This window comes from Haemaphysalis longicornis, unplaced genomic scaffold, assembly GCF_048455015.1.
Source record: "Haemaphysalis longicornis isolate Haplotype H1 unplaced genomic scaffold, Haemaphysalis longicornis Haplotype H1 scaffold_9, whole genome shotgun sequence".
NCBI lineage: Eukaryota > Metazoa > Arthropoda > Arachnida > Ixodida > Ixodidae > Haemaphysalis > Haemaphysalis longicornis.
In genome coordinates this window covers 67,595,625-67,883,982 of record NW_027526460.1, presented here as the reverse complement: position 1 = coordinate 67,883,982, position 288,358 = coordinate 67,595,625, and the positions used below count along the sequence as shown (strand labels likewise).

Below are 288,358 nucleotides of genomic sequence, written 5' to 3'. Positions count from 1 at the left end.
AAATACTTCTGCGAAATTCTTACATTTACATTTCATTTCACCGGAATCGGATCTGCAAACAACACAACTCGACCTCAGCGTTTATTACTTGATCATGTAATTGTTCTAAAGAAACAGGGATCGGTAAAATTGAAATAAGCTTCTCCTGAAAATACCTCATCTTCACAGGGTACCTTTGTTTACCTTCATAGCGGCAGTTGATTGAAAACCTAAGAAATAAAAGACTGCTTTTGTGGCTCCTTGGTATGTACTGCCAAAAAAATGTGTTTTATCCCTGTTTCATCTATATCAGGAAAACACAAAAGGGAGATGTGCTTCACAGGATCAGTTCCATGTCTATTATGCATCGATATGAACTTGCACATCGCTATTTATATTTTTGTGGTATGGCACCGTCACACTTATCGACATTAGACACTGAATTGTACGCACCCGAGCACTGCTTATTCCCGAAGATGAACCGTTTTCCAGCGAATGTTTTGGTGATCCCACGGTCCGCGGCATCGAAAGCTCATGATTTGCAGGGCTGTCTTGTGGGTGTCTACGGCAGACGGTTGCGTAGCGACAAGCTCAGCTAGCGCCAACGGTCGGCGCTCATTAGCATCGTGATTCACTACTTCGCTTCACCTCTCTTAGACGGCAGCACCATCGAAATGGAGGAGGTTATAGGGAATATACATGGCGCATTCATACGGCTTCTCGCGCTTCAGCTCGTACCAGAGTCGGTAAAGCGCCTGGCACCTCCCGTTGCGGCGACGGAGCACCCGGTTCGAATCCTGGCGCAGCCGCGTTTTTCTAGCGATGTCGTCTCCGTGACGGGTATGACGCCAGTCCGATCTTTGTGGATACCGGCAGAAAAGACTTTCTTGTTAAAAAACAAAGTGCCCTCTCTCATAGCAGTGTTTTTAAAAAAGACGTTTATTTCAATTGCGAAATGTTCCCTTTTATTTCAAATCGAGTTAATTCATGAAAATATTTTACAGTCGCTGAACACCAGAGAAGCTGTTTGGATGCTGAGGAAAAGTTATAGAGGGAGTCCGCTTGGGGACAGCGGAACTTTCGTCAGACGCAAAATGAGAAATATAACGGAAAGCGACTACAAGTTCACGCGCCTCTCTTTGCGCAACGGGAAAATGTAAGTATAACTTCCCGCACTCTTTGTTATACGCGAAACTGAGGGAACGGAAAGATAAAAGAACTGCGGAAAATATTAGACAAAATTAAGCAAACGGCGCTTTTAAGCGGCTCAAGACACTGTTGACATTACACTTCACTAATTGTTTAGTTATCTCCACCTGGTCCTTTCTCTACCACATTGTCCTTTATATACCACAGTGAATCACCCAGGTTTTTAAGACGATATATCAAAACGTACCTTTTGCTTATGGGCACGCAACTACTGTGCAAGCAAAGGGAAAATAAAATGAATGGCCAGTTTCAAACTGCAAGAAATTTGACCTTTCCTGCACTCAAGGCCTCGCATAAACCAATTTACTGGGGAGAGCTTCATGGTTTTTAACCTTTTATGAGAATGGCTGTGTTAAATATTCTTTTCAGTATGACCTGCAGGCCCTGCTTATATATGAACTTCCTATTGTACTTTTAGTACGCCAAAACCATTCCTTCTGCGAACCGCGCAGCTTTGAGTGCGTTCAATCACACAGCTTTTTAACCATATAAAAACAATATCTCTCTAAAGAATAAACCAGATCCTACAAATTTTGACAGGAAAAGCTTGAAATAGAAAATTAAACAAAGAAAATCTTCGGCGACGATGACTTGCTTAATAATTGTTCTATTTTGCATTTTTATGCGGCGTATGCATTCTGCTATTGTGCATAAAATTTAACCTTGCCATTTTTCACAGGTGTAAAAAAACCCAATATTTATTCAGAAGAAAACGTTTTTAATTAGAATAAAACACAGCGCACCATCTCAATGGATAGAAACACTGGTATCGTGAGAAGGCTTTGCGTCCGTATTTACACTTTTATAACGCAATTATAGTTTTACAAACTGCGTCAGTGATTGCGCAGTTTAGTGTTGTATAAAAACCGCTAAGTAGGAGCGGATGGAGTAAACTTTACTTAGGAGAGCCTTAGAGGCTTTTGTCTGGCCATTCGCCTGGTGGGGGGTTTTTGCTAGCCCGGGATACTCTGGCCTGCTCTAGCCAGACGAGCACTGTCCACCGGGCTATGCTGGTTGAGGGGTCCCAGCTGTTCAGCTGCACCACCCACTGCTCGTATGTAGTTTGAGGATTAGGAGTCAGGGGTGGGGTTTGTTGATACTCCCCCACACCATACGATATATGGTGCCATCGAAGGGGCAGTATAAGTAAGAGGCCGGGTTGAGAGTCGGGTACATTGCATGGGCTAGGGTAATGGATGAGTGAGATTGTGTATGCAGTCGTCGGAATATTGCAGCTTCGGTTCTGCATAGGTGTGGGTGGGCGTATTTTTGCCGGGGCATAGGAATGACGATGTCTTAAGTTTGTAGGTTATCTCTTTTGGGATACGGCCCGCTGTGGTTGCGCGCGGGCAAGGGAGTGTGCAGACTCCTTTCCTTTCAAGGGTATCATGTCCCGGTGACCAGACAATCTGTAGTCCTGGAAGTTAATTTATTTTACAAAAGCCAACGGTAATAGGCATATTCGTCCGGTCACAAAACTGCGGCGTCAAGAGTGGGTGTTGGTCAGTATAACTGTACATTCATAGCAAGTAGTGGCGGCTAGGGGGATTATAACTTCTTCAGCTGTTTCTATAGGTTTTGTAAGGGTCATGACTGCGGTTTATTCTTCTGTTTGGGGCGTTTATCATACCCTGCGTGGATTGCTCGTGCCTTTGGTGATCGTTGTGCCTTGTTTTTGATCGGATGCATGTTACGTGAAACTGGCGGCGCTCTGATGTATTCATGGTATTGTCGAATGGTCACGGAAGTGTGTCTTCTCGTTTTGCTGTTGTGGCGTCAAATACCCTAGAAGGAGGAGGTTGGCTCTTCTCGTAGTGCTATGTTGCAGGCGTGGGAAGTGAAAAATTCAACACGCTCCTTGGATTCTTCCCCCGTGTTGAGGACGCAAAGTTTCAGTAACGTTTTTCCGTTTTCGGGGGCAATGCTAGTGCGGTTTTATATCTCACCGTATCGCCGTGTTAACTTTGGCTTGTTGGGACGGTTGTACGGCTAGGTACACAACATGGTATGCATCCGGCGGATAAGGGTAGCTTGGAACATGCACAGAGTATCTGAATATTGGAGGCCAGATTTTCGGCGAGAAAATCTGAATAAAGTGCACTATTTGTGACAGTACGTTGGTGCGGTAGGATAGTTTAGGCACCCCACCTGTCTTTCGGAATTGTGAGCCCCTGGATTTGGAGGTGGGGAACGTTAGGGACGGGTTTGTATATTGCTGATTTCATGATCTGGTATGAAGTTGGCGAGATGTTTAGGCGTTATTTTGCGCAGTGTAAGGCTAATTTTTTGTGGGCGCGTTTCAACCCTCGGGCTTACAGGTATTATAGTAAACAAAAATAAATTTATGCTCCAACCAATCGTACATACACATTTCAAAGCTTGCTCGGGGTGACTGGGGCCACACTGCAGCTGCGTCTTATAGTCTTCCACTGTTGCTGCACTCGCCCAAAGCCCTTCGCTGCGGCACGTAATCCGTGTGTGTACACCGAAGGGAGAGTACCAAGCGAGCGATTAAGGCTCCCAGGGGTTCGTTGGATATGCCACGACTCAAGGAAAAGCCATTTTCTAGTTCGTTTCCCTTTCGAGGATCACCGTTCCGGAGAAGTCAATTTTGTGGTCGGCCACTTCACAGTGTTCGGCGACTGCGCCGCGTTCTCTATTCCGGTTTCGTACGTCGCTTGTATGTTGCCTAATCCTCTCCGGGGTTTTTTCGCTATCACCTATGTATGAGTCGTTGCACTCAGCCCACGGAATGCGGTAAACGACCCCGCACGCTTTCTCTGTTATCGGCCGGTCTGTGGGGCGGGTGATTAGGCGGTCTATAGTTGTCGAAGGCTTGTGGGCTATGTCCACTACTTCTCCTCCGAAAATGCGGACCAAGGGCTGTCTCGTTCCTGGGATGTAAGACACCGGCACGTGTTTGCGAGTTCCGATGGTCGATGTCCCCGGAGAGTTTATCACCCTGTTCTTCTCTTTGCGGTGGTTCCGAAGTGAATGAACTTTTTCGGGTAGCCCTTTTTATGGAGGTCCGCAATTACATGGCCTACTTCTTCTTTACGTTCGGATTCGGACAAGCAAATGGCATCTGCTCTATTAGATAAAGAGGACACAACGGAGGCTTTGTGTTTAGCGGGGTGGGCCGAATTAAAATGATGGTAGCGGCCACTGTGCGTCGGCTTCCTGTGAACGAAGAACACCAGTCTCTTGCCTCCTCTTTTCACTTGGGCGTCCAGAAAGCGAATGGACCCGTCTCGTTCACATTGAACCGTGAACTGGATGGCGACGTGAACGGATATTAGGTATTTTTTCAGGCTATAAACTGCGGATGTCTTCAATATGCAGAAACAATCGTCTACGTACCGAAGAAAACGTTTAGCTTGCGGGAAGAAGGACCTGAAAGCTTTCTCTTCCACGTGCTCCATCGTCAAGTTAGCCATTGTTACAGAGATGGCAGCCCCCATTGCGGTTCAACTTTCCTGTTTGAAAATTTCCCATTGTGCAAAAAGTATGTGCTGGCCAAGCAGAACTACAGTAGGCGGCATAGCTCGTCAGCACTGAGTTGTGTCCTTTCTATTACGGTTGCGTCATTTTCGAGGGCAGTTCGTGCCGCGAATACAGCCAAAGGTACAGGAACACTAGTGAACACTAACACGACGTCGAACGAGTCCAGGCTCTCGTCTTTGTCAATGCTCACCTGTGACGCAAGTTGCAGGAAGTGGCTAGACTTGCGTACATGAATCGACGTCTTCTTGGCGAGGGGTGCAACGATGCGATGCAGGAAATTTGAAAGGGCTCGGCACGGGGATGATGTGAAGTCCACGATAAGGCGAAGGGGGACGCGAGGTTTGCGGATCTTCGGCAATAAGTAGAAACTCTGTGCGGAGCCGTTCCGGCAGATCAAACTGAGGTAGAGTATTTTTGTTCCCGGTGGTTCTTAAAAACCTCCGCGAATAACTTGTTCAGCTGCGCCTGCGTTTGGTTTGTATGATCCCTCTTTAACTTTGTATGCGCGTTTCCGTCCAAGGGAGCCAAAAGCTTCCGGTCGTAGTCCTGGCGGTCTAACATCACAGTCAAGTTGCCCTTCTCGGCAGGAAGGATGACAATGCTTTCTTCTTTTCGAAGTTCCTGGAGTGCACGGTTTTCGTCTGCGGCCAAATTTGAGCCCTTTTTCATCGGTAATTTCAATAGGAGGGCAACCGATTTAAGTCTTATTTAGTCTCGGGCTTGCCGCTGTACTTCTTCAAAGGCTTCCTCTACCGCAGCAACGATCTTTGGAAGGGGGGGGGGCAGGAGGTAGAGGGGCTCGTAGCCACATTTTAGCTGTGTAATTTGGCCAGAACAGAAGTTCAATCTTGAGTGAGACTCCGTTGTGACAGGTTGGTCACAAAACCTTGATCTTTAATAATTTGGGGAAAGCGCCTTATCGGCAAACAAAAAAGTCTTATCTTGCGTGATCCGGTGTTTGACCGCAGTCGATGGCGCCACGCTGTCAGAAAATTCGTCGATGGAGGCCATCAGTCCGGGGGTGCGGTGCTCCAGTTGGCGCTTGGCAAAGAACAGGTCCAGTTCTTTCGTCTTGAGGGCGGCGATGCATTCGTGGAGGCGGGTATTGACGAGTCGATGTTCGGCTTTAGTGATGATATTATAGCTACTATAGCTCTACTTGGACGCGCTTTGGAAGGCGTCTAGTTGGTCACCTGTAGGATAATCGACGTATAGGGCGTGTCGAAAATAAGGGATTATTTTGAATAGGGGACGTAGGTCTTTCAGTCCAATAGTGGTGATATCACTGGAGTGGAGATATGACTGAGCCTTGTGGAGTTCCTTTAGGTATACTTTGGAAAGTGTCTGAACGGAGGTGCCCCAATCCCCCTGTTGCAGGGTAATTTGTTAGGAAAGAGGCAATGCAGTCATATAAACATTGGCCTAAATTAGCGAAGGCGAGACCTTGAAGAATTACTTGAGGAGGGACCTTTTTAAATAGTGCAATGAGGTACAGTGCCAGGATTGAGAATTTGTTAGTTCTCGATCATACCTTCATTCATTTTAACTAGTACAGCTGGGTGTAAGATATATGAGCGGAATCCGTATATCCTACCCGGGAAGTAACCGTGGCCTTCGATGTGGGGTGAAATTTGGTTGTGGAGCTTGTGTTCTAGGAGTTTTTCAACACAGAAGGTTATGGAGATGGGTCGTACGTTTTTTTGTGTTTAGATGTTTTCCCGGTTTAGCTATGATGTGTATATCCGCGTGTTTTCACTTCGGGGGTAGGGGTCCAGGAGTCCATTGATTGTTGATGTACTTTAATGTCTTAAAGGGTTATTGGGTCGAGGTTGCGAAGTAGTTTGATCGGAATTATTTCTTTTCCTGGAGTGGTATTTCTTGTGAAATTGTGCACTCCGGCTATTATTTCAGCTATTCAAAAACGATGAATTAACTATAGGTTGGGGACACCGGTGTTTGGGGGGATAGCGTACGTTTGCTTTGAGGATGTTGCTTCGAGAGGTTTCTTTAGTTCTTTTATGAAGTCTTGCTCAGTACTTGTGGTCAGGTGTCAGGCTTCGTAGTTGGTGCAGAGTATTCGATTTACATTCTTTTGTTCCCGTGAGGGGACATTGGAGGTTCTAGGTTCGACGGGTTTCTATGGTTCCTTTGAGTTTTTTGCAAAACTCAGATCACATTGGGGTACCTAATTGAGGAGCGTAAGCTTCTGCTTCGATCATGCGTTTGGCGATGCGCATCCGCTGCTTATAATTTGATGTGTTTTGTGGCTTATGCGAGGTGCTAATTGGTTCATTCTTATATATTTCAATAGGATCTGTCGAGGAGTTTCACAAATTTTTCTCTGGTCAGTTTTTGTGCCCGTGCCAATTCACTGCTCATTGCTTCGGCGGTGTGCGATTTGAAGTTGAATGATGTAGTGACCGCCACCTAAGCTTTCTTCCAAGCAAAAACACATAGCACCGTTGATGTTACAGGTGAACGTGAGGTCATGGGTAGTGTCTTTTAAACCGCTCTTGCCGATGCGGGTGCCGGTGCCGCAGATATTGCAGAGATGGAGATTATTTTGTTGCACGTCTTCTAAGGTATCAGGCGAGTGAGCTGTATATATTTAGAATGTAAAGGCTGTAGGGGAATTCCGGCTGGCAGCAATTCGATAAGTACTTTGTCTATTTTAGTGGGAACAGGATGTGGTGGTGCCGCTTGGGGAGCTTGGACAAGGACGGCCGTTGTGAATGAGGGTTCTTTCGTGTATTATTTATGTCCTTGTAAGACAATGGGGTCAGTGTCGATTTCTTGAAGGGCAATGATGTCGTCGGAATTTTGCTGTGTAACTGGTAGGAGTGACGTTGCTTTCTTGTGCACTGTTGAAAGTAGCTTGGATGGAAGCGTTAAGTTGTGCATAGGTAGAATAGAACGTTTCATCATCAGATGGGAGGTTAGGGGTTGCGTTTTTGGGGTCTTGGGCATTGGTGTGTGGCTTGGAATTTTTTTTGGCTATCTATTTCGTTTTTTAATGACGACGAGGCGTTCTTCTAGGGCACAAAAACAGGTACCGATCCGGTTGCCCATGTCATGTATAAGGCTTTCTGTGCGTTCTACGTTCGAAGATGGAAGGGAGGGGCATAGGATGTTGGCAGCCATTCAGGGTACGGGTGCTTGCGGTGCAGAGAGGAGACGCGGTGACGACAAGAGTTAAATTGTAGTTAGTAGGAACTACGCCAGAGGCAGTGTGTCTGTGGTAGCAGTGCGGGTGCTGCGCGCTGTGATCCTAACGGACAGAGCGGTGACAATCAAGTGGTTCCCAACCCACAAGTGAAGGGACGTGTCAGCCCGAGGCACCGCAAACCACAACGAGACGGCCAGCGAGGCGGCGCGAGGTTTCATATACCGCCCCGCCGAACCGGCCGACTCGACGAAGGACTGTTGGGGCGAAGCCAAAGACAGGATGATGGAGTATAGAGATGTGTTTAACTGGTATAGACTAGGGCGCAGGACCATGCCCCCGCCTCACACGGGCCTGACCCGAAGCGAGGCAGTGACGTTCTGGCAACTACAGACTGGGTCGCTACCCACGCAGGTGCTCATAAACACGTGTGCTCTAGCGTATATGTGAGTGACTTGTGCCGTGTGTGTGCATCGGAAAGTACTACTGCGGCCGTCATTTTGTGGGACTGTGAACAAAATCCGAGAGAGGCACAGACAGTGACGACGATTCCGCCGTGGCTTGCGGGCGCTGCGGGAAGTGCCCAACGGGAACAACAGACACAGGCCATCCAGTGGATTTTGGCTGCCCTCCAAAAGCAGCGCCCGAGTCATTTTCCGTTCTATTGCTAGCTGACTTGTCATAAATTCAAGTTTAACCCTTTTAGTTAGCCTCCAAGTTTCGGCCCTGTTGGTGAGTACCGGTAACATGCAGCTGTCATACCGTTTTTTATTCAGGGACAATGGTATGCTGCCATTTATTATCTGCTTTCAAGGTGGCACAAATTCTGTTAGCGATTACTTTGGTAATTACCTTGTAGACAACTGGCAGTACGACCTGATCGGCCTGTAATTTTTTAAGTCATTCGTGTGACCTTTCTTATGTATTCGGATGCTCTTTGAGTTCTTCGAATATTCCGGTGCAGATCTTGAAATGGGGCTAGTTGGTTTCTTACTCGGAACATTGCTGGCGCTAGGCGGGACAAGGACGACGAATTACACACAACTGGAGCGCACACTACCAACTGATTTATTATACAACAAACACAACTTATAAAGGGGAAATTCAGATGACGTGAAAGGTGGAGTTAATCAATCTCGCTGAATTGAATACAATATTTGTCATGCGCATGCGCTTGCCTACGAACTGTCAAGTAGTGCCACCTCAGTTGTCGACAGTGCAATCGATGGCGAACTGATACAGTCTTTTTTTTTCCGGTGCAGTCGCGGTCATTAAGCATTGCGTAAACAGGTTTGCCAGTTTTTCAGGTAAAATTTGCCCTCTGTGATGATTGACAACCCCGGGCCGCCTGAGAGGGCCAGCAGATGACGGAGGCGAGCCGGCGGTGGCAGAGAAGACGACGACAAGCGGGACCAGGCGGAGCGGAGAGGACGAGACGGGTGTGTGCCGGCGGAGGCTAGCGACCAGACAGCTTCAGAGCAACGGGCGCATGGATTCCTCTCGGGAGGCAGTTCAAGGTCAAGCCAGGAGGGTGCTTGCGCCATTCTCCGAGAATTGTCCCGGTAGCTGTTCCGGGAGTTCCTCTGCTGCAATGCGGAGTGCCTGTTCCCGCTAGCGCGATCCGGAGGCGTGTTCCGGGCCAAGGTTCGGGGCGAGACCTAGAGTGGCTAGACACGAGCGCGGGCATCGGCGTTCCGACCTGCGGCCACTGCGTCTAAACAGGCGCCACCGAGAAAGTGTGCCGCCACGTTTTCGGACCATCGGCACCGTACACGGAAGAGCTCTTAACACGTTCCACTGACGTCATCCCACCCAGCGTCGAGTACACTGGAATGTGATCGTATCGCCTCGTTTTTCCTTCCGCTCGAACTTTTCATTCGAACTTGTGTTTTAGTCTTTCCTCCGCGTTGCGCGTGTGCTGAATTTTGTTGCCGTCCAGGTCCCTGGTTCTTTTCCCGAGCGATTGCATGTCCGCAGAAGATTATATGTTTTTTAGTTGTTCGCAAGCCATGGCGCCATTGTCGTCGATCCTCCGCTGCAGGCTACACGCCCGCCTGCCTAACACGCGGCATGACACCCTCCTTCCTTCAAGAGGTCTCCTGTTATCTGATCCTAACCATGACACCCTCATCCCTTCAAGAGGTCTCCTGTTATCTGATCCTAACCAGGTGCTTTGCCCCCTTGCATTTCATTCAAAGCCTTTTTTTACTTCTTTTATCTTTACTAGTGGGATGTCTAGCTCCTCTGAAGTACTTCCTCGCTCGGTATTATCGTGGATGTCGCTGGTACTGAACACATCCCAATAAAACTCCTCGGCTACTATAACTATTTTATCCCTATATTTGATGACATTACCTTGCTTGTCTTTAAATAAATACATCTGATTCTTACCCAAGCCTAAACGCCTCTTCAATGCTTTAAGGCTGCCTTCGTTCTTTACAGCATATTGGATTCTCTCCAATATATACTTCCCTATGTCAGCTTTCTTAAGTTTTTTTATTAACTTCTGAAGCTCCGCTAGTTCTATTCGGTCAGCTTGGGTTTCTCAATTAGATGTTTCATACACTGGGAAAGTTTACCAGTATTCTGGCTAGCCATCGTGCCCCCGTCTTCTACTGCACACTACGGGGTAATGCGTGTGAGATTGCCGCTAGCTTCCTGTGCCGTAAACTCTGCTTCCTCGGTAAGAGCTGAATATGGGCTCTGGAGCACGGTCACGAATTCTTGAACTCGCCGTCTTACGGTGAGCTCATTTATCAGCTTGTTTCGTACTAGCTTGCTGCGGTCCCTCCTCAAATCCAGCCTAATTCGAGATCTTACGACGCGCTGGTCACTACACCTCACCCTCCCCAGCCCTTTGACATCCTGCATGACGCCAGTGTTATCGCACAATATCAAGTCTATTGCATTTTTATGCTCTTATTCGGGTCATTCGGGCTCCTCCACGTCCAACCTTAGGTGCAGCTGTGCAGCTTTGCCGTAGGGACAAAGCATCCACCTCGCCTGCGGACGGACCGTGGCTCGAATTGCTGTGCGGCAGAATCTGCAGCTGATAATAAAAGAAATCCGTGTGTTGTTGGAATCGCAGAAGGAGCCTGATTACGGTGACCATTACCGGTAACGCATGCCCGCACAAGAGCACGACTGGCCACACTGGTGTAGCATTTGCCACAATCTCCCAAGTGTACACCAAATAAACTGCGTTGATAAACCGAGCTTATTCTTAGGTTGCCGCGTTCTCGGAATAGTTGTAATGGTCCGACTAATTGAGTGATATCGTGTTTTTCTCTTCACTTGTAACTTGCTAATGCTCTAATTGCCGGACAATGTTCTACAAGCGTTTAGAGTATCTAAAAAATTGGGCCCATCTCCCCACGAGGGGGGACTCGAGTAAATGCGTCGCGTAGGGGGTGGGTGTATTGCGTTAACGTTAGTGTTTGGGGGGTGGTGGTGGGGTGGTAGTGAATGTGTTAACTATTATTGCTTATTACAATTAATTATTATTATTTTATTCATATAATAATTATTACTTTCGTGATTTTGCGACTCGAGTCCCCCCTCGTGGAGAGATGGGCCCAATTTTTTTTTTTGTGATGCAAGAAGTGAAGCAAGGAGTAGGTTGTTGTAAGTCGTTATTTATTTATTTGTTGCTGTTGTCGTTGTATTGGACGCTGAGAACGACGGCTTCGTGGTCGCTAAAGTGTAGTGTTAAGGGGTCTTTAAGCAGTGGTCGTGCGTTGCAGCAACTGGTGAAGACGAGATCGATGCAACTGCTGCCGTGTATCAGCAGCTTCTTGACGTAGTTTGAATGAGTCAAGGATATAAGGCGCGTTCGTACCCTCTGATTCTGTGTCGCTTTTGTGGCGCAGTGGGAAGAGAACCATGTACCTCGCGTTCCGCCCACAGGGTTGTGGGGTCGAAACCAGGCGCCGATAACTATTATTTTTTTTATATAGTGTAGGGGGAGGGGTGCGGACCTGTTGTTGAGAGCGAGGAGGGTAGCGTGATGCGGGAGAGCAGGAGTGGGGGAGAGGGCGCACCTGCGCGCTGAGCTGTTGCGGACGGACGGCGGACGCTACATGTGAGTTAAAGAAATGCTCTGCATTTAAAAGTTGAAACCAGTTTTGCAGGTTCTGTTTAAGGTGTTTGGATCTGTCAGATAACCTTTCATAAGTTAACTGGCTATTTGTTCTAATTATGTATAAAAATAGGCTTTATTGAATCAAGTTCTTTTCGAAAGTCCATAAGAGTTCTGATAATGAAAAGTCTTAGCTTTCAGTTTGTCAGTAAGCTTTCCTTAATACTGAGCAGTGCTGTCTGAATTGACATGCCGGGCTGAAATCTATATGGTGGCCTACATTTTATTTCTCTTTTCTGTAAAAAGCTACTGATTCTTTTCTAGATTACACGATCTGCAATTTTATAAAATAGCGGTAACACAGACACTGAGGTGTAATTATGAAAGTCATCCTTGGATTCCCTTTTAAAGATTACTTTTACACGCACTATGGCCGTGTTTTTAGAACATACACTAGTTATCAGCAAAATATTACAAATATGTGCAAGTCAGCCTGCTATAAGGGGGACGACCGCCTTGATTGGAGGAACGCAAACGTCGTCATTGCTTGGCGATCTAGGGCTTTTTATGGTATTGGTTATTTTCTGAATTTCCTTCATTATCTGAATTCGTTTTTGTCTGAATTATCTGAATTTCCGTAGGTGTCAAAACAAGAAATGACGGTAAGAACCAGTACTGAAGCCATTAGCTTCAGTTGTATGCTTTATGGCTCTCATATAACTGAAGCAACCTGCATGCAAAAATATTTCTTAAATTCAATTGCAAACTACACGCCGGAGAACGCTATACCATTAGTATTGATGTCGGAGAGCAACGACGTTTTTTGTTTACCGGAGTTTTAAATGCAGAGCATTTCAGTAACTCACGATGTCACCCGCGTTGGCGTCCGTAGTCCGCACCGTCGTTGTCCCTACTATATAAAAAGAAAATACTATCCGACGCCAGGTTTCAATCCCTCGACTATCTTGCTCCGTGCCCTCGACCGTGCGGGCGGAACGCTATGTACATTGTGCTGTAACCACTGCGCCACAAAGCCGACACAGAATCGGACGCTATATACACGCCTTATATCGTTGACTCATTCAAATTACTGCTGACGAGCGCTCTCTCGTCAGCAGTTGCCACAAGTGCACCAACATTAACGTAACGCAAACTACTTAACGTCGTGCGCCCCCGGAAATGATCTGCATTTGATCGTGCCCCTCGCGAGGGGCATGTTTTACTGCGGCTTCCTACTGGCCAGTACACTCGTCGCCATCTGTCGGATGTTGTGCGAACCCTTTGCGGCTGATGGCGCGAGATTTGAAATTTATGTACACTTTTTTGTTATTGCTGGAGCCAAGTTTTTTTATGCTCCAGATTTGTGGAAATTCTTCCTAGTGAGTAAGGCCCCAAAGAAAGAAAGGGTAATAAAGATAATTCAGCGTTTACAAGTTTTTAGGTAGCAGAGTCCTAAATAAAAGACAGAACATTGTATATTACCCAGGGCTGCAACTGCGATTCCCGTGTTCCAGTGTATCACAAATGTGTTTTTTTATTTATTTAGTCTTTACTCTGGTGACCGTTTTCTTGACCGCACAAGAACAGCGACAACGGCCTTTTGGTTTGCAGAATGCGGCACCGAAGTTTTATAAATATCTGCCAAAGTACCTGAGGCTTATGTATTGCCGAAGAAGATCTGTTTTGATAATATACATATTTCGCTCTTTTCAGCCCTGCGCTTAGCTTATTTTAGAAATCTGAAATTCTACATGATAATTCTTATTTTTTTCCTGAAAGAAACGACACAACAACCAATTTTTTTATTATGCGACTTTGAAGTGCTGCGTCGTTCATTGTTTCATTGCTATACTTCATTGTGTAGCTTTTAAACGGGCCAATGCTTTCTCGCAGCTGCGAAGAAATTTTTCTAAAAACACATTGTAATCTGTGGACACGCCTGACTCAGCATATACCTCAGTCCAGTAACCACACTGGGCAATATCCACATCTGGAATCTATAACTCGCCGCTTTTACCTCGGGCTTTCTCGTTTTTCTTTGCCAAAATCAACGTAAACAGAGATAAGTGGTCGCTTATTTTGGACAAAGAGACTCGTGACAAGATTATATTCATAGGCAGGTGTGCGCACGATGTGCCAATTAGCGTTTCTGACCGTAGGGCTACTCGAGTAGGGCTGTTTTTGGCGTTGCCACAACCGTAAGCGAGCATAAATGTAAGTAGATTCTTTGTGGAAGCGCTGGTACAAAGAAGGCAAATATTTGTCTCGAAAAATTGCTTTGTCCATCAGACAAGAGATACAAGATACAGAGATACAAGTTCCATAAGAGATACAATAATCGCAAAGAATTGTTTCATGTTACCATGTGGATGCGAGTAAATAAAAAGAGTAGCAATATTGTTATGTGCCATCGGGACACAGGTGAGAGGAATCGTGGCAGATGATGGATGAACTATTTACATTAAGTACAAGCGGCGATGACGGAGCGCGCATAGGCTGCACACCGGCCAATCCTAAGTCGTCGTCGTCGCCATAACCAGGAATTGTCCGACACGTGCCATTGCAAAATTAAGATATGCTATACCAATTGATTTATAATTCATATCTGCTGTCGTAAATTAGTGTGAAATACCATAGGTGAAGGATTTTCTTAAGTGCAAGAAAACACCCCCACCACGCTTACTATTTATGTATACGGAAAAAAATGTGGTATCCTGTAAAGTGCCCGACTCCAAAATCGGGCTCACTGAAGTTCTTGTAAATTCAATGACATCAAAGAAGCATTTCAACTGCTCAAGATCGCCCTGAGGGACATCACTCCTATTTTTTGGGATTTGTGCGTTTATTTGGTGCGCACAAATTTTTGGTTGAGGAGGATATTTGTTGCCACTCAGAACACTGTAAAAAATCGGCTGTGAAATAGAACACCATGATTACTCCAGCACGCACATGAGATCAAGGGAATAAGAAATGCGTGCCCACGACATCATATCAACTTCCTCCGCCGAAGAGATTCGAATTTTGCGTGCACCGGGCTCTTTCGTCAAGGCAGTCTTTCGATCGGAAGAGCAGAAAGGACCAAAATGTTACCCATGCATATGTCTAGAATAATAAATAAAACAATAGAGGACCTATTAAAAAGTCTCTACATTTCTTGCAGCTATACAGTGAGAGATGAGATCAAAAGAAGCATGCATGGGTTATGCAGCTGTTACCACATTCGAAAAAAGGCTGTTATATGAGCAGATGTTCCCGGCATCATTACAACAAGGTGTTTTGTGCACAAAAGAAATTACTTGGCCTTGCGACAGTTTTATACGCCATTTGAAGTACTTTACTGATGGTGCGATATTTTGACTAACTTCGGAGCTTTATGCGCACCGTAAAAGAATTTTGGAAACGTTCGCGTTGATGCTTTACCTCATTGGCATACAAAGTCATTTGCATGAATCGAAATATTGAAAGCTCAATACATTACGCTTACTATAAACGTTGCTAGGCTAGGTATGTCCAACTTCAAAAAAAAAAATAAAACCTATCAAATCTTCAATCATACGCAGAAAGGTAACAAAGACAGAGTACAACTGTGCTTCATTTATTACATTCAGTGCTTTCAGCATAGTCATTTCTTACTCTATAGGATACAGTTTTTATGCGGTTAGAAATAACAAAAGATTGAATTTCCTTCTTTAGCAGCATGTGTGTTTTGTAATGTGAAGAATTGCGCTTTGTAGAGATGTACGTGTAATGCGTAATCACCCTGTCGATTTTTGCGATACTCACACAATGAGCATGTTGGATTGATGTAAGACACAAACACCACACGAAGAAACGGGAGAAAAGCCCCCATACTATTCATTTTTTGCGGTCAGATTGGTGAAGTGATGAAGCAAAGCAATTGGGCCACCACTCATTGGTCCACTTTCCTTTTCCACCAGACCTGTACACGCCTTATCTGTAGAGTTTGAAAAATGGCTTTTTAAACATTACGTTAATTTAAAAATAGGCTCACGTGAGTAGAAGTCTCACCTAAGCCTGATCTTTGATCGCTGATGCAAAGTTAATCATTGTGTGTAAAGACATCGCCTGCACCAAGACGATTTTTCTCGGCAGGCGGCCGAGAAGTTCTGTGTGCGGTGACAGATGCTTAAGAGCTTGTTGGGGTAATTTACTTTTATTGCGACCGCCATAAACTGCCCATTGAATAGAGTGATCTGCGCTTGCGTCTGCGTGCACCAGAAAAACGACCCTTAGGCCAGGTGATTTGAAGTGTTGAATAGAGCACGACGTTCTATGGAACGAGATTGAACTAGGCAGTAGCCAAATTTGGCCGTCTATGCTATTACACCTCAGATGAAGTGTCCTAGCGGAGGAACGAAGCGAAAGCATGTAAAAAGAGGTTGGGAATTCCACCATTTCAACCAATATTTAGTATACCTTGCGGCAGTAACGAGCAAAAACGCAAAACGTTGGAGACAAATCGTAGCCATTCAAGAGCACAAGACGTATTGCGCAACCGATGATTTAAACCGGTGAGAGGACAGAGTCCGTTGAGAAAGCAAGGTTGAAGAAAAGTGTCTCATGCATGGATTTTTATTTCGTTTTCATTTCATTGTAGGGTTCCTTGGCTAGCACAAGCGTCCTGTTGTCAACTTTTATTCTCGTATAGGAAAGTAGCTGATCAGTCATAAGCGCTTTTGTGTTCTTCATTGTATCGCTTAGTTGAGTAAAGATCGTAATTCAGACAGTATAGCTGCTTTTCCAACGACTGATTTGTGGATATCCCCAAATCATGGACAATGTCTTTTTGCCCCTTTAGGTAAATGAAATAGACAAAATTCATCATCACATATATCACACATGGAGAGGAAGGTGACAAAGAACGCCAAATAATGTGAGGCTGGGCACTATTCCAAGGTGAAAAACAAAATGAGGAGCAAAGCTTATGTTTTGTAACAAATTTTGAGATGTGCGGAGCTGGGAGCAAGAAGGATAAAGTTAGTAAATATCTCCAAAACTAGTTCCCATAAAATTCGATATGGCACATCTGTGCCAGTAATAACAATGACATTTGAAAGCCAACATATGTGAACAAGAACTTTCTCTTAGAAGCACCCCGCTATTATATTTTCATTCTTTGTCTGAAAAATCACTTTTACATGTTTCAACATAGCCAAAGAAAAAATTTCTGGGCGAAACTAGTCAAGGCTGGAGCAGCGGGACCCCTAAAGAGTGTGATTCTGAGGAAAGGTAAGAAGTAGTCCTCGTTCTGCGGAAGGTAAATATCAATATGCAATATACACTCACGCACCGACGCACGGAGCAAATGCCTTGTCAATGTAAGTTTATTACAGCTTATTACAGAAATACAAAAGCTTGGAAGAAGCATTCAATAGTGCATCAAACCATGCATTGGGGGTGATTGTTTATATTTTGTTTTTACCGACCGACCACGCCCGGCTGTGTTATCAGCTTCTCCAGCGAGGCGCGTTTTCCATTCTTTAATATTATGCCGCACGGTTATCTCATTTTGATTGGGAGAGCAGTTCGCCCTAACGTCACTAGCCTAGAATAATCTTTGATGTCCAATGTTCTGGATGTAAATCGACAGTTCGAGAAACACTCGCGCCGAAACATAAAAGCCTACAGAGCAGACGCCGCGGTATTCGATTGAGCGACAAGAGTTTGTCGGATTTCGGACGACAAGAGCACGTCAATTTGTTGACTGCTGTTTCGCTGCTCTGTACACTTGGTTAGGGGAGAACAAGTTCACTCCAATAAACTTGTTTTTTCTTCAAGACAGCCGCGTCGTCTTAGGCTACGTGACATCTGGTGTACATGCGAGGTCCGCACCCTTTATATGCTCCCAACTACCTCTTGAAGCCGCCAAGCCAGTCCAACTCTACCTAGCCGCCAACTGCATGTTCTGGCGCCCGAGTTTGCTCTTCTGCCAGAAGGACCCACGAAAAAGACCACTGCAACCACCACCATGGTGAAAGAAGCAACTTACCTAAGAGGTAATCACCGATGGTGATCCCGGCACATCACGACGACGCACGCGACCCGTAGTTGTCATGTGGTTCGCCTCAAACTTTACTGGGCAAGATGACGGACCTATTTTGATGTTGCTCTTTAGGAGTGTCGTTTCATTTTAGCATCCGGTGATACCCTATTAGAGGCCGAGCAATTCCGGGAAATATGCATTAGGCTTGTTTGTTCATGTTTTGTTGTTACTGCCCGGCCGGGCCCGTCTGTGTTATCTGTGTCCCAAGAAAAGCGCGTATTTCATTCTTTATTATTATGCAGCATGGGTTATCTCATTCTGAAAGGGAGAGCGTTTCGTCCTAACGTCACTAGCGTAGAAAATCTACAATGTTCTTGACGTGACATGACGGTTCGAGAAACACTCGCGCGGAAACATGACAGCCTGCAGAGCAGACACTGCGGTATTCCATTCGCCAACACCAGTCTGCGCACATCACTTTGTTGACTGCTGTTTCGCAGCCGGTGTATTCTTTCAGTTGGTAGGGGACCACAAGTTCGCCCCATCAAACTTGTTTTCCCTTCAAGACAGCCGCGTCGTCATGGCTACGTGACAATATAGTCGTGTGCACAGACCATCGCGGCGAACGGATTTTCGGGGCGTTTGCCCCCTTAGCACTTACCGCTCAACGCTGTTATTTCTTAACATTTGAACTAGATCGAGTATCTTCTTGATGAACTCAGAAGCGCCTAAACTTCTATCAACCGGGAGGAGCCCAGTTTCCTTGAGGCACGGTTACTCGTCGCGGCACATGACAAAGAAGCGAACCCGTGCTCAGCTCGAGAAAGAAAACATAACTTGGTGCTGCGAGGCTGTAGAAACAAAACAGAAACAAGACACGGTATAGGCAATGTACACGGAAATTGAGAATCTTGTCATCAAAAAGTCATTCTTTACCATTTATAAAAAACCACAGTTCTTCAATTTCCCGTGACACCCGTCTTTTAAAAATGCTTCAACCAACAAATTTTTGCAAGAAAGCGAACACTGACGATCATTCAAAAGAGGCAAGTGAAGCAATCAATACAAACTATCATCCTCTGTACGGGGGTTGCCAACTTTCCGCAAGGCACCGAAAATTAAAGAAAGAATTAGATTTCCTACTACCAACGTAAACAAACGTGTTGCTCACTAAATAGCAGGACTTTCCGTCTGCTTGCTGTATTGTCTGGTAGGAACTGCACTTAATGTTGACTTTAATCAAGATAATGCATTCTGTAATTCTTAACAACTTATATTGTGGTCTTGTAAACACTCAGCATAATTTAAGTTGCACATGTCCAAAGACCATTGTGTTATCCCAGATATAGAGAGAGCTATGCACTTCAAGGTACTTTACACTGGAGATCAAAATTCAGGACCCGCCAGGTCACCATGTGGAAGGAGGACAGTAAGACCAGAACTGAGAAATATTAGCATAGCAAAAAATTCGCGCCAATCCATCCAGTGAAGTTGGTTGGAAAGGGAAACTGTAAACGACCACCCCAGAGATTACTCAGGCGACATAAATTGAATTCACATACGTGGTTCTACAAAAAATGAAATTAGAAATATATGAAATGTACTTAACAACACCCTTTATTACTTCAGACATATTTTTTGCAACGGTTAAATCCCTGCATTATTTATGAACGGTGTATGGTTAAGTTGTATTGTGAAGCACACGAATGGAAACGCTTTTTTATATCAATTTAAAGAAAGCGCAAAGCCGGTGTTAGACGACCTTACTTCTCCTCCGTCATGGCTGCCGGCGACGCATTCGACGAGATCGGCGGCAGAGACGGAGTAGAACTGAGGTGCCATCCGTGGGTGTGAACTTCCTTTTATCTTTGTAACGTCTCGCCCATGCCGAAGGCGCGCACACGGCCGCTGCACTTGCTGTTGGCGGAGCACACATCGGCGCGAAAGGTCGTATGACGCTATAACGTGGCATTCAGCGAGAACACAGGTGGTAAATCAACAGATGTGCTCAATGACTGCAATATATGTCTCCACCGTCTCCGCATAGGATCGTAGCTTATTCGCTAAGAGAACGAGCTTTCGTTCCGTGTTCCTCTATTCGTTCGTCTTGTATTCCTTGCGGTTCCAGCAACTTCTTTTATTTGTTCGCAGGAGCTTTCTGTCGACACGAACGATCGCGTTAGAACCCGAGTGGGTACAGATAAAAATCTTCGCTTTATATCTGGTGAAGCTTGTACTCAGTCGCGCAAGGCTTCAACCACAGTGAAGCCGCAGGTTTTTTTTTCTACGCAGGCACTGAAGGATGCGCCACCACGCTGTTGTACAAGCCTGAAATTCTTCATTACATATTCCGCCATCGTTTTGCCCTGTGCTAGTAGTAGGCATCCTCCTATGCATCTATACTTCCGTGTCACCCGCCGCGGTGGCTCAGTGGCTAAGGCGTTGCGCTGCTGAGCACGATGTCGCGGGTTCGATTCCCGTCCGCGGCGGGCGCTTTTCTGATGGAGGCGAAAAGCAAAAACGCCCGTGTGTGCGAGATTTCGGCGCACGTTAAAGATCCCCAGGTGGTCGAAATTAATCCGGAGCCCTCCACTACGGCGCGCCTCATCGCCTGCGTTGCGTCGGCGCGTTAAACCCTATAATCAAAATAAAAAAAAAATTTATACTGCCGTGTCCCTCATGCCAAGCATTATTTCCGCGGTAGCGCTTGACGACAGCGGGGGCGCAGGGGCGGTGCCTACGTGCACGACGCATGCGCGGTGTTCCTGAAGTTGAGTCGAGGTTCCGTGGAGCAGGTTTTGGGCCAGCTCTGGCGTTGTTGCTTGCTAGTCAACGATTTGCGCTTTTTGGGCTTTTCACTAGTTTTTTTTTATTATTTTGCTATACCTACTTCGGGAGGCCGGGAAGCTCAGTGGTAGCCGCTAGGCAGGCGCTCAAGAGCGCTCGGCATTTTCTTGGTATTTTTAACGCGTTACGCAGCACAAATTGTGGCCAGGTACAACGGCTCCTCTGTTAATACAACTTCTTGTAAGGTTGATAATATTTATAAAATGTTTTCGAAATAAACAGCCGTTCCCTTGGGTTACTTTTAAGAATAACTTTTATACAGTATTCTTCTCAAGTGGTGAAGCCTTTGTTAAAATAAGGCCTTAGTAATAATTTTTGTAGCTAGGACCATTGTGCGTCAAGTAAATGTGGTATACGAACTTTTATACAATTGTATCACTTTCAGGCTTTTCTTCAGTAGCCTTCCAACTGCGATACTGGAATTGCACTGAAACGTGTTCTGTTTTCACAACGTTTTTATACGGTAAGTTCAGGGAGTTTAAAATAAATTCATTATTAAACCCATTGTTATCCCCAGGTCCGAAAGCGACCCAGACATGTACAATTAAAAAGTGTAGAAAAGCGTCAACTCAAACGGCTGCAGTGATATTTTTCACCATGCATCGCAGCAGTGTATGAACTCTACTGCAACAAGCAGCAACTTTCTTTTGAACACTGCTTCTAGGTAAATCAATACATTTTATTGCTCGTTTTGTGAGTTTTTAAACCGGTTAAGTACGCCTGCCCAAGAAATGGCAATTTGCATGTTTGACTTCGGTTAGTTGGAAAAGTGTTTGTATGTCACAGGCCCACTCACATCCCATAATATACAGGGAAGGTTCCCGATACACACCTGCACGTTTATGCTATGAACAAACAGTAACGGTTTTCACAACATTAAAATACATATGTTAAGTGTTTTATGGGGATAGCCTTTTAACTGAGCGAAGCTATCTAATCCACACTATATTGTCACTACTTTAATACTGTCCTTTTAAACAAGTTTTTAATATGTGCGAAATAAGGATTCTAACCATTTCTAGCCTCTTTCTAGAGGCTAAAGGCATTTCTAGAGGCATGTTTAGCCTATAGCCTCATTTGTAGCCATATTTCTAGCCTCATTTCTTTTAAAAGAGTGTTTGCGGTGCGACGCAGAAGTTATTTTCTCTAGGAAAATAATTTTTACTGTTGATGTCAAATTTATTACTACAAACACCCTTTCACTTGTGTTGCTTTTTTACATATTGTTTGAGTGTAATTCACCTGAAGGTGGCATTAAACGATATAAAAGTAAGCTTCAAACCTGTCGACAAACTTCTACTCTCTCTTTTTTAATATAAAAAGCAACAAAGCAAGAGTTTCGTATTTTAGAGAGTGGAAAAAACATTGTAATAAATTTACCGGGCGACCACATGTATACCACAATGCATATCAGTTTGCAAGGCACATTTTTCCCAGACACCTGAGATAGCACCAATATACCAGCAACATTTGAATGTTATTAATTACTACGATACTATCCAAAGTATGCATTATATATATATATATATATATATATATATATGTATATATATATATATATATATATATATATATATATATATATATATATATATATATATATATATATATATATATATATATATATATATATAAATATACATATATATATATATATATATATATATATATTTATATATATATATATATATATATATATATATGTATATATATATATATATATATATATATATATATATATATATATATATATATATATGTATATTTATATATATATATATATATATATATATATATATATATATATATATATCGCACCAGACCGGTATTCTGGAGGTCGTGGGTTCGGATCCCACCTGGCGGGCATTTTTTCTGCGCGTTCTTTCTTTCTTTCCAAATTCTTTATCTGTTTCAATGACCTACCACATCCTTCCCTCTGCTTTCCGAGGTTTTCTTGACGGCCAACCCTTATTGCTGTCTGATTTTCAACGAGCCTCTCATTTTCTATTCTGATTCGCCACATGCATAGCGAGGGCCTCTGTTCTGGCAGTCTTGGTGCCATAGGAAGCTTAAGAGGGTTAAACGCTGGTCGACCACTCTCGACATGCCGTAGACACTCGAGTCACGGCCCGGGGATTAAAAAGAAGGTCCCCTTCACCCCGAGAAGTCCGAGTGGCGCTGGCTACCACCCCCAAGCACAGGACAAAATTACATTGACATAAATACCCCAGAAAGCGGAGGATAAAAGCGCCCCGCCGGTAGCGTTGTGGTTATCGCACCAGACCGGTATTCTGGAGGTCGTGAGTTCGGATCCCACCTGGCGGGCATTTTTTCTGCGCGTTCTTTCTTTCCACATTCTTTAACTGTTTCAATGGCCTACCACATCCTCCCCTTTGCTTTCCGAGGTTTTCTCGACTGCCAACACTTATTTCTATATATATATATATATATATATATATATATATATATATTAGCCAAGAAATTAGATCCTACAAAGGGGTAAAAAATTGTAATCAACCGGCCCCCATGCAACCAATAATACGTGAGACAGGAAAAAAGCAATTAAATTATTGACATCGCCAGCTGTGCCGAGCAGGAGCAAGGCATCCTGCACCTCCCAGCTAAATTTTCATCTCAGTGGAAGTCCAGCCCGCAAATACGTGTGAGTGCATTTTACAGCGAAGCTGTTAGCCTCTCGTTGGTCGGAAAATTTCCTGTCGTAAACCAAAAACCCAGGCAGGACACAGTTGTTCTCGTACAAGACGCTGAGCGCATGCGTGAGGCTAATAAGGCGGGCAGCATAGAGCTCGGTATTCGTGTACAGAAAAAAAACCACAAAACAAGTATCAAAACCGCATTATGGATGGTAAGGCGCCGGTAATCAACGGGACAACCCCCCACCCCCCTAGTGTTATGGTAAAGATTAGGTTTGCTGCTTCTCTCCAAAGGGGAGGGGGTTGACGTCATTCGGGAAATATTGCAATGCGTCGTGCTACGCAGGACCCTCCAGTTCTCGCCAAAGACGCCGAGCTCACTATAGTCAGGACCCAGCATTTGCCGCCATAGGATCGGAGTGTAAGCGACACGCCCGCCGAGACAATGAGGAACATTTCATACCCTCCTCCATCAATCAGCATGTGTAGTGTTTACAACAGCTGCGCTGGACATCCCCTTTCGGAAGGCGGGATGGCGTACATTTTTTTTTGAAGCGTGATGACGGAAACCACACGAAGGCTACACGCCTAATCTTAAACCTAGCACATTTTGAAAGTAATTGAATTTCTTTCCTACGCGGGTTTTCGGCAAAAATCCTGATTGCCAAGAAGAATTATTAGCATGCGTATTGGGGGAAATCGGATGCTCGCTCCGCAGAAGGTGTCATTTCTTATTGTGCGATTTGTCGCCCTACGGGAGCAGAACGAGTTGAATACTGAAACCAATATCACCTCAGAAACATTATAAACAACAACACAGAGTTCTCAAGCATAACGGTGGCCATAGAGTAGATGCGTTTCTTTTCACAGCCGTTTTTGCGGGCGGTCAGGAAAGTATTCAGGCAAAATACTTAGGTGCCGCATTCTGAAAACCAAAAGGCCGTTGTCGCTGTCCTTGTGCGGTCAAGAAAACGGTCACCAGAGTAAAGACTAAATAAATAAAAAAACAAATTTGTCATACACTGGAACACGGGAATCGCAGTTGCAGCCCTGGGTAATATACAATCTTCTGTCTTTTATTTAGGACTCTGCTACCTAAAAACTTGTAAACGCTGAATTAATTTCATTATCCTTTCTTTCTTTGGGGCCTTACTCACTAGGAAGAATTTCCAGAAATCTGGAGCATAAAAAAACTTGGCTCCAGCGATAACAAAAAAGTGTACATAAATTTCAAATCGCGCGCCCTCAGCCGCAAAGGGTTCGCACAACATCCGACTGATGGCGACGAGTATACTGGCCAGTAGGAAGCCGCAGTGAAACATGCCCCTCGCGAGGGGCACGATCAAATGCAGATCATTTCCGGGGGCGCACGACGTTAAGTAGTTTGCGTTACGTTAATGTTGTTGCACCTGTGGCAACTGCTGACGAGAGAGCGCTCGTCAGCAGTATTTTGAATGAGTCAACGATATAAAGCGTGTATATAGCGTCCGATTCTGTTTCGGCTTTGTGGCCCAGTGGTTACAGCACAATGTACATAGCGTTCCGCCCTCGGGGTCGAGGGATCGAAACCTGGCGTCGGATAGTATTTTTTTATATAGTAGGGACAACGACGGTTCGGACTACGGACGCCAACGCGGGTGACATCGTGAGTTACTGAAATGCTCTGCATTTAAAACGATTTACCGCTTCACAAAATTACCAAAGCTATTAATTTGAAACTTAAACTTGTTGAATAATTTTTACTGATTTGCACCGCAACGTGACGGCATGTGGGAGAAGCAGGTGCCGACCACGCAAGCAAAACATTGATTCCAGGCAAGCTCTGGCGTGTGCCGGTTTGCATGGTGATGTAAATGGGGTCGTGAAATGAAGAACAAAACGCAATTAGGGAAACGCGTTCACGACGTAGCAATAAAAAACGCGGATAAAACACTTTGCGCCAGAGACAAACACGCACAATTGTAGAAAGCTATGCAAATGCGATGATGCAGGATATAAGTTGTTTAAAACATCGCCACATTTTGGCCTTCAACGTGCGGAAAGAGATTGAAGCAGGCCTCTCAAGCTTGGACGTTCCCTGGTTACCCTATAGGCGGCGTAAAAATCGACGCCCCACGTAACCAACCTATAGTTTTTTTTTGACCATCAAGCCCACCAGACGGCGCAAGCAAAAGGTTACTTTTGGTATAGAATACAAAACATTAATTCCGTGACTCAAAGAGCCCACACTGTTCACTTACAATGTGTTATTTAAAAATACTATTAACAAGTTCCGCATCAAACATCCGTTGAGCAAAAATGTACGCAACTTTTTACGAACAGCCCACTGGTTCCCCACCTCGTTTCTGAATTCGCAACCACAAAGCCGCCAATTCAAATTGAAACCGCTGCAACGGCCCACCGTTTCTATGTGCGCGGAGCACTGGTTTCGTGACTGTTATTGCTGTTATGTGCTTTTGCGTACATCAGTTGTTGAGAGGACTGGCAAAACACGGGAATTGAGTGCTTGTGGAGTGACCAATGTGGGAAATTCCGCATCGGAAGACAGCTGTCGAGGCCAGAATATTTTATTCTTCCATCAGAAGGTGAGTGTTATGCACTCCGCCAGAAAGATGGTGCAAAGGAAACCGTTGTCGCCGTCAATACCTCATTTGTGCCCTTCGTTCGAAATCTTAGCGCAAGTGAACGAGTTGTTATGGCAAAACAAAATGTTGTCACGAAAGCGACGTACAATTGCAGCGATCGAAATGAAATGATGTCCTGGCCTCTGTAAACTTGCGGATGTCAATAAACGATTTGTTCTCACTTGCTGCTCACTGTGGTCTGTGCCAGTCGAGGCCACCTGGTCACCTGGCGTAGCATCACTTCACTAGCGCGGCGCAAGTAAACTCGCGGCCAACGTGCCAGCCAGGAACCATCAGGAGCAGCCACGGCCGAACTCGACGCTCCTTTCGCGCGCGGGAGGATAGTCGAGTCCGGCCGTGGAGCAGCGAGCCGGCGGCCGCCCTGCGAGGGCAGCCATGTTATTAAGGAGCTCAAGCGGCCTGGGCAAAAAGCATCCGCCATGTTTACAACGCCGTGTTTACAGCGCCATCAAGCGGGCGTACTCGATAGTTCACGACGCCGCCACTACGCTTTTTCTGGCACTACAGGCAAAGCTAGACCTTTGCTTCTCTAAAATCCTCCTTGTTCTGTGATTGAAGCTGCCGGAATATTTTTATTTATTTAACTTTTTAGGGCGACCATGAGCGGCGACCATGAGTGGCGACCATTTTCTTTACCACACAACCAACGCGATGGTTCGTTACAGAATGGGGCAGATAAGGCTTTCGTAATATAATGGTTTTTAAGAAATTTACTAAACTTTTAAGGAATTTACACAACAGATTTGGTAATAATGAACGCGGTGCCACGGCTTTTATTTCATAGGTTTCGAATTTTTATTCTCTAAACTGAAACTCTTGTTCGGACAGAGTAACAAAATAAAATAAACACAAGGCTGCTCCCCTAATTTCGTAAAAAGTATGTAATGTAAATATTATTTTAAAATAAAGACAAATACGTGTAAACCTGCATAGCCTTGCACGCCGACATCTGTGCTTTGTTTTTGCCCTCTGATGCCTGAAAAATAAAAGCAAAAGTCTGTGTTCAAGCCATTTCGTTCATAGTCGGGTTTCATGAAGTTCTACAATATCCAATATAATCTTAAGTAGGTGGCATTAATAAAGTGTTTAAATTTTTGTTTAAATAAAGCGCGTTTATATTACCCACGAAAAGCACCTCAGTCTTTTTAGCTATCTAGGATGATCCAATTCCAAGTTAATGTCAATGGAAAAATATTGACGACAGTTTTCTTTCTTCAGGCGAGCTGCAATGCGAGATGTACGCATGGCGAAGTAAAATCTGGGAAAAACATTATAATTGTATAGACGCCTACACAAAGTACTGCAGAGAAAGATCTCTTCCAGTGGTTAAAAAATGGTGCATTGGAGGAAGCAACGCGTGAGGCGGCAAAATATGAATCAGGAAATGACCCTGAATGCGAGTTGTACGCATGCAATAAAATCATAGCAGAGTTGACTCTTTGACCTTTTGGTACACACTAAACATTTTTACTCCAAAAAGCGTGCGTTCAGCTTGTCGCCGCAAGAGCACCCTTTGTGATGCACCCCAGACGACGAGTGCCTTACAGCACCCTTTTCGGCCTAAAATATCATAGGGTGCTTACTTAGCACCCCAATCTGTAGGAGCTTTTCGTGCAAAAGCACCCACCTAAAGGGGTACAAAAAGGGTGCGCAATCCTCGGTTCACAAATGGCGCTGCAGGTGTGCAGCTACATATGGCACACTGTGACACACAATTACGGTATGAAATATTCGTGCTTCAAAGCTCCGTTCTAGGAGACATTCCATTGAAGCTCAACGTCAGCTGATAATCTTGTTGTGTTATCCACTTAACGGGTAGGAAAAATGAAGATAACTCGGGTTCAATAAAAGTTGCAACTGTGCAAAACGCAGGACCAAACATTTGCGTTCCAACGTTCTTTGTGCAGGAAAGCTTTTGCTCCAAATTAAAGGTAATGAAAACCACGCAATTAATTTTTAATACAGTTCTCACGCCAGAGCCGTTAGAGCAGAGCGAAAAAATATCGCCAAATACGAATATTCTAAAATAAATTTAAGACTGGTTGCTAGGTGCAACCGTGCTGACGTGATGAGTTACAAATAGAAAACTGCAAAGTTTATTGGTGGAAGGGCCAACATACACACAAACCCATGCAATATTCTTTATCTGTTTGGCTGGAGAGAGGGATATCGGTCCTGCGGTGCCCCGGCAGGAGCAAACAGAGGGACATGAAGAGAACTTCACGCGGTGTAACTGATACACACCCTTGTAATATTTCGAATGCTGTAATCGAAGTCATGAATTCAAAATCAGCATTACACTTTCAGCTCTCCAGACGTCGTATTCCATGGTGCGTTCCATTGATTAACATCACCGCTTCCCATACACACAAACAAGTGTGAATTTTATACTGTTGCTAAGGCCAAGTACCATACTTAGATCCCATCATTGTGCAACGCCAGTGTTGCTCAGTCAATAGCTCTGCAGTAACCAACTTGTTTCGAAAAGTGTACTGACATGAATCGGCTAACACGCGGAAACATTGCGGAACCTCTTATATGGTATTTGTAAACGAGACATCCTATTTAGGGGACTCGAAAACAATAAAATACTTTTTTTTCTGCGCGAAAACGCAAACCACGAGGAAGGGGTGGGAGCCAGTCGGAATACACGTGAGCTAACCCGCGCATGCGTTTCCTCCTTGGCCGTGACGCCAATTTCTTTCGACCTTCCATTCCACACCTGAGTTCAACCGAAGATAGCAATCTTAGTTTTGCTGCGCGGTGTGGCAGAAGTAGTGCAGAATAGCGCAACCTATTTTAAGCATACAAGAGGCTACCAATACAATTCACCTGGCGGTGGCGGAAAACGAGCGCGCCCTAGACCCAAACGTGCTGGCGCGCGGTGCCCGACCCAGTGTTGGACGTATCTGCCGAACGTGGCACATGGTGTCGCTGGATCCGTGTCGCCCTCTGGCAGAATCTGGTGCCTATATAAAAAACATTTGGCCCAACAACTTCTTCGTAGACGATTACCACGATGTTCGTGTTTCCCATTCGTCGTAGTTGTATAATGGTGGGGTTCCTCGTGTTACTCTGCTGGGTGAGATCATTTGTTCACTTTCTTCCCTTGGGATAATTTGGATGGCTCTTTATATGCAATCCTCTGGAGAATTTCAAGAAGCGAAAATCTCGTGTTCGGTCATTTTGTTCGTCAGAGTGGTGATTTGTTGCTGCCTTTCGACCGTTCGGTGCTCGGCGAGAATATACCTATTATATTGTTGTAATTATTGGGGCCCAGCATGTCTTCGTCGGCTTCTGTCAGGCCGATGTTTGCAACAACGATTATGCAGTCTGTCAGGAAAACTGGGCTTGTTCTGGCTACCTGTAGCCCGTGTCTTGTTCCTTATGTTATCTTTACATCTTCCTTCGGCAAATCAAATCACCCGAGCTTTCTTGGTGGCTTGCCTTGATTCCGCATCTTACGTAGGCCGACACCGTCCCATGCGCAATCCTTTTTTCTGCTTCTCTTTGCCGTCAGGCTGTGCGTTTTGAGCACTTACATTCTACTGCCTGTGGCCGCCGAGCCACCCCGCTTCTGCGCAGAACTCGCCCGGTGAAATATCGTTACTTTTTACGACGACTGGGCCGTCACTCCAGTTGCTGTCCCTGCAACACCATTCAGACGGTTCCGCTTCGCTCCCAGTTCACCGCCAGCTTTCGCGGCGGCCGACTTTCACGTTAGCCCTAACCGGGCCTGCGCCGCTTCGAAGTTGAAGAAGCCGTAAAAACCACGTGCCCGATTTTCCAGAGAAAGGTGTCCACGCATCCGGAAGACTTCGTGGAACCAATGGTGTAGCTTGTTGATCCGGGTGGTGAGGTATTCAGCCACGAGAAAGAGTTATTGCGCAGCCTATTCAGACACCAATCGATGGCATCGGCCCCCTAGCGGCGCATAAGTGCTACACACTAAAAATTTTTACGCCCAAAAGGGTGCTTCAGCTTGTCGCCGCAGGAGCACCCTAAAAACTGAAAATTTTGCACCCTTTAGGGTGCTTGGATTCTGTCGCCGCAGGAGCACCCTTTGTGAAGCACCCCAGAAGACAGGTGCCTTATAACACCCTTTTCGACCTAAAAGTATCCTAGGGTGCTACATAGCACCCCAATCTGTAGGAGCATCTTCTGCAAAAGCACCCACCTAAAGGGGTACAAAAAGGGTGCGTCATCCTCGGTTCACAAATGGTGCAGCAGGTGTGAGACCACATATTGCACAATATGACACACGATTATGGTATGAAACATTCGTGCTTTCCAAGCTTGGTTCTGTGAGACATTCAATTGAAGCTCAACGTCAGCTGATAATTTCCTTGAACTTGTGTCATCGATTGTTAAAACATATATTTAAAGGAGCCATGAGGAGAAAACAATAGTTTGTTTTATTCGAAAGATTAGGTGTTTCATAGTACCCCAAGCGCTTTCCCGGAAGCAAACGATGCTTTATTCACTGAGAAATAAGGCAATTTAAGCCAAAATTTTAAATCTCCCGCTAAAATTGAACATTCCGTGACGTGTACAATGGCGTCATAGAGCCGGTCCATGAAACAGATACTTAGTATGTCGACTCCATATAGCACCCACACGCGGGAGTCGATCGAGACGGCGGCCATTTTAAAAATACTAGTAAAACCTAGTGCACCCGCAGCCTTAGTCATGGAATCGCCTGATCCGGAGAAAAAAACTCTCGCCGAGGAGCTCGGGCTTGCATTTAACAACCTCACACCACAAAAACGCTCAATGCTTCTAAGTGCACGAGCGGCAAGAGTTGTGGGATACGCGGTGGACGGGAAAGCGACCATTCCGCGATAGCCACAACAGACGAACGCCCAGCCGTCGGCACCGCTGCCTCGTCAGCCCCGTCGCGACGGACGAATATAGACTGGTACGTATGTGCCGTATTTTGATTACGGTTAATAATAGTTCAATTTCAGTAGCAGTATCACTTATGCCAGTTGGCCGGTGTCGTGTATGGAAAGCCGTTCGCGCGAGCTCTCTGCTTCGACCAGAAAGATACGAGCGTCAATGCGCGGTGTTTACAGCATTTTTTTCCCCAAGGTCAGAGCGATTTGACGAAGTCGGCGACGAGCGCCAGCATGTCCCAGGAGTGAGCTAACGTAAGGGTCCCTGCCGTAACTGAACAAACTGAAGTTTTCAGTGGTTGTAAACTGGAAACGAGCTCGTAACGACAGCAGCAAGCCAACACCTTTCGAAACTTACGCGACGACTGGCACTATCTCGTCGCTTCTTGCTGTTCCTTAGTCCCCTCGTTTCTATTTTTACCTTTGCTGGTTGGCGATATGACGGCCAACCTCCTGTGGAGGGATTACGATACGAAGCAAAGTCGCGGCTGTGCGTGCTGGAACGGTTCGTTGGCCCCGAGAAGCTTCGAACCCGAAAATTCGTCTGCGCGACGGCGAGATGTCGAGCTCGGCCGGCGCGCTAGTTTCGTCCGCATTGGTGCACACGCTTGTGAGTTCGTTCGGACCTTCAACCGTTTACTCCACCGTTCTTTGTCATAAAAAGAATGTGCAGTATGTTTCACGGGCATTTAGCTCGCTATGCAAGCTGTAAGCCCTGCCTAACATGCGTTTGCTTTTGCCGGCCTCCGCCAATCGCAGAGCATTCCCAAGTGACATCACAGGTTCTGTTGCGGAAAATGAGCTGGTGGGTCGCATGGTCATTTCCTTTTTTCCTAATTATATAGCTTATTTGAGCGAAGTTTGCGTTATAAGTGGTGTCGTTATGGTTCTAACGAGGCAATCTTTCGAATGAACCAAACTTGTGTTTTCTCATCATCGCTCCTTTAAAGAGTCAGGAGCCACATCTCAGTACAGAGTTATAACTTTAGAGGTAGTTCATTATCCAAAACTTCGTAAAAAACCAATTATATGTTCACTTTGCCGAACTGCAGTACACATCCTTCGAGCTTCACTGCACAGCATAACCATGCTATGCAGTGAAAGCAATTAGGTGTGCAACACTTCAACCACACAAAACTTCCTTGAACGTTAAAACCCTTGGCTTCTCAGTATTGCATAAAACTTCCAATCACGGTAGCTACTTGCAATGTTTAGTGCCTTATTCTTGAGCTGAGCAGGAAGGTTCAATATGAAGGAAGACCAAATGCAAAATGTACTGTTTCCTCCGTACTGCGGCTCATAATATAGTTCCCTCCTTACTGCGGCTTATAATCTACTTATAAAAGTTGGGTACCCAAGCCATTTATTTTCGTTTGCATTATTCTTTTTGCTTTACGAAAAATTATTCACATGGTACAGCACGTGCAAGGTGTGGTGGTATATGGAGTTTTAAAACCATACATTTAGACTAAATGACCCCACATAGCAATAACAAGAACTTCAAACATCACAGAACAATGCATACAAGTTCCCTGGTGAAGCCCATGGTTGAAATGTAATGTCACGGTTCATAAAACATTATTTTATCATGAGGCTAGCTTGTACATGGTGCCTTGCATTATGTCCCTGCCGGCAGATGTGGGGTCATTTGTGACTGTTGCAAATGAAAAGCCAACAGCCGGGGCCCATTAGTTTTGGCTAGTATTATGAGGTGCCTCACGGCAAGCATTCTACGTCGATAGACTTTTGTAGAGTTGACTAGAACTGAAATCAGCAAAAGATTCCCTACAAAACTTTCAGTCTATCCGCAGCTTTAGGGTTTGCTAATTTCCATATTTGGGTTTCTTCTGCCTTTCTTAACAACATTTTTCTTTTGATAAGAAGGTGCATAACCAAAAGCAAAAAGCTTTTCTGTAAACCTGTGGTAGCATTACAATTGTTACAAAATATTTTACTCTAAATATAGCAGCTTAAACTGAGAATATTTGCATTTAAAAACATTAAAATAAGTTTAAATTGATCATAAATTTTTAGCTGTTTTACGCAAAACTGTACATGGGATATGAAGTGCACCACAGGAAGGGCTCTGGATTAGCTTTAGCAAATTTGGGACAATTAAGGTGCCCTGAAATCTCTACACATGCGCTTTTTCACTTTCTGTATCTATCAGGAAAATGGCTGCCAATTTAGACAGTGATTCCTAATAGTAGTTAACGTGCATTTTAATATAATCTCAAACATTATAGCCACAAAATTAATTTTTACAAGTTGTAGACACTGCGCGTTACACCAGACATTGGGCTACACTGTCAAGAGCTTTGACATCTACAGTTACCTCTACAAAGCAAGCTTATGCTGGTAGAATGTTTCATACCATAATTACTGTGTGTTGAGAGCTCACGTGTGAAGTATGAATACTGCTGCTTCAGCAAGAACCGAGGATGAGCACCCTTCCTGGTTCTGAAAAAAAAAATAACAGAGGAAATTCCTCAAGCACGATTCTGAAACAGGGTTGAAAGAAACAAGAATGAACAAGAAATTCTTTCAAAGCATGTAAAGCAATGCAAACAAATATTTATTTCAACTTCATTTCTACAAAAGACCACCTCATGAAGACTGGTGATGGGGTATTGGATCAAAAATAGAGCAGAGAGCACTTATATAAATGCTACAGAGAGCCTTCGCAGCCAAAAATAGTTTGAGCACCTGAACTAATCACTGTTCAACAAACTCATAAAAAATGTTTGAGTGCATAAAACACCAGTGGTAAACACAGGAAACAGTTAAAACAGAATGACGGCACAAGTTTGTCCTGTCGTTCTCTTAAAAAAGTATAAAGTAGGTGACAAAATTAAAACGACAGCAAATTGGTTGGCTTTTAATTTTAAATGATAATATAAAAAATAATGGCATGAATGAAAGTGAGCAGCACGCAAAGTACCATGTTGCTAGCCCGACATTCCACTTTGAAGCAAAATGTCCGCTTTCAACATTACATAGGCTAAACATGCAATGAGGCATTCCTTTAGGCACACAAAATATACCATAATTGTTAAAAAAGCTACGAATTAGTTGAAAAAACCTGACCACAACAAATTGGAATTGGTGACTAGATACAGTTTCAGAAATACACAGCGACATCATATAAAAATATATGGTTCCCATACAAAGATTGATCATAACAAAAATTCAGGACTACATTTATCAGACTGGCATCAATGTGCAAAGCAGCTTAATGAAGGAAGACGGTCTTCACTAAAAACATGTTAATATTGAGAGCTCATGTGCTTCCCTGCAAGTTGGGTGTGTAAACCCACTGACACCTTAACCCGCCTGAATCATCACTTTATAGACATTGAGGAATTTTACGAATTGGTTTATTGTAGCGAGCTGTCTAGTTCATTTCCCTATTTTTCTTGGCATTTCGTGTCTAATTCTAAATTTGGTGACTAGGAAGCTTTTACTATGGTCATGCACTGGTGACAACGAATATTTGATTTTACTTTAAAAAAATTTCAGTTTTGTTTTATTGCTCACCAGCCAACGATCTGAAATATCAGAGGTGCTTAAAACGTATGTTGGCATTTCCTTCCTGCACTCTAGTACAACTAATCATGACTTTTACCATAATTTGTTCACAAATCGTAATGTTTGGAAAGTATTCAGCCGAATGAAAATGTCATTTCAGAAGCATGCACAATCAACAAGGCCTCAATGACTCTCACGACGCGGTTCACTTGTTTCTGTCACAAATAACCCGAGTGCAGACACATTCCACCGAAGACGAAGGTAACATGCCCTCTTGGGTGATGAATATTTAAAAAGCCTTACGAGTAAATTAGCTGCTGAGCACATGAAATTGTGGCATTAAAACAAATAATCCCCCTGCGGCATCTTTCACTTGGAGGAGCGCTTGACCACAAACTTTGAGAAGCTGGAAAATGTTCTATGAGCCGCTCCAGCCAGCAGAAACGATGCAGGACACAAGTTGGTAGGCGGACCGTTGGCATCCTGCGATTGTGAAGATATTTCTGTTTAGTAGATGCTCTTCCTTGTACAACTGTTTATTTCACCGTTAACAAGCAGCTGAACTCCTTAACGTTTGCATAATAAAAGGCTGCAATGTGGAACAGTTAGCAGGGTTACCTCAATTTTGCTTTTCTACGAATTAACACAATGTAAGTAATCTGCACACAACTACAATCAAAGTACACATTTCACCTACTTCACTGCTAACATCAGCGTTTGACTGCTCAAGCACAAATACAGGTTAGACATGTGAGCAATCTGCTAAACTTATCCCCACAAACTGAACAATCAGGCATCAGAAATCGGCAAGGAAGGAGGTGTCACCTTTAAATGACCCTTTTTTCGTTCAAAACATAAACAACAGCTGGAAGCTTGAAACATGAGAGGGGGTCTTTCACGCTGACAATGTCAGAACATAGCTTGCTAGTGGGCACGTGAATGATGTGCACAATGTGTTTCTTGAAAATGCGTGCAAAAGCTTGATTGATGTGTAGGACGAGAATTGCAGCCCGTTTTGACACAGGCCTTGTAGACGCTTCTGCCTGTTAATGTCAATGCGGATTCCTGCGAGTCGCCCTCTTTGCTTCTTTCTGAATATAATGCTTTAGGCAGCCACAAGGACTGCATCAAAACGTGCAGCAATTACCTACGTCCCACACATCGGTGAAACTCTCACACACATTTTCAAGAAACGCAGTGCATACATCGTGCATGTGCCCACTAGCAAGCTATGTTCTGACATTGTCAGCGTGAAAGACCCCCTCTCACGCTCCAAGCTTCCGGGTATTGTTTATTAAATTCCATGCGCTGAATGCAAATCAGTGTACATTGGCGAAACGGGCAATCTGCACAGAAGATTAATGCAGCACTGGAACGAAGTGAACAAGGGCCATGCGAAAACAAGTCCACTGGCAGAGCACCGTGAGAGGACGGGACACGTGGTCGACTGGAACAGGACAAAATTACTGACAACTGAGTGCAATCTATCTTCTCGATTACTGTTCGAGTCCCTCATCGTTCAGACGACGCCCAACATTATCAACATAATGGATGGCAATCTGCACCATATCTATGCAAACTCATTGCGCCGCGTAATGCCCAATATATAGCTTCGTTTTCCACGACACATGCTCACCATGAACAAGCAACAAACCGTTAAATGGCTTTCGTGACTTGGTCAGTGACCTAAGTTTCTTCACTGCAATAATGCTTTTACCTGCCTACACGGCATTCCGTCAAACACTGGACTACACCACATGAGCCATTGCCGTTCTTAACCTGCACCAGAGTATATAACCTTTATGGGTTATATACTTTATGGGTTACATATAACCTTTATGGGTCTATGAGATAGACCCATAAACGCACTTCAATATGGCCTTGATATTTAGCTCTTGGAAACATTACGTGTAATTTTACCTTTAAGTTGCACCTGCAACAGCAGCTGGTAATATACCAAAAGCATGAAAAAAAACGGTGGTTTAACACGCCAAAGCTACACTTGGGATATGGGGAGCACTGTAGGGGAAGGCTTCGCATTAATTTTGACCTCCTGGGTATTTTTGTGCGCATCGAAATCTCAAAACACGGGCGTCTTTACGTGTTCCCTCCATCTGAAAAGAGGCCACACCAAGCGGTATCTAACCCACATTCGCCTCCACAGCACACCACCCTAGCCACTGCAGTGGGTTAAACATATGAAATAAAGCGAGTTTTAGAGTGCAAATGAGAATATTAATCACACGTCTTATTTTCCCAATCGATGTACCTTTTGAAATCCACCATGCAATCCCCCCTCCCCTACCGGCCTGCCAAAACACCTTTGTCTCAAGAGGTAATCAGGCTGCTGTTAATGAAGTAAGTATTTACAATTCGAGACTTGCCACCGTTAAAGTCATGCACTTTGTTTTAGAGATAAGCGACATTAGCCATTTGCAGCACCAGGAGTTAATAGTGTTAAGATCAGATTGAAAGCATTGACGGTAGTAGTTGAAAGAAATTGTGTGATAAATTACAACATCACCTGCAAATAGACCTACATGGGAGGATATGCAACATGGAAGATAGACCAAGCAACCTGCCTGGGGGGACAACAAAGTGGCACGAGCAAAAGAAGTATATAGTTATTAGAAGTAAACTGCATTTGAGAAGAATGAAAATCTTTCGCTCAAGTGAGGACATTAGGGTGAAGTTTGAGAAGTAGTCTGTGGTGTGCAATGCGATTGAATGCTTTAGAAAAATCGAGAAAAACTACCGCAGTTTGTAAGCCTGCGTCAATGGATCAATGTAGATCGTGAACAAATCCTGAAAGCTGTGTTTCTCAAGTAACCCTTGTGAAAACCGTGGTGATACTCGAATGTGATATTGTGATTTTATAAATAATTAGCGACCTTAGAGTGGATGAAATGTTTCCCGACCTTGCATATGGTGCTTGTTAGGGAAATTTAATGGTGAAGTACCATCTCCTGATTTAAAGGTTGGTGCTACCTCGACTATCTTCCAACCATTGAGAATAGTGCCTGTCATGAGAGACTGCGAAAAAAGCGCTGTCAGAATTCTACAGGCTGCGGGATGTACTTTTCGGTATATTACGATTAATACCAGTATGATCTGAAGTAGACCAGTTTGTATTGCAAGTTTAAAACCATATCGAAAGATCCTAAATGTTTGCTTGGCTTGATTACATACGAATACTTGCTTCAAATTCAGTTCAATTTCTCTTCTTGCCCTTTAGTCGTCGGCCCCAGATTCTCTTCAATATCTCTGCTAAGCAATGACACGCTCCATATGCACAGCACTGCTACATAAAAATGTTTCAAATAATCAGAGGCCACAGCACTGCTAACAGGTATACATCATGGCAGGTTCCACAACATGCAATAACGAACCTGAAAGTACATAATCGGTGGGTGCACCGATATGGCAGCAGTGCCTGGACCGATGTGTCGAGCAAATGCGCTGACTTCTTAACGGGTAGTCCCAGCGGCCAGATGATGGATGAATGACCAGTTCTGGCGGCAAAGCGTACGGAGCACCAATGAAAGGCCAGGCAGTACTTGGGTACAGCAGGTGCAGTGTCGGTTGGCCAAGGGAGGCCCTGGCAAAGCCTTTGAAACTGGAGTGGAAGGCAGCTGACCCAGGACAGCCAGCAGCAGCACCTGCAGGTGCATAATCTGTGAGTGTGCTGACACTTGTTGAAATACAAGAAGAGCGCACACAAAGCACGAATGCTTACATCAAGTAGATTTTTAATCGTTTAAAGACAGTAACCTCCAAGGCCCTAATAAGATCATTCCCGGAACACCCCAAGTGAAATTTAGGTCACAGTAAGAATGTATTTATTAGACCCGCAGGTACTGTGAGTGGGGTATGCATGATATATGCAAAGCTAGCTACTGAGCTAATTTGCATGGAACGCATGCTAGCAGCTCATCTGTATCCCTTGCTTTCAATCGGAACTGGTGTGTGATAGTTGAGGCTCCTCCACTTCAATGTCTGACTTGTATCTGCACGTTCAATTCTCCAATATAAATCGAGTTAAGTGAGTGCCTACAGCTTTCTTGTTAGTCTTGTATGGCCTGCGGTTTTGCGAAAATGAGAACTTGCGAATTGGCTCAATTTTCTGCACTAATTTAAACAATACATATGCCTCTGATATCAAGCCCCAGACTTCCCGAGAGCTACTCTGACGGAATCGGCAGGCGCCTCGTAGGCGTTGTGAAATCTCCCCCACTACCCCGAGGCTATGCTTACTCCCTGCGAGGCCACATGCGCGCATTTCACCTTCAATTTGCACGTATGTGAATTCTATACCTCTATAAACTCTCAGACGGGCGTCGTCATATTCGTGCCGGACTCATGAAGCTCGGCAACGTAAATTGCCGTACTCGCTCGCTGGCGCGCGGCCCGAACTCTCTCACCGTTTCCTGCCCTAGCATACTATTTTCTCCCCCTTGCACTTTGTAAATTCTCATCTGTTTAACTACACCTCGTCCGCCCTCATCCCTTGCCTGCTTTTCTTCCAGCACAACTCCGTCAGCACCCGGTCGACGCGTACGCTGTTGGGGCGCGTTGGCGAGCGAGTACGGCAATTTCACGACGCTGTTGTCGAGCTTCACGAGAACAGCACACATATCGCGGCCCGAAGACCGCGAGGCGTACGGTCGCCGGTCTCGCGAGCGCAATAGCTGCGAAGCGCACTGCACGGAATTCGTGTAAAGAGGGGGGGGAGATTTCACAACACCTGCGAGACGCCAGCCATGGAATCAAGTGTACGCTTTTTCACACGCACTTCCAGGGAACCTCCTGTTCATGTTATTTCTTGGTATACCGCGGGTATTCACGAGGGAGGACTAATCACAGCGTTGTGCCACTCACGCGAAATTGCGACTGCGATCTGCAACCGCAAAGGCACTGTTTGAGAGACACATAAACAAACGCCCCGGTGTTAAAGAGCCTTGCGTGATGTGAAATTATTAGCAGCCGTGTACCACAGCGCGAGCATCGTAGCCAAGGTCTAGCTTCAGCGTAAATTGATGCTGACTTCTGCGGAAATGGTGGACTGGGCGCCAAACAAGTATACCACGTAGGGTCTCAGAGCAAACGAGATGGGGGTCTAGCGAATTACTGACCCATAAACACTAGAACTCGTTCCAACAAAATACAGAATAATAAAAAATGCGTACTTACCCGAGCAAAAACGATGTCTCCAACGTACAATTCTCCTTCACTGCCGTCTTCATCTCGCGGACACACCAACACGCTTTGTTCTGATGCAATGTCATCCACTTTTGACGCGCAGTATTTTATCCGGCGATGATCGTTCTTCCGGGGTCCCCATGTTCAACACACGCGTAGGTTGGAAGGGTAGACATCACCCATAAAGCTTCTATAACTATGATTTAAGCTTGAAATAGATAAAACAGATTAAATCACGTCACCAACCACTCGACACAAAACGCCATGAAAAAACACACAAAAAGTGAGAGATAGTTGCCAGACTTCAAATGCAGCACCTCTATGTTTGACGAAAATTGTGTTAGTACTGTAATGTTGGTAATTATCTTTCTGCTTTCAAAGTTTGAAATCTGTGTATAACTTAAATTTAAGGTTTTTAAGCACAAAAAGTGAATACACATAAAGTAATTGACATATATACTGATATTGTAAAGAGATTTTGACGTTTGTTTTGGTTTTGTTTTCACGGCGGGCTTCTCAAGAGAGAACGTGTGAGAAAACGAGCTACTTTGGGTTTAGGAAGAGGGCGGTAAATGTCGGCGTGATAGAAAGCAAGGAACAGGCGCTTACCCTGGTCGTAAAAAATGAGCTAATAAAACCCTCACCTAAAAAAAAACACGTTCGTCGAGGAACCATTGACCTACAAAACAGTAAACGGACGCGTAAACAATCAGCTATCTCGACGGGCGGTGTACGGGGGTGCCTAAAACAACTCTATAATTACGTGAGTTGTCAACGAATATTGTCGCTTTTGTCTAGTTTATGCTGTATTTTTGAAATTCTGGCTTTCCTAACGCTTGTTTCTCACGCACCGGTTTTGCAGACGAGGCCGCATTGCTAGCGCTGCAAGCGATTGAGCCAAAGCTCCATTATTTGACTCAAGAAAAGCTATCGCAGTCAACCCGACCTTTTCTGCGCAAGCCACAGTAGCCACGAAATAAATGGAATGTGCCGTTAGAATTATGGCGTTGATAACGCTTGTTTGACCGGCACCGTCTTGCAGACAAGCAACGTCGCTCTAATACTACAAGCGATGTCACTCCTGGCATGTCAGGCGCATCAAACCCATCGTGTAAAACGACTGCTAACAGTGCGAAAACCTCTGAGTTTGTAACAAGTGCGGATTATTAGAAAGCGACCGAAGCATGCGGTGGCGGCGACGTAATAGGTACAGCAAGCAGGTAGGCAGAACAGCAGGGCCGGGCAGCGACGAGCGAAAATGATTTTACACGACCGTCCCCGTCGGCCTGCGCAAAAAAGGAAGATAGAACCCCTGCATAGACGCCCTCGAAGAAAGCTGTACAGCCGATTCAGTTTGTAATGGACGAGGAGCAACCGAGACTGCAGCCACAAACGATTGTGCTTGCCGTGGTATGAGCCAAAGCATATCTTCACATCGTTATGTTATCGTGCGTCTGACTGTTACTTATTGAAAGGAAAATTCAGAACACAAACGTTGACGTCTAGCGTCTATGCCAGACATAGACGCTGCTGTTTAGGCCCTAAAAACCACCTTCAGGGCGTCTGTCAGTTCTGTCTGATGTCGCGCTCGCGCCGCTGATTACGAACAAGGCGTCTGTTGGCGTTCACTGATCGTGTTGGCGAGCCGGTAAACGCCATCACGGTTAAACTCCCTGTTGGAAGACTCTGTTGGAACGATAGAGTGCCGACAGAGCTTCTTATTGGCCCCACAAACGCCATCAAGGTTAAACTCCCTGTTGGAAGACTGGGCTATTGGAACGATATATGCGGACAGAACTTCGTATTACCCCACAGGCATGCTGTGAGCCCAACAAGAAAGTCTTGTTGGACTTTTTGCCCGGGGCATAATAATACGGGAACAAATTCTTAGGTAAATTAGATTTCGTTGAGGACACGGATGCCTTGCGTAAAAGTTTTATTTATAGGACTACAAGAGGCATTTTGTAGCCTTCCCTTCCCGTGCACCCAGACATCGAAACGAACCTTGTGATACACTCGAAGAAGTAGATTAGTGCAGAGTGGAGTTTAAGCATTCAGCACGTTTTGTTCAATTTACGAACAGCAATTTTAGAGCATTTCCCCTGGTCTATGTGGAGAGTTCATATTTAAACCTCTCAACGGCAGGTGAAATAGTGCAATGTGCGGTTTACACATTCAGCCTGTTTTTGTGCAATTTTGCATGCTTGCATTCACACACCGTTCTTTTAGGCACCCTAACGACAGGGTGCCGTTGTAACACCCCAATCGAGAAGAAATACTTTTTAGCACCCCTTTAACGGTCATAGCACCCTTTGAAACTGTTGATTACACCCCTGAATTTTGGCACCCTCGAGGTGGGGTTCCCGACCAATATTTGGGCGCTTGAAATGTGCAAAAAGGGTGCAAAATGTTCAGTACAGCCCTCTAGCACCTTAAAGGGTGTAAAAATGTTAAGATTTACACCCCTAATTTGTGGCACCCTCATGATTGGGTGCCGGAGCAATGTTTTGGTCCCCAAAAAGGTGCAAAAAGGGTGCAAAATGTTGAGTGCACCCTATTAGCACCTTAAAGGGTGTTAAAAAGTTTAGTGTGTACAAAGGAACATTATGGCCCCATTCATGTTTCCGATCTTAACCAGTTTCAGCTGGTAGAACAAGACTACGACACATAACATTATGAAGACCAATGAGCGTCTCATCACCGGCACCCGTTTCCGAAGTGGACCGCTCCGACGGCGGGTGGACTCTCAATCCTACGTCGCAGTCGACGCTGGCGCCATCTAGTGCTACAACTGCATTCTCAATCACGGGACTGACCTCTCCCTGCGGTATCGTTTTGAGAAGGAGACAGTGTAGGAACACACGCGGCAAGTCTACGCGTGAACACGTTGTGCGTTTGTGTGCAAGCGTCGAAGCAGCACGACCGGTGGTGCATACCGCACGCCTGGAAGACATTGGGCGATTACCCCGCGCAGAACTATGCGCGGTTGCCAAGGCATTTTTTTAAAACTGGCGTGTGCACCGAACACCACCCCCGCGGTGCAGGAGCCATGGACGGCACCCTGGCACGCTTGGGCCTTCTGCAAGGATCCCCGGTTCTTAGGAGGTCATCGGTGGCATCGGTCTACCGCTACACAGGCTGCGCCGTGGGAGGCGCTGTGGACGGCGCCCGCTTTCATCTATCGTTTCTGACGTTTCTGACGAGAACACCCGCGGCTGCAGCTGAGGTCATCCTGCGCCGGCCATGAACGCGCCGTGGCCGATACCGGACTGCTACTGTCATGCATCAACTGTTCTGAGCGGCGAAGAAACCCTTGTGTTGTTAAAACAACGGCTGCAGCGTACGCTTTTTGCCGGTAGCAGGAAGGCCGAACCACTACAGCGTTTATTGTATCGCGGGGCTATCGATAGCCACCATAAATTACAAAGTTTTGTCTCCACCACACGAGCCAATATTGCGCACCCTGCAATTAGGCTTTAACACATAAACAACCCCAGGCCTTATACGACTCGTATCCACCTGTTTTTCTCCCTCCTGCTTAGCATGTACCGGGACTTTGCTCCTTTCTCCGAGGACCCGTCTTAGACCTTCACCCGCTTTGCCCAAGAAGTTATGACAATGAGGTTAAGCTCAGCTGCCCACCTATCACCTACTCCACCTAACGATATTGATAAAGCGCCATTATTATTGATATCTGAAGGACAACTTTCTCGAAGGAAACCTGACGCAGAAAGACTTCTTAGATATAACCAGCGCGAACTCACACAAAGACGAAGTGCAACACAAGGACAGCCGCTGGTCTAACAAATACATTTTATTATCAGGAAGGAGGAATATAATTACTCAACACAAAACATAAAGTAATAAAAATGTAGTTGTTAGACCAGCGGCTATCCTTGTGTGGCACTTTCTTCGTCTTTGAGTTCGCGCTGGTTTTATCCGTGAATGTCTTTCCAACTACCACAGCTTGCAACCCCCCTGCAGAAAGAGTGTGTGGGTGAACTACATGCGTTAATCTGCAACCACATCCGCCGTGACGTTTGCAAATACATCCTCATATTCACTTTCGAAAACCGCGCTGCCACGCAGAAGTAAATGTACGTTTACATAAGGACAAGGCACAGAGAGAGAGAGAGAGAAATCGAAATTATTGGGTCAAAAATCCTACGGAGGCTGCAGGCGGACCACGCAGGATCGCCCACAGCCCGACTATGCTAGGCCTGTCGTCAAGGCGCGGTGTCCCCCCGACCTCCACTCGGGCCGGCCGCACCGCGGGCGGTCCCGAGGGCTCGCATCCCTCGGTCCGGCGCGGCATCAGCCCGCCCTCAGGATTGCCGGGCGAGAGCCGCCTCGACCCGCTGGACTACCTGCAACTGCACTTCATAGTCCACACCACGTCCGTCGGTAAGCCCCCCGGGTGTGACCCGGGTGGACACAGGTCCTTAGTGCAGTCCCAGAGAATGTGGGTAAGAGTCGCTGTTGCACTTCCACACACACTGCACTGCTCACTGTCAAACACCTCCGGTCACACGTAGCGCGTCAGTGCCGGCGTGAGCACAGAGTTGGTTTGCAGCTTCCTAAACCGCACTGCCTGCTCTCGCGTGAGTCTTGGATGAGGCGGTGGCATGGTCTGGCGACAAGCACGGTACCAGTCCAACATCTCGGCGTATCCCAGCAGCGGGTCCGCCTCCTCTTCGTCCTCGCTCACCTAACTGGGGCTCGACATTTCACTACACCGAACACTCGCACTCGCTGCACGCACCACACCGTCACTCACACGACCCCCGGTCTGGCTGTCGTGCGGTTCCTCGGAGGCGTTCAGCGGGCCCGTCCTTCCGGCCGCCTCCGCGCGGTGGGTGAGAGCACGCGCGGCGGCGTCCGCCGCATCGTTGCGGTTGGGGTGCGGGCCGCTGGTCGCGGGGGTGTGCGCCGGGAACCACCGAATGTAGGTGGCCGGCACAGTGCCCGCTGCATTGGAGTCACTGCACTGCACATCACAGATTTTCACAGCACTTCTGCACACACGGTTGCGGGCGTAGCTCCTGATGGCAGAGCGGGAGTCGCTCAACACCGTGGAACACCTCTGGTCCGTAAGGGCGAGCGCTATTGCCGCTTCCTCAGCTTGCTGCGCCGATCGCACTCGCACACTGCACGCGCTGTAGATTTCCCAGGTGGTGGCTTTTACCGCCACCGCCACCAACTTGTCTCTTGATCCGGCGTACCGTGCCGCGTCCATGAAGAGCGCGCCGGTGTCGCTAGCGTACGTGTCCGTAAGGGTTCTCGCTCTTGCAGCACGTATTTCCAGGTTGTAGTCGGGGTTGACGTTGCGACGTAGAGGCGTTACCCTCAGTCTCTGCAGGGTCCTCGACGGGAGCGCATGCTCCGTCTCTCGTAGCATAACCGCCTCGCTAGGTGCACTTCGCCCATTTGAGTCCCAGCCGGGCGAGGATGTTCCTTCCCGTTCTTGTGGTCGAGAGTCGCTCCAGTTGCGCGGTCCTTTGCGCCTCGGCAATCTCTTCCATGGAGTTGCGAACGCCCAGCTCGAAGAGCCTTGCCGTGCTGGTACAGTCCAATAGACCCAGGGCCGCTTTGTAAGTCTTCCGTATTGCCGCATTGATTCGTTCTCGCTCTTGAACCTTCCACACGTGGAAGGCCCCCACGTACGCGACGTGGCTAATGGCAAACGACTGCACTAGCCGAAGCAAGCTGGCTTCTCTCATGCCCCGGTGTCTCGTCGCCACTCTCTTAATGAGGCGGCTGGCTGCCCCAATCTTGGTGGTCAGCCGGTTCACTGTAGCAGTATTGCCGCCGCTGGCTTCCTGGAGCATTCCGAGGACCCTGAGTACCTGCACTCTCGGTATGACTGTGCCGTCCCTCGTGCGGTGGGTAAATCTCTCGGCGCCGACGAGCGCTTGCTTTCGGTTCCTGCCAGGCGGAGGAATGACTAGTAGTTCCGACTTCTGTGGCGAGCACACGAGGCCAGTGCCGTCGAGGTGGTCCTCTATGGTATTGATGGCCGCCTGCAGCGTGTCCTCGATGTCCCCGTCGCTCCCCCCGGGGACCCACAGCGTGATTTCGTCCGCATAGATGCTGTGGCGGACCTGCGGGACCTCCGAGAGCAGCTTGTAGGCCACCCCGATCATAACGACATTTCATAGCAGGGGCGAGATGACCGAGCTCTGCGGCGTGCCAACGCTGCCCAGCTCTCGCTCTTCCAGTTGTAGGTCCCTGGCCTGGATCTTCGCAGTTCTCCCAGTCAGGAATTCTCGAATGTAGTCGTACGAGCGCTGGCCCAAGCCCAGGCTAGACACCTGCGCCAGGATAGCAGAATGCTTCACCTTATCGAAGGCGCTCTGTAGGTCGAGGCCCAGCACCGCCCTGTTGTCTTGCGAGTGGACGGGTCTGTCGATTAATCTCGTGTCGCAGCATTAGCATGGCGTCTTGTGTGCTGAGCCTCTCCCTGAACCCCAGCATGGTTTCGGGGTAGAGGCTTTCGGATTCCAGGTAGCGTTGCCATCTAGGATCTGCCCCACGCAGGACGTAAGGGAGATCGGGCGCAGGTTGTCGATGCTTGGTGGCTTGCCCGGCTTGGGGATCAGCACGGTACGCGCGGTCTTCCATTGCTGGGGCAGCTTTCCGGCTAGCCAACATCGGTTGTAGTACCGGGTGAGGTCGGCAATCGCCCCGTCGTTAGGTTGCGCAGGGCTTTGTTTGGTATGAGGTCTGGGCCCGCCGCAGATTTGCAGTTCAACTCCTGCAGTACTGCCCGCCCCTCCCATTCCTCGATGCAACTGTCGAAGCCTGGGTTGGGTGTGCCGCAATAGTCAGCATGTTTCTCTGTCGCCGTGCGTGGGAGGTACTTTTCGTTAATCTTTCTCACGGTCTCTCGTTCGCCGATCGACTTCACGGTAGTGGCCATGATCTGCGAGAGCCTGTGTTGTTGAAACCCTCGGGTGGAAGTGCTGTCGAGGAGGTGACGCAGGAACGATTACATGAGATGGGTGTAATGTTGTAAGGCACAAGTTTGATGCTGTGTCCCTGACTCTTTTTGTTATTTGGTTGTTCTGAGTACTACAATCCCTGTGTATTTACTCTCGCCACTTCATCTCTCCCGGTCTCTTTCTTTAGGCGCTTGTTTGGATTCTTTCTGTCCGTCCGTTGGTGTGTGCGTGCTTTTCAATTCCACGCCGCCCAGCAAACACATGGCCTCACGGCTTATACTACGTATTCTCAGCTCACCCTATTCGTTTTGCTTCAACGCAGGAAAAAGCCACAGCTTCTTCCGCAATGTGGGGGGCGCATTTTGACGTTGGTTACGCGGCCGGTGATAGGAGCGCAGAAAAGATGGGGTTTCGTTAGTCCTTCGGTGCACGCTTCCGGTTGCATCCGTCCGCGGGTCAAATGGTGATAACCCATACCGCGTTGAGGCGGAGACCTAACGGAGTGAGCTGAGAGCAGTTCAAGGTCGGCGATGAGATAAAAAAAATGGTCATTAGAACAGCCAGGGGAACCAAGTAGGCTCCAAATATTGCAAATATCTTTGTCGCATCATATTTTTTTGCATGGAGACACAGTAAAACAAATTACTATTTCTTTGCCGGTTTCTAAATGATATAACACCTTATGGAGCCACAGCAAAGCGCGTTTTCTTGCTTCACCTGGGAATGCACTTGGCTCCAGAAATCAATCAAGTTCACTCACAAAGTATATCAGGATGCCATCCATCAAACTTCCGGATACAACGGTCGAGGTACAATTGCAACTCTCTCGTCACCAATGTCTACAAAATACCATGGAACGACAACAGTACTACTATTTTAAAAACAACCACCATCGACATTGTATGATGATGATGGTTGGTGTTTTATGGCGCAAGGCCAACGAGGGCAAAGAGCGCCAAAGAAGAAGTTATTGAGTTTTCATCACACCGTAAGTACTAAAACATGTAACTAAAAGTAAAGGTGATGCAAAACAAAAGACAATGGAGATGGCTGGTGTATAGGGCCAGGGTGATTACACATGATATGACAAGAGCTGCAGGAAGTTTACCTCAGCTAAAAACTTAAAAACACGTTGACTAGAAAACATTGGTTCGTCGGCTAAAAAATATGATGGGTGCAAAGGAATGTGTCGTCTGTATAATTCAGGGAAATGTTTGTGTCATGTTGTGTCAAGTGCTCTGCATGTGATTAGTATGTGGACTACGGATAGGCCCTTTCCACACCTGCTACACGTGGGTCCCGAAGTTCCAGTGAGCAGGTGGGGGTGCGTCGCATGTGTGTGGCCTATCCGCAGCCTAGCCAGGGCAACTTCAGTGTATCTGTTGTGTGAGTCAGTTATGTAGCGTCCCAGTTGTGGTTTTATTACGTGTAGTTTGTTGTCTGTCTGTTGACTCCAATGTAGTTGCCATGTGTTACGAAGCTGTCGTCTGATGTGTGTCTTTAGGTCGGTGTAAGGTACTGTTGTTATGTCAACTGTGGTCATGAGAGCAGCAGCACTAGCCATTTGATCAGCGGTCTCATTGCCAGGGATCCCACAGTGACCTGGTACCCAGCATATGGTTATTTCTAAATCTGAAGCATATGCAGTCATTATGACCTTTAAAAGAACATTGATTACATAGTTTTTTGACGACCTTCCTGATGACAATGCCTGCACAACGCTTAGAGAATCTGTGTAGACGATGGACTTTGGAATCTTATGTTCGAGGATGTGATTTGACACAAGTAAAATGCCATATGCTTCTGCCGTGTAAATACTGCTGTGAAAATTCATTGTTTTGATAACTCTAAAATTTGGTCCGTGCGCTGCACAAGAGACAGTAGAATTAGTTTTGGACGCGTCGCTATAGAATTCTGCGCACCTGTACTTGTCCTGCAGGAACAGGAAGTGCTGCAGAATTGCATTTATGGGTACCCTATTTTTTTCTACACGAATGAATGACAGGTCGCATGTTACAGGACGAAGATGCCATGGTGCGATAAAATTATGAATGGGTGTCTTGTGCGTGTCTGAAAGGGGGACATGGAGTGCAGAAGCCTCTTCCCTAACTCTGAGAGAGAACGGTAAGGGAATAGATGGCCTGTTTAAAAAGAGTTGTAAATTTGATGTATCGTTCATGATGGGATTAAAAGGATGGTTGGTCAGTGACACGATCTTGGATGCATACAACAGGTCAACATACTCCCGCTGATGCCCTAGGCGCCATTTGTCGCACTCGACATAAAGACTTTCAACGGGGCTAGTGCGGAATGCGCCACATGAGAGGCGAAGGCCAAGATGCAGCACTGGGTCGAGCATTCTCAGTGCGGTCTTTGTCGCCGACCCATACACGACACTGCCGTAGTCGAGCCGAGACCCCACCAACGCTGTGTACAGGCGCAGCAGGAGTTGTTTGTCGGCCCCATAAGATTGATGTGAGAGGACCTTAAGAATATTCATTGTTTTTAAGCATTTGCATTTGAGCTGTCTGATATGTGGGATGAATGTAAGTTTTTCGTCGAATATAATACCTAAAAACTTGTGTTCCTTGTTCACAGGAATCGGCACATTCGCAAGAGTGATGTCTGGGTCCGGGTGGACGCCACGCCTCCTGGAGAATAGAACACAAGAGCTCTTCGCGGGATTAAGATTAAAGCCATTCTTTTCAGCCCAGCCGGCAAGTTTCTTGACGCCGAGCTGGACTTGACGTTCGCAGATGGACAGGTTACACGATTTAAAGGATATCTGCACGTCATCTACATACATGGAATAAGAGATTGTAGGTGGCAGTGCCTTTCCAAGAGAGTTCATTTTTACTATGAAGAGAGTGCAGCTCAACACTCCACCTTGCGGCACGCCATTTTCTTGCACGTGAACATTTGACAGTGCACGACCAACTCTGACGCGAAAGGTTCTCTCCGACATGTAACTACAAAGGATGTTCAACATGTTGCCCGCAACACCGATTGACTTTAGGTCACTGAGGATACCGTACCGCCAAGCGGTGTCATAGGCTTTCTCTATGTCGAAAAACACCGTCAGACAAAATTGTTTATGCACAAAGGCATCCTTTATATATGTTTCAAGAGCTACGAGTTGATCGTTCGTTGATCGCCCCGCCCTGAAGCCTGCCTGGCAGCTCTCGAGAAGACCGTTGTACTCAAGGAAGTACACGAGCCTGCGATTTATCATCTTCTCGAGAAGCTTGCACAGGCAGCTGGTCAGGGCAATGGGTCGATAGCTAGCAGGAGAGGAAGGGTCCTTCCCTTCTTTCAAGAATGCTACAACTATGGCCTCCCTCCAAGACTTTGGAATGTGCCCCGAAAGGAATATCTTGTTGTAGAGGTGAAGGAGTGTTACAAGAGTGTCTGCGTGTAAGTGCTGTATTATTGTATATGTAATGTTGTCTGGGCCTGGAGCTGAGGGTTTACACGTGCTTAGAGCAGCCCTCAGCTCATGTAGTGAAAACAGGGAGTTGTAAGAAGTCTGTGATTTGTTGTTGTCGCGTAGGGACTTCTTTTCACAACAGGCTTTATGTTTCAGGAAAGTGTTTGTGTAGTGTGCTGAACTGGACACGTGTTGGAAGTGTTGTGCGAGTGTGTCAGCCTGGTCTTCGAGTGTGTCCCCTGTAGTGCTGACCAGAGGCAGGCTGTGTGTTTGTTGTCCCTTGAGTTTGCGTATTCGTGTCCATACTTTCCTTGTGTCTGTGTAGGAGTTTATGGATGTTATGAATGTACGCCAACTCTCTCGTTTTGCCTCACGGCGCACACGTTTTCTTAAAGCCTTGGCCCGTTTGAACAAGAGGAGGTTTCCCGACGTGGGGTACCGACGAAGGATACCCCACGCCTTGTTCTGGGCCTCTCGCGCCCGCCTACAGTCCTCATTCCACCACGGCCTCCGCTGGTTGCGCGGGGCACCAGAGGCGTGGGGAATGGACTTTTCGGCGGCGTCGAGGATGTGCGCCGTGAGGAGTTGGGTAGATTCTTCAACGTGTAGGTGTCCTATGGATGTGTGGTGTAGTTTGGATGTCTCTGTAAATGTATTCCAGTTAGCTCGTGTTTCATTGAACCTATTATGGGAAGATGGACTGCATGGGCCTTTACCTATGTATGTAAAAGAGGTGGGGAAGTGGTCACTGCCATATGGGTCAGTTCCCACACCCCACTCGAGAAGAGGAAAGAGAACTGCGGAGCCAATAGCCAAGTCAAGACATGAGTATTTGTTGTGTCCTATGTTATGATATGTAGGCTGTTTATTGTTGAAAAGGCATGCTCCAGAGGATGTAAGAAACCTCTCTATCAGGCGACCCCGGGCATCCGTACGAGAAGAGCCCCAAAGGGAATTGTGAGCATTAAGGTCGCCTGTTAGAATGTACGGTTCGGGCAGCTGGTCAACCAGCGCCTCGACGTCAGAGCTCGAAAGTGAAACATCAGGAGGAATGTATATGGAGCATACCGTTATCAACCTATTATATATTATCAAGCGTATTGCTACAGCCTCAAGGATAGTGTTTAAAGTGACAGGGTGGCAGGCTAAGGATTTCCGGGCGGTTATGGCCACACCGCCAGAAGAGTGTGTGCAGCCATCCCTGTCCTTTCTGAAGACCATGTACCTATTTAAGAAATTTGTGTGCTTGGAATTCAAATGCGTCTCCTGAAGACACATCACACTTGGCTGATTAGCATGCAGTATTTCGTATACATCGTCAAGATTTTTAAGAAGGCCTCTACAGTTCCATTGAATTATGTTTTCTCTTCCCATTATTTAGTGTGAGAGCTACTGGAGTGTGTGTGTTTGTTTATGTGTCGTCTTTCGGGGCTGTGACTCTCGCCTTTTTTGGCTTGTCGGGAGGCTTTGGCGTCGGGACGCGTTCCTTGCGCTGCGTTACAGGCAGAAACGGCCCGACATCCATCTCGTCGTCGGATGTCCGAGGGGTGCCCGACGGACCGGGCCCCCTGGACTTGGCCCCCCCTCGGGAGCCCTTCGTTTGAGCCGCCACCACCGAGGGCGTCCGGGGCGCCAGAGGTGGCACAGGCGGTGCGGTGGCGGTGGGAACCGGTGCGGGGCCCGTGGTGTCCATCACCTCTGTACCCTCCAACGCACTGGAGGGCGGGGAGACAGAGGCGGGAGCGGCACCGGTCCCGATGGAAGAGGTTGCCACCACAACCGCTGCTGCCTCAGCAAGCGGCGTGGTGGCGGGTTGGGCTGCCAGAGGCAACCCAGGGGGGGGCGGGCGAGGGACCAGGTCAGACTCACTGAACTGGGTCCCTGTGGAAACGAGACGCCGCTCCGCCCCCCGGCGAGCCGCGTCGGCGTACCTCCCCAGGGGGAAAGAGGCGAACCTCTTTCGCGCCTCTGGGAAGGTGATGTTTTCAGTGACTTTGATGTTGATGATTTTCTTTTCTAGTTGAAATTGTTCGCACTTGCGGGAGTATGCCGCATGCGGCCCCCCGCAGTTTACACAAGTGAGAGTTTCGGCTGAGCAGTTCTCGCTCGGATGATCGTGCGCCGCGCACTTTGCACACGTCGTTCGGCCACGGCAAGAGTTCGTACCATGCCCGAACGCGTGTTTCCAAACGCTTCGCTGCACAGAGCACGCACGTGGCATGTGTGATATCACTGCGCGCGCTACTCTTTTAAGCTCCTGCCAAAACGAATCCGCTGTTCTGGCTCTGTAGCCTTGACGTAGAGCACTGAGTGCTGGCGCTGACGGCTTGGGTTCGAGCCCCAGCAGGTCTAACTCGTGGGTTGTTTTTTTTTAATTGCGTATATTTTTCTAAGTTTAATTTTTTTCAACCTCAAATCTACGCTTCGTTTTTGTTAATAATGATGATTTGGTATGTTTTAGGTCGCTTTAGGCTTGGGCGCAGCCAATAACCACGTTGAATTGCCGTTTTTCATCGCGAGAACAGACATGTCACGTGGGTGCTCTGTGCAGCGAAGCGTTTGGAAATACGCTGCCCGAACCGCTGGCACTTAAAACAGCGCCGCGGGTTCGGGATGTACGGACGGATGGAGCAACGGATAAAACCTGCATTTATGTATTGTGGAAGAATTGCGCGGTCGAAAGTCAAGATAATGTGTTTGGTGGGAATCTCCTTGTCGTCTCTGCGGATGGTGATGCGTCTCACAGCAGTGACGCCCTGATCCTTCAAGCCGGCAAGGAGATCCGCATCCGTTTCGTTCAAGAGATCCGTCTCGGATATCACACCTTGCGAGCTGTTGAGGCTCCGATGGGGTGTGACCCTGATGTCTAGATCAGCCAGTCTAGTCTGAGCTACAAGCTTCGTGGACTGCTGCTTGTCATTTACCTCGATTAGTAGTTCACCAGACCTTTGTTTTTTGCACTTATATGATTTTCCTATTATGGCTTCAAGATATTTTGCGATCAAGAAGACTGACTGAGATGCAAGAGGGTGGGTTGGATTGAGGGACTCCATGACAAGAAATCGAGAGTAATGATCTGGTTCATGAAATGTCAAAGATGGCAATGGAGGAAACGATACTTCGGTGCGGCCCCTTTTAGGGGGCCGATCACGTTTGGGGGGGGGGGGGGGTTTGAAAATGCCATATAGCATAGTATAAAAGCAGGGAGACGGGGGTACTTTCTTCTTTGACCTTACCCTGGTAGCCAAAGAGGTCCCGGAGCTCCCTGCCTGGTGAACAGACAGGGAGCCCATCCGCCGGAGCTTGACCTGGGCTCCGACGGCCACCGTTCGTGGTTTCTAACCCTCCACCTATAAACACATCGCCACGGTTGGATCCAGCTTATGTTTGGGGGCTCGGGGTCCGCGGTATCGCCAGTACCGTCACCAAGATTGCTCAAGGTGCCCCGTGCGGGGCATCGACATTGTAAGTTTGGCATATTATGCTCTCAGACGCACAGGTACCGCCGCATCTGTTCTGGTTTTCATATATTTTAGGGGACCTCACAAACGCTTGACGGTAATCTTCTGAATTAAAATTATCCAGAGAACGTAAATTATTAGCAAATACTCGTTCCCGCCATGCAGACCACTAGTCAGCAATATCGATACCCAACGCTCAAAAAGCGGTCACAAATAGACAAATCTACTATTAACATTAGGTGCGAAAGTGCTACGAGAAAACAAAATACTTGGCGTGCGTTTCAATGTGAGCAGACAAAGTGACCGCTCATCAGCTATCTACCCCAATCTCCCTCATCTCCCCGGCGGAAGGTGGTCTGTTACTACCGTTGGAAATACGTACTGACGAAAGACGGAAGAGTGCCGCTGCAAACGTAACAAAACACCGGCTTTCCTGAACGCTGAACAAATGTCTGCTGGGCGGGAACACACGTCTGATTTATTGGTTTCCGTTGAAGTGGCGCCAAAATACAAGTGGCGGCCGCCACTAGCGACAAAACAAAACAAAAAACTTTAGCGCCCTTCTACTATGTAAGCAAGGATAACGAGCGAAGCTTGGCGCAGTCCAAAGTGTGCTCAAAACAAAATCTATTTGTTAGTATTGGGAGATTGAGCATACCTTATAACCAATAACTGAATGAAACATGGAAGTATTTGAGGTTTCCTGTAACCGACAAACATGGTGCTATCGCTGCCCTTCCTCATCGTAGGCATCTTAGAATAACACTTTAACCGAAACTAATCAGCTATGCAGAGCAGCAGCCTACTGTAATTGGCCTCTCAGACAAGCACGCTTAAACCTCCCACCCGCAACACGCACAGGTGATTGGTTAACGCATGAAGCCTAGCTGCGCATGCACGCGCCCACTCTTTTTCACCCCCAACCTATGCACGCAAGGCGCGGAGTGTAGAGGGCTGGGTTGGGTGGCATGTGCATGCAAGTGCACGACCTTACACGTATGAAGGCACCAGTGAAAATATCGCTCCCAAAGCCCTTCAAGCTGAGCACGAATGATGGACTCACATCAGCGCTGCAACCGGGCAACTTTCTCTTTATCTTGGAGGGATTCGCAGGTACTATACGAAGTAGAACTTGAGGTGACAGCAGCGGTGCTTGCACGTTCTGCGACAGCTGCTATCCGGTGTTATCGCGTCTATTCGTATTTCAGTGCACGCCGAGCTCACGACACTCGTTCGGCCCAGGGTAAGTTAAAAGTGCAACTGCTAGCATCGTCATCACTCGAACGCAACTTCTGAAAGGCATCGGTGGTAGCGAGAGGTAAAAATATGTGAGAGAGGCGCAGCGGAGCAACACCACGTAGTCTATAAAGCCGAAGTTCTCTTTTGCGCGACGCGGACTACGGCATCGGGCTGGGGCAGGGGGGGGGGGGAGGGGGGGCTGATCGAAAAAGTCGGCTTCTTGGCAAAGCGCAGGGTCGTCTTCCCTGCAACGCCAAAATACTTTTCTGCTGGCGTCGCCTGCAAGCTTTTCCGGGGGCCCTGCCGCCCTTTCCACTGTCCCCCGTCCTGGCACAGGTAGGTACGTGCAGGAGCAGAAAGACGGCCATTGTCGCGAGACACGCTAATTACCTTCCGATGGGGCCCACAAAAGCCCAACAAGAAGGGGACGAAAAAAAAAGGCGCGCCCACTCAGCATAACTTCCCGGCTTATCCTTTGTAGTGGCTGGGCGGCAGGGTTCACTAACCACAACTTACCAGAATTTTCATACCCACCCCTCACAACAAGTTTTCTTCAGGGTAAAGAGGTTCAAGTAGTGCCACACAGCATGCGCATGTTTGTGTCAGTTCGCGCAGTGACAACAAATATCGATGTATATTTTGCGGTAGAATGACAACAGATTGTTCGGTAAATTGTGTACAAAGTTAACGTAAAATTATGTTTATAAGTTACAGCCTTCATTTGCTAGCAAGTTCGACGGAGGTTCAATGATACCTACCCCGCAGTATTTTCGACAGCACCTGTAAACTGAAACTGCTGTTTCCTCAGTCAGCTTTTTTCTCTCACTGCACCCACGTGCATGGTACTGCGCGCATGGTCCTGACCACGCTTCTTTTCGGGCCTGTCATTTGTCATGCTGCCGGGATGGTGCGCACTAAATTTGTGATGCCGAGCAAGTGATTAGTTCCGTGGTGTCGCGGAAATTACACACCAGAATGTAAAGTGCCGGTGTTTCGGTTTCCTCAGAGGACGAGTTGCGACGAAAATGGATACGTGCGATACGCCGAGAAGACTTTCAACCTACACTGAACTGCAGGGTGAGCTCCTGCTGAACCATGTGCTGTGGTGCAGTACAAACATTCTGCTTAAGAACTTCTGTTAACGACTGAATAACAAGATCGCGGGCGCTAGCGCAAAAACAAAAGAAAGAAAGCTTCAAACGCTGAGCAAGTGAGTCACTGTGTTCACATCAGCACTGGTGTTCTTTTAGTGCAGTAAATACGTTTAAAGTGATCATAAATGCATTTGTAGTGTTCGATCTGCATGCTTTTAAAAGATAGAAGGCATTACTAGGATGTTTCGCAGTAAAAAAACCTTGCTTGCCGAGAAGTCACAAAGACAGTCCTAATAACACATGTTTCACTAATCTAGACATATTAATTCCCCAATAAATACTTTACGCGCGCTAGCAAAAAGTAAATGGCTCAGAATTGACATGAACTGGTTCATAAAAAAAATTCGAGTAATTTTGTGGTGATTCTTGTATCTGAATGTGAAGCTTCATGCCCTCAAATTTAGGATAAGCGCAATAGTTCAACATGGTCGCATCGTTTCCTGCGGAATATGATAAATCGACCTGACCCCTTCGAGTTTCAGCGTAGTGTGTGAAGGACTGCTTCTAATGGATTTAAAAAAAATTAAAAGTCGTTATTGAGGTGAACATTTTTCTTAACAACTCACTTTTTTTCGAGGCATCGACTGCAGCCACCTCCATGCACAATAGAACATTTTTCATTATCCTTATAATGGCTTCCACGAATTATCAGCCAGATAGTCATATAATAGTCCTATATTTCGATCTTGCTTTGCATTACGCTCTCACAGCGCTTTTTGGCACATGGCAGTGAACTTGAATACGCTGTGCATGTTACCACAAAATATTCGTGATGATGCTGTTCGTACGTGACAAAAAGAACATATTTAAAATAAGAGCAGGTAAAATTCAATTGTAGCTTCACGTTGAGTTTTTTAGCATTTCCGGCATTGTACTGCCCAAAAACTATCCAAAACGAGTTCGTGTGCTTCGTGTGTAATGTTTTGTGCTTATGACTTCACTTCAAAACTATCTAACCTCTCGTTTGCGATTGTAGCTGAAAAACGTTAGTGTTAGTTGCAAGAGCAGCACATTTAAATCCCATGTATACACTACAATGTAATCAAAGAGGAGTCTCCTATTGTCTGACGGATTTATACTTAGTGCGGTTAATGGTTAGACAAAAAAGTATTCGCGAGCAACAGTGCAAAACGATTTTTGTGGCCACCGATATGTTTACTCAAACAGCACCGCTTCGCGTTACATGGTCGGCAAACTATGGGGTCATGTACAAGCACGAGAACAGAAACAGAATACTACGACCCCACATTTTTGCAGTGACACGGCACTCAACCTGTTCAGTGCCTCCGCTTCCGAGCACTGCGGGCGGCGCGCGCCCGCCCCGTCCGTGTGACGTCACGGCGTCTACCTGGTGGCGTGTGCTACAAAGGACAAGCTATCGGGCTTAGAAGAGTATGCAGTGATGACAGTGACTACGTAGAGCACCTAGACGAACTCGAGTCCACCCTTTTGAACAGGAACCACCCCAAAAGCTCGCTCGACCAGGCATTCCAACGTGCGTCTAATCTCAAAAGGGATGACGTGCTCAACAAAGTACCCACAAAACGAAAGCGCCAGGCCGCCTGCCCTAATGACCAAATTTTCAAACGCCCTCCTAAAAGTAAACAATATAGTGCGGAAGTACTACCCCATTTTAGCCAGTAACAACCAACTTAAAAAAAACTTTCCCTGAAGCACCAAGGGTTCCCTACCGGATAAATAGGAATCTAAAAGACATTTTAGTGCATGATAAAATATGGCCTTCAAAGCAACCAGTCATAGCCAGCTGCTCCCGCCCCAGATGCAAGACTTGCAGGCACCTGCAGACAGACTGCATTGTAAAAAGCACAGCTAGTAATTATGTCCACAAGATTAATTCAAGTTTCACGTGCACTTTATCCGACATTGTGTATATGTTGGAATGCTCAATGTGCCACAAACAGTATATAGGCGAAACGAGCCAACCTATGAGCCTACGTCTTAACGGTCACCGGGCAGATACTCGTAGCAAATCGTCCATAGCTCTAGCGCAGTATTTCAACCAACCAGACCACAATTTCGATGACCTTAAGTTGTATATACTTCAGTCAAACTTTAAGTCTCCGAGGTACAGGAAATAGCGAGAATAATTCAGAAATTCAACTCCATGGAAACTGCTGGAATTAATGCGTCTAGGGGCAACTTGGAATCCCTGCCATATTCACCGGGAATACAGAATTAGGCACTCTCTTGATCCCACCCTCTATGATCCCACCTCTATGATTCCACTATGATCCCACCCTCTGTTCTTTACCTGGTCACCTAATTTCTTTTATTTTCATTCCTTAGCTTCCACCTTAATACTCGCCCGCGTCCCTGCAACCTTTTCTTTTGGAATTCCATTTTATTCATTTTATTTATCTTGTTTTTTACTCCCCTTTGTCTTGTGCCCCGTACGTCACTCTAACTTTATCTTTTCGTTTGTGAGTTTCAGGACAGGTCTGTTCCAGGAATGTTGCCGTGGGTGACACGTGCAATTTTACTTGCCGGGTCATTGCTTTTTCTTTTGTTTGTGGGTTTGTTTGGTTTCCCTCCCGGGTTTTTTTCCCTTGACCTAGTTATTTCCCCCTCTCTACCTTCTCATTATACCTGAGGCTTGTAGATAGTTTGTGATAAGAACCCCACTCTCTCCGCCTGGTCTGCTTCCGGCGGTTCTGAGAACCTTTCGGTATGCGCCCGGCGGGTCAACAAACACCTTCTCCTCCTTTCTCTCCAAAAAGTCCCGGAATATCAACCCTCGGCGGACTTCCCTGTGACCCACTTCGCGGCTAAACTATACAACCTTCTTTCCCCCTCAATATCTCCCTCGACATACTCCCAAACCAATCCGGTTTCTCAATTTCACTTCCTTCTTTCCTTCTCTCCTCTCACCTGGGGACCTACCCCTATATAAATCGTGCTAGCCAGGCGAGAGATCAAACTAGTGCGCACCTGTGTGGAGAAATCCCTACAATCCACGCATATAGATGAGTCAGGAGGGAGTGGAATGCATTTATTATCAGACGGGGCGTGAATGCCCTCTTGGGGAAGAAGGGGGACACGGAGGAAGAGAGGGAATAATCGAAAAAAGAACATTGTTTAAGGTTCCATCACTTGAAATGGTGAATGTCATTTTAAAGTCCATGAACAATATAGTTCGCAAATTTCGAAAAGAGATAGATACGGCGATTTGCATAGGTATCCACAATTTTTTATAGTATCGACCTATATATCGTCGATATAGGTATCAACGAGATCCGATGATTTTTATAGGTATTACACCAACTAATAGAGACCACTGGTTAGTGCGTATTCCACAACTTTCTCAAGCACTGAGGAGACCTCTCGAACGCGTTTCAGATGCGCTTCTTCATCTCCGGGTGGAGAACCGAGGTACTATAGCGGCTTGCGACCATTCTTGAAATGTGCAAAGTACCATATCAAATGATACAGGTTAGGGGTGCATGTCGCGCCGCAATACGGGCAGCGTGTGATATGCGAGCTGGCTGGCGCCGTGGGTCCATTTATGTAGTACACGAGGTGTTAGAGCCGTGTTAGCATAAATATTATTAGCTATCATCTCCCCCGAGCAGGTCAGGGTCTTGAGGGGGCCGAGTGCACCCAGCGGGTTGGTATCTTGGAGCCTCTTGCGACTCTCTGCATTGAATTTGCACAGTTAAATGTGCGTTCTGGTCGTGATAGGGGTTGCAATGGGGCACTGCAAACCACTGGAGGTGTGTCAAGTCTCTCCCTGGCGGCGGTGTGAGCCGCGTGCTTGCCATTCTACCTGGGAGCGCCCTGCAGTTGGTATCCCTCGCCGTCGCCCTATACCTCGGCGGCAGGTGAGAGCACGCGAGTTATACGTTCGCACTATCCAGAACGACAGGATAGAGAACGAAGTCGACATCTTCATGAACACCGCCGTGCGCGGCAATGAGGCTGCGATCGCATGAACATCTTCGGACGTCCCCTTGCTAAATGGTTACCGGAAGATCTCCAATACATATGGCCTAGCTGAAGAAGCTGAACTTATGGGTGTCCAGGGGCTTTCCATTCCATCCGTGACCATTGTGACTGACTCTCATACCGGAAATTTGGCATCTCTACGGATTCTCACGTCGCCCTTAAAGAACGGAACCGAACATTTTCAACTAATTATACGGCCACGATTATACTGCATTTCATCCGAGACCTTCTACTGGAAGGCATCGCCATCCGCATCAGTCATTGAAAATTTGCAGGTTTTTTTGCGGTGCCGTGTTTTGGCGCATCGAAGACTGCCAGCTTAAGTAGTACGCCAGAAGCAGAAGCCCACGCAACCGAGCCTCAAAACATTTAGTGTTCTTGAGAAAAGGACTGAGCTCACTGGTTTAAACTGGACTGCAATTTTTTTTCAAAACCCGTTTGCGACCAGCTCTCCGCTTAATTGAAGTTTTTCCTCGTATTCCTCCTTCTCCCCAAACTCCTCCTAAGCTACCCCACAAAGTTCTACTGCTTGTAAGTTCCAGTCATGAACCCTCTAGCAAGTGGCTTTTTAACTACGCTACAGGGAAACTTTCATTTGATGGTTGACTACTTTTAAATGCAGAACATTTCTTTAACTCACGATGTCACCCGTGCTTGGCGTCCGTAGTTGTCCGCATCACTCGCCTCGACATGCCCGGCTCAGACGTTTCGCTATCGGCGCGATCAACATTCGATAGCGCGCCCAGGCACGTTTCAAGGACACTCTCCCCTCTCTCGGACTCAACGTGCGCTGAGGCTGCCAATTTTACTGCTGACGAGCGCTCTCTCGTCAGCAGTTGCCACAAGGGCAACAACATTAACGTAACGCAAACTACTTAACGTCGTGCGCCCCCGGAAATGCTCTGCATTTGATCGTGCCCCTCGCTAGGGGGATGTTTCAGTGCGTCGCCATGCGAACAGTTTGCCACGCTTTAGTTTCAGTTCCGTATCTCCCCACCACGGCCGTGGAGAGAAGGCGGCCGGCCGCGACTCTCGCCACCGCGGCGCTGCGGTTGCGAGTTGCGCTAGGAAAGCGAGCGTCGTCTGCTAGCGGGGAGCGGAACGCGTTCCGCTCGGCATCTCTGGTCTTCGCCACTTCTGGTTGCGCACTGCAAAAGAAATAATTTAAACAGGCGATGAGGCTGACTCCACAGTCCGCGCTGGCTACGTCATTTGAAAACCCTTCTTTAGGTCCCGTGATGAGTGGCGCTTTTTTAACAAGTGCGCTCGGTATAAACAACGCGCGACACTATAAACAATCTGTCCGAATGATGCCGGCAGTGGCCTAAATTGATTGTTGCTAACGCGACCGAGACCCGAGCCGAGACACGTCTGAACGCTATGCCGTGCATCCAGAAACTGACGCTCCGTTTTTATTCCACGCTCGTGGCGTTCGTGCCTCCATGTGCACCGGTGCCACGTGGCCCGTCCTCATTGGTTGTCACTCCGCCCCGGCGCCATCGCCGCTGGAGCACCACCACATAGCCGCCTCCCCTTGAGACGGAGTCTGGAGGAGGAGCTCTTGTAGAGAGCGGTAAAGCAAAACGCAGTCTTTGCGTTGCGAGGTTCATCGTTGGTGGTGCGAATGGAAGGGAGAGTGGTGGTGTTCAGGGTGGAAAAGTGGATGGTGGAGTGAAACGCAGGCAGGGTAGCTTCGCTGAAAGCGGGCTTGAGGCGATCAATGAAAACGACGGTGTCGCGGCCGTTGACGCTAACTGTAAACGTCTTGTGAGAGCGTGAAATGACGAGATGAGGGGAGGTGTATGGCAGTTGAAGTGGCCGGCGGGTACTGTCGACACGGATTAAAACGTATTAGCTATCAGAAAGGTTTGAATGCACAAAAGTGTGCTTGGAGGAACACGACCGTGGTTGTTGCGGACGGATATAGCGGAAAAACCGGGTGAAATCGTTTACGTAGAACAGTACAGGGGAGGAAAGGTTGTCTTGCGGCTGGGGAGGAACCAGGAAGTCGGCGTGTAAGCGCAAAGACGTGCCATTCACCATTTGAGAGGCGGCAGAACCAAGATCTTCTTTTATGACAGTGCGTAATCTTAGCAGCACAAGAGGAACGTCAGCTATCCACTGTTCAGGTGATTCGTGAGCCATCAGTGAAGTCTGTAGCTGACGATGAAACTTCTCGACCATGCCGTTGGCTTGAGGATGGTAAGCCGTTGTTTTTGGGTGAGTTACACCAGTAGGCATGTCAAACGGTGAAAGAGCTTAGACTCAAATTGGCGGCCATGGTATGTTATAATATCCGACGGCACGCCAAAACGGGTGATCCACGTGGACATAAGTGTGGAAGCAACAGTCCCAGCCGTGTTATCGTCGATTGGAACCGCCTCCGGCCAGCTAGTAAAAAAGGCGATTACTGTCAAGATGTAACCGTAGCCCTTAGATGGTGGTAGCGGGCCAACGAGGTAGACGTGAATTGCGGATAACCTAGAATGCGGCAAGGCAAAATGGGCTAGAGTTGATTGGGTATACCGAGAGACCTTGCATTTCTCGGCAACCAAACGCCGTGAGGCACGAGCTCCAGCATGAGAGAGACAGTGAATACAGTTGAAAGCAATGCGCCTGAGAGAAACAGTAAGGTACGGTCGTCACCGGCCTGAACCCGTATCAATGTCGCAAACGATGCTGATTCTGCAATCAGGACAGATAATGTCCTGGAGTTGCAGAGAGGCACTGTTTGAAGAACGCGGAGTTCAGCGCTCCTCGCCAACTAGTTGGGCTTGAGGCAACTTCTGAATACCGAAACTGGAGCGTTGTATGGCCGAAATACGGCTAAGGCCGTCGGCTGGGATGTTGTTAATTCCCTTGACATGCTGAATGTCCGTCGTGAATTCTACAATATATTCAAAGTCTCGCGTGTCTCGGGGAGAATATGTAGTCTTCAATGACTTGAAGGCGTTCGTAAGAGGCTTGTAATCGGTGAAGATCACGAAGCTGTGGCCCTCAAGGAAAAAACGGTAATGTTTAACAGCGAGGTGTACCGCCAGTAGCTCCCGCCCGAAAGTGCTGTAGCATTGTTTAGTTGGAGAAAGCTTCTTCGAAAATCGACTGAGCGGGTGCCAGGTGTCACGGATGTGTTGCTGAAGTACACCTCCAACCGCACCGTGGGAAGCGTCTACCATCAGGCTCGTGGGAGCGTTGTGGCGCGGGTGCACAAAGAGAGTAGCAGAAGACAGGCGCTCCTTGATGGTAGTCAATGCGCGATCGGCAGTTTCAGGCCATTCAAGCCTGCACTCGGGAGATTCGGAAGCTTGAAGGGAAATGTCGAGAGGGTGCACAATGGCCGCACAGTTTGGTATAAACCATCGGTAATAATTTACGGATCCTAGGAAACGGCGCAGTTGGCGTAAGGGCTCAGGCCAAGGGAAGTCGATGATGGCCTTCACTTTGTCTGGTAGAGGGCGAATTCCAGTGCGGTCAACGAGGTGACCGAGAGAAACTCCAATGGCCAATGCAGACTTTTCACATATGTCGGGGGGAGTGACATACCCCTGTAACCGAACGTCAAGGGGGCTAGATGTTGTACAGTCCGTATGGGGCCGGGGGGGGGGGGGTCGCGCCTTCCTGTAACCTTGCTGCGAGGGGCCTATAGACTGATCTTCTCTAGCTGAGGCGCTTGCGAACCTCGTCACCCAAATGCCACTGGGACGTACTTTCATGAGCTACTTGGTGTCCTGCGCGGGGAAAACGGGGAAAGGTGAGGTTAGTACACCGACCGGGGAAACTCTCCTGGCTTAGTAACGCCTAGTAGGCCCGGACCGATCTCCTCTGCCATATGGAAGGCAATGCCCGGAAACTCTTGTTCCTATGAGCGAAAGAGCAGGCAAAGAGGAGGACATAAGAATAGTCCCGATGTGCCGCAGGGACCTTGCGAACGGGCCGTTGAGGCACCGTTCGCATACAAACTTCCGGTGTCCGGAGACCGTGAAAAGCAGGTGTTGCAAGTACCCATGTATAGTGGAAAGCTTCACTGGTGATCAGTGAGTACCTGGTGCAGGGCCGTCGGTCAAGGACGTTAGTACGCATCGGCCGCTGAGCTGGGGGTTGGGAGGGGGCCCGTCCGTCGCCACCAATTAGGGTACTTTCTGTCTCCGACAGTTGGGGCCCAGTTATCGGACCCTATGGGTGAGCGGTAACCCGTGGCAGGGACCGCATATTTGGCAATTGGCACTGTCTGATGCCCTCGCTGAGCAACCAGTCTTGGAAGATTGTCAGACAAAAGGATTGGAGCAAAATTGCTTCCCTCATTCCCACCTTTTTTCCCATAACCCATCCCGATGTCCAAGTTCCCGTTCCCAGCAACCCACCCTATCCGGCTTTTTCCTAGGGGGGACAAGAGGGGTCCCCCGGGCTCGTCGCCCTGGCGGTGGGTCGCAAGAAAGTCTTTCCCGTTAATTTATCTCCACCTCCGTGTGGACATAATTCTCTTTGCCGGTTGGCCTGTTTTTGTACTGTTGCAATTGGGTATAACCGGTTGTACTTCGTGTGGTACCGGGGAGCTATTGAAAGCTCCATTTACTCGATGTTAAGGATGAGGCCATGCTCTGCTAGGCGTTCAAAAACTATCCGCAGATGGTGCAGATGCTGGGATAACGACGAACTGGCGCCAAGAACGTCATCTATGTAGGCGAAAACAAAAGGCAAGCCACGGAGGACGACATCAATGAAGCGTTGAAGAGTCTGAGCTGCGTTGCGCAACCCGAATGGCATTCGGGTGAATTCAAATAGGCCGAACGGTGTAATGGTGGCAGTTTTCTTGGCGTCATACAAGGCTACATGGATTGGGTGTTAGGCTTTTTGGAGGTCAAGCTTTTAAAATATGGTACATCCACTGAGGTTATTGGTGAAGTCCTGTATATTAGGTAGGGGGTACCTGTCGGGTACAGTGGCCGCGTTCAAGGAGCGGTAGCCACCGCGGGGTCTCCAGTTACCTGATTTCTTCGAGACTATATGCAATGACGAGTACCAGTTGCTCAAGGACGGGTGAGCAAGGCCAATTTCAACCATGTGATGAAATTTCTTCTTCGCGATTTTATGCTTCTCCGGAGCCAGGTGACGCACCACGGCATGCGTGGGTGGACCGGTTGTAATTATCTGATTAACGACGTCATGCTTTACTGGCCTTGTCCAGTCAGGAGGTGCAGTCAAACAACAAAACCTGTTCAGCAACTCCCTGTACGAAGAAGGTAGGTCGCAAAAAATCGTAAACGCGAACGGGTAGACGGTAGACGATTGTCCGGTGATAGCAAGGCCGGTTGCGGCGTCCAGGAGTCTTTTTCGGGCCATGTCAAGAAGGTGGCCGATGTTCGAAAGGAAATCGGCTCCTGGAATGGCGTGACTAACGTGGGCTACGAGGAAAATCCAGCGAAAAGCACGGCGTAGGCCAATATTAACCATCAAGAATTTTTTCCTGTACACAGTGATGCTGGACTTGTTAATAGCCTGGAGATGGGACAGTGGTTGCTGAGTGCTGTCATAGGAATTAGCTGGGAGCACACTCACTTCAGCACCAGTGTCAACTAGAAAACGCTGACCACTCGTTGCATCCGTGATGTAGAAGAGGCGGCTGTCTCTGGCTGGGGAATCGGTCGCCGCCGCTAACGATCCCTCGTAAAGTTGCCCGACCAGCCACATGGACAGGCGCAACGTTGCGCCGCTGCACCGAAACGGCGATGGTACCAGCACAAGGAGTCAGTTTGGTGAGGCTGCTGGTGCGTTCTATATTCTTGACGGCAAACGTGCGGAGACGAGGGACGGGGAGAACGACGAAACCGACGAGTGTAGCACCCTTGCGACGCGCGGTCGCCAGCAGACGCGACAAGCTCCTCCAGGTTTCGCATGCGCTCTTGTAGAGCGGTGACGTCGTCAGATACTGGCGAGGGCAAATGTGGTGTGTGCCACCACGGTGGTATGTTCGAAAGATCGAGCGGATGCCACCGTGGATGGAGACGAATGTATAGTGGCGATTTCCATTACTTTGTCGGCGTGCGCGGCCAATTGTGACAAGAGGAGGTCAGAAGGTGTCGCGAGGATCATCTGCACTGACGAGGGAAGCCGTTTTAAGAAAAGTTCTTTCAGCAAGCGGGAGTCCGCGGCAGAAGGTGTGTGGCCGAGTAGGATTTGTAGTTCGCGAAGGAGCTGTGAACCCACTCTTCTGCAGAAAGCAGCCGCTGGAAACGTTGCCGTTCCGAAGGCCTCATGCGGTTCAAGATGCCAGCCTTCAGGTTCAGCTGGCAGCGGTTCAAGATGGCAGCCTTTAACCATAACTTCGCAGGGGGCGGCTCCCGAACGCAGCAGCAGAGTCGGCAACGGCAGTGCTAGAGCGGCGGATGGCGTTGATTTAGATGTGAGAGAAATCGGAGAGGAGCGTCATCGAAGGGTGAGAAGCGGAACCAAGCCATCCTGAAGTGCTTGCTTGGGCCTACACTACGCCTCGACACAAGCGCAGACACAAAAAAATTCGGCATGTGATCTTAGTGATTCCCAATTTATACTTAGTTAAACTACACAGTTTACAAAGTTTGAGATTTGCGAGCAATCTCTGGGAACTTCTATAATCGCTATTTGTCAGAAACAGTTGCTGCTTTCACCTTTTGAAATACCTCTTGAAACACAACGGAATCGGTACTCACCAATTTAGAAAACTGAGTCCCATTCGCGCCAAGCCCTGCGAAAAAGGTAGTCTTTCTCTAGCGGCCAAATTTCTGCATATCATTCCTTTAACTGGCTTTACCACCTTGGAAACCGATCCTTAACACATCTTCGCATTACGATCACTTAATTCCGTCGTGTCTGGGTTACCCATGACATGCTGTGAAAAGGGTTATCAAGACGTGCAAAGGAAGCGCGCAATGAACGCGAAGCTGCTCCAAAAATGGGCGAAAACAACCCCCGCTGAAGCAGACGAGAAAGCCGACGGAATGCGTTCCGCCATTGCGACCTCCTGCTGAGCAGGCGCTGGCGCGCGGGGAAATCTGGGTCCGCCGGGGAACGCCGAGCCGTCTACATTGTGCTCCGTGAGTGAAACCATCCGCCGATCCCCCGCCGCCGCCGTCTCCACCGCGTTGGGACTTTGTTGTACCGCACGCCACAAAAGAACCATTGGCTGGTGGAGCTAGAAAGCTTTGCTTTAAAACTCCTCTTTCCATATTTTGGTACTTACGGTGTCATGAGACAAGGGACCGACGTCACATACGAAATATCGCCGGCCATACCATTGCCAACTTCCAACCCCTCACCAACGGACGTTGTTCACATAGCCCGCCTGAAACTGTACCACGTTTCATGCTCGGCGCCGCTATAATTAGCACAGCGACGGCGCTTCCCGCCGGGGGGGTTTTGATACCGTGTCTTCGCAGATGAGGTAAATCAGAGAAGAGTAAATTTATGGCCTATCTACAACATTGGGACATGTGTGAGATCACAGCCGTAAGAAGATGATGCTAGCACGCTCGGACTCGGGGAACGAGCTAGAAGTAGAAGATGATCTTGAGACTTTGCTGCGCAGTTTTCTCAGTATTGTAAACAAACTATGTGGATTCCTCTTGTACCTCTTGGCTTCACATCTTCCTTCACGTCACCGTAACAATACTAACATGATTTTTATATACCATAGAGAAAACGTTCAACAAACGGATTTGTTCAAAGCAGAAAGGTCCCCAAAAGTTATGTTTTTATTGCCAAGTGACAAGGAGGTTTTCTACCAAAGAAGTAAACAAGTCGATCGCCGCGTTAGGAAGTAACAGATGGACCAAATGCGTCACGCGTATTATACTTGGAATATTTGCTCCGCAATAAAAATATTTCCTATTGTGGCACTCGCAATAAAAGAATATTTTCGCCTTGACTTACATATTCGGATCGACGCATGTCCTGCGGAAATAACAATAAATATTGTCACGAAGCCAAAGACGACGGAGTTGTTGTGAAGGGAAAAACAAGTTTACTGGCGGCGATGCAGCAGCAGTCAAGTGACGTGCGGAGGCGAGTGTCACCGAAACGAATGCCATAACGTCTGCTCTGCGGGCATTTATGTTACGGTGGGGGTGTTTCTCGAACCGTCGATTTATGTCGAGAACGCTGTAGAGAGGACAATATTCTAGGCTAGTGGCGTTAGGACGAAACATTCTCCCTATAAAATTATATAATCTGTGCGACACACGAAAGAAACAATGGAACATGCGCTTCACTCAGGACACACACAGCATACCCAGGCACAGCCGTTCGGCAGAAGGAAAAACTAACAAATCCAATTCATGGTTTGTGGCAATATTTGGATACACCATTGAGAAAATTAAAAGCAGTGACACTAAAACGTTGCCGATTGCAATAGGTTGCGCCAGGATGAGTACATAATACTTACTAAATAATCACGAATTCAATGACGTAGCGTTCTCGAATATGCACAAACAAGACGGTACACCCCTGTAATACAAATTTCAAAATTATTTCACACAGTTCTTCAACCTTTGAAGCATCGGGCAACAAGAATGGATGTACAAAACAATCACAATAAAGATGTGCAGCATTGGTTAGAATTCTCTCGCGGCGACCGCAATGGTCATCACTCGTGCAAAAATGTCTGTTGTGGTTCGCGGTCAGCACCGAAATGTATATTTTATTCAGTTTTTCCCTGTGGCATCTTTCAGAGAAATTCATCAGAAACTATCACACAAGTGAGGAGCAATTATAGCACGCGAGTTCTATGAATACCTTCGTTATTTTACTCCGTCGAAAATTCAAGGACGGGAACAGAAATACGTAGTTCCGCCTTGCCTATTTATACTTGATGGAACAACACACAGCGCGCAAAACCGGTTTAAAATCAACTTGGCTGTAGCTTTGCGTACATGTTTGTATGTGATACGCAAGAATTCACCCTCTATATAGTTTATCACATTGAGTATGTAAAAATAAGGTGGGTAAATTTAGATGTGCAATCCTTACTCATGTCCCAAAAGCTCTTGTTTAATACTTGTCAGAAAAAAAGTGTGTCAGTGCTTTTTTTGCAGTGAAGAAAACTTGGCGAGAAAACATAGCAATATAGCTTGATCGATCTAGTAGAGGAGGAGATGCCAGTGCTTCCGACAATAGTGCAGTGCATTCGGCCACAGACTAATATAAAGCAGTAAATGCGGGTTTCACTATTCCCAGTGCACGAAACGATAGTCATCGGCTGCGAGTTAACAGTATTGGTATGTTTACTGTGGACAGTGTTTAGTGGTGCCTAAATTGAGTTACTGCAACACCTGCGCTTGACAGCCGCTTTAATATCTGGGTTGCTACTGTGACGCTTACACGCTGCACACCCGCACGCCCTAGAACCATGTTTCAGTTGTGTTACTGAGATTTAGAAAAAGTGCGAGTTGGGAGATTTAGAAGAACTGCGAAAGACAACTGCGTCCCGCTGTCTTTCTTGTCCTAGTTTTGTTTTTGCGCTGTTTCCCATTGTGTTACTGAGTCCATCTGAAAGGGTAATAGGTTTTTATACCCAAAATATACCCGAGTTCGCATGCCTCAAGTTTCCAACGACAGCGTGAAGCGAATGATAGTGGTCATTGAATTTTATTTGTTACACCCGGCGCCTGTTAGCAAGACCTCTCCGTGGTGCTAAACGGGGTAGCCGTGTCCGCAATTTAAAACTACCATTAAAAGAAGCATCCAACATCTTGCTTGGACGTGCTAATCCCTATATACTAACAAGTAGCAGGGCAACGCCCGCTAACAAGTACGTTTCTACATAAAACATTTTACACCACAGGCGTGAACAGCTACATCCCCACATACTTTGCTGTGCCTGCTTAACAAAGCTCCCAGAGGCCTTTATGTGCACAACAGGCAAATCAGTAAGGCATGTGCTAAGACTCACATTGAAGGAAACAAGATAACAATCCACACAATATAACCAACCACGCCGTCAATAAGGAGGTGTAGCAAACTAGGAAGGTGTGTGCTGACACACAGTGTAGCAGCAGGAACGCTAATTTACCACCTTTTTAACACAGTGTTCTGAGCCCGGTGTGATCGGCTGTCTCTGAGTATAAGGCGGCCCCTAATGAAGTTAACCGCCGCGAACGTAAAAGCGTCTTCGAGAGGGTTTTATTAATCGAACGAACACATCAAGAGAAATTTTAAGGAGAGTTGTGCACATATATTTCGGAGGTAATTTTGCGTTGAGTTCGAGAATGACTTGATGGTGATTGGTAACGATCACACGTGTTGCAACATGTGGTCGTTACCAATCAACATCACGAAGAGAAACTTAAATTGAATAAGCGAACAACTTAGAGACGCGTAGCTGTTCAGAAAAGGCTGGCGTTGCAACGGCGAAAGTGTGCAGTATGTGCAAGGATTCTTTACAGTGATGTGCTATGCTTGAGCTCTGCATCAAAACCGAATACGTTAACCCCGAGGTGCACACAGCTGTTCGCTTCATGGAAATTTTCATGGCAAAATAACGTTGAACGTTTTCCTGAATAGTTTCCAAGCACGCATTAGGTAGACGCAAAAAAACTGGAGGGAATCTGTGGTTCAGCGTTCTCTAACCGCCGAATAAACACAGAGATCATTATGTCGCACCTGGTGCTTCTGACTTCTTGGGGCTGACTTAGGTAGAAACCATGATTTGCGTCATTCGTTCTAAAGTTTGTTGCTGAATGAATGAATACAATATTTAACGACCACAACCGCTGCTTTTTAGGGCACACGCCGGTGGAGGGTACTCCTAGCCCGGGATCATCTGTTTGCGTCTGGCGGCTCGGGCCCTTTTGATCAGGTGGGGCTGGAACGAACAGTTCTTGCTGGTGAACCGCACTGTCCACTTTGGCATGGAGGACTTATAGAATTGTTGCCAATCCGATGTTTTTTTGACACTCCCACATATGATGGTATAAGGTGCCTGGTACTGGACAGTATTTCCTGATTGATTGCACAGACGCAACGCGGGCGATGAGACGCGCCGTAGTGGAGGACTGCGGAATAATTTTTACCACCTGGGGATGTGTACCGTGTGACGTAATCTCGTACACACGGGCGTGTTTGCTTTTCGCCTCCATCCGAAAGGCGGCCGCGGCGGACGGAAATCGAACCTGCGTCCTTAGACTCAGCAGCGCAACGCCTTAGCCACTGAGCCACCGTGGCGGGTCAGGTGCACGTTGCGTGATATTTCAATCAAATAAATTGCATGAATAAGCATTAGGTGCGGAGATGGATTACCTTGGAATCGTCTGTCGGTGGTAGTTTTATCTCCCGTGATTTGGTGGTGTGAATTTTGCGGCCATGTGCCTCGGCTAAACTGGGCCCTCTCGCAGGCACGTAGGCTCGAGATTGACCAAAACAGACCGATGTCTTGTACTACCTTGTAGGGGATCATTAGGTCACTCATTCGCAACCTAGGGCGCTCTGTCGCAGCAGACTCCACGCTGCTGTCACTATCAGGCCTTCATCGACACGCCTTGATCATTTCCAGCTCATGTTGTCGCTCGAGTTGACGTTTTCTTTCCTCGTGTTGGAATTCCTGCTCACGTTCCTGTTTCTGACTCTCGAGCTCCTGTTCTCATTATCTTTCCTCGCATTGCTTACGCTGGCGCTCAGCCTCTGCCTCTTGCAGCCTGACGTTTAGCCGTCTCCCTACCATTGATCAGCTCAATGCACTCGGACAGCTCGTCATTGTCATCCCCAACAGCGAGTATAGCCTGTATCGCCTCTGGCTTTCTCAGGGCGCCCGAAACATCCAAGCACAACTCTTTTGCGAGCTTCGACCTGCGGTTTTTTTTCAGCACCTTCAAATTCATGGCCGGTCTAAAGTACTGCTTTTGCACTGCTCCAAAAATGTTTTGGCGAATAACACACAGAGCAAAAACACATCATCACACGACATCACAAATAGGCATAAAAAGTCACAGTGGCCGAGGAGTTCTACAGGTATCTGTACAGTAGCTGGGACATCCAGGATAATGCCGAACGAGACAGTACTTCAGAGGAGATAGACATCCCACCTGTAACGACCGAAGAAGTAAGGAAGGCTTTGAAAGAAATGAAAGGGGGCAAAGCCCCTGGTGAGGATAAGATAACAGCAGACCTCGAAGGATGGCGGAGAAATGGTACTTGAAAAATTACAGGCCGATCAGCTTACCGTCAGTCACCTACAAGGTATTTACCAAGGTAATCGCTAACAGAATTTCTGCAACCTTAGATTTCAGTCAACCTAAACAACAAGAAGGGTTTCGTAAAGGTTATTCAACAATGGACCACATTCGCACGATCAATCAGGTGATAAAGAAGTGCGCTGAGTGTACTGAACCCCTATATATAGCTCTCATAGATTATGAGAAAGCATTTGACTCGGTCGAAACCCTAGCAGTCATTCAGGCATTACGAAACCAGGGGGTAGATGGGCATTATGTAAGAATACTAGAGGATATCTACAATGGGTCCAGAGCTATCATAATTTTCCATAAGGAGAGCAGTAAAATACCTATAAGGAAGGGTGTCAAACAAGGAGACACATTCTCTCCAATGTTATTCACAGCATGTTTACAAGAAGTATTCAGAACGTTGGATTGGGAACAGGTGGGAGTAAGGGTTAATGGAGAATACCTCAGTAACCTCAGATTTGCTGATGACATTGCCTTGCTTAGTAACTCGGGGGACAAATTGCAAGCATGCTTTCCGCACTGGATGAACAGAGTAGAACCGTGGGCCTGAAAATTATTATGCAGAAAACTAAAGTAATGATCAATAACCTCGAAACAGCACAGCGGTTTGAGATAGGTGGCAAGGCAGTGGAAGTGGTAAGCGAATATATCTACTTAGGCCAAGTTGTAACCCCAGATCCCAACCATGAGGCAGAGATAATTAGAAGGATCAGAATGGGGTGGGGCGCATATGGCAGGGATTCTCAGATAATGAATAGCAGCCTACCATTGTCGCTGAAGAATAAAGTATATGACAGCTGCATCTTACCGGTACTCACCTACGGGGTAGAAACTTGAAGGCTCACTAAGAGGGTTCAAGTTAAATTGAGAACGACTCAGCGGGCAATGGAGCGTAAAATGATAGGTGTAACATTAAGGGACAAGAATAGAGCCGAGTGGGTCAGGGAACAAACGCGTGTTTAGGACATATTAGTAGAGATGAAGAAGAAGAAATGGACGTGGGTGGGGCATGTAATGCCAAGGCAAGATAACCGCTGGTCATTAAGGGTAACAGAGTGGATCCCTAGAGAAGGGAAGCGTTGCAGGGGACGGCAGAAAGTCAGATGGGCAGATGAGATTCAGAAGTTTGCGGGGATAAATTGGTCACTGTTGGCACAGGACCGAGGTAATTGGGCAATAATGGGAGAGGCCTTTGCCCTGCAGTGGGCGTAGATAGGCTGATGATGATGATGATGACCAGCTATCCTCAGAAGCCTGGTAAAACTCAGTGAAGAAAAGTCCCACACTCTCCATTCACCGCCGTGAATTCAAGTCCAAAACCACCTTGACATCCGTGGTGATATCGCACCGCTGCCACCAGTTGTTGCGACGTTGTCATCCCACCGCTGACAACCTGTTGCTGCATACTGGCAGGTGTACCCGAGCCGAGCTTTGTCGCCTCCGACATGCGTGTGGTAGCCTGGTGAAGCGAGCGGCCAGCCAATGTTGCTGCCTTGAGGAAGACGAGAAGCCAAAGGATAATTTAACATGTTTACTGCATGGCGAGAGATGAGCCAAAGCCAGGCAAGAACAATGCCCCGGCGGGCGAGGTTAGAGGTTACAGCACAGGACTCTAGCAGAGTGACAGCATTGATTCACTACTCAAACAGGAATGAACTACAGCTCTTAGGGGGTCTTATTTACACCCAAAGCTGTAACGGTCAAACAAGCGTTCCCCCCAAAAGTTGCACGCGACACAAATGGTACAGACACACACAACACTCATTCCAGAGTTCATGAGCGGCCGGTAGTAGCTAAGCACGCTGAGTCCCAGAGAGGGGAGAGAGCAGGTGTCCGCAACGGCTTCCGCGTCCTTCGGACAAGTCTCTGCGTGTTTTTTTAGTGCTCATCGAAGTTTTAATCACGCCGGCAGCGAGGCGCCAGAGATCTGACATTTGCACACGTAGCGTCGTGTTTGAATCCGTCGGCTGCAAGCGTGAGTCACCGACAGGGAGGCCTGCTCGAAAGCCCCACATAGTGAAGGCTTCGCCACACAGCCGAGGAGTGTGGCACAAAGCACTGCGGCGGGCTGATTCGTAAGAATGGCACCGAGCACGGCAGACCCTTGCGCAAAGTTCACAAGAAAGGTGGAAATTACGACAACTCTAGGGAAATGCCGAGAGCGGGGGACGACGTGCACGTCACCATGAGGATACTTGCTACCTCGAAGAAAAATTATCGACTCGTATTTAGGGCTTAGAACGTAATCTGCAGGAGCCACCAAGCACTGATCTTGAATATCCGAAGTTTCTATATGGTCTGTAGGGGTGATTTTAGTGTGCTGTTACTGACATAAAATGTCAGCGGATCCTGATTCGAGATATTCCCAACCTAGAATGAGTTCCTGAGAGCAACACGGAAAGACCACGCACTGGACGTGGTGCCGAATTCTCTCAATCAATATGCCTACTGACCAGTATCCGGATAGCTCGAACACATCTTCGTGGACACTGCACAAACCAGCTCCAATATACAGGGTTCTCACTTTGAGTAGCCGCTACAGACTTTTGCACTAATCACTGATATACTGGCTGGCTTCAGTATCTACGAGGCGATCAACAACGAATTCTTCAACTTTTATGTACGATGCATTTGACCGTTGCTCTGGAGGAGTTCGTGATATTACACGAATGCGGTTTTCCATCCGAAAACTGCAGGCGCTTGTTTTCTGATTGTTGCCCCAAAGCGTAGAATGCAGAGCGATGAGGTCATATAGAGAGGCGATATGCCGAGGGGCAATCGCGCAGTGGAGAGCGGCCGCGCTGAGGCATGTCAAGAGGGACTGGAAGTCGCTAGGAGCGGTGAGGGGGCGGAACAGCGGCGTGGTACCGAGTGCCATCAAAGAGCTGTCGTCGCGTTCGGCTGGTGCATACCCTCGTCGCTCATGCTGCTGACGTCGCGTACAGAAACGGGAAGTGTGTCCACGAACCGCACAGTAATCACAGACCGCGCGATCGGTCAAGAAAGCCTGGATGCGGGGTCTTATGGTGGCGCAATAAAAGCCCCGGGGGGGGGGGGTGGTTTCTCGGGAGATTGTTGTCAAATGCTTGTGAGCCAGCAAATCTTCTTCGGGGAAGCTCCGCTTTGAGGCGATCGCCCAGTACGTCAGAGATGTTGCGGTAGGAAAAGGAGACAAGGTTGGCAACAGGCTGGCCATGGATGCCAACTCCTCCTTGACAAGGTCACGCAACTTCGATTCATCTTTCCGAAAGGGATCACGTGGAAGGGTAGCTGGGTCATATAGCTGCAGCTATTCCTGAATAATTTTGCGGATAAGAGCCTATCATTCTAAGTCCCCATGCAGCTGAGTCGCCGGAACGTCCTGTGGCAAGTGAATCGACTGCAGCTCGCCTAGGCGTTCACAAGTTCCCGCACATCGCTGATACTTTTAGGATGTTGAACAATGAATGCAAAAGAAGACAAGCCTTTGACAAGGTGGCATACCTTGTCGGCCTGTAGCACACGTTTATAAGCGCGGCTAAACAGGGCAAGAACGTCCTTGGTGTACGAGGCATGCGTCTTTTCAGGGTGTTGGAAATGATCGAGCAGCTTCATTTTGGCCATGTACGAACAATTAATTTTAGAGCCGAAAGCCTTACGCAACCGCTCGACAAGGCCGGCCGTCAGGAATGCCATCTTCTTTGTTGAAAAACTATATGCTTTTTCAACCACACGGTTTTTAACAACGTGTCCTTTTTGGATAACAGAAGTGGCAAAGACATACTAACGAAAGGGTCAAAAGCATATGCTTTTGCCCCTTCCGTTACAGAAAAAGACACGTTCTTGAACTTGGCCGTACCGTCCCAGTGGTTGAATGCGCTGACCCGAACGTCGGTGCCCAGCCAGCTATCGACGTCCTCGCTTGGCGCCTAGAGAAAATGGTGGGTCACGCTGGCAGCTGGTCACAGCAAACGCTGGAGGCCCAGCAGCATCAGAGGGGTTAGTACCGGTTTTACGCTGCATGGCTTGTGAAAGTAAAAGGCGACAGGAACGGAGCTCTAGGGGTGAGACCGGAAGACGTACGAGACGGGATCGAGGTCGACCTCCACCACTTGAGAGGGACTTGGGAGACAGGTGCAGAAGGACGTTTGTTCGGAAGTGCCGCAGCCGTCGCACAAAGCGAACGGCTGCCAACCATCTTAACATGACGATGATACTCACAAGACGATGAGATCAATATTGATGAGGATGACGATGAGTGGAAGATGAAGCTAAGAATAGTGCCCAGAATGTACGAACCGGTCTCTGTAAATAGTACACGATGCTCAGAACGTGCTCACAGTATATATATTAAGGCCATAGGTATGTAACAATTTATTCTCGCAGCCCGCCTTGGAGATTATGGCTGACTACATTCTTGCGCTGTACCCAATTTGATATTGACATGATATAAGGTGTTTCTAAGTCTAACCTCAATTTATTTCGGGGTCAACATGTTCAGAGAGTTTCAAAAAACGGAAAATGCACTTTTTCAAATATGTGGCTGAACTGAAGAATTTTGTCGTTGTTGCCCCAATCGGCAGACAGATTTATTTGGCACAAATTGGTTGTTCTGGTGCCGGCATACACATTTGGTACGTTCTCAGTTATTGTATCCATGAAGGGATCTGTGACCTTTCATATAAAACGTATATGTTACACCAATCTGAGGGAAGGTGCCAGCACTACAGTATGCTTAGGAGCGTCAGGTTAATATGGTTTGTCTCTGCGCTGTACGCGCGCCACGACCAAATGGATGCAAGATATTGTTGACGGTAATGCAATTACTTGTTAAGGCCTACATTTGTGGAGAATTTGAGAAAATTCTGAGATATGATTTTTTATGTTAGCTCAATAAATCTGTTTTTCAGTTTTGTCTTCAAACATGCGCACCCATTGCATCTTAACCGTCCAATATACAATTTTATTGCTATGATGACGTTCAGATTTAAAAAGCCTGCATGACGACTGTCGCCGATCGTGGCGCCGGATCTCTGAATACACAAAAGCAGCACATTTTTCTCTTCGTCCCCCCGGTGTTTCCGCAGGTGGGATTCGCCTCTGATATAGCCAATGCCCACTACCTGAGCTCAAAATTCAAACAGTTCTGTAGCGTTACATTTCCCCCTCAGCATACCAAACCCGCACGGTGAGTCACTCACCATGGCGAGGGTCATAATTGTTTAACCGGGCGACATGCACAAGTTGTGTCTTTCTTGACGGCGACCATGCGTTCTGAGGCGCGAAATGACGTAGCTCACTTCGCTTATGCGTTCGAAAATATCGAATGGACCGGGTAATGCGACAAAAACTGACTACAGAACCCGCGTTTTCTACACGGAGTTTATAACCACACAAATAACCTTTACACCATCATACACTGTGGCACCGAACGTCGTATCACTATTTAAACCGGTACTGAAGCAGTCAACCTGTGATTTCAGTCAACCTAAAGAACAAGCAGGGTTCCGTAAAGGTTATTCAGCAATGGACCATATTCACACCATCAATTAGATGATAGAGAAGTGCGCTGAGTGTACTGAACCCCTATATATAGCCTTCATAGATTATGAGAAAGCATTTGACTCGGTCGAAACCCTAGCAGTCATTCAGGCATTACGGAACCAGGGGGTAGATGGGCATTATGTAACAATAGTAGAGGATATCTACAATGGGTCGACAGCTATCATAATCCTCCATAAGGAGAGCAGTAAAATACCTATAAGGAAGGGTGTCAAACAAGGAGACACATTCTCTCCAATGTTATTCACAGCATGTTTACAAAAAGTATTCAGAACGTTGGATTGGGAACAGGTGGGAGTAAGGGTTAATAGAGAATACCTCAGTAACCTCAGATTTGCTGCTGACATTGCCTTGCTTAGTAACTCGGGAGACAAATTGCAAAGCATGCTTTCCGAAATGAACGAACAGAGTAGAACCGTGGGCCTGAAAATTAATATGCAGAAAACTAAAGTAATGAATAATAACCTCGAAACAGCACCGCGGTTTCAGATAGGTGGCGAGGCAGTGGAAGTGGTAAGCGAATATATCCACTTAGGCCAAGTTGTGACCCCAGATCCCAACCATGAGGCAGAGATAATTAGAAGGATCAGAATGGGGTGGGGTGCATATGGCAAACATTCTCAGATAATGAATAGCAACCTACCATTGTCGCTAAAGAAGAAAGTGTATGACAGCTGCATCTTACCGGTACTCACCTACGGAGCAGAAACTTGAAGGCTCACTAAGAGGGTTCAACTTAAATTGAGTATGGCTCAGCGGGCAATGGAGCGTAAAATGATAGGTGTAACATTAAGGGACAAGAAGAGAACGGAGTGGGTCAGGGAACAAGCACGTGTTAAGGACATATTATTAGAGATTAAGAAGAAGAAATGGACGTGGGCAGGGCATGTAATGCGAAGGCAAGATAACCGCTGGTCATTAAGGGTAACAGAGTGGATCCCTAGAGAAGGCAAGCGTTGCAGGGGGCGGCAGAAAGTTAGATGGGCAGATGAGATGAAGAAGTTTGCGGGGATAAATTGGTCACAGTTGGCACAGGACCGAGGTAATTGGAGAATAATGGGAGAGGCCTTTACCCTGCAGTGGGCGTAGATAGGCTGGTGATGATGATGATGATGATGATGATAATGATGATGATGATGGTGGTGGTGATGACGATGTGAAGCAAGGGTGCGCAGGCGAGCTAATTTGCGGGACTCTTCGGGCAGGCACAAAGTCTCATCGTCGTGCAACGAGAAGGGCAGGACGGTTGCCAGAGGAGTGCGAAGAGCGCATGCGTAGAGGAGGTAGAAGGGACTATAGCTGTTTGGGTCTTGGTTGGCCGTGTTGTGCGCGTAATGTTTGAAACGTAACACTTCATCTCCGTTTTTATGTTGTGATGCCACGTACATTTTACATTTAAATCAAGTTGAGAAGTGTGCGATTCGTGTGTTCAACAAGTCCGTTGGTCTGCGGATGATATGCGGCAGCATTCCGAAGCTGCGAGGCGCAAACGTGAAGTAGCTCGGCTACAACATCCGCAATAAATTGACAGCTACAATCGCTAATACACGCGAACAACGCCATGCCTCAGAATCATAAAATTCATCAGGAACATAGAACCCGATGCTGCTGAGGCTGTTGGTACAGCCGCAGTTTTTTTGCGTAACGCGTCAGGTTATCGAAGCAGACGATAACCCAGCGTTTTCTAGCTGGCGTACGTGGAAGTGCGCCATTAAAATCGATCCCGACTTTCTGAAATGGAGCGGTGGACGATTTCACAGAATGAAGCAGGCCGGATGGTGTGGTTGCTGGACGATTGTCGCGCTGACACTCACCACAACTGGCAACATATTCTTCACTGATGCGCCATATGATGGAGGGTTCTTGTGCGCGTTGTAATATGGGAGCGGTGCGATCGGGTGGATCATGAAGCCCAATGAGCCAACATAAAAAGTGGTGGTCCGTAACAAATTTAAAAGGCCATCCATAAATGTCAGGACGGAACTTATTCACAGCTGAGACAATCAGCCAAACATTCTTGCTCAGTCACTGTATAATTTTTCTCTGATCTGCTGAGCGTGAGGCTGGAATAGGCAGTTACGTTCTCGGTGCCGTGATGTCTGTGTACAAGGAGTGCTCAGATTCCGATGCCGCTGGCGTCCGTGTGCACTTCTGTAGAAGAAGCCGGCTTGAAATTGCGAAGTATTGTCCCACACCTGAGAAGAAATTTCATCAGCATATCCATAGTAAAGGCACATTTTTGCGTAACAGAGAAAACAGGGGAAAAGCCAGCTCCGAAAAGTTTTGCACAAACCGGCGAAAGTAGGAGCACAGCTCCAGAAACCTTCGTAGGTCGCACACGGACTCCGGCTGCTTAAACATACTCACGGCTTGAATCTTTTGTGGATCGGGTCTAATGCCAACTTTGCCGACTAAATGTTGCCAAACTATGGTCTGGCGCTCGCCGAAGCGGCTAATATTTCCAATTTACCATGTCAAAGCGGGTGTTTAGCTATTCAAACGTGCGTCCAAATTTACTATATCGTCGAGGTAGCACAAGTAAACTTGCCACTTTATTCTGCGCAAAATTGTGTTCATGAATCTCTCAAATGTAGCTGGGGCGCTACAAAGGCCCAACTGCAAGGCGTTTAACTCGAAGAACCCGTCAGGAGTAACAAAAGCCGTCTTCTCTTTGTGGGCTGGATCTATAGAAATATGCCAGTAACCAGGTCCTAATTCTACTGACTAAAAGTGGGAGGCGGAGTGAAGGCAGTCAATGGCATAGTTTAAGCGAGGAAGGGGGTACATATACATCTTCGTAATTGAGTTCATTTGTTCGTAGTCACGACAGAATCGCCAGGAACCGTCCGTCTTCAAAAGGATTACCGCCGAGGTCAAAGGGTTAATTGATTCCTGTACCCCTCCCTTCTGTAGCATCGCCATCTTGGTGCCGGTCTGGAAAAGTTAAACACTGGCTTATGTCTTGAAAGGACATGGGCTAACGCCGCGCTCTGGCAGAAGACTTTGTTTATCATCTTCAAAAGCTGTCCGTAAGACGTAGAGCAGCTACCCTTGGAAGCACAAGTTTCGTCAATCACTGCTTCCACGGATGCTCCATAAGCCTTTTCAAACTGCGAAATCTTCATCCCCAGCGGAAAAGCAGTACCAGCTGCTGAGCAGTTGACTGCGCATAACGAACTGCGCCAACCGTGTACGAAAATCAAACAGTGTGGTAACCTACTTGCTGACGCCATTTGGCATAATGGGGTCAACAATTGCAGAAAAGGAAGGATGGACAGTAGCGGAGAACATCTCAGGAACAGAAAAACGCTAATCAGGGTGGTAGAACCACGTCTTCCAAAACAACCAAAGCATGTTCGCCCGAGCGTGTAGATTCTTCATCAAATGCAGAGTAAAGAACACTTCTTGCCGAAAGCTCGCCAGTCGCTCCATCTAACGAAGCACCACATTCTTCCGGGAAGTCAATGTCGAGAATAACGTCGTGTATAAAGTTCTCAAGTACCGCAAACGCAGCCCTGAAACTCCTGCCGCCTAAAGACCCGTAAATTGTACAAGTAACAGTAGGCCACAACAATTCACCACCAACACCTCGAAATGTGGCAGAGCGATCCCAGCTGAGCATTACTTTTGTCACAAGGCTGTCTTGAAAGGCATTACTAATCACAGAAATTGTTGCCCTAGTGTCAACTAAACCGATCGTTGGAACACAATTTATTACCTGAATCCTATTTTTGCCTTATAAACGGGCAACGGTATATTTCGTAATGGCTGTCCGGCGACCTCACCTCCGTCGGGCGCGCCGGCTAGTTTCCCGGCGGTGGTGACATTTGACGGCGCCGATGGGATGAAGACTGGCGCTTTCTTAGGGGTGGTGGAGCCAAACTTCTATGCGAAGCGGGGAACCACTTCGTGAACTCGGCGTCTGTAGGGCCAACTGTCTTGTGCTACCACCCTTGAGGCACGGCCACACATGAACTGTATTCTTGGATTTTTGTTGCGAGCGCCACTAGTAAGCCTGGGCGACGCCGGGAGCTCCACGTGAGGCGTGTGCTCACGAGTGCTGTAAGTGGAGAGAGCAACCACACAAAAATAAACTGCATAAAGCAGCCGACTACAAATCAAGAGGAACACAATGAATTTTTAAAAGCATCAAACGAAAAGACTGGACAACAAACTTCAACGATTCGCAAGTGGCACACCGCGAGCTCATTCACAACGAGCTGAACACAACAACAAAACAGATAGAAGAAAAACTAACGCAGAGCTGTCCAAATGCATTATGCCTAAATGTAGCCAAGGGTTTGACGCACGCCCGTCTGGTTGGTAGGGTACATTTGAGAGAGAAAGAAAGCACCTACCAAGTAATGAAAGTCGGATGTTAAGGAGATTGTATACGCCACGGAAGATGCTGTCAGCCGGGTGGATATGGCATAACGGGACAAGGCAAACAACCGCGTTGTGAACATGCTGTCGAAGCTCCACCCCCACTCGTGTGCACCCGCTCTCATAAGACTTTAGAGGAACGGAAGGCTGTGAACAGCCTACGCGAAACTGCTGACATTGCAATTCTGCCTGCGAACAACGGTAACGCAACTGTTTTGCTTGATACGACGGCGTACATTGAGAAGATGGAAAGCCTTTTAAAAGATAGATGCACGTACAATCGCATTGACAAGGACCCAACGCCCAATGTTCTACAAGAGCTGCAGACTGCTTGCCGAAGTTTTCCATACAGTTGACCCGAAGCATAAGAGCCTATACTACCGACTAGTGTGCCACAACAAATATACCCCGGCTTTCTACGGTCTGCCAAAAATTCACAAGGCTTGAATTTCTATGCGTCTTATCGTCGACTTTACCCGTTCCCCACTTCACAAACTCTCCGGCTACCTTCACCAGCTGCTCGCTCCTCTGGTCGGCACCACCCCCGGCCATTTCCGTAATTCATCTGACTTGACTGAAAAGGTACACTACTGCAGTCTCGATGACCCTGACTTTATGGGCTCCTTTTGATGTAATTTCCTTGTTTACGTGCATACCCACTGGCTTAGCTGTGAAGCTGTGCCAAGATGCTCTTAGCCGGAACCAATCGGTACCAGAGAGGTGCCCAATTGAATAGCCCGACCTTGCGAGACTGAGTTATGCCTAACGAACATTTATTTTACGTTCAGACAAGTGCACTACAGCCACGATCGTGCAAGAGCGATGTGTGCGTCGGTGTCTGTCATGGCTGGAACCTGACAATGGAGTCACTGGAACAGTGTGTCCTGGCCTCCTTCGTTTCGGTGCATAAGATTTTCCTTCGTTGTGTAGATGACTGTTTTTGTATCCTTCGTAGAGGCGTGCTACCCGTTTACCACGCACCTCAGATGCATGAATGCGCTATAGAATTCACTGTTGAAGAGGAGATAAATGGAGAACTGCCGTTTTACTGTAAAGCAGCATATGTCTAACCCCCCAGTTTTAATTTCCGTGTCATCGATTTACTCGGCGCCACTCGGGGCTCCTCCTCACCCCAACTAACACCTGTTTCCAAACTATTTCCCCCTCTCACCCACCGATGTTTCTCTGGCAATTTGCGCATTAGGCTGCTAATGGCGGTAGTGCGGTTATGAGGTGATTGCGAAAATAAACAGAAGCACAGACGGACGTAAAAAATGCACTGACCATTACTACACTCCCTAATATGAACTTCATGCGCAGCGCGAGCTGCAGTATTCTCCGTCATGGCGCATTTCTGCTGCGTCTCAGGAAGCGTTCGCGTGATCAACGAACGTACGGCGGCGTGCGCTACTACGATGCTACCTCTAAGTGCACCGTCACCTTCGGCCAGTAAGTTGCAAATCGTGCGTTTGGACCTCCCGCGCAAATGTCACGTGATTCGGGTTAGTCCCGCACAAGGGAGAAGCGAGCATGTTGTTGCATATCGTGCTTGAACCTCAAGTGGATTAGTGGAGACTGGAACAGCGTCTGGGGAAGTATCAGGGGGAGGGCGTTCCTTATGGCGACTAAGGAAACATGTGCTGTGGAAAGGCAGTGAGAGAGATGACGTTATTTAAGCACGTGTCGTACTCCACTTCACCCTTCGCTAGATGCTCCTCTCCGGTTTCTTTCTTTCGTCGCTGCCGCGTTCGCCCACTCTGTTACGCGGATATATACAGACGCCGCTACCACGGAGCCGAGGTAGCGGCTGCCAAAGGGCTGGCCCCTAAAACGACCGAACAAGCTGTCGCGGTGTCAACTTACATTGCCCGCTTGGAACGCCGGCGTGAGCCTATTGGCTTCTTCAGAGGGCTTTCAAGAGATATTTTCGAAGGCGTCTGTCACTTCTAAGCACGCACACATGATCGGTTGCCGGTTTACGCGTGTGCAGGTTTGTAGTAGAGAATAGTGGGAGAAAGGAGGGGAGGCGTGCACATGTCCGTCTTATTTTTGGTAAGATGACATGTCATCACCCCGCTTCAAAGGGGAAACCAATAGGAATCATCATTATCATCATCATAATCACCGTTGTGCTGGTGTGTAGTTTAAACGTGAAGGTTAAATGGACGAATGGTACCTGTCCGGACTCCTCAGTGCTAGAGCGGATTGGGTTTGTGTGTTGGGCTATATTCACATTACCCAAGCAAAACCCTTGTCGTTACCTATGGACGTAGAAAGTGCCATGTCCCGCAGTTCGGTTGGTTGAGACGTGAATTAACGTCATTCTTTAGAGTTACTGCGACAGTTGTGGCAACAGTCAGAACCCGTCCTTACACAAAAAGTAAGATGCTTACGACGCGGGAGAGACTCAGGCAGTTCCATGTTTACCTACTAGAACAAGGTTTGGAACCGTCAAAGGTTCATTCAGCTAATTGCCCTGGAAATATGCTCTATCGCAAACTACTATAAACGTATTTTGTTTCGTGCACTCCGTGGACTGCGTCCAGCTTTGCAGGGCATCTTTCTTCACAGAGAGGAAGGGCAGTAATTTTTTAGACGTACTTATCAAACGCGCTTAATCGCAGCTCGGATTTTACCTATACCGGAAGAGCAGCCAAACTGCTCGTTGTCTCGAATTCAAATCTGTTCAACCCCCCTCCCACAAGCACGCTTTGATGACTTCTCTGATCTGATAATGTTTGCCCAAAACCAGAAGTTGTGGCGAACGACATAAAGAGAGTTCGTCAAGACCTCTCGGGCTGCGGCTACCCTGACGCCTTTGTTTCATCCGTCGAAAGAAGGATGTCTTTACGGACTACGCCCACTGACAGTAAAAAGAAATGGGCTGCCAATCCTTACATTGCTGGCACAAGCGAACATTTGCCTCGTGTTCTTCGTAGCTATGATGTGTACGTGGCTCAAGTGCCATCGAAGAAGCTGCGACGCGCACTGACCCACGTAAAGGATAAACTTGATAAAACGAAATTTTCTTCTGTCACATAGGATTTTTTCCTAGGCAACTGCAACTCCGTGTACGTAGGAAAAACAGGCGTATTTAAAAAGTGCCTGAAAAAGCACTTTTATGATGTGAAAACGAACAAAGTGGCGTCGAATGCCCTAGCCCAACTTGCCGAGCTGATGAGCAACGAGATAGTCTGGTAAATTGCACGCATCATCACTAAGGAGAAGTTCGCTGCAAGATTACATTTAGAGTATCTAATATACAGGCAAAGCCTGACACCCCCAATTGTAACATCAGAACTTTGATCCAATGTATGCACGCTGCCTACGTCACGTTTTTATCATCATCAGCAGCAGCAGCATCATCATCAGCATATCTACGCCAACTGCAGGGCAAAGGCCTCTCCCAATATTCTCCAATACCCCGGTGCTGTGCTAACTGCGACCAATACATCCCCGCAAAATTCTTGATCTCCTCGGCCCATCTAACGTTCTGCCACCACCTGCAACTCTTGCATTCTATAGGGATCCACTCTGCTACCCTTAATGACCAACAGTTATCTTGCCATCGCATTACAAGCCTTGCCCGCGCCCATTTCGTCTTCTTACTTTCTACTAATATGTCCTTAACAGGCATTTGTTCCCTGACCCACTCCGCTCCCTTCTTGACATTTATTGTTACACCTATCATCTTCCACTCTACTGCCCGCTCCGACATTCTCAAATTAAGTTTAACCCTCTTAGTGATCCTCCACGTTTGTGCCCCGTAGGTGCGTACCGGCATAATGCAGCTGTCATACACTTTCTTCTTCAGGGACAGTGGTAGGCTGCCATTCATTATCTGAGAATGTCTGCCTTATGCGCTCCAACCCATTCTTATCCTTCTAATTATCTCTGCCTCATGGTTGGGATCGGGGATCAGAACTTGGCCTAAGTAGATATATGCGTTAACCACTTCCACAGCCTCGCCACTTATCTCAAACCGCTCTGCTGTCCCGAGGTTACTGATCATTACTTTGGTTTCCCGCATAATAATTTTCAGGCCCACGGTTCTACTCCGTATGTTCAGTGTGGAAAGCATGCTTTGCAATTCGTCCCCCGAGTTACTTAGCACAGCAACGTCATCTGCAAATCAGAGGTTACTGATGTGTTTCTATTAGCCCTTACTCCCACGTGTTCCTAATCCAAGGATCTGAATACTTCTTGTAAACATGCTGTGAATAACATGAGAGAGATTGTGTCTGCTTGTCTGACGCCCTTCTTTATACGTATTTTACTGCTCTCCTTATGGAGGATGATGGTAGCTGTGGACCCATTGTAGATATTCTCTAGTATTATTACCTAATGCTCACCTACCCCCTTGTTCCGTACTGCCTGAATGAGTGCTGGGATTTCGATCGAGTCAAATGCTTTCTCATAACCTATGAAGGCTAAATATAGAAATTCAGTATACGCAGCGCACTTCTCTATCACCTGACTAATCGTGTGAATATCGTCCATTGTTAAGTGGCCTTTGCGGAACCCTGCTTGTTCTTTAGGTTGACTGAAATCTAAAGCAGGGAAATTTCGTTAGCGATTACTTTTGTAAGTACCTTGCAGACGACTGACAGAAAGCTGATCGGCCTGTAATTTTTCAAGTCGTTCATGTCACCTTTCTTATAGATTAGGATGATGTTCGCGTGCTTCCAAGATTTCGGTACGCTTGCAATCATTAGGCATTGCGTCTACAGGTTTGCCGGTTTGTCAAGTACAATTTTTTCACCATTCTTCAAGAGGTCTGTTGTTATCTGATCGTCACCGTGTGCTTTCCCTATTTCATTTCTTTGAAAGCCTTACACACTTCTTCAGTTGTTACTGGGGGGATGTCTATCTCCTCTGAACTACTTTCTCCTTCTGCATTATCCTGGATGTCCCAGCTGCTGTGCAGATCCCTATAGAACTAGTGTACGAAGCTGGGCGAGTTGGTAATGATTCATGATTAGAAACAGCGCAAGTGACAGGAAGAGGAAACTGACAATGACTAGCGCCCGTCCCTGTCAGTTTCCTCGTCCTGTCTCTTGCGCTGTTTCTAATCATAAATCCTATAGAACTCTTCGGCTACTGTGACTATTTTATCCATATTTGTGAACATTTCTATCTCATTTTCACCACGCCAAGACGCCTCTTCACTGTTTCAGGCTACCTCCGTTCTTTACATTGTATTCGATCCTCTCCATATTATACTTCCGTATGTCAGTTGTCTTACGCCTATTTATTGACTTCGAATGCTCAGCTAGTTCTATTCTGTCAGCTGGGTTTGAGATTGCCATGGTTTGCCGTTTCCTAATTACATCTTTCGTCTCCTGGGAAAAATTACCAGTATCCTGTCTAGCCATCGTGACCCCGACTTCTACTGCACACTCAGTGACAATGCATGTAAGGTTGTCGCTGGCTTCCTGTGTCGGAAGCTCTGCTTCCTCGGTAAGAGCTGAGTATCAGTTTTAAAGCCTACTTAAGGCGAGTGTTTGTACCCAGTAAATTCGTTGTAAACGCGGCTTCCGTGTGGGAGCCGAAATGTCCATTAGGTTTTTATTTTTGATTACTTGGTCGGTGCCCTCTTTCTCTCTCATATGCCCAAATGTATTGTGCTCAAATCCTCAGATCACTCAAAAGTGCTCTGGGTTCCTGGGCATGAAGGTGTGCCCGGAAATAAGCGCTATAATGGACTCGGGAGCAGACTGAACACCCGGGCACAGCCGGACCGTCGTACGAGGGAAATGTTCCTCTCACGCCGCAAATATATTCAGGCAGGAAAGCACTTCTCCAGGCACGCCTTTCCAGACCGCTGTTTCCGAGACTTTACAGTACACTACGAGGGCGGCACTTTGATATATTATGAAAACTATAGACCCTATCCCTACCCACGACTTGCAGTTGGATTGTATTTGAAAACATATATTCAGCACAGAAGAGAGCACGGCTCTCTTTGTCCAGATAGCCGCGAGCCAGAGCAGACGCCTGGGCACATGCCATGAGGCGTTCCTGGTCCTCGCACCGTCAGCCGGCCAGTCCGCGCTGCCACAGCTCGGGCAATGAGCAAGAGAGAGAGAATATGGCGCGTAGGGGCATTCTGGGCATGCTGCTCGGTACGTACGAGAGCCATACCGCGTTGCCGCAGCGGCCCCTCCTGGACCCGCCACCCTCTTCACGGGGCAGGATCTACGCATCGCCACCACATTGCCGGGGGCCTGTAGCAACAGGTCCACTCCACCCTAGGCCATCTACCAGGAGGTGGCTGCCCTGCTGCAGGACGACGCTGCTGGACTTCTGCAGGTGTACACCAATGGCTCCGTGCAACAGTCGACGGGCAGAACCGCAGCCGCCTGCACGGCCCTGGAACTTGGCACCAGCCAGGTGTGCAGCCTGCCCTTCCCGCATCATACACCCACGCAGTGCTGGCTGGACTCCACTTGGCCGCGGACCTTCTTTTACAGCCGGGTACCCAGGTCCGAGGGGCCATCATTCTCACTTACTCCCGGTCTCCTCTTCTTCGTCTGCAAGCTGCCGACCAGCCAAGCAGCTCCAGCGGCTACGTATACAGTGGTCGCTGGCGGCCAAGCTTCATGCAGTGGAGGCCCAGGGGTGTCCACTGCGACTTCACTGGCTACCATCGAACGTGGACATCATGGGCAACGAGGTAGAAGGCGCCCTGTTCGAGGGTGCTGCTCAGCAGGCAGAGGTTCAATCTCCGGGGACGTGGTGCCATTCGACGCTGTAAGGAATATCCTGGCCCGGGTAGTGGAGGCCCTGCATCCAGATGCCCGAGGGGTCAGTGGTCGAACCCCATGGGTCCTGTCCGGACGCATCAGCAGAGACGCCCTGTCGCTCCTGCTTCGCCTGGGGCTTAATTGCTGCAATATGGGAGCCCACCTACCCCACCAGGGCCGCTGGGCATCCGCCACCTGTGCCGACTGCCCAGAGCCCGAGACGCTGGAGCACTTACTGTGCTCTTGCCACCAGTATGACACCGCGAGAGAGGAACTCCGGGTCACCTTCCAGCGACTCGGTGCGCCTAGCCACAAGCTGGAAGACTTTCTGTTCCCAACGGGTCCGGACGCCTTCTGACGGGAGGTCTTACAGCACCCCCTCAACTTCCTGGTTGCCTGGTTGTTACAGGACTAGAGCATCATTTGTAGCCGTCCAGCCTTGAACGAGACGAACGATACATATACTGTACCCCACTCACCCCCTTCTTCCCTCTCTTTCTGCCTTCCTACCCTTTGAACCCCTTTCTCTCCCCTGGACTTGGTTGTACGAGGCTGAACTACCCGTTGAGTTCAACAATATCCCAAGTTATTTTCTCTTCCATTCTTTCTTATTAATAACACCAGCACCACCATCAAGACCAGGTGGTAGGTGGTATTTGGGAATGAGCAAGAGGGGCAGCTGTAGGGGTAAGTGGAGCGAGAGCTGTATTGGAGTATACAAGTAGTATATTATGTGTTGGTCTGTAGTAGAGTCCAAAGCGAGCCGCCTGTGCGCTGAGGGATGCGTGGAGAAGCGGTTATTGAAGCTGTAGCTGGCGATAATGATATTGCCAAGAAACCATGTCTACCGTAGATGACGTTGTTCGAGCCTATCTACGGACGACGGCCGACTACGATGCTTGCCGCCATGCTTCCGCATATAGAAGACAACTACCTCAACCTCGACGTCCAAGGATACCTTCAGCGTGCGGAGGAGGCCCGCCAGCTCGCTCGAGTTCGTTCAACGGAACAGCAGCTGGTGGATGCCAGGCGCTAGATCCTCCGACGCCGAAACTCCGAGTACCTCCCAGGGGGTCGTATTTGGATTTGGACTCCCATCCGACGACGCGGACTCAGTTAGAAGCTTCTGCGACGGCATTTCGGACACAACTAGATTCTCCGAAGTGTCGGTCAACTTACCTACGAGGTGAGCCCCGATGATGATTCCGAAACATGACGATGACGCAGGCGGCCCGAAGTCGTCCACGTGGTTCGCTTGAAACCTTACTATGCAAGATGACAGACTTCTTTTGTTGTTAGTTGGGGCTGTCTTTTATTTTAGCATAGGGTCGATGCACTCTTAGACTGGGGGGGGGTAATGTCGCGAACCATGAATGGGTTTGTTTATTTATTGTTTGCTGCCCGGCCATGCTCGGCTCTTTTATCTGTGTCCCTAGCCAAGCGCGTCTTCCATTATTTTTATGCCGCATGGGCCATCTCATTCAGATAAGCACACGGTTTCGCCCTAACTTCACTAGCCAATATTATTCTTGTTTGATTTACAATGTTCTGGATGTCAATCGACGGTTCCAGAAACACTCGCACCGAAAGATAAAAGCCTGCAGAGCCGACGCCGCTGCATTCGAATCGCCGGACCTCGCCTGCACACGTCATTTTGTTGACTGATGCTTCACCGCCTGTGTATTCTTTGAGTTGTTAGGGGCGCACAAGTTTGCTTCAATAAACTTGTTTTCCTTAAAGACAAACGCGTCGTCTTTGACTTCGTTACAATATATGATTTCAGTGTATCGGGAAGATACCGGGGGTACATGGTTGGTTCGGAAAGGTCCTCTTCCGTCGACAAAAACGCCATGAGTGTAAGAGCGCGGGCTGCATCGTGTTCGTCCTGGTTTCTCTCAAGAGAAGGATGGCCTGGTGTCCACACAATTTTATACACTATATCGGAGAATTGTAGGGTACCGGAAAATGTGCTTACGGCGAGGCATATTTGGACGTAAATCACAGACTTTACACTTGTACCAATAATGCCGCCCTCTTGATTACACCTCAAGCCGTTTTCGCAATTGGTAGGAATACCTGGGCCCCTGAGACGCTCAAGGCCAGCAAAATCTGCGTGAACGGGCACAGTTGGCCCTTAGTTTTATTCCCGGAATCCCGGGCGAGGGGCTCCTTTTCTTAATATAGTTATCTCCATCTCCCCTTTCAAGCGATCGGTGAGCCACGTGGTTAGTCACGTGGTCGTGGGTGGCAGACAGCGGTCGGTGCAGCGGCGTGGCGGCGTGGGAAGCGCTCCTTTTAGGAGAACAACGTGTTATCGCCAGTATCACTTGACTTCATGGTCAAACGCTCACACTGCTACTGAGGTATTCGCATAAATAAAGAAAATAAAAGAAAATAAAAGCAAGAAAACGTTCACTTTTTTGCGCCCAGCGTAGCTTGGCAAGAGATACACACAACCTTATTTACGGTGTGCTATCTCACTCGTAAGAAACTTGGCCAAGTTGGAGCAAGTTTTGCCAGGCTTGAACAATCGGGTAGCTAGATGATTTCGTTCTATGAAAGCACGGGACGACACACCACCGCGAATGGCATTAGGTTTGACATTGTTTAATTACATTCTCCGTCGTCCCTTTTGACTGTTGTAGTCCGAGTCGTCGTCATGTGCATCTTTATTGTCGCCGTCCAAATGCATGACTGGGGGGCCTGGATCACTTTGTTCACAGGATTTCACATTTCTCCAGAAGTGGAAACCGTCAATAGGCGGCAACTGGCTTCGTGTACTGGGCGCCTGCCGCGTCCCCTGTCGAATGGACGTAAACTGCTTTATGGGTATTTTTGCGAGCGGCACGCCTAAGCCCGGACGACGCCTGGCGCTCTTTGTGAGGCGCGTGTTTGGTAGACGCCGGTAGTAACGGTTACCCCGACGTTTATGCTGACACCGCAGACATTACGGCCAGCAACAACAGCTCCCCAGTAAAAAGATTATTTTGCTATAAAAAAAACCGACACAGTAACTGAAATGTGATCACGGTCAGACAAAGCTGGGGCTTAAAAAGACCCTTGCCACAAAGCGTAACCAGTCACGCCGAAATACCTCTAAGTACGGTACCATTAGGCAAGTGTCGTCCTGCAAATGAGTTACGATGAGGCGTATCGAAGATATATATCACTACACGAAGTAAAAGGAACATTTTTGTGAATTGGGCACTTCATTGTTCTTACGAACTAAGGAATGCTTGAGGTATTATGCCGTTCTTTTTAATGTTCGCGACAGCTATTACATACTGGTCGAGAAAACGCAGGATTCTGTGTGCGAAAAAACGGTTTCTTTGTGTCTTTTTTCTTTTCTTAGTTTGCGTCGCCTTGTTCGGGAATGTACTTATTCTAAACTTTTGCACTCGCGACTAACCTTTCTTGGAGTTTGGCGATAACTGCGGCGATAAATCGGTAAGTTTGACACAACTGGTATTTACGCGCAGCTGCGGCCGACTCGGAGATGGGCGTTGACTTGGGGCGTTAGAGAGTTTTAGCTCACTGTTTTTAAAGGAAACGTCAAAGTCCTAACTGTCTGCGACTTCAAGACCCCCCTCCGACAAAAACCAAAGAATTCGTCAAGAGAAATCTTCGCGTTGAACCATCGCTGCCGTTACGCGGGGGGTGGGGGGCGGGGTGCGGACATAATTTTTGAAAATGCGATCCACACCCATAGCCAGCGGTGCTGCAGGGGATTGTGCAGGCGTGACACGCTAGCCTTGGAGTAACATTAATTGGCGGCGTTCTGAGTTACACGACAGGGGCTACCGCGGCCATACGCTTCACTCGTAAGTTCACTGAGCTGACCGTCGTAACAGCTTGCGCTGCCATATGGATTTCAAAGGTGGCTGTCCTCAACTAGGAGATTGTTACTCCGTACCTTCTTTCGAGGGACTAAACCAGGAAAGGAAACAATTGAACTAGGTTGAAAGCACAGCGGTAAGATGTCGTCAGAAGTGCCAGCTCACTTTTATGTAGGTGCCATATTCTCGACTTCATGAATTTTTCGCAAATTCGCGGGAAGCTGTTTGTATTGGCTTTCAGTTTTTTCATGCGCTTCCGCCTGAAAAAATGGGTGTGTCTTCGCCTGGGTCACTTTGGTGTTTCATGACGTTTTCTGGCACCAGTTAGCGCGTTGGTCTTGTCTATATCTACTGAATAGGCGTAACTTGTGGTTGGCATTGAAAAACTAGACGACATACTATTCTCACGACAACATAGGAATATGTTTTCTATTGAACAAGAATGTGGCTTGTAGTACTCGCCATTTCCGAGATTGACTGAGGAGACGTGACGAAATATAAATTTTTGGCGGGAACACAAACGTCGCACATTGGCAACATAAGCCTGAAGAGAGTTCCCGTGCTTCTACGTCAAAGCTTGCAAATGGGGTCTCCCATTGCCACATAATAGAGCGTAAAAACTTCACCAAACTTCGCCGCCGTGAAATCGCCGGGCATTTTTCCAGGCGCCATTTCACCTTAGGCACTGTTTACAGCTGTTGCCTGGTGAAAAAATGCAATAATTTCGGTTTCTTCCAAGTGAGACATCATCTTCATTATCATCATCCCCATCGTCACCATCATCATCATCGGCCTGGATGCGTCCACTGCAGGAGAAAGCCCCTCCCAAAGATCTCCAGCCACGTCTATCTAGTGCTAGCTTCGTCCATGCTTTCTACCCGAATTTTTGCAGTTCATCTCTCCGTTGAGTCTCCCTTGTGCCCCTATAGCGTTTACGATATATTGGCGGTGAGCGCGACCACGGCCGGCGCTGCGAAGCGCGCTTCCGTAACGTCGGCCTATGGGTTCTCGCACTTGTCGTCTTCTTTACTCGGGCTCGCTCTCCCTGCTGTTTGCCGCCGCGGTGGCTCAGTGGCTAAGGCGTTGTGCTGCTGAGCACGAGGTCGCGGGTTCAATTCCGTGCCACGGCGGCCGCTTTTCTGCTGGAGGCGAAAAGCAAAAACGCCCGTGTGTACGAGATTTGGGCGCATGTTAAAGATCCCCAGGTGGTCAAAATTAATCCGAAGCCCTCCACTACGGCGCGACTCATCGCCTGCGTTGTGTCGGCGCGTTAAACCCTACTCAATCAATCAATCAATCAATCAATCAATCAATCAATCAATCAATCAATCAATCAATCAATCAATCAATCAATCAATCCCTCACTCTAAGAAATCGAGGAGTGCTGGGCACTCTGTCTAGGAGTAAAAACTTTTGTCCCATATTTCACTCCCTTTCGAAGCATTTGGCGACTCTTCCGAGGAGTAGCGTGTGGCGGCAAAACGAGAGGCGAAATACTCCCCGTGGGATTTACTTGCTGCTTTCGAAGCGGAGTACTTGAACCCTGTGTGGGAATTGCAATGCCATCTCCAAGGCAGCGTTCCGTCACTCCCTTTAGGCGTGAATAAGCTCTATTGGCGGCGTTCCCGGATACTGCAGACGGGTACTACTACTCTCTCTTGGAAAGCATCTCGTTACGCCTGAAGAGCGTTCTGCTATTCCCCGCGAGGCAGCGTGTTTTCGCTCCGGCTGCTACTAGACCCCCCCCCCCTTCCCCACGATGGTACTATAGGAAGTTACAAGCAAACAAAACAGGACAAGCTATTTTGAAACATGAAAAAGAAGAAAAAACAAGCTCAGACTTTATTTTTCAAAAAAAACCACAACAATCGGTTCATTCTGCAAGTTCCCACAAAATGCAATGTATTAGGAATTAAAATATCACGACATAAAAACGGTTCCTACTCCACATGCACATAGGAGACGTAGCGCCTATTTAGGATACATCCAAGAAAAATTCACAAATAAACATGCAGCATAGCAATTGAAAACACTAAAATACAAACATTAAATTATGACAATAAAAATGACATTAACATCCACAAATAAAAAGGTACTGGCATTAGCACGAAAAGCGTCAGTAGAAATACAGCAGTGGGCGAATAGTCAACAGTATTAACATAAAACAAAATGACCTTAGTACATCAGTGAGTGCTTCACATGGACTGGAAAAGCCAGCACTTATTTAGCACACATAAAAAATATTTACAAACAAATTTTGGAAAGAAAAATCTGGGACTAAAACAATTCAGCGTGGATTACTATTAACGCCTTACAAGGAGCAATCAACACAAAGATACAAAGCCATTGACACGGCAACTTTGCAACAGATATATGTTGGAGGGACAATAGGAAACCGCAGGAAACATTCCAACTGGGTCTTTTAGGCGGGTGGTTCTCAAATGAGGATGCGCTGGTAAGATTTAAAAAGGCATAACTTGGTATTAAAAACAAACACGTTCGAGCTGACTGCTTCATAATGTTGGTGGCGGCCTTCAGAACAGTATCGACCAGGGCACCGTGCTTGAGCCGAAGTAACGTCTACAGAAGAAAGGTGCGCTTCGCCTTTGAAGCGTATTACACAATGAACGGCCAAAACACACAGCAGCAATAGGAACTCATCCACGATGTCCAAGGGTGTGAGGAGAAGTGTCTTGAATGCGACGGCCACTGCTGCTGACGCCTCGGGGATCTCTCTCTCTCTCTAAAAAAAAAAACTCTTCGGGCAAGTAGCGTCTTCCCGTGGTTCCCGTATTACACAATGAACGGTCAAAACACACAGCAGCAATGGGAACTCATCCAGGATGTCCAAGGGTGTGAGAGGTGTCTTGAATGCGACGGCCACTGCTGCTAACGGCTCGGGGATCTCTCCCTCTCTAAAAAGAAAAAAGAAATCTTCGGGCAAGTAGCGTCTTCCCGTGGTTCCTACATAGGCAAAAAGAGGGGGACAGCTAAGATAAGTTGTGCAATTAAGAAAAATATTAACGAGCTTGCCAACGTTAAATGAAGTTTATTGGGTGATAGATTAGTTTTTGCGCCGAGAGCACGCACTGAACCCGTATTGGAATGCCATACTGCTTGGCGCAGTAACCAGTCTAGATGCGAATGTGTGGTGACCTTGGATGCAGCCACGCTCATTGTGCCACTTGGCCAATGTCATGTCAGACAGCGCGCCCTACACCTGTCTGCCTACGCACTGCGCCCCAAACCCATTCCGTAGCTTCAATTGTTTACCCCGCCATCGTTCCCGGTATAAACATTTTGCACAAAATTTAAGGAAACATAACTCTTTTTGTAAGGTTATAATCCCTGAATAATTGGCATTGGATTTTGTCCTCAGCCGACTGCAACGTACGGCCAAATATACGTTCACAAGACCAGCGTGGAAAAGTTGCTAATGGGTCATATAGCTACTGTTTTCTTCATTGCCGAGTACGCTTCGTTGCATGCACGCTGCAGAGCGCAACACTTGATGAGAACCAATAGGCTCGTTATTGAACGATCACAACACTCGAGCATTAAACCACATGCACGACGGCGACAACCGACGCGAAAAAAGTAATGTAATGGGTACAACAAACAGTGTGGGCGACAGCGACAAACGAAAAAAAGTAATGCATTGCTGCCAATGCCCTTCGTTGTCGTTCCTGCCGCTCGCTTGTGGGCTTCTTCTGTCCGGGAATAAGCCCGCGACGGCGACGGCCCGTCGCCTGCCGCAGTCGCCGCCGTCAGCAGCCTGTGTAAAACATTTTCGCTTGTCTGTGTCGCCTACAATACCTGTTTGCCGTACACACTCAGTGAAGTTTCTCGCGTCACTCATCGCCTTAGACGCATGTAATTACCCGTTAACAGTGTGGGGCGTACGCCCCGAAAAGTCCCATTTCCGTCCGTCACTCAATCAAAACGCAAAAAACCTGTCTGAACAGCATTTCAGTCTGCTGCTGTAAGCGCGGCGGTCACTAAAATTATTGTAATTTTAGTGACTACCACACGCTAGACGTGCTCCTATTACTCAGCCTATTGTACGCAATTCTTTGGAGCCGCGCAGGTAGCCACAGCTACTGCACGGCCGCCACTCTAACCCTAGCTGTAGAGCTAAGAGTACAGCGTAGCGCCGCGACTACTCGTGCTACCTGCGAAAACATTCCGCAAGGTTACCAACACTTCACGAATCAAAGAGATTGAAACGGTGCAAGAATCGACACTGTTTGCACACGGGTACATAAAGCTGCCCTTCAAATCTAAGCAACGATCAAAATCAGTCACGAAAACGTTAGGACTAACCGCTTCCGCGGACCGAAGTAACGAGAGCAACTCTGCTTCGTTAAATACACAAGACAAGAATAGGAGGTTAACTAACGGCTTACCTCTACTTCCCGCCAGCGTTTCTTCGTCCGGTAGATAAATTCAAGGTCGCCATAGCTGCGAAAGATCCCAAGCTCGAGACGCGAATCCTGAGACGGCCGCGAATTCAGACTGGCCATAGCGCGCATCGCTATACAGAGCGCATAGTTCCGAAATCGGCCGCAGCGCTTCCCCCGCTGTGATGTTCGTCCGAAAGAAAAACTACTTCCAAGCACGCACTCACGACTGAACGAATATACGACTTGCTCGCGTGTGCATGATATCGCGCTGACGCACAAGCGGCCAGCAGTTAGCCAACAGGCGTCGTACTTTGTCGAAGCAAATATGACGATAAGGGCAGGTCCAACTTCTCATGTTGCACGAAGCGTCTGCTTGAAAGCCCACTTCGTTCGTAGCACATTGACATCACGGTCTGGCGCGGTCTAAGTCGCCCGTCCGGCCTTGGCGGGTTCACCGCCTGTGTAGGTTTTTGCAGAACACGCGCGCTTTGTGGCTCGATGAAGGCGCCTTTCTCACGCTTTCTTGGGCGGTTCGCGTTACCTGATCCGCCGGATGTATGGCGCGTTACGTATCGTGATCCACGCCTGCGCCGCCGCGGGGGTGGGGGTTCCATCATTTCTGTTTGCTTAATAAAGGCGCTTGAGTTCCAGCAACCGATCGGTGTGTATGCTTTTATCGTCGCTCGTCAGCCGACGAGATAGTTTTCAACGGAGAGGGTGCATTTGAGATGACCTCGCAGTGATATCGCCTGTTCCTCACACTCCGATCTTGCAGACAGGCCCCATATTGCTGTTAATACCAATTATGTATACGGATTTCCTTTATTTATCCTAATAAAAGCTATCATATGTAAATGCCTATCTCGGCGACACTAGCCACGGTGGTTGGGTCGGGTTCGTGTTGCACTTGCAGCTTGAGCTATCAGAAGAGCGCGGACTTCCATTTTTCTCAATCGATCTCACATTTACGAACCGTTTTTTTTAGCTCGACTAGGCGCTGGACAAGCGTAGGTCTATCAAACTCTTCCAAAGCGACCGTCTGCAGCGGTCCGTAGATTAGTTCCTTCGGTTTGCCGTCTGCCGCCACTGAACGCTTCGAGCAATCGTTACACGAATTCATATTCTTGCACGTTTAGAATGCGCGGCAGAAGTAATCGGGCGCTTTTTACACAACTGCTTTATAAAATATATTCGTATGCAAATAAAACATCGCTGATGAGTTGGTGTGCGCAGATGGCAGGAGTGCATCTCCATGGTTACTCCCGCACTGGACAAGAATGAAATTGCAATTTTACTCTTCGTACTGGAGATTGGAGACGATGCGCAGGTTTACTCTTCACTGGTGCGGGAGCAGAACTGGGGCTGCACTTCGCCGCGCACGAGAAGAGTACGCGGTCAGTTTTGCTCTCCTCCTCATGAGAGCGAGCATTTCATCCAACTCCCCGCAGCTTTCGAGGGGAGTTCGCCAAAGCTTGCAAGAGTACAATGACTGTCGGACTCTTCAACTGCTCCCCTGATTTCTTAGAGTGCAGCTGTTGTTTCTTTGCGTTCCGTTTACGTCTGATGCTTGTCCGCACCATATTTTGCGTGTGCGTAGCTGTTTATCCTATTTGCAGACTTAAAATCACATGCACTAGGTCGACGCGTGAGTTAAAGTATAGTTTTAGATACTGCTACGGAAGAAACGTTGCCGGCGCGCCCCATTCCTTGTGATGCGGGTCGTGTGCGGGGCGCGAAGAGTCGGAGCTAGGCGTCGGCTTCTGTACTGAGCAACCTCTCGAACACAGAGAATAGCGAGCTGCTAGAAACCGACAATAGCGAAAATACACGACCAAAGCATATCCCAGGCCTTCGGGGCTGTTTGCATTGGCAGAAGGCATTACGATTTCCGGTAATCATACGTAAGGTAAAACAGTTTTTGCAGCTAGCCGAATGCTTTAAATTATTGTATCATATAACTTTACGTTCTCGTGGCAAGAAAGTATGCCGAGATGCACTATGCGCTGCAAAAACTGTAGGTTGAGTTCCAAATAATCTACTGTGTGTATAGGTGCGTGCTGGTTTTATACCAGGCTTTTAACTACTATGGAAGTTTATTGAGCAAAACGAGAAAAAAAGAACGAAATAAACAAAAGACGGCCGCTTTCTTTGGTGCTGTGCGATGCGCGTGTTGGGGCCCGCTGCTTGGTACATAGCGAGTAAGTCGACTGTTGAGTATTCACAAAAACATCTTAAAAATACGCTAGGGAAGCCTACGCATTTTGAGAACTTATCGAGGAGCTTTGAGGGCTGAACGTCGCGAATAGGCTAGAAAGCAAGCGTTACACACGATCTTCTGACCGATTTTAAGAAAGTTTCTCTCTCTCTTCTCGTGTGTTGCAAACTTGTGGGGAATACAGCTTGAAATTATTCAAGGATGTAAGAAGCTTCGAAAAATAACTGAATCACTAAAAATACGCTTTTTAATGAACTAAGACATCAAAGCAGCCGATTTTTAGCACAGGGACTACTGCCTCTCACAAGCAGAGCGTAGCAGACGACGGCGGGGCGACTCCCTAAGCCGACGTCAGAACCGGGGGCGCCACTTAAACATCTCACCGCCAATAGGGACTAAATCTGTTACACGGATGGTCCACCTGCTTTCCCCCATGCGCATTACGTACCCCTCCCATGCCAATTTCCTTCGTTTATTTTGAACTAGCATTTCCTTAATATTAGTCTGTTACCTAATCCACGCGTCCCGTTTAGTATCCTTCAGCGTGAACCCAAGCATTCTCCCCTCTATAGCCCGTTGTGCCGATCTAATTTTCACTAAAGTCGTTGAGTGAGTTTCTGCCCGGTACGTAAATACTTAAAGAACAAACTAATAAACTACCAGCTCTTTCAGGGAGAGAGGACGCTTACTAGATAGGATATCGAAACTGTTACCGTTAGCAGCCCAGCCCATCTTAATTGTTAGAGTAATTTTAAAGCAAAGTTTTCTACCTTTACCAGCCAACGATTCCTTCGTGGCTTGTGGGGACCAGTAAGTACGAAAGCGGATGAAGGAGGTGGAGGGCGGGTTTCAATCCCGGAGCACAATGTAGATTGGATGGCGATAGGGCGCTATTACCCAGCGTTCCCCGTGCGCAGCCGCCTGTTCGCACCGGTGGGTGCTTTGGAGGGACAGCTTTGCTGTCTGCTTTATCGACGGCTGTTTTTGGCCTGTTATCGTGTACTTCACATCCATTGAGCGCTTCCTTCGCACGGCTCGATTAACTTCTTCAGCAGCACCCCCCTGGCTAACCCGGACCCGACGGAAGCAACTAGTTGTACGGCGAAGATACGTCAAGGATTGGTTCAAAACTAAATGTAGATACATCTGGCCGCTAGGGAAACGCTTCTTTTTAGATGCAACGCATCTCATGCTTGCCCCTCTGTCCTTCCTGCGTCTAGCCGGCGTTGTCCGAACAGCTGCACCTCTCCCCCTGTCCTCACTCCGATAGCGAACACTGTCTCCCAAACAGCTGCGGGTTTGCGCAGCGCCCTCTCACTCCGTTTCTAGGCGCCGGTGGGCGGCGCTGCGATCGGCGCTGCGCGCGCTGCGCATGTGCAGTACTCTCTCTCCACGCTCTCCTCTCCTTCGTGCGCTGTGAATATAAAGCGGCATGCCGCGCTCCGACGGTCTCAGTCGACGGTGGTCCGCATTACGCTTGCACTCTCTCGCAGTACTCGACGATTGATGCAATCGTCGAGCCCGTAATTGTGCACTTTACGGACCACAAGGCACTCATTCTCGTCTGCAATAAAGACCGTACCTGAGCATACGTGTACGGCATGTGCATTGCATGGTGAGAATGAAAAATTACGCCCAGCTCCCCTTCGCGTGAGAATCCCTGCTATAAGCGTAATCAATACGATGCAAAACGCCAATGGAGCACCCCATGACGCGTTGGATCACACCAGGGTTCCCGCGAGGGGTGGTGGACGTTATTTTGCGCAGTACTTTCGTCGGATGGGACTCCGTTTTCTAAAAGGGTGAATACCTTTTCGGTTGTTTTTTGACAAGTATTACGACAGGCGAACGAAGCAACTGGATTGGATAAATAGCCATAAAAAGGTTCCCTCAGCTTTCTTGAAACTTTCAAACTTAATAAGTACTAGTTTAAATCGGTATAAATTGGAATCACTAATCTCACATGCCGTATTGTTTCGGTGTCTGCGCTAGTGTCGTGCGGTGGTGTACCGTTAGCTACGAAGGTTAGGTTCCACTGTCTCACACTTCAAAAGACGGTCCTTTCCGTTTTCTGCCGACACTCGGCCCGGGTACAGTGGCGGCTTCGTGCGCCTCTCTAGCACGGCCGAGGCCGACTTTCCTGCGTTCTGGACGCCGCCCCCGCAAATTCCCGGTAACGGATGGCAGTATGTCTGGTTTCTCTCTTTGTAGAGCTACATGTGTGAAGTCAAGTGACGTCGTGTGGGCGATTGCTGTGGGTGTCATTTAATGCTTTTCCCGCCACCTTCACAGCGTAGATTGGAGCCAAATTTTTATGGTTTTGATTCCAAAATCACAAAATAGACACACTCGCCTACTGTTTTTAATAGTTTGTTACCTACCTTAAATTGTCATCACCTACCTTCATTTTCTATCTTCTCATAATTTCCCCAGTTTTAAAGCAAAGCTTTCTGCTTTTACCAGCCAACAGTTTCTTCGTGGCGTCCACGACAAGAAACTCCAAACGCGCCTGGGGAAGTGGCGGGCGGTTTTCGCTCACGAAGCACGGTGCAGATTGCGCGGCGAATGAGCGCGGGTTCCGCGCGCGCAAGTGTCTGCTTACAGTGGCGGGCACGTCACCGGGAGGGCTTTCCCACCTGCGTTAGCGAGGGTTGTTTTGCGACTGTTGTGGCGCAGCTTCCCTCCACTGCGCGCTTCTTCAGTACGGCTTGAATAACTTGCTCGACAACACCTGCTGGGCATCCGGCACCTGACTGAATTAACTGATCGTATGGCAGATACTTTAAGGTTTGATTTGCAGGGCGTGAAAACAAAATGTACATAACACATGCAGACACCTGGCCTATAGAAAAACGCTACCTTTTGCGCACTTCTTTCCACGAATTGGACTCAGTTTTCTACATTGGTGAATACCAATTCGCTTGTGTTTTAACAGGTATTACCAAAGGGTAAATGACAACTGGTTTTGATATTCAGCGATTATAAAGGTTTCGTCAGCTTATTCACAGTTATCAAACTTACTAAACTACCTAGTTTAACTCGGTATAAATGGGAATCACTATGCTCACACGCCGAATTGGTTCACAACCGCGCTTCCCTCCGGAAAAGTTCCGTATATACGGAAATATGGGAATACGGAGTACTTTCCTAGAAGGACACAAAGCCGGAACAAAACGCGGAATATTTTTGAGAAACACATGTGAATAAAATAGTGCATACGTATCCAACAATTTGACACTGATGTTACATCTGTAAGTTCACTAAAACCGCCAAATCATTGTCCGTATGAATTCAGTATATACGGAGTATACGGAAAACATACGGAGCATAACTTTGCGTAGTATTGGAGGTAAAAACACGAAACCTGTGCCAAACGTTTTTATTGCACACACTAACATGATTCCGTGTTTTTTATACTAACATCTACTTTCGGTGTGCTTGGGGGCGTCATAATTCGTATGAACTCCGTATTCCCACAGTTCCGTATATACGGAACGTTTCAGTAGGGTTGTCTCGCGCGGTGGTGAACATAACGATGTCTAGGTTCCCCTGTATCACAGCTGGAAAAACGCTCCTTTCCGTTTTCTTGAGGTGCTTGCGTCGCTTGCTTTGATCGGACGTGCCTCGCAAAGCTCCGCAAACATTTTGGGTTTTGAGCTCAAGCTCCCTCCCAGAGCCCTTGAAACCAGTACCCATCTACGTGGGAAGATGTAAGGAATGGCTGGACATCACTTTGCAGGTCTTTGTTGCGTCTTCGTGGACGAAATATCTACTTTTTTGTAGACCACGCCAGGGTTAGACCTAACAGCCAGGCCTACCCGCAACGAGCCACCTGACCGACACCTGCAGCCGCGGGCATGGAGGTAGTAGTGCAAGGAGGGCATATCGACCTGTACGAACGCAACCAAGATAGCTGGGAAGTAATACGACAAGGGCAATGCGCCTATCAGCACGCCAAAAGTTAGTGTTCTGGAATTCCCCAAACAAACAACGCACCCGGCCGAATGGTGCCTGTAACTTACCCGCCCGCCTTGTCCGCCGGCATCGCCGCTCCCCGAGGAGTACATTAAAATCATACTACACCCAAGATCAGGACGCGACCTCGGATCAGTGCCCCAAACCACACTTTCCGATGCTATCTTTTAAGAAGTCTGCGTTTCTCAAAACATGATTGATCAGATAAGGCATCACCGAACACCTATTTGCTCATCAGCACCGCCGCTGAAGAAATGACTTAAAAATACGCCTGAATTCAAGCTCTAAGCATCAAATATTGACGATACGAGATTGCGGCACATGTCTCAGCCCCAGTCAACATCGTTTCTGGAGTCATATTCAATATCCTCGAAGACGACTCTCCTGAAGACACTTTCCGTGGCGTCACCATCTACAAATCCGACCTGCAAATCCTGCCAGAAAAACACCTAGGAACCTCCAGCATGGCACAGATTCTATTCAGTGGCACCCGAGTACTTCTGTGGATCAGGTACGGAGCAGCGACTTACCGGTGCAAGCCTTTTAACGCAAGAGAGAGGGCTTTACAGCTTGGTGGCAACCGGTCAGTCTTCGACAAGATGTCTGCCCTAGTGCAAGGCCACCGTCAGGGTGGAACACCTGCGGGACACCCAACGCTGCTGCAGACCATACATGCCTCCTTAAGTGTATCGTGTGTGATCGCCCACACCTCACTACATCAGCGGACGGCCCGCGACCATTTCAACCCTGCCGGCAACCCCAGAGCTACGCCCAGGCGGCCATTGCAGGCGGTGACCACCAATACGCCAACAACACCCAACAAGAACTCCCCATGAGATCCGAGTACGACCAAACAAAACAAACCCGGAACACGTGTAATCAGAAGCACGATAGCTCGCATCAACAGAAGAAAGCACCAAATGTACTGTGCTCGAAGACGCAGCTGGGCAGCGACAAGGTGAGCAGCCCCAGTACCTTCTGTCACTGCTCACGCGAAAGCGCACAAATATCCGCCTTCTCCCTCCGGTGCTGGTGAAGGAGCTAGCTAACATAAAAGCGGCGTTACCCCTTCTTTGATCAGAAAACTACGCGCTGCGACAAGAAAATAAGGCGCTGAAATCTCAGTTTGGAAACAACCCCCAGGAAGACTTAGATACCGACCCTCCTGCCTCCAAGCGTAGAGCTGTAGATGACTCCCCCGAAAATAGGGTAGAGGAACCTATGGAAGATGACGAGGGAGGTAAAAAAGTACCTTCCTAGAAAAGAGCTAAACCTCAGTAAGAAAGACCTTTCACGAACAAAAGAATGAATTACAGTCCAACATGACCGCCATGCAAGCTAGCATAAAAGCTCGCCGAAATCAGTTGCACACATTTGTAATTAACCTCATGCAAAACATAAGTACCCTCATAGGGCTCCTCCCCCCACATCACTTCAGCATGGATCTGCAACCCAATATTAAAACCCGCGCAGTTAGATTCTGGCAATAGAACTGTAGATACTTCGCGAAAAAAGGTGCAATCCCCAGGTACACCTCAAATCAGTCGAAATTCCCCCAGATGTCATAGCCATACAAGAGACAGGCAAAGTAGTAAAACTGCCAGGATGTAGAGCCTTTCAAAGCAATAGCGATCACAAAACAGTAATAGTTATTCAGCGTAACATCCCCGCCAGCAGGACACAATTCGACAGCGTAGAAATATATCACGATTTCATAATGATTCTTCCCACCAAAAGAGGAGCCACAAAGTCTTCATTCTAAACGTGTGCAGTAATCCCAAAGCGCAACACCATCGATTCAACCTTTCCTTCGTGCTAGCCAGATGAGAGGCGGGTCCCCCCACATTGGTTGTGCTAGGAGATTTCAATGCTTCACAAGCAGCATGGGGATGCTCCAAAAGCACAAAAAAGGGAACGACATCTGGCATCAGGCGCAAATTCTTTACTTTATAATAGAAACAGAACGAAATATTCAAACCAGGGTAGGTCACTCCGTACAGGAACACTCCACCCCAGACCTGACTTTCACTCTACACGCTAAAGAGGTCAAGTAAAAAACCACGGATGAATAATTTGGAAGCGACCATTTTGTTATACAGACCTTGAGCTCAATCACGACAGCAAGAAAACTCATAAAAAACACCACCTCACCGACTGGCACGAGTTCCGAAATGTCAGAGATTCTAGGCGGAAAGAACAAAACACACAAAACTTCCAGGACCACCACAACTGGGTCAAAAAACTCGTTAAGGACGTGAAATCAGTCACTCAAATGACAGACCCAGAAATTCTCGCGGAAACAGTGGACACACAACTTCAACACCTATGGGAAGCATTCAAAATCTTTTAAAAAAAGTGGAAGAAAAATAAACACTTTCGAAAACTACACCGAAAACTGGCTGATTTAGAATCCGCCATTGAAAACCACACGCTCCAACTCTCACAGAACAAATAGGCGAAATGTTCGATCGAATGCAAGGGAACCTGGGGATGAAATCTATCTTGCAACTACTCAAACACCTGTTGCACCCCAGCAAGTCGAAAACAGACAAGGCCCACCGATTCACCCCCCTCAGTGAAAACTTCACTGGCTCGGACAAAGACCTTATTAATCGCATCAAACAAACGTACCTTTCCAAAACCACCAACGACTCCCTTCCTACCTGCACGGGCACAAACTACCCGAACATGGAAAGGGACATTACCGAAGCAGAGGTTAGGGACGCGATACTCAAACTACGACTTGGCTCACACCAAGGGCCTGATCAAATCACCAACAATATGCTAAGAAATTTAGACCACAACTCGATAGTCGAGATACCCAGCTACATCAACTACTACTGGGAACGGGACACACCACCCCATTCATGGAAACACACCAAAATAATATGTAAACCCTAGCCCTATAAGCCCCTCTCTCTTGAACACCGGCGACCTATATCCCTCACGTCGTGACTCGAAACACTGCTTTAACACGTGATCCACGCAAGACTAGTCACTCACAAACGACGAGCTCTACACCACATAGTATGATTAAATTTAGGGAGGGGCTTTTCACGCAGGACATTCGAATTTCGCATGAAATCCTAACCCCTAGAAACAGCCTGGATACAGCGGCCATTCTAGCACTCGATGTAGTAAAAGCATTCGACAACGTATCCCACTGAGGCCTTATGCGATGACTTAATTCAGTAAACCCAGGACATCGCACATACAAATAAATATGGAACTTCCTAACCGATAGAACGGCCATCTTGCAGACTGGAGGAGTTACGTCGGACACGTTAGAACTCCAAACTAGAGGGCCACCCTCAGGAGCATTTTTGCAGCCCTTGCTATTCAATCTGGCGGTAAAGAAATCCCACAACGACTCGACCAAATTCCCTGCCTTAGATACAGTGTCTACGCCGGTGACATCACCTTGTAGGTCAAAGGTGGAGGTGACGCACAAATAGAACAAACCTTGCAGGAAGAAGCACAACAGATTGTGAGAGGAGCCGAGAAGGCAGGAATAACATGCTCTCCTAGCAAATACCAGTTGCTTCTACTGGTCCCCAAGACATGTTGCAAATTATCCCCCTACTTAGATGTCCACATGGGGGATGATCCCATACGAGAAGTCTCTACGCTCAAAATTGTAAGAATGCTCATCCAAAACAACAGAGCGAATACCGAATATCTAAAAAAACTTGAACGGCACGTCGCGCAAACGATAGACCTGATGAGTAGAACCTCCAACCGCAGGCAAGGCCTACGTGAATGGGAAAAAACCGGCTCATCAAAGAATTTGTTATTGACATAAGCACATACTCTCTACCATACTTGCAACCCTCTAAAATGGAATTGCAAGAGGTCAATATACTAATTAGAAAGGATTACAGTTCGGAGCTTCAGCTCCCTCTAAGCACTTCCACTGCCATATTCGAGAGCTTAGGGGTACACAACAAGGCCGAAGAGCTTATTGAAGGTCACATATCGAATAAAATACCTCGTTTATCCAAAACCCCAACTAGAAACCACATTCTCCAACAACTTAAAATCAACCAGATCAATAATGTAGAAGACAGGTTCCCCCTTCTCCCTGAAATTCAAAAACACTGACTGTCAAACCAATGCCCAGAAATTTGAATCCTGTATACCACGTCAGACGTAGAGTGGTGAGGGCGAAGGCTCTGGAGCAACAATTTCCCACCAAGGTGGAAACAATCTATGTGGCCGCGGCAAAATACAGGCATCGTGCTGCATTCGCAATAGCGGTGAACAAACCCAACCCCCCCTTCCTGCCCCCCCCTCAATTCTTTAACTCTCCTTACCTCCAACCCTGAAGCCGCGGAAGATGCGACTAACAGCTCTAGCGATCGTAGAAAGGCCAACCCCTACAACAATAATCTCCGATTCCAAGACGGCCATTCAAAATTTTGTCTCCAGCCTATTATCAGCAGAACATGTATTGGCTCCAGTGCACGCTAGCCTGGAGGGTAGCGAGGCCAGCCACAGTATGGCTCAATGGCTTACTATCCGAGCATGGGGCGCCTAGGTTCCCATACTATGGCGCCACATCCTCCAGAAACAGAATGGTTTCATATGAAGAAATAAACATGCACTACCGCCTCTCCCGCAGAAAACTCCCCTCAGCCAACGTGCTGCTGACACCCGCACAAGAGCCTTCGTGGAGACTCCTTTGAACGAACGCCTTTCGGAACCAGGCCAAGTTCAACCTCATCCACCCCCCGTTTCCCCCTCACCAAACGCCAAAGCATGCGGAGCCCTCGCGACCCTTCCCCACGTCATATGCTGATGCATCAAAGACCTTTTCCCCACATTTCTTTTAATGAGCAGTGGAAGGAGCCTATGGCGAGCTCAGACCAAATCTCGTGGTCACCTGAGCCGCCAAAGTCGCTGTCTGGCCACCACAACCGCCTTCTACTGCGCAAAACTCTATAATGTGCTTTCTCTCGCCATCTCTATGATTCCTTTATGCTGCTGTACCACTAGGATAGAGTGGCGGCGTCCACCACTCTACCGCGGTGGTGGCCGACGCTGCTGCGTTCGTGAAGCCGCCCCGGGAATCCCAGGTAACGGCTGACAGAATCTATGGTTTTACCCTTTGTAAATCCCCGTGCGTAAATTCAAGGGACGTCGCACGGGCAATTATTGTGGGTGTCGTTTAGAGCTTTGCTATCCAACCACCTTCACAACGTGGATAAGAGCCTTTGTTTTTCTGAAGTCACTGTGCTGGCCTGGGATGCTCAGTGGTGGCCGCGAGCCATGCACTCAGGCGCGCTCGGCATTTTCTCGCTCCTCGGGGTATTCGCCAATTTTTTACTAACGCCACTTCGCGCGTCGAGGACGGTCGGCGGCCACCTCGTGCACGTGTTCACAAGCGCGCGGTATATTCTTGGTATCTGTAATGAGTTACGCTCCCCACATTATGGTCACCTACACAGCTACACTGTTAAAACGTGTTTCTTTTTCTAGGGTCAGTTGCCCTCTGAAGTTTTCAAACGTAGCATGTGTTTTCATATCTTCTATGCACGATATCTGATCGCGTGGTGGTGATCTTTGCAAGCAAGTCCTCAAATTACATTGTCTACGCATAGTACACACCGTCACGGCTATACGTGTACAAGTATATGAATTCTTGCGTTTTGCTTACTCACCAAAAACGGAGCATTCACAGAGGACTCAGCAAGTCGGGGATGTGTCCCACGGGCCCTGCTCCTAAATTTGACTTTTCCGTGGAGTCCTGCATTCGCCGGAAGCTTTGTCTAAACGGCATCTATGATTAAAGCAAACCTTTCTACCTCTACCAGCCAGCGGTTCCTTCGAGGCGTGTCAGGCAAGAAACTCCTAGCAGGCCTGAAAAGAGGGAAAGCGGTTTTCATTCACGAATCACTGTGTAGATGGCGCGGTACACGCAGGGTATCACCCAGCCTTCTCTGCGCGCCGGCGGGTGCGACGGCGTGAACAATTCCGTCGGCTTTGTCGCCTGCTTTAACGATGTTGTTATGAGCGTATTTCGGCGCAGCTTCACGTCCATTGCACGCTTCCTTCGCACGGCTTGACAAACTTGTTCGACAGTAGCTCCTAGGTAACCCGGACCCGAAGGCATTAGGTGGTCGTACAGCAAAGATACGTTAAGGATTGGCTTGCAGGGCGGGAAAAGAGACTGTAGCGACAACGTAAAAATATCTGGTCATTAGAAAACCGCTACCAATTCGGCTGTGTTTTAAGAGGTATTGCACAATACATGAGCAGCTGGTTCTAATAAGTAGTCACTATAAGAGTTCGCTGAGCTTTCTCGCAATTCCTAAACTTGCTATACTGACTGGTTTGAATTGCTATAAACGGGAATTTTAAGCTCACATGCCGTAGACACCGAAACAATGCCGAATTGTTTCGGTGTCTACGCTTGTGTGGCGTGGTGGTGTGGCCCAAAGGCTAGCACATCAGGATGGTGAGATTCCGCTTTCTCACCCTTCTAAATATGCTCCTCTCCGTCTTCTTTCTCCCTACCTACTCATGACCGGGCCACAGTGTCGGCATCCGCCGACACCATTTCGTAGAAACAGCAGGGGGCTTTACGGATAATGATAATATTGGAGACGGCCACAGGAGACATAAATGCCGATAGGCAAACTTCTGTCTTCCACCTGCACAGTGACAAAAGAAACAGCAATAATACCGTTTGAAAATATTTCTTATTGGAATTGTGATTCTTAGAAATTTTTGATCGCTCAAACTATTGAAAGTGTGTAATGGCACGTGTTTGATTTAGCCGAAAGGTGCTCTCCATTTGATCTCAAACCGACGTGTTTCAATGCGGTTTCCTGGGGCGCAAGGGATTCTTTCTTCAAGTACCAAAGGAACAATGTTTATAAAGACATCTGATGAGGAGAGATACGAAAACACACATATGACATTTCATATTCTTCTCGTTTTCATATAAACTCGTGTACCGGGTGCTGCTCTCGTAAACAAGCGCAGAGTCTTATCAGCCTTACAAAAGATGTCATACCTTCTGTTTGCTCTTCTGTTGAACTTGATGGGTATGGTGTACAGCCAAGGCCTCCCCTTTAAGGACCTCTACGAGGTAGGCAAATAACCATTTTAGAACATAGAAACTGGCTGTAGTTTCAGGTATAATTGTATTTGTTTCTCCCGCAGAGAAAAGTAATACAGTGGTATAGAAAAATGCATCTTGCCGTGTTTTCAAAGAGAATTTTCGCTTGATTGTCTGATTGTACGGTTTAACTCGCCGACGCAACACAGACGATGAGTCGCGCTTTAGTGGAGTGCTGCGTGTTATTTTGATCATTTGGGGATCTTTAACCTGCGCCGATATCTCGTACATACGGGCGTTTTTTCAGAATTTCTCTGTGGCACCAAAGCTGCCAAAACAAAACTGTACGTGCTTCAATGTACGTGTTTCACCACTACGCAACCAACAGCGCTGTGTTCTCCTCCCGCTCCTCCGGTATTTGAGTTAAGGTGAGTGTTTCCTATGCTTGGGCGTGGTACCCGGCGCCACTCAGACTACTCGGGGTGAACCGGACCTCCATATAAACCCCACTGTTGTGACTTGCGCATCTACGACATGTGGACAGGGGTCGACCAGCGTTGAACCCTCTTAAGCTACCTTTGAACCGCGAGACTGCCAGAACTGCGAATCAGAATGGGAAATCTGGGGCTCTTTGAAGTAATAAAATATAAAAAATGCACACATACATATTTGTATAACTATATATATATATATATATATATATATATATATATATATATATATATATATATATATATATATATATATATATATATATATACAAAGTAGAAGTACGCTCTTCGGAGACTTTATTTCCAACGTTTCGACCTGAGACAGGTCTTCCTCAGGAATGAAGGTAAAATCGTACGGACTCAGAGTGGGGGCGGCGCCCCGAAACACAAGCCACATGGGAAACAAACACACAAACGACCACACACAGCATACAGAGCTTATTCTGCCAAAGGCAGGCGAAAAAGAGCCCTAAAAAAGGCGAAAGGAAGAGGGAGGAACAAGGTGGCAAGGAGGAGGCAAGAAAGAGGCAAGGAGGAACACACTGCATGAACGCGGGTGGTGGGGATAACAGAAAATGCGACGAGTTCACTGGTGGCGAAAGGCCCAAAAACATCCGGTGTCTCCGGGAGGGAAAAACTACAAAGCACACGCCGCCACGAGCAGTGAGTGTACATGCGCGTCACCGGTAACAAGGATTAACTACTGACCGTCTTCAGCGGCATGGTCAAGAATGCAAGCGGGGCCAATTACTGCATCTGAAGCGCAGGCAGCCTCCATGACTTTGGGGGGTCCCACAAAAGCCAATGGGGGAGCCCATTTGAGGCGTCCCCTTCTCCGCCTAAGCCTCCATTTGTACACGGCGTCGCGTCGTGTCGCGCCAGGTCAATGTACGGCCTGTTAACTGTTAGTACTCGGCTGTCGCCGGCACGCGTGGAGCCCTGTGCCCAATCCACGAGAATATGTCGGAGCGCGGAAATTAAAAAAAAATGAAAACAAGAAGAGAGCGGCGACCGTCCGTATGTGCCATGCCTCTGGGGCAACCAAAGAAAAAGAAAAAAAAAAGAAAAAGGAAAAGAAAAAGAGGGAAACAATGAAAAAGAGAAACAAAGCAAAACATGAGTGGAAAGACAGGAAGGACGCGTGCACTCCGTGAACACCAGCATTGGGGATCACAATGTGATTACAAAACACCCGAGGCATAAGCCACAACACGCACCAAAATAAAATACTTCTTACACGCTCGGTTGGAACTAAAAGCTTCAATTATCCGTTTCACATTTCTCAAGGATAAAATGGGTATGACATATGGTGACATAAACAGGCAATGGGTACCATCTGGTTATTAATGAGGCATGTTATGCTTGCTGAGCGTTGAGACAAGGAAATGAGAGAAAAAAATATAAAAATAAAAAGAGCGGGGACGGGAAGTGTTGGTAGGGGGTCGGGAGCGGACGAGATAATTGTAGTGACTGCGGAACATAATGGTAGGTTGTTGGTGTTACAATGTACAACCTCACACCTGGAGCAACACGCTGCCTGTAAACATCAGACCGTGCAATGCCCTGCGCGGGAAGGGCCGATAGCAAAAGGACAACAAAACTACAAGGTCTCGTATGTCCCGGGGTCACTATGCTTCAATGGTCATGCAGCGTACGAATTACAGTCATAGTCCCAGGACTCTCATTAAGACCCCCCTTCAGGGTATTAAATTCGTAGATTAAGTAAGACTCACATTGTTCTCGCTCCCTACAGCTAGGAAAACTGCTCTGTAGAAGCGTGACTTTAATGTCATCGAAAGAGTGATTTTGCATCGCTAGGTGTCTGGACAAGGGAAGGTTTGGGAGTGCCTTGGTGTGATAGCGGTGATTGTTAAACCGCATTCGAAAAGGTCCATCCGTCTGTCCTATGTACTGCATATTACATCCGCCACACTCCAATAGGTAAACCAAATTTGACGAGTCACAATCGAATGACCCACGTATAGAATATCGGAAGTCCGAATGTGTGCTAATTGCCACCCTCGCGGTCTGCACGTGTTTACACACCAAACATCTGTTTTTGCCACATGGTCGGCAGCCTAATTGCTGGGCGTCCCCGTCTTTGGCGTGGACAAGATAGTCCCCTATGCTTTTTGCGCGCCTGTATATTACACGCGGAGGATCACTGAAAATTTGGGAAAGTCGTTCGCTCTGCACAAGAATGTTGAAGTGCTTTTTTAAAATTTTATTCACGTTCGGTGGGCTACTAGTAAAAGTTAAGACCAAATTAGCGCGGGAATTATTCTCATCATTCACGTGCGACCCCTGTAGCAGTGTGTTACGATTTAAACTTGCCGCCCTAGAAATGGCATCGTCAACAAGGGCCGGCGGGTAACGCTGTTTGACGAGGACGCCCCGCATTCGGCTGGCGTTCGAACGAAAGTCTTCATCCCTGGAGCAAATTCTTCTAAATCTATGTGCCTGGGAATAAGGGATAGCCGTTCTGCAATGGCGTGGGTGGCAGCTGTTGAAGTGCAGGTACTGTTGGCGGTCTGTAGGTTTCCTGTACACACTCGTCTCCAGTGACCCCGCCCGCACATGAACCTGAACGTCCAAGAAACTAATTTCGGTGCGAGAGTACTCGTATGTGAATGAGATATTAGGATGAACTGTGTTGAATTCTTCTATAAAGGCTATAAGTCGTTGCTCAGTGTCTGTCCAGATCATGAAAATGTCGTCAAGGAATCGCTTGTACAGTGCAGGTGAACTGTCTGAAGTAGAGAGGAATTTGGTTTCAATATTGTGCATGAATATGGTGGCATAATTAGGGGCCATTTTTGTTCCCATCGCAGTACCACTTGTTTGGAGAAAGTATTTGTTTTCAAATTCAAAACTGTTGAGTTCTAATACGAGACGCGTTAATACCTCAACAATCCTCGGGCTGGGAGAGTCTTCTTCGCGGTGTTCGTTGTACGACTGAATGAGGGCACTGATGCCATCGCTGTGCGGAATGTTGGTATAAAGGGGGTATTCCTGCAGCAACTAAGGACTCCACTTCACGATTATATATATTTATATATATATATATATATAGTTATACAAACATATAAGTATATATATACAAGTATATATATATATATATATATATATATATATATATATATATATATATATATATTGTAAAGGAGATAGTCGGCGTTCCGGTAGAAGGCTGGGCTCGTTTATTCACGAACGAGGCGTCGACGCAGACGGGGTGAGCCGAAACGACCACCTTTTCGCGAGACAGACGGTGAATGAGCGCGTCCGTCCTCTTCCTCGAGCGGCATCCGGCACAGCATGTCCACGTAGGGGGATTTGCCCGTTGTGGCTGATGCTCATCACAGTTCTCATGGGCGCAACATGCTTACTACAATACCCCCGGCGGAAAAGGGAGCCATCCTGGCGACCTACGGGGAACACAAGACGAGCGGGTCATAGTATGGCTTCAGCCTCTGGACGTGAACAGTCTCGCGACCACGACGTCGGCGGTCCGAGGTGGACGTTACGGGTTCAACCACATAGTTCACTGGTGACGTTTGGTCCAGTACTCGGTAAGGCCCTTGGTATTGAGAAAGAAATTTCGACGAAAGACCGGGAGCCGGGCATGGTACTGAAAGCATGACCAGTGATCCTTTCGTAAATGTTGGAGCTGTAATGGAGTCATCGTGACGCGCCTTTTGTCGTTGCTGCTCTTCCGATGTAAATCGTCGGGCTAGCTGGCGACATTCCTCGGCGTGTCGAGCGATGTCAGAGAATGGTGCGTACTCGGAGGCGTCAGGTCGCTACGGAAGTACTGTATCTAGCATGCAGGAGGACTCGCGACCATACAGTAAAAAGAATCGCGAGAATCCTGTGGTCGCCTGCGTGGCCGTATTATAAGCATACGTCACGAAAGGAAGAACGAGGTCCCAGTTAGAGTGGTCCGACGAGACGTACATGGCGATCATATCGCCGAGTGTGCGGTTAAACCTTTCGATCAGGCCATTTGTCTGGGTGTGGTAGGACGTGCTCTTTCGGTGGACCACGTGGCACTCGGCTAAAAGGGCCTCCACGACTCCAGATAGAAAGACACGGCCTCTGTCGCTCAGTAGCTCGCGAAGAGCCCCGTGCCGAAGAACAAAACGGCGTAGAAGAAAAGACGCAACGTCCGCGCAGAGGCTGCCGGTAGCGCAGCTGTTTCGGCGTACCGCGTTAAATGGTCAACGGCGACGATGATCCAGCGGGTACCGGCGGCTGTGCTTGGGAGTGGGCCGTAGAAATCGAAGGGCCGCGCTGGGCAGGGTATTGGCTGGAGTGGGCCACTGACGTGATGCGGTGGAGACTTGCGACGTTGGCAGTCCGGGCAAGATCTAACAAACTTGGCGACAAAGGTGTACATTCCGCGCCAGTAGTAGCGGAGTCGGAGGCGCTCGTAGGTTTTAAGGATTCCAGCGTGAGCACTTTGCAGATCGGTGTGAATCGTCTTACAAATGTCCTCGCGCAATTGGCGAGGAATCACGAGTAGCCATTTTCGACCTTCGGGGAAGTAATTCCGGCGATATGGAAGCTGGTCACGAATAGTGCAGTGGGCAGCTTGACGGCGCAGTGATCGAGGCACAGGAGCTGCCTGTGAGTGCGACAAATATTCGAGGATCGAAGAAACCCAAGGGTCTTTGCGCTGCTCAGCAACCATGTCCGTCATGGCCAGAGAGGTCAGGCTGTGATCTGCTGCGAACAAGCTATCTGTATCCGACGCAAGCGGGGATTGAGAAAGAGAGTCGGCGTCGGTATGCTTCCGTCCAGATCGGTACACAACAGGGATATCGTACTCTTGAAGGCGGAGTGCCCAGCGGCCAAGACGGCCGGCGGGATCCTTCAGCGACGATAACCAGCACAGAGCATGGTGGTCCGTTACGACGTCGAAAGGGCGACCGTACAGCTAAGGCTGAAATTTGCTGATTGCCCATACAATAGCCAAACATTCTTTCTCTGTTACGGAGTAGTTGACTTCGGCCTTCGTGAATGTACGGCTCTCGTAACTCACCACGTATTCGTCAAATCCGTCATTTCGTTGATCGAGCACAGCACCTAAGCCAACACCACTGGCATCAGTGTGGATCTCAGTGGGCGCATTCGGGTCAAAGTGCCGCAGTATCGGTGGTGACGTAAGGACCCGACGTAACGTTAAGAAAGCGCTCTCACACTCGGGGGACCATTCGGAAATGTCTCTACTTCCGCCGAGAAGCTGTGTGAGAGGCGCAGTGATGGAGGCAAAGTTTCGTACAAAGCGGCGGAAGTACAAACAGAGGCCGATGAAGCTTCGCAGGTCCTTCAGCGTTGTTGGCTTCGGAAACTTCGACACGGCACCAAGTTTTCCCGGGTCCGGGAGGACACCGTCTTTCGAGACAACGTGTCCTAAAATGGTGAGTTTTTGAGCAGCGAAGCGGCACTTCTTAAGGTTCAGCTGCAGACCAGCGGAGGCAAGGCATGTTCGCACTTGTTCGAGGCGTGTGAGATGGGTTGCAAAATCATGCGAAAACACGACAATGTCGTCTAAATAGCAGAGACACGTTTTCCATTTCAAGCCCCGCAGTACGTTGTCCATCATTCGTTGGAATGTGGCCGGCGCATTACAGAGTCTGAACGGTATGACGTTGAACTCGTAAAGGCCATCGGGCGTCGTAAAAGCCGTCTTTGAACGATCAGCGTCGCCCATGGGCACTTGCCAGTAGCCGGATTTCAAGTCTAATGACGAGAAAAACTCGGCTCCCTGCAGGCAGTCGAGCGCGTCTTCTATGTGAGGCAGCGGGTAAACGTCCTTGCGAGTGATTTTGGAAATTTTTGGAGTGATTTTGGAGTGATTTTGGCACTTCTTAAGGTTCAGCTGCAGACCAGCGCAGGCAAGGCATGTTCGCACTTGTTCGAGGCGTGTGAGATGGGTTGCAAAATCATGCGAAAACACGACAATGTCGTCTAAATAGCAGAGGCACGTTTTCCATTTCAAGCCCCGCAGTACGTTGTCCATCATTCGTTGGAATGTGGCCGGCGCATTACAGAGTCTGAGCGGTATGACGTTGAACTCGTAAAGGCCATCGGGCGTCGTAAAAGCCGTCTTTGAACGATCAGCGTCGCCCATGGGCACTTGCCAGTAGCCGGATTTCAAGGCTAATGACGAGAAAAACTCGCCTCCCTGCAGGCAGTCGAGCGCGTCTTCTATGTGAGGCAGCGGGTAAACATCCTTGCGAGTGATTTTGTTCAGGCGACGATAATCCACACAGAATCGAATAGAGCCGTCCTTTTTTTAACGAGAACCACAGGAGAAGCCCAAGGACTCACGGATGGTCGAATGACGTTGCGTTTCAGCATGTCCGCGACTTGGTCATCAATGACACGCCGTTCGGTGGAGGACACGCGATAGGGTCACTGTCGCAACGGTGCGTGCGTGCCAGTGTCGATCTCATGACACACGTCGAGTAAATGGAGATTTCAATAGCTTCCGGTACCACCGTAGTACAACCAGTTATACCCAATTGCAACAGTACAGAAATAGGGCCAACCGGCAAAGAGAATTTGTCCACCCAAAGGTGGAGAGAAATTAACGGGAAAAAGCTTTCTTGCGACACACCGCCAGGGGGACGAGCCCGGGGGGACCCCTCTTGTCCCCCCTAGGAAAAAGCCGGATAGGGTGGCTTGCTGGGAACGGGAACTTGGACATCGGGATGGGTTATGGGAAGAAGGGTGTGAATGAGGGAAGCAATTTTGCTCCAACCCATTTGTCTGACAATCTTCCAAGACTGGTTGCTCAGCGAGGGCATCAGACAGTGCCAATTGCCAAATATGCGGTCCCTGCCACGGGTTACCGCTCACCCATAGGGTCCGATAACTGGGCCCCAACTGTCGGAGACAGGAAGTGCCCTATTTAGTGGCGACGGTCGCCCCCCCCCCGACCCCCAGATATGTGGCCGATGCGTACTAGCGTCCTCGATTAACTATCCCGCACTAGGTACTCACGAATCACCAGGGAAGCTTTCCACTATACACGGGTACTTGCAACACCTGCTTTTCACGATCTCCGGTCACCGGAAGATTGTACGCGAACGTTAACTGAAATCCCCGTTCACGAGGCTCCCATTGGAGGGGCTATGAGAGCCCTGTACTTATGTCCTCCTCTGTGACACAGTCGACATGCGGCCAAAAGCGGTGTCGTAGCAGTCGAAGGATGAAGTAAAGCGGTGTAGAAGAGTAAGTAGCTCGTCACGTTCGGCCGAAGGAAGGTCGTCGTCAATGGCGCTTCTGAAAAGGGTGTCATCAGGTGGAGACTGAAGACCAAGTGCGGTGATGTCAACGGGCGTCAATTCCTCAAATAGACTGACAAGTAGACCGGGATGCACTTCTTCTACAACGTCAAGGCATTCGCCATGAAAAAGTGTGGTAGGGAACGACGTCGAGTTTGAAATAAGCATTGTGCCGGTACCAGTTGCAATATCAAGAACGGCGAACGCCAGCGACAACCCTTTGCTAGCACAAATCATACCGGATGGCTCGAAGACGACGGTGGCGTCAGAAATACTGTTGCACGACAACGGCCCAAGCGCAGATGAGCCAGGAGGAGTGTGCGTGTCGTCACTGACACGCAACTTGGCGGTTGTCTCGTCCTGCGGGTTTTCTACCTCCGGAAACAGCTCAACTTCGACAAAATGATGAGCTCGACTACATATAGAACCCCTTGAATTGTGATCCGAGCAGTGCATGCGGCCAGCGGCTTTAACGGTTGCGCACTAGCGGTTTCGAGAGTAAAACCACATATAGGTGTCGTCACTCTTCGTAGCATTCGGCAAAGTTTCGCGTCAATAACAGACACCGCAGCTCCAGTGTCAATAAGCGCCAGGGTAGAACACCATCAACACACACTTCGATTACACTGGACGGCGAACAATGAGGACTTAGGCATTTCGACGTTGACGCAGTTTGTGCCTTCGAAACTGCGGCGTCTAGTTTTCCGGGTCATCGTTGGTAGTACGACGGCACATCGGAGAGAGTGAGCGGCGTTGTGGAGAAAGCGAACGACGGCTGACTAAGTCGCGGTTATCAGACGGTGCAGTCGTCGGCAGCCGGGTCGGAGCGCGCTCCATGGGCGGTGTTGGCGTATAGGGTAAGGGCCACGATGCGTCTCGCCCACCCATTATGCCACGACAGCAGTAGCGTGCAACATGTCCGGCAATCCTACACGAATAGCAGATAGGGCGGTTATCCACCGTGCGCCAAGGATTCGCGAATGTAGACACAGTATGCGGGGCGACACCCATGGACCGGACGCGTTGAACCCCGGCAGTGGCATGACTCCCAGGGGTTGCAGCAGGCGCAAAGAAGGGTCCCGGCATAGTTCCAGTGTAAGGTTGTGCCACGGTCTCGGCATAGGTGAAAGGCCTATGTGGCACTGGGTCGACGAAGGTCAAAGGGGCTGGCATCGTAGGTTGCGGCGTTATGTCGGCGTATACCACTGGAGCTACCGCGGAATTGGGCGGTCGAGTGCTTGGTAGTGCGTCAGCGACTTGTGGTTGTATAACGCCCCTGACGGTTGGGGCTAAATCCGACTGAGGTGGCTTCGCTACGTCGTTAACGAGAGACAGCTGACGAGACACCTTTTCGCGAAGAAACTGCTGAATTTGGGCGAAGAGAACACCCCTATCCTCAGATGCCAAGCTACAAAGGCAATGGCCGTGTTCCACAGGCTTACGAGTGAGAGCCCGCTCTCTGCGAAGTTCATCGAACTCTTGGCAAGCGTTTATGACTTCAGCAACCGTCCGAGGGTTTTTCGCGAGCAAAATCTGAAAGGCATCGTCTGCTATGCCTTTAAGAATGTGCTTGATTTTGCCCTCTTCGGTCAGAAGCGTTGTTTGCCCGCTTACACAAGTCAAGGATGTCCTCGATGTAAGAAGTAAAGGCCTCATTCATGCGCTGAGCGCATTCGCGCAAACTCTGTTCAGCGCGCAGTTTCCGAACAGCGGGGCGCCCGAAGACCTTGGTAAATTCGGTCTTGAAGGCCGACCATGTGCGTAGATCAGCCCCGTGGTTCTTATACCAGGTCTCTGCGACACCGGTTAAGGAGAGACTGACGTTGTTCTGTTTGAGTTTATCGGCCCAATTGTTATGGGTGCTCACTCGTTCGAAGGTGGCGAGCCAATCCTCAGCCATCCTGGTCATCAGTGCCGTTGAAGAAGGGGGGATCCCACGAACGGACCGTGCCAGGGCACATGATAGGTGCCATAGGAGGTGTGGACTCGTGGTGACCACCCTGAGACATCCTCGAGGGAAGTTTCCGGTTGCGCAGCTCCAGGATAGATAATTGGGGACCCGAGCAGCACCGCAACCTCCACCAAAAATTGTAAAGGAGATAGTCGGCGTTTCGGTAGAAGGCTGGGCTCGTTTATTCACGAACGAGGCGTCCACGCAGACGGGGTGAGCCAAAACGACCAGCTTTTCCCGAGACAGACGGTGAACGAGCGCGTGCTCTTCCTCGAGCGGCATCCGGCGCAGCATGTCCACGTAGGGGGATTTGCCCGTTGTGGCTGATGCTCATCAGAGTTCTCATGGGCGCAACGTGCTTACTACAATATATCTATTTAAATATATATCGGAGCTTAGCGTAGTAATAAAGAAGCCATACAATACAGCGTATTCCAAGTCTCAATTTCTCCCATGTAGCTTCACTTCGGCGCTACCGAAAGCCACAATGTGTGGCTCCAATGCGGAATGGCGACACAATTCTATAAATACTTAAGGTGGAACTCCTATTCTCAGGAGGAAGATATATTACATCACTGGATGCACGTACGACGTTGTTGATTTCAATGTTGGGCTTCATCTCCGTTGTTGTTCGACCACTCAGTTATTCCTGAAAAGTTTTGCAGCAGCCCTTACGCAAAACTCTTCTAGAGAATAGAATGAATTACAAATAAAATTTTGATCATACATAGAGCCTGTTTCGGTATTCGCTCAAGATATCTATGGTTCTTGTATTAAATTGGTACTAGAATGTTTAACTGCTTTCACAGGTGCTGTATTGGGGTAATTTCTGATTTTAATTGTCATATGTAGTCTTTAAATTTGCAAAAAATACACTATGATCGCGTACGGCTGGACATGTTTGTAATGAAAAGTATTTCACGAAGAAACAAAAGTACAATTTGTAGGAGAATGAAGCGTTACGTGATTAAAACTTGCAGTAAGGATGCAAAGTACATTGCTATGCAAACAAGTGGTTATTAGTCATTTGCTAAGTGCTTCTGTGGCTACGTCAGCGTTCTGCGGACACCTATAAGATTCATCTCAGTCTCTTCACAGATTAAGGCTTTTTCTTTGTATTTCTATCAAGTAATCCTGTGTGAATGCTGAACTGAAAAGTACACTCATGAATGTACCGTTCAAGAATGGGTAACACAAATGTTTGCGTTGGTACAACACGCTTTTAAGAGTGCAATTTTTACTCTCCAGGATGTTAACCTCTGCAACAAAAGTGTATCGTTCTGTTTATGAACAACCTCGAACCCCCTTGACATATGGTCACATAAAGATTATCACTGGATTTGTCAGTTTGCTTGAGTTTGTGAAAAGAGTGTGTATCAATGCAGGTACAAGATAAAAGGCGGGGCTCTGAGCAAGGATTATGCTGGTCCTACTCCTCGGTCAAATTGAGGATCATTTAGTTTTGTGCCTTGGCAAGCAAAACCCTACGAACAGCCCAGAATACTGCTACTTTTACGTTTCTTGTAATAACCCGCAACACGTCTTATTCGAGATGAGTAGCGCAAAACAGAGTCAACAATATATTTATAACTACCTTTACAAACCTGTTGTGTTTGTTCCAATTATGTAAAAGTTACCAGATGCAGAAAAAACATGACGTCCCTATAATCAGCAAGTAAACTACAATGTTTAGCCATAACCTATTTCTGTCCCTACAAAAACTTATATTCACAGGGGCTGTGGGGATGTACATTTCACACACTGCTTATTCCCCACCGTCCAGCCATCCGCGCTCAGCAGACATGCCTTGCGAGCGCCGGCTGTGGGCGGGGCCTTTGTTTGCGGAGACAGACAAAGGCGGGAGCCGAGAACGGCGAAACATCAATGGCTGCGTTTATTTCAACGGCCTAATCAAATTTATTTCACTCAGACTAATCGCACGCCATGACGGTAATATCAGGAGCGAGGCATAAAACAACGCTAGACATCGAAATTGTTCGGACGAGCGATGGAATATCGGAGCACTAGTGTCCCGCGCGTGCGAGGGCGAAAGTCTCAGAGCTTGCATGGAAGTCTCCATTTGGGGCGCGTTCCTTAGGTCCGGAGCAACTCGCCGAAATGTCCGTGCGCTTTCCCATGCGGAAGTGAAGAGCCTGTCCGGTCATCATGTGACATCCCACCAGACGTCGCTATTTGGCGGCGCTAGTGACATCGTCAACTGTCGAGTGTGTAGACCGTATAGAGCGTGGCGGAGGTGTCGACGACGAAAACGGATAAGTGTTTTAAATTCAGTATTCTTTTTTTTGAGGTAGTCTCGTCTTAGAGAGAAAAAGATGTAGTTTCAGGAAGTAGGGCTTGTAGAAATGAGCGGGAGATCTTAGTAGTTGTTAGCGTAGGGAACTGACCGAATCAGATGCGCCTCGCTGTTGTTGCACGTGGCGGTTTAAAAGCGTGATAGTTGTGATTCTAGTTAGTAACTCGTGAAAGAAAAATTGATGGTGTAGGAACGAATCCCACATTGTGTTTTACTTTTTGATTGCAGTGGAACGCGTGACAACGCGGCAGTGAAGTAAGTTAGACTTGCGTACGCGCGGGACAGGCAGTAACATGCCTCCGAAGGAGAAGCAGGATGTAATCTGCACTCTGTGCGGGCACGAATACCCACTCGAGGAGTCATGGTTTGACTAGGTACGGGACACGAAAATGATGACTTTAGGTTCAGACTGTGTGTGCTAGCCTCGCGCCTCGACCAGCTCGAGGAAGAAAAAGAACAGCTCAGGGTTCAGGTAGGAGAGCTGCGGGAGGAGCTGAAAGGTGAACAAAAACCCTAGGAAGGCACTCAAAGCGAGGGTGGCGCAAATGGAAGACAAACTGGCGACGAAAGGTGATATCCTAAGAAAGAATGATGTACCACATGAGGCAGGTGTGTCGACAGTGCTTGGCCCCGAGAAGGGTAAGCGGGAGGACAAAGACGCCACCCCGGAAAACGATCCCGCACTGGCGCTGACTAAGCCAGGGTGGAAGCAGGTATACGCGCCGGGGGCAGACAGTAAAATGAAGATAGGCGCATGGCGATCGTGTCAGGGTACTCGAACATGAGCTACTCTGAGAGGGAGATTAGAGAACGGGTGAGAGAGGTCGAGAGAGTGCAGGTTGTCGTGTTGTCAGGGCAGACGGCCAGGGTAGTGTTGGAAAAGGAGTAGGATAAGATGAGTGAAAACATTTTGGGGAAGAACATCAAAGTTATAGCAAGAAGAACCAATGGCGTTCTGCAGACAATGGGCGCTGGAGTGCGCAAGCAACTAGAAAACCGCCAAAGGAGCTTCGGGCGCTGTGCCGACATGTGCCGGTCGTCGTGAGCACAGTTCCCGAGATCATTGGGAGAGGGGTGCATGTGGAAAGGGAAGTTGTAGCGGTACACCGAGACAAACGGGGGGCTGAGAATAGTGATGTCCAGTGGTTGGGCCGGAAAGGGCGTTCTAGCGTGACGGAGTTCACTTCAGCGAACAGGTGGGAGCAGCGATCTGACGGCGGCAGGCGGCGCGAACTTCAGCTTTTTTATTGGGGCCACAGGTCTTGGCGAGATGGCGTACACAATTGCAAGGAGCAAAAGGAGATAGCTGGTTCGGTGCAGATCGGTGCAGGCCGACGAAAGGAACGACGACGGCGTTTGAAGAAAAGAGCGGGAAACTGAAGTTCGCATACCTAAACATGCAGGGTGGCAGGAAACGAGAGAAGCGGATGGACAATAGTAAGCAGCGAGAAGAGGACAATATTTGGGTATACACAGTGAGTGAGACGCACCTACGGGACTTGGAAGAACCTCTTATAATCGAAGAGTATGTATGGGAAGGTTATAACAGGACGGCTGGATTGAGAAACGCGGACGCGGACGTATGCTGATACGGCAGGGGACTGCTTGGAAGAGAGTGAAAGAAGACTGTAAAGAACATGCGTTGGTGACAGTGAAGGGTGACAGTAGGGAAATGGCTTTAGGGGTGTCGTACCTGTGGACGGGTGAGGATAGCAAAGAACAAATCGAAGCACAGTGGCGTGTCTAAAAAGGGATATCGTTGACTTGAAACGTTCCGGGGACGTAGTATTGGTGCGGCACACGAACGCCCACATTGAACATCTAGACGGGTACACAGACTTGAACGGAAATCTAAAGCTAAATATTTGCCAGTACCAAAAGCAAATCATAGTAAATAGGGAACAAAAATTCGAGGATCAAATCACGTGGAGTGTGATAGGAGACAGCCGAGTATTGACTACTGCCTTCTTTCGGGGGGAATTTACGAATTGTTAGATGGAATGAGCATGGATAAGGAAGGATGCCACAGTCTCGGCAGTGACAACAAGTATATTAAACTGAGTGTTGGGAAACTGGGGGGTGGAAAAACGGGCCAACCGGGGCAGTACACAAACTTAAAGAGCAAACAAACTCTGGTTATAGCAAAAACCACACAGGCTGACTTACCAAGAAATCCTGGAGAAGACTTGGAATATGGCAAGCTCATAAAAACTCTCCACGAAAAAATAGTCAAGGCAGAGAGGGCCAATGGATGGCGAGGAAAGAAAACACCCAGAAGCTGAAGAAACAAGGAAATCAAGGAGGCTATAGATAGACGTAAAGAGGAGTCTAGAGAGCACAGGTAGGCCAAGAGAGTGGGGAGACATCAGGAGGAGCAGGAGTTAAAATCAGGGCAATATAGGCAAATTTATGCAGGAGTGCAGCAATTATTGTAGGCGAAAATAAAGGGGGACAGCGAGGGGGGGAGGTAGAGACGCGCCAAAAAAGTTTTGGAGCCATGTGAAGGCATTAGGGAACCAAAGAGCCCCACAGAAGGTGGTATTTTAGAAAATAAGCAAGTGCCGATGCTCAAGGGAGAGGAAGCATTGGCATACCAACATTAAACCATCACGGAGACGTTCCATAAGGTGGATAAAGAGTCCTCGGAGTGACACAGATGTCGCGACGGCTAGGGTGGAATGTCTGGAGATAGATGGGACAAGCTGAAATAGAAAAAAGCGGAGGAAAGAGTCCATAAAAATACCGTGGTAGGCACGGATGGGATACTAATGAAATTGAATAACCAGTAGGAAAGGGAACTGCGGACTCGGTGATAGGCTTTGGAACTCCTACATTTATTGTTGGCGCTCAAGTCCCGGCCGGAACTGCCGAGCGGTGATGGCATACGACCACCCCTGGAGCACAGCCGTGCTCTGTCTCTGTATCGCGTGGAACTACTGACCTGGCCACGCAGCGCTCATGATTACGGTAGGCAGCTGTTCATTATGGGGATAGTGGCGCTGCAAGAAGAGGATGAGGCGCCACTACAGAGCACCACCCCTAGCGCGAAGCGCGACGAAATATTAAACATGACCGCAACAATGGACCAAAACAATTTACAGGTATTTACAGCAGAGTCAAAAACGTTTGCCCGCATTCAATTTCAGACCGTAATCAGTCCTTGCCAGTCCCGTGAGAGCATCGTGGACTTAGCCATCCCTTGGGTGCCCTTGACCGGGAGTGGCGCTGCGGTCGCGGGCGGCAAAAAACGACCTGCGGTGCGGAAGCTTCTAGAAGCACCCACAAGCAAGAAAAACTTGCCAGAAAGTTAAAATGTTCTGTCTGGGCCACAAGTTGATCCAAAGAACAGGATGGTGACGGCTTGCCGGTGTTAGGAGGCTCCGTCATGCAACCAGTTCTTTTGTTGCATGGAGCCCGCCAACGAGTACGGTGTAAGTGCCGTGGTAGACCACGCGTTCGTATAAGAGTACGCAGTTTAGGGGCCCTGAACCGTCGCGGTGGGTTGAAGGGATGCTTGTGACGATGCATAAAGGCCCGTTAGTAATGTTCAAGGTGGTGAAGACCCTCCTAGGTCCAACGAACTGTTGTCGATGGGGGTGGGCGAAAGGGCATTCCCATGTAGTCTTTGACGTCCGCAGAGTCTTTGAAGGGTCGGGTTTATGTGGAGCAACCATTCGGGCGCCAGATGCTGGGCCTTTGGGTTCTCGGATGTAGCTTAGACTACTCGGCGTAGAATACGCTACGTCTGTAAGCGAAGTAACATGCGAGAGTGAGCCAGGTTAGCCTTTCTGGACATTAAAGCGGCGTATAACAGAGGGTAACAGGGGGGATCCCTAGAGAAGGCAAGTGTTGCTGGGGGTGGCAGAAAGTTAGACGGGCAGATGAGATGAAGAAGCTTGCGGGGATAAATTGGTCGCAATTAGCGCAATACCGGGATAATTGGAGAATCATGGGAGAGGCCCTTGCCCTGCAGTGGGCGTAGATAGGCTGATGATGATGATGAAATGGGATTTCATAGGGCTTAGTGAGATTAGGAGGACATTTGAAGCGCTTACGGTGCTGAAAATGGACACGTCCTATGATACCATGGTCCAGTGGACAGAAGAGAACTGGGAGTGGGATTTCTAGTCAATAAAAACATAGCTGGAAACATATAAGGATACTATAGCATTACGAAAGTACAGCAGGTCTTGTAATTAGGCTCAATAAGAGGTACAAACTCAGGGTGGTACAGGGCTACGCGCCCTCATCCAGCCACGAGGACCAGGTAGCGGAATGCCTCAATGAAGAAGTAGAACCGGCATGGCCTAAGTAAAAACAGTTTCCGTAGTTATGGGGGACTTCAATACTAAAGTAGGCATGAATAGGGCTGGAGACAAGGCAGTTGGGAACTATGGTTTCGGCTGCAGAAATAGGAGGGTGACCTACTAGTTGAGTTCGCAGATCGGAATAACCTCCGCATAATAAATGCTTTGTAATTCAAACTGGAGAGCCGGAAGTGGGCGTGGAGGAGCCTGAATGGGGAGCATACAAATGAAATAGGCCTCATAATATGCGATAACTCTGGCGTCGTGAAGGATGTGGAAGTGCTCGGAAGGGTATGGTGTAGTGACCGCCATATGGAGAGATCGCGAATTAAGCTAGATTTGAAGAGGGGCCGTAACAGGCTAGTACGACAGAAGCCGAATAATGAGCTAACAGTAAGACATCAAGTAGAAGAATTCAGGATCACGTTGCAGAACCGATATTCAGCACTTACTGAGGAAGCAGAGTTTACGACACACGCAGCGAGCGACAACGTTCCACGCATTTCCACGGAGTTTGGAGTAGAAGTCGGGGGCACGATGGCTCGACAGTATACTGGCAAACTTTCCCAGGAGACGAAAGATCTAATTAGCAAACGGCAAACGATGACGATCTCCAACCCAGCTGACAGAATATAAATACTGGAGCTTTCGAAGTTAATCAATTAGCCGAAGACAGCTGACATACGGAAGTATAATATGGAGAGGATCGAATAGGCTGTAAAGAACGGAGGTAACCGGAAAGCAGTAAATAGCCTTCTTGCCGTCGGGAAAAATCAGATGTATGCACCTAAAGACAAGCAAGGCACTGTCATCAGAAACACGAAATAAATAGTACCGTAGCAGCGGAGTTCTGTAGAGATTGTACAATAGCCGGGACATCGAGGATAATGCAGAACGAGAAAGTAGCTCAGAGGAAAAAATTCCCTCGCACTTCCCCGAGGGGGAGAGTGTGTAAGTGCGAATGAACGGTTGTTGATTGCGCGATTACGGTGGATATCGCGATCTTAATGAGTAGTCCAGAGATTACACACACGCACACAACTACAAAGAAAGATATTTCACTCGTTATTGCTGGTACCGTTGCCCGGTCGGCCATCATGGTTATGGAGATGCAGGACCAGCGACCGCTCTTGACGACGGCGCGCGCTCGACTAATACCCTCCCGCGCCACGCGGCCGCTACACGAGCGCCCTCACGCGTCGGAATGTGGAGCGCCCGCTACGCGAGCGAGAGCTCTCCCGCCCGAAGTGGAGAGAAGGCGCCCAACACCCGCAGTCACTGAGCGAAGAGAGGAGGAGGAGAGTAGCGCGCGCCCATCTCCCCCCGTCGCTAGGGAAGACGAGGAGCGCGCGCACCCGCAGCTGTTGCTATGCGGACGACGGCGGTGGACGATTCAGGCTCGCTTAAGAAGTGCATTCGCACTTACAAAATCCCACCTGTGACGACCGAAGAAGTAAGTAATGCTTTGCAAGAAATGAAAGGGACAAAGCACCTGGTGAGGGTCACATAAATGCAGGCCTCTTAAAGGAAGGCGGATAAATCGTACTTGAAAAACTGCAAACGTGTATACGCAGTGCCTAATGACCGCAAGTGCACGAAAATCTTGGAAGAACGCGAGCATCCTCCTAATCCATAAGAAAGGTAACATAAAAAACTTGAAAAATTACAGACCGATCACCTTACTGTCAATCGTCTCCAAGGTACTTACCAAAGTATTCGCTAACATAATTTCTGCCACCTTAGGTTTAAGTCAACCTAATGACAAGCAGGGTTCCGTAAAGGTTATTCAACAATAGACCATTGTCACACGAACAATAAGGTGATAGAGAAGTGCACTGAGTATGCTGAACCCCTATATAGAGCATTCATAAATTATGAGAAAGCATTTGACTCAGTCGAAACCCAAGCAGTCATTCAGGCATTCCGGAATCAGGGGTATATAGGGATTATTTTGAATACTAGAGGATATCCAAAATGGGTCCACAGTAACCATCATCCTCTATAAGGAGGGCCGTAGAATACCTATAAGAAAGGGCGTCAGACAAATAGACACAATCTCTCCAGTGTTATTCACAGCATGTTTAGAAGAAGTGTTCAGAACGTTAGATTGAGAACAGGTGGCAGTAAGGGTTAATGGAGAATACCTCAGTAACTTCAGATTTGCCGATAACGTTGCCTTCCTAAGTAACTCGGGGGACGAATTGCAAAGCATGCTTTCTGCACTGGACAAATAGGGTATAACCGTGTGCCTGAAAATAATATGCAGAAAACCAATGTAATGATCAATAACCTCGGGATACAAAAGCGGTTTGAGATAGGTGGCGAGGCAGTGGAAGTGGTAAGCGAATATATCTACTTAGGCCAAGTTGTGACCCCAGATCCCAACCATGAGGCAGAGATAATTAGAAGGATAAGAATGGGATGAAGTGCATGCGGCAGATATTCTCAGATAATAAATGGGAGCCTACCATTTTTTCTGAAGAAAGTGTATCACAGCTGCATCTTACCGGTACTCCCCTACGGGGCAGAAACTTGTAGGTCACTAAGAGGGTTCAACATATATTGAGGACGACTCAGCGGGGAATGGAGCGGAAGATAATAGGTGTAACATTAGGGGACAAGAGAGCAGAATTGGTCAGGGAACAAACCCGTGTTAAAGAATAATTAGTAGAAATTAGGAACAAGAAATGGACTTGGGAGGACATGTAATGCGAAGGCGCGGCAACCTTCGGTAATTAAGGGTAACAGAGTGGAACCCTAGAGAAAAAGGCGTTGCAGCGGGCAGGAGAAAGTTAGATGGGCAGATGAGATCAAGTTTGCGGGGATAAATTGGTCGCAGATAGGACCGAACTGGGGTAATTGGAGATCAATGGGATAGGCCTTTGCCCTGCAGTGGGCGTAAGTAGTCTGGTATGAAGATGATGATGATAATAATAATAATGTTGACAGGGTTCGGCTATGGAGTATCCCGGAGGACGAGGAAGTGGGGCCAAATTTCCTCAGCTTACTCAGGGATCTATTGCGCGCGAACCAAGCACAAATAGTGTTGGAGGGGATAGCATACAACCGGCCTGTAGAGGAGTTTGAAACAAGGATGTCCTCTCTCTCCACTGCTGTTCATGATCTACATGGCGGGGTTAGAAAGGGAGCTAGAGGTCAATACGGTGCGGTCGACGTATAATACATGGCAAACGGCAGGTGGTGGAACAAGGGGTTGCAGGAATAATGTACTCAGGCAGCATAATGTTGATGGCCGAAAACCGGATAAGTATGCACGGCTTAATGGATATATGTGCGTATCAAGCGTCGTATCAAAGGGCTATCTTTTAGAGGAAAAAAATTGGGGGTCATGGTCTTTAACGACGGCACGGACACCAAAACAGTATCAGTACAAAACATAGAAATACCACGGGTGAAAATATATATATTTAGAAGTACAGCTCAATGACAGCGAACATTACACGCACGCACATGAGGCCCAATGTAAGACCAAAGGAAGACGGCACGCGGCTATAATGAAGCATAGAGCGCTGTGAGGATACAAGAAATACGAGGTGGTTAGGTGTGTCTTGGAAGGGGTCATGGTACCAGGAATTATTTCCGGATATTCGGTTCTGTGCGCGAAACCAAACCGAAGCTGCCCCGGAGGTAAACTAGATGGTGGTAGGCAGATTGGTCCTTGGTGCCCACAGGAAAACTACAACCGAAGCGGTACGGGGGGATATGGGCTGGTCGTCTTTCGAGGCGATGGAGGGGCAGAGCAAGGTAGTTTTGAGGAGAGCTTTTGTAACAAAGGATAAAAAATAGGCCGCGAGGGTGTTTAAGTACCTGTATAAGGGGATAATTGATGCGCGGTGGAGCCGGATGAAGAGAGAGCTGACCAAGCAGTACGGAAATTCGGTAGGAGAAAATGTGGTTTACACAACAGTTAAAAATCAGGCAAAGGCAGCAGAGACGCCGCAGTGGGCAAAAAGAATGGAAGGAAAAAACACTGGAGTCTTCTAGTACAGAGAGACTAGAAATTAGGAACGAATGTTTCAATGGCAATACAAAGGGCAGTGCATTGCATTTCGAAGCACGGGCGGGGTGCATGAATCCAGGGCATACTCGGGCATCTAGAGGCACTAGGATGAAACATAGGCATGCTGCGGCCATGATCGGAAAACTTTAGATAATATGTTCAGGGGCTGCACAGAAATACGACCACCGAGGTGGAGGGAAAACGACGCTGGCAGAGGCTTTACGATTTGGGCAAGGGGCAACCTCGACTTGAAAGCTATAGAAGTAACGAAGAGGCCACTGGAATCGCGGTTGATGAAAAGTAGGAAAGGCATGGGTACGCAGGCAAAGTAATCACCCATATGAGAGGTTAGAAGAGCGGGGGAAAAAGAGGGTGGGAGCAATGATAGTTGAAAACAGGGTTGAGGGGGGATAGGGGTAGAAGCAAATAATTAGGTTAGCTAGAAGAAGGGTAAGTAAGTGGATAAAACAGGCAAGTCGGTTGCTTACAACAGACACCTTGTTTAAGGGAGAGTCACTAATCATCATCATCATCATCAGTGTGGAGGAAGAACTGGTTCTTGGTTAAGGCAGACGAAAAGGGTCAACGCCTCCAACCTGGCGACAAGGAACACTTTGGTTGGTGGCGCACTGCGGCGTGGCTCTAGTCGCGCTTGCGAAGGCGTTAAGCAAGATCGGCCGGGATGGTTAAGCTAGCCAGAAAGGGTTCACCAGAAAAGGGTTCGTGCAAAAGTCGCGAGCCCCACAGGGCATACCTCCGGGTATGATGATATCAGGGCATAAACCAGGGGTCTCAATAAACACACTAAAACCATACCTCATCCTAATCAGGAAGATAAAACATAATGCTAGAGGTAATACTTCAAGTGGGCGAAAAGAAACCGTGGACTCGAGACTAGATTTTGGTTGAAGACAGTGTAATTGAGGTACGATAAACGAAGTAGGGTCGCAAAGGTCATGTGCCGCTAACAAAGAACCACAGCGGATCATTATTTTTGACATCTTTTGCCAAGGAACCTTGCCTTAGCCAGAGAAAATTATAAATTTTACGAAAAAACTAATAAAGAAATTCTTGAGAAAAATATGAACTCGAGAAATTCACAATTAAAGCAGCTGAATATTTTGTAGGAAGACTTCGTTGAGCAGGTACGACGTAAAGGGGGTTTAAGATGTCTTGAACAAATAAACGCCACAAAACACTCATAAACGATTGCGAATTCAAACGGGTAAACAGCTTCCTGTTCTGAAATGAAACGAATGCGGTACATTAAACACAACGAATTCTCCCAACCATGATGTCGGGCGCGAACGCTCCTGCACGCGATAAATAATGGCTACAGTAGTAATATGACAGCGATGACTATGTAGATGAACAAACGACAAATTGCAGTGCAATCATACACGGCAGTAGAGCACTTGTTGGAAGCAGACATGGCTATTGTGCTGATGAGACTTCCTAGATTTATTTAGGTCTCGTAAGCCTGGCCAGAATTGTAACCGCCGAAGACCAGCTACCGCCCAGTGCGAGCAGTGACATGCGATACCTGAGGCCACACCTTCGTCATCGTTATCATCAGCTCCAAACAATCATCAGTGGTTCCTGGCCAGCGTCAGCAAGTGGCACGCGAGAGTTCGAACACTACCGAGCGCCTGGGCGGTGGCATGCCTGCGCCGTTCTCCAAGTTCCGGCCGAGTCTAACGCACACTCAATAAATGCAGGAGAGCCACAGCGCATAACCGAGTCCACGGCGCCTTCCCTACATGTGGTGACCCGGGAGTTCGGCACCTTATACCGGGCAGCGGCACACCAACATGGCGATGATCGTGGAACCGCCGATAACAGCGTTCGAGCCACGGAACCTCACCCGATGGTTCTTCATGTCTGAGGCTACCCTATGTCTAACCACGTAAGCATACAGCCTCTGAAGCACCCTATCATCTGCGAGATGCTTCCACTAGACCCCCGCTGTGTCCTCGCCATACCACCACTCAGCGGCACCCCGTACGACTTTCGCGCTGCCGTGCTTGCGCACTACGGCCTCACGGACGACCTGTTTCGGCCTGCTAAAGAAGAGGTGCACTCACGCTCTGCTCACGCTCCGCAGCAGCATATTGTACCCTATGCGTCATCGCCGTCGTCCGCAGCGACGAGTCTCGGCCCCCTAGACGCCATCTGCACCGTGTCAGCCACGCCTTAATTGACAAGCCTTGCAGCCGACGACATTGCGAACGCCTACCACCCACAGGCGGCCTCGGCTGCTTCTACGGCCTCATGCGAGGGTACTGGTGAGCGAGTTTGCGGTGTTATCACCGTATTTTTTCCAACCTCATCACCCGCTACGCCAGCATCGCTCGTCAAATGCCCCGGAAAGTTGACAGACTGCCCTGCGCCACTGCAGTCGCAGCGCGACTCACGCGAGACACACGTCGTTCCACACCACGCCAACCCCGATGAGCTCACGTCTCCCGTCCTGCTGCAGTCAACTGTGCACCTGGATTCTCAAGGACGTCAAAACGCCACCAGTGAAGACCACATCCTGTCCCTCTGGCTACCATCGCAACGCCCAGAAATCTATGCACAAGAGCACATTAACAGCACACCCAACACCGCGAAACCGGGCTATCACTCGCGACTTTTATGACCAGACGGCGGCCACACAATCTCCCGACCATAAAAAGTCTGTTATGTGGCGCCGTCGACGTCGCCACCGACTTCCTAAGTAGCAGTCGCCAAAGCAAGTTTCGTCGCAAGAGCTCCTTCAGTGCACACACCCAAGCCATGAATGGCGTCTTGCCAAACACCCTTGGCACGTGCCCGGTGGACGGCAGATCCGTATTCGTGCAAATACTCTTCGGCGATACGGCACTCGGGTGTCTTGCTGTAGTCGCGCTCAGAAGAGTCGCCATACCACGGACGCACTACGAACCTGCCGAAACATGCTGCACCCGAAACCGCGCTCGAGACTTTCACGTCAAGAACATCACCCTCGTCGAACCAGCAGCCGAACGCCGATGTGCACGCGTCGCAAGAGGCTGCTCGTGGAGCGCCACTTCTCGGAGCATCGCCATTTCCTCTGCACCGTGGCCGCAGTTCTAGCCTCTCTCACTTCGGGGCTTCAAAAACAACGCCTGCTATTTCGTCCCCTCCGACACTACCAGCCAAGACCACCGAACCGGTTGTACTCACCGAAAGCTCTCACGGAACTTATCCCGACCACCTAAGGACGTGGAATTAAATGGTCTCGTCCCGTCATGCACGAACGACAATTATTATCAGGCGGGGGGCAATAATAAATAACAGAAAAGAGAAACTTTGTGACAAAGACTACGTTTATAAAACCCGCTACCCAAATAAAATACGCATAATAGGTCGAGAGATTTCAAAGAACCATGGGGACCTCAGCAACAGCGGTACAGAAAACACAACAGATTGACCAAAGCGCGAAAGTGTAAGTTCATGAATAAAGGAACAACACAGTTTGTGGTCGTTGCTGGAACATGGCTGCCCCAACTCACGACCCAGAGGCACAGTCGTGGCGTCGCAACTTTAAACGGTCAATGCGACATGTAGTGTGTGGTAGAGGAGGCTCGGAGCGTGTGTGGTAGAGGAGGCTCGGAGCTGCGGTCGCCGAAGAGCGAAGACAGCTCCCTTGGAGCGTCTATATGGTTTTCTCATGTCCAGCGGCACCAGTGGTTTACTGAGGAGACATCTTCGAGGTTTCGGTTGTGTAATAACTATTCGGGCATAGCGCCGGTTCCAACGCTCAACCACCGCGCGTTCCCGCAACAGTCCAACCCCTCTACATCCCGGTTCTCTTTTACCCTGTCGGCTCTACCCTCTGCTGCTGTCACTGGGAGCTTCGTATTCACCGGCGGCTGTTGCGACCTGGTGCTTTGTTCGCTCGTGCTGGGCTCCGTAGCCGGGTGAAGGACCTTGGAGCCAGTTTCCCTGTGCTTTCCGTTTTTTTGTCTTTCCTCACTCGGTTTCCGGTTGTGGTGGTAAATTTTGTATTAAGGCGTTTTCTCCCAATCACAATAATAAATGATGGAACTGGGAGAGAACGAACCTCTGATAATAAGGTACGCCGGGAACTGTTCTAATATGTGTTCAAAAGTTGCAATATTAGGCGTCTAAACAATGCTTACCTAAGTACACTTCTTGGAGTGTTGGACCAAAAAATAAGAGTGGGGTAAATTGCATGGGATGGAATGAAGAGAAAAAGGATGCATGTAGCAGCAAAATACGTGGGGAGAAATGGAACACAGAAGAAATATCACAGTTAAAGTGCTTGCAAAAGAATTACGAGAATGCATCAGCCTGTTAGGTAGGTTAGGCAATCCTGTGTGAACTCCAGATCAAATTTCGATAACAACCAACGTGAGGTCACAAACTAAATTTTGGAGTCTGGACCAGCCTTTTTATACTTAAGAGACGTTGTCCAGCAAGATAGGTGCTGTCATAGCCACCGATAAAATTGGGGAAAGAGAGTTTGCACACATTTGCAAAGGATTAGGTACAATTCATCACAGTTACGACATGAATTGGATTACCGATATGAGAGGACTAAACGTTTATAAAGTGATTGTATTGTAGCACAGTGGGAGTAACCCAATTATGCTTTATTGATAATTTTTAGCGCACATGTACACCGGCTATTTTAACATTCCGAGAAAGTCAGGACTGAATGAATGAAGCAGATTTAGCCACTTAGCATTAAACTGCGAAATTGTACCCATTTCGGTATATGTGTACGCCAACATACACTTGTGTACAGGACACACGCATCGCCAATGCGACTTACAGGAAAAAAATCTGGTCACCAGATAAACACCTGGAAGGAAAAACAGTTACGAAACCATGAAAAATTATGGAAAGATAAAAAGAAAACTAGCACGGATTTACCGTCTCTCCGAATATTAAAAAACCTATGTTAAAGGCATTACAGCTTAGATTTTGAACAAGTGCAGCTTGGCCTTGCACGCATTAAGAAATACATTACCACGGGTGTATAATCTGTGTAACAATGTGGGTAATGCCAGGCGGTGCACGAACAAGAAATGATGGCCAACTTGGTAAAAGTATGACACATAATATTTACCTGGGAATATTTACTCTAATATCACACCGGTGTAATAATCGGAAGGGTATTAGAGGAGTGTTCATCCTGGAGTTAACATACGTGAGACGAGCGTGTTGATGGGTAATTCCGGGGAAAAGGCCCTCAACACGCAGCTTCCCCTCTGTGAGATATCCAATCAGCCATAAACATATTGAATCTACCGACATACACCTACCATTGAACATCAGTCTTGCTTCTCTGATTATTTGCCCTAAAGGCCGTGTCATTAGTCAATAATCATAGAGCGTTCGCAAGAGGTATAACATAAACGAGATGTGCTGCCATCTGTTACGATTCATTTAGGCGGAAGCTTTCAGTGTCAAAACTACACATTTCTACCGAGTTCCGTTTCATCCGGTTTCTTTTTGTCACATGCGAGCAGCTCCTTTCCCCAGAGGCGTTTATATTTGCTCAAACAGACCAAAAAAAGGCTTCAATGAAATATTCGCAGAAATGGTTTTTCGCTACTGGTAATTGTGGCGCAGCAGCAGTTGCAGCAACAAAGACCATTTGCTACGTGCTGTCTGCTCTACTCGCAAGTAGTTCGGTCGCTGGTTCAATACACCCGAGTTCCTGAGTCACCACTCGCCACCGTGGTCAAATCCACGTGCGCCGCATCTTTGCGTGTGTGCGTCAAGCATTGACCCCCATTAAGCCCTGCTGCGCCTGCGCCGTCTGCAGCCTGCTCCGTCTACGCCATCGACTCGTCGCCATCACCAAGAGTATTCAAAAGGAACTCGCAAGGCACCGACAGCTTCGCTTGGCAGCAGAAGTTGCGGCAACAAGGACAATTTGCTAAGTGCTGTTTGCTCTACCCGCGGGTTGATCTCTTGCTACATATGTTGAATGGTACTACTTGTACCACAATTGCTGCCCAGCATCATTTTGTCTCGTATGTGCTCGGTGGACCCAACAATGCCTACAACCACGACACTCGCTAAGAAAATTGCCGCTCTTGATTCCCTACTCGATGAACAACTTGTGGGTATGGTCGAGGAGCTTACCTTGAAGGTTGAGGCTAAGGTGGAAACGCTAGGTCTTGCGGGAGAAGTGAAACTTGCAGAAAGTGTGGATTTTGTAAGCAAGAAATATGACGTTATGAGGGCGAAGCAGGAAGAACAAATAGCGTAGAACAGACAGCTTGTGGCACAGAACGCAGCTCTTGAAAAAGGTGTGGCTCAGCTCGAGCAATACTCGAGGCTTAACAATATCGAGATTAAGGGCATTCTTGTAACTGAAGGCGAAGACTGCGTCACCATTTTGCAGAGTCTGTGCGACGCTAATGAGTGCCCGGTTGAGCCTTGCTAAATCGATGTTATCTACCGCGTCCCAACTATGTCGAAAAACAAGCATGAACAGAACATTATCGCACCGTTTGTCTCACGTGAAAAGAAAAATGACTTGGTCCGAATGGCGCGGAAAGCTAGAATCAACACGAGCAACATTGGCTTCTCTCGTGTAACCAAGGCCCCTGTTTTCGTCAACGAATACCTCACTTTCGAGACCAAGACAAGTTTTTCTAAGGCCCTGGAACTAAAGAACAACTTTGGTTGGTGATTCTTGTGGACCAATAATTGCCGTATCAAGGCCCCCAAAACAGAAGACAGCAAGGTCTGTCGCATAGCTACAGAGACCAACCTGAGCGTGTTCATGTAATTCGTGCCTAATCAGGTTTCTTCTGATCCATGCCTGCTCACTTCGTAACCAATGTCTATGCTGTCCCAAAATGAAGCAAAATTCCGCCTTTCTATTCACAATCGGTTACTGATACACTTTAATGCATGGAGCCTTCGGAACAATTTTGACACAATCAATAGCTTTATCGCCTCACTTATTCGCAATTTCACATTTATTTGCATTTCTGAAACGCGGCGTTCAGGTTCTGATGGTACCCTGGACGCTTTTCCCTCATACAAAACCGAGTACTGCCGTCGCTAAACAGACAGCCATGGGGAAACAGCAGTTTTCATCTCACGTGACGTCTTGTACATGCGCTGGCATGATCTTTCACTAAATTTCAGCCTCTGCGAGTCAGGCTTGGTCGACTTGCACCATTCTTTCTTATAAGGAAAGAATAAAAAGTTCATCCTTGGTTGCATCTATCGTTCAGCTTGGCTTCACCTTCCGTCCCCGATTTTCTGCTCATAGTTGATGTTATCCTCAACAAATGAGCTATTAAAAATAAGGACATTCTTTTAGTAGGCGATATCAATATTAACTTGCTCGATACTGATTCAAACCGGTACAAGGCTTACAGTGATTTCTTTCATGGTTTGGTCTTGAATCCATGAATATTGCCCCCACTAGATGCACGTCACAGTGATCGCGCACGCTCATAAATCATGCATTATGTAATATAGCGCGTCCTCCTCTTTCTGCTGTGGTGGACGTTGACGTAAGAGATGATTATCCTATTTTTCTCACCTTTGACACTGAAGCGCTATGTAGAAACACCGTGTACTACATTGGGGCGTTCTACTAACCTAGCCTTACTATCCTTAACAGACTATATAAAAATCAATCGATCCTGGGAATTTTTTGGGTTCAGTTTTTTTAGATTTCAGTAAAGAATTTAATACGATTAACCATACTGTTTTGTTCTACAAATAAAACCCTATGGGGTAACAGGCTCACCTCTAACAATAATACAAAGTTATTTGCTCAACAGGCAGTACACGGTATATGTGGCTCACACCTTCTCTGAAACCATACCATTTCAAGGTGTACCCTGGGGATCCATTTTGGGTCCGCTGCTTTTTCTTTTGTATAATAATGACCTTCAAAATTTACTTAATTCTCTTCATTGTGTCCTGTATGCCGATGATACCACAATATACTTATGCGATAAATTGATAACTTCTTCCACCGCAGCAGCAGCGGTCGTGGCTGAGCAGAGCTGTACTAAGGAACAACCTTTCTACGCACAGGTTCGTGAGCGCATCGTCAGCTGCACGTGTATGAGGACTACGGAGCGACCAGCGCCTGCGCTACCGCTCCGATTATCCCAGCCCATCTAGAAAATTGCCCACCACTGCACAACCGGTAGCTGTGGGATCTACAAAAGGAAGCTGTGGGACCTACAAAAGGAACCACGCCAATGGAGGACCACCATTCAGCAGCAGCGGTCGTGGCTGAGCAGAGCTGCACTAAGGAACAACCTTTCTACGCACAGGTTCGTGAGCGCATCGTCAGCGCCACGTGTACGAGGACTACGGAGCGACCAGCTCCTGCGATACCGCTCCGATTACCCCAGCCCATCTCGGAAATTTCCCACCACTGCGCAACCGGTAGCTCTGGGACCTACAAAAGGAACCACGCCAACGGAGGACCACGATTCAGCAGCAGCGGTCGTGGCTGAGCAGAGCTGCACTAAGGAACAACCTTTCTACGCACAGGTTCGTGAGCGCATCGTCAGCTGCACGTGTACGAGGACTACGGAGCGACCAGCGCCTGCGCTACCGCTCCGAGTATCCCAACCCATCTCGGAAATTGCCCACCACTGTGCAACCGGTAGCTGTGGGACCTACAAAACGAACCACGGCAACGGACGACCACCATTCAGCAGCAGCTGTCGTGGCTGAGCAGAGCTGCACTAAGGAACAACCTTTCTACGCACAGGTGACTATTCAATTTTTTCGAACCCACCTTTGCCTGTTACCGCGACTGCTGCTGCTGGTGGTTTTGGTGTTGGTTTTGTTGTTATTACTGAGCTGACACTATGCCTACAAACACTGAACTCACGAAGAAAGTGGAACACTTAGAGCTGAATTTTGAGAACAGAATATCGGACATTGTGGAGAAGGTTTCTGCTAGGGTTTGTCCCAAACTTGAGACACAGCTTGGACTGACAGTAGAAAACCTAAAAAAGGAAGTGCACGAACACGGCAAGAGTCTTGCTTTCATGAGCAAAACAGTTGAAGAGATAGAAGCAGAAAATAAGCTATTAAAAGCAGAGAACTGCGCCCTGACGTCCAAAAACACCGCACTAGAGAAACGAATTTACGATATGGAACAATACTCGCGTAAAAATAATGTTGAAATCAAGGGGATCCCTTTCACAAAAGGGGAAGACTGCTTGACCGTCGTTCAAGCCATCGGTGATAAGATTGAATGCCTTGTGTCAAGGTGTGATCTAGACATCGTCCACCGTGTGTATTCAGTGTCAAACACAAAAAATATGATTGCGCGCTTCTGTTCTCGTGACAAAAAGGCAGAATTTGTAAGCAAGGCGCGAAAAGCCCGTCAGCAGACCAAGGACATCGGATTTCACGCTGAAGAACCCAGCCCTGTTTACGTAAATGAACACCTCACAGCTGCAAACAAGAAGTTGTTCGCGATGGCCCTGAACAGAAACAAGGAAATGAAATGGCAGTATTTGTGGACGGACGATTGTCGGATCAAAGGACGCAGAACGGATGATAGCTGGGTGTACGTGATACGGGACGAAAAGAACCTACGCGTTTTCTACGACACGGAGCACTCTGCCGCCGCACGTCCTGACACTGTGCGCGCTGACGCTAGGCGCAGTGACAGAAATGCTGACACAGCATGAACATACAGTACACGTGCCACCATGGCTTACGTGAACACCAGTGAACTTCCGTATTTATGCTCCGAAAACCAAGAACTGGCCATTCATTTTAATGCCCGAAGCATCAGAAAACATTTCGATGAATTTCAGTGCCACCTAAGCAGGAGTAGACACCCAATCGCAATAATTTGTATATCAGAAACTTGGCTCAGCAACGCCGGTAAGAACCATTATTGTTTTCCATCATACTCATCAGAATATTGCCATCCAGACACATTCAATCACGGCGGGGCCGCAATTTTTATTCATTCTAGCTTGAAGTACAAACGCAGACGTGATCTTGATTTGAATGTCACAGACTGCGAATCAGTCTTGGTAGAAATTGACAAATCCACGTTTGGTAACTTTAGCAGAAACACCTTATTTGGCTGTATTTATCGATCCCCAAGTTCCTCTGTTCAAAAGTTCTGCTCCGCTTTTGACAAAGTGCTGCACTTAGTAACGGATGAGAACAAAAACGTTGTAGTACTAGGAGACATAAACATAAACCTTCTCGATGACTGCTCAAGTGTAAACGAATACTGAAACTGCTATCAAGGCCACGGCCTTGAAACACTATTGAGCATTCGAACACGTTGTTCCGATCAAGGCACAAGCACCCTCATTGATCATGCGTTAACCAACATTTTAACTCCTCCAGAGGCGTTCGTAATACGGGCGAATATCACAGATCACTATTTGATCGCACTGCGATCGCACCAGGCCGGATAAGAATCCTCAATCTCGCCATTCTGTTTTTGACAAAAAACTGTTTGCCAAATTATTAGGAGTCGTCGACTGGTCTCGTGTTACCTTTCTTACAGATCCTAAAAGTGCTTATGGTGAATTTTATTCAATTCCTAAATCCGCAATAGACTCCTCCACCTCGGTCAGATTATGTAGTAAGAATTACCTGTCGCTGCAAAACGCGTGGGTGACTCACAGTTTACTTAGCAGCATGCGTAAAAAAGAAAAGTTGTATCGAAAAATGAAAAGTAACCATTCAACGCTGTTTTAAAACAACGTTACAAAAAATACTGCAACACCTTGACGTCACTGCTAAAAGCTGCCAAAAGAAAGTACCTGGAAAAACAGATCTCTGATGCGGGTAATAATGTTTCTAAGCAATGGCGCACACTGAATACTTTTTTGAACAATACAACACCGAAAAGTGAAATAAGCGAAATTCATGAAGACGACAACATATTCCAAGACCCCATAGACATCGCGAATGCTTTTAGCACGGCCTTTTCGAAACTACCAAACACCAACACCGGTAATCTCACTGATAACCGGTCTTCTATAAATAAGGTCGATCCATAGTCTGCCACGTGTTCCGCAATCATTTTTTGTGTTCCATTACACGCATGTCGAGGTTAGAAGTGCTATTCATAATATGAAAAATACTAGCAGTGGTCTTGATGGTATCAACGCCTTTCACATGAAAGAAGTCGTTGACTATATAGTAGAACTTTTCGCTTATATTGTAAATCTGATTTTCAAAACTGGTGTTTTTCCTGACCAACTAAAGCAAAGTAAAGTGATTGCAATACATAAAAAAGGTGACAAGACGCAAATAACAAACTATAGACCAATATCTATACTTCATTTTTTTAGTAAAGTGGTTGAAAAATTATTCCACCAGTGGCTTTCTAACTATCTCGAGAAATATAGTATTCCGACACCAACAAAATTCGGTTTTCGCCCTGGATATTCAACCACCCTAGCGCTCATAGCACTTACTGATAAATTCAAACGAGAAATAGACGACGGTAAACTTGTTGGATCGGTTTTCGTTGACCTCACTAAAGCTTTTGATTCCATCGATCACCCCATCCTATTCGGAAAACTCTCTTCATATGGCATAGTAGGGCCTCCTTTACAGCTTCTTCGTAATTACATGTTAAATAGAGTATTAGTAGTTAGTGTTTCTGGTGCGATCTCAGCCAATAAAACAATTAACGTCGGCTTACCGCAAGGGTACATATTGGGGCCTTTACTATTTCTAGTGTACATAAACGACCTTCCTACCTGTCTTTCCACCTCCTCAGAATCTCTAATGTACGCTGATGATACCACTATCTATACTTCACATAAATCTATACAGACACTGACGACCCAATTAACTCGCGATCTCTCTCGTGTAAACAACTGGTGTCATAAAAACAAATTAGTAATCAATCCGTCGAAAACAAAATATGTGGTCTTCCGTTCTCGAAACCAAACAAATAACCTGCAACCGTTAAACATTGACATACACCCTAGCTTTCCTTGCAATGAATGCACATTCCTTGGAGTCCAGCTTGACAACCTCTTAAAATTCAATGTCCATACCACCGCACTAAAAAGAAAGATGGCATGTGGCATTAGAGTACTTGTTAAAGCCCGCTACTACTTTCGCCAGCATACCCTGCTTACACTCTACAATGCTGCCATTCACAGCCATCTCAGATATTGCATCGAAGCTTGGGGCCAGACATACCAGGTTCATTTAGGTCCAATAAGACAAATCCAGAACCAAGCACATCGCATTATCACTCGTAGCCCATATAATGCCCATGTCACACCTCTGTACAAAGAACTTGGAATTTTCCCTCTAGACAGGCTGATAACTTATACGATAAGTATTACGGCATACCGCCTGTTGAACAACCAAACCCTCCTGTATATAATAGGTAGACAATATCTGTCTATCCCTAATAACACCCGATTTTCGGAACAAAATAATTTCATACTCCCAAAAATAAGGACCAACTATGGAAAGTACACTTTCGAATTTGCCGCGATTGGGCCGTGAAACAACTTGGCGTTCACTATCAAAACTTCCAGATCTCTCAACTCATTTAAGCGCTTGCGGCGTTCTTCACTTCACCCATCATAAAACGTCATGTTCCTCACACCTTACGATATTCTCGACCTTACAAATTTGTGTGTATGTTTATGTGGCCATGTAATTGAAAACGTTTCTATTACCTGACTAAAATACATAATATCCGAATCTATAGATCGTACACTATACAGCGGTACATATAGATAAGTACATTTTTTGTATGTGTGCATAACTAATTGTGTGCTTACATGTGTATTTGGGTTCTGACAAATATTAAGCTGTTAGATTCCATTACATGTTTTTCGCCCACTCTTAGCATTTCTTCACTCCTGTTTGTTTCTAGCATATTACCATTGCCTCAACATTCATGTCTTAGTATTTTGTTTATCAATTGTATAATCCTTATGAATTTATTTTTGTTCAGCGACTGCAGCTATTGTTCATTTTGTTATTAATCATCAGGGGTCCCGACGGCAGTGTTCTTCACTATGGGACCCCTTCCTGTATACTGACGTTATAATATTTACTATGTTGGTCTAATAAAATGAAACAACTGAAAAAAAAAACTGAAACCACCCGTTTGAATGCGGTGTTCAAAAACGTCGTTTACTGGTGTAGCGGCAATTTCTTAGTTATAAACACACAAAAAACTGAACTCACAATTTTCAGCACTTCCAGTAGGCAGACCAGCATCCTACCCGTCATAATGCTCGGATCTCACACCATTCTTCCGCCGGAACAATCATCATTTCTCGGCATCAAAGTCGACCAAGACTTACGTTTTGCTTTTATTTTTCACTACTTAAGCAGAAAACTGCCGTTGGCATTCGGGAATAATTGAAGGCACGTCCTTTTTTCTCATCGTGCACTGCTATCATTGTATTTCGCTTTTATTCATAGTCATATCAATTATGGCATTGCCTCCTGGGGTAACGCATATTCTTCCCATATCTGTTCAGTCCTACACACCCAGAATCAATCCTTTCGCGTTATCACACGTTATTCATATTGTTGTTCCACTCCACCTCTTTTGCGTATGAACAAAATATTACCAGTGAATCAAACATTTAACTATAAAATATTCATGTTTTTCCAAGTTACTTCCTTGCCACATTTCATACGATGTCAATGATATTCTTCGCCTAAGTATGAGAAATTGCGCCAGGATTGCAGCCAATAACAACTTATTTTTTCCTATTGTGCATACTAATTGCGGCAAGGAAAGTTTTTGCTCTGCTGAAATTTAGTTTTTGAATGGCCTCCCTCTCTACATAAATCATCTTCATTCATAACTATGTTTAAAACACGTCTCAAAGGTTTTTTGTTCTCATTGACCTAGAAAACCGCACCTATATGTCATGGTTGTCTGAAATAGCGCTTGTTCTTGTATGTTTTATTTTGTATTGTTGTCGTTCATTTTTGTTTCCTGTTATTTGTATTTTTGTTTAAATCCGTGTCCGCTGATTTTTGAAAGCGTGTCGTCTGATATTTGGATTTATTTTTCTCGACTAGGTATGGTCATTTATATTTGTCTTGTTTTGCGGCCTTGTATATTTGCGTTATGCATTTCTCATCGCGAGTCCCGTAACAGTCGTCAGACTCTGGGACCCTCACACGTACTATAATTCGTTTGTATGTTTGAGAACAAAATAAAAATTACTTTGAAAACTTTGAAATAAGTCATAATAAACTTCTTTGAACTAATATCATTTTTTCGGCGTATTCATACATCAGCTTCCGTGCTTGACAACACGTACTTCGCTTTTTCTTTGCTTTGCTTTTAGAATGAAAAAGATTTCGGCGCACGCTAAAGATCGCCAGGTGGTCAAAATTAATCCAGAGCCCTCTATGAGGGCCCGCCTCATCGCCGGCGTTTCCTCGGTGCGTTCGACCCTAAAATCAATCAATCAATCATTCAATCAATCTTTTAGAACAAATGGTCCACTACGGGACATCTCTAATGGTCATCCATTGTATTCGAACTAGAACATAAAGAATGGGCTCCGACAAGGGCTCTTACTTTCCTTTTTTTTCTCTCAAACCACAAAAACAAGACTTGTTGTGTCGCAAGTAACTTTCCACCACCGGCGTGCAAGCTGCAGCATCTCCTATCAGTATCTCTTTCCTAAAGACTTGTCCGGTGGCTTAAACTAATTGATATGATGGCATACCAATTAGCTCGCATCAACACATTACTCCATTTTTGTATAGATTTCCTCTATCCAAGCCTCGCCGCTGTGTTTCCACGGGACTAGACAACGGAGAAGGGGCTGGTTTTCTGGCGCTTAGTCTCCCAGTCTCGCTATCGATGGTGCGCTGGCAGGGCTGAATATGGAGCCCTTCAGCCCAAGCGAACGAATTATTCCAACCGTCTAGTAGATATAGCTAGACGGCTGGCAGGAAAATCTCAAGCAAATGCTAAGTTTCAGAAAACACTGTGTGCATAGTCATCGCTTTGGCTTTTGATGAATACGTTCAGACGGCTAAACATGAACGAATGTTTCTTTCTTTATTTATTTTATTTATTTATACAGGTACCTACATCGCCCTCACGGGCATTATTGTAGGGGGGAAAACAAGCAAAGGAATACAGTACAGTCAATATAACAAAAAATGGTTGCGGGTAAAAGGCTGTATGGTTGAAACAACAAAGTGTTGACTTACACTGTCATAAATAAGGCATCACATTGCAGATACAAAGCAAAAACGCAAAAAAGAAGAGTGCTATCGGTTACACAGGGCAATAAAATAAAATAAAAGCAATTAGTACGGAACGCATCAGAAATGTACAGTAGGGATTAGTTCAACAAAAAAATGTGCGAATTTCTAACAAAAGATGAGGGAGGCGCAGAGACAATTTCCTCTGGCAAGCCGTTCCACTCATGCGTGGTCCTTGGAAAAAAGGCGTATTTGAATACGTTGATCCTGGACGCGTATTCACGCAGTTTTAAAGAATGGTCAGTACGGGGTGACACATAGGTGGGTGGTCTTATATACTGTTCTCTGTCGATGCCTGTTCTGTTCATGAATATGCTGTAAAATAGGGACAGTCGTAGGTATTTTCGCCGGTCAGCTAACAGAGGCCATTGTAATCCTGAACGAATGTCAGCTGATCTTACGGTGAAGTTATAATTGCTTGCCACAAAGCGTGCTGCTCGTGCCAGTACACGCTCTAGGGCTTCTATATTTGATTTTGTTGAGGGGTCCCAGGCACTGCAAGCATATTCCAATATGGGACGCACATTGGATATGTATAGTGTTTCTTTCAACTTAGTTGGTGGCTGTCTAAAATTGCGCCTCAAAAAATTTATCACGGGACTAGCCTTTAATGTTAAGTAATTAATATGAGCGTTCCAAGAAAGGTTGGCAGAAAAAATGATCCCTAGATATTTAATTCTGATGCAACCGGCAAGGTAGCCCCGGCCATGACGTAATTTGAAATCCGAGGCTGTTTTTTGTTCGTAAACTTCACCAATTTACACTTCGACACATTTAATGTCATTCTCCATGAATCACACCAAGAAACTATAGAGTTCAAGTCATTCTGCAATTGAACGGTGTCCGCTTCAGAGGTAATGTTATTGTAAATGCAGCAATCGTCAGCGTACAATCGAACACGGCTAGAGAGATTGTCAGAGATATCATTTATAAAAATAAGAAAAAGCAGGGGCCCCAAAACTGACCCTTGCGGCACTCCTGACAATACATCGACGCTTGATGAGCACACACCGTCAAGAATCACGCACTGCTGTCTTTCAGAAAGGTACGCTTCGATCCACATGAGATGGGCATTAGGTATACCTAGACAACGAAGCTTTTGCAACAGCAACACATGTGACACGGAATCAAATGCCTTCTGGAAATCCAGAAATATACAGTCAACCTGAAGGCCTGAGTTAATAGAAGCTGCAATGTCGTGCGTAAACTCGACCAATTGTGTATCGCACGAAAAACCCGCCCTGAAACCGTGTTGCAATGGGAGCTCCCCTGACGATGAAGAGGATCAGAACTAAAAACAAATTACACCTTGTTCCCGTAGGGCAACCCTGAGTACTATGCGAAGCAGCCATGAGGTTGACTGAAGTTCCTATTAGTTTTCAGTTCGTCGTTTCCGCTGACATTGAGCTTCTCGTGCCTTTGTTGTATCAGTAGCTTCTTGACGTACTTTAAATAAGTGAAGAACATAAGGTGCGTTCGTAGCACATGCCCCCCGTCTCGGTGTGTAGCGCAGTGGGACGAGCGCCACGTACTGCCCGTTGCGGCCAGAGCGTCGTGGGATCGAAACGCCGCGCTGCCTAACTATTTCTTTTTTTAGTGGACTGCTATGACGTCATTCCAAACGCTGACGGGGCCGAACAGACGCGCATGTGCAGTAGAATGTGGACGGCGGAAAACAAGAACGACGGATGGAGAGACACAGCCCAAAGCATGAGATGCTTCGCATCTAAAATCTGTGGACTGAATTTCTTTGGGGAAGGATAAAATGCAGTGTTCTCTTTTTAAACGGGCCAAACGCCGTGGCCTGGTTCTAGAATATTTTTTTGGAAAGCGTAGATACTGAAAGATAATTCATCCATGCGTAGTGTTTTATAGACTATTCAGGATATCTTTTGAGACAGTGATCCACTGGGTGACCCCACTTTTAATTGCTGCCCGGTCCTCAAGAAAACACATCTTTGTTTGCCTTTGCTGCAGTGTAATATAGTAACCAAATAAGGAGGTGACTCTGGGACGCAAACACCAATCTCCTACCGGATGATGATGATGATGATGATGATGATGGTTTATTTAATAGCGAAGGACAACTGGGTAAAGTGTGCGAAAACAATCGTTATATACGAGAAATGAAGAGGTAAACACTAAATTGGTGAACACGAATAAATTAAAATGGGTTAAGGACATTGAGGTTGGCTGGTGTAGAAGACCAGATTTTGATTAGGCGTGCTAAGAAATTAGGTCGGAAAATTTAAATTCTGCTTAATATTTAAAAACAGGCTTCACAAAACCCACGGTATCGTCAGACAGGGAAACGGTGGCTGTGGTGGGACGTGTTGTCTGTAGAGTTCGGCGACGTGTTTTGGTCGTGTTGTGTCGAGTGATTTGCATTCAATTAGCACGTGGATCACGGACAGGTCGTCTTTACACCTGCTACACAGGTGCCTTGAAGATCCTTGAAGCAGGTGGGAGTGTGTTGAAAGTTGGTGCCCTAGCCGTGACCGAGCCACGGTACCTTCATTGTGTCTGTTGCGGGTGTCGGTGGAGTGCGGTCACAAACCTGGGTTTACTATGTGTAATTTGTTACTCTGTCTGCTCATTTCAGTGTACGTGCCATGTTGTGCGAAGGTGTTGTTTGATGTGTGACTTAAGGTTTGTGTAGGATTTGTGGTTATGTCAACTATAGTTGTAAGTGAAACCGCGGCACGCATTTGGTTGGTGGTCTCATTGTCTGCAATCCCAGAGTTTCCTGGCAGTCAGCCCACGGTCACTTTGAAGTTCCAACGCATATACAGATATAATTGAGTTAATCAGAAGATTGACCTCATGGTTTTTAGAAGGTAATTTTGATGACAATGACGGCACGAAACCTAAGGAACAAGTAGAGAATATAGATTTCCGAATTCGGGAGCATAAGAATATGATTAGTTACAAGAAGTTTGTCGTTGGCCTCTGCCGTAAAGATGCTTGTATTTTTATTCATATATCTACGGACATTAAAGGTGCCACCATTCGCAGCACAGGACAGAGAGGCGGCAGTTTTTGAGGCGTCAGTTTAAAACTTGGCACACTTAAATTTGTGCTGCAGAGACAAAAAAACGTTCCAGGATAGGGATTCTCGGCACACAATTTTTTCTAGGCACTTGTGAAAGATACAGTGCATGATATTGGTCCAAGCTGCCACGGTGCTGGATATTCGGTAGCAGAGATTTTGACCGTGTCTGTGAAACATGACATCGAGTTCTGACGCTTCCTTTCTTAAACTGAAAGAGAAGGGAGTATAGATGGTTGGACAATTAAAAGCACTTGATATACGGATCTATTGTCAAAAACTAAATTAAAACGATGGTGAGGCATTATTGATATTTTTAAGAGAATAAATCAGGCCTGTGCAGGCTCGCCGACGTTCTAGGCTCAATTTGTAGCCCTCTGCACACAGGCGTTCAACTGGACTAGGGCGAAAGGCGCCACTCGCCAGACCGAACCATAGATGAAGCACAGGGTCCAGCATGCTTAGGGATGTTTTACCGGCTTACCCATAGACGACACTTCTGTAATGCAATGGTCAACCTATTAAGCTGTTAAAACACGCAAGAGCGCTTGCTGTCAGAACCACAAGAAATGTGCAATAGAGCCTTCAGGATAGGTATTGTTTTTAGGCTTTAGTTGTTTTTTGTGTCGGATAATTGTGAGGTTTTCTTCAAGGATTACACCTAAAAACTTGTGTTCTTCTTTGACATGAATCGAGACACCACTGAGTTTGATGTCTGGGTCTGTATGGATGCCAAGCCCGTTGTAAAAGAAAACCCAAGTGACTTTCCGGGATTACATTCATTACCATTGCTATCTGCCCGACCACCTAGCTTGTTAGCAGCAACCTGGACTTGGCGCGCACAGACGCTCTAGTAAGAGGATTTAAACGATTGTTGGACATCCTCTACACAGGTTGGACGAGAAAGTGATAGTGGCAATACCTTCCAAAGAGAATTCACTTTCCGAATAACCACAGTGCAGCTGAAAACTCCACCTTGCCGCATGACATTTTCCTGAACATGAACCCTCGAGAGTGCAGTTCCAACTCGCACGTGAAATGTTTGTTCAGACATGTACCTAGCAAGCGTGTTGATCCTGTTACCCGACATGCTAAAGAACGTCAGTTCTCTGAGGATGCCATAACGCCAAGTAATATCGCACGCTTTTTCAACATCATACTGTCATACATTACGTCTTGTGGAGGAAGGCATCTTTGATATTGCACTCTACGTAACACGTTGATCGTCTGCAGATCGCCTGATCGCTGAAACCTGCTTGGCACCAATTGAGAAGGCCGTGGTCTCCTAAAAGTACACTAGTTTCCTGTTAAACATCTCGAGGAGCTTGCACAGGTAGCTTGCCAGGGCGATGGGTCGATAGCTGGTAAGAGAGAATGGGTCCTTCCTTTTCTTTACGAAAGCCACAACTATAGCCTCCGTCCTAGACCTTGGAAGTTGCCCCAAAAGCCATATTTTGTTGTAGAGGTGTAGGAGTGATTGAATTGTGTCTACCTGTAAGTTGTAAGTGTTGAAGCGTTGCAAGAATTGCAAATGTTGCGTCTACCTGTAAGTGTAAAAATATTTCATTTAGGTGACCACGGACACCTTGCGCAAAAAGCGCCAAAGAGGATTGTGTGCATTCGAGTTTCCTATAAGGATAAAGGGATGAGGAAGCTGATTTACCACCCCTCGAAGTCGCAACTGGATAGCTGGAAATCAGGAGGGATGTAAAGATAGCATACCGTAATTAACTTAATAAATATCATTGTACGATTGCCAACAGCCTCAAGGATAGTGCGTAATTGCATTGGGTGACACGCCAAGCATTTTGTGACAATGATGTCCCCACCACCTTAGGATGTACCCCCACCACGTCTGTCCTTGCTAGATACCATGTGATTGTTCAAGAAATAGGTTTGTTTTGAGTTAAATGTATTTCTTGGAGACATATCACACTTGAATGATTGGTATTAAATAACTAATGGACATCATCAAAATTTTTAAGCAGGCCTCTGTAGTTCATTTCAACAATACTTTTTCTTCACATTATATATGTTTAGAGCAACTGGAATATGTGCTTGTTTATTTATCGTCTTTCAGGTCTTCAACTCTAGAAGGGGTTTTTTAACTTGCTTTACTGACGTAGATGACGCAACCCTTTCCTTTTGCTGTGATGGAAGCCGGAACGGCTCGACGTCTACTTCGTCATCTGAAGTCATAGGTGTGCCCAGAAAACCGGGATCCCTGGACTTGGCAGCCTTTCTGCTGTTCTTTGTCTGCGATGCCAGTTCCCATGGCGAGGAGAGCGCCATAGACAGCATTGGCAGTGCGGTGACGGAGGGGGTCGCTCCGGGTCTCTCCACGTCTCTCCTCTCAGGTGCACTGCGGGCTGCGGAGGCAGTGACGAGAGGAGCCGCATAGGCCCCATCAGTGCCCGTTGTTACCGCAACCGCTACGCCTTTGGCAGGCGACTCAGTAACAGGTTGGGCTGTCTCAGGCAATCTATGGGGGAGGGCGTCGGCGGGACCAGGTCGGACTTGCTGAACTGGGACTCCTCGAAACCGGACGCCGCTCCACCCTCCGGCGAGATGCATTTGCGTACCTCCCCAGATGGAGCGGCGAACCTCCTTCGCACCTCGGGAAGGGGATGTTTTCACTCACTTTTTTGTTGATTATTTCTTGTTTAAGTTCAGCACGTGAGTATGCTGCGTGGGCTCCATGACAGTCACCAAAAGTGAAGCTCTAAGTTGTCATTCGGGTGATCCTTTGTAACACCGTCCCAAGATAGAATTTGGGTTTTTTAATAATAAATCAATTTCTGAACATATGGCCCAGCCTAATCTACCGCCACAGAAGTTCGGTCGGTGACCGAAGCGCTGACACTTATAGTATCGACGCGGGTTAGGTATGTATGTTAGGACTTCACATTTAACAAAACCTGTGCTAATGAATTAAGGGAATTCAGAGCGGTTGAACGGTATAATGAGGTGATTTGATGGTTTCACCTGATCATCTTGGCGGATTGTGATAGTCCGTACATTTGTAACACCTTGTTCCATAACATGAAGCAAGGGGGAGGTTTCCTGGAACGTCGTTATCTCTCAGTAGTTCCTGCATCCTTTTTGCCGGCTTCCCTATCTCGACCTACATCGTTTATCGCCTGAGATTTCAGGTAATGATCGGATACATCTGCCATCTCAATTGTAATTTTAAAATCGCTTTTGTGAAGAAATGCGGCAACGTTAGTGCGGCATCATTACAAAAACGGTAATCCAATATTACTGTCGCGGAGTCCTTCAATATAATTCGGTACCTGTGATGTTTGGATTCCGCGACAAACGTAAGTTGAAAGGCGGGAAGAGAATGCGTTCCTGTTCCCTTGTTTTCGGCTTTAGCGGTCATATACAACTCGTTGCAGCTATGGGTAGTGAATCTGAATATGTTCATGTTGCAGTCGCCGCTGAGTGGAGTTTCCGGGTTGCCAGTCATCCGTTGGTAGTTCGACAGAAAGAACACGAGACACAGTCGAGGCCAGCGATTTAATGCACGGCTGAAAACAACTAGTATGCACGGTTGGCACTAGAGAGAGACAGAGAGAGAAACAACTTTTGTTGAGCTTATTTCAGGTGACGCGCGCAGTCGTCAGACTGGGTGGAGACCTATTCACGAGTCCAATAGCTCCTGGGCCCTGGATGCGACCTCTTGCTGCATCGACAGGTCGGGGCTGGACATCAAGATCTTCCATCGCTCGGGTAGGAGGGAAAGTGAAGTGGTAGGGAAGGTAGGGGATTCCTGTGCTGAGTGCATTCCGCCAGTATGTGCAGCAGGGTGCCTTCAGTCTTTTTGCAAAACGGGCAGATGGGGTCGTGTTCTGCCGGGAACATCTTGTGCAAGAAATTTGGCTGCGCCAGTGATTGCGCTTGTGTGCGGCGCACGCTCGGGTGTTGTTTGCGTTCGAGTTGCTGGTGCGGCCTGTTGAGCCTGCACCTGGCGCTCGTGTACAGCCGGGTAATCTCGCGGTAGCTCGATTGGGTGCGGTAGCTCCGACTCGTCCTCGGCCGGGTCTGCTAGTCCGCGGGCGTAGTTGTCGGCGAGGGCACTACAGCCTGGCTGGCTTTCTGGGCGTCCTCATGAGGACCTCGGTTGACCATGTCAACCACATAGTGGGCCTTTTGCAGGGAGCCTTCAGAATGCTGCTTGCATCAATTCAACCCTGCTTCATCACCAAATCATCAGCGCTTCTTCGTTCTGTTGTGCTGTCAGTTTTACGCTTTCGGTTATTATGAGGGTTTATTCGTACGGACATTTTCGTGAAACATACTCCCACATGGGGTACCCCCTATACTGCAACTTACCCCCACCTTTGACCGTCTCCCGACAATAACAAATGTATTGAGCGCTTGCAATGTTGGGCAAGCGTGCGCTAAAGAGAAAAAGAAAAACACCTCACAACCTTGAAATACAGCTTCCTCGTGGCAATAGTACATAAGGGGTTCGCTACTCTATAGTTTATGTTACTAGTTGCGGCCACTCCACTTTTTTACATTATGTCTTGCTGGCACTCCGGTTATAAAATCTCGTACCATTTTTGCAGTCTCTCGACACCAATGAAACGCAGTGGATGATACTTCGAAGTTACAAGCGTTTTACCAAAGGCTCTGAACATATTTGCGTAAATAATAAAAAAAGGAACCTCGCTGGGAGTGATTATGAATTCGACCATCGTTACCAATACGATGGACACATGTAAGTAGGCTCAAATATTTACAATTAACTGTAAAGCAGATGTTTAGAGACCATAAAAGCAATTCCTGCAGCATATCTAGTGCGCCGAAAAACACTCTTATAACTGTACGACCCAGCACATTTTCTGGATAAATTCATTATTCTCATCTGTTTATTTGAAAAGTAGTTAAGCAAAGGTAAAATTATCGTAAAAAAGTGTTCTGTATATGCTTGTTCAACAGCAAATATAGTTGCGAAACGACAGTCTTGTGCTGCCCGTGCCGCAAAACCACTTCTACTCTCTAATTATTTGTTTTCTTTACTAAGCAAGTGTTAAGTCCATAAAAACGTGAAAAGTCGATTCCGTGCAGGTAAATTCTCTCTCTAGCAAAACATGCATTCCATGGTGTACTTAAGTATATTTGACAAGTACCATGATAAATTACCCCAGTGTAACTCTCAGATTTCCAGGAAGAGTAAAAAATAGATAAAACAATAAAAACATTCATATTCACGTGATACAGTTCCCATTATCGTTGTTGTTTAATATATTTGGAGCAGCAGGCCAATCAATTGGCTGCTTTACAGACTCCAGGTAGCCACTTGAGATCTTAAAATCACTTCCAAAAGTGCCGCTGGCCTGGGAAATCAATCGTTTATATCTACAAGCAACACAAGGAGGACACAGCGTAGATCTGCAGTGGCTTGCTGCCCAGTGCGTAGTTGCTAGCAACGACGCAGCTCACAAAACTGCCTTATCTGCCCAGTCTCAGCACTGAAGCTCGGCCGATCCCATTCACGGGAAAGGACACGGCAACCTCGTGGAAATCGCAGTTGTCTATCCAAATTGACGCGAGCAAGGAATACGCACTTCTTGACGCGATCAATCCTAAGTACACCTTCAAAATGCAACCTGCGCTCAGCAAGCGCAAGGAAGCCATTCTGCATAGGCTTTGCTTGAAAGTGGTGACTTGGGACATTACTTGTAGAATATCCAACAGGCGTCTCCACCTTTTTGCGCGTTATGTGACTCACGAAAAGGCATTCGTCATGTTATATGCTGCGGCCCGATGTACGCCGTGCACAGACAGAAACTCACAATATTTTTGTGCAGGCAACTTGGTGCAGGACTTTAGCTGAGGGCTGATTTTAGTTTTGGCTGGGTTCAAGACAGGCTACACATGCAATAAAAGCGCTTTTGGAGTTTGTTCGGAGCACAGAACTCGACAGAGTTTTGTGATTGAAAATTTTGGGCGCATCAACTGACTTCTGTTCATTTTTATAGTTTTTTTGTTTTCTTTATTTTTTTCTTTTGTCATCTAGCGTAGCAAGTCAGCGTGATGGGTGAGGTAACCTTGCTAATCTTATTAATTTTTTTCTCTTCAGTTATCTCATTTGAAAAAATTTCTAGTCACCCGTTAACCCTTAAAGGCCTGCAAGAAAGCTAACTCCCATTTCATTTTTATTCCTCAATAGCCCGCTGGTTTGCATATTCCCTCACAGTATTGTGGCGCCATCTAATGCGACGCCTGCCCACCACAACAGAAAAAAATCGTTCTTTTATCTTTATTTCACTAGCTGCCACTGCAGGTATTGTGATCATATGCCGCAATTTTCTGTTAATCTTGACTTGCGCACATTCAGTACCATAAGGGCTACGAGATATAGATTAATAAGTAATCCACTGCGGGCAAAGTAAGTAAATAGTATTGATATGATCAGCTGATGTCTTAGCTTGCGTACTAGCGTGTTTTTGAGTCCCCTTTTTGCTTTCATGTACTATGAGTGAGGCTTGGATCAAATCTACTAAACGGGCTTTCAGCGCATTCGAATATTTTTCGCTATTTTCTTTTTTTTGTTTTGTATCTGACGGTACAAGAGGTTTACACCGTCTTTTTTACCTTCCTGGCAATATAGACTAGTGCACAGATAGTGGACGGTCATGTGGGTGAGGCTTCAGCTGTGTTTACCCATTTAAAAGATGCAGAAATCGATAGCATTGCTGACATGGCCAGATTGTCAAACGCGAATGCAAGGAGGGACATGTTTTGAAGAATATCTGTGTAATTATGACAGCTTAGACATACACTCCCTTGAGCACAAAAAAGCAGCCCGAAGTTTAGTTTAGAGTTCCAAGCTTCATTGAAGCTTACCGCGTATTACACGAACACCCTTAATTTTTGACTTATTGACGCATTGTTTTGAGATACAATAAAAATTCTTGTAGAGCAAGTAAACCTTTTGCGAAGGAAGGAAACCTGTTTGCGATGAAAGGAAAGATCATGGGCTGGCATGATACAGGAGATAAGAATATACGGGCCTTTATTCTTAGGATGAAGATGTGTTTTCATACGCCACGCCCCTTTTCTCACAGTCGGCAGTGCCCTACCAGCGGTTAGATATTGTTGAAAAGCAAAAAGCCACAATCGTTCCAAGATAACTAGCACAACATACAAGCTTGGCCTCTGCGCGACTTTGGCTTTGGCCTCTGCGCGGCTACGACACCCCTGAATGCCCACAGAGAAGAATATTCCCATAGCTGTATTTCTTGTTCCTCGCAACTGCAGGGGTTTTCTCTGTTGTAGTTGTGTTCCGAGCCAAATAAATAGTGTTTCTAAAAGAACTGACTAATATATCTTCAATAGACACCTAATGGGCCTTTAAGGGTTAAATGGAGTTTTCCCGGAAGGGTACGTTTACTAATGCGTGATTTATGTGCTTAACGAGGCCGGGAGATCGCAGAAGCTATTTTTAACGCCCTAAAGACGAAGAAATAGGAAGTGTTATGTATGAGAGAAAGCTTTATTAGATGTGGCAATAAATGTATACCATTATATATGCTTAAATTTTGTTTTCAACAGTTTCTAGTTCTTAGAAGAACTTTGTCAATTTCTTACAACAAAGTGCTGGTAGGACAACGGCGACTGTAAGGGACCCGGTGTGGGCAACTGCAGGAGAAAATAGTTTGTTCATTTAAAGACGCCTCATACCCACATGTCAAGGATTTGCTCTCTGCCCACTGGTAGTTCTCATTCTAGATACGTACAAGCTGTGCAGAATTACAGTAACGTTTTGGCGTAGTTCAAACATCGCGAGAACCATCGCTCCACAACCTATTCACATAACCATATATTTTTCAAAAGCTCGTGTGGGAAGCTCTTAAAAAGAGCCATAAAACAGTAAAATAAATTTTCAATTTTTTTCTGCAAGTGCGCAATAAAACAAAATACGTTCCTTATTCAGGGTGAGAAAAACGAACTTTATTCATGACGTAAATTAACCTAAAGTACTGTAGTAAGAGAGAGTCACTCTTGCGTGTATTCTGTAGGAAATATTGCCTTGAGTACTGTCTGAATGAATGCTTGTATCTGTAACGAAACGTTATGAAAGACCAATTCTAGCACGAGCCAACTGTCAGAAAGCCAGAACGTTCGGTGCGTGTTCAACAAGTGGGCACTGCGATCGGCTGCCGGTGGGCCTCCGGCAGCTGATCGAAGATACCCTGTTTCACAGAGCATAGTTCCTAGGCCGCCGTTTGGATGGCTGCATTTCTAGTGCCAAAGCCTAAGAGGACGCACTAGCTGTATGAATGCATTCACTGGTGGCGGGTGGGGCCTCAGCACACTTGGTGATACTGCGTGCTGACGAAAATTACTTTTCATGAAGCCCATGCAGGGTAGTTTTGTGTGGGCTCCCGTATTTTTTCTGCTTCGCACTTCAGCAAATTTCAACAGAAAAAACTTGCTTACTGAGGAAACCGTCGTGAGCGGCAAAACAATGTGTGAAATCCCTGATTCTCGTGCCGTGGAGGAGGAAGGGAGACAGAAGGAAGAGTGTCTTTTACTATCGACTCCACGTGGTGTCAGTTTTTCGAAGCATGAGGCCATGTCCCGAAATCCTGGCCATGCTGGCCTTTATGTAGACGGGCTTGTCGCGGCTGCGAGGGTGGGTGAAAAGGGATCGCAAGGACGTCTCCGAGTCTTCCGGTTGGTACTGAGCATGGGAAATCTAACGCGCCACTTCGTTGCCTGGAATTCTTCATGACCAGGAACACAGGCCAGCACGTAGCTAGTAGCAGTGTGTTTGGCCAGAGCACTGTGGAGTAGACGCATCATAATAATTGGAAGCAACTGCTCCTAGAACAATCTGAGAGCATCCTTACTGTCACTGAGGATCATGTGGTTGGGAGGAGTGGGTGAGGGTAAGATTGCATCAGTGATTGCTTTGGCCTCGAGAGACAAGGTGGAATGAATACCCGAGTAGTAATTGTGCAAGTGTGAGTGAGTGAGTGAATTTTTGGAATAGAAAGTGGAAAAAAGAAGTCGACTGGGGATATTTTGAACTCTCTTGGGAGTTCGACAGCCTACAACCCACTCTGGCGGAAGGGGAGATGGGGAATGAAAGGGGATATGTCAGAATGAATAGGGACAGATAAAGAGGGAGAGATAGAAAAAGATAAGTCTGTAAGCCTGGCCAGTAGGCATTGGGATACACCCGTTTGATGAGGTCTGTCTCCTCGAGCAAGGCAGGACAAGTCCAAAGGTTTCTCGCCGTGTGGAGGGGTTGTGAGCAGCGGCTCCACTGGTTGCCATCTCATGTCGGAATAAGCGGCAATCAGGTGGCTGACGCCATGACCAAAGGTACTGCTCGACCGGAAGTTGTCCCTGCCTCCCGCAACATGAGGTCCTTCGACATCGCACAACCGGTCCTGGCCCGGGACCCCCCAGCCATCAGTGGCAAAGCTCCATAGTTCAGTAATCGCCGCATCAGCAGGGACGCCCGCTCCATAGTCACTCCCGTTCGCCTCGATTGCTGCAATGTGGCAGCGCGCTTGCACCGACGACGCCGCCGGTCGTCGCCCAAATGTGCTGGCTGCCCAGAGCTCGCGACCCTGGAGCACCTGCCCTGCTCCTGCCACCCCAACAATGCCCCTCCAGTGTCTGGGACGCACTCCAGAGTCTGGGACGCACTCCAGTCTGGGGCTGGCCAGCCACACCCTGATGGACCTGCTTTTCCCGGGGGCCAACTCTGCAAGGGCGGGAGGACAGGAGGAAGAACTACTGTGACCCCGCCTGCATCTGTCTGAGGAAAAGGGATCTGTGACGACAATGTTGCTAGATTGCCATGGTGGTAGTGAAGAGTGCATATTCGACATCGACGACGTCCTGGATGTGAGTTTGCGGATACGGTAATTGGAATGGCCGAAAACGTGTGCCAGGAAGGGATACCAAGCGGGTACGCCGTTGCGATGTCGGGTAAGAAAGATACTTCGAAATGAAGAGAGGATAGCAGTCTACGGACATTCGAAGTAAGCAGAAGACGTGTGTGTTGTGTCACCGTATGAATATTACCTTGATCTGACAGTGACGCGAATGGCTGAGCTGCCTTAACCTTAGCAAAGGGGGTATGTCTAGGGACCCCAATAGTCAGACGGGTGTCAGGCCGGAGGAGCCGCTGAAGCTGGAATCACGGCGATGGCGTTAATTTTACGTATGACAGGCCATAAATAGAGCGAGTATATGTTACAGATTCCTCAAGTTGCGTAATATTGTTCTCGTATGCTCCGCAGACGTAGGGTCACCGGGTCAATTCGTGAGTGAGTTGAGAAATTTCCCCCTTACAATGATTTAGCCACAGTGCGATCATCCCATCACCTTGCAGGCCCAAGCCGAGGACGCGCAGCCAGGCTTGACATAGAACAGGGATGTCATCAAGCGTCAGTTTTACTTGATAACATCGTCCTCTAGCTTTAACCTGCTAACGCTCGTCGGTAACCACAAGGTACATAGACTTCTGCGGAGACAGTGTGAGACCTACGCTGGACTCGAAAGAATGAACAGCACCAATGCCAGCCTGCATGAATTGCAAGCTTCATGCCAGCTGCAAGAATTTGCTTCCTGTTCTCCATGGCTTTCCCATCGCTAAGAACTGTGCACCTTCCCAGCGGGTGCGGCAAAGTTCTGCTAATACATTTTAGTGATGAGCCCCCAGGCACCGCAAATGGGACAGCAATGGCCTTCTACCGAGGTGTAGGCGAATCAAAAACCTGCTTTATGCTTAACACTGCCACTGCAACCACTGTAAACTTTAAACTTGCAACATATGTCTACCCGAGAGAGTCCGCTGAAAACCACCTAACGCTCCTCAAGTGTGCGAATAGGTTGCAGCCACTGTGCAAAGCACAGGTTCGTCTTTCACTTTCATGGCCGCTTATGTCGTGGCGCCACAGAGGGGTTAGGTAGCCCCCGTTCCTCTTAAGCAGCAAGACGTCTCCGCATGTACTAACCGGCGATTTCACTATGCACAGAGAGCAAGACAGCATCCGCAAAACAATATCCAAAGCGCTGCGCTTATTATATTTTGCTCACGAGCAAGTTATGACTAATTATTAACGCGTATCCACCTTTTTTTGTGCTACCGCCTTTCCGTTGCTCCTCACGTGAACTTTGTTTCCCCAGAACTGCTTCCCAGAAAAAGCTGGTCTATGGACATTCAATCCAAAGGCAGCACGCAGCTCCACGTAATATTGGGCGCTCTTCCAGGTGGTTGAGTAAATGATGACTGTTTTTCGAAGCTTCATCCGCGCATCCAGAAATCTCGAAGATTTAAAGAACATTCAGGCGCCCATGCAGGGGCGGTTCACTTGGCGTGATAAAAACATCCACTTTTGCAGCCATTGTTGAAGGCACACGCCTATGCCGATTGCGTCGCGTAAACGGGATTTTCCTCCGTGTTTAAGTTTTGTGACGGGGAACTACATCATTCACTGGCTTGGACATTTACTTTATGGACGTTTCTCATAACAATACCAAAAGGTGTGAAAATCACAGAAGTCACAATATCCCAATACTTGCTCGTTGCAATATGACATTTGCTCGGTGAGGTTTGCTCTTCGGAATACCACAATATTATCGAAGAGGAGATGTCATCGTTTGAGTTTCTACCTTTTTACTTAAATATGTCATATGCCCCACGATTGGTGTTTGGACTTCTGCGCTATAAAATACAATAAAAAATTCAATAATAGGACCAATTTGATTTATAGACGGCCGCCCTGTGGTCTGCTTCCCAATCTATCACCAGGCAGCCAGTAACCAGATAGGCCTGTTTTATAGGCTCTCAGGCGCTCCTTCAATGTCTCAAATCTTCGCCTAAATAACATCTACTCAGAGACATTGGGTTTTTACATACCAAAGCACTGAAATTGCCTTTTTTTCAAGCACCAGTGTGTACCACAGTGCACTGTGCTGTTACAGGCAATTTTACAGCAGACTCTGTAGTCTCTCAAGCCCATAGTTGAAGTCTCTATCGTGGGTACAGCGTTTCGCAAAAACGAAGTGGCCGCACTAGCATTCGTGTTGCGCGGGATGGTCCACCTTTCTACATTGCCAGTGTGTGATATTGTTATGCGCCGGCATACGCTTTCGACTGTTAACGTACTTTGAGGGTTTACTCGATTTCAATAAACGTGATGAAGCTGTAATGCACCGCACAAGCCAGAACGTAGCCTACAACCGCTTTTTTTTGTTTTAACCTTCCCCAGAAGAGTTCACTTTTTTGTCAAGTCGACAAACGATGTGATGCAACAACAAACCATATGATGCACTCAGGCATCTTTGAGTGCGAATTTGTGCATCCTACCCCACTCACGTCTTGCGTAAATCCACATAGCGCACTATATTCCACAATGTACGCACCGGGGCAATGAGTTCAGGTGCGACAAAAACATTTCTGATAATCCTTTCAAATTCAGCTCACGTCTATATTCTTTAATACTTCCATACATTGAGGCTACATGCGCTGAAGGGGAGTGTTGTTCATGTTTTAACCTTTAAATAATACCGTTTGCAAAAGTAAGCATTCCCAGTTTGTGTTTGGCATGTCGCAAAACTAATACTAAATGGGGTGCATTCGCTTACGGTTTTTTTGCAGCGTTCAAATCGCATCGCAACCAACAGTGAACCTTTTCCTGTGTGTATTTTACTATTTGTCGTTACTTTTAACCGAGCTACGAATCTACAGAAGTTACCCTTTTTTGGCCGTCGTTCCCTAGCTAGTACCGTTAATATCATAGCTGGTCAGGCCACACAAGTCATTCCATCCTACTGAAAAACCCAAAGCCTAACAAAAACTTTGGTTAGGGAGATCCCTGTAATCGAGCCCGGGCCCTCCATACCATGAAACCGGCAACATAACCACTGGACCACCCAAAAGGCACGGTGGTTATGGGTAAGGCCCGAAAGGTACGGGTTAGCAGCGGCAGGAACAATATCCCAGGCAGCACATGGAAAGCAAACATGCTTACGAATGTCGGCATCCAAACTGTGTCTCTGGCGTAGATAAAACCGACGTCTATCCCATTGAGCTATCAGCGCATTCAAGGCCGATAGCATTTCCTTTGGGTTTGTAGCAGGGGCGTTGGCGTTGCAGTGGCGGTTCAGTTGGCCGCGACTTCTAGCACTACGCGATATCCGGTGATGGAGGTGAAAGCCTACGCACGAAACGATCCGGGAATGCTGATATGGTGAACTTTCTGCGGCAAGTTCGGAAACACATATAAGGGGATGCCATCAGCAGGGAGAAGATGGCACCATACTAAACACCTTTAAATAAAACTCAGGTCGGCTAAATGGGCCATGCAACGGATAGTGATCGCAGTAACATTATTGACCGGAAACGGGCTTCCTTGATCACTGCACAAACGAGAGTAAAATATATCGTAGGTCAAATAAAGGGAAAAATGGACATAGGGTGGCCACGTAATTCGCGAGATGACAATCGGTTGAATACCAGGGGGACAGCGTTGACCCCTAGAAACGGTCTGCAAGAATGGGAAGGATGCATACTGGATGAAGGGACTAACTAAGGACATTCAGAGGCAAAGAATGGGTTCAAGCGGAGCGGGAAAGGAGCAGTTTGAGGTGGTTTGCACAGGCCTCCTTCATGCAGTGGACCTAGTGGGGTGCTGTTGAAGATGATGACCCAACAACCCGGTCTCCGACGAAGGGCCGAAAGCTAGTCTGCGTCCCCAGGCTTGCCCCGTTAGTGCAAGCTGCGCAAAATATCTCATTTAACGTAGTATGTTAGGCGCTCTGTTATCAAAACCTGGTTAATATCTTAAACTGCATTATCTCACTCTCTCTCTATACATATATATGTATATCTGTTCTGGTAGTCTGGGTGCCAAAGGTAGCTTAAGAGGGTTCAACGCTGGTCGACCACTCTCGACATGTCGTAGACAGTCGAGTCACGGCCCGGGGGTTAAAAAGAAGGTCCCCTTCACCCCGAGTAGTCCGACTGGCAATGGCTACCACCCCCAAGTGCAGGAAAGAAAAAAATACCTTAACATAAATACCAGAGAAAGTGATGGGGAAACAGCCCCGCTGGTAGCGTAGTGGTTATCGCACCAGACCGGTATTCTGGAGGTCGTAGGTTCGGATCACACCCGGCGGGCATTTTTTTACCACTTTCTTTTCGTCTCAAAAAATTCTTCATCTGTTTCTATGACCCACCATAACCTCCCCTTTGCTTTCCGAGGTTTTATTAACTGCCAACCCTTATTTTCTGTCTTATATATTGCCGCGAACCATACATTGGGTTTGTTTATTTGTGTTTTGCTTTTACCGCCCGGCTGCGCCGGTCTGTGTTACCTCTGCGCCAAAAGAAGCGCATGTTCCATTCTTTCTTTCTGTGCCGCATGTGTTATCTGTTGTGATAGGGAGAGCATTCCGATCTAACGTGAACAGCCCAGAATAATCTTCTTGGATTTACTATGTTCTCGATGTGAATCGACGTTTCGAGAACCACGCGCGCCGAAAGATAAAAGGCCTGCAGTGCGGACGTCGGAGCTTTTGATTCGACGACACTCACCTGTGCAAGTCACTTTGTTGACCGCTGCTTCGCGGCCTCTGTATTCTTTTGAGTTGTTATGGGAGCACAAGTTCGCTCCAATAAACGTGTTTCTTATTCATGACAACTGCATCGTCCTTGTCTTCGTGACATCTGGTGGAGGTGCTGGGTACGCACCCTTCGTGCCCACTACAACCTCTGGAAGCCGCCAAGCCAGTCCAACAAGAGCCAGCCTCCGCGTGCAAGATTTACCACCCGAGTTCGGTCTACTACCGGAGAAGACGAAGAAGAAAGACATCGCAACCAGCACCATGCTCAACCAAGCCAATCCTCCCGTCGTTCTGCAGCAGCCACGGGAACCGCCATCATTCCGAGGAGCCCCCGCAGAAGACCCAGAAGAATGGTTGGAGAAACTGGAGCGCGTCCGGAAATTCAACAGGTGGGACGACGCAGAAACGTTCCGGCACGTTTTCTTTTACTTGGAAGATTCGGCTCGCACTTGGTTCGAGAACCACGAGAGCTCCTTGACAAACTGGGCTCAGTTTAAAAGCGAGTTCACTAAGACCTTCACTACCGTGGTCAGAAGAGAACGCGCAGCGCTTTTACTTGAAACTCGAACGCAGTACCCCAACGAAGGGGTAGTGATCTTTGTTGAGGAGATGAAGAGGTTGTTTCGACGTGCGGATCCGGAGATGACAGAAGAAAAGAAACTAAGGTTTCTCATGCGAGGGGTAAAGCAGGAGCTTTTTGCTTGCCTTGTCCGCAGTCCTCCCGAGACGGTGGCCAAATTCGCGTCTGAGGCGGCCGCGATGGAGAAGACGCTGGAAGTTCGAACGAGGCAGTACGATCTCCCGGTCAACGTGCTGGTTTCTGAGACGATCGGTGCCGGGGCTACAAGCTCCGACACACTGCGTTAGACAATCCGAGCAGTGGTCAGGGAGGAGCTTCGGAAGATTTTTCCGATGACGCCGCAACCTCAAGTGGCTTCCCTGACTGACGTCATCCGCGAAGAGGTTCAACACGCTTTGGGCACTTCTCTGCCATCAGAGGCACCCCGCAAGCCACAGGCGATGACCTACTCCGCGGCGGTTCGTCGACCCCACCCTCCTCCAACTCGTCTACAAGCAGCTCCACCCTACCGTCGTCCACTCTCGCCGCCGTCCCCACTGTCGTCGCCGTCGACCGTGCCGCCATACACAGCCGAAACCCAGACACCGAGGAAGAGTGACGTTTGGCGAACGCCAGATCATCGTCCGCTGTGCTACCATTGCGGAGAGGCCGATCACATGTATCGTCGCTGCCCGTACAGGAGACTCGGACTGCGTAGTTTCTCCGTCGACACCCCACGCCCCCCACCCAGCCAGCGCCCTACTGAGATCGACGAATACCTGTCCAACACCAACCGAGGACCAGACCGCTCAAAGCGATCGCCGTCGCCCTACCCACACCAGTCGCCTAACCGCCATAGCAATGCTGATTTCCCACGTGGAAGGTCCCCCAGCCCACGCGGGGGAAACTAAAAGCAGCAACTTCTGGAGGTGAAGTTGCTCTACGGCGAAAAACTGGAAACCCTCCAACGATGCAAGGACGCGCCGAAGACAGTGATTCATGACATTCCCTCATCCCGACGACCCGACCTAGCCCTGACGAGACTCCTGAACACGAGGACAGCTACTCGGCGCGACGCGTACCCGACCTGACGGAGACGTCCGTGGAGAAGACGACGACAACGACGATGCACAGTGCCCGACCGTCAACAGGTACAAGCAGAGATACGACGCCCCGACGAACCCGGAACTCGAGGAAGACTGCATCGGACGTCAAGGTGTCCATCGAAGGCTTTGACGTAGTCGACCTCGTAGACACGGGAGCTGACTATTCGGTAATGAGAGGATCATTTGCGTCTAAACTGAAGAACGTTATGACCAGATTGGACGGTCCGGACATACGCCCAGCAGGAGGCCACCTCGTGACGCCAAGTGGAACGTGCACATCGCGCGTCAGCATACACGGCACAACGTACCCTGCGGCGTTCGTCATTCTGCCTAACTGCTCCCGCGACGTAATTTTTGGAATAAACTTTTTGATGGACAACGGTGCAATAATAGATCTGCAGACCAAGTCAATAACTTTTTCCCCCAATCACTCCATGACGCCGTAACCGAACTCCGAACGACGTGCTGCTGTAAGGATTGCCGATGATCATGTCACTCTGCCACCCCGCGCAAGCTTGATGGTCACAGTCTACTGTGAAGATGCTGCTCCTGACGTCGACGCTATCGTAGACACTGAGCAAAGGGTGCTTCTCGACCGTGGTGTGTCGGTCGCAAGAGGCATTGTGCGCTTCAAGGAACACCATTCCCACATTTTGGTTACTAATTTCACCGAGGAGTACCAGCATTTAAACAAGGGAGCCGCAATTGCATTCCTCGAAGAAACGCAAGAAGCAAGTGACGTGATCGTGGTCGGCGACTTTGAACGCACACCCGTAGAAACTTTCAAGCCCGTAGAAACCTTCAAGCTCCCACAGCCCTTCGACGTAAATCTGGCGCTACCGCAAGAACAACGGAACAAATTATTGGCTTTGCTGCGTCGCTATAGCGAATGTTTTTCGTCGAGCGCAAAACTACGTCAGACTCCTCTAGCGAAGCACCGAATAATAACCGAAGATGGAGCCCAACCTACCCGACAGTCACCGTACCACGTCTCTTCACACGAAAGGGCAGCCATCCGGACTCAAGTCGACGACATGCTCAGCGACGACATTTTAAAGCCATAGAAAAGCCCCTGGGCTGCGCCCGTCGTACTCGTAAAGAAAAAAGACGGCACATTAAGGTTTTGTGTTGACTACCGGCGACTGAACATAATCACGAAAAAGGACGTGTACCCCCTCCCCCGAATCGACGACGCCCTCAACTACCTCTGCCACACAAAGTACTTCTCATCGATGGACCTGAAGACCGGTTACTGGCAAATTGAAGTGGACGAGAGAGACCGAGAGAAGACGGTATTTATAAGCCCAGACGGCCTATACGGGTTCAAGGTGATGCCGTTTGGACTGTGCAAAGCACCAGCGACGTTTCAAAGAGTCATGGACACTGTGCTAGCTGTCCTTAAGTGGCACACCTGTCTCGTATACCTCGACGACGTAGTGGTATTCGCCCGGACTTTCGACGAACACCTTGCAAGGTTCGAGTTTGTACTCGACGCCATTCGTACGTCGGGGTTGACGCTGAAGCCTGAAAAGTGCCGTTTCGCACTTTGAGTTCTTGCCGTGGCAAGAACTCAAGTTCTTGGGCCACGTCATTGAAAATTGAAAAATAATGATGCCGTAACCAGCATAGCAAATTTAAAGAAAAACATCCCGTAATATAATGTACGCCATTCTGAATAGTAACATGTCGCCTAACGCAGAAATATTTATGGCAATAATATGTTCAAATTTCAATTACCTACAGTTTTAAACCGTATAGTAACGTCAGCAACAACAACAACAACAACGAACATTTATTAAAAGGGATGGCTCAAGGCCACATGGGGGAGAGAAGGGAGGGGAGATGAAGACCTCAATAGTGTCCCAACATTGAGGAGTCCAGAACGAACCGCCAAAGTGCGGATAAAGTCTGTTTGATGCGGCCCTTCGGACGGATCCAGTCCTCGTAAGCGAGTACCCAGGCAAGCCGATGTGTCTCACGTGGCCCTACGAGACCTATGCAGTCCCATACAAGGTGTTGGATGGTTGGCTTCAGTGACTGCCCACATGCGTAGCAGACGTGCAAAGGGTCGGATGGTGATGCCACCGCAGATGAAAGGTCTCCGGAAGCTGCTGCCGTGGAATTGCCGCTCCTCATTGTTCTATTCGAGGCGTGCCTCCACCTGGCCACGACGTCATCTGTTAAAGCGTATCCGGAGCGCGCACGGTTCAGGAAGACATGTGCAGCACGGCTAAGCCCAGGAGGCACCGGGTCCGGGTTGATGGGCACTGTTGAAAGGATCTCCTGTCGGCGGCGCTGTTTGCGGTAGCGGCGTTCGCCATCGGGATCAAAGCAGAACTCCTCAGGGAGGGAGCCGTCAAGCTGCGGGCGGAAATTTCGACAAGCCTCGCTCGCCAGCTGATGGGCCCACTCACTACCGAGGGCTCTTGCGTGCCCGGGTGTCAGGCGAACGGTCACAGTAATGCCAGTGCGCAGTCGCAACGTTGCACAGGAACGTTTAATGTTATGAGCGACTGAGTGCCGTCTGGGTGGTCCAATGAGATAACGTAAAGCCTCTGCGCTGTCCGTAAATATGCTGACGTTTCGGTACGTCTGGGGATCAGCTGCCAGTAGGCGTACAGCCAGCTGGACCCCCTCGTCGATGGCACGAAGCTCCAGCGCTGTGGCGGTAAGTGGTATAGTCATCTTGAAGGTGCGGGTTGTGTCTACGGCCGGTACACATGCAACGGCGGCGAGGGACGCCGTTTGTAAATGGCGCCGCCACAAAGCAGCCACGAAGACAAAAAGTGTTGATGAGTCTTCTGTGTTCAAGGGAGGGGCGGTGACCGAAGGAACATGTCTATGCGATTGGTAAGTTCCTTGGTGACGTGGAGTGGGTGCTGGCCGTTGCTCAGTAATGAGCTCATCCTCCCAAGGTGGAATGTGCTTATGTATGGGTGGCACAGACGTGTCGGAATCCTCACCGGCATGGCATAGTAAGCGGCGGCCCTGGTGAGTGAGATTGCGACGGTCTTTCGCCCCCTCTGCCCTGGATTGGATTATGCTTTCAAGAGTGGGAAGACCAGCGTACCGATAGAGCTCCTCAATCCTTGTGTGTCGTGGAAGCCCAGTTATAGCTCGAAGCGCTTCCCGGTAAAGGACTTCTAGCTGGTGGGTCTGGTGTTTTGTGAGGGAATAGCACATGGCGCCATATGTGGCTTTGGACACAAGTACACTTTGCACTAAACGCCGAGCTACGTCCTGCGATGCCCCGCCAAAGGTGTTGGAGATGCGGCGAATGAGGTGCAGGAGGCTACGCCACTGCGGCCGAAGTTGCTTGATCCATTCTGTAGCGCCACCGTTCTGGTGAACGGGCACCCCGAGGACACGCACCCAATCCTGTGGAGCAGGCTGAAGCGAAACGCCGTCAATGGTTAAATGAATCCGGGAGCGTTCTGCAGGTGTGCCCCGTATCGCCAGGAAGTGTGTTTTCGCCAGCGATATTTTCATTCCAGTGGGAGCTAGGAGGGCGCTGAACGTGTCTAGGGCCTTCTGTAATTGACGCATCGCGGCATCGGTTGTGGGGTGATCACTTGCCTCAGTCCAAATTGTGATGTCATCGGCATAGGCCGTGACATGAACACCTTCCACCGCAGACACCCCATGAATCAACTTCCTGAGAGCCAAATTAAAAAGAATAGGGGAGATGACAGCCCCTTGGGGCACCCCGCAGCAGTTGGTGAAGGAAATGGTGTCGTGGCGGCCGGATCGAATCTCGTATGTGCGGTTAGCCAGGAAACTCCGTACAAAATTTCGTAGCCGCTTACCAGGATAAGCATCTACTAGGGCATCGAGTACCGCTGCGTGTGATACGGTGTCGTAAGCCTTTTGCAAATCAATAGCAACCAGAATGTGTGGCCGCTTATACCGGCTTGCTCGCACCAACTTTCGTAGAAGGTAAAGACTGTCGTGGGTGCTTAAATTTGGTCGGAAGGCTGTCTGAGCCGGGTGGAAGTAGTTGTTTTCTTCTTCCAAGTGATGACTTAGTCGAGTCGTGGCCATCCGCTCAATCAACTTACAGGTGGTAGACGTAAGCGAGATTGGACGTAAATTTGCAAGGACTGCAGGATCCTTGCCTGCCTTGGGAATGGGTACCACAACAGCGTGCTTGAGGGCTGGAGGGACGACGCCACTGATCCATATGTCGTTAAGTGCCTGAAGAAGCTCTTCTTTCTGTGCTACTGGCAGATTGCGAAGCATTGACCAAGACACACCGTCTTTTCCTGGTGTGCTAGACACATTGATTTGCTCAAGGGCAACCGTGAGCTCAGCAGATGTAAATGGCATCTCAATCTGTTCGCTGTCGTCCACTGGCTCCAGAGCGTAGATATGAGGTGGCGGTTGAGACGGGGGTTGGGGAAAGAAAATACGTGCCGCCTCTCTTTCGAAGACCTCACGGGATTGCCCAGTTCGAAGTAGCACTGTATCCACTGTACCCTGCAGCTTTGTACGTCCGGCTATTCTTCGGAAGGTGCTCCACAGTTTCGGGGACCCAGTGTGAGAGGAAAAAGAGTCGCAGTGCTCTTCCCAACGCTTGCGGGCAAGGAGCTTCGCGTATTTTCTGATGTTCGCTGTCTGGTGGCGGAGGCGCACAAGGTCAACATAAGTGCGACCACCGGTCCGATAGCGCTCCTGCAAGTCGTCGCGAACATTCCATAGATTGATCAGGTGTCGATCAGGAGCAGGAGTGTCTTGGTCCACTTCGACGACCGTTGTAGCACCATTTGCAGCGATCAAAATGCGATTTAGCAGAATTGTGAGTGAGTCTAAGTTCGCGTTGCGATGTCTTTCTGTTTCGAAAAATTGAAGCTCCCTGAAACGGGGCCAGTCTACATACCGGACCTTCTTGTTAATTTTCCGCGCGGTGCCGGAAAGCGTGATCCAAATGGGGAAATGGTCACTTCCCCAAGATGAAGAGTCGCATTTCCATAATGACACCGTGGAAGGAGTGGCCCAGGTCAAATCGGGAATGGTGTCCCGCTGGCTCGGCGACTGCCCCAGCCGCGTGGGGCACGACAGATCATTAACAAGGATGAGGTCCGCATCTTCTGCTGATTCCTCGAGGTTGCGGCCGCGGATGTTGGTGACGCGATATCCCCAAGTCGTGCTGAGGGCATTGAAATCACCCCCAATCACAACTTCGTCCCGGGGGTACAGAGCACGCAACTGCCGCATCCAGTCAAAATTTGCACCTGGTAATTGAGGACGCACATAGGTCGATGCCACAAGTAAGGTCCTCCCTCCAAAGGACACGCGGACAGCCACTACTTCCTGAACATCGTTGCACATGCCTGCAGTAGGCACCTGGCAGTGAGGGGTTCCTCTCAGAACGTATAAAGCTGTCTGTTGGATCACTACGCTGGTAGCTTGGTCAGAAATGGATGCGTAGCGAATGGTGGGTACCTCATAAGAATGGTAGCCTTGTATGCCCGGGCCTTTTCCTTTCGTCTCTTGGAGCAGGACTACCAACGGCTTGTGATCCAAAGCCCGCAGATGTTCATTGAGCTCTGCGGCATTGGCGCGCAACCCGCGACAGTTCCACTGCAGCAGCAACGGGGCTTTAGCACTTGCTGCCATGATCTGTGTTGGATAGTACCGATGGATCATGCTGAAATGCCGGGGTCATTTGGGGTGCTGCTTTGGACACAGTGGGAACTGCAGACTGAGACAAATGTGGCCAGTACTTAGAGAACGCGATGTCGAGATGTTTGGAGATCAACCTGCTTATAAGGTGTTCAACCTCTGTGGCGGTCCAGGCGCAATGAAAGCCGGACGTCTGGCACGTAGAATTCCTTTGACTGAGAACCTGAGTGGCGTGGTTCTCCTGCTGTGCTTTAAGTTCTGCTGTCTTGCGGGCTTGTGCGGCGCAGGCGTTCTTGTATTCTTGCTGCAGTGAGGACAGCTCAGTTTGTAGGGCTGTGATCTTTGAAGAAAGACAGTCCAGGTACTCCGAAGAGGGAGCATTGTTGGACACCTTTCGTGGTTGTTTCTTCCGCTTGTTTCCAACTGACGCGCTGCTGGAACGCTCTCGAGATGGTAAACGCGCAGTCGTGGGCGAAATGTGGGGTGTCGGGGAAAGATGCGGGAAATCCACGGTACTGCTTATGTTGTACTGTCTACGCGGGAATGAAGGTTCGGAGCCAGTGATGTGCCGGCGGGGCGGACTGTGGGAACGCTGGTGCATTCGCTTCTGCATGATCTTTAGGCGGCTGATTTTCAACTGACAATTGGTATCACGCGCTGTATGGCCAGTCTTCTTGCAAAGGTTGCAATATGGCGTCCCATCAGGACATTCGTCTTCTTCATGCGGTCTACCACATTGGGAACATACAGCAGGATTGGGGCAATGTTTCTGCAGGTGGCCATCCCGGTGGCAACGATAACAAACCAGTGTGCGAGGGACATAAGGTTTCACTTTACACAACTCGAGGTAGTTGCGGACGGTTCGAGGAGGCGCGGTCGTGTCAAACGTCACGAGGGCATAATTAGTCTTCCCAAGGCGACGAATATCTAGTATGACGGCCGACTCACATGTTGTCTGGCTTCGGAGGTCCTCGTCGGAGTCGCCCGGGTCGACTTGGATCAGACCCCTAGACGTCCCTTTGGGGTGCATGAGGTGCGCCTCATATTCTAAAATTTCACCATTAATCTTGCATTTGTTTTGCGCACAGAATGCTAGTGCCTGGGTCTTGTTGTAGAACGTTATCGTGACGGAATTGCTGCGGTGGTTGACATAAGTAGACGTCAGTCCGTTCAATGATGCATGCGGGGCATAGCTAGCAAGAACTGCAGCAAGCCCTTTGCGGGGAATGGCGCCGACGGAAACATTGTTCTTTGGGCGCAGCAGCACCGTGAACTTCTCCTTAGCGATTCGATCATGCGCTGCCGTGGTAAGGCGTGGTCGCGCTCGACGAGATCGGGAAACAAATGTCCAACCGTCTTCGGTATTGCCTGCTTCAGGAACATTCGTAGCCGAAGTGAAAGTTGAGGTGGTTCCTTGCGGTGGATGCGTGTTGGGTAACGTCAGCAAACATACACGTATCCTGTATACCAGTAAAATAACTCCGCCTAATGTTTGTACAATGATGTGGTGTAGGGACTTGTGCTTGTATGTTATTTTTTGTGTTCGAATGAAAATTCAAAACCTCAATGTGTTTCCTAATGACGGCTCTTATCGCTTAGCCGCATGCTTTGTATGCCACCCCGTGTTCGGGGGTGACAGAGCCTCTCAAGCTGTTTCCACAGCTTTTACCTGTCCTCCTCGTAACATTTTGTTGCTGCGGAATAAATTTCAATTTCAATTTCAGCATATAACGATGTGAATCTGGACACAGGTAAAATCGGGTAAACGTGAGGCACTTGCAATATATTTGTAGTAGGCTGCGGGGAGAGCTATTTTTCTGCCAGTAGAGAGGCGTGTGAGAACCGGAACTACTTCGCAAGTACTCACAGAGTATGAGAGGTTAGGTAGCAAAATAAGACCGTTTAGTACGGCGGCATAACGAGTGATGAGAGTCCATTTCACTTTAGAACCATTACGAGTTACTCGCATGATTGATGGGTTTGTGTGTGTAATATAACCGTGCTGCCACGTATTTCATCCAGGATAACACAGGTAGATTGGATGTGCTTTACCTTCATCAGTTTTGGGAAGGTCTAACTCGGCCGATCTACCACACGCCGTGGCCGTGCAGACGGCGCCAGCGTGAGAGGCAAGCAAGAGACAAAGGCAACCGCCACCAGCCTCCAAGAAGTTTTTATTCGCATATCCACCCTAGCATTTCCACCTTCTAAATAGTTGATAGCTCCTGCGTTGCTAGAGCGGCCGCAGTAGTTCGACTCCACAAATACCGGCGGACGATTGTCCGTCATGGGTGGAGGGAAGTCCAAGGTCGTTCACTTGCTGCAAGCCGTGATGCCCCGATCGGAGCGGGCGGCCGCCACCGCCGAGCGCTGCACCAGATGTCCACACCGCCGCCGAAGCCACTCTCGAGCTCCCTACTTCCAACAGCGCCGAAGCGGTGGTGGCGCCAACTCCCAGGGTGCAAGGGAACCCAGCCATAGTTGCTACGCTACTGCGCAAGCGGCACCATCGTGAAGGGCCACGCGGGTATCAGAGTACTGTACTGGCCGCGTACCGAGTCGATATCGCGGGTTTTCACAATTACGACACTCCTCCTTAAATAATTGACGTCAGTCGCATTCGAATCGCGCCGCACTGCACAAGAGTCATTACCAAACCTCAAACTACAAAACACTTCAATAAACGTCACCCCCATGCCAGCTCACGCCAAATGTTCACCGTAAGATACCGTATCCGCGAAGATATCCTGATAATAACTGCGTTAGAAAAAAAAGTTCCTGCGTTTTTGCAGCTGCCCCTTTCCATAGGGGCGACTTCACGTGCAAGCCGGGTGAACTTCCCAAGCGTTGTGGACCCACACAAGTGCCGAGCGCCAGGCCGGGGAGTCGCTTGTACCTATTTTACCGGTAGGTGCCCGGCGCCACCAAGGCACACGAACTCACATGGTGCCTTCCACAGCCGCGATGAACGCTCAACTCGAAACCGCCTGTGGCAGGACATGCCGCCAGACTCTTTCACCCCCGGCTATGGGGCGCCGCGGCATGGTGGCTGTGGGCCCCGCCAGATGGACAAGGGTCAGGGGCCCCTCGATAGGGTAAAGGCCGCTTTCCAGGCGTAGATTCCCTTTTCAAGTCTCCGCACTCGACCGGGGACGCCTGTACCTATTAAAGAATCCGGGGGGTGCCCGGCGGTACCACGATGTGAACCCAGTAGCTTCCGCATACGAGGCGAGTGCAGTACCTCTGAGCCATCGCTGCGGTTCGAATTTCAGTAGTCTCCTGATAAGCCCACAAATGCGTTGCACAGGCTCGAGCCTCTCACTGTTTGGCGCAGCAGGTTGGCAGGTCCAGGACAAACCGACAGGCGCTGTCGAAGAAAGCGGAGGTCGCTTGCCCATGCGACCCCCTCCCACCGCGAGGCGTTCTCCCATATGGTGGGTACCTCGACCGCCTTAGTCCCGTTGATGCTTCGGCGGCTGGTCCTCGCGAACGGATGAGTGCGTTTCCCCGCAGGGCGGTCGCCCGGTGGGTACGGTAGGAGCTGGGTGCTGCTCGACACGCTGCGCTTGGTGCTGCCTCCACTTGCCGGCCACGCCGGGTGGTTCAGCTGGTCAGCGGTGGTGAGGACTGGCAGCTTTCGTTACTTCTGGAGCCGTCCGTGTGCGGAGGGCTCCGCTTTCACGATCAGATGCGAGTGGTTTACACTTTTTAAGCAAAGAGCAGGGAATTTCCGCCCACTCTTGTCACTGGCAGGAAGGCCTACTTTGAAGCGGCTTGTCTGACAACACGTGAGGTAGCTTCGAAATACCCGTTCAAGGTTTCTTTGCCTGGATGCTTTACTGGGAAAAGCTGCGTTAGCATCAAGCAGGGAGAGCTCGTACAACTGACTTGCCGCGATATCAGCTGACAACGCGAACCGCCATACAAGCGGCGTACAGGCGCGCACACACACACATTCTCAAATACCCTGGGTCGCAGCAAAACCAGCTGCACTATAATAATCACCCGTTGCAACCAGAGCGCGTTGCGGGCTCCCGCTCACACACATACCCTCAAATACCCTGGGTTGCAGGATTACAAGCTAGCTCCACGAGACTCAGCGCCCACCGAAATCTGAGCGGCCTTTGGGCGCGCGGGCACACACACACGCAGTACCACGGTCACGCTAACCTGTACCCACTTCACCGATTGCAGCATACCGACTACCGTTACGCCATGGCCCACAACGTTAAAAGCGTCTGATGTGCGCGGTTCACCAGTGGTAGTCGCCTAAGTTCCGTCTCTTACTAACACTGCCGATCGCCTCATGACAATACGACCACCTGCTGAGCCACGCTTACTGCCTCAATGCAATCTCGAGTGGACCCTTCTCGATCTTTCCCAGAAGAACACGCGCGCCCCCAATCGCCTGGAAACTACTTCGTCTCCCATCGCACCACCCGCAGGAAAAGGAAAAGGCTACCCTTCAACCTCCCCTCGCTTTTTGTCAACGTCACATCGGCGACCGGTGCCCCTCGAAGTCGAAGTGCTCAAGTGACAGGTTTATGGTGCGGGTTAGCGTACTCCCAACCGCTGCGTCCTTGTAGACAGAGTTGGCCGCACCATAATGTGCTTGGGGGACAATTCATCGGTGCCCCTTGTGCATCTGCGCGGGTAGGGCTCGGCGAGGGAGCCGATACACCGCCATGTTGAAAGTAGGCCTTAGTGACTACCGCCTCAAGAAGCGTCGATGCCGCCGAGCTACCTCAGGTCCCTCCCCTCGCTGGCGTTGCTGGCGTTCTCCAAGATGCCCGTAATCGCCTGAGTCGGATGTCTGATGGTCTGAGTCGGACGATCCTCCGCACGCAGCTGCTGTGCAGATGGCGCCAGCGTGAGAGGCAGGCAAGATACAAAGGCAACGATGCCAGCCTCCAAGGGGGGTTTATTCCCACGTTGCTCGAACAGCAGGAGTCGTTTGAAACCGCCGCTACCGCTGGACGATAGTCGATGTACAACGGAGGAGAAGTCCCACATCACTCCGCCGCTGCCCGCTGTGATGTCCCTGCTCTGCACGGCCGGCCGGCGCCGCCGAGCGCCGCAGTAGAAGTCCTCGCCGCCGCGAAGCCACTATCGAGCTCACCACTAACAGGTACGCCGACGTGGTGCCACGCGATTGCACACGCCGCGCCGTTGTTGCAGGGTCGCGATAGGCACGAAGCGCTGACCGTGCAGGAAGTCGGTATGGCGGGTTTCCACAATTGCCAAACAATACCCTGGTGGGTTGGAGTCGACAACTCCGGAAGTTCGAATTTAGTGCTGTTCCATACTGTACGGTTGCACATTGAAACAGTCATAAACTTTGCAGAAGCGGAGGTGGCATTCTTCTCAGGGGTTCCTTTGTATTGCTCAAGGGGTAGAAATAGCGAGTGCCAACTTGCAGTCGAATCTAGCGAAGTTGATGCGCCTAGGGGTGAGAAAGGTGGGCGTGTTCTCACAATTATCTTTTCAAGCGCGTTTCTCACGTTTGATGTGACTACGTACGGTTTCAAGTACTTGAATAAGCTGATGGAGAAGTGGCGTTCGGAGGTCGGAATGCGTTTAGTTCTAAGGGTTCTATAATCTCTTTGAATGATGGAGAAGCCAATTTAAGGAGGCGGCTCTTGGATGTTTAATTAGTTTGTTTCATTCTCGGAGAAGCGTGTCATTGTGTTATGTGACACGACATAGCCTGCCGGGCCTGCCGGCTAAGCTGATACAATCTGTGATTAGAATAAAAATAATTGCGCAATGCATGAGGAAATAAGATGAGCAGTTTAGCTGTTTAGGGGTCGCATCGAAGTGAGCCAGGCTGTCTCGGGCTGACGTTCCACTTTGTTACGTGGCACTAAGTGGCCCTCATGCTAAGATGCTACAATTTGTAAGTGAAATATAAATAATTGCAAAATGCAGCCGAAACTCAGGGGAAGAAATCAGCTGTTTTAAAGCGCATCGAAGCGAAGCAGGCGGTCGTGAGCAAACTCCTTAGGAGAGGTTACGAGCTTAAGGCTATGAACCCAAGAAAACAACCGTTATCATCAAAAACGGTCAATCTGCGAGAATGGTCACGCGAAGACCAAGAGATCTAATACAAGAAAACAAAATAGACCAGGGAGAGGTTCGGACCACGCGTATGAAACAAGAACCTTCCGGGAAATGATAGTCTGTGCTGGGGATGCCTACGACAATGAAAAAATACTCCAACGAAGATTCCAGGTGGCCGCATACCGACGGTGAAATTAGACCGCACCCTGGACCAAGTAGTGAAAACGGGCTGAGCTGATCTGCTTGGACGCTCGGTAGTCGAACCGACGGTAACTGACCGACGCACTAACGGGCCCGCATCCACGGCTCTTCACTGCGACGGCTAGGCTCGCGAACACCATGTCCCACTGTGATGGTTGGCATCCGCTACACTACTTCCCCCAACCCGAAAGCAAGCAATGGCTATCAGCATGAGAGTGCCCAACACAATACAATAAGTTAGAAAGTTTTGTCAGACCTTTTTAGCCTACTTGACGGTTCATAGTTGTATATCTTGCAGTGTAAATTATAGCCCGCGTGAAATAAATGTTTTGGTCATGTTTTGCTCAAGACGGGGGCAACAGTGGTGGACACCCAGCGCGTGCCGCTTAGATTATTTCATATCCGCCTTTTTTCGCTGGCCTACTTTTATCTTGTTGCTTGGCGAATTCTGACAGCTTGATGCATATCTATGGTAGTGTACAATATGACGATGGTGAGAAAGATATTCAATGCTGGTTGTTGCCGCTCCAGACTGCACCTCGTAGACACCGTTCGGCGTCACTCTCACCCACCTTCTCTGCTTTGCTCATCTCGGCTAGAAAGCCAGTAACCGGGGTCTTGTTTTGAAAACGAAGTATGCGACGACCTAGGAGGCCAGTAGTAACGATTGTCCACAAACGGTTGACGTTAACCTCATGTGCGAGCAAGTATCCCATGAATCGTTCTGTGTATATCTTCGGCATATATAATCCATTGCAGCTAGCATTACTACAGTGTCTTCGCGATATTTTTTCGTCACCGCACACACGTTACGACAACTGCAGACTGGTGATAATTTAATTTGATTTTTCGAAATTAGAAATGAGTAAACATTCAATTCTGATATCCCTTTCGCGAGGATTATCAGTTTTTATTCGCTAAGGTTTGATAATGCTACAATAGACGGAGCTAAGCCATTGAAATGACTTCCGCAACTTACAGCGGCACGGTTATGACTCCCAGGAAGGACAATAGCGTTACAAGACTACTAAGTGGTCATTCGTGCCATATTTTTGGTTTTTAAAGTAAAACTTTCACGGCCTCATCAAACGAGAAAGTGGCCGCAGTCGTAGTCGTCGTCGAAATCAAAAGAAATTGTACCAACATGGCTGCCACTGTAAAAGAATGAAATTTGAGACTAATAGCGTTTCAATTCAAGTCGCCAGAGCACCAGCCATGTCCTCTATCCGCATAGCAGACCCTTCTCTCAGGCAGAATCGAACAAGGATTAGCCTGATCTCTCAGCCGTGTCGTTGAATGGAGGCAGCATGGCAGTTGAACGGGTGTGCGTTCGCTGCGACCGTGGGGAAGCTGCCGCCTGAGTGTCGTACCGTCTGCTCGTCAGAGTAATTTGCGTCAACGACGATTCAAAAGAATAAATACGCAAAAACGACGAAGCAGGAAAAAGCCCTATAAAAGCTAAACCTTCGACTTAGAGTCTGGTAATAAGTGTTTATTGTTGTTTAATAATTTCAAGGTCCCGAGGGGACATCACAGGTGCCGTACATATATACAATCATAATTTTTAAAGTGCATGAAATAAAAGCAAGAAAAGGCCGGTGCGTAAAACAGGCAGATCTTAAAGAGAAAAAGGTCACTAGTGCAAAATTCGATTCGGGATAACATGACAATATGGCATGCAATCTTATAAGACAATCTAAAACTTCACAATCTTTAAATATCCTAAAACCTAGTCATCTGAAAGGATGTCATAGGGAAAAACATTCTCCTAGTTGGTTACATGTAACACAGTGGAAGCTTGTCAGACTTTAGTGCCTGATGAATTTTTAAAGTGAAGCTTTATATCCCTCACTGATGGCGTTTGTGTCGCGCGACGTAGCTGTGTAGCAACACCACGTTTAAACAATGGGCTTCAGAAAACGATGATGATAAGCGAAGGCACATCAAGCATCCAAAAACGCTTCCTGCGGTCGGAATAGAACCTGGCCACCTCGCGTTATAACGCAGACGTCTATCCGTTTGCGCCATTCCTACACGGCCGAAGGAGTTTGGAATTTGGACTTCGACTTTGACTCAGGTTTCATAAGAGAAAGGTTGACGTGTCAATTGTCTCTTTGTTAACAAATACGATTTAAATTTTTATGATTGAGTCAAGACAAAATTTAGCATTACGGCACAGTTCTTCCCAAATAAGCCCATCGATGGCTTGAACAGTCAATTTCAAGAGCGTGGTAACAATGTTGTATTTACTGTGGTATATTTTTGAAACAGGCACGACCTCAACTTAGCACCTACTTTTTGTTTACTGGTACTTAAGAGTTAGGACAATGAACAGAATTTACTGTCAGCTCTATAGAAATAAATGATGTCCATTGATTTAAAAAGTAACAGGGAAGTTAGTTACCTCACGTACTTTCTGTGAAAATTAAAAATCTAACAAACCTTCCTCTCAAGAGGAAACCTAATAAATATATTTCTACGCAATCTATGATTTAAATAATTGCGGTAACACTAAAACATTGCGAAGTGTAAAACATTATACAAGCGCTTACGGCTTCCTGCGCCGCTAGTACACAAAACATCCAGAAGGCTTTCCACTCCCATTTTAGCTCAAAACATTTAGGAATGACCAGTTGTGCAAATACTTTTTTAGCAATACTAAAAAAAACAGGAAAGGTGGCTATTCCTATTTGATGTTGCAATTTCACTTCCTTGTTGCAATTGCTCAAGAAAGAATGCTTATGTGATATACTGTAACAATAAATTGTGAGCATTGTTATTTTAATAACCAATATTTATGCAAATAATTTCCGGTCCTTTTTTGCAGTGAACACGAGGTTTTGTTCGCGGTCTTATCAGGTGATGGCACTTCCGATCCGATTATGGATGTCAGCAAAAGCAAAATAAGAGGTAAAAATAAACACTTATATTGTTTATAAATATAAAGTGACTCTGATTCCGGAATAGTGCGGACAAAAAACTGTAAAAAAACAACCTCAAAAAATGGTGAGCCAAGTCATTCTATGGAGGCAGATTACAAGCGATGCTGATTATATATCACTGGGTTTGACACATACACCGGACGCAAACGACATTCACGGCGGAAAACTACACGGAGCTCACCTTGCCATTCAGTGGTGTCCCACTTCGGTCCCTTGCCCTTCAGCTCACCTTGCTCTTCAGTGGTGCCATAGTAATAGGCGGGGTTGGTGCCTACGCCTCTCTTGGCGACACACTTGGTTACACTCTACACTCTCCCTTGCAAGTTTCTGTAGCTACCGACTCCCCATTTCTTCTATTTTCATCGCTCAATCTGTTCCGAGCGCCAACGTCAATGTTGTAAGCCCACAGAACGCTTCTCTCAATAAACAGCAAATCACACGCTTGCCTGCGTCACTTACCAGATCGTGACTCAACAACCAAGGGACTTGTGATGGTGATTTTGTCATAGTGATGATTATATAAGTAATGTTCAGGTGAGAGATTTACCACACCCATCGCCATTCCAAGCACAAAGTGAGCGGTCAAGGGGGCATTAACGCGTTTCAGAGAAGGAACAAAACAGAGGTCAAGATGCCAATTCTTCCATGGAGGGAAACACAAAGCAATGGCAGCAAAAGCACGCCCTCATCACGGGTCCGACACCTGCAAGAACAGTTTTCCGTTCAAAGGCAACATTCCCTAGTTAAAAACAGTTTCTGCTCATACCCTCACAAATCGGCTCTGGCGTGCAAACAGTGTGGCCAAATTGTACGATTCAACAGGCTAGGCGGTGAAACACCCATGGTGGAGAAAGCGCTCTCTGGACGGCGGATGACTGATGCAAGAATTCTCACATACGGCCAAGCAAAAAGGACACTGATTGAAGGCGGGCAGTACCATTCCACTCGGCTAAACACGTCGTCCAAGATGACTGTGGGCCTTGGCACCAATCAGGGTGTCGATAGGTGAACGGAACGAAGTCCTCAAGACCGCCTCTTTATGTTTACCCTGCGACACCACATCAAGCTTTCCTCACCTTTTGGAAGCCACTTAGCGTCATCTGTCGGCAGGGGAGACTGTCGGCAAGGGAGACTTCCTCTATGTCACCCCTTGTAGCAGACAATGCCAATCATATTTATTACGTTCCTCTGGAGCTGTCGCATGCTCACATGGCTTCACCGGCTCACGCCCACTTTCTAGCAGATTACATTAAACCCTCATCCTATCAGGACGTTACCCTCCGCTTTGTGAGCATCGCACCGCAGCTGGAGGACCCAGACGTCCAACAGCTAATGTTTCCATTCTACATGAATGATATTCCCGTTGGCATATCATCTGTATCCGATTGTTTACGGATGAATAGGTTTTGAATGGTGTTATAAAAGGTCCCGGTGACTATAATGAACTACAAACCATTTAGTCAAGGTTCGACAGTGGTGTGAAAAATGGTGCAGGGGTATAAATCATGATAAATCTTCTCAGATGGTCTTCAATACACAAAGGTCACTCATCCTATACACGCATTGCATGAACAGGACAAATCATGCACCCTTGCGTGAATATAAATAACATTGGTGTGTACTTACCTCTCAACTATGCTGGCACGGTTATGTTGACAATACAATTGCAAAGGCGGGTAGTCTCCTTTGGAGGTTACACAGAAATGCGAAGTGCTTTTCTTTAAACATAAGGAACTTACTTCACAAAAGTAACATAAGCCGAATGCTGGAATATGTTTGTGCCATCTAGAACCCCTAGAATGTCACACACATTGGCACCTGCAGAACATTTTCTAAGAGGGCATACGTCCAAAAACAAAGTCTAGGAGGGGAAAATGCCTAACATCATTGTTGACAAAATGAAACTCTAAAATTCCAAGGGTGGCTTGTTGCCTCCTTGAAATCTCTGGATTCCCGGGGGCAGATATAGGAAAACTAATAAAACTAAAAAGAGTACAAAGCTTTGCAGCACGTTCTGTGGTTCAAAATTATCCTCGGTTTACTAGCGCATCCTAAGAAAGAAAACCTTTGGCTGAAATACATTTGAAAATCATAGAAGAACATTCAGACTAAACTTGTTGCATTATATGTATGATTGTAAAGCGGTGCCTCAATTGTGATAGCTAAAAAAAGCACCTGAGTACAGTTCTTCAAGGCGCAACCATCCACTTAGAGTATTGACATAGAGCTGAATTTCTTAAGATGACTTTTTTTCTTAGAAGATCAGTGATTGCAACAGGTTGCCTGATGATTTCGTGTCGCTATCTTCAAGTGACGCTTTTGCTTCAGCCGTGTCATTGCATTTGTAGTTCCTTTCCTTTTTTTGCTCTTTGCTTTGACTGAACCGCATTGTTTCCCTTCGCATGTGTATGATTTTGCTTTGCTTTTATTTGTTGTTGTTGCCACGTATACAATAACCGTTCTTTTTATAGGTTTGCGTCTGCTATTTGTCCTGAACTGTAGCTGTCCTAAACTGGATTGATTTGTCACTGATGCATGTACTTCTACCCCCAACTGAAATGCGAAACTAGCGATGGGGGTACTCTGATAAATAAATAATTAAAAAAAATAAAAATATATTTCAATAGATGAATAAACAAACAAACTCACATCTGGGACCTCAGTATAATAAATGAAGATTGGCAAAACACGCAAAAAAATACCATCCTTGGTAAAACCAAACGCTTTCTCAACTTAGTATCAGGGCAAGTTTATGTATAATGAAGGTTCTAGCTGAACTCGAGATGAGTGATCGGAGCATCATCAGGTGCACAATAAGGTTAGCTCATAAATTCGGTAGGATGAGACAAGCAATAGCAGGAAAGCCAGCTCTCAGTGGGATTGCATACATGGATAATTAGCGACATTGTACATAAGTTCCTATTTAATCTGGAGAATTGCTTCTTCTTTTGAAGTGACACTTAGGCACTTACAACCTAAATGCGACACTTTACATCACAAGGACGTAAAGAACACAGAGTGCATAAAACTACAAACAATACAAAAAAGCCAGGAGGCGTATTTTTAAACACATGAATATAGAACTGTTAATACCGGCCTATGAATGTGTGTTTGCTGAGTGCCCCTGTTCGATTTTTACGATAAAGTTTAATAATATTTGCGTCTGCAAAACTAGGTTGTCAATTACTTGTTACGTGCGTTGCTATGAAAGCACTACATTTTACACCAGGCTATGAGATCATCCTAATCGAATTACTGGTGTGTCATGGTTGTGCAATTTTTCTTTGTGAGAGCGCCTTTGTCACTTAGGGCATACATGTGTGGTTTGTAATCTTGGCGTCCGCACAGCTGCGGTGGTGTCAGCAGGTGGAGGTTCTGGACAGAGTGATGGCTTGCGTCTTGACGAGCGCAGTTTCTTGTTAATTGAACATGTTTGCGAAGTGTATTTCTATGGCAGACCACGTATCGCAGGTTCGGCTACGTAAATGCTTGAAGGTCCATTGCAGTAATGAGAGTGCGGACATACAGTACGTTAGTTGGTGGTGCGATTTTGTCCGCTAACTACCTTTGTGAATATCATAAATTTTTAGTTGCGGTGCTTTTCCCTCACCTCTGACACGGCGAGACTTGGCCAATACTGTATTAGCATTACGTGTGCGGCATTGGCATAAATCCACTCTGTTGCTTTTGTAATTGCACAGCTGAAATTTCTCGCGTAGGTTTCTAGTGCTGCGATTGCGACGGGTTGTTACCATCGTTATTATCGATGTAAATTCGCGTCGTTTGCTCGTCGTGGTTACTCGGACTACTAGCCTTGACCAATATTCCCAAGTTCGCCCAACATATTGGCTGTTGGTGTGAGCATAATTTGCAACTTTTTTATTTGCATGATAAAGTGACCCTATAGGCCTAAAGTGCAGCGATATTGTCCTTTCAATATTTCCACCGTAGCCGTATTCCTTTCCTTCCGACTGCTGTTTTGTATCTTTTTCTCCTCGTGGGGTTTCGGCGCATACCCGCGGAGAAAACTGTTGTCTTTCCTTTTGTGTTTCTGCATTTGTAAGGACTACGTCATCGCCATTAACATAGACACTTTTTGCTATATCTGTGATGTCTTCTGGAGGTGTGAGTATAATATTTTACTCCTGTAACTTTTCACTCGAAGGTCGCAACACATTTCCAAGGTCCACGTTCATGTTAACTCAATGCAAACAATGGCGACTGTGCACTTAATACGTACAGGAGTCGTTATTTTTCACAACCCGAGACGAAATATGGCCGTCAACGTGACTAGATTTCGCGTATTTTGGTTTTATTCTGTGTGCGCTTTATGCCATCTGTAGGACCATGTCTGCATCACGCTTACGCCACCACGGCATTTTTCCAAAACGAAGCCTTCAATGCTTTCGCATTAAATCATGTAAAATATTAGGCCCAAGGGTATCGAACATCCTGTTCTCATTGAAAACAGAAATGTGTGATTGGGAAGGTAAGATTGACGAATACGTGTAGCGAAGGTGTCACAATTGCAAAATTTGCAGACTCATCTTCTATAATTCGTGAAACCAAGTTGCCTAACACAGCAAAAAACATATTAGCGCCACGTTGCATTTCCGATACACTGCCTTTCTAATCCAGGGCATTTCTAATGCCCTGGATTTAGCAACGCTTACAAAACATGGCTAACTCTGATGCCACTTCTCAGGTAATAAAGAACTGCACCGAATATAAAAAAAGGAACAAAAAGAGCACAACTTCAAAATACTTTTGCAGGAAATATCAGAGAACTGCACGATGCGGATTACCCCTCAAAATAAAACTGAGCCATTAGTATGACAAACGATATAAAGGTACGTGACCGTACCTGTTAACGGTGTTCAAATGCATTTTAAGGCTGTTATTTTGCATGCTTTATTGCGGGAAGTCAAAATTTTGAGTAAATGAAGCTTTTAACCAGTGCAGGTGCTCGGACGATACTGTGTTCCTCAACAAGCTGGATAACACAGACGAAGAAAAAGTCATTAGGTACACTCCGAAAATACGTCGACCGATAATATGTACAGGAAAATATTTTATCCAATCTTCAACATTTATGGCTGTTGCATTACCATTCGCCCAGTCAATGCACAATGTCACTTAATTTTTTTAAATGCCTTTCTTATAGCAAATTTTAAAGCTCATTGAAACCCCGAGAAAAAGTTCGGTGCGTAAATGTGGGATTAGTGGCAAACGAGGAGTGGTAAGTTAATACCAACAATAGCAGAACTCTCTCTTAAGAATAAATGCATTGCAACGAACGCTTAGTGCCGGTGGTGACAATGAAGCCAAAACTGGGTACTTCAAAATCACCTCGAAAGAAACCTCACAGAAAGACAAGCAGTGGAACGAAGGGCAATAAAGGTGAAACTTAGGGATTTCAAACAAAGCATATCGCATTAGGGGAAAACTCGTGTCAAAAACATAACACTCGAAATAAAGGAATAAGGCGTTCTTTTATCTGGAAACTTATTGGGGAACCAAGATGGGGGAACACTTCCTGAGAGAACGATTCATTACTTTGGCATAAGACGCACCTGAATGGAGGCTTGAATTTAAAAAAAAATTACACCATCTTCCCGTGGGGAACCCTGATGAGGATGCGAAGCATCATGGCGGTTCCGTGTGGTTCCATTGTGTTGCCGTTATGTTGAGTGATCTCGTTTTTACTAGCGCCAGAGGGAATTCCGCGTCCGGGTCCACACCGGTGGCAAAGGCACGCAAGTGCTGTTGTGTTACGGTGAGTAGGCGGTGGTTCTCGAGCATAGGTCGCCAAAACAGAAACAACTCACTCGAACTCAATCACATTTTTTTTATTTGCGCTGTACTCAATCAAACTCAGACTCAAAAAGTTCGTCTGTTCATAAAATCACTTGTACTCATCATCAAATACTCATTTGTAATCGTACTCACTTGTACACAAACTCATTTGTCCTCAAGAGTATTCGTACTCAATCTCTACTCATGAGTACTGAATCTGTACTCACGAGTACTCACTCTGTACTCATGAGTACTCACCCTGTACTCATGAGTACTCAATCTGTACTCATGAGTACTCAATGAGTACTACTGCTCATGAGTACTACCAGAGTCCTTCAATGCTTTACTGGTCACGAAACTTCGGCGATCGTTTCATATAGGGACCGCGCGCGCCACTACAGGCGCCACCGCCGCACGAAGGTCATCCAGCCGCCGCGCGTGCGGCGTATTGGCCAGCTCTTGGCGTGCAAACGCTTGCTGCTTTTGGTGTTTGCGCGCTGATTGAGTGTGTTTTTTTCGTAGTAGTTGGCGATGAATAGTCCAGTCATTATTTATATCACCTGCCTTCAATGGGGTTTTATTTGTCGAAGTAAATTACCGTAGACTTCGGCCGCGAACGGCAACTGCTTCTGTGTGCTCTGGCACAAGCGCTGCGCCGTCGTGTTTACTGATTTTTAAATCTATTTTGCTTCTTTTCTTAAAGCCAAGTTGTAATTACCACATATATGGTAGCTGTGTAGTCACGGATAGCTGCGGGCCTATCGATTATAAAATAAAAAAACTGAAAGAAACCAAGTACGCGTCGTTCAGATTACGCTTAATGAATCCGTCGATTGCTCTGGTATGCCCAGAACGATAAAAGAGATAGCCCAATAATATTGTCGTTTAGATGCGTGGGTACATACTTGAGAGCATCTAAAAACGCTGCAGAAACGCGAAGGATCAAAACACGAAGAGATATATGTTGCACAATGTGTCTTTCTGTATCACGCTTTGCAATATTTGCAACAACAGGAAGCAAAAAAAGAACAATAAAACTGATTTTATCACACCAACAAAAAAATTCAATGTTACGAAGGGAGACAAAAGAGCGTGGTCCAGCGTAGAAAAATTTATTTTTTCGCGCTACGATGTGCAGCACACGGAGGAAACAGAATATTTCCACGTAGCCAAGAACGAAGCAAAGCTTTTCTGAACGCAGCGAGCTAGCGATCTCCTGCACTACAAAAGACTAGAATGAAACACAAACGTCGAAGAAGCCGTCCGCAGTGTGACGTGCACAGATGAACGTCGATAAAGTGAGTTGCGAGGCGTTTGCTATGCATGCATTACTCTCGGAACATTATTAATTTCAGATCCACGGAAATAGGAACGAGAACATTGTCGAAGAAACAAAAAATCAAGTTAGCGACAAGGTGGCACCCCTTTCCATATCAAACAATATTGCCCGACGGGACGTTCGACAAACAGAGCAAAAGGCGCTCCGGTTGAAACGCGAGATAAGAAACCGGAACCGCCCACGCACGGTTACAAAACAAACAAAACGAACCCTAAGGGATAATTCGCGGAAATATGAAAAGTAAAAGCCCAATGACGTCCCAAAGCTTTTTTACACGCGAGCCTGAGCGCAAGGTAATACAAGTTTGCAAACAGGTAATGAAGCTATGACAAAAATCCGGCTTTAAGTTAGCCTAGTATATTTCTAGGTCCACGATGCTCTGAAAATGGTACATTGCTTTTTCCATTCTCAAACACAGTGCATTTCCACACACTGTCGCACACTTATTATCGAAGCTGAAATCCCCCGTTGCTTGCCTTGGAATGGCGCCCCTCCAATTCTCACGCAGCTGTCCGTCGCTCGGTCAACAGAACAAAGAAACATTTTCTGTGGTATCGTTGTACAAGGAACGACATCCCGGGACGCAACACATGTTCGGCATCCTCGTTGAACTACTTAAGTCGCATCACGAGAGCGCGATATGCACGTTACATTTTTTCCCCGCACAAAACAAACACAACTCGCCGCGACTCCGCCGTTCGAGCCAGCGCAACGCCGCCCGAGGCGTGACCTCAGTTAGAGGGTGGCGCCACCGCGCGGCGGCCAAACGCAGCATATGAAGCTCTCCCATTCAGTTACGGAGCAGTTTCGTGACCAGTAAAGCATTGAAGGACTCTGGTACTACTCATGAGTACTACTCATTCTGCACTCGCGAGTGCTACTCATTCCGCACTCACGAGTACTAATCATTCTGCACTCATGAATACTGCTCATTCTGCACTCATGAGTACTCAACCAGTACTCATGAGTACTCAATTTGTATTACTCACGAATAATCAACTTATCTGCACTGTTAGCTAGGTCGTAGCTTGAATGAAAGACTAAGTAGGAAAAAATAAATTGTTTAATTGATTATATATAACTTAGGACAGAGGAAGAAAACGCCTGACGCGGTGCACTGTCGTTGGGCGACTTACTGTGTGAAGGCAAGTACACTGTACATGTGAGAAAGCGGAACGGAACGTAAGCACTCGCGTTGCGCCTGGCGTCTCGTCTTGTTCTCAGGCCGGGTTGGGCTCAGGGGAGCTCGGGGCTTGTCGGTGCAGCCGTGGCCGTAAACTGCGTTTTTCAGCGTGTCTTCGGGGGGCAGCTTTTGTCGTCCGTTTTCGTTTCCGGGCGCGCTGATACGTATCCTAATCGTGCTCTGAATCCGAAATGCGCCTGCCCCCAGGCACAATGAAGCGTTCGCATAGATTGACGTCCGTTCGTGTCCAGATCACTGTCCGCTTGTTCACAGATGCTCGATGCTGGCGTTTGTTTTTTGTTGTTCCAGATACTAGAAACTTCGTTAAGAGGGTGTTTGTCTCGTTGAGTTTCGGTGAAGTTCAAATCTGATTGATTTTATTGTGTGTGTGTGGTGGATTCACTCCGTCAGACCTGAACTTGACAGTGCTTACGGCGTTGCGTTGGTTGCGCCGCTTCCGTCGGCGATTGTGTTCGTGTAGCTCGTCGCGTGCTTGATGCATGTAGGGGCGTAGACGTCTGATTTGTCCGGTGGCGAGCTGCGCTGTGTAGGGATGGCATAGTTCGGCGCATTGAGGACGTCGCTTGAATTGACGCGTGCGTTGCGTATGGTGCGGGAGCCGTTTGGCTTTTCGTTTAGTGTGCGGTAGCGGGGCGTTTTCGTAGGGTGGCATGGCTGATCGGTCAAAGTCGTTACTGCTCCGTGCTCGCAGTCGCCGTGGTTGTTTCGGAAGTGAAACCGTTGTGGTGGGGAAGCGGGCGTAGTTCGTGCCGTCCGTTCGGTCCCACATTCCTCGGCGTCGCAAGCGTGACTTCATCGTCAGGGCATTCGATGCTTCGTCTGGATCAGGTTCATTCGTTGCCGTTCTTGCCGTATCCGTGTCTTCGCTCAAGACCTCGTCTTTTGCCCGTTGTTTCGAGAATGCTATAATCGCTATCTCTCCCATAAAAGCAGGATCCGTTTATCGCGAGTCCGCTTGCTCGCGGTTGCGTCCTCTTGTACGAAATGGTGTTTGTAGTGTGAGTCTCGATCGGAGCGCGGGTGCTGGTGATCGTGTTAATTCTGGCTCGGACATGCCGCATGCGCTGGCCGTGTCGTTGCTCGTTGACGGACCTACTTGCACGAGTGTCATGTCGTTCGTCCGCTAGACTCGGGCGGGAGCCGCGCGTGTCGGAGAGCTCGTACTTTCCGGTAGGGTTGAACCTCGTGCGCTGGGTCTTTTGTTGCTTGTGGCCAGGTGATTTCTGCGGTTGTAACATTCGCTGGCCAAGTCCGGATAGCACCTGCAGTGGGAGCGGAGAATGTCGCGAACAGCAGTTTCCTCTGTGTGTGCTGCGGATTGGTGGCGTTCCGTGCGATGTGCATTTCATTCTCCGTGGTCAGCTCCACTGGTTCAAGTTGGATGTCGTTCGTCACTTCTGGTGCGTTTCGTGCGCTGTGCGTCTCGTTTTATCTAGTAAACGCCCCTATAATTGGGGTGCGGTCGTTCGCCACGTATGGTGCATTTCGTGCGCCGTGAGTCTTGCTCGCTTGTCGTGGCCATATCCACCAATCCGGATGCGATGTCGTTGGTTGCGTGGACCCGTGCCGGGACAGCACGTGCGGAAAATGTACGTACCGGCTCCGTTGCGTTCCGTGCTCTCAGCGTTCCGTTCGTGTACGTCTGTAGCGGAAGAGCGGGTGCCAGGAACGTGGTGCCTTCTGGCTCGTGCGCGCTGCGTACGTTGCGCGTCTCGTTGCTTGTTGCTGGAATGACCTGCGCGTGGGCGATGTAGCTCGTGGGCAATGTAGCAGAGCAACGTGTGTTCGTGATCTCGCCAGAAATGCACTGACTTCGATGCGTCTCCGTAATCGTGGTGATTACCTGGGAAAGGTCCGGTGAGCACGCAATCACAATTTTGCATGCGTCGTCTCGTTCATGTGCGTGGCGTCTTGCATTCTGCCTGTGCTCGGATCTCGTGCAGTCCAGGCACCGTGGAAAACGTGCGGCCGACTCTCGCCAGTTGTCTCAGAAAACTTTCTCGTTCACCACGCAGCCTTCTGCTCTCAAACAGCGCCGCTTGCAGGGTCCTCTGCCGTTTGTTGTCGGATGCAGCCTGAAGTAGCGTTGGCACATTCGTTCGTTTGGAGAGATGGCGACGTTCTTCGTTGTCCTCTAGAAGACGCAAGAAGATGTCGTCCTTACGGCCAGAGCAGGGTTGCCCTCGTAATCGTAGTGCACTCACGAACTGCTGTTTCTTTGCAGAGAATAGGACGTAGCGTTTCGTTGAAGTCAGCACTGTATCGACCACCGCTGGCGTGGAGTGCGTCGGTGCCCCATGTCTGCGTGTTGCACTCTCGTAGTCGTGGTGCGGTCCGTCCAGGTTGTTCGTCCGTTCGTCCTCCCGTGGCCTTAAATCATGATCCTGTCGACTGCAACATCTTAGCTAGGTCGTGGCTCGACTGAAAGGCTAAACAGAAAAAAATAAAATGTTTAACTAATTAGAAATACTGAGATTAAATATACATCAGGACAGAGGAGCCCGAGAAGAAAACGTCTTACACGGTGCATTGTCGTACGGCTTCCCACTGCGCGAAGGCACGTACACAGGACAGAGCGAAAAGGGACGTACGCAATCGTGTTTTGAATCGCGGGCTGAATCGCGGCTGAATCGCGGGGCAGTTGGCCAGTTGTAGAGAGGGCGCATTATGTACATGAAGCTACTTAACGGTGACCCCAGTAGCTCCCTTGTGTACAGCGGGGCGTGATATTAAGTTTTGATAATGAATTATCTTTATGACGGACACAGACAGACAGACTGACAGGCCCACATTGTCGCGCTCAAGTGGCCAAAGAAAGACTATCATCTTTAAAACCATCTGGAAAGAGACGCTGTCGCCGCTGTTCCGAATTCTGCGAACATTGCGCAACCGTACCCCTCGCAGCCGCCGCCAGCCCGCAAAGTAAGAGATAAACAGAAACACGAAAACCGGCTAGCGCGAAAAGCCAAAGAGGGAGGTCCCGCCGCGAAAAAGGGACAGGACGGGCGCTACGCGTCGTTGTGTCTATTTCCGTTAACAGCTAGGCCAAAACCCACACGGGTCTGATCTTACGAATTTTTCTATGCGTGTGTGTGCGGTTAACCAGAGCACCCGACACAAATTTGCTGCACCTGGCGATGCGCCGACGGTGGGCTCGATTCGCGCCTCGGTCAGCCAACCCGCGGCAGACGTGCCGCAACTGGCGGCACACGGCGGCGCCGAGTCTACTCTCCTTTTCCATCGAGATGGCCGCACCAAATCATGCTTGGGACGACCGGCCCGCAAAAGACACGCAGCGACGAGTAGACTCTGCAGACGGCGCCGCTGAGTGGCTGAGTCGCCTCCCCTTTCTCATTCGTGGCTCGGCTGACGCAATCACTTCGCCTGCATTCGCCGGATTCAAACTGCGGCAAGTGATAGTCCTGATTGGAAAGATTCGAACTGCACGCGGCTGCGGCGGAACCCCGGGGGTATAAAACCAGCCCTGAAGCAGCGTCTGTGCGGCGGCATTTCATCGGAGGCACTGATGAGACTGTTGAGAAGTGCCTTTGTGCGACCCATGTAACGCTCTTGCTACCTTTGTATATATTGTATATGAATGCAGCTTAAAATCACCGTCGGCTCGACAACTTCTTCGCTCTCCTCTGCGCCGCGTCGATGGCGGACTGAGCAGGGCAACGTCGCAACATCTATGCATCTGTATTGTTAACCTGTGGCTTTTGTATCTCTGTGGTACAACGCGCCCCTGTGGGGTCTTTAAGGAAATAAAGTAAAGTGAATCGACCAGTGGTGAATGAGCTAGAATGGCCCAGTCCCAACAGTGTGTGTGTGTGTGTGTGTGTTCGGGGGGGGGGGGGGGGGGGAGGGCGTTGAGAGGGTATCGGTCGCAGTCGAGAGCCGCAGGGCACCCAGTTGCTGCCGGTACTTGGCAGCCGTTACAGCAGACTAGAACTTCTCTGCCGTGCTTTGTGTACTCGAGAACAAAGTTTGTAGACGCGTTTTTCGGAGGCGTGACAGCTTGCACTGACGTCACTGTGTTGCCGTGTTGGTGGGTTGGTTGCACAGTGGAAATCTGCAGCTCTTATCTCGAGCAACGCGGATGAAGCTGACAGCGATCGATCAAAAAGTGCGGTGACGTCGTTATGTGCAATCTACATGTTTTAAGAGACGTTGCAGGATGCGAGCTTAAGCGACAATCCCTGCGTTTGGCGTTGGCGTTCATCAATTCAAAACAATTCCTTCACGAGGGCTCTCACAGTGCGAGCTTAAACTCGGCGGTATAGTTGCTAGCGAGGGGTGGTCGCCCCGCCTGTAAACAGTAGTGAAGGTAGGGGAATAACAACTACCGAAATTCACCATCATCGTCAGCGCCCTCATTACACGGTGGCATAAACGAGAAGCGGCGAATCGGGTTGCCATTCGAACGTAAAGCCATTCCAAAGCAAAACTCTCCTCCAGCGGCAAGATGACAGAGGTCTTCGACAAATTATGCGAGGCTAAACAAGGCGCCGCACGCGTTTAACTGGATATTATGATGTCCGATTCACAACTCACAAACGTGCTTAGGTGTACTCGGATTGGGGCAAATTCCACCGCCGCGCCTGCACGCCGTAGTGTACGGTGGGGCTATATGCTCACTTGTAAATGGCACTACACGAGACCATATTACTAGCGAACCTGAGCAAAGTGTTTCAAAACGGGAACCTAATAAAACCATATGGGCGCACGTACATCAGCCAAACTGTCACTTGAATACGCACAGCGAACGTTACAAACCACGCAGTCGGTTTGACGCGAGTTACGTAAATTAACTGCGACTGTTGAAATGAGCGGTTCGGCTCACGAAACGACTACACAGCGTGACATGCGTCTACGGAAACTTCTGAAGACCGAAAAAGAGGGACTTCAGTACGCCTAGTTCGTGCGTTGTTAGCAGCCTCCACCGCCTCTCCCCTAAAACAATTGGAAGGGAGCAAGCGCAATGAAGCCGCCACGAGTTCACAGGCCACGTCAACAAAAATAACTGCGGCAGTCAACAAGTCCCATCAGAGAAGAGCAACTGCGGCCGCGTTTCCCGCCGGGCCCTCACCCCCTCCTTTTTCCCTCTTCACCGTGACCCCTTTGCGAGCGACCGCCGAAAAACGCTTACAGCGCCAAACAGGGACAGGGAAAGGAGGGAGGTGCAGTTTTCGTTGTCTAATTTTACCATCCTTGACAGTTAAGCTGCACAGCGGCACAGCTAAATGTTTGCGACTCGTACACGCGCGTCCCGACTCGGGCTCGTGATAAAACTTGTTTGCACTACTGTACTCAGGAGTACATATACTCATGAATACACAGTACTCATGAGTACACAGTATTCATGAGTATTGTACTCATGAGTGCTGTGTACTCATGAGTACTGTGTACTCATGAGTACTGTGTACTCATGAGTACTCATACTCATTAGTACTCAAACACTTGAGCACTCATACTCATGAATACTGTACTCATGAGTACTCATACTCATGAGTAGTGTACTCATGAGTACTGTACTCACGAGTAGTGGACTTACCCCTGTACTCACTCGTCATCGTACTCACTGTTTTTTTTTGGGTGTGTGATCACTCATCATCGTACTCACTCGTGAGTTTGAGTACAAATGAGTACAAATGAGTGTACTCACGAGTGAGTACGCCGACCTATGTTCTCGAGGAGCCGAAACTCGTCCATCATGTTCTTGTCGATGTTGTCTTTGTGGTAGAATCGGTAGTCTCCATCAGCTTTGGTGAGGTAAAGATTGCTGACATTGGTGCACCGGCTGAGAGCAATGTACACACCCTCCTCTTCGTAGCTTTGTCTTCTCGTTCTTCTTCTTCGGCGGTTCCCCTATGGGAAGATGACGACGGTGGTTGAACGCGAACCTATCTCGTGATGGATTCTTTGCTTGGCCAATCCCTAGCGGCATCCTGCCACCATCAGCATCAGGAGGTGCTGCGGACGTGGCTGGTTGAGCTGCAAGGCGCGTGGCGCTTCCCGCCACAGCTTTCCCACGGAAAATTGGGCATCCCCCTTTAAAGTTTTCAGTTCGCCGTTTCCGTTGACGTTCAGCTTGGCGTGCCTTCGTTGTATGAATGAGTCAAGGACATAAGGCGCGTTCGTAGCACTTGCTCCTGTCCTGGATTTGTAGCGTAGTGGGAAGAGCACTGCGTACCTCCCGTTGCGGCCAGAGAGTCGTGGGATCGAAACCGTGCGCCGCTAACTATTTTTTTACAGTGTAGAATCGCAGAGCTGTGGGTGTAAGGAGGAGAGTTGCGCATGCGCAGTGAGCGTGTGGACGGCGCCGCCATCAACGACGCAGGACAAGGCGAGCCTAAGAAATGCTCCGCATTTAAAACATCTTTAAAACAAACCTTTCGGTATAGTTTTCCAGCTGCTTTTGAAAGGTTGTGTGCTGGTCATGTGATAACAAAAGCTTGGTTTCGGTAGGGCATTACCAGTACCTCTCTACCGCAATAAGTGTGCCTTCATTGTGTCTGAAAATCAAAAGCAAAATGGTGCTGCTAACCTTTAATAATTTTCAGCTGGTTGAGGGGACTCGTAATCTTTACGAAAATCACAACATCCTTTTTTATTGAAATTCTGGTAAGTTGCATGAAAGGTCTACATGTCAAAGTATAAAATTATAAGAATTCAAAAATGAATCGTGGGCTATTTGTGCGATTCACTGAATCTGCGGCATAAAAGTTTTCTTGTAATCCATAGAATCCGTGATTGAGTCTAAACGTTGCTAGAAATATAGACATATATATATATATATGCAGAAACAAATCAGCAAATGTACTACTTTTTATTTTGTCAAATGTTTAATCTACAACGGTTTTCAATGATTGTGTGCACCTTCCGAAATAATAAAAAATAAGTTTATTTACTCATCAATTTATTGTATCGGTGTACGTAGAAGAGCTACTACCGCCACACTTGTTACACGATGAGCCGAGACTAAAAAGCAATTGAAGACTGGCTGAATGGTGAAATTTAAAATTTTTTCACGCATACCCCAACGAATACCATAACGCGCTTCTGTGAGGATATAGGTGCAGCTGGAATGAATGCTACTCTGGGCACTCGCGGTGCAGTAACAGGAAAAGAGGATGTCAAAATCGGGAAAATGACACCAGTGTTGTTGGGGACGAGTCATAATGGAGGGAGAAATGTTATAGTATACTAAAGACATATTTATGGAAATAATGCATTAAAAACACACAAACGTTGTCGAAAACGAGGAATGAACTTTGTACAATGAGTTATATAGTGCGAACGCTGGATAAACGTTTCATGGGGTTTGTTGCACATGGCAGCTTTACATTGCTGTTTGTGGCAGTATTATGGTTGTCTAAGCAGGCCGTGTCATTTGGTGCAGTGAACACCAGGCAGGCATAGTTGGTTGAAGCCACGAGTAATTCCGCGGAAGATGCTGAACACTGCTCAAACTCAAGGCTCGTGGTGTTTCCGATAATTCTGATTACTGCTTCAAGAAACCACAGCTACGGCCAAGTAGGCGTCTTTCTGGCAGCTTTTACCACAACTCTTGTTTTTGTGGGTGGTGTTGGTGATGCCAGAAGATATGGCTCATAACCACTCAGAGGTATGAGTCATAGAAACACATTTAAGGAAGGAAATTAAAATAGGCATTTAGGTGGAAATATAAACAAAAAACTGCCCAAATATGAGGCGTAGCACCTGGCAGTTGGGAAACCAAAATACAATCAGAACTTTAAAAAATTAAAGGAAAGAAAACATGAAAAGTATGTAGAGAAATAAAACAAGACGGGAATTTGGTGAAGACGAGGGTGTGGGTGTGAAGGCACTGATAGCAGTGATAATACATGCTGGGATCTCTTTGAGGGAAGCCCAGCATGGTCTGGGGCTAACACGGGAGACGGCCAGATTGCTGCAAAGATTCACGTCACGCGTGTACCGAGAGTCGCGTTCTTCTTTCGTGCCTCTACTGCCTGGGCTATTTCGCCGGTAACAAGTTTTTCTGAATGTTTTGATGATGTATATAAGCACAGCTGTCTATCTTAATCCTATCAGGACAATACTCCTAACCAGAACAGTATCTGGGATGGGAGCACGCGCAATTTCTCAAAACCGGTTCGCACAATCGCGCATTTTTCTGCTGGAAAGAAAACCGGAATTTCCCTCATTATACTTTACTGTGCAGTAAACGCCTTTGTACCGAAATACATTATCGTGGAATACACACTCAAGAACATTTTTCTTCTCGAGGCGCTAACAAAGTGCTCCCTACGAAAAAAAGAATGCATGTTTTATAGTACGAAACTACATTCTACTATGTCCTGACACAGCTGAATGTCCAAGTCGCAAGTGTGCGAAGCAACGAGTCAACACTTATCACTTGAAAATCGTCGAACAGCGCAAAAACACAGACACTAGGGGAAGAAAATGACAGGACGACGTTGTACTCTGTGGGAATTGCGGAGCTCCGCCATCTTTCCTATCCCTCTCGGCCCGCCGCGGAGGCGAGAGGGGTGGTACCTCTCTCTCCGCGGTCGCGCGCTTTCCCCTCCGGGAGGATCCCCGTGAGAGCGAGGGGCGCGGCCGATCCCCTCACGTGACAGGTTTTGCCCGGAAGTTCCGGCAGGCTGGTCCGAGGCGGGCGACGGAGGTAGGGCGTCTTTGGACACGAACCATCGTCGGGAGCGGCCGTAAGTACGACTCGCTCCTTTTTGGCCTTCCTTTGTCCGCCCTCGCGCCTGTCTCTCCCGCCCGGCTAAGGTGGTCGGCGGTGTAGAACGACGCGCCCGACGTCTCCTTTATTGCATTGCAATAAACGTCGGAGTGGGCGAATTCTGTGTCCTGTGTTCCTTGCTGTTCGCTGCCGATACGCCAAGTTGGTGATCCGCGGCGGTGTTCAGTGGAGCTAGCCTTGCGGCCGGATCTCGAGGATCGAGCTAGGCCGCCGTTAGAACCCTGGTCCCCACATTTTTGGCGCCCGAACGTGGGACTCGTTTTCAAGTGAATTCGAGGTTCGCTAGCTCCGAGGAACATGGCACAGCATTATGAGTTGGCGGATTTGATGCTGTTGGCTGACCTTTGTGATCATGCCCGGGAGGTCCCGCGATGCTCTGCATCAACAGCGCCCACCGCAGCCGCAGGAGCGGCTCGGGTCCCCCTTCTCCACGGCCCCTACGCAACCGCGAGTGCGGCTTGCGCACCAACGGAAATTTCGGAAAGTTCTGAATTCCGCGAGCGCTATACGTCAGGTGACGCCGCGCTTTCAACCACCATGCGCCGGGCCTACGCAGATGCTGCGGCTCGCGCGGCAACGAGAATTTCGGAAGGTTCCGAATTCCGCGAGCGCTATACGTCAGGTGACGCCGCGCTTTCAACCACCATGCGCCCGGCCTACGCAGATGCTGCGGCTTGCGCACCAACGAAAATTTCGGAAAGTTCCGAATTCCACGAGCGCTCTACGTCAGGTGACGCCGCGCTTTCAAACCCCATGCGCCGGGCCTACGCAGGTGCTGCGGCTCGCGCGGCAACGAAAATTTCGGAAAGTTCCGAATTCCCCGAGCGCTCTACGTCAGGTGACGCCGCGCTTTCAACCCCCATGCGCCGGGCCTACGCAGATGCTGCGGCTCGCGCGGCAACGAGAATTTCGGGAAGTTCCGAATTCCACGAGCGCTCTACGTCAGGTGACGCCGCGCTTTCAACCACCATGCGCCGGGCCTACGCAAATGCTGAAGCCCCATGCGGCGCGCCTCTCGTGCAAGTGAGCACGCAGGCGCCCGTAAGCGAAGGAATGACTGTGGATGCAGCTTCCATCGCGAACGCTCTCGCAAGCGCCATGCAGCAAGTGCTGCAGGCGGCGCGCTCACCCGCTCCCAGGGTGCAGCTACCGATGCCGACGTATAGCGGTTATAGCGATCAAGTGAGCGCAAACGCTTTCCTGCTGGCTCTGAGCCGTTACGAGCAGGCGACCGGCATCAGCGAGAGCGAGGTGCTGCACAGAGTTCTGCCCGCAGCCCTAGTCGACTATGCCGCCCGGTGGTATCGAGTGATCGGCCACACGGCGCGCACGATGGATGACTTCCGAACGATGTTCAGGGAGGAATTCCTGCCCGTCGACTACCTCCCGCGGATGCGTAGAGAGTTGGAAATGCGCACCCAAGCTCCGGACGAATCGATGATCGAGTATGTCCGTGCGATGCAGGAGCTTTACGAGTACGCCGACCCACATGCCCCGAACTCGGAGCGGGTCGATCGGGTCATCAGGCAATGCCACCCCACCTTTGCCTTGTACTTGAGGGACTGCAGGTGCAGAGATCTCAACGAGCTGGCGGCCGAATCTCGTCGGGTGCAAGCAGCAATTGCGGCTGCACGCGCGTATCGGCCACCGCCGCCTCCGGTGGAAACACTGGAACCAAGCTGTGCTTGGCGCGGCGTTACGGGCAGCGGACGAGTCGAGGTCGGCTCTACGTTGATACCCTGCCAGCGAGAAACGCTCGGTCTCGGGGACCGAGCGCTGGACCCCTACTCGTATGGGTTGCGCAACGCGGAGGCGATACGGCCGGAGGTCCTGGCAGCCCCGCGCGCTGTGCACACAACAAACCGGTCAGGTGATCGGCCGGCGAACGCACGCCCAAGTGGGCTTCCCTACACGGGATCGGCGCTGCCGCAGTTGCTGGCACCCGCTCACAACTCTCCCCCGGAGAAACGGATGCGGCCAGCTGGCCGCGGAGCGTACGAGCAGCCTCGATCGGCGCAGCAAGCAGCACGGAATTCTGTTCGCTGTTTCAGGTGTGGCCAAGTTGGTCACATGATGCGAATCTGCCCAGGTGGACAGGGAAACGCAGCGGGCCGCCGGTGAAGTCGCCGGCGGCTGATCAACGCGCCCGAGAGGAAAACATCACCGCGCCCGCCGCATTCAGAGTCGGAGTTCCGACCAGCGCGCCTGCGCCCTTTCTCGACCTCGCAATTGCGGGCGGAGTTTTAAGGCATTGCTGGACACCGGGGCAAGCACTTCACTCGTAGGGGACGAGGTCGTTTCCCATCTCGAGCGCAAAGCTATTCGGCTGCGCGCGCGGAAGTTGCCGCTCCAGCTTGCGTGTGGTGATGTTACGTCACGCGGTGACGTACGCCTCGTCGTGCGTTGGAGTCAGCGTGTACGGCGAATGCGTTTCGTCCACTTGCCCGGACTGACGGTCCCAGTCATTCTGGGGAGAGACTTTATGTCCAAGGTTGGACTGGTCGTGGACATCGGCAACGGAGGCTATCGGGAGGGCCCGTTTACGCCGCTAAAGCCGTTCGCCGAACCGCCGCTTGCAGCGAGGTCGCTGTGTAAGGCCGCCGCCGAAACGTCCCGCGCGCCGAGGGAAGCAAAAGCTTCAGGCGCAGCCGATAGCCGGCGCGCGCGGCACCCTCCGAGCTCGGGTGTTGCCGCTCCCGGCGCGGTTGATTTCTCCTGCGCCGCCAGCCCTCCAGCCCGAAATCAGAGCGAGGAGTTAGGCGCGCTCCTAGCAGGTGCTAGTGAGCTGACAGCCGCGCAGCGTTATCGCGCCGTGGACGTCGGCAACGGAGGCTATCGGGAGGGCCCGTTTATGCCGCTAAAACCGTTTTTCGAGCCGCCGCCCGCAGAGAAGTCACTGCATGGGCGCGCCGCCGAAACGTCTCTCGTGCCGCGGGAAGCAGAAGCTTCAGGCGCTGCCGGTAGCCGGCGCGCGCAGCAACCTCCGGGCTCGGTCGTTGCTGCTGCCGCGGCTGATTTCTTCTGCGCTGCGCGCCTTCCACCCCGAGGTCAGGGCGAGGAATTGGGCGCGCTCCTAGCAAGTGCTAGCGAGCTGACAGCAGCGCAGCGTGACCGCGTCTTGTCGTTGTTAGGTGACTTCGGCGAGATATTCACTGAGCAAGCAGGTTGCACAAGGTTGGTGCAGCACTGCATAGACACCGGCGATGCTCAACCATGGAAATGCAATCCCCGGCCCGTCAGCCCGGCCAAGAGGCAGGCAACTGACGAGGCGCTGGAGGAACTGCTGAAAGCAGGCATTATCCGCCGCTCGACGAGCCCTTGGGGGTTTCCAGTGGTGCTCGTTCCAAAGAAGGACGGTAGCTGGCGGTTATGCGTCGACTATCGGCGGCTGAATGCGGTCACGAAAAAGGATGCGTACCCCTTCCCGAGCGTTGACGAAATCGTCGCAAATCTCGGTGGCGCAAAATACTTCTCCATTTTGGACGCCAGCAAGGGGTACCTTCAGGTCGAGATGCGTCCCGGCGATGAATGCAAGACAGCGTTCACTTGCCATCGGGGGCTGTACGAGTTCGTACGTATGCCCTTCGGTTTGTGCGGAAGTCCGAGCACATTCCAACGCCTGATCGACCGGGTGCTCGGTGAGGCAAAGTGGCAGCATGCCCTCGCCTATTTGGACGACATTGTCGTCTACTCCCGCACCTTCGAGGAGCACCTCTGCCACCTGAGAGACGTCCTGGGACGACTCAGGGCGGCTGGCATAACCATCAATCCTGCCAAGGCGCAAATATGCAGCGCTCAAGTGAGCCTGCTCGGCTATCGGATCGAACGCGGACAGGTGTCCCCCGATCCCGAGAAACTCCGGGCGATCTTGGAGTTTCCCACGCCGAAGGATGTCGCCGGAGTTCGGCGCTTCCTAGGGATGATCGGCTACTACCGCCAGTTTATCCCCGCTTGCGTGCGCCTGCAAGCACCCTTGACAAAGTTGTTGAGGAAATCCGCCCCTTGGGAGTGGGGAGAGGAGCAGGAGAGCAGCCTACGCCAACTGGCGAAAGCTGTTGCAGACACTGCATCGCTGAAACTGCCGGATCTGAACAGGCCATTCGTGATCCAAACAGACGCGAGTGACCTCGGCGTAGGGGCAGTGCTCCTCCAGGTGGATGGAGAACAACTGCGACCCGTGGCTTTTGCGAGCCGTGCGCTGACACCGGCAGAGCGAAACTACTCGGTCACCGAGAAGGAGTGTCTGGCCATAATCTACGCACTTCGAAAGTTCGAGATGTACGTAGAGGGGGTCAAATTCACGATCGAGACGGATCACATGGCCCTCACATGGCTTTCCCGCCTCCGTGAGCCCAGCGGGAGGCTCGCGCGATGGGCCCTGACATTGCAACGCTTCGAATTCGAAGTTCGCTACCGCAAAGGTGCCACGAATGTGGTCGCGGACGCGCTGTCACGGGCGCCGGTGGACGACACCCAACCGGCCGGAGAGGCCGAGGAGGACGCTGTAGGTCAGCGACCCTTCTCGGCGCGGGGAGAGCGCGGAACGCGGGAGGACCCAAGTTTCGGAAGCTCAGAGCACGTGCATCTCGTCGGGGGAGGAGTTCCGCTCGAGGTTGCATTCAGTCGGGAAGAGCTAGTCGAGGCTCAGCAGGAGGACGCGTTTTGTCGGGAGGTGATCGCCAGTCTTAATGAAGAGACGGACCCTCAGGCAAATCGAACACCGGTGAATGACGGGCGCCGGGAAGCTGCTGGTATTGCGGCTGGCGCGGGCTCTAATGCAGCTGGTATTGCTGCGAGCGAGTTGGAAAGTTACCTGCTTGACGCCGATGGAGCTCTGCTGAAATACGTGCCCGGCAAAAATGACTCAAGTGAGTGTTTTAAGGCCGTTATCCCGAGCAAGCTCAGGTGTGCTGCATTGCAGCACTACCACGACGCAGACGGCCACGGTAGCGCGCCAAAGACATGGCAGAAGCTTTGTCGGTATGCTACCTGGCCCGGCATGAAGGCACAAGTATGTAGGTACGTACGCACATGCCACGTCTGCCAGGAGCGCAAACCGCGAGGCGGTAAGGCGCCAGGCTTGCTTCAGCCTATCGTGAGCACAAAGCCATGGGAGGTCCTGGCGTGCGATCTGATGGGCCCGCTGCCGCGCAGCAAGAGAGGGTACAAGTTTGTACTCGTGGTGACATGCCACTTCAGTGGGATCGCTGAACTCTATCCGCTGCGCAAAGCGACAGCACAGGAGGTCCTGCAAAAGCTGTCCGAGGTGTTTTGTCGCTACGGATTTCCGGAGCGGCTGATTACCGACAACGCCACGTATTTCACATCAAGGTTGTTTCGTGAAGCGTGCGCGGCCATGGGTGTCAGGCAGCAAACAACATCGTGCTATCACCCCCAGTCTAACGTGACGGAGCGCCGAAATCGAGACGTAAAGCCACTGCTTGGGGCATATGCCCGGCGGCAACAAGACTGGGATGAGCACTTGAGCTCGATCTCCTTCGCTCTGCGCACAAGCGTGAATCGGTGCACGGGCTTCACGCCCGCATTCCTGATGTTCGGCAGGGAGCTGAACACACCGACGGACACGGTTCTGGCCAGGAGGTCAACCGCAGTCCCCGCGAAAGCAGCAGATGCGGCTTACGCGCGGCGCTTGCGCGAGCGTTTGGCAGAAGCCATCAAGGAGGCGAACCGCAGCCGCGGTAAGGCCAGGGTCGACCAAAAGGCGGCCTACGACCGAGCTCATCGAGACGTGGCGTACCAAGTGGGCGACACTGTCTTGAAACGTAACCACGCGCTGAGCGATGCCAGCGCAGGGTTCGCGGCCGGTCTCGCACCCAAGTGGGTGGGACCGTTCGTAGTCGCCGAGAAGATCTCGCGGCTGAATTACAAGCTGAAAGACCCGAGGTCAGGTCGAATAAGCGGCCCCATTCACGTGGGCGAGCTGAAGCAGTACTTTCCAAGAGGAGAAACTGCCGACGCTCCCACTGCGGACTCGCGAGGTCGCGAGCTAGAGGGAGGTGCGGAAGGAAGGTTCCCGACGCACCGCTACAACACCCGCAACCGGCGAGATCGCTGACCGGGTCACCGCCCTCCAGCGCGCAAAGTTGCGCACAGGAAGGGTTGCCAGAGGAAGCTCCTCGAGGCGCGCCAACGAAACGCGCAGCCTACGCCGTGAGGTCCGGCAATGCGTTGCACGGGGTGACTCCAGAGGGCGCCAGCCGGCAGGAAGCCACTGCTGACGCTCCCACTTCGGGTTCGCGAGGTCGCGAGCTAACGGGAGGAGGTGCGGAGGGAAGGTTCCCGACGCAACGCCCCACATCCGCGATCGGCGAGGTCGCTGACCAGGTGGGCCACCGTCTCCGGAGGGTTCAAGCCCGCACGCCCAGGGTTCGAGCGACCCTCCAACCACGACGCCACCACACCACGCCAGGCCTGCAGCGAGCCAGCCGGGCCAGCCGCCACCCCAGGGATGAACGAGAGCCCAGCTGTATGCGAAAACGACCCCGCAGCCCGTACAGCGAGTGAGCTGCGCGGCGGGCCGGCTCTTGCGGTCAGCTGATCGCGCCCCCTTCTCCGCGTTGGCGGAGGCGCTCGTCCGGTGTGCGCCGAGCGAAAGCCATCGTCGGCGCTGGGCGCTGGGCTGACCATCTGGGAGGCAGCACTACGAACGCGGCCTCCAGCCCGGGTCCGGGCATCAGAGGTGGTCACTGCTGAACCCGCAAGCAGCGGAAGCCGCCGGCGGTGCGGCAGGCAAGCGCCCCGTCGGCGTGGGGCGAACCGCTGCGGGAAGTGACCGCCTGGGAGCAGCCGGCGCCCGGGCCCTGTGCTCAACCGGCCCAGCCTACTTCTCCGGCGGGGCCTGCGGACCTTGGGCCTGCTGACGAAATCAGGTCAACCGGCGGACTGTGGCGAACTATGTGGTGATTGTGGCGAACTATGTGGTGGCAGTGCGGTGCAACGCGGACGCTGGCGCAGTTGCGCATGTTCGGGATCGGACTTTCTTGGACTTGCTCAAGGAGGTGTGCCAGGCAGCGAAACGAACGGTGAGGTCATCGTTCGCCGGAGCCCTCGAGGTCGAGCGGCTTTGGTCAAAGGGGGGAGGGATGTGGGAATTGCGGAGCTCCGCCATCTTTCCTATCCCTCTCGGCCCGCCGCGGAGGCGAGAGGGGTGGTACCTCTCTCTCCGCGGTCGCGCGCTTTCCCCTCCGGGAGGATCCCCGTGAGAGCGAGGGGCGCGGCCGATCCCCTCACGTGACAGGTTTTGCCCGGAAGTTCCGGCAGGCTGGTCCGAGGCGGGAGACGGAGGTAGGGCGTCTTTGGACACGAACCATCGTCGGGAGCGGCCGTAAGTACGACTCGCTCCTTTTTGGCCTTCCTTTGTCCGCCCTCGCGCCTGTCTCTCCCGCCCGGCTAAGGTGGTCGGCGGTGTAGAACGACGCGCCCGACGTCTCCTTTATTGCATTGCAATAAACGTCGGAGTGGGCGAATTCTGTGTCCTGTGTTCCTTGCTGTTCGCTGCCGATACGCCAAGTTGGTGATCCGCGGCGGTGTTCAGTGGAGCTAGCCTTGCGGCCGGATCTCGAGGATCGAGCTAGGCCGCCGTTAGAACCCTGGTCCCCACAACTCACAGCTAATTTTATTGAAACCGCATCACTACATTAGTACTACAACCTAAACCCACGAGCCCCAACTTTATAACGCTCGATAGATCACACATATCTCAAACTTACCGATCCAAAAACAAAATGTTTTTCTCATGCAGTGCTATCGACTGTGAATTGATCCCCAAATCACCTCTTTTTGTAATGTGGAATGCCTCGATGATTTCTCTACTTAGCTTATTACCATGAAGATGAACAATGGTGGTATCTTGAAACAGCGGAGCACACCCGTTTTCCCACTTTTCGAGAGTACCGGTTACAATCTATACCCTCAAATATGCATGCAGGCGGGACCTGTTCTTGACAGAAAAACATTATGCAACGTCATGTGCAGCTGAAGAATCTTAAGCTGGTCTCAGTGTTTGCACTTTGTTATACACTTCAAAGTATTTTCCTTAGGCCGTAGAGTTGAGCACGCATACATTTTAAAACCTGATCTGAACGTAAGAGAGTAAGCAAAAAGCAAGACATTGAAAAGTCAGTAAACTTAGTTCGCAGAAGCGTCTATCGATGGTTTCTACAGAGTGTGGGGCTCCACTGTTTTTACTAGTTGAATACCGCTTAAATTCCAAACACTTTTACGTTCATGAGGCCGCTAATTTGCGGAATTTAATATGCGGGCTACTGAACACGGGTCTCTGCTAGTGTCACGGCATGAATGCCAGATGTTTCTGAGCCGAACCACACACTTTTGTGGAAATATAAATGGAGAATCTGATTGTGGTACCCCTCGCCCTACACTACAAGACTTGAGCGCCAAGGCGAGAACGGAGCGACTTTCGAGGTCACCATCGAATAAAAATTAGAAGCAAAGGCGTAGAGGAACAAATAGTGCTCGCGCTCAGGTAGTGCGTGACCTGAAAATAACTGACAGAACAAGAAGATTGGCCGAAGGCCATTGAAGATACTGGCTGGCCGCAGGAGGCAAATGGCGGAGGATGGAGATACAGCTGTTATCTTTTAAAAGAGATTCTACACTGAACACTAATTAGCCGTTAGGTCCAAACCTTCCAGTCGCTCGCTCTTTTTTCTCTCCATAAGAAAAACATGATTCGACCTAGTTGGGATATCCTTGCGCGGAGAGACAAAGCGTGCCTATATCGCCAACGCGGCGCATCGTTTTTAAATATGTTGGATGCGTAGTCCCCCCGTTGCGTGTTATGGGGAACGTAAAGTTTGTGGTTAATAGCAGCGTATTTAGGCTTATATTTGCCACTGTGAAAAAAACTGTATTTACAGCTTATTGTTCAGTCATCTAAAAATGAGCAAAAAATTGTCTGTTAGCACGACAGACACACAAATCTTGATCAGCGGGCGCCAAGCCTTTTTTATCTTTGCATTTTATAGCAAATATTTTATTTTCATTTCATTTCGTGTCCCAAAAACGTTCCCTAAAGTAGCTTCAATGGAGCCTGCTACACGTCTGTCAACAATTATTCTAAATCCGGCTTGTTTCCAAAACGTATTCAACAGAAACGTAGAGTACTTCGCTGAGAAAATCGCCACCGATATCAGTCAAAAAAATTACCCGCACCTCCCCGAGGGGGATTGTGAGGATGCAGAGCATAACGGACTGACCGGTGCTGTTTGAAGGTGCGCCAGACAGTTCGTTAGCAGATTCGTTGGCGCCCATTTTCAGCGCATCGAGACGGCGCTGCGCATATCAACCGAAGAAGCAACTGATCCAGTGGCGCACGCACGGGGTATATAAAGCAACTGCCGTGAAGAGGAGGATGAGAGAGAGCCGCGCATGCGCGCTTATCACACAGCTAGCGGATGAGACACGGAGGGAAAGCGCGCCAGAGCACCGACGACGTGGAGAGGAGAAGGGGGAGAGGAGGGTACAAGAGCGCGGTAGCAGCTGACGTGGAGAGGAGGAGGAGAGAGAGACGCGCATGCGCTATGACACAGCTGGTGGGTGAAGACGCGGGAGGGAGAAGCGCGTGTCGGGCGCACAGACGGCGCGGGGAGAGGAGAAGGGGAGAGGAGGGGTACGAGCACGCGTTATCGCACAGCTGGCGTGAAGAGGAGCGGTGCGGACGGACGCACGTTCGACGCATGACAGGCCCCCGCTATAAGATGCTCTGCATCTAAAATAAATTAGTGGGCTATGCCCTTCACTTCTCTAAGGAACTTGCTCAGAACATTCTCTCTCTTTACCTGTCTTGGCAGTCTTCCAGCACCTGAAGTACGTCAATAGAGTGGTGTAGCAGCTATTGGACAGCTTTATTTAGGTTGCAGCAATAAAAACATTAAATAAACACTTAACAAAGCCACGACAGTGAAGCAAAACGGTAGGCGGATCTGCTCGGCGAGAAATTAACGCAGTGCAGCTGCGTTTTGGCAGTACCTATATTCTTCCAGACGCGGAAGAAACAGTGAAAGCGCCTATCGGAAGGGTTGCAGAGTCCCTTTAAATGAGAGAATACATAATTGTGGCAATAACGGTCTGGCTACATACTGACCAGTAAATCCTTAGTTACTTGCCGCCATGCTTTTATTATCGTATCTTAATTGCTTTGGTGTTTGGCCCAGTCTGGCTTCGTGTTATTTCGAGTAAGTACTTACTCTCAATGATGTATCTTCTGCATTGCAGAAAAGAGTGGAATCAAGTACACACTAGTGCTATGGGACAAGGAACATCACTGTGCGATCCTCACGCTAAAAAATGAAACTTCAGGTAAGTAAAATTATCAAAAAACAGAACACTAGACAAGGATACCTTTGCTCTTAATATTGTACGTTTAGTGGCGAAGAAAACGCACAAAGACCCAGACTGAACGAGCGGTCTTCGAAAATGTACAGTGAAGCCTTCAGGTGTCAGATAAATTCTCTCCGAACACTACAACGCAAACTTGAAAGTGTTGTATTGTTCAAGATTTCCCACACCGCTGCAACCATGCTCGGAGCAGCAGTACTCCACAGCCATTGTGTTCCCGCCAAAGGCACTTGCAGATTCTCGCCTCTTGCAGGGATAATCTTGGGCGAGATAGAAAACTGATCGTGCTCCGTCGCTGTCTCTTAATAAAAACGATATTTTTTATGCTCATTGCAATGTTTGATGGAGGATGTTCAAAATTGCAGTTACGTTAAGAGCAAAAGTAACACCTGTATATATTTTGCGAGTAATACAGAAGTATCAACTGACTGTGATTTTAGCTTGCTTTAGATCATAAAAATCGAATACAGTAGAACCTCATTATACGTTTAAAAAGCACGAGCGAGAAACGTTCAATCCGGACAAACGTATGATCCCTCGCAGTAAAAAAAAATCGAGAGACGTACATGAGCCTGTAATGACCTTTTTCACTCGTACATGTCTGTCAACGTGTGCTGGTGTATGCTGAGTCGTTTAGCGAGCAATAGAGCATTTCCAAACACTGCAGACTTTTGTCCGCACTGGGATTGTCCTACGCGCAAAAGTAACTCCACTCCCCGCACGGGGCACCTAGTGCAATCCTGGTGACAGTACTGGCGATACCGCGGACCTCTGAGCCCCATACTCACGCTGTAACCGACCGTGGTAATGAGTTTTAAGGTGAAGGGCAGAAACCTGAAACGGTGGCCGTTGGAGCCCAGGTCAAGCTCCGGCGGATGGGCTCCCCGTCTGTTTACCAGGCAGGGAGCTCAGCGACCTCTCTCGGTATTAAGGTAAACCGAGTGAAGAAAGTGCCCCCGTTCCCTGCTTTTATACATGCTGTATAGATTTTTCTAAGTTTCCCAAACCCAATGATCGGCCCCCTAAAAGGGGTCGCACCGAAGTATCCTATCCACCCCTTCCGACGACGACGACAATCAGAAAACCTGATAACTACCGCCATTTCTTGATAATTGAATCTCTTGAACAAGCCAGGCCTATTGCTTCGCAGTCAGTGTTCTTGATTTCAAAGTTTCTGGAAAGTGTTATAGGTGAATCCTATAAAGCTAAGAAACAAAGAACCGGTGAAATCTAGGTCTAGGTACATAGTTAACAGCAGGCCACAAAACTCTTTAAGCAGACCTGTATTGCCGATCTTGACATCAAGGTCACGCCCCACCGCAGCTCAACAGCTCTCAGGGCGGGATCGCGGAGCCAGATCTTGCAAATGAGACAGATGCCGATCTTCTTGAAGGCCTGAGAAGTCAAGGTGTGGCGGCAGTCAAGCGCATCACCATTAGAAGAGACGATAAGATAGTACCAACTAAACATATCATCTTGACTTTTGACTGTTCCAATCTTCCTGACCACATCAATGCCGGTTTTATCCGGTACTCTGTCCGTGTTTACATCCCGAAACCGCGGCGCTGTTTCAAGTACCAGCGGTTCGGGCAATGCACTAACTCGTGTCGGGGCCACATAACCTGTTCCAAGTGCGCCCAACGTGACAAATCCCAGGGATAATTGTAGTTCACAACAACTCATGTGCATTAACTGTCAGGGCCCACACGCGGCGTACTCCAGAAAATGCGAGAAGTTTCAACTTGAGAAGAAAATAATAAACATCAAGGTCACAGAAAACATAACCTTCTCAGAGGCGCGAAAGAGGTTCGCCTCTTTCCCCCTGGGGAGGTACGCCGACGCAGCTCACCAGGGGGCGGAGCGGCGCCTGGTTTCAGTGGGGACACAGTACCGCGAGTCAGACTTGGTCTTGCCCTCGCCCCTCCGTGGATGCCTCTGGCCGCCCAACGCGCCTCCGCACCGCTCGCTGAGCCAGCAGCGGTTGTGGTGGCAACCTCTTCCGTCGGGACCGGTGCCGCTCCCGTCTCTGCCTCCTCATCCTCCAGTGCGTTGGAGGGTGCCATGGACACCACGGGCCCCGCACCGGCTCCCACCGCCACCGCACCGCCATGCCACTTGTGGTGCCTCCGATACCTGCGGCGGTGGCGGGTCAAACGAAGGGCCTCCCAAGGGGGCCAAGTCCGGGGGGCCCGGTTCGACGGGCACACCCAGGACATCGGACGACGAGATGGACGTCGTGCCATTCCTGCCTGCAACGCAGAGGAAGGATCGGCCTCAGACGTCCAAGCCTACAGAAAGGCCCAAAAAGCCCAATCCAAGAGTCACAGCCCCGAAATACGACACATAAACATAGACGCTCCAGTAGCTCTCACACTAAATAATGAGAACAGAAATTATTGTTCAATGGAACTGCAGAGGCGTTCTGAATAATCTTGACGACGCGTTTGAGATTCTGCACACCAATCAGCCAAGTGTAATGTGTGTTCAGAAAACACATTTGAATTCTAAACACACAAATTGCTTGAATAGTTACCTGGTATACAGGAAAGCCAGATGGCTGCACACACTCTTCTGGTGGTGTGGCCGTAATCGTCCGGAAATCCTTAGCATGCCACCCTCTCACTTTAAACACTATCTTTGAGGCTGTAGCAATAGGCTTAATAATTTGTAATATGTTGATAACGGTATGCGCCATATACATTCCTCCTGATGTTGCACTTTTGAGCTCTGACTTCGAGGCGCTGGTTGACCAGCTGCCCGAACCATACATTCTAAAAGGCGACCTAATGCTCACAATTCTCTTTGGGGCTCTTCTCGTACGGATGCCCGTGGTCGCCTGATAGAGAGGTTTCTTGCATCCTCTGGAACATTCCTTTTAAACAATAAACAGCCTACATACCATAACATAGGACACAATACATACTCATATCTTGACTTGGCTATTGGCTCTGCAGTTCTCTTTCCTCTTCTCGAGTGGGGTGTGGGCACTGACCCATATGGCAGTGACCACTTCCCGACCTCACTAACATACATAGGTAAAGGCCCATGTAGTCTATCTTCTCATAATAGATTAAATTAAGCACGGGCTAACTGGAACACATTTACAGAGACATCCAAACTAAACCACACAGCTATAAGACACGTACACGTAGATTAAGCCGCACAAGTCCTCACGGCGCACATCCTCGACGCTGCCGAAAAGTCCATTCCCCACGCCTCTGGTGCCCCGCGCAACCATCGGAGGCCGTGGTGGAATGAGGACTGTAGGCGGGCGATACAGGCCCAGAACAAGGCGTGGGGTATCCTCCGTCGGTACCCCACGCCGGGAAACCTCCTCTTGTTCAAACGGGCCAAGGCATACGGAAAACATGTGCGCCGTGAGGCTAAGAGATAGTTGGGGCTCATTCATAACATCTATAAACTCCTACAAAGACACACGCAAGGTATGGACACGTATACGCACACTCAAAGACAAGAGACACACAGCCTGCCCATGGTCAGTACAGCAGTTGACACACTGGAAGATCAGGCTGGCACACTCGAACAACACTTCCAACACGCGTCCAGTTCAGCACACTACACGAACACTTTCCTGAAACATAAAGCCTCTTGTGAAAAGAAGTCCCTACGCGAACACAACAAATCACAGATTTCTTACAACTCCCTGTTTTCACTACATGAGCTGACGGCTGCTCTGAGCACGTGTAAACCCTCAGTTCCAGGCCCAGACAACATCACATACACAATGATACAACACTTACACGCAGACACTCTTGAAGCACGTCTACATCTATATAATAAAATACGGCTTTCCGGTAACATTCCCGACTCTTGGAGGGAGGCCATTGTAGTGGCTTTCTTAAAGGAGGGAAAGGACCCGTCGTCCTCCTCAAGATACCGTCCAATAGCCCTGACGAGCTGCCTGTGCAAGCTCTTCGAGAAGATGATCAATCGCAGGCTCGTGTACTTCCTCGAGTACAATGGTCTTCTCGAGAGCTGCCAGGCAGGCTTTAGGGTAGGGCGATCGACGAACGATCAACTGGTTGCACTTGACTCATACATCAAGGATGCCTTCGTGCATAAGCAGTACTGTTTAACTGTCTTTTTCGACCTCGAGAAGGCCTACGACACCGCTTGGAGTTATGGGATCCTTAGGGACCTCAGGTAATTTGGTTTTTCGGGTAATATGTTGAACACCCTTCTCAGGTATTTGTCAGAGAGAACGTTCAGAGTAAGAGTTGGTTGTGCACTTTCAAAGGTTCACGCCCAAGAAAATGGCGTGCCGCAAGGTGGCGTGTTGAGTTGCACTCTCATTATAGTAAAGATGAACACCCTTGGAAAGGCACTGCCACTAACAATCTCTTATTCTATGTATGTAGACGATGTTCAAATATCTTTTAAATCATGTAATATGTCAATATGCGGTCAATATGCGAACGTCAAGTCCAGCTTGGTGTCTAGACGTTTGCCGGCTGGGCAAACATGAATAGGTTTAAATTGAATCCTGCAAAAAGCTCCTGCGTTGTGTTCTCCAGGAAGGGCAACGTCCACCGGACCCAGACATTACTCTTATTGGCGTGTCGCTTCCTGTGAACAAGGAGCACAAGTTCTTAGGTGTTCGTTTTGAGCAGAAACTCACATTCATTCCACACATCAACAAACTTAAACATAAATGTCTGAAAACAATGAATATACTTAAGGTTCTCTCCCATCAATCGTATGGTTCCGACAAAGAACTCATACTGCGGCTCTATACTGCTTAGGTTGGGTCTCGTTTAGACTATGGCAGTGTGGTATATGGGTCGGCGACTAAAACAGCGTTGCGAATACTTGACCCAGTGCTACACTTGGGGCTACGGCTTGCGTCGGGTGCTTTTCGCACTAGCCCTTTCGAGAGTCTGTATGCCGACTGTAATAAGTGGAGCCTTGAGAACCAACGGACGTACATGGTCTTACTTTATGCTTTTAAAATTTCATCGCTGAATAACCATCCTTTTTATCCTGTCTTTAACGACACATCCACATCTGTGCTTTTTGTAAATCGCCCATCCGTTCCTCGGCTCTTTTCACTTAGAGTGAGAGAGCGAGCCTCGGATCTGAGCGCTTCGTTTTAAGATGTGTACAGATCACCCTTTTCAGACATTTTACCTCCTTGGAAAGTTCGTCCTGTGTCCTCCGACCTTTCTTTTATGAAACTAGACAAAAATCAGGTACCGCGAGCTGCAATACTGCAGCACTTTCTGTCTCTGCAGTTTAAATACCCACTTGCAGAAATTTTACAGTGACGCGTCTAAAACCTCCAGTATGGTGTCGTGCGCTGCTCATGGTCCTTATTTCAATGCAGCCAGAACGATGAGCGTGCACACAACAATTTTTTCCGCAGAAGCGTATGAAATTTTACTGATTGTACGACACATATTTTAACATCAAATTCCGAAGTCTATCACCTACACAGATTCCTTGAGTGTTGATCGCGCACTGTCATCGCATACACCCCTCCAAAACCACATAGTTAATCTTGTATTTAACACTATCATGTCTGTGTTTGCACAGAAGCATCAGCTGCTCTTCTGCTGGGTCCCAGAACACGCTGGGAGTGCTGGGAACGAGTTGGCAGACGATAGGGCCGCTGCTGCTGCACTCAGAAATGCTGTAGACATAACAACAGTACCATATACAGACCTCAAGCCACACATAAGACAACGCTTGCGTAGAACATGGCAAACACACTGGAGTGAACAGAAAGATAACAAGTTACACGTTATAAAGCCACGCTTTGGACCATACACCACTGACACACGCAACAGACACACATAAGTCGCCTTGGGTAGGCTGCGGATAGGGCACACCCATGCAACGCACTCATATCTGCTGACGGGATCTTCTAGACCCCAGTGCAGCAGGTGCGGAGAGGCCCTATCCGTAGTGCACATATCAATCACATGCCAGGCACTTCACGCAACACGACACAAACACTTCATAAAACTGTACAGGCAACATATTCCCCTATATCCATCGTTTTTTCTAGGTGACGATGCCATGGTTTCCGTGAAATGTGTGTTTGAGTATTTATCAGACGTCAAGTTTTTAAACCTCATTTCCTATCACGCATAATGAAATCTGGCCCTATACACCAGCCATGCATATTGCCGATTTGTGATTTTACTTTTGTTTTTGCTGACTTTACTTAGTGTTTAAGTTTTCACCCTCATATATGACTATTGTTTTGGTGCTCTTTGCCCCTGTTGGCCTTGGCCCATAAACATCCAACCATCATCAAAGGTAACTCCGCACCGTTTCCAATCCGACTACGACCTCAGCGTATGTGGCCAGAGCAGACTAGATCTTTTCCTCCTCGTCGTCGCCGCCATCTTTCTCGGAGGCTTCCTCCAGTGCCGGCGCTGCTGCATGGTGCAACCCCGACACCGCTCATTCTAAGGTTAGCGTTTCGCACGTTTGTTGGTCGTCATATAGGCCGCGTTAGTTAAAGGAACCCGGCTTCCGGAGCAACGGCCGCAAGGGCAGCACTGTGGTAAAGCCGCCACGCTGACCCAGGTGGCACGATCGCGGCTCGGCGCCTGCTTACTGCGTCGCCCGCGCTGCGGCTCGTCCCGCACGCACACCAGCACGTTTTTTTGTGCCCTTTAAAACGTACCACCCTAACGCTACATGGCATTTTGAGGGTCCACAATTGACCGCGTAGTAACCGGGAAGCCGTATGAGCCGCGAGAAGTATCAACGAGGTTCTACTGTGTCTACATATTGAGAGACAGAGTTCGGAGGTGTAAAAGGACCACTAATAATTAGCTTGCCGAACACAGGCCACCGAAAGACGGACAGCAAGGGGATGATGATGACAGTGGCAATGGGTTTGAATGGGCGCAAGGAACAGAGGCATTGATCCGCCGTGTTCCACACTACATAAAACAATGATGATATCGCTTCAACGCATAAATATCAGAACAGTACACTCGCAATGCCCACACTTTTTCCCCCGCTGCTAAAGGCGGCCGCCTAGGCGTACAGGGTTAGAGCTGGCGACAGGTGAGTTTTAACCGTGAAACGTGCACTATTTCGGTTCCACGTCACCGATGGTTCGCTGAAGTATCCACCGGAGACACGCGAGAATTACCTGGTGAGTTCTGTTCGATGAGAACCTAGGGGACCAGATAGCGGTGAAGCAACTTTTCACAAAGTCTTCGAGAACGAACAGGGCTTAAAGAAAGACCTCATCCGCTTTGGAGGATTAAACAGAGCGGTGTGATAAGTCGTACTGGACCATCCTTTCTCGCTGGCTGGAGTCGGTGCGGTCTCTCGCTACACGTCGACAGTAAGCGATTCGTGGGGTGAACTGATAGTGAAATTGGGAAATAGCGGGTACCGGAGCCAAGAAAAAGGCGGTGTCCAGTGCAAAAGAGGGCGTACGGCCGTAAACAAGAAAGAGGGCGATTAACCTGTGGTGCGCTGGACAGCTGAATTATATGCGAAGGTCACGAAGGGTGGAATGATGTACGAGTTGCTGTGGTCTGGACTGACGTACATCGATATCATGCCCGAAATAGTGCGGTGGAAACGCTCGGTCAGCCCGTTAGTCTAGGGATGGTGACTACAAGAGGTTTTATGGACGGTTTTGGCAGCCCGAAGCGCTTTCGCAAGTATGTGGGAAGAAAATGTTTTGCCACGGTCACTCAACAGAACCCGAGGTGCCTCATGTCGCAATATGATACTGCGTGATAGAAATTCGGCGACTTCGTGAGCATTACCACACTTTAGGGGAGCGGTCTCAGCGTATCGGGTCAAATGATCTACAGCCATCACAATCAAGCGGAAACCACCAGTTGTTGCAGGTAAGGGCACGTACAAGTCTATACCTGCGGCTTCAAAGGGAGCGTAGGGGCACGGAACTGGTTAAACAAAGTGGCAGGGGGTGACGTTGATCGCTTGCGGTGCTGGCACACCTCACAACAGGCCACGTATTGTAGGACACTAGTACAGACTCCGGGCCAGAAAAATTGACTGCGAATGCAATCATATGTTTTCTGAAACCCCAGATGTCCAGAAGTGGCATCGTCGTTAGCGCCTCGAGTATGCGTCGAAGGAGTAGACGGGGAACCACAGGAACCCATTTGTAGCCTGTAGGGTGGTGGTTTGCGTGGCAGAGCACTCCATTCATCATACGAAAGCGATGAAGTTGACGTCACAAGCGGCTATTGTGCGGCTGGAGGGATCCATATAGGGGGTCTTTTTGAACGCGAGAATAAGAGTGCGCGCTGTAGCATTTGCAGCTCGGTAGAGTCGGGTACAGAGGCGTAGTTGAGGGGTGCCATTGGTAAACACGACTGACTGGAGTGGGATGAGGCTTGCGACCCGGCCGGCTGCAACGAGAAGGATAGGGAGCACCGCGACAGTGCGGTGGGATCCAGATGCCCTTTACCGGATCTGTACGCGATGGTGAAGTCATAATGTTGCAGACGCAACACGCAAGGGATTAGGCGTCCAGACAAATTATTCACTGTTGATAGCCAGCAGAGGGCATGGTGGTCTGTGACGATTGTAAAATAACGGCTGTATAGCCCGTATTCAATGGCCCCGAATGCATGCAGGCACCAAGTGTGCCCCGCCATATCTCTGGCTAAGCGTCTGTTGCTAGGCTATGTTGTGCGCACGTCCCGAAGGTCAGGCACCCGTCTTCTCCATGCAACCATGTGAGTGCGCCCGGCCGGGCTAGAGCAGCGGCAAAATTCTCCTTGTTCTATGGCAGCGGCGTGCGCGCTTTGGTGGCGGAGCTTTACGTCGAGACAGAGGTGCATTTTTCTCGCCGCCACCACCGCTGCGAAGGCCATATCAACACACGCGCGCCGCCACTCTTGCACGGCCATGGTTCACCGTCAATCGTTACGTCGGGTTCCGCAGGATGGCGGTACTTGTCTATACTAAGCACGGCTGTGAAACACATGACTGTTTCACGTTACAAAGTCTCCCTCACCGAGCGCAAAGTATTCCCTCGAGTTCAATGTGAGTGCGATTAATAACATCTCTGTTGGGGCCAACGTTTAGAATTGGATTGGAACGGAGGAGATGACACACGCCGGTGTTTTTTTTTCTTCGGCGTGCGAGCGCACAAGGCCTAAGCCGCGACGTGCCGTGGGCGCATCGGCCATGTATGTGGCCGTTCCTGGTGTTGCCAGGCCAAGACATTGAGCGATAAACTTTTCAAGGAATAGCACCTATAGGTACGGACGAAACGTCTGAATTGACCGAACAACTGCGGGACATTCGTGCTCGGTGATTCTGTAGTTCTGCTCTGCTGGTCTCAAGGCGCGACTAGCGTACGTGACCACCCTTTCACGATGATGAGCATCAAGCTGGACGAGAACACAATGAATTCCAGCGCTGCTAGCGTCAGTGTGCAGTATACGCCTCGAGCGCGGCCTGTAGGGGCGTTACTGAAATCCCCCTAGCGGCTCGTTTCGAAAGCAGGCGCGGGAGTCCCCGGCCCGCTCCCCCCTGTCACCGTTGCTTTTGGGGCTCGTTCAAGACAGCGATTTACCGTTTGTTCGCGTTCGAAATACCAAATAACGTGGAGCAGGCACTCTGTTTGCAAGCCTGGTGTGTTCACGAGAGTATAAACGTTTATGACGCGATCTTAGTGAGATCTATATGAGCGCCGGGCGTGTCACAGGCGGGCGTCCCGAAGCCAGCATTTGCATGCAGCTGATTGCAATTCCGCTAACCTGAAATTTAGTGGTAGTGTCTCCGTAAGCAGTGTTTCCTCCGAGTGTCATGTTGCGGCCATACACACTATGATGTAAATCGACTTTGTGCACTTACAAAATCCAGCGGAGCACTCATACCTGACAGCACGCAAGGTACGCCTGCCAATATCACATATCAGATATTGATCAGTACCATGAACAAGCCAATGCGGTATAAATTTCAGAAACATTGTACCAAAGAAGTACGATGGATAAATGGAAAATTACACTCCGTAGTCAGCACACGACGACAAATTTAATGCTGGGTCGTCTTGTCCCGAGGTGAGCGCTCGCAAAGATTCATCTGTGATATTTATCCTCCACGAGAAGCGCAAAGATGGGCTTATAGAGTAATCCGCGTCCGTGACCAAACTCTTCTTCGAAACATCGTCATATGACACAGGTAGACTGCAGAATCTAGCATAAACCGAAATCAGAGACCCTTATCAGATACGACACTCTTCCAACGAGCCCGTGTGTACGAGATTTCGGCGCACGTTAAGGATCTCCAGGTGGTCAAAATTAATCCGGAGCCCTCCACTACGGCGTGCCTCATCGTCTCCGTTGCGTCGGCGCGTTAAACCCTGCAATAAATCAATCAACTCTTCCAACGACACCTCGTATCGCTTGTGAACTGCCTACCCTGTATTCTTCAAAAAATGCGTCCGCCGAGTGGTCAGCCGTTCTTTGAAGGCGAAAAACAAACGAAAAGTGAACACACAGCTTCTGTGTGTGATTACTAAAACGTTCATTCGTTGATTTCGCTCCGCATTTGTAAACAACGATAGTTGAGCGTCCTCCTTCTTATCCCCCCCCCCCAATGTCTAGCGAAATATCAGTGCATTTCGCATCTAGTTGGTCTGATGAATACTACCTTGCTCAAACAAACGTCTTTAGCATTTCAGAAGCTGCACTCAGTTTTTTTTTTAATTCCCGTACGACTATTCTATTTATTCCTGACTTGCAGACCATTCATTTTCCCGTGATTTCATTAACATATACTTTGGTTCTTACTATAAGGCATGAGTGGGCACATATCTGACAATGCACAGCCTTTGAGTGTGCTTAAAATTTTCGCGTGGCTTATATTCCCATAAAAGGCACAAGTTTTTGTCAGCTATTGGGTTATCACATCCCCGAAACATATTTTTCTACGACGTGCATATTCGAAGCAAAGCCGCATTTGTTGTCTGCGCTGCAAAACGAACCAACCTCTTACAGTGCCAATATCAGGTCTAAACGAGGCGACAATAAACAGAATTCACTTGTGCTGACGTGTTCCAAGGTGACAGCGGTGATATGCTGCCGCCGTCGCCGACGCCCGCAAGAGCGGCCAAGAAACGCGCAGAACCGCCTCCCCGGGTAGCTCTTGTTGGCGTTAGAGCGCTCTACCAAGACGCACCTGTTTTTTTTAAGTGCCCTAAACGTGCAGTTGGCTTACAGATGTCACCATAACAAGTTGTTTAGTGCGCGGAAAGGCAAAGAGAAGCGAACGAGAACCAAAACACTGTATGACCACCTATCAGCCACGCAGCCCTAATCCCGCAAACGCCGCGGAGAATCGGCGGCAGGCGGCGCAGCGATCGCGAATCTCGAGGCGTATAGTGGCTGCTGTTACATCAAAATGACGCAGGACGGGATCGGACGTAAAGTCGTCTTTAAAGGCTTGAAAAGCTTCCTGGCACTCGTTCGTCCAGATGAAGGGCACATTGGCGCGTAAAAACTTGTGCAGAGGGGAAGCGAGTGTTGCACAATTGCAGATAAAACCCCGGAAGTACGACTCGAGACAAAGAAAGCTGCGCAAATCTTTCTGTTGTAGTGGCCGAGGAAAATTGATAACGGCAGCAGTCTTATCCGAGTCCGGGCGTACTCCATCCTTGGAAACGACATGTCCCAGCACTTTGATGCTCTTACTACCGAAATGGCACCTTTTAGTATTCATTTGCAGGCCGGCATTGGAAAGGCAAGTTAGCACTTGATCAAGGCGCTCGAGATGCTGCGAAGATGTGGGCGCAGAGATTACACGTCGTCTAGATAACATACGCACGTTTTCCATTTGAGGCCACGAAGCGGAGTGTCCATCATGCGTTCGAATGTTGGCGGGCATTACAAATGCCGAACGGCATCACATTAAATTCTTAAAGGCCACCTGGGGTGGTAAATGCTGTCTTTTCTTTGTCAGCTTCGTGCATCGGGATTTTCCAGTACCCCGACCGAAGATCCAAGCTGGAGAAGTACTGAGCCCCTTGTAGACAGTTTAAAGCGTCGTCTATGCGTCGTCTTAAAGCGTCGTCTATATGATACATGTCGCAACACAGAAACGCATAGAGCCATCTTTTTTCTGGACCAGCACAACAGGGGATGGCCAAAAACTTGTGGATGGGCGACTTTGCGCCCATATGCGACTTTGCGCTTAAGCATATCGGCCACATTATCTTCAATTATCTTGCGCTCAGACCAGGAGACACGATACGGTCTGCGTCGGATCATAGCCGATCCATCTGTTTCGATTCGATGCTTTGTGGCAGTGATCTGTGTGACACCAGGTGAATGCACGTAAAAAGAGGTACGGTACTCGGACAGAAGATCAAGAAATAATTTGGTCTCGTTTGTTGTTAGGTCGGCACTGAGTGACCGCAAGAGCTGACAAATCACCATGTGAAGCAGGCGAGGGCTTGTTCGAGGAACGCTTGCCAGTGGAAACGACTGCTGCAGGGGTACTGTCGGCGACCGAAGCTATACTAGTTTCATCAGACAATAGTATTCGTAAATTCGTGGTGTTAGCGGCAACCAAGGCTGCGGCCCCACTCACGAACCGAACAAGGCAGGTGGCAATGGCAATCCCTTGCCTGCGGCAAAAGTCGACTACACGACATGGCAACCACGTCGCCTTCGGGAGTTATGTCTGATGTCACCGACAGAATATCTTCGCAACCGGCTGCCAAAACGTGATCGGCATTCAATTTTAGTGTTTGCTGTGGTACGTCCTGATAATTGGCTGTTCTGGGTCCACGATGTGGATAGCTGGTGGACGGCAGGTGATAACGGCCGAGGCTGAAGAACGAAAGTCCCAACCAAGGATGACTTCATGGGCGCAGGGAAACTGAACAGCACACGACAACAGCAATGTACTCACCGTTATTTTTCGTTCACTGGATTCCTTACGGCATGTAGCTGGGTCGCCCCCTCTGAGACTGCGCACTCGTGTACCTCGAGGCACATTTGCTGTGTGGTGGCTACGGACATCTTGTGCCAGCCATCCGCATGCATCCCAATAGCTTTATCGTCGGTGAACGGCCTGGTCCCTCCGGTTGTTTTTCAAGATACCCCCGTTCGCAGTATCTCAGCCTCAACATCATCGTTTCCTTTCTTGGCGGACCACATAAAAGGGCACCCCAGCAGCCGCCACGCCAGTGGGCATGGATGCACGACAACAGCAATGTACTCACCGTTTTTGTTCGTTGTGCAGTTCACTGGATTCCTCACGGCATGCAGCTGGGTCACCCCTTTGAGACTGCGCACTCGTGTACCTCGACACATATTTGCTGTGTGGCGGCTACGGACTTCATGTGCCAGCCATCCGCATGCATCCCGATAGCCGTATCTTCGTTGAGCAGAGCCGGCCTGGTCCCTGCGGTTGTTTGCAAGATACGCTCCTTCTCAGCATCCCAGCCTCAACTTCATCGTTGCCTTTCTTGGCGGACCACATAAAAGGGCACCCCAGCAGCCACCACGCCAGTGAGCATGGATGCACGAACACAGTAATGTACTCACCGTTATTGTTCGTTGCCCAGGTTAGTCCCCTTTCTATCCCACCTTGTAAATGCTTCAGGTCGGATCACCTCTGTATTGTCGTGCTTCCTTGCCCAGAAGCCTTGCTTGATCTATTGTGTGCCTTATTTTTGGTATTATGTGGTGACATAGAGGGAAACTCAGGGCCCGATGAGGAAATACTGCGATTGGTGAAGAAAACTAATGAGCGCTGCATTAGAATTTAGACTAACCAAACGAACTTGTCAAAGGCAGTCGACGAACACAAGGCCCCTCAGAAATCCATCGTTGCTTCTTTTTCTGCCACCACTTCTTTTTCTGCCACCTCGAAGCCGTTGGGAAGCGGGCTACTACTCTTGAAGGTTATCCCCGTGACATGGCTTGTATAGGCCGAACTGATTGTCACCTTAATGAAATAATCACTCTACAAGCACGGCTTGACGATGCCGAGGACCGCTCGCGGCACGACAATCTTCTGTTTGTTGGTTTTGCAAACAACGCGAAGGAAAGATGGCAGAATCAGAAAAGAGGATTATGTCGTTTGCCTGTGAAAAACTAGGCTTAGAAATCGGTTCAGAAAATATTGAGTGCTCTTACGATAGGCCTAATAAGCATATAAGAGGAGGCCTAGTGTAGTAAAATTTGCTTCTGACAAAACAAAAAGAGCTGGGGCAGTCAAAGCGATCGTTGCTGGACAATACCAAATTTTACATTAGAGATCACCTTTCACTAGCCACACGAACTGCCCGCAAGAAATTGCTTCTGTACGGGAAAGGTCCTAATACCTCTTCAAAACCGCGTCACAATAGGCTGTCTGTTGACGGTAAGAACTACCTGTACAACGCTAGCGCTGATTGTGTGCATGAAGCTAAGGCGATACCCTCTGCCTCAGCACCTGCTGCATCATCCACACGGTCGACGCGTTCAGGACAGGCGTATGGAAAGCCGAGCGGCAGCTAGGAGTGAGTGAGGATTAGTGGTCCTCAACATGAGAATAAAGCGTCCGTCCTCTACACAAACATTCGTAGCCTATGCTGTAAAAAGGAAATCATTAGCGCTTTAATAACCGATGCTAATATTTTTGCACTTAGCGTGACATGGCTGTCAAGTAAAATAGCATCGACTGAGCTAGTTCAGTGCAACATAAGGTACTATTATGAGCAATATGAAAGGAAACACAGGAACGCGTGGCAAACAGCCTCGAAACAGACTCGGAGCGGTACGCGGATGGCGCTGTGAAAATCAAAGGGGGAAGGAGGGTGCTCTTCCACTAACTGTTGGCACCCCCACCACGCTGGCATTTCTACAGAACAGCAGCTTACGTCATTTCGCCTATAATATGGTGTCGTCCGACAGCCGATAAGACGCACGGCGGGAATGGTGACAGTTTTTAGAACAGCGTCCCCCTTTCCACTTTGTATCCGACGGCGGCCGCTGCGTATCACGCATAGCTGGGTCTGAGGGTGTTTTCCACGCGTTCCTGTGTTCCCTTTCATATTGCTCATAATTGTACGTGGTTCATAGACGCGACCGTGGCTAAAAAATCGGTGGTGGTGTTTTAATTACTCTTATTGACCATTTGGAGTGTTTTCTATTATGGTTTATTCCAATCAAGAGATTCTTTGGGGTTGCATAACTTACAATTTCAAAAAATTCATATTTGGCGTTTGTTATTTTTATTATGGTTTTTATGAGAATCTTCGTAATTGCTTGATTCAGATTGCAGTGTGCTATCCGCGTGTGCCACTTTTCCTTTTCGGCGACTAATTTTTCAACAATCAAATGGGCGCATGCGTGCCCCTTTGCCGATCCTGCGTCTGCAGAGGCTTTGTGTTTTCTTAAAATCTGTACCGAATTAGTTTATAATAGCTAGTCTGTAAACAACATGTGTCAAGCCTACACCATCATCTTGCTTGACTTAATTCTGGCGTCATCCCCTGATATCACTTCTCTCATTACGCATGTGCCTGGGTTAAGTGACGACGCCGTGCTTCACTTTACTTTTTCCTTTCCTCCCAATAGAATACCTAGGCGGCTAAAGGTAATCAGAGAATAAAACAGAGCTAACTTCGAGGCTATAAAAGCTGATCTTTGCACTTTTATGGATAGTTTGCTGCCATCTGACATGAAGCAAAGCAATGAAGACTTACGGTCCTCTTACAGATGTTAAGTTTTAGAATAATTAATAAATACATACCTTTCAGGAATGTGTACAGCAGCTTTGATGCTGCCTGGTATACATGATAGATTAAGACTATCCAATAAGAAATCCAGGCTCTCCCACGCTGCTAAAAAATCGTCAAATTAGGTACGGTGGGCTGCCTATAAGTTAGCAGGAGCAACCTACGCGAAAGAATTAAAAGCGGCTAAAAGTAATTTTGGTCCACTGTACCTTACCCTCCTTGTTGAAAACCAACCCTAAGCGTTTTCGGAGCGCAATGAACCAGAAGCAGTACTCTAACATTTATCTGGTAGACATATCGGCAGAAGCAGTTCCAAACCTTTTGTGTGCCTCTGTACGTAATGATAGCTTCGCGAATTATTTTTCTGACCCCTTCATCAGTGATTTGCCCCCCCCCCCAATCCAGAGTTCACTTTTTTAAGCAAAGACCCTTCTGTGCTAACTAACCTCCGGCCTATTTCTCTTACACCCACTATCTGTAAACTTATTGAACGCTTGATGAACAACCACCTTCAGTATTATTCGGAATATGTTCGCCCGTGGTTCCATCCGTCCCAGACTGGCTTCCGTCGGTACTCACGATTGCCTTCAGCTACTACGACGTGTTCTGAACCGTACGTCACGAGCTGGTAATCCAGATTATGTCCTCACGTTCGACGTGCGAAAAGCCTTTGACAATGTTAGTCAAGCAGCGATGCTTGAAGTGCTCGCTATATTCTTTCCAAGCCAAAGGACCCAAAACAAGATTAGGAATTGTTTAAAAAAATAGACCGATTCGGATTCACAGCACGCATCCAGGATGGAGCCCCAGGATCTTTTATTTAGATAATGGCATTTCACAGGGTTCTGTTCGTGTACCCGTACTTTTCAAGCTGGCCATGCGCGCGCATAGAACGGGACACTGCAGCTCGTTTTGACATCCATGCCGACGACCAGACAGTATGGGTTGAAGCCGCCGACTAAGACTCCACGGAGGTCAAGGCAATAGAATTACAGGCGGCGGTTAATAGCCTTTCCACTTCTCTTCCAACTCTGGGCCTTGAGTTAGCACCCGAGAAGACCGAATGTTTCCTGGTCTACGCTTACCACCACCCACCCACTGGTATGCATAATATAATTTAAATAGGCGACACACACCAATATCCTCCCACTGTGGTCATATCTGCTTGCTCTGCATCCCCCTCGCCAGTCGCAACAGCGCTCGGCATTGGACAAGTCAACTGCTGAAAAATTGCAAGCCAATGCTCCACTTAATTTATCGCCTTTAAACAAATTTGGCGGTGCTCACTAATCGGCGTGGGACCTGTTCCTGCTGCAGCCTTTGAAGCTCTTCGCAAACAATCTGTCTCACGAGCTCCCGGAGACCGAGGCTGTCCATCCCGGATTCGTTGGGCAGAGCTGGTTCGTTGCGACTGTAGTGCCAGCCCTTTGGTGGAGCGCCCTTTCAATCGTGGTAGCCTCGCGGACGAACTCGGAAGCCGTTGTCGGGGGACTCCGCATAAGCCCGGAAAAGATGTCTTGCTTGACGCCGCGCATGAGATGTCGAACCTTCGTGTCGTCGGTCATTGAGGGGTCTGCGCGCTTAAAAAGATGAGCCATGTGTTCGGCATACATGGCGACGCTCTCGTTCCGACGCTGGTTTCGGGTTTGAAGGGCAGCCTCAGCCTTCTCCCTGCTGTCACTGTTTGGGTAGGTCGCTAGTAACCGTTGGCAAAACTCCTCCCAAGACGACATCGTGGATTCATTATTTTCATACCAGGTTTGGGCGTTTTGTTCCAGTGAAAAGTACACATTTTGCAGCTTGAATCTGTTGTCCCAGCCGTTAAACTTTGCCACGCGCTCGAAGTGGTCAAGCCAATCTTCCGCCTCTTCATAAGGCTCTCCGTAAAAACTTTTGCTTGCCGCTGCTGCTGAACCAGGTGCTGAAAAGGGCTGCCCGTCGGAGTCGTGCTCACAGCGCCAGCGTCCCGTCCCGTCATCCTCGTCGTGCGATCAGGTAAAAGGCCGCACTCTGTTGGAAGTCCGAGTAGACGACGGCTGGTTCGCCCGTAGACTGGCGAAACTTCGACTTGAATTGGCGACCCCGAGCTGTGCGTCCTTGACGGATGGGGTATCATGTACCCAGCACCTCTACCACTTATGTAGCGATGAGCTCCAGTAAAGAGAGTAAAAGCGTTTTTTAACAGGGCGAACTTGTGCCGGCAAACACTGGCGATCCACAAGAAAGCTAGAGCAAGCGAGCGTGAACTTCTTTCTCCTCCGTTCACCAGTCAGCCCATACCCATTACTAGAAACAGCCCCGTTAGCCGGTCGGGGATTGCTCCAACAATAATAAAGTCGCAGCAATATATATATATATATATATATATATATATATATATATATATATTTATATATATGTGTGTATATATGTGTGTGTATATATATACATTTATATATATATAGATTTTTATCACGTCATACTTATATTCTTGTTTTGGGCACCCACTGCAGAGCAAGTGCCTTTCCCACAGAAGCTTCTACCGCCGCATGCACACTTGCCTTATCCACGGATTAACTCTGCTTCCCTTAATAACCTACGGTAATATTGCTATAGCATTGCATGCCCTGCTCACGCCCATTTTTTCTTCCTAATTTGTACTAATATGTCCTTAACACCAATTTGTTTCCAGACCTACTCCGCTATCTTCTTGTCCGGTTAAGTTACACCGATCGTCTTCCGTTCCATTGCTCGCTTACTGTCCCTCAATTTGAGCTGAACCCTTCTAGTAAGCCTCCAAGTTTCTGTCCGTACATGAGTATCGGGAAAATGCAGCTGTCATACACTTGCTTCTTCAGGGAGAATGGTAGGCTACCATTCATTATTTGAGAATGGCCACACCATTCACTCCATCCAATTTCTAGCCTTTTAATTATCTCAGCCTCATGGTTACGTTGTGGGTTCACAACCTGGCCTAAGTAGATGTATTTGCTTACACGTGTATTCCCCCGCCATCTATCTCAAACCGCTGTGCTCTCCCGAGTTAAGTGAGCATTACTTTGTTTTTCTGCATAATAATTTTCACGCCAACGGTTCTATTTTGTTTGACCACTGCGGTAATCATGTTTTGCAATTCGACCCCCGACGTACTTAGCAAACCAACGTCATCCACAAATAGAAGGCTACTGAGATACTCTCCACTAACCCTTACTCCCACTTGAGCCCAATTAGATGTTGTGAATACTTCCTGTAGCCATGCTGTGAATAACATTGAAGAGATTGTGCCTCCTTGTGTAACGCCCTTCGTTAGCTGTATTTTACTCCTCTCCTTAAGGAGAACTATGGTAGCTGTAAAGATTGAACATGTTCGTTTGCCCGAAGTCCAGTGCGGATCAGGAACCCAATCACGCTGGCTCCTGTTGATTTGGCAGGAGGCTCACATGGCGATGATGTTGATGTTATCGGACATAGCGGTCGTATTGAAGAATTTGAGGCGCTTGGACTTGATAAAGGGAAACGAAAACTTTATATACAACTATTTACAATAGCATAACTGGGTACATGAGTAAAAATAAGGAAAAACTGAATTGCAAGTTAGCCACTAGCTCCAAGTACGTACACACACCGCTAGAGAAACGGTGGCCGGCACTCTGTTTCTGCAGCAGGGCCCGTCTAGTTGCCCGGTACACAGCCGTAGAACAAAATTGCGACGCTAACCTCCAGTCTACCTCTTGCTTAGGGGGCTCAAAATTCCCAACCTAGCTTCAGCGGTCGAAACACCTTGTCTCGCCTGGAACTGCCTAGCTGAAAGATCCTACAAAAACGCTGTTCAACGGCCAAGTTCACCCTTATAACCACTCGGTATAGACCCTTTGCAAAATGGCGAAATCGTTGGCGGAAAAGCAGCAAGCCACTCTGGCAACATGTGCACCCGCTGCGCCGCCATTAGAAAGGAAGCGAAAAGGCTGCGAGCACTGAGTTTCTATGGAGTAGCTACCTTCCACCGTCCACGTAATTGCATACGCGTCGTGGGGCAACAGACTCGTGAAGCCGTGGGCGAAAACGTGCAACCGCAACGGCGTTGCTACGACCTCCTTCCTTTTTTATGGCGTCGTCGCGTTCACCAACAGTGTTACCACCACTGAATTCTCAGTGTTGTCCGCCTTTTTGCAAAGGGTCTATTACTATCTCTCGAGAACGCCCCTCTAGCTTTCGTACACGCGTAAGAGAGGGCCCAAATTCACGTAGAGAGCTGTCACTCAGAGATTTGCCGAACATTCAAGAAGGCGCCACCACCTTCCAGCCGAAAGTCTGCACGCGGCCGAGCAAGCACCCGGCGGCGAGTGAACATGCCTACGAAGTGAGGGGGTGAAAGGCGGCGGCTACCGACAACCAGCCGTTTCGTTGGTGGCGCGGGACAAAGGGATCTCGCGGAAAAGCCGCCGCTGCCGTGTGGTCAGACGTCAATAATTAGCCCCTCGCGGTTTGTTACGTCAACGATCATCGGAGCATGGCGGGGTGGTCTGCATTCTTAAAGGGCATATATTCCCAAGGCATTTATCCATCCAGACAAGTCGTTTCCCAATCGCGAATTTCGTCTTGTTTTAGCTCGTGTCTTGTGACCTGCTTTCTCGTCTTCTTCACTCTCCTTTCGCTTCTGGACGAGATCCTGAACGCCTGACACGGAATTCGGAACGCGGCTGACCCCAAGACCTTCCTACGCGGCGCCCATCTCCTCGGGTGCACTAATTAAAATTGGGGTTGTGCCCATGCTAGCAAGTTCGTCACATATTACCTCACCCTCTGATGCAAATATACCTTGGTGCTCTGAACTTGTAGCAAAAAGGGCACCCTTTGACTCTCTTGTACCGGACGCGCTGGCTGCAATGCTCTTCATGCTCGCTTCCGTTTCCATGCAGCTGTTCCCCTCTGACCCACTCGCTTTCTTTGAGCAGCCTCGGCTGCTTACCTCCTTCTCATGAAGCTTGAAAATGAAAAACGGTCTGTCGCCACTCAACTTTGCTGTCACCACGTAACTCGGCTTGTATGAAGCGTTCTGCCTAATGCGCAGCAGGAACGTCCTCACATTTTGCTTGTGAGGCTGCTCGTCATGTTCTAGCATCACTTCATTACACCATTCTATCGTATCACGGGACACGCTTACCTCGACGCTCCTCATCCCAAACTTTGTCTCCACACGTTCTACCCTGGCGGAAATGCTAGCGTCGTGTCGGGAGTCACGGCTGCTTAGTACGTCATCGTGAATTTCAACTTCGAAAAATTGGCCAGAACCTACCAACTACGCTGTCGCTACACAACTGGCTTTGTCTATGCCCCATTGCTTCTGCTCGCCGATGTCCGAGCCTAATAGGGCTTGCCTTCTCCGCTCTAGCTGCAACTAATACCTTAGCAACCGCTTGACGGGTTCGAGCTTCAGTATTTGTAAACGTCCTTCGATTCGGGCTCCTCTCTTCTCTCTTCTTGTCTCTCGCGCTCCTCTGTTACGAGCGTCGGTTTTTGAAACTGTAATTTGATTTGTCAAAGAATTATCGCCTGAGACTCCGCTTGGGCAGGCCCCCTGCGGCCGTACCTTCGTTAGCGGCGCCACATGTGTCCGACCATATCCGTCTCCATCCGCCATGTTCACCAGCATGCTGCGCGTGGCTACTATGGGCCCTAAGACTCAGCCTACAGCGCCACAACTAAGCTCAAGAAACCCCACTCACCCGCACCTCCAGCGGTCGACGTCAATGTCGTCGACTCCATGCCATCGATTCTTGTGCGCTGGCTTGGCTCAACCGCTCGGCTTCGCGCGAAGCTCGGCTGGTGCTTATGAAGGTGGGCTGCCTCCGCTTGCTGCCGTGTGCTGTTGCCTTGTCATTTCTTTCGCCAAATCCTGCCGACTGCGCCATCAAAGATTGAATTATTTTGCGTTCCCGAAGTCAGGTGGCCATCAGGAACACAATTCCCCGAGCTCCGGTTGATTTGGCTGGAAGTTTGCAGGGCGATGATGATAAAGTTCTCGGAGAGCGCGGTCGAATTGATGAAATTGAGGTGTTTGGATTTTATGAAGGGAAACGAAGACTTTATATACCACAATTTATAATATTATAACTGGGTACATAAGTAATAACAAGCTAAAAACTTCGAACTTCAAAATAGACACTAGCTCCAAGTGCGTACAAGTCACTCGAGCTTCTCAACTCCGTCTAATTCTCCTATGCTCGGAGCATGCACAAAATATCGAGAAGAGACGTCTGAGACTCTGTTCCCGCCGCACGACCCGTCTAGTTGCTCGGCACACAGCTGTATCCTAAGCTTCCGACGCGATCCTCCAGTCCACCGCTCGCTTAGTGGGCTCACAAATCCTAACCTAGCTTCAGCGGTCGAGACACCTTCCGTCGACAGCCACGTTCGGCTTTATAACACGTCGGTATTATTCTCTCGGAGGAACGCCTGTCTTGCTTTTGTAGACACGTAAGAGAGGGCTTAATTTAACGTATGCAGCTGTCACTCGCCCTTTGCCGAATATTCAATATGACGCCACTACCTTCCTGTCGAAAGCCTGTACGCGGGCGAGCAAGCACGTGGCGGGAGTACACATGCCTCCGATGGGACGCAGCAGCCGTTGCGACGGTGGCGCGCGACAGATGGCATTTGCGGAATAGCCGCCGCTAGCGTGCGGTCAGAAGGCGATAATTACCCCTTTGTTGTCCACTGCGTCAACAATCCATGAAACTTCGCGTTGCTGCCTGCATTCTTAAAGGGGAATATTAGCGCGGCATTCCTCCAACCAGACAAGCCGTCTCCCGAATGTGCCGCAGCGAATTCACGATGGCCACAGCATTGTGTCTGCCGTGCTGTGCTGCTAGACCGAGCGGAGGGTATGTACCCATTCACACGCGAGGGTGGGGCGCCTGGCCATTGACCTCATTAGTGAACCTTACAGTAGCTGCGGACCCATTGTTGATATCCTCTAGTACATTGACGTAATTCTCGTCTACATCCTGATTCCGCAATGCCTAAAAGGCTGCTAAGGTTTCTTCCGAGTCAATTGCTTTCTCACAATCTATGAAGGCTACATATACGGGTTGAGTATCCTCCATGCAATTCTCCATCACCTGATTGGTCGTGCGAATATTGTCGATTGTTGAATAGCCTTTACGAAACCATTCTTGTTCGTTAGGTTGACTGAAGACTAAGGGGGCAGAACTTTTATTAGCCATTATCTAATGAGCACCTTTTCCAAGTCGTCCATGTCACCTTCCTTATGATTACGATGATCTTTGCATTCTTCTAAGATTCCGGTGCACTCCTGGTTATTAGGCATTGGTTATACATGTTTGCCAGTTTTTCTAGTACCATTTGCCCGACGTCCCTCAAGATGGCTCCTGCTTTCTCGTCCGCCCTTGTGTTTCTTTCAAAGCCTTCTTTCCTTCTTCTGTCGTTACTGGTATGATTTCTACGTCCTGTAAACGACTTCCTCATTCGTTATGGTCCTGGCTGCCATAGGTGCTGTACAGAGCTGAACTTAAGCTGCACTTGTCTGTGCTTCTTTTGTAGTCCTTGTCATTTGCGCTGTTGTTTAAGTTCAAAATGAACACACTGGCCCCAGTCGAGACACTACTATACAGATCTCTATAGAACTCCTCGGATGCTATAACTATTTAATTCCTGTTTGTGATGACATAGCGTTGCTGTTTTTAAATGCATACATCTGATTTATTCCAATGCCGAGACACCTCTTCACTGCTCTCAGGCTGCCTCCTTTCTTTACAGCATGCTCTATCCTCACCATCTTATCCTTCTGTATGTCATGCCTTACGCCTATTGATAAACATGAAAAGCTCCGCTAGTTCGATTCTTTCAGCTAGGCAAGAAGTCCGTGCTTTCCCGTTTCCCAATTAAATATTTCTTCTACTGGGAAGATTTACGAGTATTCTGACTAGCGATCCTAGCTCCGACTTGTATGGCAGAATCTGTGACAATGCGCGGAAGATTGTCACTTTCTTCCTGTGCGGCAAATCCTGATACCACGTTGAAGCTTATTGTCGGTTCGGCTGCGCGATCCTGAATTTTGCAACGTTCCGTATTACTTTCAGATCATTGAGAGGCTTTTTCTCGTATTAGCTTTTTACGGTTCTTCCACAAATTTAGCTTAAATCGAGATCTTACAATACGGTGGTCGCTACACCTCACCCTACAGAGCACATACATATCATGCACTACGCCAGGGCTCTCGCAATAATCAAGTCAATTTTATTTTTATGCTCCCAATAAGGTCTCCTCCACGTCCAGTTGCGACTGTCGAGTTTGCAGGTAAAGGAATGCATTAATGATGCCTAGATTACCCCGTTCAGTGAACTCGGCAAGTAAGTTCCCTTTGATATTTCTTACTCACACCATAGTTCCAATCTACCTTGTCTCCAGCCTGCTTCCTGCATACTTTAGCATTGAAGTCTTCTATTACTACGGTATACTGTGTTTTTACTTTAGCCATTGCTGAATCAGAGGCTTTCAACTAGCTGGTCGTCGTGGATGGATGTAGGTGCGGAGTAATGTACGAATGTGAGTTTGTACCTCTTATTTTGCTTAAGTACAGCACCGGCTATTTTTTCGTTTTCCAGCTATGATTTTATTGTGCAGAAATCAAACTGCCAGTTCACTTCTGCCCGCTAGATCACGATAACGTAGGGCATGTCCATTTTTCAACACTGTAAAGATTTCACCTGTCCTCTTAACCTCGCTAAGCCCTCTTACACACCATTTAATGACCTTTAATTCCTCGATTAACCCCTCTATACTGGCCTCACTAGATAAAGTTCACGTGTTAAACATTTCCATGTTCAGATTCAATTGGCGGCCTGTCCTGATCCAGGGATTCTTAGCAGGCTTTGCTGCGTCACAGGCCTGGCCCCCGCCGTGGTCAGTTGCTCTGCAGGAAGTAGAGACCGAGGGCCATAGGTTAATTGCCGTATTCCTGGGATGTTGTGGCCATTGCTACACCAGGGTGGCCAATTTAGCTCTGGTTCGAGAGTGCGTTACCGGCAATGGTCGCCGGAATCGGGCCGCACCCCAAGCCTCCTTCTTCAATTTCATCAATATACCACTTTTTTAACGCAGTGGAAATTGTGCGCCACCGGGATTCGAGCCACGGTCCTTCTGCACTCGAGCCGGATGCCCTAAATCTACGGCACCGCTGCCTATATATATATAACGCACCGCACCGGTTATGCGGAGATGTAGGTTCGAGTCCCGCTCCCGGAAAAACGGCGGATTTTTTCTCAACTCATATTTTCGCTTATTTATTTATCAATGTATCAAAGAAACGTGACAAACACACGTCATGCGGCCCTATGAAATATTTCGGAAAAAAACGCCGAATAGCACTGGCAATGACGACTGCAACCTTGATATGTTTCTTTACCGAGTCCCTCGTGCCGGATCTTTCTGTTCTGCTACATGCATTACGAGGCACTGGCTCCAGCAGTTCGGATATGCCAATTGCTAACCCCGACCTGCGACCACGGTCTACGTGGCGGCCGCTGGGAAAGAAGACGTTCTACGTCTCCCGCGGTAGTCGAGGGGCGGCGCTAGTTGACCGGCCTCAGAGCTCTTGTAAATATAAACCCCCGCTTTAAAGTCGAGAGAGAAGCCGCTGCGGGATAGCGTATTGGCGAACGCACCTCACCGGTTATGCGGAGATGTGGGTTCGAGTCCCGCTCCCGGAAAAACGGCGGATTTTTTCTCGACCTATATTTTCGCTTATTTATTTATCAATGTAACAAAGAAACGTGACAAACACACGTCATTCGGCCCTATTAAATATTTTGGAAAAAAAAAGCCGAATAGCACTGGCAATGACGACTGCAACCTTGATATATATATATATATATATATATATATATATATATATATATATATATATATATATATATATATAGAGAGAGAGAGAGAGAGAGAGAGAGAGAGAGAGAGAGAGAGAATATGAACACGCTGTTGCTGAGCTGGGGTACTTGAAGGTGATGACCTGATGAGTACAAGCAGCCTTTTCGAGAGAGCTCGAGCACCAGGTTCCAAGCGCGAGCGCCAGAGCAATGAATGACGATGATGAGAGAGTACGTGCACTCAACCATTTCTTGGTTCTCACAGTCGCGTCTTGGCGCCGGTGTTCACAAACACGCGACGTTTACCTACCATTTTGTAGATACACAGATAACCAGCGCCGGTGTGTTATATTCTTAAAAAACTAAGCTTTCATCCGCATTACTTGTACTATGTCCGGGCGCAAGTGACACCGTCTCGTTGGAGTGCAGACTAAGAAAATCACGATGTAAGTGACGTTGCTAAGTTGTTAAAAGACCCGGTAGAGACCGAAGTAGCGCTTCAGAATCTTCTCCGACAGCCCCCGACGTCTTATTGGGATCCACACACATACACGGTCGCCAGCATCGAAAGCGACGTGTCTGTTGCGGGCGTTGTACTGGAAAGAATCCTGCAGCTGCTGTTTTGTGATATGATGGAACGCCAGCTGCCGCGCTCATTCGGATTTCTGGATGACCTCCTATGGACTTTCTCGTCGCCATCGCCGTCGTGGTGAGGCAACATTGCATCAAGCATGGTTTCTGCCTCGCGTCCATGGGCAAGTGCAAACGGGGTATTGCGCATTTTTTTTTCTGCCGGGTTGTATTATAAACAAATGCAACATAAGGAACACTTTCGTCCCAACATTTGTATTCCACATCAGCGTACATGCTCAGCATGTCCGCAAGGGTTTTGTTAAACCGCTCGGTCAGGTCGTTCATTTGCGGGTGGTAAACGGTTTATTGCTGGTAGGAGGTACCTGTGAGGTTAGTATGGCACATAAATTTTCGGCATTATACGTGGTTCCCTTCTCTGTCATAAGAATCGATGTAACGCCAGGGGAAGAACGATGTTTTCAATAAAAAACTGGGCCCCGGAGAGTGCTGTGCAGCGCTTTTATTTCTGCGTCCCGCGTTAAATATTTAGTGGCGACAATTATCCACTTGTTGTCTGCGTGAGAAGTTGAAAAAGGTCCCAAGAAATCTATACCTATCTGCTCTTACGGCCTTTGCCCGTTCCTGGGCGGTGGTCGAAGATGTAGATCTATCTTATCTTCCCCATTACCCCATCCTTTTCCTGCCCCAACCACCTTTCTACCACTACCTTGTCCTATATTTATACCCCATCTCCTTCCTTTTCTTTCCCTGCGACACATACGTGGTGCATTTTGGTAACCTCTTTCCCTCTCACATTCATTCACTCACTCACCACTTAAATCGGTTGCTGGTCCACCTGGTCGGCCAGCTGGTTGGCCCTGCGGTGTCTTGCGTCCTTGGCAATCACGGCACGTGCTTATGTACTGCTTCACGGTATCGGCAAGGTTCGGCTAGAAAGATTCCTGTTTTATCCTGGACGTCGTCCGAGCGTAACCCAGGTGGCCAGCCGCTGAGTCGTCATGGCACGCCCGTAGTACTTTACTGTGGAGAAACGCGGGGACAAATAGGAGGTAGTCCCTCAGCAAGGAGCAAAGTTTCGCTTGTAAAGGATGTTATTGCGCAAGCACAACTTCAACCTGCGTGCAAAGGGCCTCGGAGCGTTGCCATTCCGTCCTGGTAAAAAGACCAAGATAGGCCGCAACGCCTCATCCTCCATGTGTTGCTGAGAGAAGATGGTAGCGTCCAGTGCTCCGAGGAAGGCCGTGTCGTCATCTTCGTCATTGTCGGCGTGCCCTACCGGCGCCCGTGAAAGGTAGTCAGCGTCAGAGTGTTGCTTTCCGGACTGAAAAAAAAATCACAGTAAAATCGAATTCCTGAAGTTGAAGGCACCGCTAGCTAAACGTCCCGTTGGGTTCTTTAAATTGACGCCCCGCACGGGGCACCTTGAGCAATCTTGGTGACGGTACTGGCGATACCGCGGACCCCGAGCCCCCAAACATACACTGGATCCAACCGTGGCAATGTGTTTATAGGTGGAGGGTTAGAAACCACGAACGGTGGCCGTCGGAGCCCAGGTCAAGCTCCGGCGGATGGGCTCCCTGCCTGTTTACCAGGCAGGGAGCTCCGGGACCTCCTCACCTATCAGGGTAAGGTTGTGGAAGAAAGTACCCCCGTCCCCTGCTTTCCAATGTATCATAGGGCATTTTCAAACCCCCCCTCCAAACGTGATCGGTCCCTGAAAAGGGGCCGCACCGAAGTATCTTTTCCTCCTTTGTCTTCGATCTCCATTCCAAAGCCCGATAATTTCTCGCGCTTCCTGGTAATGGAATCCCTAGATAAATCATACCCCGTCACGTCCCAGTCTGTCTTTCTCATTTCCAAGTTTCTTGAAAGTCTTGTAGGCAAATCGTACAAGGCTAAAAAGCTCACAACCGGAGAAGTCCTAATTGAAGTCCAAAACAAACAACAATCCTGTAACCTCTTGAAGCAAACGCGCATGGTCGATGTCGACATCAAGATCACGCCCCATCGCAGTCTGAATAGCTGCCAGGGCGTCATCTCTGATAGAGATCTAATAAATGAGACTGAAGCAGATCTGCTCGACGGCCTTCGTGATCAGGGCGTGACAGCAGTGCGGCGAATCACGATACGCCGAAACGACCAAATAATAGCTACTAAACACATAATCTTGACATTTGACCGCTCAACACTTCCTGAGTTGGTCAGCGCAGGTTTCCTGAGATGTCCGGTCCGACCCCACGTGCCGAACCCACGCCGCTGCTACAAGTGTCAGCGGTTTGGACATGGCACTAATGCTTGTCGTGGTCGACTAACATGCGCCAAGTGTGCACAAAATGATCATGCATCTGACAACTGCCCATCGCAAACCCTCATCTGTGCGAACTGCAAGGGACCCCACGGGGCCTACTCTAGAACATGCGAGAAATTCAAACAGGAGAAGGAGATCATCAAGGTTAAAGTGACTGAGAATCTTACCTTCCCAGAGGCGCGAAAGAGGTTCGCCTCTTTCCCCCGGGGGAGGTATGCCGACGCAGCTCGCAAGGGGGGCGGAGCGGCGTCTAGTTTCGGCGGGGACCCAGTACCGCGAGTCGGACCTGGTCCCGCCCCCGCCCCCCCCCTGGGTTGCCTCTGGCCGCCCAACCCGCCACCACGCCGCTTGCTGAGGCAGCAGCGGTTGTGGTCGCAACCTCTTCTGTCGGGACCGGTGCCGCTCCCGTCCGTGCCTCCCCATCGTCCAGTGCGTTGGAGTGTGCCATGGACACTACGAGCCCCGCACCGGCTCCCATCGCACCGCCCGTGCCACTTCTGGTGCCTCCGACACCACCGGCGGTGGCGGGTCAAACGAAGGGCCCCCGAAGGGGGGCCAAGTCCGGGGGGCCCGGTTCGACGGGCACACCCAGGACATCGGACGACGAGATGGACGTCGTGCCGTTCTTGCCTGCAACGCAGCGCAAGGAGAGGCCTCCGACGTCCAAGCCTTCAGATAGGCCGCCCAAAAAGCCTAATCCAAGAGTCACAGCCCCGAAAGACGACACATAAACATACACACTCCAGTAGCTCTCACACTAAATAATGGGAAGAGAAAATATTGTTCAATGGAACTGCAGAGGCCTTCTGAATAATCTTGACGACGTGTATGAGATTCTGCATACCAATTAGCCAAGTGTAATGTGTGTTCAGGAAACACATTTGAATTCTAAACACACAAATTTCTTGAATAGTTACCTGGTATACAGGAAAGACAGGGATGGCTGCACACACTCTTCTGGCGGTGTGGCCATAATCGTCCGGAAATCCTTAGCATGCCACCCTGTCACCTTGAACACTATCCTTGAGGCTGTAGCAATACGCTTAATAATATTTAATAGGTTGATAACGGTATGCTCCATATACATTCCTCCTGATGTTTCACTTACGAGCTCCGACTTCGAGGGGCTGGTTGACCAGCTGCCCGAACCATACATCCTTACAGGCGACCTTAATGCTCACAACTCTCTTTGGGGCTCTTCCAGAACGGATGCCCGAGGTCGCCTGATAGAAAAATTCCTTACATCTTCTGGAGCATGCCTTTTCAACAATAAACAGCCTACATACCATAACATAGGTCACAACACATACTCATGTCTTGACTTGGCTATTGGCTCCGCAGTTCTCTTTCCTCTTGTCGAGTGGGGAGTGGGAACGGACCCATATGGCAGTGACCACTTCCCCACCTCACTCACATACATAGGTAAAGGCCCAAGCAGTCCATCTTCCCATAATAGGTTCAATGAAGCACGAGCTAACTGGAATACATTCACACAGACATCCAAACTACACCACACATCCATAGGACACCTACACGTTGAAGAAGCTACCCAACTCCTCACGGCGCACATCCTCGACGCCGCCGAAAAGTCCATTCCCCACGCCTCTGGAGCCCCGCGCAACCAGCGGAGGCCGTGGTGGAATGAGGACTGTAGGCGGGCGCGAGAGGCCCAGAACAAGGCGTGGGGTGTCCTTCGTCGGTACCCCACGTCGGGTAACCTCATTTTGTTCAAACGGGCCAAGGCGTTCGGAAAACGTGTGCGCCGTGAGGCAAAACGAGAGAGTTGGCGCACCTTCCTTACATCCATTAACTCATACACAGATGCACATAAGGTATGGACAAGAATACGCAAACTTAAAGGGCAACATACACATAGCCTGCCCCTGGTCAGTACAACAGGGGACACACTCGAAGACCAGGCTAACACTCTTGCACAACACTTCCAACACGTTTCCAGCTCTGCACACTACACAAACACTTTCCTGAAACATAAAAATACTTGTGAAAAGAAGTCCCTACATGACAATAACATGTCAAAATCTGGTTACAATTCTGAATTTACACTCTATGAGTTGAGGGCTGCACTGAGCACGTGTAAACCTTCAGCTCCCGGCGCAGATAAGATTACATACACCATGATACAACACCTACACCCGGACACTCTTGAAACACTCCTACACCTATACAACAACATATGGCTTTTGGGGAACATCCCAAAATCTTGGAGGGAGGCTATTGTAGTGGCGTTCCTGAAGGAGGGTAAAGACCCTTCTTCTCCCGCCAGTTATCGACCCATCGCCCTCACAAGCTGCCTGGGCAAGCTTCTCGAAAAGATGATCAACAGGAGACTTGTGTACTTCTTAGAATTCAATGGTCTTCTCGAGAGCTGCCAGGCCGGCTTCAGGGTGGGGCGATCCACAAACGACCAACTCGTCGCCCTTGAGTCGTATATCAAGGATGCGTTTGTCCATAAACAGTTTTGTGCTACGGTGTTTTTCGATCTTGAGAAAGCCTACGATACCGCTTGGCGATACGGGATACTTCGCGACCTAAAAGCCTTCGGTGTCTCGGGAAATATGTTTAATACACTTCGTAGCTACCTGGCGGAGCGAACCTTTCGTGTGAGAGTTGGCACTGCCCTTTCAAGTGTTTTCCTGCAGGAAAACGGCGTGCCTCAAGGCGGCGTTTTGAGCTGCACATTGTTCATTGTCAAGATGAACTCACTTCGAAAGGCATTGCCACGAACCATTTCCTGTACAATATATGTAGATGATGTGCAAATATATTTTAAATCATGCAATATGTCAATCTGTGAACGCCAAGTCCAGCTTGGTGTCAACAAACTAGCATGCTGGGCAGATCAGAACGGTTTTAAGCTGAACCCAGTCAAGAGCACTTGTGTTGTGTTTTCCAAATGGCGTGGGATCAGGCCAGATCCAGACATCAAACTGAATGGTGTCTCGATTCCGGTAAAAAAAGAACACAAGTTCCTTGGTATAATTCTTGATGAAAAACTTTCCTTTATCCCTCATATGAAACAACTAAAACAAAAATGTCTTAAAACAATGAATATCCTGAAGGTTCTCTCCCACCATTCGTATGGTTCTGACAAAGAACTCCTACTACGGCTCTATACTTCTTTGGTTGGGTCTCGTTTGGACTATGGCAGTGTGGTATATGGGTCGGCGAGTAAAACAGCATTGCGAATGCTTGACCCAGTACTACACTTGGGGCTACGGCTTGCGTCGGGTGCTTTTCGCACTAGCCCTGTCGAGAGTCTATATGTTTATTGTGATAAGTGGAGCCTTGAGAACCAGCGAACGTACAGGGACTTACTTTATGCTTTTAAAATTTCTTCTCAGAATAACCACCCTTTTTATCCTGTCCTTAACGATACATCCACATCTGTGCTGTTTGTAAATCGCCCGTCCGTTACTCCGCCTTTTTCACTTCGAGCGAGAGAGCGAGCCTCGGATCTGAGAGCTTCGTTTTTAGACGTGTACAGGTCATCCTCTTTAAACATTTTACCGCCTTGGCAAGTTCGCCCTGTGTCCTGTGACCTTTCTTTTATAAAGCTTGACAAAAATCGGGTACCGCGAGCTGCAATACTTCAGCACTTTCTTTCTTTGCAGTTCAAATACCCACGTGCTGAATTCTACAGTGACGCTTCTAAAACCTCCACTATGGTGTCGTGCGCTGCTCATGGTCCAAATTTCAATGCAGCCAGAACCATGAGCGTACACACAATTTTTTCAGCAGAAGCGTACGGAATTTTACTGATTGTACGACATATCCTTGAAAATCAAATTCCCAATTCTATCATCTACACAGATTCTTTGAGTGTTGTTCGCGCATTATCATCGCATAAACCCCCCAAAAACCACATAATTAATCTTGTATTCAACACTATCATGTCGGTGTATGCGGAGAAGCATCGGCTGCTCCTCTGCTGGGTCCCAGGACACGCTGGGATTGCTGGGAACGAGTTGGCGGACGAGAGGGCCGGTGCTGCTGCACTCAGGAACACTGTCGACATAACAAGCGTACCATATACAGACCTCAAGCCTCACATAAAACAACACCTGCGCAGAACATGGCAAACACACTGGGACGAACAGACAGACAACAAACTACACGTAATAAAGCCACACTTGGGACGGTACACAACTGACTCACACAACAGACACACACAAGTCGCCTTGGCAAGGCTGCGGATAGGGCACACCCATGCGACGCATTCGTATCTGTTGACGGGATCTCCTAGACCCCAGTGCGGCAGGTGGGGAGAGGCCCTATCCGTAGTGCACATACTACTAACATGCAAGGCACTTCACACAACACGACACAAACACTTCAGAGAACTCTACAGACAACATATTCCCCAACATCCATCTCAGTTTCTGGGTGACGATGCCATGTTTTCTGTTAAACGTGTGTGTGAGTACTTGTCAGATGTGAATTTTTTAAACCTCATTTCCTATCACGCATAATCAAATCTGGCCCTATACACCAGCCATCACCATTGCCGTTAATTGATTTTATTGTTGTTTTGGCTTTAGTAGCCACTATTTTATTTTAGATACCTTTGTTTGGCGCTCTTTGCCCCAGCTGGCCTTGCGCCAAAAAACTCTAACCATCATCATCATCTTTAAATTGACGATCCAAAACAGCGAGGGGCGGTCGATTACTGTTTCGAAAGGGCGGCGGTAGAGTTAAGGGCGAAATTTCATGACCGCCAATACAACGGCCAGACATTATTTTTCTGTTGTCGAATAGTTGGTCTACGACTGAGAAAGGGTTTGGGGTTAGGCTTTCATACGTGACGACTTTGCCCTTACTATCCGGTGACTGCAAAAGTACGGCTTCAAGACCGACGGTTTTAGCGTCTGTAAGGACCTCGGGCGATGCTTCGTCGTTCTAGTGGGCCTCTACCGGCGGCATTTGTATGCGAAACCTGAGTTCTTCGAAAGCAGCCTGATGCTCCTCCCCTTAATGTAAGGTGACAATATTACTGGTGAGGTAGGTTAATGGGTCCCGAACGTTCGAAAAGTTTTCTATAAACTTCCGGTAATAGGAGTAAAGACCTCCAAATGGTCGAGCAGCCTTTTTGTACGCGGGGGTCAGGAATTTTGTCACCGCTGTTATCATGCCCGGATTTGGCTTGACGCCGGCGTAGCGGACATGGCCCAAGAAAAGTAGCTCCTGTTACCCAAAACGACTTCTTTGCGGTTTCAGCGTGAGACCAGCTGATTGAAAGGCCAGAATAATGGAGGATAGCCGTCGCAAATGTACTTAAAATGTGGGTGCAAATACAATGGCACTTTCGAGGTAAACCAAGCATGTCTGCCACTTCAAGTGAGATAAAAGTGTACATCACGTGGCCGGTGTGGAACAGAGGCCAACTGGGAGAACCCTAAACTCGTAAAGACCATCTGGAGTTATGAAGGTAGTCTTCTCGCCGTCGAGCTCACGAAACTCGATTTGCCAATACCCACTCTTCAAATCCATCCATGGATAGTAACTGGCATGACGAATCCTGCCGAGGGAGTCGTAGTTCCGCCGCAGCGGGTACACGTCCTTTTTTTACTTGGTTCAGTTTCTTGTAGACTATGCGAAATCGCGATGTTCCATCCTTCTTTCTTACTAAAACCACGAGGGCAACCACGGACGCCGAGATTGCTGAATGACGTCGCCTCTCAACATCTGTTCTACTTGGCTTCGCATGGCGCCGCGCTCCTTGGTACATACATGATACGGGTTTTGGCGAATAGGTCTCGCAGCGTCAGCAGTAATGTTGCGATGCGTTTTCAGTAGTGTTTAACGCACAGCAGACGATGACGAAAAACAGTCTTTGAAGCTCATTAGCAACCTACAAAGGGCTGGTTGCTCCGCGTGCGGTAAGCTCGAATTGATGTCAAGGATATGATCATGATCGCCTTCGTCAGGTTCAGTGCCTTCTAATAGAGAGCAGTCATCGTTGCCCACGATTTCATTGAAGTAAGCCACGGTGGCCCCTTTCGCGACGTGGTGGCTTTCCTTGCCAAAATTTGTCAGTAATAATTCCGCACGGCCCTCGGTGAGGTGCAGCACGCCTCGAGCAACTGCGATGTCGTGATCCAGAAGGGGGTCGTTCATATGCTTACCGACACCATCAACCATACAGCGACCACCACACATCACAAAAACTATCTATGAGGACCGCGGTGGTACGTTCACATCATCGTCGATAACACGCAATGGCGCATGACAAACTCCATCTTCTAGGCGTGTATAGCTTGTGCAAATTTAATAGAGCGCTCCCCTACGTGGTTAACAGCGTTGTGCTCACTTAAGAAGTCCATTCCTAGAAGTAAATCCTTGCAGCGCTCGGGGAGGAGTACAAAACTTGCGAAGAACTCCCACTCGCCGACACCAATCCTGGCGGTACATTTGCCCTTAGGCTTCATCAGGTGACGAGCCGCCGATCTAATCTGGAGCCCGAACCACGGTGTCTGCACTTTTCTTAAGCGACCAGCGAGTGTTTTGCTAACTACGGAGTAGTCTGCACCAGTGTCGACTACAGCAGTCCCTTGTTGCCTGACCATGGAACATAAAATGCCCGCACTGACAGTTTCACCGATACCTATTCTATTTGATGGGCGGTGAGAAGGCGACGTCATGCCTCCGGTCGGCGCATTCATGGGTACTGTCGGCAAGGTCGCGTGTTCTGCTTGGGACGCTGCCTGGCCGGTCGACGAGGTCATCGTGTGTTGTATCGGTGAGTTCGTGTGTTCGGTCGGCAACGTATTTGGTTTTCGGTGGTCTTTCAAAGGTTTGCCGGTAGCAACCTTGCCTCCTGAGGTTGCAGCGGTTAGTTTCCCCACCCAGGGCTGTGGGATCTTCCAAGTGGCGGCTCTCGGCGGTCTCGATGGTCAGGTGACGCACCGCTAACGGTGACTGTGAATGTCGGACGATCGGCGGGGGAGGTGAGTATCAACTTCACAGAAACCGTAGGAGACTTCGTCTGGCAGCGAAGTAAGCTTCGATTTCTGCAGGTCTTCGGCCAAAGCGAGGTCGTGAGGCGGCGCTTGAAAATCCACGAAGCCCAAGTTCACGGTGCGGGCAACGGTGGCAAATCTCGCCCTCTTCGCCACATATATATCACAGTGACAGGTAGTTGTCATCGCGCCGCACGTCCGTCTTGCGCACCTGCGTTTCTGATGAATTCTGTTGCTAGCACAGAGACTACGCGGCGGAATCTGCTATCTGAAGTCGGGGGTCGGTTCGAGGTGCCAGGGGTGGCAATGGTGTGGGTGCGATGAGCAGCTAGAGATTTAGAGCTGTTACATAACTCGCTCGTGGCGATTATATCTGCTTCTCCGTGATCGAAAGCGCTTGGCAGAACTCTTGTAGTACCACATCAGCAAGGAAGGCAGGCGCAAATTCCAGCCCGCCAATGATACTAAATGTCACCTCTTCTCGTTCAATTCAGCGAATGATGTCTGGAAGGGTTGTACCATTGGTCATACTTGTTAGGGCGACAGCAGTACCGCACGAAGTGTCGTTCACGTGGTTGTTGGGCCGGCATGTCTCTTGCAGGGCTCGCTCGAAGGCTATTGTCCCCCTGCGGAAGTCTTTCTCCGTGGGAGGAGGGTTTCGTACGAGAACTGCAAAGAGTGGCTCTTTGATGCCGTGCATCTGAAAACGAAGTTTTTCCGGTTCGGACATTTCAGTGTCTGATTCTTGAATAACCGCGCCATGACCTCCGCAAACGTAGGCACGGTTTCATTTGGTTTCTGAATTAGCGACTCTAACAGCCCCTGTGCATGGTCTCGACAGTCTTTGGTGGCGAACGTTTCCACAACCTCCTGCCAGAACTCGTCCAACGTAGAAAACCTCGCCTCGTGGTTCTCTAGCGACGTCCTTGCACCATGTTCGGGCGAGAACTGCACATGCTGGACGCAAGGTAGCCGACAAAAGGGCTTTATGACTGTTATCCAAGATGGCGCGGGTTCACAGCCACGCGCCTGTCGTCTTCGTCTTCAATGGTTTTCGTTTTGGTTGTCACTGTCGATGCTGCTTTCAAGGCTGCTGAGTCTGGCGCACTCTCGTTTTTTGTTAACAAGTGCCTGTACCATTCGCCTCCTTTACAATTTCCCCGGGGTGAATAGGAGCCATTCTGGTGCCTTAGGGGCACGAGACCAATGCGGGTTCGAAGCGTCGCTTCAGGCGTGCTACGTGAGCGGTCCGTCGGCCACGGCAGCAATTATTAGAGAAAGGATTCAGAGGCTCGACCACATAATTGACAGGTGACGTCCGTTTGAGTACACGATACGTTCCTTGGTACTTTGAAATAAACTTGGTCGACAGCCCAGGAGTCGTGGCCGCAATTCAGAGCCAAACGATATGATTCGGACAAAATTCTGCGGTAGGCGTCGGCGCATCATAGCGGAACTTTTGGCGTCCTTGCTCGTCTGACGTGAACGAGCGAGCCAGTTGGCAGCACTCCTCCGCACGTCGGGCCACGTCGGAGATTGACGAGGCTACAGACGGGTCGGGACGGTAAGGGAGGATCGTGCCAAGCAGGCGCGACGACTCATGTCCATACACAAGAAAGAAGGGAGAGAAGCCCGTGGTTGCTTGCTTGGCAGTGTTTTAAGCGTAGGTATCGAATGGAAGAACCCTATCCCAGTTGGAATGGTCGGATGATACATACATTGCCAGCATGTCCTCCCAGGTGCGGTTCAAACGTTCGGTTGAGCCGTTCGTCTGCATGTGATATGTAGTAGTCGCGCGGTGGACGATGCGGCAGGCCTTTAGGAGCGCTTCAATGACGTCAAAAAGAAAGACACGCCCCCTGTCACTGAGAAGTTCCCGAGTAGCGCCGTGATGAAGGATGATGCGGTTGAGTAGACATGATGCAACGGCGTCGGCAGTACCAGCACGCAGCGCAGCGGTTTCAGCGTACCTAGTCAGGTGGTCGACGGCTACGATGACCCACCTATTTACAGTCGCAGTACAGGGGAGGGGTCTGTAGAGATCGATTCCTACCCGGTCAAAAGGTCGAATCTGGCACGCCAAAGGCTGCATCCGGTCAGACGCACGCGGGGGTGGTGGCTTGCGCCGTTGACAGTCTGCGCAAGAGTGAATATAACCAAGAACGAAGCCGTACATACCATGCCAGTAATATCACAGTCTAAGGCGTTCTTAGGTCTTTAGAACGCCGGTGGGAGCACACTGAGGCTCACTGAAAATGGTCGCACACTTCAGAGCGCAGATGGCGGGGAATCATGAGCAGCTATTTGCGCCCATTAGGGTGGTAGTCCCGCCTGTAGAGCAAGCCATCACGAATAGTGAAATGGGACGCTTGTAGCCCAAATTGCTCGAGGTACCGACGAGTTCGATGGTTTCGAAAGGTAGTTGAAAAGCGACATGACCCACGGATCTTTTCACTGTTCAGATGGCACGGAACTCACGTCAACGCGTGATACAAAACACTGAGAGGGGGTATTAGTCGTCTCGTCAGCAATATCGGACACCGGGAGAGGGCGTCAGCGTCGTGGTGCTTGCAGCCAGAGCGATACACCACGCGGATTTCTAAGTCCTTCAGGCGGAGTGCCCAACGCGCCAGTCGGCTAGAATGGTCTCTCAGACACGACACCCAACAAAGCGCATGATGGTCGGTGACTACGTCGAAAGTTCTTCCATACAGCTTGGGACGAGATTTTGAGAGGGTGGACACAATTTCCAAGCATTCCCACTCAGTAATAGGCCTTTCAACACCGCATGCGTCAGTGTGCGGCTCGCATAGGCGACCACGTATTCGTGGAACTCGGGCTTTCGTTGAGCCAAAACAGCACCCAGACCAACTCCACTCGCATCGGTGTGGATTTCAGTTCGAGTCGACGGGTCCAAATCGCGGAGAATTGGCGGGGTCGTGAGGAGGCGACGTAGAGGCCTTGTAAAGGCCTTGTAAAGGCCTTGTCGCAAGCCGATGACCATGTCAAAAGACCCGTCTTTTTGCCAAGAAGTTGTGTCAATGGCGCGATGATGAAGGCGATGTTACGCACAAAGCGGCGGAAGTACGAGCCCGATAAAGCTACGAAGCTCTTTGATGATGATCGGCTTCGGGAATTAAGCCACAGCACGAAGCTTTTCGGTATAGGGAAGAACGCCATCTCTGAAACTACGTGGCCAAGGATCGTCAGCTGGCGAGCAGAAATTCGGCGCTTCTTTAGGTTTAGTTGAATGCCTGCGTCCTTCATACAAGCTAAAACATGCTCGAGCCGCCGTAGATGCCTGGCAAAGTCGGTTGAGAACAGTACGACGTCGTCCAGGTAACACAGGCATATCTTCCATTTGAGGCCGCGAAGAATATTGTCCATCATACATTCGAATGTGTCGGGCGCGTTGCACAGGCCGAACGGCAGGACGGTTAATTCATACAATCCGTCTGGAGTAACAAAGGCTCTTCTCGGACGATCCGCATCTGCCATCGGGACTTGCCAGTATCCGGAGCGTAATTCAAGGGAAGAAAAATATTCTGCTCTTTCAAGGCAATCTAGTGCGTCGTCGATGCGTAGTAGCGGGTAAACATCTTTGTGAGTTATTCTGTTTAGGCGACGCTAGTCGACACAAAAATAGATAGAGCCGTCCTTTTTTGAACGAGTACTACCGGCGACGCCCAGGGGCTGTTCAATTGTCGAATGATACCGCGCTGGAGCATGTCACCCACTTCTTCATCAATTGCGCTCCTTTCGGAAGGGGCAACGCGGTAAGATCGCTGACGTAAAGGTGTGTGGAAGCCGCTGTAGATAGGGTGGCTAACCGTTGTGGTACGAGCAAATGACGTCTGCGCACAGTCAAAGGATGGATGAAATTGACAAAGCAGTTTAATCGGTTGGTATCGTTGGGGCGGCGTAAAGTCGGTGTGGATGGCACGATCGAAAACTTCCGGGGATAGCCGAGATGCAGTGGCCGGAGGTGGGCAGAGTCTGGTTACCTCAACGTGCGGAAGGTCGTCGAAAGCGGCGATGAAAACGGCGGACTCCACGAAGTCGGCGCGTCCAAGGCACTCGCCATGGAGCAAAGTGCGAGAACTTGCTCCAGGATTAGAAACGAACAGGACGGTTTGGCCATCGCGGATACTGAGCAAGGCGAAAGGAAGCAACAGACATCGGCGTTGGCAGAAAAATGCGAAGGCGTTAAAAGTGCATTGACGTCGGCAGGAAGATGGAAGATTAAGGGCACAGGGACGGTGTTGCATGAAGGGGTAGTGGTGTCGTCTGTGACAGGAACTTGTACGGAAAGTGGTGTTTGAGGAATGTCAGATGGTATATCAAGCGGCGAAAACCACTCAACTTCGGCTAGGGCGCAGTCAATGATAGCGTTGTGCTTTGAGAGGAAATCCTATCCCAGGATGACGTCATATGAACATGAAGCAAGGGCAGTCAACTGAACAATCAACAGAACGTCTTGGATGAACAACCGGGCAGTACATGTACCTACTGGTTCGATCGAACGTGCTAAAGCAGTAAATAAGGGTGGTTCAAAATGCGGCGTCATAACATTTTCAGGCGGCGGAGAAGCTCTAGGCGAATAACTGAAAAAGCGGCTCAGTGTTGACAAGCGCATGAGTGCCGACTCCGTCTATTACGATGTCGACGACGTTGGTGGGTGAGAAGGTAGGCCTTGAACCGTTCAACAATGACGCAGCTCCTGCCTCCGAAACTGCGGCGCCTAGGTTTCTACTTCACGAGGCAAGGGGCGACGATGCATCGGCGAAAGTGAACGGCGTCGCGGGGATGGGTGACGGTTGGTGGTGTCACGCGAGTCGGCGGGCGGAGACGTCTCGGCAAAACTGGTCGGAGCACGAGGCATCGGCTGCGGCGAGACATACGGCGCGTTGTGTGATCTGCTCGTCTGTGCCTTTCGTCTGTGCTCGTCTGTCCTGCTCGTATGTGCCTTTCAAGAATGGGGGATTCCGCGGACGAATGAAACCGGAGCAAATGATGGTCATGGATGTATGTGCAGCAGTCTCGCGAGGACGAGCCATTGCGCCGGGGAGCGTCCGGGAGCGGAGTTCCAGTGTATAGAGAGGTCAGGACCACAGCAACCCCCACCAATTCAAAGGGGATGCAGTACTCAATGCGAGGTAGCCGACGAAAGGTGTTTAATGGCCGTTATCCAAGATGGAGCGGGTTCACAGACGCGCGTCAGTCATCTTCGCCGTCGGTGGTTTTCGTTTTGGGTGGCACTGTCGATGCTGGTTTCAAGGCTGCTGAGTTCAGCGCACAGCCGTTTTTCGTTCACTAGTGCCTGTACCATTCGTCTCGTTTACATTGTATATATATATATATATATATATATATATATATATATATATATATATATATTGTACTGGAGATAGTAGTCTCCGACACGACGACATACCTTGCGGTTAGTGTGCGCCAATCTCCCCTGTACAACCGACGGGGTATGTACCGGAGGAAGGACTACTATGGGCCGCATGATGATGGCAGGTGCAATGTGCTGCGCGAGAGAAGAAGAGGCACGGTCAGCATCGCGTGGCTCGCTCTAAGAGAACGCACCGAGACATCGGTCTGCGCTGCCTTACCCGTCTCTGGTCTCTGCTTCTTTCCAAGCGTCTTGCCGGTCCCCAGCTATAATCCCCCTTACAGTGTGGTGGCGGTGCAGTTCCCCTTTGCCTTACCAGCCTGGAACTACGGAGCAAGCGCATAATTCGACCAGTATTACAAGAAATCCATCGTGAAATGGCGCCTCCGCAGCATGAACCCATCATGTGCTCCGGATCTCTTCCTCGACGCGACCCTGCCAAGTTCTCCGGCGCCGACGATCATGACGCAGAAGACTGGCTGTCATCTTTCGAAAGAGTGAGTGCCTACAACCGCTGGGATGACCCGACGAAGCGTGCTAACGTCGGCTATAGCCTTACTCAAATAGCCCAACGGTGGTTCCTCAACAACGATGCCGACATGACAACCTGATCTGCCTTCAAAACGAGATTCTTAGAAGTGTTCGGTCGCCCCGCCGTCCGCAAGCTTAAGGCTGAACAAAGCTTACGTGGGCGCGTGCAGCTTGCCGACGAAACTTACACGAGCTATATTGAGGACGTTGTCGATCTCTGTAGGCGCGTAAATCCTGCTATGCCCGAGTCCGAGAAGATCAAGCACGTCTTGAAAGGCATCGAAGACGGCGCGTTCCAGATGTTGCTCAGCAATGACCCCCAGTCGGTTGCAGACATAATCAAATGGTGTCTCAGCTACGACGAGCTCAGGAAGCAGCGCATTTCTACCCGCCAGTGCTTCCCGAATGACGAACCGCATCGGGCCTCACTTTCAGCACTTGCAGTGTCATCTGATCTTGCGCCTCTTCTTCCACACATTGAACAATTCGTGCGCGAGGAGGTTGCGCGTCAACTTAACCTTCAGCCATTGGCATCCACGCCCTCATGCGCGTTACCTACGACAGTACGCCGCGTAATTCAAGACCGAGTCGCCGAAGCGCTCCCGTTAGACCACCAGCCTACATCCTCGAGTGCGCACCTGGTCCCGGCCGTTACTGCTCACCTCGACTCGCCCATGGCTGCGCCCGCAGCCGCACCTGTGGCGGCGCCTCTCTTTTCGGCTGTGGCAGCACCTATTCCTTCCACCATGGCGGCACCCTTCGCTACCCCGGTGGCAGGGCCTTACACGTATGCTACTATTTGTGCGCAGCCACCGCCCGCAACATTTCAGCCGCTGCAGTATGCCACAAGTCAGCGGGTGCTCCCATATCCTCGTGCGGCAGCTCAAGCCCCCAACCCATGGCGCACGCCCGATATTCGCCCCATATGTTTCGCGTGTAATGTTCCCGGACATGTCGCACGTTTCTGCCGACGCCGACCGCTTCAGACGAGTGACGTTCCTCGAGCGCCCGCCTTTGGCTCTCCGCCCCACTCAGCGCCCGTTCCTTCTGGCTCAACGCCTGCTTCGTATTCACCCGACGGGTTTCCCTTTTCTGGCCGCCGTTCTGCTTCCCCACGCCGCCGTTCCATTTCCCCGATGCGCCCCCGTGTGAACCCTGCAGCCGAGGGAAACTAGCAGCCGCAGTTCCTGAGGCACGAGCTGCGAAACTGTCGAACGTGCTAAGTCCTCATATTTCGCCTTGTAATGTCATTGATGTGATTGTGGATGGTACCCCGGCACTCGCGCTTATTGACACTGGAGCAGCCGTATCTGTGATTCATGAGACGCTTTGCCGCAAAATTCGCAAAGTGATGACGCCGCTTTCAGGATTTACTCTTCGTACTGCCAACGCACAGCCCGTTCAACCGCTAGCCATGTGCACTGCTCGCGTTACAATTCAAGCCATTCCCCACATTGTTGAACTGGTCGTCCTACGCTCATGCTCTCACGACGTCATCCTCGGCTGGGATTTTTTGTCACGTAACCGCGCTGTCATCGACTGCTTCCGTGCAGAAGTTGAACTGTTTTCACCTAATGATGGTGCGGCGGAAACTAGAAGCGTGAAATTGGTTGCTGCCGAAGATGCTTCCATTCCCCCATCCTCTTCCGTTCTTGTACCTGTCTCGTCACCTGATGTTGCGGACGCCACCGTTCTCTTCACGCCATCCAGTCTGTTTTCGTCGCGCACAAACCTACTCTTGCCGTTCGCTGTCCTGGACATCAAATGCGGTTCGAGCATCATGTCAATTTCTAACCCGTCTCCTTGTCCGTCTCGAGTGCTTCGCGGCGAATGTCTTGGGTACGTCGAAGTTGTTGCACCACACCTCGTTGTCGACATCCCGAACGAGTCAGCCACAGGCCATCTCGACGCGCTAAGCCCCGACACCACTTTCGATCCGGCAGTTTTTCTGCCTTCCATAGATACTGGCCTCACCGCGGAGCAAACAGACCAGCTCCTGGTTCTTCTACAACGATTCCGCACGTCCTTCGACTCCCACCAAACAACCCTAGGGCGCACGTCAACTGTCTGTCATCAGGTTGACACCGGGAACCACGCACCACTGCGCCAGCGACCATACCGCGTGTCACCCAAGGAACGCCGCGTTATTGAGGAGCATGTAGGCGATATGCTGTCCCGGGACGTTATTAGACCCTCCACGAGTCCCTGGGCTTCCCCAGTCGTGCTTGTCAGCAAGAAGGATGGTTCCATTCGATTTTGCGTGGACTATAGACGTCTAAACAAGATTACACGGAAGGACGTGTACCCGCTACCTCGAATAGATGACGCGCTGGACTGCTTGCAAGGTGCCGAGTTCTTTTCTTCATTAGATCTGCGCTCGGGTTACTGGCAAGTACCCATGGCTGAGGCTGACCGACAGAAAACAGCGTTTGTGACACCGGATGGGCTCTACGAATTCAACGTCATGCCCTTTGGACTGTGTAATGCGCCAGCGACATTCGAACGAATGATGGACAATGTTCTGCGTGGGCTGACGTGGCGTATCTGTTTATGCTACTTGGACGACATTGTCGTGTTTTCACCGGACTTTACGACCCACCTCCAGCGACTTGACCAAGTCCTTACGTGCCTTACTTCGGCTGGCCTGCAAATGAACCTTAAGAAATGCCGTTTTGCTGCCCGCAGACTTACTATATTAGGTCATGTGGTATCTAAAGACGGCATCCTACCAGATCCAGCCAAGCTTCGTGCGGTTCGCGAGTTCCCTAAACCGAACACAATGAAGGAGCTTCGAAGCTTTATTGGGCTTTGCTCCTACTTTCGGCGATTTGTCCGGAACTTCGCGTCTATCATCGCACCATTGACGCAGCTTATCGGTGACACCAAAGAAGTTTTAAACTGGTCAACGGCTTCCGAGAGAGCGTTCGAGACCTTACGAAGGCTTCTGACATCACCGCCGATATTGCGCCATTTTGATCCTACCGCGCCCACTGAACTTCACACGGACGCCGGTGGTACCGGTCTCGGCGCTGTCCTGGCTCAACGCAAGGCTGGTTTTGACGAGTATGTCGTGGCGTACGCAAGTCGCGCTCTGACGAAAGCCGAGTTCAACTACTCCGTTACAGAAAAAGAGTGCCTTGCAATCGTTTGGGCAATTAGTAAATTTCGACCCTACCTCTATGGCCGCCCTTTCGAAGTAGTCACGGACCACCATGCTTTATGCTGGTTGGCATCGCTGAAGGACCCGTCCGGACGTCTGGCCCGCTGATCACTTCGGCTCCAGGAGTACGACGTTCGTGTTGTTTACCGCTCAGGCAGAAGACACACCGACGCAGACGCCCTTTCTCGTTCGCCATTGCCATCGGAAGCCACTACGTCAGCGCTGGTGTCGAACATCGACGTGTCGTCGCTACAAATTGACGACATGGCAACCGAGCAGCGGAAAGACCCTTGGATAGCTTCGGTACTAGACTTCCTTGCAAACCCTACAACGCCTTCCGCATCTCGCACACGGCGGCGCCAAGCAGCGCATTTTGCCATTCGAGAGGAGCTCCTATACCGGCGTAACTATTCCGCAGAAGGCCGCAAAAGGTTGCTAGTAATACCGCGTCACTTGCGCTCCCAGATATGCGCATTGTTTCATGCTGACGCCCAGTGTGGGCATGCTGGCACACTAAAGACATATCAGCGCCTACGCCTACGCTACTACTGGCGAGGCATGTACACGTTCGTCGCGAAGTACATTCGCTCGTGCACTGACTGCCAGCGTCGTAAGACCCCTTCACGACACCCCACTGGAGAGCTGCAGCCGCTACCATGCCCGGAACGGCCTTTCGATCGGATTGTGATTGACATCTACGGACCCCTTCCAAGCACTCCATCAGGCAACCGTTGGATCATCGTCGCGGTGGATCACCTGACTCGATACGCCGAAACAGCCGCCCTGGCCACCGAAACGGCACGCAACGTCGCCATTTTTCTACTCCGGCGTTTCGTCTTACGCCACGGTGCGCCCCGAGAGCTGCTTAGCGACCGAGGCCGCGTATTTCTCTCTGACGTCGTGGAGGCGCTGCTAAAGCAATGTCAGATTGTCCGCAGAACCACGACTTCATGCCACCCCCAGACAAATGGCCTGACTGAAAGGTTCAACCGCACCCTTGGAGATATGCTCTCCATGTACATATCGTCCGACCATTCAAATTGGGACATGGTGCTACCTTTCGTCACGTACGCATATAACACCGCCACGCAAGCGACCACAAGCTTTTCACCGTTTTTTCTTCTATATGGACGTGAGCCGTCTTGCCTGATCGACACTATTTTTCCCTACCGCCCGACGCCTCTGAATGTGCCCCTGTTTCCGAGATGGCGAGGTACGCGGAGGAATGTCGACAGCTCGCTCGCAAGTTCACATCAGACGACCAAGGACGCCAGAAGTCTCGACATGACAGCTCCGCCGCTGCACCAACGTTTGAACCTGGATCCCTTGCATGGCTTCGTGTGCAATGCCCCAATCCTGGTCTTTCGGGGAAATTCCTTGCTAAGTACCACGGCCCATATAGGATTCTCGAACAAACATCGCCCGTGAACTACCTCGTCGAGCCCGTGACTCCCACCTCAGACCTTCGTCGTCGAGGTCGTGAAATAGTGCACGTTGAACGTTTGAAGCCCTACTACGATCCCCTCGTGGTTTCGTCCGCTTAAGTCGCCAGGATGGCTCCTCTTTTCGGCGGGGGGTGATTGTACTGGAGATAGTAGTCTCCGACACGACGACATACCTTGAGGTTAGTGTGCGCCAATCTCCCCTGTGCAACCGACGGGGTATGTACCGGAGGAAGGACTACTATGGGCCGCATGATGATGGCAGGTGCAAGGTGCTGCGCGAGAGAAGAAGAGGCACGGTCAGCATCGCGTGGCTCGCTCTAAGAGAACGCACCGAGACATCGGTCTGCGCTGCCTTACCCGTCTCTGGTCTCTGCTTCTTTCCAAGCGTCTTGCCGGTCCCCAGCTATAATCCCCCTTACAATATATATATATATATATAAATATATATATATATATATATATATATATATATATATATATATATAGATAGATAGATATATCTTGTGAGCACCAGCAGAATCTACTGTGCTGGGACAATCACCATGCTCGGATAGGATACCCTATCGTCATCGCTTCATCTTCATCATCTCGGCTTCTGGCATCATCATCACCGCTTCCTGACATGGTCTTCCTGGGTCCTCGGCTCTCGGAATAAACCGTTCTACTTCCCGAGTCCTCGATTCTCTAAAGTGGTGGAGGGTGCCTTCAATCCTGACGTATACCTCTCCCGATCGCACAGCTGGAGCTTCGATGAGGTCGGCGCTTACCAACTAGCCCCATGGATCGCGAGGGCACCAATGGTGGCAGCAACGCTGCAGTTCCCGTCCAGCCCACATTCACTGTCACCAGCCCCCACCGCGAACCGCCCTTTTTCTCTAGCCTTCGGGGCGAAGACGTTGAGGAGTGGCTTGACCAGTTTGAGCGAGTGAGCGCGTTCAACCGGTGGGACGACGCATTCAAACTGAAGAATGTTTGCTGGTCCCTGAATGAAGTGGCGAAGGGGGAAAACTGAGGGGAAACTGCATCTCAGGAAAAATCTCAAAGTCCCACTGAGTCACCATCGAACACATTAACTGTTTTCATTGAAGGCGTTTGGGGTGAAGCTTTAGTAGACACTGGGGCTAGCATTTCGGTCATTCACGCAGATTTGTGCTCTCAGATACGGAAGGGGACAACGCCATATGATGGTCCTTCTCTACGTGGTGCCAACGGTGGAAGGATTCGACCATCTGGTCTACGAACTGCGCGTGTTTTCAATGATGGCATTCGTTATCACATACAGTTCGTGGTATTGTCCCCATGTGCACATCAAGTCATCTTCGGTTGGGATTTTCTGTCATCAGCATCGGCATTCATCACCTGTATTCAACCCACCATTCACATCACTGACCCCTGCCTTGCCATTTTGTCGGAAAGTGGAATGGACCGTCTGGTCACAACAACTGATTGTGTGCTCTCTCCCGGCGAAGAAACAGTTTTCTCCGTGTCGTCCGATAGTCCCCGATGGCGACGTGTTGATTGCACCAGCTGGCAATTTCCTTCTCAGAGGAGTCGTTATACCTACCTGTCTCGTCCGTTGTTCATGTGGGTTAGGTTTTGTTGCCCCAGTAAACACATCTCCCGAAGCAATTTTAGTGTCGCAAGGTGCCACCATCGCTTCGGTTTTCGGCGATGAAGAAGCCTGTGTTCTTCCGCTGTCAACCATTTCGTCAGATGAACACATTTCCCCATCGCCTACTCCAGTTTCAGGTTTTGACACCGCTAAAAGTTCCGACCTTCCGCCAGAGGAGAGGCAAGCATTGCTGCTTCTGCTGACCAAACACCAGGGTTCTTTTGACGCGTACTCTTCTGTCCTAGGGAAGACATCTGCCGCGGTACACCGCATCGACAAAGATGGATCTTTTATCATTCGTCGCCGTCCATACCGTGTGTCTATGTCTGAGGAGAACGATAGGATACCCTATCGTCATCGCTTGATCTTCATCATCTCGGCTTCTGGCATCATCATCACTGCTTCCTGACGGGGTCTTCCTGGGTCCTCGGCTCTTGGAATAAACCGCTCTCTTTCACGAGTCCTCGACTCTCATATATATATATATATATATATATATATATATATATATATATATATATATATATATATATATACATATATATATATATATATATACATATATACATATATATATATATATATATAAGCACACAGGGAAGTTCTATTCACGAATACGCAGGGGCAAAGTATTTATTAGGCAATGTGCCTAACTTGCCAGGTGCCTAGCTTTCTTTCTGACTCAAAAAATTCTGTATCTGTTTTTATGACCTACCACAATCCCGCCTTTGCTTTCCGACGTTTTCTGAGTGCCAACCCTTATTCTATATATATATATATATATATATATATATCTATATCTATATCTATATATATATATATATATATATATATATATATATATATATATATATATATATATATATATATATATATATATATATATATATATATATATATATATATATATAGAGAGAGAGAGAGAGAGAGAGAGAGAAAGAAATGCCAGCAGTCTTCGACGCCAAAGAAGGCATAGGGGAATGGCTAGACTACTTTTATCGTTAGTGACAGTACATTATTTTTTTAATTATTTAGTGAGAAGGAAAGAAAGAAAACACGCGCCCAGAGTGGGGACCGAACCCACACCTTTCGATTAGATCTCGAATGCCTTACCAATGCCTTACCACTGCCTAACGAGCCCCTCATTTCCAAACCCTATATATATATATATATATATATATATATATATATATTGGTAAGGGGATTTAATTAAACTCCCTGCAAAGAGGATGGTCTATATGTTCTGTGCTAGCAGGTATCACCATCAAGAAGGGAGATGAAGAGGACGCTGACAGTGAAGGGCGTTCGTTCCCTAGCTTGCGCGCTGACAAGCATTGTTCGCCTTGAGATCGAGGCGATGGCACCGGTCACCGAACACCCCTCTATAGCTGATGACAATCTTTCAGCGACCTCGGTGATACAAGCGGTTGAGCGCAAGATAATTGCGAGCACTGGCTTGCATCCAGTATACTACGTGAGCTACTGAGCCCATCATTAAGTTCCCGCGAAGTCGCCTTCATGCAGTCACAATGATCACGTCCACTGCTCTCCGAGGCGTGGCCCTCGTCTTGCAGAAACCCGGCGAAGTGGAGGACGCCTGTTGACAGGCCTATATGTTTTGATTGCCGGCGTGTCGCCCACGTTCCACTGTATTGCCGCAGTTGCTGGTTCCCTTCTGCTCAAACCTCCTGGAACGACCATACCATTGACCTTGCGTCGCGTCATTTTTACCTTCCTACCAGCCACGCACTTCGATTTGGCCACTGCCCCTCTCCCCAGCGCCGACAGTCTTGCTCCCCGACGCCCTGCCGCTCTACGTCGCAGGACTACGTACGTCCCACATCGGAAAACAAGTTAATGAAGCTCCCGGAGGTGGGGCTGCAATCCCGACCTCGACCGAAAATCCCCCTTTGATGCTACCTACCAGTGCCAATTTCTACCGTCTCACGTGCAGAAGGACCGTGGTTCGAATCCCGGTGCCGAACAATTCCCACCGGATTAAAAAAAAAAGTCCGCGTATTGATGGAATTGTGCACAAAGGGGCTTGGGGTGCGGCCTGACCCCGGCGACCATTGCCGGTAATGCACTCCCTCACCAGAGCAGGATTGGCCACCCTGGTGTAGTAGTGGCCCCAAACCTCCCATGAATACGCAACTAACCCTCGGCCCTCAGTCCCCAGCGGCTGCGAAGCAACTGACCACGGCGGCGGTCAGATTTGTGACGTAGCAGAGGGTGCTAAGAATCCCTGGATCCGGAAAGGGCGCCAATGGAATCTGAACCTGGCAATGTTTAACGCGCGAAGCTTATCTAGCGAAGCAAGTCTCAAGGTGTTGTTCCAGGAATTAGAGGACATTACATGGGATGTAATAGGGCTTAGCGAGGTTAGGAGGGCAGGCGAAGCCTTTACGGTGCTGAAAAATGGACACGTCCTTTGTTACCGTGGTCTAGAGGACAGAAGAGAACCGGGAGTGGGATTTATAGTCAATAAAAGCATAGCTGGCAACATAGACGAATACTATAGCATTAACGAAAGGGCAGCAGGTCTCGTAATTAGGCTAAATAAGAGGTATAAGCTCAAGGTGGTGCAGGGCTACGCGCCCACATCCAGCCACAGCGACCAAGTAGTGGAACGCTTCTATGAAGATGTGGAATCGGCAATGGCTAAAGTAAAAACACAGTATACCGTAGTTATGGGGGACTTCAATGCTAAAGTAGGCAAGGATCAGGCTGGAGACAAGGCAGTTGGGAACTATGGTCTGGGCTGTAGAAATAGCAGGGGGGACCGACTAGTTGAGTTTGCAGAACGGAATAACCTACGCATAATGAATACCTTCTTCTGTAAACGGGAGAGTCGGAAGTGGACCTGGAGGAGCCCGGATGGGGAGCACAAAAATGAAATAGACTTCATATTATGCGATAACCCTGGCGTCGTGCAGGATGTGGAAGTGCTCGGAAGGGTAAGGTGTAGTGACCACCGTATGGTAAGATCCCGAATTAGGCTAGATTTGAGGAGGTACCGCAACAAGCTAGTACGAAAGAATCCGATAAATGAGCTAACAGTAAGACGTAAAGTAGAAGAATTCAGGATCGCGCTGCAGAACCGATATTCCGCTCTTAACGAGGAAACCGAGTTTACGACGCAGGAAGCCAGCGACAACCTTACACGCATTATTACGAAGTGTGCAGTAGAGGTCGGGGGCACTATCGCTAGACAGGATACTGGTAAACTTTCACAGCAGACGAAAGATCTAATCAGGAAATGGTAAACTATGAGAATCTCCACCGCAGCTGACAGAATAGAACTAGCGGAGCTCTCCAAGCTAATCAATAGGCGTAAGACAGCTGACATACGGAAGTATAATATGTAGAGGATCGAATACGCTGTAAAGAATGGAGGTAGCCTGAAAGCAGTGAAGAGACGTCTTGGCGTGGGGAAAAATCAGATGCATGCACTTAAGGATAAGCAATGCAATGTCATCACAAATAAGGATAAAATAGTCACAGTGGCCGAGGAGTTCTTAGGGATCTGTACAGTAGCCAGGACATACAGGATAATGCCGAACGAGACAGTAGTTCACAGGAGATAGACATCCCACCAGTAACGACCGAAGAAGTAAGGAAGGCTTTGAAAGAAATGAAAGGGGGCAAAGCACCTGGTGAGGATTAGATAACAGCAGACCTCTTGAAGGATGGCGGAGAAATTGTCTTTGAAAAACTGGCAAACCTGTATACGCAATGTCTAATGACCGCAATGGTACCGGAATCTTGGAAGAACGCGAACATCATCCTAATTCATAAGAAAGGAGACATGAAGGACTTGAAAAATTACAAGCCGATCAGCTTACTGTCAGTCGTCTACAAGGTATTTACCAAGGTAATCGCTAACCGAATTTCTGCAACCTTAGATTTCAGTCAAACTAAAGAACAAGCAGGGTTTCGTAAAGGTTATTCAACAATGGACCATATTCACACGATCAATCAGGTGATAGAGAAGTGCGCTGAGTATACTGAACCCCTATATATAGCCTTCATAGATTATGAGAAAGCATTTGACTCGGTCGAAACCCTAGCAGTCATTCAGGCATTACGGAACCAGTGGGTAGATGAGCATTATGTAAGAATACTAGAGGATATCTACAATGGGTCTACAGCTACGATCATCCTCCATAGGGAGAGCAGTAAAATATCTATAAGAAAGGGTGTCAGACAAGGAGACACAATCTCTCCAATGCTATTCACAGCATGTTTACAAGAAGTATTCAGAAAGTTGGATTGGGAACAGGTGGGAGTAAGGGTTAATGGAGAATACCTCAGTAACCTCAGATTTGCTGATGACGTTGCCTTGCTAAGTAACTCGGGGGAAGAATTGCAAAGCATGCTTTCCGCACTGGGCGAACAGAGTAGAACCGTGGGATTGAAAATTAATATGCAGAAAACTAAAGTAATGATCAATAACCTCGAGACAGAACAGCGGTTTGACATAGGTGGCGAGGCAGTTGAAGTGGTAAGCGAATATATCTACTTAGGCCAAGTTGTGACCCCAGTTCCAAACCATGAGGCAGAGATCATTAGAAGGATCAGAATGGGGTCGGGTTCATATGGCAGACATTCTCAGATAATGAATAGCAGCCTACCATTGTCGCTGAAGAAGAAAGTCTATGACAGCTGCATCTTACCAGTACTCACCTACGGGGCAGAAACTTCGAGGCTCACTAAGAGGGTTCAAATTAAATTGAGAACGACTCAGCGGGCAATGGAGCGGAAAATGATAGGTGTAACATTAAGGGACAGAAAGAGAGCGGAGTGGGTCAGGGAGCAAACTGGTGTTAAGGACATATTAGTAGAAATTAAGAAGAAGAAATGGACGTGGGCAGGACGTGTAATGCGAAGGCAAGATAACCGCTGGTCATTAAGGGTAACAGAGTGGATCGCTAGAGAAGGCAAGCGTTGCAGGGGGCGGCAGAAAGTTAGATGGGCAGATGAGATAAAGAAGTTTGCGCGGATAAATTGGTCACAGTTGGCACAGGACCGAGGCAATTGGAGAATAATGGGAGAGGCCTTTGCCCTGCAGTGGGCGTAGATAGACTGATGATGATGATGATGATGATGATGACCAGTGGCAATTTACTTGACGTGAATGTTGACGGCGTGCCTGTTTTAGCTCTAATTGATACCGGGGCGCATATATCCATCATGAGTGCCAATCTCCATCGCCGTCTACGTAAACTTCTGACGCGTGCTCTGTGACATGTTCAAGTTGCTGACGGCGACAAGCTGGCCGGTTCTGGTATGTGCACCTCTCGTGTTAGTATCGCCGCCCACAACACCACTGTAGTTTTCTTTGTTTTGGACAAATGCCCTCACGACATTATCTTTGGCCGCGATTCCATGTCTGAAGTTGCTACGCTCATGGATTGTTCAGCGGGACTTCTATATCTCGAGTTACCGGCTTTTAATAGTGACGCACCACCGCTATGCTTGTGGTCCTGTGATTACATTTGCCTGCCGCGTCACGAAACGACCTAGGGTCCTCTCGCTACTTCCACGGAGGTTTATGATAGTGAATACCTTGCCACTCCCATCGTAGACATTCTCCTGACGCGCGGTGTTGGCCTCCCACACACTGCCGTTACCATCAAGAACAAAAGCGTTAGCTTGCCTCTCATCAACTTTGGCTTTCACAGTGAAGTCCTTCATAAAAGAATTGCTATCGGTACCCTTACTGCTTTCTGGGCTCCGGACATTTCTGCTTATCCTTTGAACCATCCGCCTATTCAACATTGAGTCTCCCATCTGCTCCCTACCACTCCAGCAAAATGTACACAATATAGCAGTCCACAGCTATCACCCGCACTTGCAAGCTAACTATGATGTCTCTTGACATCATTTGCCGACGTCTTTTACTTCGGTGACGAAGCTTTGCGGCAAAGATCTGTGGTCGCCCATCCAATCGATACGCGTGATACGCTACCCATCCATCGGCGTCCTTACCATATGTCCCATACTGAACGAGGCGTCATCGAGAAAGAGGTTCACAAAATGATCTCCGAAGGCATTATCGAACCTTCCTGCTTCACCGCTCATTTTGGTAAAGAAACAGATGGCACTTGGCGATTCTGTGTAGACTACTGCCACCTGAACCGAGTAACCAAAAAGAACGTCTACCCCCTTCCCAGAATCCACAATGCCTTAGATTGTCTACAGGGTGCCAAGTACTTTCGTCCGTTTACCTACGCTCAGTTTACTGGCAGATTGCAGTCGTTGAGCTGGACCAAGAAAAGCCGCCTTTGTCATCCCTGATAGCTTATATCAGTACAAGGCTATGTCTTCCGGTCTATGCAACGCGCCAGTTACCTTTGAACGCATGATTCGAGGCTCATCTCCATTCCCTTCCGAAATCCTTGCAATTTTCCCTAACGGGAGCCTACAAGTTAACTCCGCGAAATGTCGATTCGCCAGGCGCGAACTAACCACCTTGGGCCACCTTGTCGACGCTAATGGAGTGCGGCCTGACTGCGACAAGATCAAGGTGGTTAGAGATTTTCCGGTGTCCCGGTCATGGAAAGACGTAGGAACTTTTGTAGTCCTGTGCTCCTATTTCCGTCGCTTCATCCGAGGCTTCGCTGATAGCGCATGCCCTCTCACCGACTTTCTCAAAAAGGATTCCGTCTTATCGTGGAGCAGTGAACAAGCTCAGGCTTTCAAGAACCTTGTATCTCTCCTCACAACTTCCCCCTTTTTAGCTCACTTCCATGTGGCGGCTCACGGAAGTACGGACTGAAGCAAGGGGTCACGGCATTGGAGCCGTCTTGGCTCAACGCCAATCCTGCCACGACTGCGTTATTGCCTACTACAGCTGCCTGGTGACACCAACTGAAAGAAAGTATTCTATTACGGAACGATAATGCCTAGCCCTAGTCTGGGCTATCGCTAAATTGCGCCCACACCTTTACGGTCGACAATTTCACATCGTTACAAATCACAATGCGCTTTGCTAGCTAACGTTTTTGAAAAACCCCACCGAACTCCTCGGCTGCAGGTGTACTCTTATTCTGTGGTCTATAAATCCGGTCGTCAACATCAATGCGCTGACTGTCTATCACGCTGCCCAGTCGAGCCTCCAAATCTTACAAGTTCCGACTCATTCGCCCCGTCGGTATTGTCTATTTCCTCCTTTCAACACCTTGCTGCTGAGCAACGCCTTCATGCCTCCTTGAGCAGGATCATAGGCTGCTTAACCGCTGCCACTTCCAACCTTTCACTACAGTTCGAAATGAAGGATGGCATCCGGTTTAGCCGCAATGTCCGCCCGATTGGTCCTAATCTGCTTCTGGTAGCACCTGATCTCCTTCGTTCAGATATCCTCCGGGCGCTCCAAGACCTTTCAAAAGCTGACCAAATAGGGGTTTCACGGACCTGTGACCCTGGGCGACGGCGCTTCTTCTGGATGTGGCATTACCGATCGATTCGCCGCTGGGGTAGTATTTGGTATTGTTTGGGGTAGTATTTCCGCAGGATATTGTTTACGTTTTGGAGGGCGTTTGAAAATTTAGGTACTATTAGGGCAGGCGGCCTGGTGCTTTCGTTTTGTCGCTGTTTGTTGAGCGCGTCATCCCTTTTGAGATTAGATACACGGTGGTACGCCTGATCGAGTGAGCTTGTTGGGTCCTCCTGTTCACAAGGGTCGACTTCAGTTCGTCTAGATGCTTTACGTAGCCACTGTCATTACTGCATACCCTTCTAAGTCTGGAGGCTTGTCCTACAAAGATCTCTTGTTTGCAGTGTCTCGGGTGATGGCTTTTATATCATAGATACTGCTGCCTTCTTTTTGGGTATTGATATATATATATATATATATATATATATATATATATATATATATATATATATATATATATATATATATATATATATATATATATATATATATATATATATATATATATTTTATATATATATATATATATATATATATATATATATATATATATATATATATATATATATATATATACAAAGTAAGAAACCTCGGTAACAGCAACAGCGGAGGGGGTTTATTTCGACGTTTCGACTTCGAGACAAGTCTTCTACAGGAATGATGGCTTCGGTTGTTTCGGAAGAGAGCATATATGTCGAAAGTGGAAATCGGGTTTACGAATAGCCAATGATACCACACACAAACATACGTGAACAACACAAACACGAAGCGAGAATCTTCCTTATTGGAAGAATGAACAAAAAATGATCAACGAAGAGAGAGACGCCAAGATAGTTGGAGAAAAAAAAGGCAGAAAGGGAGATGAAAGAGCACTGAACAGGAATTCGAGTGGTGGCGGAAACGCGAAGAGCTCAACAGCGTCCGAAAGTGGGGTTGTAGAACAAAGGAGAGAAGGCAATATATCTTCCGCCGCTAGCCGTCACCATGCTAACGCCCAGACGCTCCGAGAGATCGCGTTTCCGTGGATTGAAAGGGAGTGTCCCGCCATATGTTCGGAAAGTGCGAACAAGGCATTTTACAGCCCGTTTATGGGCCCGTTCCCGGAGCTGAAACAATTAAAGGACGTTTTGTGGTCGTGCAGAAGGCAACGGTCCGGCACCATTTCACGGTTCCCTCGCCGGACGGACGCCCTCCGAGAACGGGGCGCCAGGCCGAGTTTTCAGGTCTTTGTTAAGAGCTGCCACTTTGCAGTTCAGCGACAACCCGTGCGTTGTCGGTGTCTCTCCTCCGCTGAGTGGGGGATGGGGGGGGGGAAACAGCGAAACCAGAACGCAAGCTGCTCAACGGGATGGGGAGGGGGGGGGGGACGGAGAAAATAAACCCCGATGGTTCGGTAGCCGGGCTTAGAAGACGACTGTAGGTGCAAGGGAGGGAAAAATAGATTTGCAAGCAGTCAAAAATGTAACCAGTCCGCGGGGGCGAATAGTGATAACAGCGGCAAAGATATGTGCGCTCGAGTGATAACGCAGACCCCAGAATTGTATTGCTTATCTTCCGAGTTATGCGCCATATCCAAACGTGTAAATCCCCCAACCAATTTTCGAACAAGTGTTTTGGGGAGAAGGTAAAGAGAAGTTATTGCTGAAACAGCACCGACACTAAGCACCATTTCTTAATTGTAAGATTAAGCAATAACACAATAATAACACAATAATAACACAAGTAATAACAAACGTAATAACACAATATTATAAAAGAGAGAATTAAGGAAAAAAAGGGATAGGAGTTAACGCGAAGAGCGGAAAAGCAGAGAAGGAATAAAAATGAAAACAAAAACTGAAAAAATGAAAACAAAAACCTTTTCCGCTCTTCGCGTTAACTCTTATCCCTTTTTTTTCCTTAATTCTCTCTTTTATAATATTGTGTTATTACTTTTTTTATTACTTGTGTTATTATAGTGTTATTATTGTGTTATTGCTTAATCTTACAATTAAGTAATGGTGCTTAGTGTCGGTGCTGTTTCAGCAATAACTTCTCTTTACCTTCTCCCAAAAACACTTGTTCGAAAATTGGTTGGTGGATTTACACGTTTGGATATGGCGCATAACCCGGAAGATAAGCAATACAAATCTGGGGTCTGCGTTATCACTCGAGCGCACATATCTTTGCCGCTGTTATCACTATTCGCCCCCGCGGACTGGTTACATTTTTGACTGCTTGCAAATCTATTTTTTTCTCCCTTGCACCTACAGTCGTCTTCTAAGCCCGGCTACCGTACCATCGGGGTTTATTTTCTCCGTCCCCCCCCCCCCCCCATCCCGTTGAGCAGCTTGCGTTCTGGTTTCGCTGTTTCCCCCCCCCCCATCCCCCACTCAGCGGAGGAGACACCGACGACGCACGGGTTGTCGCTGAGCTGCCAAGTGGCAGCTCTTAACAAAGACCTGAAAACTCGGCCTGGCGCCCCGTTCGCGGAGGGCGTCCGTCCGGCGAGGGAACCGTGGAATGGTGCCGGACCGTTTCCTTCTGCACGACCACAAAACGTCCTTTAATTGTCTCAGCTCCGGGAACGGGCCCATAAACGGGCTGTAAAATGCCTTGTTCGCACTTTCCGAACATATGGCGGGACACTCGCTTTCAGTCCACGGAAACGCGATCCCTCGGAGCGTCTGGGCGTTAGCATGGTGACGGCTAGCGGCGGAAGATATATTGCCTTCTCTCCTATGTTCTACAACCCCACTTTCGGACGCTGTTGAGCTCTTCGCGTTTCCGCCACCACTCGAATTCCTGTTCAGTGCTCTTTCATCTCCCTTTCTGCCTTTTTTTTTCTCCAACTATCTTGGCGTCTCTCTCTTCGTTGATCATTTTTTGTTCATTCTTCCAATAAGGAAGATTCCCGCTTCGTGTTTGTGTTGTTCACGTATGTTTGTGTGTGGTATCGTTGGCCATTCGTAAACCCGCTTTCCACTTTCGACATATATGCTCTCTTCCGAAACAACCGAAGCCATCATTCCTGTAGAAGACTTGTCTCGAAGTCGAAACGTCGAAATAAACCCTCCGCTGTTGCTGTTACCGAGGTTTCTTACTTTGTGTTCACCACGCCTTCGGCCCCATCGCCAGCATGCCAGTTATATATATATATATATATATATATATATATATATATATATATATATATATATATATATATATTAATATATATATATATATATATATAGCGAATCAGAATAGGAAATGAGGGGCTCGTTGAAAATAACACAGAAATAAGGGTTGGCAGCCGAGAAAACCTCGGAAAACAACCTCGGAATATATATATATATATATATATATATATATATATATATATATATATATATATATATGTATGATTTGATGATGAGGGGCTCGTTAGGAAATACAGAAAGAAATGCCGGCAGTCTACAACGCCAAAGGAGGCATAGGGGAATGGTTAGAATATTTTTTACCGTTAGTGAAATTTTTTTTAATAATTTCCGTAGAAATAAAGAAGGAAAAAAAGAAAAACACGTGCCCAGAGTGGGGACGGAACCCATGCCTTTCGAAAGGCGTGGGTTTGGTCCCCAGTCTGGGCGCGTGTTCTTCTTTCTTTCCTTCTTTATTTCCTTCTTCTTTCTACGTAAATTAATAAAAAAAATAAATTCACTAATGGTAAAAAAATATTCTAACCATTCCCCTACGCCTCCTTTGGCGTTGTAGACTGCCGGCGGCATTTCTTTCTGTATATATATATATATATATATATATATATAAATATATATATATATATATATATATATATATATATATATATATATATATATATATAGATTACGAGAAGGGCTGTCGTAGGTTGCTGTAACAAATAGTAAAAATGGGTATAGCTTCTAACAAAGTGCTAGTAGAGGATTAGTTAAGCACCTTTTCCTTGATTCATGGCCAGGAACGACCCCGTTGGCTGCCCGGACAGGGAAGAAGAATAGACCTAAGAAGGATGAATTCCGCCCGCCCGTCCTGCCGGTCGGAGGAATCGCGCATGTTTTAACCACACTGCAGAGATCGTACCTGCACTCTTAGCGAGCCTTCCTATTTGTTTGGAGGGTTGGCGTCACTTAAACATGTGTGCGGCTTTGACCGCTTCCTGTCAACTCTTCCCGGAATGTCAGTGACCATTGATATTCTGTGCCCCCAGTGATGGTGTGAGAGCGTCGCTGTTACTGCTTTTCTCTTTTGTTTCTTGAGCAGAGCGGCCCTCCTTCTGAAGCGGGCCCTACCTGTCACCCTTTCTACAATGTGACAAACGATAGAGGACAGCGTTTTGAAAGAGTTGTGTATGGTTCTCTCACCTCTGCATGTTTAGGTTTGTTTTTGTTTTCTCTTTCTTTTTGCTTTCTCTCTCTCTCTCTCTCTCTATCTTTTGTAAACTTTTACCTCACCTCGCCGAGAGTGTGTTTGTTGTTAACTTGTTGCTTTGCTCCGCAAGTCCCCCTCTTTCTTTTTTCGGCGTCGTTGGACGACGAGCTTATACATACGTGCACAGAAATTTGAAACGTCTTGAGAAAGGCCGGCATGCGACCGAAACGGCGAGCAATAAACCGTTTTGTTAGAAGCTATACCCATTTTTTACTATATATATATATATATATATATATATATATATATATATATATATATATATATATATATATAATGTTCAGAAAGATAGGTCGGCAGTCTACAACGCCAAAGGAGGCATAGGGGTGTGGTTAGGGTCTTTTTTTACTACGGTTAACGAAGTTAACTTTTTTTTAAATATGCGGAAGAAAGAAAGAAAGAGAAACACGCGCCCAGAGTGGGGACCGAACCGACGCCGAACCCATAGAAAGGGATGGGTTCTGTCCCCACTCTGGGCGCGTGATTTTCTTTCTTTCTTTCTTCCGTATATTAAAAAAATGTGAACTTCATTAACCGGAGTAAACAAAATAGCCTAACCACACCCCTATGCCTCCTATGGCGTTATAGACTGCCAACCTATCTTTCTCTATTTCCTCAATGAGCCACTCATTTCCTTAATAGATATATATATATATAAATATATATTTATCGTCTTTGGAATCCTTGCGATATTCACCAGGAATACAGCATTAGGTATCGTCTTGCATGTACCTTATCCAAAGACTATGACCCCTCCCTCTGGTTCTTACCTCGTTACCTAATTTCTTTTGTTTTCATTCCTTTGCTTCCAGCTTCGTACGCGCCCGCCTCCCTCCAACATTGCTTTTGGAATTCCATTTTAATTCTTTTAATTCTCTTGTTTTTTTGGCCGGATTCGTCTTGTGCCCCTTACGTCACTACAACTTTATCTTTTCGTTTTTTGAGTTTCAGGGCAGACCTGTTCCAGGAATATTTCTGTTGGCTGAGAGGTGCCATTTCAATTGTCGGGTTATTGCTTTTTCTTTTTTGTTAGGGTTTGTGTGGTTCCCCTCCCTGTTTTTTTTTCTTTTTTGTCTTTTCTTTTTTCAACTTTCTTTTTTTCCTTGGTCTAGTTATTCCCCCTTCTCTGCCTTCTCTTTTGACCTGAGGCTTGCAGATAGTTTTTGATAAGGACACCACTCTCACTGCCTGTTCTGCTTCCGGCGGTTCTGAGAACCTTTCGGTATGCCGTGCGGCGGGTCAACAAACACCGTCTCATCCTTGCTCTCCAAAATTCCCGGAATGCCAACCCCCGGCTGACTTCCCTGTGACCTACTTCGCGGCTCAAACTATACAACCTTCTTCCCCCTCAATATCTCCCCCGACATAATCCCAAAGCAATCCGCTTTCTCAATTTCACTTCCTTCTTTTGCTTCCCTACTCTCCCCTGGGGACCTACCCCTATATTAGGCGTGCCAGCCAAGCGAGAGGTTGCCCTGACGAAAGCAAATCTCTTTGCTGAAACGTTGGCAACTATCGTGCTTTTATCTTGTTCGAAGTCTTTCTTTTCTTGTGGTGTCTACCATCTTCAATGTTTTACTGCTCCCTATCTCTCTCTCTCTCTGTCTCTCTCAATATATATATATATTGTGGTGGTGGAGGGTGCTTTTCGTCCCGCTGTCTACCTCTCGCAGTCGCGCCACTGGAGCTCCGTTCAGGTCGGAGGTTGCTTCTACCCCGCACCTCTACCACTTGAGAGAGACGGGTTGTTCCTTGAGGCCGCGTTGATTAGTTGCTGACTCCGACCGTTCCGAGGAGGCCTAACCTACGATGAAGATGATTATTCGCAGATGATAATCACAATGGGCGGCTAGCTGTGAGTGATTGAGGAGCATACCCCTTGGTGACCAGAATGGATGATGATGATGCCAGGTTCACGGGGAACAGTCTCAATGCACATCCCTGGTGCTCACTATATATATATATATATATATATATATTAGGGTGTCGAACCGGAACCGGAACCGAACTGAAAACGAAAATTGGAACTGAACCAAAACAAAAGCAATAACGGTTACCGGTTCATGCCGGAACGGTTCGACACTCCGTTGTTGATACTGCACCGTTAACGCAATCCAGGCCTTTTTTCTTTCACGTACCATCAACTTCGTACCAGTTCGCGCACTTCCCCCTCCATTTAATTGAACGGTATCACACTCTGTAAAATCAGGGTAAATGAATGAGCACCAATAAAGCAATGTCTGTTGCTGCTCGAAGCGCGACCGTATTTCGAGCTGACTAAACAAAATAACATTCTCCGCAGCTTGCAGGGGGTGTAAAGCGACTTTGCCCTTCCCTCTCTGCGACTTAGTTGGAGCTACCAGCTGCAGAACTTTTTGCATTTCATAATTTGTTCAAAATGTCCGACACCTGCAAATTTTTAATACTCGACAACTGTGACCACAGGAGCTGCTCAGTAGCTAAGCCGTTTGCTGCTGACCAGAAGTGGCCTCGATCCGCTTCCCTAATACAGTTTTTCTGAAGTATAAGGAAATGGAGAACTTCCATGTACCTAAAATATGATCCGCGTTAAATATCACCAGCTGGTTAAAATACGTCTGCCAGCCTGCATCTTACGCGGCGCCTCGGAGCAGAGATACCGCACGGGGCATCAAGTGCGCCAGGTTTTTTAAAATGTGTTTTCACGAAAAACAACAACAAAGACGAATCAGATTGTTTTAAAATGTTATACAAAACATATTTAAAACCAAATAAGTACAAAAAGCACCAAAACGCGAAATATTGCTCTATACTTTTCTTTTCCCTGCCTTTCACAACCAAACCTGTCATCAATGCGAAGGAAGTGAATTGTGGGGTCAGTTTTTTAGCACAGTACATTCGACAAGGTCCGTTTTTTACAGATAAAAATAACAAAAGATATGTCAGGAAGAACTCTTAAGGTCCGCACTTAATCCCTTGGCAAAAAAGTGCAGCCCTTGACCTTGTCTTGCAAGAAGAAACGGTCATAAAGCAGATGAAACGTGCAGAAGGGAAGGCCAGTACCTCACAAGGTCCCATTCGCTCAGCGATCATCTTTTCTGCTTTTTCTGCAGTTTCCTCTCTTTCAGATCTGCGTTTTTTGGATGGTGCACTTGTACTGACCTCCAACTCGTTACATTACATGAAGTAGAACAGCGCTGGCACGGCACTGGGTGCAGAGACGACAAACACGGGAAAAACACAGCGCCCGTGTTTGTCGCCTCTTCACTCAGTCCCGTATCTGCGCTGTTCAACTTCATGCAATGAACCAACTAGCCCAGTTAAAAACTCTCCCTACATTACTTCTACTGCTACCCGTCCCGGAAGGGAAGACTGCTGTGGACTAATTAAAAAGGGTCAACCCAAAAAAGTCCCATCTCTTGCTCGGCGCGTCAAATTTCCCTTTATTTTGTAATAGCATAATTTGTTATAAGATAACGCAATGTAACACACGGAATGATGGCCGCGGGAGAGGCTGTACGGGGACATACTGATTGTAATGCACACATTCGTTTTAGCTATCGCAAACAGAATTGCAGTGGTCAGAGCAATGACACAGCACTCAGCGTTCACTAAAGCTTACTTTTAACAAAAGTGTGGCTAACACATTCGATCAGGTGACAGCTAGCAAATCATTCAGGGTGACCAAACAATATAATTCATTTGTAGTATTGATGCGCCTGTTGTAGGATATTTCTGTTCTGTTACAAATAAAAAAATGTGTGCCTTTGGTATTAAGCGCTGGTATTTGAAAACGGTAGTACGCAAGCCTAATTTTAAGGCTTCAAGGTTAGCGTGATGGACGATTTCATACTGACGATTGGGATTTTATCAAAGAAGAAATGAGCAGAAAATATATCTCATCGTTATATCTCTTGGCGGTGGCTTTATGCATAGTCGCTAGGAGAACATAAAGTCTGAGCGAGAAAGTACGTAGTAAATCGTCGCCACATCATTTTTTTCTAATATATCGTAATTATTTGAAGTTTGCTTTGCAATTTCGCCACCGCCTTTGGGCAACAGCAGAATTTTAAATTCTCTTTTTTTTTTATCTGACTGTTGTTTGAAACTACTAAATGGTGTTTTTTCTAATTTCAGTAATAATTCAACTCATCGAGCCAGTTCGCGAACGTGTTGAAGCTCCTGAACCGGTCCAGTGCGTGATTTTTTCAAACCGGAACGAAATACGAAATGATTTCGCGTGAACCAGAACAGTAACCGAATCGGTATTTTTTTTTCACACATATATATGTATATATATATATATATATATAGGGAGCAGTTGAACTTTTGAAGATGGTAGAGAACACAAGAAAATAAAACTTTGCACATGGTAAAAGCACGGTTGTTGCTAACGGTTCAGCAAAGAGACTTGCTTTCGTCAGGGTAATCTCTCGCCTGGCTGGCACGCTTTATATAGGGGTAGGTCCCCAGGTGAGTAGGGAGAAGGAAAGAAGGAAGTGGAATTGAGAAAGCGTATTTGTTTTGGAGTTTTGTCGGGGGAGATCATCATCATCATCATCATCACCAGCCTATTTACGCCCACTGCAGGGCAAAGGCCTCTCCCATTATTCTCCAATTACCTCAGTCCTGTGCCAACTGTGACCAATTTATCCCCGCAAACTTCTTGATCTCATCTGCCCATCTAACTTTCTGCCGCCCCCTGCAACGCTTGCCTTCTCTAGGGATCCACTCTGTTACTCTTAATGACCAGCGGTTATCTTGCCTTCGCATTACATGCCCTGCCCACGTCCATTTCTTCTTCTTAATTTCTACTAATATGTCTTTAACACCAGTTTGCTCTCTGACCCACTCCGCTCTCTTCTTGTCCCTTAATGTTACACCTATCATTTTCCGATCCATTACCCGCTGAGTCGTTCTCAATTTAAGTTGAACCCTCTTAGTGAGCCTCCAAGTTTCTGCCCCGTAGGTGAGTACCGGTAAGATGCAGCTGTCATACACTTTCTTCTTCAGCGACAATGGTAGGCTGCTATTCATTATCTGAGAATGTCGGCCGTATGCACCCCACCCCATTCTGATCCTTCTAATTATCTCTGCCTCATGGTTGGGATCCGGGGTCACAACTTGGCCTAAGTAGATATATTCGCTTACCACTTCCACTGCCTCGCCACCTATCTCAAACTGCTTTGCTGTCCCGATGTTATTGATCATTACTTTAGTTTTCTGCATATTAATTCTCAGGCCCACGGTTCTACTCTGTTCGCCCAGTGCGGAAAGCATGCTTTGCAATTCGTCCCCCGAGTTACTTAGCAAGGCAACGTCATCAGCAAATCTGAGGTTACTGAGGTATTCTCCATTAACCCTTACTCCCACCTGTTCCCAATCCAACGTTCTGAATACTTCTTGTAAGCATGCTGTGAATAACATTGGAGAGATTGTGTCTCCTTGTCTGACACCCTTCCTTATAGGTATTTTACTGCTCTCCCTATGGAGGATGATGGTAGCTGTAGACCAACTGTAGATATCCTCTAGTATTCTTGCATAATGCTCATCTACCCCCTGGTTCCGTAATGCCTGAATGACTGCTAGGGTTTCGACCGAGTCAAATGCTTTCTCACAATCTATGAAGGCTATATATAGGGGTTCAGTATACTCAGCGCACTTCTCTATCACCTGATTGATCTTGTGAATATGGTCCATTGTTGAATAACCTTTACGAAACCCTGCTTGTTCTTTAGGTTGACTGAAATCTAAGGTTGCAAAGATTCGGTTAGCGATTACCTTGGTAAATACCTTGTAGACGACTGACAGTAAGCTGATCGGCCTGCAATTTTTCAAGTCCTTCATGTCGCCTTTCTTATGGATTAGGATAATGTTCGCGTTCTTCCAAGATTCCGGTACCAATGCGGTCATTAGGCATTGCGTATACAGGTTTGCCAGTTTTTCAAGTACAATTTCTCCGCCATCCTCCGGGGGAGATATTGAGGGGCAAAGAAGGTTGTATAGTTTGAGCCACGAAGTAGGTGACAGGGAAGTCAGCCGGGGGTTGATATTCAGTGAATTTTTAGAGAGAAAGGATGACAGAGTGTTTGTTGACCCACCGCGGGGCATACGGAAAGGTTCTCAGAACCGCCGGAAGTAGACCAGGCGGTGAGAGTAGGATCCGTATCAGAAACTATCCGCAAGCCTCAGGGGAAAAGCAAAATATATATATATATATATATGTATATATATATATATATATATATATATATATGTGTGTGTGTGGGGGGGGAGTATATATATAAGACAGCAATAAGGGTTAGCAGTAAAAAAAACCTCGGAAAGCAAAGGGGAGGATATGGTAGGTCATTGAAATAGATAAAGAATTTAGAAAGAAAGTGTAGAAAAAATGCCCGCCAGGTGGGATACGAACCCACGACCTCCAGACCGGTCGTGGGTTCTAGACTGGTATTCTGGAATTCCACCCGGTTCGCTGATCGTGACTTTGGACGTACCCTCATTGTACACTCATATACCTCACTGCGATCGCATACAAGCGGTCGTTGAAACCTATGAAGCCTTCTGCGAATCAAGTCCGATTGATGGTGGCACACAGCAACGTTGTTAAAACTGATTGTCGAACTCAACAACTTTGCATTCGATAGTGCGCACTATATTCAGATAAACGGTACTTCAATGGGAACGAGGGTGGCACCACGCTAGGCTAATATTTTCATGTGTTCTCTCGAAACAGCATACCTGGATAAATGCGCTCTTAAGCCCTTAATTACAAACGCGTTATAGGCGGCGTTTTTCTAATTTGGCAACATGGCGAACATGAACTTCTCTCTTCCATTTCTGGTTTTAACAACTGCCACCACCGTATCTCGTTTTCGCACCAATACTCGGCTGAAGTAATCAACTTTCTTGACGTCACAGTGACAGTTAAGGATGCAAAACTAACTATAAATCTTTATAGAAAGACCACAGACCGCCATCAGTACCTCCACTTCAAAAGCAGTCATGTAAAACATAATAAAACTAGTATACCTTACAGCCAAGCGGTTCGTTTTTAAAGGATATGCTCGCAAGAATCCGACTTCAATTAAAACTGCGCAGTACTCCGTTGTGACCTGACCAGGCAAAAATACCCCACGCAGATTGTTGACGATGCAGTGACACGAGCAAGCATGCTTGATCGCAACGCACTTTTACTGCTAATGACACAGCCTCGCACTCAGCAAACCACTAATCTGGTACTCAGTTATTCATCCTCAGCCCCTAAAGTAACATAACTTCTTCAAGAAGCATTATAACATACTTATGCAAAGCCAGAGGATCCAACGCATTTTTTAAGATCCACCTCGCGTAGTCTATCGACGATCAGCGAACCTACGCGATTCACTCACTTCGGCTAAGACCACTCGCCAATCTTTCATTGGCTGCCAACCCTGCCAAAAACCGCGATGTAAAATTTGTGCCCAAATGACGACAACTGCCACACCAAGCAGTCCAGCTTCCAATTTCACACTAAACATAAAAGGCAATTTCACTTGCGAAACCGAAAACGTGATTCATCGGCTCACGTGTACCGAATGGCGGCTTCAGTATATTGGAAAGACCCAAATCTGTTCCACTTCGTTTTAATAATCACATACGCATATTAACACCCTCCCGAACCTGCCGTTGTCCCAACATGTCAACGTAGTTGGTCATATATTTAACAAAATAAAAGCAACAATCATTGAATCTGGTGTCCGCTCACATCATGATAGAGAAGTCAGGGAATCGTATCTCATTCACAAATTCAAATCTATGAAATCGGGTTTAAATGAGAGCGTTGGCGTGCTGGCTTTCTTGTCGCACTGATCGCGTCTGTGTAACCTTTTTACTGCTGTTTTCGTAGATATATTTTCGTTTAGATTGGCCCGCGTGTATGTGGGTGTGCGCGGGTCCTAAATGAGCATTTTTTACCATTTCTTACATCTTAGCTTCGGCATTAGTCTCACAAGTGATGCTATCTATACTGTATTCCTTAGACCGGCTGAATGTTCCGATGTTACTGTTTCATCTTTTTCTCTTTTTTGCTGCTCTGCATTGTATATATTTTATGCTGACTCCGCTGTTCCCTAGAACGTTTGTGTTTCATCCACTGCCCTTTTCCCACACCCATTTCCCGTTACTCTATCTACATTTTTTGTACACCTGTCATTGTTTCTTGCCAGTGTACACGACCTGGCACTTAGAAGTCCTGTTAGCCTTGATCTTAAATCAAATGTTAATCAAACGTTCATCAACTGTTGTCGTCCTGCCCAACACAAAACGTGCCACCATATTTACCGTCATTGGCTCCTGCTGCTTTATAAGCCAGTTTGCTTGCCATCAGTTTTTTATTCTGACGAAGGCTAGCCTAAGCCGAAACGTTAATACATGTTCGTTCGTTACCCTTTAGTCTTCTCTTTTACTGTATATATATATATATATATATATATATATATATATATATATATATATAATCAGCATAGGAAATGATGGGCTCGTTGAAAATAACACGGAAATCAGAGTTGGCAGTGAAGAACACCTCGGAAAGCAAAGGGGGAGGTTGTGGGTTGGGATCCCACCTGGCGGGCATTTTTTCTCCACTTTCTTTCTTCCTTTCCAATGACCTACCACATCCTCCCCTTTGCTTTCCGAGGTTTTCTTTACTGCCAACACTTAATTCTGTATATATATATATATATATATATATATATATATATCAAGGTTGCAGTCGTCATTGCCAGTGCTATTCGGCTTTTTTCGAAATATTTAATAGGGCCGAATGACGTGTGCTTGTCACGTTTCTTTGATTCATTGATAAATAAGCGAAAATATAAGTCGAGAAAAAATCCGCCGTTTTTTCCGGGAGCGGGACTCGAACCCACATCTCCGCATAACCGGTGCGGTGCGTTAACCAATTACGCTATCCCGCAGCGGCTTCTCTCTCGACTTTTAAAGCGGGGGTTTATATTTACAAGAGCTCTGAGGCCGGTCAACTAGCGCCGCCCCTCGACTACCGCGGGAGACGTAGAACGTCTTCTTTCCCAGCGGCCGCCACGTAGAACGTGGTCGGAGGTCGGGGTTAGCAATTGGCATATCCGAACTGCTGGAGCCAGTGCCTCGTAATGCATGTAGCAGAACAGAGAGATACGGGACGAGGGACTCGGTAAAGATACATATCAAGGTTGCAGTCGTCATTGCCAGTGCTATTCGGCTTTTTTCGAAATATTTAATAGGGCCGAATGACGTGTGCTTGTCACGTTTCTTTGATTCATTGATAAATAAGCGAAAATATAAGTCGAGAAAAAATCCGCCGTTTTTTCCGGGAGCGGGACTCGAACCCACATCTCCGCATAACCGGTGCGGTGCGTTAACCAATTACGCTATCCCGCAGCGGCTTCTCTCTCGACTTTTAAAGCGGGGGTTTATATTTACAAGAGCTCTGAGGCCGGTCAACTAGCGCCGCCCCTCGACTACCGAATATATATATATATATATATATATATATATATATATATATATTGTTACGGTAAAAGGGAGGTTTATTTCCTGGACAGGACGGAGAAGCTTCACAGGAACGAACGGGGCTCCAAACGCACACGCCTGAGGACCGTTCCTCTTCCTCTTCTAGCCCAGGGATTGCCCATCCGTCATGCACATGTCCAAGTATGTGAGGCGTTACAATTCCCCCCTTCACAGACGAAACCCGCAGGGTGAGTCACTGTTCACAGCGTGGAATGAATGCCTTCAAGCGGGCGATGTGAGCCAGTTGCGTCTTGTTGCTCCGGCGTCCAGTCGTAGTGAGCCGTGACAGAACGTACGTGACGTCGCTCAAGCGATCAACAATAACGAATGGGCCTGTGTAGCGTGACAGAAACTTAGTGCACAGGCCGCGCTTTCGTATTGGGGTCCATAGCAAGACCAAGTCACCTTTTGCATAAGAGACGAATTGGTGTCGACTGTCGTAGCGCTTCTTAGAACGCGTCTGCGACGCCACAGTTCGGAGTCTTGCAAGGCGGCGAGCCTCTTCGGCAAGGCACAGCGTCTTCGCAACCGAGGGCTCACAATGAAGCGAAAACGGCAAGATGGAGTCCAGAGTATTACGAGGAACACGAGCGTACAGCAAGAAGAACGGACTATAACCTGTGGTTTCATGCGTCGCAGTGTTGTATGCATATGTGACAAAAGGCAACAGCTCGTCCCAATTCTTTTGGTCCGAGTCGACGTACATGGCGAGCATGTTAGTAAGAGTTCTGTTTGTGCGTTCGGTCATGCCGTTTGTCTGAGGGTGGTATGGTGTGGAGTGGCGGAAACGAGAAGTACAAAGACGTAGAAGCTCTTCAATGACGTCTGCAACGAATTGGCGACCGCGGTCACTGATTATCACCCGAGGAGCACCGTGCCGAAGAATGAGAAAGTGCAACATGAATAGTGCCACTTGAGCAGCGGTGGCGGTCGGAACAGCCGCGGTTTCCGCGTATCGCGAAAGATGGTCGACGCAAACGATGACCCATCGATTACCAGTGGAAGAGCGCGGAAACGGACCTAGCAGGTCGATGCCAACTTGTTCGAACGGAGAACTTGGAGGTGCAACTGGATGAAGAAGTCCCGGTGGAACATGGGTAGGGCGCTTATATTTCTGGCACTCTTGACAACTGGCTACGTACTGCGCTACAGTGCGATGCATATTCGGCCAGAAGAAGCGTTCTTTTGTGCGATGCAAGGTTCGCGCCGTTCCCAAATGACCGGAAGTAGCGTCGTCGTGCATTGTGCGCAGAACTTGCGAGCGCAGGCGTGTTGGCACAACAAGAAGAAAACGGGCACCCCACGGGAGGTAGTTCGTCTTCCAAAGCAGCCGGTCCCGCATAACGAAGCGGCGAGACGAATTGGGACCATGAGCAACTGCAAACAGCGGTTGTAGGCTGGAGTCGTTTTGCTGCTCCACGATGAAAGTTTCAGCATCAGGAAAGTTGGAGCTAGCCACTGCCAGATAATCGTCAAAGTTGTCAGCGTCTGCTTCGGGTTCAGAGGCCGGAAGCCGAGATAAGCAGTCGGCGTCCGCGTGTTGGCGGCCGCTCTTGTAGCGCACAACAAAGTCATATTCCTGTAGACGCAAGGCCCATCGGGCTAGACGACCAACTGGATCGCGAAGTCCAGTGAGCCAACACAAAGCGTGGTGGTCAGTGACCACAGTAAATGGGCGTCCGTATATGTATGAGCGAAACTTCTGGACGGCAAAAATAACTGCCAAACACTCTTGCTCCGTTACCGTATAATTTCGCTCGGCTTTGCTCAGGCATCGGCTAGCGTAGGCGACAACATGCTCAACATGATTATGTTTTTGAACGAGCACCGCGCCAACACCGATTCCACTCGCGTCAGCGTGTATCTCAGAGGGCGCGGAAGGGTCGAAGTGACGCAGAATAGGGCCTGATGTCAGAAGAAATTTGAGCTGAGAAAACGAAGCCTCACATTCCGGTGTCCAATGAAATGGGACGTTGTCATGTAAAAGGTACGTAAGTGGCGATGCCAAGTCCGCGAACCGAGGAACGAAGCGACGAAAGTATGAGCACAACCCCAGGAAGCTGCGGAGCTCGCGCACTGAGCGTGGTTGCTTGAAGTTGCCGACAGCTTCAATCTTCCGAGGATCAGGCCGGACGCCATCCTTGTCAACCATGTGGCCAAGAACCAGCGCTTGACGCTCGCCAAAACGGCACTTCTTCGAATTCAGCACGAGGCCGGCACTCTGCAGGCAGTTCAGGACGGTATCCACGCGGCAGTTGTGCTCATCGAACGTTCGCCCGAAAATTACTACATCATCAAGGTAACACAAACAAATTTCCCACTTCAATCCACGCAGAATCGTGTCCATGAACCTTTCGAATGTTGCCGGAGCGTTGCATAATCCGAACGGCATCACGTTGAATTCAAAAAGACCGTCAGGAGTGACGAAGGCCGTTTTTTTCCTTGTGTGCAGGTTCCATCGGGATTTGCCAATATCCGGATCGTAGGTCCACGGACGAGAAGTAGGACGCTGAGTGCAGACAATCAATTACATCGTCTATTCGAGGAAGCGGGTATACGTCTTTCTTCGTAATGGAATTGAGGCGCCGATAGTCCACGCAAAATCGCCATGACCCATCTTTCTTCTTGACAAGGATGACAGGTGCAGCCCACGGACTAGATGACTCTTGTACAACACCCTTTTGCAGCATTTCTTTGACCTGATCCGCTATAACCTTGCGTTCATATGGGGCGACTCGGTAGGGCTTTTGTCGAATTGGACGTGCCGAGCCAGTTTCAATTGTGTGACGCGCACGTGAAGACGGGATCCGGATGTTGGGGCCGTCTTGGGCGAAGTCAAACAAAGAAGCATGTCGGGATAGAACGGTCACCAGCGTAGCACGCTCACTTGAGGAGAGGGATTTATCAATCATGCCCAGAAATTTAGAATCAGGCACGCCGCTAGTGGCAACTTGAGGCTCACTTTCACACACCACAGCAACAGACGCGCTCTCGTAAGCCTCAAAACGGGCAAGTTTCATGCCTCTAGGTAGAACTACGTTATGAGCGGAGCAGTTCAACGCCCACAATAAAGTGTGACCATTGTTGATGCGAATAAGGCACCGCGGCAACAAAATGTCTTTTTTCGCACAGTTCCCGGCCAGTGGCTCCACAAATGCGTCCAGGGAGCTGACAGGGATTTCAGAAGCGGTCACCGTGATGGGTGATGCTGTGTGTGCTGGCAGAACCACGTCGTCACAAACAATCAGAATTTCTTCAGCTGGAGAATCGTCGCCAGACAAGGGAAAGAGAAGACTGCTCACTGAAAGTTCACCGGCACCACAGTCAACGGTTGCCCCACAGTCCCGTAAAAAGTCCATCCCGAGAATGACGTCGTGTGTGGAACTGGGAAGCACCGCGAACTCCACTGTAAACGTTTTCCCGGCCACCGAGACGTTCACACTACAAACACCCATAGGTCGGAGCCATTCGCCACCAACTCCCCGGAAAGAAAGAGGCTGATCCCAGCTGAACATTACTTTGCGGCCAAGTCTTTCCTTGAACGCATAACTCATTACAGAAACGGTGGCTCCAGTGTCCACTAAAGCCATTGTTGAAACTCCATCGACCGAAACTTGAACTTTGTTTTTGTCCATAGAAACAGGCAGAGGTTTATCGATTACAGACGGTCCAGCGACCTCACCCCCATCGGCCGCACTGGTTAGTTTCCCGGGGGTGGTGACATCGGGCGGCGGCGAGGCGATGGCGACCTCCTCGGGCGCATTGTGGGTGGTGTCAGGCTGCGATCCGATGAAGGAGAGCCACTTCGCTGCGCATTTTGTCCGGAGGGGGTCGGAAGTACTCCCGGATGCCACGATGAGTCAAGCCTGTAGGAAGAACGTTGAGGGTATGCGTCTGGGGCCCTGTATGTTGGCAGCTGGCGTCGACGACGGCAGAATCGCTGGATGTGCCCCGTCATGCCACAGCGATAGCAAACAGGCGGCCGACGTCCCGTATCTGACCGTTCAAAAGACGCATATCGCATATCTGGTTGGTAGGCACGCTGGCCAACCTCGCAGTTTCCTGTGTTCGAGTGAGAGTGATCCAGTTGTAGATTCGGTTCGTATACGTCGGCATATAGATTACGAGGAAAGCGACCTGGCCGCCAAAAATCTGCGTCCCTGTGATAGGGACCATTAAGATTTCCCGCGGCTCGGTAGGGCTCAATGCTTGCAGCGTTGATGGACGGATTCATGCATTCACTGTGGACACAAGGGCACCGGCACGCAGCCTCTTTCGTCAGATAGCGTTCAGAGAAGCTTGCTGCCTTGCTTGGGACGTCTTCATGTAGTCGCAACTCTTCACGGACTATTTGCCGTATGGTAGCCGCGAGATCAGCGGGAGACGTGCTGTCAACGCTTGCGACAGTAGTTACGTTGGATAAGCGGCCAAACTTTGGAGTTATACGGCGTTTTTTTAGCGCTTCGAACTTGCGGCAATGCCGAATTACATCCGACACGGTGTCCAAATGCTCCTTGCTAATGAGGAATGTGTACACGTCCTCAGCAATTCCCTTCAGTAGATGGCCCACCTTGTCGTCCTCAGGCATTTCGGCGTTCACTACTCTACACAGCTGCAGAATGTCTTCAATGTAGGTGGTGCAGCTTTCCCCTGGGACTTGAGCTCGCTGCAGAAGAGTCTGCTCCGCTCGCTTCTTCTTGGATTCAGCGTCACCGAACCTTTCCTTCATTAACTCTACTAGCCGATCCCACGTCGTACATTTCGCTTCATTGTTGTCAAACCACACCAGGGCGGTCTTCTCCAAGGAAAATACGACGTTTGCAAGCTTGTCTGCCGCATTCCAACGGTTGTACTTGCTCACTCGTTCGTAATGGGTGAGCCACTCATCGACGTCTTCTTCCGCTTTGCCTTCAAACTTCCGTGGTTCTCGTTGCAGCTGCCAGCCGCCGGGCGGTGTCGCCGAAGAGCTGCCTTGAGCCGGGGGCGCCATGACTTCTCGGACGGGCGAGAGGCCAGCTACGCGACGGCTTCGCCGAAGATCCAGTGACGCCGTTGTCCGTTGGGTTGACCCCGCACCTTCCACCAAGTCTGTTACGGTAAAAGGGAGGTTTATTTCCTGGACAGGACGGAGAAGCTTCACAGGAACGAACGGGGCTCCAAACGCACACGCCTGAGGACCGTTCCTCTTCCTCTTCTAGCCCAGGGATTGCCCATCCGTCATGCACATGTCCAAGTATGTGAGGCGTTACAATATATATATATAAATATATACTATATGCAAGACATTGCCTATTTCTTTATTCCCGGTGATTATCGCAAGGGAATACAGAAATAGGCAATGTCTTTCATATACCTTACCCAACGACTATTACCGCTCCCTCTGGTCCTTACCTGGTCACCTAATTTCTTTTTTTTTTCATTCCTTAGCGGCTAGCTTAATACTCGCCCGCATCCCTCCAACTTTTGCTTTTGGAATTCCATTTTATTTATTTTCTTTCACTTTTTTTTACTCCGCGTGGTGTTGAGCCCCGTACGTCACTCCAACTGTATCTTTTCGTTTTTAAGTTTCAGGACAGGCCTGTTCCAGGAATGTTGCCGTGGGTGACACGTGCCATTTCAGTTGCCGGGTCATTGCTTTTTCTTTTTCTTTTATGTGTGAGTTTGTGTGGTTTCCCTCCCTGTTTTTTTATCTCTCTTTTTTTCTTTTTTCCTTGACCTAGTTATTTCCCCCCCTTCTCTATCCTTTCTCTTAACCTGAGGCTTGCACATAGCTTCTGATAGGGACCCCACTCTCACCGCCTGGTCTGCTTCCGGTGGTTCTGAGAACCGTTCCGTATGCGCGGCGGCGGGTCAACAAACGCCCTCCCATCCTTTCTCTCCAAAAATTCCACGAATATCAACCACCGGCTGACTTTCCTGTGACCTGCTTCGCCGCTTAAACTATACAACCTTCTTTGCCCCTCAATATCCCCCCGACATACTCCCAAACCAATCTGCTTTCTCAATTTCACTTCCTTCTTTCCTTCTCCCCTCTCACCTGGGGACCTACCCCTATTTCCCTTATATCAACATCTTGTAAAATTCTAGAACACATTATTCATAAACATATAATTAGCTTCCTTAATTCTCATAAAGTATTAACAAATGTTCAACATGGGTTCAGGCGGGGCTTTTCAACGAATACTCAATTAGTGGAAATTACGCATGACTTTGCTCAAGCAATTAACGAAGGGAAGCAGACGGATGCCATATTTATGGATTTTCAAAAAGCCTTCGATAAAGTTTCGCATGCTAAATTACTTCACAAATTAACTTGTATTCTACAAAATAAAAAGATCCTTGACTGGATAACAGCATACCTAACAAATAGGCGTCAATTCGTTACGGTAAACAATACATCTTCTAAACACGCTCCTGTAAACTCAGGCGTTCCTCAGGGATCCGTCCTTGGGCCTCTTTTTTTTCTGTTATATATAAATGATATCGTCACTGACCTTTCTGTTCACATTAGGTTGTATGCCGATGACTGTCTTATATGAAAAGATCACCTCAGTTGACGATCAAATTAAACTAAATCGGAACTTTCTAAAAGTAATTTCGTGGTGTGACAAATGGCAGATGCCTGTTAATTTTGCTAAAACAGTCTTTATGAGAATTACCCTTAAAAAAGACCCTCTTTTGTTCCAGTACTCCACCAACAATACAATTCTGTCAGAAGTAACTCAATACAAGTACCTTGGTCTCTGGATTACAAAAAATCTATCCTGGTCAAAACACATAGATTTTGTAGTAGCTAAATCTCTCCGTAAACTTTTTTTCCTAAGGCGTTCTTTAAGATCAACCACACCAACTATTCGTCTCCTCGCTTACAATGCCATTATCCGTCCTATACTGGAGTATGCTGTGGTCATATGGGACCCGTTCACTCAGACTGATATCCAAAAACTTGAAAGGGTGCAAAAAAAGGTTGTTAGGTTCATTTATAACTCGTACGGTCCTACTTCGATTACAAACCTTCTCTTGAAAAGCAAATTGCCAAACATTCCGGACCAAAATCGAATATTGCGCTTAAAATTTCTCTTCCAGTTGATAAAAGGTCACTATGCAGTTGACACATCACATATCGTTCACTTTTCATCGGGTTACGCGACAAGACAGAGACACAATCTTACTATCTCTCCATTGATGCAACGAACCAATTGTTTCAAATATTTTTTTTTTCCTAGGACAATCGTGGATTGGAATAATCTACATAACGATGTTGTTACCCTAAGCACATTGTCTGCTTTTGAAGATTCACTGCAGAAATGATTGTTATCTATGTTTGTACCTTGCTTTTTGTTGATTCTCTTGTCTCGAAGAATCACTGCAGCTATCAGTTACATAAGTTTGTACTTCATTTGTTTTTGATTGTTTGTTTGCCTGTTACCACTGATGTTCATGTTTTGTACCACCCCTGCTATGATCTTGTAAAAGATCGCAGTATCAATAAATAAATAAATAAATAAATAAATATAAAGCGTGCCAGCCAGGCGAGAGATTGCCCTGATGAAAGCAAGTCTCTTTGCTGAAACGTTGGCAACAATCGGGCTTTTACCTTGTTCAAAGTTTTCTTGTGTTCTCTTCCATCTTCAAAAGTTCAACTGTTCCCTATATATATATATATATATGTACATATTATTACACACGCGCGGGGCATTATTTTGCCAGCGCCGAAAATGAAGCACAATATCGGTGCCGAATCTAGGCAGTCTAATGCCGTATCCCTAGCGGTAGAATCCTCGGCAGTCTAATTAAAGGCCGTACTACATCTCTCTTCTGCAAATGCTGCTTTAATGTTATACTGAGGAAGAAGTTAACTCTGAAAAAAAAACCTCAAGTTTCATAATAACATCCTGTTTAATGCTACAAATATAAGCGTAACGCGTTTTTCTGAGCAGTGTAACTGTCCAGATTGTTAGAACAGTTGAAACTAACAAAAAGACTTTTTATCCTAGTGTCATATCCCCTTCAGAATCAGACATGGTCGGGCTTCGAACGTATGCCCAGTCAAAATGTGTAATCGCTCATTCGTTCCAAGCGGACGGGTGCAGAGAAGGGGATCAGGGGAAAAAGTAAGTATGCGTGCCAATAAAAGTGAGAAAAAGGAGCTGGTTGCATCCAGGGTTTACTCTTCGTACGCGCTCCCAGCGGGGCTGGCACGGAGGGTCCACTTTTTGTTGTATCGCTATGCAATTGTGTACCCCAAGCTGCGCACGGCTGGAAAAAAACAGAGTTCTTGCTCGTCAAACTGGGTTCACTGTGGGGTTCAACCACGGCAACATTTACTGCTAGAGCTCCATGCATATTTTGTACCCGACAGATAAAACCTTCTTCAGGCTGGACACCCGTTAACTCTCGAAGAACATTGCATTTGCCCAGACCTTTCGCCATAATTTTCTTTGAACCCTATGTCTTTTGCTCAATAACTTGGCTATGATCTACCACCACCGAGTAGAACAGCTGCGATGTTTTTAATGCACAAGTTTTATTGCCTACATATTAGGATTTTCGTTACGTCTATGTAAACAGTCAAAAACTGAGAAAGTGTGTTGCAGGCTCCCCTGAAACTGACTGCTTCACAAACAAAAGAGCAGAAATACCTCAAAAATAGGTTTTATGCCTTATGGTTTATTACTTTTGGGTTATGGGTGACTGGAAGGATACATACAAGAGGTATTCCCTTTTACATCTGGCATTTTCGCAACCAATTCCTGAATTGGCTTATGAAGAATTCAGTCGCTCAGATTCTGTTCCTGAGACCTAATTTACACCAAATCCAAACAAACTTGGTAATATATGGTTACTGCTCTTCTACTGATGGTAGCATTTATAAATTATTTGAGACTTAAACGATGTTTTTTTTGTAACCAGGAAAAGGCACATTCCAGAAAACGTGGTGTCTTCTGTGGTGTGTTTTGTAGATTTCTGGGGTACATTTTTGAAGTAACGGTGCACTACGGGTGGCTCTAATGAAACGTGTCTTTTGCTCTTTGAAGGTGATTTCGATTGTGAACTCCACGCTTGGGAATCTAGTATTCGAAACAACGACTACTCCTATTGCGATGTGAAATACGACAGCTTGTGTATACATAGAGAAAAACACCTTGTATACAAAGAGGGCTCGTGTCGACGAGCATCGCAAGCCAGCCAATAAAATATAGCCATCCCACGTGAATGCTTCGCTCTTTGATTCGGAGTGGCCGTATAGAGTTGCTTTGAAGACTAGCAAATAAAAATTCCCGATTATGTTGAAGTCTCTGTTATTGTATATGCATAACGAACGCAAAAAGTGGCTGTTTGCACTCCGTAGTATGCAAGGCTTTTATAAGTATTTTCTAGGCCACACCTTGCGTTTATGAACCAAAAAACTTCAAAGCCAAATCTTCATGTTCTACAGTGACAAGATGACTTTATGACAGTAATAAAACACAAGCGTTTTGTTCAGCTTCCTCGAATACAACGTTTCAGCCTTGCCAGGAAGTTCGCCTTGGATTATACCTAGGTGGCATGTGCGCTTCTGGCAATGTATTAAACATTGACAAACACTGAACATACTCGTTACTTTGTGAGTTTTCCGCTTCAATACAACGTTTTTATTGAAGCTTTCTCTGTAAGCAGTATATCGTTGAATTATCACCGAGGTAGTATAATTGGTGACCAAAATATCATGCACTAAGTTTCAAAAAACAGCAATAAAGTTACCTGAAGAAATCCTAGTGTACAAGTTTCCCGTAGAGACAAGTAGCGGTGAGCGAATTTCCCGTGAGTGATTTCTTATTAGGGAACTGTAATTAAATGTCCAAATCGAAAACTGCTGCCTAAATCTATAAAGTGTCAGTGATGCACGTGTACGGTGGTATTTTCACCGGCAGCATCTACACGGCGGTATCTAACGGTGGTATTTTCAGCAAACTACTAATTGGAGACTCATCTATTCGGACTAAAGAGGAAGTCCATGATATATGAAAAATATCGCATGATGGCGCTTCCGCCGGCATTATAAACCAAAGCACTCGAACAGGGTCCTCGCGAGTAAGCAAGAATAATAAAAGAAAAATAGTGACCGCATTTGTCCCTTACCTGCTACTAGCGAAACTCAAAAATTGCTGTTGCTGCTCTTATTATGCCATTATCAAGCTGATGCGCTGTCACATTAAGGGTGTCACCAGCAAAGTAGTTCCTGTCAATGATCAGGGCGCTCGTTCATAACGAACGGGAGCGCCGTCACCGTTACGATAAACTCCTTCCTTTCTTGCGGTCATGAAATAATTAGGCCACAGTGAATTCTTAGCGTTTGTGGCCCTTACTGTTTTGAATTCCGTTTGCCGCTAGAATCCGGTTTCAGAAAAATCGCGTGACACGTAGCTTACACTAAAGCGTTTGTAGCGACCGCGTCATAGACCGCCACTAGTAGCATGTCAGCTGGTGTGTGCGCAATACAACAACTTACGACGCGTTTCCCTGACCTCGCCTTTTTTTATTTGGATCACCGTAGCTGGCTTCCACAGGTTCTACCATGCGTCCATCTGTCTGCACCCCAAACATGCGCTGCAGTTGTCTGCTCGCAAACCTGTTTCGGACGAGGCGTTGCATGACCGTGTGTTTTATTTATCGTCAGCAAGGCAGACAGTTTTGCTTGATGCGTTGCGGGTTGCACATTTCATGTGATAACGTAACTGGCAGGACAGGTAATATTTTAACGTCGCAGCAGAGATCATGAGTGTGAACAATCTATTTATAGTATTTACGTGTCGGTGAGGAGACTGCCAGACAGGGCCGTCGTCGTCGCTAGTCTTTTGTGTTTGCGCTGTCCCGTGACTTTACTTCCCGTCGAGGGCGACTGTCCCGGCCGAAGCTGCGGCGCGTTGAGAATGGTGATGAAGATGAGCAATGCTGGAATATAAACGAGAAAGAACCGCTTCCCACTAGGAATGACAGTGATGAGTTTTGTGAACACCGGCCCACACACAGCGATGTCCGCAAGGCAACAAGCAACCAGTGAAGGCTTGTAACCACGCCGGTCCACAGAGCCGGGGACACGTCGTCATCGTCTGGTGACATGTTGACGGGTTTGGGCGGCTCTGGATCGGCTCGATACGTCCTGGGAACACCTTACCGCAGGACTTCGTCGACTGCTTGTGGTGGTGGGGCGGGGGCCGTCCAACACGATTCACGTACCCTCGATGATTCCACCGCTGCCCATGAGGTGAGATGCTGTTGCCAGGACGAAGATGTACCATGAACACTCTACCAAATGTAACGTGGCGGCAGAGAAGATGAGACGAATCATGAGGGTGAACAATATATTTGCAGTATTTACATGTCGGCAATTAGACCGCCAGTTTAAGGTCCGCGAGCACTTTCTTCATCGTCGTCATCGCTAGTCATTTTTGATGGCACTGGCCCGTGACAATATCTTTATCTATATATATATAAAATCAGTATCAGAAGAAATATTAATTACAACGAAGAAATCAAATAAACGCAAAAACTTCCCCCCTCAGACGAAGTCACTCTAAATAACCTAGCAGGCAGAAGGGACTTAATCTTACCAATGGAAAAATATAAAGATGAGGCCTATAGGCAGCTTAACCACGGTCACTACCAGGCTTTAGACCATGATCCCAGCAACGAATGCAGTCAAACAATCATTCGCACTCTCTCAGATCTGATGGCCAGAGAAATATTCACCCCAACCGAACTAAACTTCATTAGACCGACGAACGAGCAAGCCGGACGTTTCTACCTCCTCCCCAAATCCATAAAGTCCCCACAGAAGCATTGTTCTCAGCTGGCATTTCGGGCAGACCTATAGTTTCTAACAACAACACCCCTACGGAAGCATTGTCTGTGTTTCT

General features: G+C 48.3%; 1 long non-coding RNA gene across 1 annotated transcript; it reads left to right on the top strand.

The window, feature by feature from the left end:
- The first annotated feature begins 110,166 nt into the window (after positions 1-110,166).
- LOC144153730 (uncharacterized) lies at positions 110,167-285,753 on the top strand. Its single transcript, XR_013319364.1, has 5 exons — positions 110,167-110,291; positions 153,498-153,649; positions 179,903-179,985; positions 207,369-207,452; positions 285,497-285,753. It is a non-coding gene; the product is annotated as an uncharacterized LOC144153730 (long non-coding RNA).
- The last annotated feature ends 2,605 nt before the right edge of the window (positions 285,754-288,358 follow it).